Source organism: Oryzias latipes, chromosome 21 (genome assembly GCF_002234675.1).
Source record: "Oryzias latipes chromosome 21, ASM223467v1".
Classification (NCBI taxonomy): Eukaryota; Metazoa; Chordata; class Actinopteri; order Beloniformes; family Adrianichthyidae; genus Oryzias; species Oryzias latipes.
Genome location: NC_019879.2, coordinates 23,097,445 through 23,385,802, shown reverse-complemented (window position 1 = coordinate 23,385,802; position 288,358 = coordinate 23,097,445). Strand labels below are relative to the sequence as shown.

The 288,358-nt window shown below is 38.9% G+C and overlaps 9 protein-coding genes and 2 long non-coding RNA genes across 24 annotated transcripts; 9 read left to right on the top strand and 2 right to left on the bottom strand.

Annotated features, from left to right (window-relative positions):
- Nucleotides 1–12,649: 12,649 nt before the first annotated feature.
- Nucleotides 12,650–61,211, bottom strand: LOC101167004 (multidrug resistance-associated protein 4). Of its 2 annotated transcripts, XM_023951044.1 has the most exons (31): nucleotides 61,015–61,211; nucleotides 60,493–60,603; nucleotides 57,224–57,344; nucleotides 56,905–57,129; nucleotides 56,708–56,797; nucleotides 55,390–55,553; nucleotides 55,176–55,301; nucleotides 53,225–53,474; nucleotides 52,082–52,186; nucleotides 51,839–51,928; nucleotides 51,527–51,718; nucleotides 51,358–51,452; nucleotides 51,201–51,287; nucleotides 51,021–51,117; nucleotides 49,071–49,277; nucleotides 48,743–48,874; nucleotides 48,544–48,581; nucleotides 48,170–48,264; nucleotides 47,617–47,763; nucleotides 39,411–39,490; nucleotides 29,149–29,299; nucleotides 28,520–28,639; nucleotides 26,977–27,087; nucleotides 26,782–26,882; nucleotides 24,963–25,154; nucleotides 22,501–22,656; nucleotides 19,271–19,360; nucleotides 18,640–18,812; nucleotides 16,883–16,988; nucleotides 15,559–15,693; nucleotides 12,650–14,211 (listed from the first exon to the last, which is right to left on the bottom strand). In XM_023951044.1, the coding sequence occupies exons 1-31, from the start codon at nucleotides 61,086–61,088 to the stop codon at nucleotides 14,134–14,136; spliced, it is 3,939 nt and encodes a 1,312-aa protein (XP_023806812.1). In that variant the 5' UTR covers nucleotides 61,089–61,211; the 3' UTR covers nucleotides 12,650–14,133. The 2 variants fall into 2 exon arrangements, with proteins under 2 accessions (XP_023806812.1, XP_023806813.1); XM_023951045.1 differs by lacking the exon at nucleotides 22,501–22,656.
- Nucleotides 61,212–63,882: 2,671 nt separating this feature from the next.
- LOC101166512 (claudin-10) lies at nucleotides 63,883–70,205 on the top strand. 2 transcript variants are annotated; one of them, XM_004081779.4, is made up of 5 exons: nucleotides 63,883–64,332; nucleotides 69,118–69,279; nucleotides 69,365–69,446; nucleotides 69,520–69,624; nucleotides 69,701–70,205. In XM_004081779.4, exons 1-5 carry the CDS (start codon nucleotides 64,119–64,121, stop codon nucleotides 69,855–69,857), a joined length of 720 nt encoding a protein of 239 aa, XP_004081827.1. In that variant the 5' UTR covers nucleotides 63,883–64,118; the 3' UTR covers nucleotides 69,858–70,205. The 2 variants fall into 2 exon arrangements, with proteins under 2 accessions (XP_004081827.1, XP_004081826.1); XM_004081778.4 differs by lacking the exon at nucleotides 63,883–64,332 and adding an exon at nucleotides 68,032–68,450.
- Nucleotides 70,206–73,645: 3,440 nt separating this feature from the next.
- Nucleotides 73,646–76,972, top strand: LOC101166759 (claudin-10-like). Its single transcript, XM_004081942.4, has 5 exons — nucleotides 73,646–73,974; nucleotides 75,014–75,175; nucleotides 75,272–75,356; nucleotides 75,987–76,094; nucleotides 76,179–76,972. Exons 1-5 carry the CDS (start codon nucleotides 73,743–73,745, stop codon nucleotides 76,363–76,365), a joined length of 774 nt encoding a protein of 257 aa, XP_004081990.1. The 5' UTR covers nucleotides 73,646–73,742; the 3' UTR covers nucleotides 76,366–76,972.
- Nucleotides 76,973–78,257: 1,285 nt separating this feature from the next.
- On the top strand, nucleotides 78,258–80,464 carry LOC101166513 (claudin-10-like). The gene is made up of 5 exons (XM_004081941.4): nucleotides 78,258–78,618; nucleotides 78,695–78,856; nucleotides 78,930–79,011; nucleotides 79,097–79,204; nucleotides 79,294–80,464. The coding sequence occupies exons 1-5, from the start codon at nucleotides 78,387–78,389 to the stop codon at nucleotides 79,490–79,492; spliced, it is 783 nt and encodes a 260-aa protein (XP_004081989.1). The 5' UTR covers nucleotides 78,258–78,386; the 3' UTR covers nucleotides 79,493–80,464.
- A 1,290-nt stretch (nucleotides 80,465–81,754) lies between these two features.
- On the top strand, nucleotides 81,755–94,049 carry dnajc3 (DnaJ heat shock protein family (Hsp40) member C3). Its single transcript, XM_004081777.4, has 12 exons — nucleotides 81,755–81,973; nucleotides 82,420–82,530; nucleotides 82,619–82,743; nucleotides 83,755–83,829; nucleotides 84,066–84,218; nucleotides 84,330–84,511; nucleotides 84,596–84,715; nucleotides 85,084–85,189; nucleotides 85,269–85,389; nucleotides 91,743–91,875; nucleotides 91,957–92,105; nucleotides 93,434–94,049. Exons 1-12 carry the CDS (start codon nucleotides 81,892–81,894, stop codon nucleotides 93,583–93,585), a joined length of 1,509 nt encoding a protein of 502 aa, XP_004081825.1. The 5' UTR covers nucleotides 81,755–81,891; the 3' UTR covers nucleotides 93,586–94,049.
- A 625-nt stretch (nucleotides 94,050–94,674) lies between these two features.
- Nucleotides 94,675–144,540, bottom strand: uggt2 (UDP-glucose glycoprotein glucosyltransferase 2). 5 transcript variants are annotated; one of them, XM_020712947.2, is made up of 40 exons: nucleotides 143,902–144,534; nucleotides 142,573–142,655; nucleotides 142,348–142,478; nucleotides 139,747–139,859; nucleotides 139,462–139,639; nucleotides 136,530–136,626; nucleotides 136,378–136,450; nucleotides 136,158–136,258; nucleotides 134,905–135,004; nucleotides 133,579–133,639; nucleotides 132,934–133,025; nucleotides 132,694–132,844; nucleotides 131,371–131,490; nucleotides 130,910–130,995; nucleotides 130,633–130,768; nucleotides 130,264–130,395; nucleotides 130,004–130,168; nucleotides 128,400–128,523; nucleotides 128,218–128,316; nucleotides 126,913–127,007; nucleotides 126,301–126,510; nucleotides 116,528–116,659; nucleotides 115,089–115,219; nucleotides 114,902–114,997; nucleotides 114,716–114,818; nucleotides 113,619–113,698; nucleotides 110,684–110,873; nucleotides 110,451–110,609; nucleotides 109,640–109,725; nucleotides 106,051–106,135; nucleotides 105,830–105,912; nucleotides 105,625–105,705; nucleotides 101,173–101,277; nucleotides 100,998–101,082; nucleotides 100,738–100,920; nucleotides 99,086–99,246; nucleotides 97,077–97,191; nucleotides 96,886–97,002; nucleotides 96,343–96,505; nucleotides 94,675–96,253 (listed from the first exon to the last, which is right to left on the bottom strand). In XM_020712947.2, exons 1-40 carry the CDS (start codon nucleotides 144,030–144,032, stop codon nucleotides 96,228–96,230), a joined length of 4,659 nt encoding a protein of 1,552 aa, XP_020568606.1. In that variant the 5' UTR covers nucleotides 144,033–144,534; the 3' UTR covers nucleotides 94,675–96,227. The 5 variants fall into 5 exon arrangements, 4 of the variants coding, with proteins under 4 accessions (XP_020568606.1, XP_011488137.1, XP_020568607.1 ...); XM_011489835.3 differs by lacking the exon at nucleotides 105,625–105,705 and adding an exon at nucleotides 105,515–105,538; XM_020712948.2 differs by having other exon boundaries at nucleotides 126,301–126,507.
- Nucleotides 144,541–144,772: 232 nt separating this feature from the next.
- Nucleotides 144,773–242,348, top strand: hs6st3 (heparan sulfate 6-O-sulfotransferase 3). Its single transcript, XM_023951028.1, has 3 exons — nucleotides 144,773–144,855; nucleotides 145,315–146,448; nucleotides 238,660–242,348. Exons 2-3 carry the CDS (start codon nucleotides 145,904–145,906, stop codon nucleotides 239,426–239,428), a joined length of 1,314 nt encoding a protein of 437 aa, XP_023806796.1. The 5' UTR covers nucleotides 144,773–144,855; nucleotides 145,315–145,903; the 3' UTR covers nucleotides 239,429–242,348.
- LOC110014223 lies at nucleotides 163,722–164,089 on the top strand. Its single transcript, XR_002289345.2, has 2 exons — nucleotides 163,722–163,767; nucleotides 163,854–164,089. It is a non-coding gene; the product is annotated as an uncharacterized LOC110014223 (long non-coding RNA).
- On the top strand, nucleotides 168,607–168,974 carry LOC105356832. Its single transcript, XR_910904.2, has 2 exons — nucleotides 168,607–168,652; nucleotides 168,739–168,974. It is a non-coding gene; the product is annotated as an uncharacterized LOC105356832 (long non-coding RNA).
- A 4,637-nt stretch (nucleotides 242,349–246,985) lies between the features above and the next one.
- LOC105356830 (muscleblind-like protein 2a) lies at nucleotides 246,986–265,489 on the top strand. Of its 7 annotated transcripts, XM_023950673.1 has the most exons (11): nucleotides 246,986–247,120; nucleotides 247,197–247,290; nucleotides 250,714–251,323; nucleotides 255,495–255,659; nucleotides 255,743–255,970; nucleotides 256,053–256,307; nucleotides 257,039–257,092; nucleotides 257,393–257,549; nucleotides 259,163–259,198; nucleotides 259,748–259,842; nucleotides 262,976–265,489. In XM_023950673.1, exons 3-11 carry the CDS (start codon nucleotides 251,150–251,152, stop codon nucleotides 262,988–262,990), a joined length of 1,179 nt encoding a protein of 392 aa, XP_023806441.1. In that variant the 5' UTR covers nucleotides 246,986–247,120; nucleotides 247,197–247,290; nucleotides 250,714–251,149; the 3' UTR covers nucleotides 262,991–265,489. The 7 variants fall into 7 exon arrangements, with proteins under 7 accessions (XP_023806441.1, XP_023806443.1, XP_023806444.1 ...); XM_023950675.1 differs by having other exon boundaries at nucleotides 247,039–247,290; nucleotides 255,746–255,970; XM_023950676.1 differs by having other exon boundaries at nucleotides 247,041–247,290; nucleotides 259,790–259,842.
- A 1,017-nt stretch (nucleotides 265,490–266,506) lies between these two features.
- LOC101166017 (ras-related protein Rap-2a) lies at nucleotides 266,507–288,054 on the top strand. Of its 2 annotated transcripts, XM_020712974.2 has the most exons (3): nucleotides 266,507–267,673; nucleotides 285,249–285,307; nucleotides 286,479–286,737. In XM_020712974.2, the coding sequence occupies exons 1-3, from the start codon at nucleotides 267,360–267,362 to the stop codon at nucleotides 286,496–286,498; spliced, it is 393 nt and encodes a 130-aa protein (XP_020568633.1). In that variant the 5' UTR covers nucleotides 266,507–267,359; the 3' UTR covers nucleotides 286,499–286,737. The 2 variants fall into 2 exon arrangements, with proteins under 2 accessions (XP_020568633.1, XP_004081824.1); XM_004081776.4 differs by lacking the exon at nucleotides 285,249–285,307 and having other exon boundaries at nucleotides 266,636–267,673; nucleotides 286,479–288,054.
- Nucleotides 288,055–288,358: the final 304 nt, after the last annotated feature.

The following is a 288,358-nucleotide window of genomic DNA, read 5'->3' as shown; positions in this document are numbered from 1 at the left end:
TAAATGTGCCTTTACAAAAAAAAAAACTTTACGTAAAAAAAAAAAAAAAAAGTTTAAGAGAGAGAGGAGAGAGTTATTAACACCCCATCTGTTATTCAGATTTAGCTGAGAAGAGCTGTAGTGCTGTCTCCCACGCCTTCATGCAGCATGCACTCTTTTTTGTGGATTACTTCTGATATTTGGCCTTTCCTTGGGAGACATCTTGCAACTCGAGCTAGCCAACAGGGGCTTGCACATTTTTAACAGGAGTCACAGGAACAATTAATCAATAGAGTCCCTTCACCAGTAGGCTCCAAATGTTAACAAATTGAAAAAGATGGAGGACAAAACAGATTGCTGACAGAAGCAGACATTTACTCAATGGGGATTCTGCTGCAACCAAACCTTTGTAGTTTCTAACCTATTATAGCGGCTTCCAGTCATTCAGAAGTGACATGGCTCTGAGCACAACCAACCTCAGAATGACAGCAGCAAAATAACCTTCAACATTTATTAGCATTTATCTAATTCTGGCTTTGAAAGTAGCCTTCTGAAATGCAGAGGAGTGCAGTCATCTTTGGAGTGTCCTCTATGAGCGCGCTCATTCCAAAACACCTTTGCTGACAATCCACTGCAGCATCTCACACTAACACTTGCTCAGAGCCACAAGTAAAAGCCTCTGTACTTGTCAGATGTGCATACTACAAGTCAAATTAATGTATCTTTATGGTGTTTAGGTGTTTTTTTTTTTTTATAAAGCAGGGAACGCGCATCGCTTTTTATCAAACCTCTTCATATTTCACTGATGTGGAATGGTGCAGCACATTTGCAAGGCAGAACTAATGCTATATAAATCTCAAGTAATAAGAGGACCCTGAGGACATCGACTAAATGAAGATTTTACACCAATTTGAACCTGCCTGCAATTTGATTTTTGCCTTGAGTACATTTGTTTAACAGGTGCTGGAGATTCAAGCACCTCCTCTCCAAAGTGTCGCTATGCTTCCTTTATTAATTTCTGGATTGCAGGTGGGCGGGGGAGTATGAAGAGAAAGGGGTGTTAACAAACACTAATCAAAGGTTGGAAGTGAGCGAATTCTACCTTAGATCCAGTGTACTTTTGCTTCATTTGCAAACTAATTATTTTAAACCCCCACAATATGTTTGAGGTCAGCTCCTGTGTATTTTGGATACGCTTGGCTATTAGCATCACTGAAAGCTTCAGATGTGTCAAGCCCGCTCCCCCTCTGGTGATAGTCACCTACTTTAATTTCCCTGCAGGCCTCAGAGGGGGATGAATTCAACTAAAATCACAAGCTGTTTTGTTGGCAGTCCTTTGTGGCCTATAATGAATCTAATGAATATAAAGAGAGGCAAAGAAGTGAGGGGGGGTGGGAAGGGGGGGTCGCATACATTTCAACCATGCTGTGTTTCTTTTACTTGACGATTTGTGACCCCAACAATGGGACAACAGCGACTGTTTTTGTACCCTTAATTTGCCTTTGTGTTTCAGCTTCATCTCTTTCAGCGCCGAGCATTCAAAGTCGCCAGTTAAAGAATAACTGCTGACTCCACAGCCTGTCAAACAAAGGGGAGCTTTTAAGATGGATCCCTAACTATCAGAGCCAGAGGAACAGAAAGGGAAAGGGGGCTCAGTGACAACAACAGGCAGGGTTGAGGTGGAGTTAGCCTGAGCTCCTGAAACTGGCCTGCAGCACTTCCTCTCCCTTCAAACAAAACATAAACAGGACAATCCCCTTTTAGAGTGGATGACAGAGGTGGTGAAACAACCATTTCACTTCCATGTTGAAGCAGGTTTAGAAAGCAAAAAAAAAGTTACCGGCACCAGATGCAGTTCCGCAAATGACCACTGGTTATCTCATGACACACGAAAGTCATTTCACCATCACTCCAGAGAAAAAAAACAATAAAAAAAAACATATTGTATTTTCCGCACTAGAAGGCACATTTAAAAGCCTTGTTGTTTGTTTTTTTCAAAAAACGACGGTGCGCCTTATAATGCAAAGTGCCTTATGTATGGATTAATTCAGTTTGTGATTAGTGATGTTAAAATGATTTTGAGAGGCACACGGCGCTCTGTCAAAATGTCTCTGTTGGAAACGAGGTTAGATGTTGTGAATATAGTTAATAAAGTCTGAAAGACATATCCTTCACTCTTTTGTTTTGTTTTATATGCCTTATTATTGGGTGCTCCTCATACAGTGCATTCAATTATGATGTGCCTCATAATCTGGTGTGCGCTATAGTGGGGAAAATACAGTTCTTAAAAAATATTTAGTGGCTTTTGTTAGATTTAAAATCCATGACAGATGTATTGTGTCCATGATTTTATTTTGATTTGGCACTAAAAATTGTGCAAAAAGCAGGGGTTGGCCTTCTGACTAAACAGTTGCTAAACTGTAAGGGTTGCTTGTCATTTATTTAAGCAAGCTTTTGAAAACAGCAAGTGTTTAGTTGTGTCAAAGCCAGCCAAGATCTCCCATTAGGCTGAAAAACTGACTTTAAAAAAATGCACAATTGATCACATGACTTCACTTTTTGTCCAATTTCCTTAAACCAATACAAAGTTATGCAACCAAAATTCCTGTTTGGAAGGGAAAAAAGAATTCCTTAACACAATTTGAAATCTTCTCATGTAGTAATTTTAAATTCAAATTCAACTTTATTTATAAAGTACTTGTCCTGTCACAGAAGATCTCAAAGTGCTTTAAATAATAATAAAAAAAGAATATTTAAAATAAAAGCCACCAACGCACATATGCATTGCACCTAACGATTAATTCCAATTCCAACAATGTAATTTCAAAAGAAATGTTTGCGGCGTTTTTTATTTCCTTATGGTACAAAACATTTGGGCACAAGAAGTGCTGCGGAGTGGGTAGATGATAAAAAAGTTCTGTGTCACTGGTCCATGCCTGTATGCTCCCCAGTCCCTGTAATGATTTCTATTCATAAACATGCAGTGTGCTATCCTCCACCTGGCAGCTGCCTCTGTGCATATGAGATTACTATTATGCATCTTCCAATCCCAAGGATAAACATCTCCCCCACTTTTGAAGTTTGCAAGCATGAGGCATATTTTAGAGCCTTGTGACTTAAGCATCCCTTCAGGTATCACTTGCAATCTTTTCTCCTTCTATATACATTGTTCAACTTTAATGGGTATCTAATTTGTGTTATCAGCTTACAGGGCAGTAAGTAATAATTTGCATGGCTGCCCTAAGCAAATATGCTTCCATAAGCATCCTGTAGTATAGACACTAGAATGGATTACCTTCCATATTGGCTATGCGCTGATGGTCAGTGTTTTTCTTCTTCTTTTTTATTTTTTTTACTGCAAACCTTTTTACATTTAGATGCTATGTTGGATAAGTGGTTGTAGAAACTATAAAATGCCCCCTATGGTTCTCTGTTTTTCAGCTGTACTTAAGACTTCTTCTACAGGAGTCAACACAAGGAGAATAAAAGCTTAGTTTTCTGTTTTTAAATTCAGAGTTAAGAGTCTTTAAGATCCAGAGAAAGGCCAATAGAATTTACCTGAGAGCTCTTTTCTCTGTCGTGGGATTTTAACTTGAACCCCACATGGATTTCTTTTAAATGCTAACCGCACTCCAACATACAGTTACCTCCTATGAAGAGTACAGCTGTTTGGTCCAGAGCCGCAGGTTACTCGTGCGAAGTGTGCATTCATGCTGGCAGTGCGTCGTAAACAGGGAAGCATCAAGCTGAGTGACTTGATATTCTACTGGCTTGCATCAGGCATGTGTGTTCCGCTTGTTAGCTTAGTAGACAGTTAATTGCCATGGTGGGTGGTTAGAGTGCTAGAAGCCTGATCTTAGAAATATGTCATATTTGTTAATCGGACATGCAGATGAAAATAATGTTTGACAGACTGTGACCAACAATGCCGGGTCATAAATAGAGTGAAGTTCAGAAATATTCTTGGCGCTGGAGTATTATTGCATAAAGGCCATAAAGACAAGGCTTTGTTCATCTATTTATGTATGTTGTTAAGCCGTTTTAGAGCCAATGTGATGAAAAAAAAAATCTAGTGGGAAACAGAAACTGGTTCGTTGTGGAAACCAAGTACAAGCCCACATTACAGTATACTTAGCAATTGTGAGCCTAATTACTTTGTCTGCATTTATGTAAAACACGCAAAATCTGAGCCGTGCCGAAGAAAAGACGCATTCAGGATGCACAAACTAATTCGTATTCCTGGAAGGATTTGTAATTTGCAAAGCGCGTCAAATATCTGACAGCGGGGCACAGCCTCTTTAAAACCATGCTGTTCAAACTAGCATGCAGGTTGAAAATGGTATCTATAGATTGATTAAAGTTGTAAAGATTTTACATCAAAAGGAGCTCTGATTAAAGCTGCGAGATCCAACTCTTTTGTATCGGCCTTGTAATCTCCCTCACTTGGTGGAAATTGTTGTTAATGCCAAAATAATGTCAATGCAAACAATATTAATAACCATGATGAGAGAAGTTGGAGTAATGTCATTTAATCAATGAAAACAAATCATGTACAGCTCGCTATGCTTATCAGCAGGAGTGTGAATATTAATGGCTGGGTTGGAATCAATGCTGGGGTTGCATATATTGCCACCTGTGTTTACTCATGGTTAAGACATTTCTTTCTTTTATGTTTCTGCTGCATCCCTGAGTGCAATCGATGAAACGCTAAATAGAGATATGATACCAGCCATTAGAGCAAGTCAAAAACACCAACAAAACAGGAGTCATCCTGTTATTGTCAACTGCAAATATGGGACGTTCATATTTCAATTAACTTTGGTTTGTATTTGCTGATATTAATTAAGAGGGCTTGCAGAAGGACACAAACGAGACAGCTTCATTGTTTCAGATTATTCTCATGAAACTAGCATTAGTATGTAGCACAACACCACCTAATTAACTGGCATAGGCGGCAAGACATTACACCAGAAACCTTTTGATTTGTGGGATGTACCAGCATTGGGCAAGAAACAGATTCCTTTATTTCATTATTTGATAAGAAGGCCTTTAATGAAAATATCAGCCCAGGAGCAAAGCAGTTCAACATCAGTACTTTGGTGTTGAAAGAAATTTTGCTTCAAGGTGTAATGTTGCAGGGGATGAAATATCTCCAAACTGCAGCTCATTAAATAAAATGTGAAACACACCTGGTGGGCTAATGGAGGGCAAACGTTTAAGCAGTAGCAGGAGCGTGAGGGGATGTGGCAATCAAAGACAAAGCGGCGATTGGGGCTTAGCGTTCCTGTTGCGACACTCACCCCGTGTGCGTGGAGCCCGCCCTGCAGTTGGTGGTGTAACGGGGAAGTATCAGTGTCACCTGAAGCTTTCGAAGCATTCCTTCCCTTCAAGTCCAAGGCTCGCTTTAAATTCCCTTGGCTTCAGGGGGTCAAACAGACAACGTCTCAGAACAATAATGGGGCAACTATCAGTTACATCTCTCACCTGTAATTACTGGGCACCATTAAAAGTACCTTTTGTTTTTTTTTCTTGGGCTGTATAATACAGCTGTGAATGCTCTGAAATGAGTATAATGTAATCTGTGCAGCAGGTATCTTCTGCTTTTGTGCATCTATCCAGGCAGTGAATGGCTGGGCCTATCGGTTACCCTCTGGAGGTGATGTATACGCTCTCCAGAACAAAGCCACAAACACATGAAGCCTATGATATGCTGCCAAATACCACTCTCTCATTTTTCAGGGTTATTCAGCTTTTTGAAAAATAATTAGAGTATTCTTTTTCAAGGAGATGATGCCAAGATTCATGTCAAACCATACTGCTCTCTTTAAGGTATAGAAAATGTTCTATAACTTGGACTATTTAGCAAAGCTAAGGCCAACTGTAAATCCTTTTAGATAGCCCATAAAGAAAGACAACAAAAGCTAAGCAAATTAATAACCTACCAAAGTTATGTTAAAAGTTTGGTGTAAAAAAGAATACAAAAAAATCCATTACAACACACACAGAGTCTGACATTATCTTAAAGATGCAAAAGTTTTTATTCTCTGAGTGTGATTTGTGTCACGCTGTCTACCCTGCTGTCTATCTGTGTTACCTTTTCATTTTCACGCTGACGATTTCAAGAAGAAAGACACAGGGCTTTAATGCATCTCCCCACCAAACGCGCGTCTTTTAACAGATGTGCAACAGATAGTGTTGCTCTAATCTCCGAAAGCGCTGACATTACTGTGTATTTATTAAGATAAAAAGGTCACTGAAGAATTTAAATCAGCTTGGAGTAAAAAGTATTTTCCAAAAATACTTTTATTTTGATGGAATGATTAGAGCATTTTGTTGTCAAAAAATTAACAACAATTTAAAATGTCACAATTTAAAAAAAACATACACAACTCTTTTATGAAAACAGGTGTGTGGATGAAGTATTTAGAGGAATTTAATTCCGCTGTCTTCTCCATTTTGTCCACAGAGTCCTAACTTTGACTATTTTCTGATTCAAAGGTTCAGGCATTGCATCTAAGGCCACATAGGCAAGATAATGTATCCCAGGCTACAAAAGCGGCCAAATCACTGTGCATTAAGACTGAACACACAATAGGCAACAATGCCTTGCATAAACACTATTTAAAACTATTCACATGGCATTGAAGAGATGGGCGTCGACTCACTGTTGCCGCAAAGCCGGCGCATTGTGCAGAGGTGAAAAGAAGTCTAATGAACAGGAAGCCTTATTTGAGGGAGCTGACAGTAACCATACAACAGCCGCATTGTGTGCTTGCCACCAACCCTGTGGGTCTCTACATTAAGAGAAGTGATGAGAAAGTAAACCGAAAAGACACAGTGGGTCCTTGGACCCATGTAAATGCAAGCAGACAATAATGGGGGATACAAGCTGTCCCCACCTTTCCTCAGAGCTGCACGTTTGCAGGCACTGAACATCAACCGCTCTCACAGCTGAGGATAAAAGCCCCCTGGCCCGGTGGAACTTTGAAGTGGATTTGGGTTAGTTTACCACCAAAGACTGCAATTTTGGTGCAGCAGCAGTCAAATATGTCATACATTTTAAATGAAATCCAACTCTGCAGATAGGAAAGTTGGAAACTCCAGAGTTGGCTGCACAAGGACTCTTCTTCACACTCTTCATCAATCTTCGACAAAGGGATGACATCACCAATAAGCATGGCCTTTTATAACTTTGAGCAATAAGCTTTATTTACTGATGAGATAAGCCCCCTCAGCTTTTGTCTACTCTCCACTTTGTTTCTTTCTCTTGCAGCTGAAGAATCAAACGGCACTTTTGGAAGGTGGCGGAGCATGTCCAGGATTTAAAGCCAAAGCATGCAAAGAGATTTCCCCCATTTGGTGGCTTCTCAAAAAGCCACATTAGCCAGTTTGGTTCAAAGTAGCAGGCACAGGTGAAATGAATTGAAATTTAGACTTTTTTTTAAGGCAATAACCTCAATGGGAACAGAGTAACATAGATTAAAGCAAACAACATTCTTAAAGTCCCAATCTGATCATCTTTTGATCTATTAGAAAAGTGTTTCCAGTGGTCTTTAATTTTGGATTATGCTGTTTTTAGTCAAAATAAAAAAAACTGTGTCATTTTCTAGGACATAGTTTCTGCAGAATGGCAGTAATTTAATAGAAATTTGCCTCTGAGTTGTGGGCGTCATTGTTGACGAAGAGTAAAGGCCCGTACACACCGGGACGAATATTCGCCCGCGTTTTACGCCACGTTTTTTGTGTTCACACCCAGGCGATTTTCGCTGACGATGAGCCGAGCGAACATGCAATTTAGTTCCCTGACGTTAGATGGCGCTTAATGTAAAACAGAAATACCCCCTGTACACAAGGTGGCGATGCGCAACTTTACGCTTCTTAAAGTCGCTTTCCACTCAGAAGAAGAGAGCAAGTATTTACGCGCTTGTCAGAATCATACAAAGAAAACATGAATATTTCCAGCACCAGTAGCTCCAGCTCCAGTTCCAGCGATGAAGAAATTATTGTTCTGTTGAATGATGAAAGACGCCGGAAAAGACGTCGATTTTGGGTACATTCCATAGTTACGAGAAGAGAAGAACATGGGGAGTTTTATCGACTGGTACAAGAGCTGAAAATGTATCATGAGTGTTTTCGGGGATATTTTAGAATGTCCGTCAGTGAGTGCATCTTCTTCGTCTTATTTCTTCGCGGCAGTGTAGACGCTACTTGGCGTCTATCTTCTTCGCTGGTATGTGTGCTCAGCAAGACAGTTTTGTGTTGGGGCGCCCCCAAGTTGTGTTTTACGGTAACTTCAGAAGCTCCAGACACGTGTGCAAAAGCGCCATTCTCATTGGTCGTATAGTTTTTGACGTGGCGCGTCGAACCAAAAAAACAAACCCGAGGCGTTTTTAAAAAAATGACGTTTTTACGCGTGGGGATTTTCGCGTCGGTATGCACACTCACATTGGTGCCCTTTGTTTAGTCACGAGGCGTTAAACGTCGGCGAATATCGCGCGCAAAATTCGTCCCGGTGTGTACGGGCCTTAAGCCTGTCCCTTCTGTTTACACTCTCTCCCACTGGCTTACAGCCTCTCACACCCACAATCTATCATTGGCGGTGCAACAAAAATGGTGAGCAACATTAGAGCTATCCAGACAGCTCTGGGCCAGATGCCATCTCGGATGAAGAAAACAAAGACATACCTGGATCTAATCGTCTTTAAGGGGAGGAATTGGAATGGAATAAAGCAGGGAGCTTGTGGCCCGCCCAGCATATCGTAGCACCTACGTCATCTACGTCAATGCTACAAGCTTTTCCAACAGCATTTTTTTCTCCTGATTAACGGTAACTTCAATTCAGAAATACTCAGAAATGCGACTTTAAGCTTAATTTTCTTTTTATATATATATTTCATTATCGAAAAATGCCACAAGAACATGTATAAAACACCAAAAACACAATTTTCATAATGAAAAACAGCAGCCACACTCTAGTTTTAAATACACCACAGCCTGGATTATTTAAAAATATCACCATCCAGTGCATGCGTGGCCTGTAATTACTGTTTGTAGTTGTGTGTTACTCAGCCAGTCCATAAAGCCAAGCAGAGGTGACCGGTAAAGTGCTGAGGCACCGTGATACAGTGTGGCTGATTAAAGCTCACGTGGATGACAGTAAGTTCTCGCCATCAAAGTGCTGCTAGCTTTTATGTCATCTAGCAAGTTGAAAATTTGACGTAAAGTTGTTCCCATTTTCTCTACTTTCACAAAGTCTGTCAGGAAAACTCATTCTAACTAGGTTGTTGTGACAATATAGAAAATATAGCATCCACATATTCCAAATGGAGTGCCTATTTTTACCGGGATTAAAAGCCATTTTCTAACACACTACAAATGTGCCATTGGTTGTTTGTTTTTCTGAGCCAGTTCAGGCCCTGGGAACTTGTCACATATTCAGTTTGCAGTCACTTTAGAAAGGCTGAGTAGAGTCTCTGGGGAATTGCTGCAGTCTACCCCCCCTCCCCCCTCCCTCCACCACAACCCCATGTCACCAGCCAGGAACAAAGCCGCCATAGTCAATTCTCCTAATTTTACTGCAGCCTGTCAAAATCCAGTTCTCCTTTTCTTCTGCTCCTCAACAAGCACGTTCTGTCGGGATCAGTCAGGTCTGAGTCGCCCACAAAAACCTGAGACTCTCACTTCAGCGTCTCCCAGCACTGGTTTTGACACTCCCCAGCTCTTTGCCATTCAGATGCCTTCACAACGCAATTTGTTTCCATTTGTCAAACAGCAGTATTATCCGTCACAAAGGAAAATGCTGGCACCACGGAAAGTTCGTGAAAAACAACCTGTCCTACAACCAAATTGGGCCTGAGACTACATACCTATTTGCTCCGTGACAAAACAGCCTTAAACAATTTACAGCACCATCCCTTGTTCCAGATACTTGTTGTGTTCTTCTTTTCTCAGCTGACAATGAAGCATGTTTTGGTGAATGCAGCAGGTATCACTCTCCAATCTGCACCAACCGATCACTTTTCTGCGCATTATATTCAACATCACTGCATTGTGCTGACTCTCATTTTGTGTTTGTTTGGGATTAAACTTTATTGTGTGGACAACCAGGTTTCTCACGGAATTGTTTATTAAAGCTTTATCTGCACCATTCTAACAGCAATGCATACCTATTCAGATATGCCTAAAAATGATGCTATTATTGGAGGAAGGTATTTGGTTAATAATACTTATTGTGTGAACTTTGTTTTCCCTATTCTGGTCATTGGCTGTTATCCAGCGGGGAGCAAAAAGGATATGTGCCGACTCTGATGTAGATACTGTCATGAGCATTTCTGCTGCGGCAGCTGCCGTGTGCGAACGCTCCCGATACAGTTTCCAATGCTGTCAGTGCTGTGTCAGGTGCATTAGCACCTCAGAGACCCATGAGGCTCCAGCTGCCATGTGCCGATGTCTCTCTGGGACCTGGCCTGCAGCCTGACACCCGACACAAAGTAATCACAGATCACAGCGTTTAATCACTGAAACAAGCACTCCAGAGGACCCCCCTGTCAATATCCCACTGTCTCATTATCTGTTTGGATTGCACATCCACACTGTCAGATAAACAGAGTGGAAAATTAAGATTAAAAATATGGTAATTTCATTTCAGGCAGCAGGCTCCTCTCACTGCCCCATTATGCTATTGATTACCTCTGAATTCAATTTTTCTTTTCAATGTAAACTTTAATCTATTCGCTAGCCAAGAATCCAGCTCCCACGGGGCTATTTGGGAGTAAGTAACCATTTAATATGACTCCGGCTGAAGATTCATTGGCTTTAATGAATTGTGTAAATCACTCAGCTTCCAAAGGAACTGATGTCCCGCAGTTCACGACCCAAATTTGGGCTTGGTTAAATACAGCCTTTTAGAGAGCTAAGTGTTTGCTGACAAGAACGTCTGAATGTGTAATCATCAGCTCTGATCTTGTCTCTCTGGCCAAATTAAACAGCTCTTTTCTATTAGAGCAGGTCATGAAAGAGTTAAAGCAATAAAGTGGATGGGAGCACCACTTTCCCACTGACACCGATTTAAAAATCACTTGACTCAACAAGATAATAACCAGGTTGTTTTCTTTAACCGCTAACCAATTTGTATCATCACATCACAGCCAGCAGTGAAGTGCGGTACATGGAGCATACAGGATGAGCAAGAGCGGGAGGAAACATTAGTGAGTCAAGGGGATCATGAAAAAAAAAGAAAACAATCAAGTCACGTTCTCATTATATAGGAATTTAATCTTTTAGAATTAGGTTTTAATCCATTTCTGTTGCTACAGCTGGGCGCAACAGTACAGCCTTCAATGAGACTCAATTACCGTATATGAATCTATAAAAAACACTAATTTACATTTTCTGATGCTTTCAAGGTCTGCCTTGTGCTTTTTTGTGTGTTTCATTTTCCAGGTTCTCTAAAATTAGAACCACTAAAGTAAAAAAAAAAAAAACGAAACAATGAAACATCACAAGTGAGGATCAATATTCTGATTAAGGCACAGTAATTACAACAAACACTTGTGTCTCCTTCCAGGGTGTATTGTCCTAAAAGGTTGAATAGACAAATGTCTAATAAAATACAGTTTGCCCTAAAAGAATCATTTAAGCACCCAATCATTTGTTGCACTAGAAGCAACCCCCCTCACAGCAAAAATATGAAATCCCTAAGGAGATTCATTTGGCTGCTTTATTTAGATTTTTAGGGGTAAAAAATGTATTTATGATACAAACCTAATTTATTTAGCCGCTGAATAGATTGTCTTTGTTGAACATACCTCTAAGAAATTTGATACAATTTGTGTAATTACTGGAAACCTTTTCCACAATTTATTGCACCTCCTTTGGCTTTTACGACAGCTTGAATGCTGTGAACCAGAGAGCTCGTTTATGAAAAACAATATACCCATGAATGGTGTTCAACCTTTCTCATGTAGCAGCTGAGCGATTTGATTTGAAAGAGAGAGCCACTCTAAGTTTTCTGAATTTATTAGCCTTGAGTTGACATCTTTTGTCACTTTATAGTCTTTGACAAGATGCACAGAGATAGTTTCATTTTTCTTTAATAAATAAATATTATATATGGTATAAACTATGGTATAAACTCTTTACTTAATTGGCCCATGCATATCAACCATCTATTTGTCTAAAGTTTCCATCTTCAACTTGCTGCAACTGTCTGTGTTCACTTGTAATAGTAGGTTGTGACCTGAAACATTCTCTAAACTAAGGCAGTTGCCCTTTAACTTCCTGGATTGATGCTTGTGTAAAAAGCAAAGTACCCATAACCAGGTTAGTTTATCAGGTCATCACCGCTTGTTAAAGACCCACTCCAATGAAACTGGTGTATTTGTTGTTTTGAACATGTTCTTGTCGCATTTTTCTCATACTTGAGGACACATGTAAAGAAAATAATGCTTAAAATTACACTTCTGTGTATTTATTTATTCAAATTATTATGAATCAGGAGCAGGTGAAAAAAATTATGTTTGAAAAAGACTGTAGCTGTGATTTAGAAGACACAACAAAAAGTCTCAAGCTCCCTGCTCTGCTCCGAGTAGATCTATGTACAGTACATCTTTGTTTTTCTCGTCTGAGTTGGTATCTGGCTCTAAACTGCATGGCTGGATTGCTCCAAAATTGCTCACCATTTTTGTTGCACTGGTAATGTTAGGTTGGTAGTGGGAGGGGCTGTAAGCTAGCAGAAGAGAGTTTAAACAGATGGATGATGGGAAATAAGGGGAGGCTTACTCAGCACTAATGGTACTGCCTACAACTCATAGGCAAATTTCTTATAAACTCCTGTCACTCTGCAGAAATAATGTCCTAGAAAATGACTTTTTAAAAATTTTGGCTACAAAAAAACAAACATGGCAAAATCATAATTAAAAGACCACAGGGAACAGTTGAAATAGGTTAAAAGATGATTGGAGTGGGACTTTAAACAGAGCAGATTTGTTGAAAAATGGGCCAACATACTTAAGTTCTTAGTTCCAAAACCTTTTCTACTCTGTGACTTGATTACATCTTCACTAATGTTTTTTTCTTTTTGTTATGAAACTCATTTTAGTTTAGATTTCACCAAAAATGTGTCAATCTGTTGATTGACTGTCAAATTCACAGCTTTACTGGGTGTATTCCTACAACTTGGGAAAAACTTGGTGACTTTAAATTCAGCCAAGATGCCAATAATCACCTTTATAGCATACCCCCTGAGGGGTTTCCACAGCGAATCAGTTTTCACTGATCTGTATACTTAGTTTGGCAGAGAGTTTAATGCCAGATGCCCTTCCTGACACAACCCTGTATTTTATCCTGGCACAGAAAGAACCAGACCCAAGCCTCCAAATGGTTGCAAAGGTAGGATGTAGCATGTAGGGTCTTGCCCAAGGACCCACATTGGATGAAGCCCATCGCGCCCCCTGGAAAAAAAACCTTGGTTTCCCATGCACCAGTCCTACACACAGCCAACTGAGCCATCCAACTATTTAAGATACCAACAATCAAAAAGCTAAAAAAAAAAACCTGATTTCAAATCATTTTAAAACAAACAGATAGGTCATCTGACCATCTTTTTCTCCTATAGTTATTTTACTGTCGCTTTATAACCAACACGTAGCACTAAGTCATTTGTTTTCCAACACTTTTGCCTATTTGCTTTTGATTAGTGTCTTTTTCTTCTCTGTTTTTGAGAAAAACATTTTGAAATGCTCTTATGCTGATGCTTGCATGTTTTCCTGGGTGCATCCTACAATATTTAAAAATAACTGACTGTGAACTGACATTTTTGCCACACTTCATAATTACACTCTGGGAGGAGCTTTTTCATGTTTTAAATTGATTACAACTAAAAACTTTCTTTTCTGGGTACTGAATTTGTTTACAAGGGAGTATTGAGTTATATCTGTCTTTTTTAATACAATTTTTAAATAAACATTTTTCACCCTTATAACTTACTATTTTGGCATGAGATACTCAGTAAATGTAGGCAACAGTGTTTCCTCAACAAACACCAGTACTTGCCTCGTGTCTAATTTGTCAAACCTAAATTTGTCAGTCAAGTTCATTTGATTTGTGCAGTTTTGCTCTGTGGCAGTTCCAGGACCACATCAGCTCTCCAAACCATCAAAGTGACGTCTCAAAGATGACACGGATGTCCTTGGTAGAGCACGCCTCAGTCAGCTGCTTTTTGTCCGTGTACACCTGAAAACAGATCAGGGGAGCAGTGTCACATCACACAATACAAGCACAGTATCCAATCTGAGCTGTAATCTGTCAAGGTGTGACTCATGACAGATCCAGTCAGAGCACGGTGAAGCGTGCAAAAGTGGTTTACTTACCCTAATAGGCAACTGTGAAATTTAAGGGAGAAGTTTTCTGAGATAATCACGGAAATTAATTGTAGAGTTGTGCACAAACTGGATTACACGTTTGCTTAACTGCAACTGCGCGTGTTCTCACTCAAAGAGGCTCAGACGAATTGAAAATTTCAGGAAAGAAAGTTTGCTCCAAAAAAATAAAATAAAAAAAAAGAGCAGCTTGAGATGTACTGTCTCCTATAGGATTTGCTTTCAACACGGACAAAGAAGCAGGAGCTTGTTATCAGATTATTGAATGCATTTAAACCTTGACTGACAACTATAGAAACTTGACACACAACATGCGAACCATCTCGGCATGTAATAAGTGGTGCCAGACAGTTTTGGGTGCTAAAGAAATCTGATCTAAGAAGAGAACCCTACAATGAAGAAAGGAAAACGCAAAGGCTTGAACAATGTCACTACCAATCCGCCAGTGTGCAGGGTAAGACGATGCTACATAATACCAGTGTGCTGAGTCTTTGAGATCAGTATTTTACTCATTTCCCTCCTCAGGCTGGGAAGATACAGTTCTGCTGATAAATTTGTGCCAGGGACAGAGAGAAAATGAAATGATGCCTACTTTTTCTTATTTCACAAAGACCTGTTTGAAGTTGCAATATAGTATCTGTGGTCCCAGACAGATGCACAAAAAATGGAATTGAACAATGAATAGCCAGCTCTTATCTGTTCTGTGTCTGAAGGGGGAAATACATCACAAATGAATTTTGCAGGATATAAAAAAAAAGAAACAACACACACATATGGACATTCTCTATTACAGTAATCCGCATCGAAAGTTTATCCCAAATCATGATGAAGTTAATCCCAATACTTCAAAAGTGATAACGGCGCAAAGAAAGCTGCTTTTCTGGAATCATTGCTAAAATGATCTGAAAATTACATTATAAGAAAAAAAGATTAAAATACGAGTTTTATTGATGGTTTTGGATGTAAATCTACAAAGGGAGAATTTCTCTGTTGAAATTATTGCTTTGGCTCCCAGTAATCATTTTAAATTAAAATGGTAATCAAGTGTTTTTGCATTGTAAGGGCTATGGACATGGTTTAATGTTTGGTTGTATTATTTTGACCGTGAGCAATGAAGTCTGGAGTTTGGGAGTCTGGGATTAGTGTGCAACAGTCGGTCTCTCATTTCGTGGCAGACTGGGACAAAGGGGAATGTGGCTACCTGTTTGGCTGTTTGGAGCAGGGATGCTGCCTCAGCTCTGCCTGTCTGCTGAACCATCTGGTAGAAGAGCCCATCGTGGTTCTGGAGCAGCACGTATGGTTCATCATACTCCTGCATCCGACCAGCATCAAGAACCTGCAATCATCCATGCAGCACAATGGGAGGGGGTGCTGGTGCCTGTATACTTTAGTTTAAGGAAAACTGACATTTCAGCTGTTTCTCTGCTGAGTGATGCACGCAGACAGAGTAGGTTGTGAATGGGGGAAACAGTAGTTCAGCACACATAGGAGCCATCATTTTATGTGACTCATGCAACAGCAAGCACTGGTGCCCATTCCTGCCCGTAAGGACCAGGGACATTAAGAGCAGTCTGTTAGTAATGTGAAAGTCTAGTACGCTGACTCTGACAGACGAGAGATCAGCGAATTATCCTTGTATTTACTCTGGCATTGAAGAGTCCTGGGGTGGTCCTCAGTCAAATCCAACAATCACACCTTATAGACTCTCTAGTAAATTACCGTCATCACATGCCATGTAAACCACACAATGAAGAGTGCCAATTCAAGCAGTTTGAGAAAAGACTACAATTATATCACAGACAAATTTTAACAAGCCTGACCCCTCTTTCAGTAAGCAATGAGCAGTTTGTTAGCAGCAAAGCCACTTACAGGGAGCATAAAGCACTCTGTCTGCTGTCCTAACCAAAGGTTTCAGCGTAATGCATCGTGAAAAACCTGTCCGACTTTGGACAATGGAATTCACACAGGTCCCAATTCAGTCCTCTCTGAGGGACCGAGGGCGTTTGACACAAGTGCAGGTGTGAAACGGTCCCGACTGTGTGGTACTTGGCCTTTCCGTGCAACTCTCGTAGCAGCTAGGCAGCCACAAGGTCGCGCCCTGCCCTCCATAGAGGATTAACAAATGCTGCCGCAAATGGCACTAATTGGCACCTCTGCAGGCGGCAGCAGGAAGGGGCCAAAGATCAAGTGGCACAAGCCAGGGTTCAATGAGAGGGAATGCTGTGAGGGAGAAATGAGCCCAGTTGTTGCAAATTAAGCAAATTAAATGAACAGACTGAGGATGACGGTAAAGAAACATGGTGTATGTAAGCTCTGGATCTCAGGTGCATTAAGGAAACAGTAATACACATGAATATGTTTGTTACCAAATAGGTTTTGAGCTAAAGTCAGGTTTAAAAACACATGCAACTAATTCAAAATTCTTTTCTTGTAAATAACTGTTTTGACATTTCAACTCAAACAGCCCCTTCATTTTAATATGCTGACATAAAGTGTTGGCTGGTGTAAACGTACTGTTTCCTTACCAGTATTTTGTCACAGTCAATGATAGTGTTGAGCCTGTGAGCAATGGTGAGGACTGTGCAGTCTTGAAACTTGTCCCGAATAGTCTGCTGGATGAGGCTGTCAGTTCTAAAAAAGATCAGGGAACACAACACCTGAGAATAAAAAGAAGAAATCTCTCTTTCTGCAGAGCCTTGGGCAGGGATTTTACAAAACCTGGAAAAATGAGTCATCAACAGAAAAAAAAGAGTGCAATACCAGACAAGCAAAATGTCTATCAGCTTTCTTCAATTTAGTAAAAATGGTTTAGATCAAAAAGACCCACCATATTTATTGATACTATCTTATAGATGGAATATGATAATTACTGTATTTCCTCTCAGTAATATTATTTAACTTCAAGATATGCTGAGATTTGTTAAAACTTCTTTGGTCATTTTTCCAACAAGCATGCTCGAACAAAAACCCAAGTGTTGGCTGTTCCAAAAAAAATAACTTTGTATTTTTTGGAAATCTCTGCATTATCTTCTACAAACACCATTTTTGAATTCCTACGTTTTTTGTTATTTTCTAAGGTTTTTTTTTTAGCACAACTAAAAGCTTCTAGAATCCTTTTTTAACGTAAACCTGATAATAACAAAATATTTAAACTTCCCAAATCAAGTAAGTTCAAAACGTAACACAAAAACTGGTTACTGCAAGTTATAGCATGTCCTTATTATTTCAATAAACCCCTCCTGATCCTCCAGTTAGCTTTTAAACCACACCTAAGCAATCAATCAGCATTTGAACCATACTTCAGCTGCTCTGATGAGCGTTTGACTGAGGCAGGCTGCTTCAAATGATTGTTTAAAGGATATAGAGATGCTAAAAAAAGAAAAAAACAGGAAAGTGTTTGTGAGTTCTATGCTTTCAGCCACAAGGGCTGCATATTGCAACAGAGTAACGTTTATTGAGATAACTTAAAACAATCTCCGTGGAATATATAAGTGCTAAACTTGATCCACTTTAGGGTTAAGTTTGATTTTTTTAGTTATCATTTTTTCCAAAATACTAATTAACTGTAAACAAAAAAAATTAGCCATCTGTATAAAATCAAAGTTTTGTTTAAATGTACTTGAAAATGAGAATTCTAAAAGATGACAGCTTTCTTTGATTAAGGTAAAAAATTAATTTATCTCAAATTGCAGATCAATTTTCACGACCTAGTATTAAAAATGTTGTTTTTTGTATGCATCACGTACAGTTGTTTGTTCTGTTGTTAATTGTTTATGTTCTGTTTTTGTTTTGTCTTTTACCTCAGTGGATTCTTTCGTGTTGCTCAATTGTGACTTTCAAATAGCCTCTTTGGGACTAATGAAGTTAACAATACAGAATGTAATGGAACCTATTTAGGTACCAATAATGAGGCTCACAATGAACACATTTTATGAATAAAACTATGAATACACTAAAAAAACTGGATCCTGTTGACTTTGCTGTAGGGTCTCATGGCCAACTCCCCACATTTGATCTTCCTAATTTATCAGTCATTTAGAGGTAGACAAGTCAGTTTATGAAAAAGCCTGAAAACTTTATTCTGTGAAAAAAAGAAACCCTTTTATGTATTCAAACAATAACACATGCTACATTATTTTAAGTCAATGCAATCATTTACAGAGGCAGGAAAGACACCTAAAACCTAAGCTGAACTTCTGTGTTACTAAGGACATAATTGCATTGGATATAAACTCTTTCAAAAACAATTGTGAGAAACTTTGACTCTGAAGTCATTCCTGACCTCGGGTCCACGTTGGCTGTAGCTTCGTCAAGAATAAGGATCCGGTTTTTCCGGAGGATGGCCCTGGCCAGACACACCAGCTGCCTCTGGCCCACACTAAAGTTAGAGCCAGACTCTGTCAGAACTGCTTCCAGCTTATTGGGTAGGTCTTCCACCACGGCCTTCATCTGCACCTGCAGTGAGAGAGAACACACCCCCAGCCCTTCATTACTCCGGCATAAAGGCGCCCTGTGGAGATGTCTTTAAAGAGCCATCCAAACACACCCATTAACTGGCTGGCTCAATGCAGAGCCAGATCCACTGATGACCTTGGCCAGGGCTCTCTTGTGACCAGCCTCTAGCTTTAATCCAGGCCACCAAACCCATTCAGAGGCAGGACCAGGAGCTGAAGCCCTTCACTGTGGGGGGAGCCTTCATCCTGGTTGCCCTGACTGCCCAAACACATCTCCCCCAGCACTTTCAATGGTTCCCCGTTACAAGCCGCACATTGAGCTGGGCCCCATGGCCCTAATGGGATTTCCCCCCATGACTTGTGGCGAGCAGGGAGGCTGAATGGCAGCATTGTACAGGGGACAGAGGGATCCCCCCTGAGCCAGTGAGGGGGGAATCATTCAGAGCCACGCTGGAGTACCTCTTGGAGTGCATTCCACAGGTCCTCATCTGTGTGCTGCCTGAAAGGGTCCAGATTCTTCCTCATGGTGCCCGTGAAGAGAACCGGGTCCTGTGGATAGATGGATATAGAAAGAGAAGGCCGTGGCCAGTTAAGATAATGACGAGGGGAAGGATGTACAAAAGGGTTAAGACAGGACTTATAGGAGACAGCCAAGCAATGCTTGAGGGGAAGATGTTCACAATGGGGCTAGCTTCACTCATGAGCTTTTAGCAATCCCTTCACCAACTACTTCAATACGTTGATCTTTTTACTTGGAAAACGAGAGCATGTTCCGTGTTGCTGGAGAGCAGCATTTGTGAAACCTTGTCTACAAATCTTCATGTGATAAATAAAGAAATTCAAATGTTAAAACTAAAACTCAACCTCAAACACAAAACAAAACAAAATACAAATGATTTTTGAGGAAGCTTGGCCACAAATACGACTTTATTTGGTTTTCTGAGCACACTTAAAATTAAAATATAGAAATGGCATAAACTTGGAAAAGATTCAATTGGAGGTAAAAGTGCTGTAATGGCCCCAAAATAAAAAAGGACTGAGTCTGCAGTGCAGCAAACATCCATATCCAGAACTGATGCTAACACAGTGTCCTGATCCCATCTGAGGGAATGTAACAACTCACTCCAGATATGAATCTGACCTCAATTCAAGACAGAAGGAGTTCCCCTCCATCTAGGTCAGCTATGGGGACTTGAGCTTCCGACTTGGACTTGAGTCGCACAAAAATATCACATGGAGACTTAAACTGAAAATTTCAACCATTGGCTTTTTAAATTATATTTACATGTTCATTTTTCTTGTGCTTAATTTTTATATGTGGTAGGAATAAAAGAGAAGAGGTATTATCATTAACTTTATACCAGAACTGGACTGAGTGCGTTCCAAATAGGAAGTCCCTGCTGGCTCCAAGAAGCCAAATCTCATAGACTTCTATTGAGAAATAAACATTATTCGGTCATTAAATGTGTTAGAATAACTACTCTGGTACCTTGTTTTCTAACATGTTCTAATTTCTTCCATGATATTTTTTTCTGTAGTACAAATTATTCAGATTATAAACTGGCCAATCAGATGCCTCAAAAAAAGTAAGTGGTGTCACATTGAATGTTTGATTGACATATTCTCCCGAGCTCGCTTTCAAGTGAAAGTGGTGTGGACCACCAACAAGCTCACTAATGATTGGCGAGAGTGGTTGCCATAGAAATGATGACTCAGATCAATTCAGACCAATCACTACTTACGGATGTTGTCTGGCTCCAACATGGCAGCAAAAAAATGTCGACCGCAATAGATTTAATTTCATTGGAGCCGGAAGTTATCCATTTTCTATGGGTTTCATCACACTCACTTGGTCCAGCTCTCAAATGCAATCAATGGTTCTTGTTGTTTTGAAGCCCCCTTGTTTTCATTTAATATCAGTAGAACATTCATAAGAAAAACAACATAGGAAATGACTCGGACTGTTGATCAAAGACATTAGACAACATTTCTTAAAAATATACTTGTGTGTATCTTTGATATAGGTGTAAACAAAAAGTCATACTTCAAAATGGGTGAAAAGGCTCTACTATTTAGAGTCACTGGCTTCATCATCAACTGGGCTTTCTTACAGGTTGGAGAATCACCACTGTGAAAAGCTACATGGAAAACGAGCTAAATCGCAGCATACACTTTTGCATTTGGAAGCACACATTTATAGATTTCCTACAGCTTAGTTATGAGAACACCATATCAACGTTTTTAGCAGGTCAGAAGAACTTCATTCCTGCTACCTGTGCCTCAACAAAATGTTCCACCTCTTCACTTCCTATGAGCTATTCCTCTATCACATAAATACCACATTGTCATTAAGCCAACTGAAGTCCCAATTTAAACTAGTTTCTGGCACTCTTTAATTGAGGATTCTGTGTCAGGTTGGAAAAAAGTGCTTTCAAGCATCACCATGGGTCGATTATGTGCTCCAGCAACTCTAAGCCCTCTGTTTGCTTAGAATTCATGTTACAAGAAGTCATTCCTGGGAAATCAAAAGAAACTGAAATGGATCTCTTTAAATACTGTATGCTATTATAAGTTCATCGCAATCAAATCTCTATGTTCATGAAGTACACATAAAACGTAAAGTATTTTAGTTTTTCTGTGGGAACGTTTACCTGCATGGCATTGCTTTGCTGATATTTTGAAATGGAATAAAAGAGGATTTCAGCAGAATATTTTAAGTCTAGGCACTTGTTAAGTTATGTACTATAAGTTTAAAGAATACTCTGTAGAAAGCCTTAACTTCTCTTAGTGCTGTTTGCATAATGAAAACTGCCATGCCCTATATGCAATTAAAGTTCTGACATTTAACCTGCCACTTTTATCAAGTTTCTCCCTCCAGGAGAGGCGGAAAAGTAAACAAAATCTCATCAAACATACGTAAAATCCATCTCTAACTAGTTAAGACAAGGAAGTAAAACTTTATCTGCAGAAGTAGCTGTGCCAGAAACCTATCAAATCTACAGACAAGCATTAATGAAACTCTTCTCGGGCATCTTGGCTGCAGCCTTGAAATATATGAGACTTGGGCTAAGTGCAGTGTACATTGGGACTCTGTCTATAAGGATGGGGGAGACTTCTTCTAAGCAGCTTTCCCATGTTTGGGGGGTAGATGGCTAATCCTCTGTCAGGGATGGGGAACTGCTCTCTTTACAGTTCAGGCCGTGGGAGTCTTTTCCCCTCCCTCCACTCTTCTGACACTCACCCTCAGGCTGGCATTTTCTTAATGCCGTATCAGTTTCAACAAGCGGAAATAAAGTTAAACTGTCTCAAGGCATCTGTTTGTCTCACTTTCAGAAATCCCCATAGTGGCAAGTATAATTCTCCTCACTTGTTTTGGGTATTTTTTCAAAGCCAAGCGTATATAAAAAAGCTTGCCAAATCATGAAGTTGTTAACATCATTCATGTGACATTTCTGTCGTTTCTCCATCAAGAGGAATCGCAGAACCTCACAAAAGCAATCAAAGCTAAAGTTAAGCAGTGTTACTATTAAAAAACAACAAAGAGTGAATCAGTGTATTTGTAAAAATGTCAGCTATTCATTTAGATTATGAACAGCTAGAAGATGATTGATTTGAAAGTAAGCACAGTCTCCATCAACAATTCCTTTTATTTCCAGGGCAACTTTCTCTCTGCCTGCCTCCGTACGCACCTGTGGTATGATTGACATTTTCTGCCGAAGAGGATGTAGACCAATCTCAGAAGTCAGAAAGCCATCAATGGTGATTTTTCCTTCAGGTTCTGCAAGTCGGAACAAGGCCGATACTAGGGAGCTTTTACCGGCGCCGGTGCGCCCGACAATGCCGACCTATGGAGAGAAATGTGACTGTTTTGACGCATCAACAAAAGATCTGAAATGTGGACCATTGGTAGAATACTATGAAAGACATTGGCAAAGGAGTGACAAAAAGTGGTCAAATGTTTTTAAATTTTTACTTTTTTTTTCATCGCGTTTTGAGGTCAGGTCACACAGCCTCCACGTACATTTTGCACATTTTCCATTAATTAAATTTCTGTCTTTCAAGATACATGCTGGATCTACATAATTCATAAGTGTTTCTTGCGTTCATCATTTGTCAATGACCGCAGATGTCCGTCAAGGGTTTCGGCCGACAGGTCTTTATGTGAATTTGTTTTTGAGCTTTTCAGAATTGGTCGGTTGAGAATAATGCAGTTTATGCATATTTTACGTACTTTATGTGCATGATTTTTGCGAGATGCATAGGCATAGTTGTGGTTTTCCACGACCGTTCAACGTATGTCCACATGTTTAACAGACTTACTGTCAAATCATGTATACGCCGTATGTCACATTAGAATTATGTAAACTGACGTGCAAATTACTGATGAATTGACTACAAACGGCATTCTGACAGTGTTCTACGTTGATTTAGGTGTTCTTTGCATGGTCTTTTCCTACTTCTTCTGTGGTTTTGACACGGCTAAGTTGTGATACATTTGAAAATTTTCCACAAAGACCACAACTTTTATCACTTTTTCCATATATATTTATGTACGACCAATTTTTATGCAATATGCTCAAAACGTATGTGGTGGCTGTGTGACACGGCCTTTAGGCAACTGGATCTTTGAAAATGTTTAGTTTGCTCGAGTTGTTGCGGTGACCTTCAAACCCAGCTGAAGCCCCCTTTGACACCACACTGTGCTAGAGTAATTGACCCCATGGCATGGTTTGTTTGGTTGCTTATATTTTGTTTTCACAGACAGAATGCTTGGCTTGCCAAAAGCACCATTTCAGAAGCTAAAAAAAGACTTGGTTACCTCAAAATGTGACATCAGCTGTACAAAAATACATTTAGATTTTTTAAAAATGGCACATAACCTTTTAGGCTTCATTTCCTGACTCTTCCAAAAAATGTTTAAAAAAAAACAACAACTTTAAAATCACTGCATTTGTGTACAGCTCAGTTGTTGACCAATTTTTGATTTATCATCCTAATTTAAAAAAAACCCTGCAAACGTTTTGACATTCAAAAAAGTAGGATGCGGGTTAACTTAAGATTTTTATATCAGTGGTCTAAACTGTATAAATATATTTGGTATTTTAATAGTTTTAGAAATGAAATTTGTCCAAAAAAATGTTTTATTTAAAAGCATACAAAAACAAACATTTGATGACTGACAAAAAATATTTCCACACAGAAATAAATCAAGAAAAGGTAAACTTGTTTCACTCTTAAAAACATAAAAACGGAACTCAATAGTAGTTCTTAATGTCTTCACTTTTGACATGCAGCATTTAATTCTACCTATCTACAACAATTTCCATTTTATTAAAGATGTTAAGCTGATAATGTTTCGTAAATTTTAATTAAAAGACCTGTTTGTAAAATTTATAAAAATACTTTTAAAAAGTCATCAAAGCAATTTCTTCTCACAATACAATTATTTTAGGGAAATTTTAATATAATGAATTTTAAAGTACTTAACCTCAGTCTTTCTTTTGATGTTTTCTGGCTTTGTATTGCTTTGAAATTACCTTGGTAGTGAATTGAATTATTTTAATAGGCCACTTTTAACAGAATTATTATTCCTATGAGACCTGTTAGGTGAAAGTAAGGGTGTCAGAAGATATGTCAGGATGCACACCACCTTTTACCCCCATTGCCTGGGGCAGAATTCCCTCCCACGAGCTGTCAGAGCTTGGTCCTCGACACTTATCAACTCATCCATTGTGAAATCAGCCACCCTGGCCAACCATAACCATGCAAAATACACCCCCCTGCATTAAACACAATCTCAATCACCCCCAACAATCTCTCCCTGCCTTCCTCTTTCTCCTTTTTGCTCTTTTCACTCCCTGCTTCTCCTCTCTTTCACTGCATAAACAATTGTCACTGTCAGGTAACTCAAAATGCAAATTGGAACCAAACGGATCCACTTGAACAGTCTTAATTACATGATATGTATTCCATGAATCACAAATGGTATAGTCCTGAAGATGCAGCAGCACAATGTGATGTCCTTTTAATAATTGATTTGGAAATAATGCCACGTTAAAAGAATCTCACCACCCCTTTTACTCTGAGTGCATATAAAGTCACAAACTGCACGCCCAGGTAAACATGAACAGGTGGAGATGAAGACAAAAACCTTTTCTTTGGATGCAAAGGTAACACTCAGGTCCTTCAGGACCAGAGGTTCGCCGACACTGTAGGAGAAGTTGACTCTGTCTAAGGTGACGGTGCCGGTCTGTGGCCAGTCTTCAGGAGGTTGGAAGTCCGTCTCCCACTGTGCCTCGCTTTCCAGCTCTGCATACTCAACCACTCTTTCCACTGATGTCATCTGCAGTGACAGAAATGGTCAGGTCTTTTTCTCGTGTGTATGAGGGATAAAACAAAAACCAATAAAACCCAAAGGAGAAATTGGATCATTTTAAGATCTATAATGGCTTAAACCAACCAAACTATAGATCCCAAATAATTTGGATATGGTGCCTCAAATGTATTATCAATCTATTATTGTAAAAATAATACAGTTTTATGTATCATCTTCTGTTAGGAGTGGAACAATGAAGAATAAACAAAGGAAAATAAAACAAAAATGACCTGTTTTTTGGGTTTTTTGACAGTTAGCTCTGAATATAAAGTGTATGGAATGGCTCTTTTAGTGGTTGTCATTAAATACATTGTTAATGAATGACTAAGAACTGTTACTTGTTCCACCAGTTTTGTTTCTTTCTTTTTTAAGTTAAGACAAACGGTTAAACCAAAAAAATAAAATAAAATGGAAAAAAAGAAAACACGAAAACAATCAAGACAAAAATTGACACAATATTTGAAACTTATATGATGGCCCATAAGCTACTTTACTAAATTGGCTTTAAAACTTGGTCAGACACTCAGCATCCAATGTGAAGAAAAATAATAATTTGACTGTTGTTTATTTTTTTGAAAAGTTTTTTCGTTAAACAAAAAATGTAATTTCAATAATAGTGTGTGAGATACTTTTTTTTAATAAATCTTCCATTCTTAAAAGACTTGCACATAATGATAAAAGGTGTTTTGATTTTAAGGTGGATTTTCACCTTTTATTTAGTCCGATTATGCTCCACTATTCTGAGTCTTTTCTGTTGTGACAACCAGGTTCTTAATGATACTACTTCTACTTAAAATTTCTTCATATTTTTCCTGTCCACAGTTGGCATTTGCCTGCTCTCTATGGGAGACCATGCCAAAAATCCTTGAATTGAAGCATAGACTACTTTTACAATACGACTAGGACAATCTAGCCAGTTGCTAATGATCTAAGCTAAATTCAATTAAGATGATCCAATATTATTTAAAATAAGTGATTCATAACAACTGTAATTTATTAAGCTAACTTCCATAGATCCTTTGTGTAGCGCTTTGAGGAACTGGTTGTGACTTTGGGCTTTTCTAAATAAACATACTGTTAATTATTTTGAATTTCCCAACACTAACATAGCCACAGTGACTTAAAAAAAATTCGAATCAAAGTCTGACAAGCATTATATATGTTGGTTTCATGACAAAGTTATTTATTATTTATAACAGCTGTACTGCCTTTGTCCCTCCACGTCTAATTGGGCTTGTGCTCTCAGGCAGCCTACTCCTTCTCAGATATTTGCTTGTCCCTGTGTTTTTTCTTTGTTAATATAGTTTTGGTCATGCTTTAGGTCTATCTTATTCTCAGCTTCTGGTTTTTTACAAGTTTCTAAATAACAGTCAAAGTTTGTGTCGTCCTGTTGTGGTTCCTGGCAAATTTTTTGGACCCAACATTTGGGTCTTCCAACAGTCACAAATGAGCCCAAAAGACCAGGAGGTTACACAAAAGCCAATCTGATTTGTCAAAATTTCATTAACAAAAAAACACATGAGAAGGGGGATTGGAAAAACCATGATTTTTTTAATTAATAGTGACTTGAGAGCTTCACTGTAAGTGTTCTTACCATGTTCTCTATCTCTGCACTCTGTCTGACACCCCACTGAAACATTCCTGTGAGTGTAACGGCATAAGTCAGAGCCAGACCCACTGCACCTGGTTCTAGACCTGAAACATTAGACAAATAAAGAAACAATTTTAGTGTTGCTTCACAGCTAACTCCTCAAAGATCGGTGATGGATTACATGAGAGTCTACAGTACCCTCTTTGAGATACAGACACCCAAAAGCTGTAATGGTGACAAAGACTGAACATATCACATCCAGGCGCACTGCAAACCATCGAGAAGTAGTCAGGAACAAGAACCAGGCTTCTGAAAACAAACACAGAGAAGAAATGAATGTGTAAAATCTTTTTTTAAAACTATTAAATATACAAATACATTTATAAATTTATTTTAGAAAGTCTGAGTATTTTACGTGAATATAAATATTCAAGCATCTGGGATTTATGCAAGAAATTCACTGAAAAAATGTATCATCATTCGCGTTTGAACGCGTGAAAATAGGTTTTCCATCTTTATTTGGCTTGATTAGGTTTCACACTCGTGTGAGCAAAGACTGAATTGGATTGAACCATTCTATAGACGTCACACAGACCAAACTACAAAATCTTGTTTTAGATAGTATTGCCTAAAAGTAAGATTTACTGTATTTTCCACACTTTAGGGCGCACAGCAAACAATGTATGCTCTGAACTGTACGGCACATTAGGTGAGACAAAAGAGTCAGAGGTAAGTCCATCATTCAGACTTTATTAACTGTGTTCACATTAACTCTAGAACTTATTTGTAACTATTTACACACTAGCCACATTAGGAACATTAGCCGAGGTAGCCCATTCACAGTACCTGTAACTCCCAACCTTGTTTGCAACATGTAAAAACATGACGGTTCTACACCGCAACATGTTAGTCCCATTGGTGTATTTCCATTAGCATATTTACAATAAATAAAATCATGGTCCAACACATAGCCCTGTTAATGTATTCACAATGACACCAAATTTTTTCTGCAACAGCACATCCAAATTTTAATTGATAGGCTGTAGAAGACACACGAAATGCAACTTTTTGAAAACAAGTTAAGGCTTTTAAGTTTGCATTTTAGTACAGAAAATATGACAGGAATAATAGGAAGAAAAACAAAGACCAAAAGAAGAGAACCAACAATGTTTTAAAAACATTGATAAATGGCTCCTTGCAATACAATTTTTATAGACAATATTTTTTCTGCTTTTGCTGCGGTTTGCACTGTGATGTCTTTGATTGGTGAACTTTTTTTGCAATTCATAGAAAGTGGATTCTATGGTCCACTTCAGCGATTTTTTTATCTGATAAATAGTTTGAATGTTTTCAAAATGTTGATGAACTTCAACAAAGCTTCCTTTCAAATAAGCCAAGACCTTAAATCTACAGCAGTTTAGAATTTATTTGTGTTGCACCGGAACTTAATGTGTTTTTACTTTTGTCAAACAAAAGGAACTTATTCAAGAAAGTGGAGTAAACAGCCCAGTAAGAAAGCACCCTTGAACATGAATGCTTCTTTCTCTTCGTTACCTGATGTAAGTGTGAGAAAATATATCTGAATAATGCAGCAGTAAGATTCAAGAAGAGTTCATTTTCCTACAGGCAGCAACTGACTCAAAGTAAAGATTTCTGTTTTCAGATATGAAAAAAGCTGAAGTCTAAAAAAATATCAATTTCTTGAAAATGTTACTGCTCTTTCTATTCTTTTTAAACTAACCTGAATGAAGATCTTGATATTCGTCAAACATTTGCTGAAACCTCTCTTGGACCCTGAAGGCACGGATGGTGCTCAAGCCTTGTAAGGTCGAGGAGAGATGGGAGAAAACAGGACTACGAGCTACAAGAGAAAGAAAGAATCCTAATCAGTATAATTAGCCAGTCAAAAGTGTGTGTGTGTGTTTTATTAATCAAGTGTACTCTATTAAACACACATTTGGAATGTCATTAATACATTTTTTAAGAGAAACGTTGCATTTTTCATCTTTTGTTTCTGCTTATTATAGTTGGAAAAGTCACTGACAAAACCTGAATGAGTTCTTTCAGCTTCTGAACGGAGCTTTTGTTCAGGAAGATAATGGAACCTGTTGGTCATTGCGCATTTAGGCTCTAAGCTCAGAAGAAAAGAGGAGCTTTGGCCTTGTCATTCCACTTGGCATTTTTCCTATTGAATGCAATGTCACGAACTCACATCTCTAAAAGGAAACTGCCTGTGGACAAGCTATAGGTTGCTGCCACCTCTAGCCTTTATGCTAATGAATGCTTTCTTTCAAAGTCTATTAGCATTCCTGCGGTCCCCTTTTGTCTCTAAACGGTAAATGGACATGAACTGAAAAACAAAGAATTTACTAGTAGACTCAAGGCGCTTTATATCCCTGGATGTCTGCAGGAAGTAGTGACGTAGAAACAGGAAGACGCCAAGAAGAGGAACAATGGGAATGAGGATCCAGGGGATGATAATGGCAGCAACCGCAATCACTCCAATGACTTGGAGGAATACCTGGAAGAAAAGCACAGGTGTCGGTATAAAATTCTCCAACAGGCAATTACCAAAACATCTGGTGTGACTTCAGAGTGAAGAAGAGAAAATCATTCAGATGTGTTTGTGTGAGACCATCAGAGAGGTAACAGCAGGTTGTGGGAATGAACTTAGGTGACTCACAGTGTGAAAGGAAAACGATCACTGCGCTAATTCTCACTTAGTAGCAGGTGAGAATTTACCACTTGGCCACAGCAGCTCATATCTGCGGCTCTCTCGAGCTTTCCCTTCAACACCTCTGGCCTGCAAGCCGCACTGGCAGAGCAGCCAGCCAACAGGCACGGCCACAGTGACTGGCAGAGAGCTCTGGGAACCACACTGTGGGTGTATGATACATCGCACTCTCACCACACAAGCCTCAACAACACAGTGACTCATCACCCTTGTTAATGGCTCTGTGAGACATCTAAACCAGGATACAAGAGCTGCCTAAACAGGCTGAGTCTGATGGCTATCAAAGCACCCACACTGCAATGTAATGTTGAAAACAGAATAAGCTGCTGGTAACTGATCCGCTGACTATCCCCACCAACAATGAAATGCTTCAAAACTAACCAATATGTAATACTAACCAACATATAATCAAGTGTTTGGTGTATGCTTTTAGTTTACCAGACCAAATGTCAAACACATTCAAAATATGTAAGAGACACAGTTTTGGTGTTGACATTAATCGATATGAAATGAAAGAACTTATAAAGTGCTGCTTCAGTACACATAATGAGGTTTTACAGTCTAATAACATTTTATCAGAGTGTGTGTATGTATGTATGTGTGTTTGGGGGGGGGGGGGGGGGTCAGCATTGTGCGGGTTTTAAACAAAACATTTGTTTGTCTTGTCCTTTTGTTTTTAAATTTGATTAAGTTTTTATGTGAAGCACTTTGAGTAACCTGAGCTGTAAAAGTGCTATACAAATAAAGTTTCATTTGATTTGATCATTGCAATGCAATAAAGTCCACGATTACTGTTATCATTCATAATAATAGAATTTGGATTTTGTTTAGACCATTGTCTCTTTGTTTTAAATCGTACAACAACAACAAAAAAACCTTTTTTATTATTTTGCAGGTCAGGCTTAACTTTTCTAGTAACTTTATTTTATTAAAATTACCAAAAAAAACTCTCCTCTTGGCCTGCAGAACAGCAGTGTGATAAATAAATAAAAAACATTTACCCCAAGAAGGAAAATAGATAAGCATTAATTTGAAGAAAAACTCAATTTAATTGATCATAATATTTAATTCATTCTTGCTGAGCCCTGAATGAGGTGAGGATGGTTGCTGGTCCCTATCCACTTCAGGGTTATGGTATATTCACTTTGGAGACCATTGCAGGGCCAGACATGAAGTCACACTCACTTCAAAGGAACACTGTTGAATCTCTGTGACATATATGACACATTAAGTACAAAATTGTAAAAGAGGGGACATTGTCCCATTTCAGTAACCTTTGAATTAAAGTTCATAGTGTAAAGAAGTATTAGGATGAAGAAGCATGTGTGGCAGCAACAGAAATATTTCCATTTTTGTCTTTGTCAGTATGCTTTCAATAATTATGATCAGCGGAAGATTGTCTTGTTTGAGTTGCGTTGCATCATTTTAATATTTTTTTCCATTATAACTTAAAACAAAACTAAATGGCTCATGATTCTCCTGTGTAAATCAGATCCCTCTGAGAAGTTTTATTAAAAATTAACAAACTTCACAGCTGCAGCCCAAAAACAAAATCACACCGATTGTGGTTGGTAAACTTTTTCTATTGATGGAAAGAGTCATCCTCCAATCCATATCTGAATATCTCACATCTTATCCTAAGCATCAAGTTTTCTTTTGTTAAGGCAAGCAGAAAAGTGTGCTTACATGGTAATGAGTTATTCAGAAGGCGGTCAGACTACTGGTTTGCATGTAAATGACACAACAATACAGCGGATAAAAGCACAAGACACAACGCAAAAGATGCAAAAATTAATAAAACTTCCAACCAAAGAGATACATGTAAAAAGCTGCCACAACACTGAAATAAAACACAAAGTTAAGAATAAATTAAGAAAAACAAACCTAACGGCCCGTACACACCGGGACGAATATTCGCCAGCCGTTTTTTGCCAGCGTTTTTCGCCACGTTTTTTGTGTTCACACCCAGGCGATTTTCGCTGACGATGAGCCGAGTGAACATGCAATTTCATTCCGTGCCTTACTCCTCCCTGGACCAAACGTGGGCCGGGTGGGTGGCTGCCTGGAGTGTGGGGCGGGTCTCCCTTGGGGGGTCCTGGCTCGTACCTGGGGTTGGGGCCGGGGGATGCCCGGAACTCCTGGGGGGTGGTGGGCTGCTCGTCTGGGGCTGTGGGCGCCCTTCTCGGGTGGGGCCCTGCGTTGGGCTTTCCCGGCGCGGCGGGGGGCTGCCCTCCTGGTTGGGCTGGGGCGGCGCTCCCTTTCCCTCTGTGCCTTCCTGCTCTCTGGCTCTGGGGGCCTCGCGGCGGTCCTGCTGGCCCTGGCCTGGGTGGCGGGCTGGGTCGCCTGGTGGGCGGTTGTTCCCTGCCTGCTGCCGTGTGGCATTGGGGGTTCCGGCTGCCGCTGCTGATGCGGCGGGGGTCTTGGTGTGGGGATGGCTGGGCACTCTCCTTCCTTCTTTACACATTCCACCATCCATTTTAGAAAAACATAAACACTCACCTGAGCACAGGTGTTAGCTCACCTTTGCACTAACAGTTTGCATGATTGAATGACTGAAATATTTCACACTAGTTGGTTTAAAGGCATAAGTATGTGTGTGTGAACACTATCTGTTTTGTGTACATGTTGACATGTGGACGTTTTTTTTTTTTTCTTTCAGCCAGCAGGTGTGTTGATAACATTTGAGTGTGTGTGTGGACAGGCCCCGCCCTTTTTGTACTACATTTGAACCTTACCATAATGATAAACAACCAGTAAACTTGTTGCTTGATGCTGCTTCATGGTCTTAACCCCCCCCCCTCCTATTATCACCCTCTTACCCCCCCCCCATCTCTCTAACATCCCTCTCTCTTCTTCCCTACTTTCCTTTTCCGTCCGGTCCAACACTAAAGATTTTCAAACCTGATTGAAATTAATAAAGTTTGGCCTCAATTACAAAAGGGGTTTATTCAGACATACCATTGGTTTGTCTGAAGATTAATAACCCCTACAGTTAAAGTAAAATATGTCCAACACAAGAGGCCGTCAGCTCTCATCTGCCTGCCCAGCTGTTGAACAGGACAAGTTTAATAAAAAAAAAAAAGAAGAGAGCAAGTATCTACGCTCTTGTCAGAGTCAAACAAAGAAAACATGAATATTTCCAGCACCAGTAGCTCCAGTTCCAGCGATGAAGAAATTATTGTTCTGTTGAATGATGAGAGACGCCAGAAAAGACGCTGATTTTGGGTACATCCCATAGTTACGAGAAGAGAAGAACATGGGGAGTTTTATCGACTGGTACAAGAGCTGAAAATGTATCATGAGCGTTTTCTGAGATATTTTAGAATGTCCGTCATTATTTCTTTGCGGCAGTGTAGACGCTACTTGGCGTCTATCTTCTTCGCTGGTATGTGTGCTCAGAAAAGCAGTTTTGTGTTTGAGCGCCCCCAAGTTGTGTTTTACTGTAACTTCAGAAGTTCCAGACACGTGTGCAAAAGTGCCATTCTCATTGGTCGTATAGTTTTTGACTCGGCGCGTTAAACCAAAAAAACAAACCCGAGGCATTTTTTAAAAAGTGACGCTTTGACGCGAGGCGTTTTTTCGCGTCGGTGTGCACACTCACATTGGTGCCCTTTGTTTAGTCACGAGGCGTTAAACGTCGGCAAATATCGCGGGCAAAATTTGTCCCGGTGTGTACGGGCCTTAAGATTAGGAAAGAAATTTGTCCGAATTACACAATAGCTCTGATTTACACTTTTTAAACACTAACTTGAACCCTTTTGCACCAGTGTTTCGACTGCTGCAGCTCTTAAACTGATAACAGAATTATCATAATTTCATCGGATTCTGAAGTAGAGAAAAGCAGCCTTGTGCTGATATGCAACACTGCACTGCAGTGAAGTGCTGATGTCATCAATGCAAATCAGCTGATTCTGATGTGGTTAAAAGCGGTTTAACACCGTTACCCCACTTTTGGTTTTTAATGTGTTAAACTAAAGAGGGCTTCAGAAATATTTGCGTCAGAATCTGCGGATTCACGCTGATCACGTAAATTGTCGAAGATTTACGGTAAGTCAAAGATTGTGTTATTTAGCTGTCGCCGGTGACAGCTCAGGTGTTGAAGGGTTAACAGAATTTCACTGTTTCTAATTAAATGACAAAATAAGAAACATATGGGGGGCTGGTGTAAAAACACAATTCTTTGTCAAATAACAACACATTCCCAGAGTGGTGTTTGGTTTAAATTTACTTTATGCTTGTATGTATGTCGTTTAGTTTGGTTTTTATTCTGTTTGGTCTGAGTTGCCCCTTTGTCAGTCACACCAGTTCCAAGTTAATCATGATTACACTCCGTCTAAACGTGTCTGGTTTTCCGGTAATCTGTTCTGCTCTCCTTTGTCATGCTTTTGGTTCTCTGAGGTTTTTTATTATGTTTCAGTTTATTTCTTAAATGTTTTTAGTTTTTGCCACCAAACCTGATCTCCTACATTTTGGGTCCTATACCTGCAGTTCCTGTCATATCTTGTCAAGCTTCCTGTTGTCTCGTGTGGGGTTTCCTGTTTTGTTTTGAAAGTCTTACCTACCTCTCGTTCCAGACCTTCCCCTTCCTGCTGTGTCTGCTCCCCACACCTGAGTCTGCCTCATCATCCCTGATCATTCCCACCTGTGCTTCCCCTCCTCATGTATTTATAGCCTGTGTTTCCCTTTGTCCTGTGCCTGTTTGTCATGTGCTATCACCTGCCAAAGCAAGCTCCTCTCTTGTATCAAGAAATTAAAACCTTAAGCTCTGCATCTGAGTCCAGTTCTGTGTTCTGCCTTGTAAGTACCTGACAGTATAAGAAAGAGTAAGAAGCATTTCCATTGAAAATGTTTTTTTTATATATATTTATATATAGGATATTAAAATATATATATATACAATGTATTTAGTGAAAAGATAGAAAAGTGAAGTTGCATCATTAGAAAATCGGACATCTAAGCTTCTTCACTCTTCAATGTTTTCTTGACTGAAAACCTCAGAGCCTGAAATTAGAGACATGAATGACAAAAAGTGCAGATGAGGATCAAACTGCCACCTTCACTGGTTTCAGAGTAACCTAAAGAGACAAACATTTAATTTAGCATGTTAATTACAGATTGTATCTGCCATTTAAGCACATATTTAAGCTTGATCACTTTTGCTGCGTTTTTATGATGAAAAGCCACTGGAATCCATTTGTAGTTCAGATAAGAGGGGAATTACGAGTCTAAGCATTGCTGTGATGGAGTCCACACAATCAGACAGTGAGTCAAAGCTACTAAGCACAACAGATCCTGAGAATTTCATAGTACATAAGTTTCAATCTTAGCCTTGACGTAAGGCTAGCAGACTGCAAAGTGAGCTGATGGCACACAGACCCTTCCTGCATGTTATCCAGCCTTCCCTTCAGGGGATCAAAGATTGACTGAACAAATGTCTTATCGCGTAAACTTTTCTTCTTTCTCTCCCCAGATGATAATTGGTGACATGTTGACACTGCTCATTCACAGCTGCTGGTTGGTGCATCTGAATTCTAATTGGGCCCATTTCACCAGCGGCCATGACGGTTTGAGCCCGGCTGGCTTATCTGATGGCGAGGTCACGTGAGAGGACAGCGGAGCAACAGGAACCGTTAGATAGAGGTCTTGCCTCCTCCTGCTCCCTGGGGCCCGCTGTCGCCAGGACACTGTTTGATGTGATCCGTTTGCGTGGTTTGGCGCTTATCGTGTCAGAATCGGAGACACCGTGGCCCCCACCCACACTGCACACAGATGACTGATAAGTCATCCTACAAGCATAAACCTTAGCCCCTCAAACCACATCCATATCTCCTATGAAACCACACAGGAACAGAAAACTCCCAAAGCCACATCCCGCTGTACATAAAAGTGGATAAAGGGATGAAAGGTTTTGTATACAAACAGTTTAAATAAAGAATTACAGCTAATAGCTCTTTAGCAAGTAAAGAAAGCTACCGCACGCATGTGATTCAGTTATTCAGGCGAACTGGGCGCGCTGCCGTGTCCAAAGGCCATTCAGATCTCTTCTGACCCTAATTGCTTTATTTTTTCAATGATCCTATCAGCCCTTTGATGTCTAAATAAATGAAGAAAATTGAAGTTAATTGCTATATTTGTGCTCAGCAACGATAGCGACTGTTGTTCCACAGCAGAAAATAAACACTTCCCTTTAATTAAACATCCCTCCGGACACAAGAAATCATTATGCTTTTTTTTTACAACCCCTTTTTCATCCTCCCTTTATTTACTGACAGTGTGCAATATTTGCCAGTGGTAAAAATAAAAAAAAGTGCAAACAAAACAGGAAATGAGGGAAAAGCACTGTAAAGAAAATTCCTCAAAAGAATTCCTCTGTCATCGTTGGACTTTTTTTTTTTCTCTTTCTTTAACCCAGGACTTTTTGTGACAGAGTTTCACAATAAGTCGCAGGGGTCAGTGGTACTGAAACAAAACAGGCCTGTTCCACTTGGGCCCAGGAACAATGGAAGTGACCCAGTCCATTCTAGTCTGTGTTTGGGCTTTATTTTAGCATTAAATGCCCAGATGCGGTGGCCTTTCTTTGGGAGAAATGACTGTGGACACCTTCACATTTTCCTTTTCTGGGACATTTTCACTTCATAAAGCCGTAGTCAATGTGTTTTGTGTGAATTGAGGAGGGTCTGACACATACTGTGGTGGTCTCAGTCGCTGTCTACATTGGTGGCTCAAGTAGTTCTAGGATTAGCCCTTTGTGTGCTGTGAAAAGGTAAAAGAAGTCACTTATTTGGGCTCAGTCAAGCTGTTGATTTCCAACCCCATTTTAGAAATAAGAGAAAGGCTTTGAAATGCCGTCTCCCTCCCCTGTCCCTCTCTACCATAAATCACTCGCGTCCAGCAAATTCATTCGTACAGCTTTATTCTCCCCAAAACAACAAAAACATTTTCAAATACACAATAAACAGCCATACAAAAGTCGCAGCGCTCCAAAGTCATTCTCTTTGTGACATGATGCAAGATTCTAGATTAGATTGGGACTTTGTTATGTAATTTCCCAGGCTCAAAGAGCCTAGAGCTTGGCCTCCTTGTCTGAGTCAGAGTGGCTGAGGTGCTGGACCGCAGCATCATGGGAGACCACACATACACACAGCTTTTGCTGGCCGAGGCTCGCCATCAAATGACCATGTGTGGTACTGCTGAGTAGCTACTCAAGTTCACCAAACCACGCTTAAGATATTTTTCAGTCATTTCCGATTCCTTTTATGGGGATTAGACAGACCAATGGTTAATTTGGGGGGGCATGCAACCTTTCTGAGCCTCTTCAAACTTAATGTTGCGCAGAAAATGAACAGGATTGTTTTAAAAATGCACAAACAGGGTGTGTTATTGTACCTTTGTGCAGCCCAAAGCGAGGAAATTCTCAAAATTTTGTGATGAACTAATGTAGACCTGATGAGGATTGCTGCTTTTTTTTCCTTTAGGTTGTTCAGGTTTTGTTTAGGTATGTTCCATTTTCCTTTCCATTTTCCCTCATCTCTAAATTCACAGCAGGTTTCAATTATCAATCAGCTCGGTTAATTTATTTCCGTTACCTAATCCTCAGACGTTTAACAGCAAGTTTTTCAGTTGTCCACCATTATTTTTGTTTTCACCATTGTGTTACATCACACTTCAGGATTCTGATTTTGTACCTTTGAGTTTGTGTTTTAACATTTCTAACTTGTTCATTTATTAGATTCAGTTCCTCTTAAATTATTAGATTTATATCATTTTTGGATATTTAGCTCTTCTTCACAAGTTTGTTTCCTATATTTGCTTCCATCAAATTGCTATCCATGATAGAACCAGAGACTTTATGAAATCCTATAGCCTTCTTTGTTATATCAGCACTACTCATATGACCAAAGAGCTATGGAGTAAAACACATCAAATCGATTATTAGTTTTTTTTTTTTTCAATATTTGCATTCATGATCATTGCTATTCATTGCTATTTTTTTTTTTTTTGCTGTACGTTCTTGAACTGTAGGCTAACATCTGAGGGGATTTATGAAATATTCCACAAAGAATTGACATTTAAACTACAATATTCCCAAACCTTTATATATATATATTTTTTTAAAACAAGACCAAATAAAAACAGATAATAAAGCAACACAGGACCCCACACTTAGTGGTATGAATTGGTCGAGAGTCTTCGACCAAAAGACCCTTGGTCTCACCTCATATTATCTTTCCCATATCCTCTGCCCTCTCTACAAAAAATCGAGGCAACCCAGGATTTAAAGGTCAAGTCCACACAAAAGCTGACAGCCCCTATGGCCTGAGGTGTTTTTAATCGACATTTATGCCTTTTGTCTCCTGACCATAAAGAGAGGACAGAAAAGAGTCTTTCTTTTACCCCCAATACGCTAAATTACTACTAAATGAGACCTGTGAAACAAAAGGGCTATGGGGTGTGACCAGGTTCCATCAGCTTGAGGGAATCCCTTCATTTGGCGGGTATGGGGGCAGTGCTGAAGAGTTGTGAAGTGCTTACTCTGCCATAAAAGGGGAGGCTCAGGCACAAATCCCTGCACAGAGGCACCCTCTCACCATAGTGAGAGATAAACCAGTTAGGGCTTTGTTTATGAACTTTCACTTTATTCCCCCCTGACAACCATTTAAACAATGATTATGGAGAAACGTCCCTCTGCGAATGAGCAACAATGGTGGAGATCAACAGCTTTTCTGAGTTACTAATACTACAATAAAAAGAGTTCAAATCTTCCTTCCTGGAAGCATTAAAGACTGCTCAATGAAAGACACCTGCAAACAAGAAACAAGAGCGCCGCAAACAAAACCGCTTTGTCCACGGAGGCCACCTTTGTCCACCACCACAATCAGCTCCCACCCTCAACTGCAGCAAAAGACAATCTGACCCAAAGCACACTTTATATATCCCATCATGGTTTTTAACCAGAAACTCGTCATTTAAAAGATTCAAAGCAAAGATGTTAAACTTTTGTGTGACATCCAAACAAGTGGATGAGGAGCAGGATACAATTTATGTTTAGTGTGTTCTGTTGGACCTGACAACTCAAGAAAGTTATATTTTTTGATGTGTAGGGAAACTATTGCAAACAAAAAGCTTTTGTGAGTATGATCCTTTGTGCTTTCAGCATTTAAGATGGCTTTTGTCTACGGTGAGATGGGTATCTGCCACAAACATCACTCAGGCATTGTGGAGGGAGGATTCATTTTCAGCTTGCCTTTGTTCTATTCTTTAGCCCAAACCAAGGAGCCACGCCTGCTCCTCTACCTCAAATTGTCTAGCAAACATTCCCCTCATTGTGGCGCTAGGTGGCTCATCTCTGCAGGCTTTCGTGGGATATGGCTGTGACAGTGGCAGGGTGGCATTTGGTAACCCAACCGGGCTCTGCACTAGGGTGGCCCTGGGCTACTGCGGCAGCGAAACAGAGGGGAAAGTCCTCCTCTGGTTCTGTTCAAACTGCCCCATTCCCATCCCCCTCTCCAGGACTTGCCCCATCAAACACATCCACATGCTGCTCCAGCTGCTTTTTCTCTCTGCTTTACAACACATCGCCCTTGTTGCGTCCTTCTGACTGTTTTCCACCATCGTGTGGCTTTGATTCTTCTTCAGTGCCCTTCTCCCTCCCAAATACTTTTAGTCTCCATACATGTTCTCCGAAGACTTTTGTTGTGTCACACTGGGAGAGCCACGCCCTCAGTCTATGTGAACACTTTTATTAAATCTGTGCAGGCACTGGGCCGCGCTGGCGGGTAATCCTACAGTAATTGTTTCCAGATTAGGGGACCCGGACCACAAAGCAGGTTTAGCCAGGCATGAAATGGCCTCCCTATGCTGCAGCGCCAGCCACCAAACCTGCCGAGGTGAGACTCACCTGGGTGAAGTCCACAAACGTCCATGGAAGCAGAGAGTCCAGGTAACCAATGTCCTTAGAAAACCTGTTGAGGATTCTTCCTTAGAAACAAAACACAGGAAAGAAATTAAAGTGAAAAATATAATTGTTTAGAAGTGGTTACAGAAGAAAGTCCTCAGTAATTCAACATAGCCTTGACAATAATAAAAAAAACATGTCTTGATCAGTTAAAACAATGAAAATAAGACTCCATCTGTGTCAAACTTGATAAATAAGAAAATCTTTTGTCCACAAACAAAGCTGCATACAGAGTTTCTCTGAGTCACCTCCAAACCGCTCAAGTGTTCATTGTTATAGTCTGCAGGTGGCCCTACGCTGCCATTCATGTAGTAACCCTGATCTCTTATTCTGCCCCACCACACTTAAGGCTACAGGCCAGCTGCTGTCACACTGTTCTTTGCAGGTTCAGTCACAGATGATCCTCAAGGGAGTTCTTCTAAAGCAGAAGCAAGAAAGAGGAGCTTTTATAATCTCTGACCCTGAAAAAAGCTGCAACACTCAAAGACAAAAAACAACGTGGAGCAAAGCAATGCGTCACATCTAAAATTTGATCTACTGTTTATCTCTGACACAATGTCGATGAATGATTTTTTTCTACTTGTCCTGTTCAACAGCTAAGCAGACGCTTAAAAAATATTTTTAAAATCGTATTTTTACAGTTAATGTCCCGTCACATGCTCCCTCCTTGGACAAATGCCTTTGTATTTGAAACAATGGTATAACAATGGCACAACTGATTTTTTTTCATATGGGTTAATACTTTTAATTTAAAAAATATTAAAAGTCAGACAATTTCATCATTGGTTTTCACAAATGAATCAACTTTTATGTATTAAAAAAACTACATTTACTTAATAGCAACAATAAGAGAACATGGACAAACACAACATTTATTTGATATTTATTTTATAAATTATGGATGACATAAAACGTTAGTGTAAATTAATGAAGATAGATACAAAATACTTATTTATCTCTTGTTTATGATGCACAATCACACTCCATGCACACTTTTAAAACAGTGATATTGAGGCATGACAGCAGATTCAACAGCTCTGCTGGGTACAGGAAACAGCACTCACACATTAAAGTGACATTAACTAAAGAAAAGAGTGATAAAGAACACATGGTTTGTGCCTTGTCATGTTTAAAAAAAAAAGAAAAACTATGATTAATGTTAAGTACAGAGGTGGAGGGTTGGTTATTTGGGGTGGCTGGCTGTGGTGTAGAGGTAGAATGGTCACTCTCTGGTGGAAGATCCCAGGCTCAGTTCCTACCCTGCACGGCAATGTGTCAAAATGTCCTTGGGCAAGACATTGAACCCCACATGCCGCTGGTGGTAACAGGTTGGTGCCAGTGTTTGGCAGGTGAACCCCACCAGTGTATGAATGTGTGTGTGCATGGATGAATGGGATGTGACTAGTTCTTTGGGCCTTCGCAGACGGTAATAAAGCGCTATATACACCATCTCTCATTGTAGTAGTTTTAGGGCAGGGGTCGGGAACCTTTTTGGCCAAGAGAGCCATAAATGCCACATATTTTGAAATGTAATTTCGAAAGAGCCATACAATAATGTAGTGTCCCTTCCCCACACTGAGGCACGGAGACTTAACCTCTTTTAAAGTTCTTTATTCCGATTACTGCAGACCGCAACAAACACCGTTCAATTAATTCAGCAACTCCTGAATCTCTCCCGCCGAGAAGAGAGCGCTTCTCCCAACTTTATATTCGCTCCTACCGCTCCGCCCCTCCCATTTCCCTTATTCGGCCCATAGCTGAACCCCATTGGTCCAAACTACCTAACAACAGGCTGAGCGACAGAACTGAGAGCCAATCAGATCTCTGCTTGACGCGTTCAATGAACTCCAGAACTTTTAACGCGACCCAACAGCCATCCAACTCAGTCCGCGACAATTTGTTTAAAACTAAATATACAAATGAATGTGTGCATTTGATTTAATTTCAACATTTTTAAAGTACAAGAAGTCTGTGGATTCTTTTTAATAACATTGTTATGCTGTTGCTAATAAATGATGAGTATTTCTTGTGGTGATTTTGCTGATTGTCTAGTCTGGTTGATACGTGGTGAGTTTCTGCTTCATGCAGGCGTTGAGACTTTTAACGTGATCGTAGGTCTGAATGTTCTGTAGATGTGAGACAGACTGATCACATGCAGACGCGGAGCCAAACACACACTCACACGCTGCAGTGGGTGACGGGCAGCGGGGTTTTACGTTTTTACAATCCCTGCGCGATTCACCTGCTGCCTGTCCCCACAACACCTCAGCCCCACCCTCTGCTTTCTCCCTCACACATCCCGTCCCCGCATCTGCGCGCTCTTTCTCAGAGACGGGAGCGCAGTTTTGGGCACGGCAATTCACAGGTTTCCGGCTGCTACAAACTCTGTGAAATAATAGATAATAGTAAACTGATAATGCTGGCGCAGATTTCTCTCTCTAAGCACTGCTACTACTGCGCGCCTCTGGCATCACGCCCGAGAAGGACTGGTCTAATGAAAAAAAAAGTATAAGTAAAGATTTGTCTGCGAGCCACATGTGACCATCAAAAGAGCCATATATGGCTCGCGAGCCATAGGTTCCCGACCCCTGTTTTAGGGGATGTCATCTGGACTTGGTTTTTAAAAACCAAGTCCAGATGACATCCCCTAAAACTACTACAATGGAACCAACCTGGATGAATGAGAGTCTTCATAGACACCATCTCTCATTATTTGGCCCCAAATGGACCCGAAGGTTTTGCAGTCACAGCTTTCACTGAGACCAAAGTATTCATGACTGAAATGAAGGGGCACCTGTTTGATAACCTGTAAGTGCCTGAAAGCCCAAACACTAACAGATGAAATGCAAAAGATAGAAAATTTGCAGCACTTTATAGTGAACTAAAGCATAAATGATTAGAACAAAAATATAATGAAAGCTGGACATTCTCACATAAAACATTTTTCATTTAAATTATATTTTTTATGTCAATGATGATTCATATTCATCCAGGGGATCTAGCCTTGAAGTTCAAAGGCCCACTCAGATAATCTTTTGATATGTCATGAAATTGTAATTGTATTGTAATTTAAAACCATCTCATTTTCTAGGACATAGTTTCTGCAGAGCAGCCGTAGTTCATTAGAAATTTACCTCTGAATATTGAACTAGGGGTATAGGGAACTGTTGATGCAAAGTTACCTTCCTTGCCAAACCCGTTGCTGAAAGCTGTCTATTTAGTCGCTCTCCAGCTAGCTTACAGCTCTTCAGACCCCCAAATTAACATTACTGGTGCAACAAAAATATTGGAGCCATCCAGCCGTTCAGTTTGGAGCCAGATGCCAGCTCAGACAAGAAAAAGGAAGACTGTACACTGGACTGTGGAAAGAAGCTGGAGTCTCTGGAGAAAACCCATGCATGCATCAGGAGAACATGCAAACTCCACACAGAAAGCTCCCCCATTGGTGTTCTGTCTCAGGTCCCCCAGTCGGGACTTGAACCGGGGGCCTTCTTGCTGTGAGGCTAACCACTGCATCACTTTGCGATCTTTTTCAAATGGCGTTTTTTGTCTGCTCCTGATCCACAACAAATTTATTCAAGAAAAACTTGGAATTTCAGTTTTTAAACTTAATTTTCTTTCTATATGTTCTCCATCAACAGGAAAACACCAAAAATGCAATTTTCATCAGAGTGGGTCTTTAAGAGTTCAGACACAAGGCTTATTAAAATGTAACTGTACATGATGAATCCATAGAAAAAGATTTATTTATGCATGTTTTCTGAAGAAAGATTAAAACGTACCATTTTACTATTTAATTTTAGTTACTGTTACATAAATGATGGTTTTGTCAGTTTGAAGGGTGGCTTAGTTTTTAATCCTGAGGAAAACAAACTAGTAAAATTGTGCATTTATTTTGAAGTATTGCTGAAATATTGATTGGAAGTTGCCAAACATGCAAGTAGTTTTGTTTATGGTCAAAGAACAAGCTCTGGAACAACAGATGGATGGCTTGGAAGCACATAGCGGTGGTGTAGCACTGCAAAAGCATGAAAGAGCCGTGGCTGACCTAGAAGTTGCCTCCCAGCTTCTTGCCAGTCCTACGGAGGTGGGCCCTGTAATCACCTCTCTCCACGGCCGTAAGCAGCTTACAGCTTTATCCAAAACGCCGTTCCTGCCTAAAAACATGCATACAGACGAGGCCGGGCTCCTCATAACAGCCATTGCATAAACCCAGCCGAAGCATTATTCCCCACAACAAGCCAGCAATGCTCCAAATCAGCACTGATTCAAAGTCAAGTGGCGTAAGCATGTTGTACACTTTGAGGCAGACTAATCTTATTCCCAGTGTGAGTGCCCCTTTAGCATACAGACATCCCGAGGGGAGGGTTCAAGCAAGGGGGTAGAGCTGCCACTACAACACTGTAGAATATTGCATCTTTAGTTCAGGAACTGGAGCTGGGGGGGGGGGGGTGTTGTCAAATGGTGCTTGGAAAATATTCAATAGTATTTTATATAATTTTACTGTCTAAGCCATAGATGACCTAAATCCATGCACATCTGACAAACAAAGCCAATAAGAAAAGGATGGGTTTCTCTGGGTTACATCACTCCATGGTTAGAGGCTGTAGAAACGGGGAATATCAATCAGCTATCAGCTGTTTGACAGGCAGCTCAGTTAACCCAGAGTTTCATTGGGGATGAAGTAAGGACCTTTCTCCTTCTGACTACAGACTAAAGAGGGGATACATTACAGTGATGCAGTTACACAAAGACATTCACTGCATGGAAATGCCTATGAGGTAAGATCGGCATGGGACAATGGCTTCAATCACTCTGGGTGGTTGTCAACAATATCACCTATTGTGTGCAGTGAGGTATGGACGTTTCAGGATATCAGCAGCATTAGTATCAAACAATTTCTCATGCTTTTAGACTCCAGGGGTGATTTGCACCACTTTTCAGGCTCAGAAAATATCAAGCCCTCCCAATAAGGTGGCCTCTTAGGTGGAAATATTGGGTGAGCGGGACCCCCAATCAGACTTTAAGAAGTGGAACAGTGGGGTCCGGCTGGAGCAGGGCGTGTGGCAAATCGCTGCTCCCTGTAAACATCAAGATAAGGGGACGATTCAGAGCCGCTCCATGTGTGGGCCCCAGTGCAGTAGGAAGGGCCTTTCAGTGAGGCAAGTGTGATAATAAAGTAATACCAGGGAGGGGGCTGCCAAGGCTGGAGGTGGCACAGCTCACCTGCACTTCCATGAAGGGCCCAGAGGCCTGGGGCAGCCTCCCACCGCCGGCGCCTTGCTGCCAATACTAATACATTCTAAATCCATTCTCTTCGCTCGCATCGCCAGGCTCCTGCAATCTCCTCTCCTTCCCTTTCATACAATTAAATAGTGGAAATGCCGAGCGAAGGGGAGCCCTATCAGCAATACTGCACACACACACACGGCTCCATCTCCACATTCAATTTACACACCTCGATATCATCGTCCTCTCTGCAGTACTTCCTTCACTTCACTCCTAACCCTCCTGCATTCCAGGCCTGAAATACAGACATTAAAAACATTGCCTGTGTAGACACAATTAGGAGCTCACAGCGCTGACTACAGAGGATCTAATGTACCCTGCATCAACAGCAGCTGAGTGACATTCAGCTGTGAGATGGCCCACTATGCTGATGTGAAACGGGGAAAGATGTGTGTGTGTGTGTGCGTGTCGACTCAAACTCCACTCCTCGACTGTGCTTATGAGCTGAAGCCCTGGCCCGCAGTCTCTGAAGGGATTAGCCCACTCAATGACACTAAATTACAGGGATCAACATTAGCTCGACACATTCACCGCTGTCTGTGCTGCTCTAACTGGATCACATTTGGGTGAACAGCTGTAATAAGAACATACATATTACTCAAATTGAGCAACATGAATATTTAAAGCTACACAAATTCACAGGAAGGAAAAGGGAAAAGGCAACTGGCATGTTTTTCAATCCATTTTGCAAATTTATCAGTTGCAATGTGGAAAGGCTTTCATCATGAAAACTTGGAAATCAAGCGGCGCCAAAGATAACACAGATTGGAAGAGGATGGAAGCATTCAGCAGCAGCTACAGAAGAGCCACAATGCTTCTCCATCAATCATAAAGCACCGCAGCTGAAGTCTATTGTTATAAACCACATTCACAGAATAACAAACAAGACTTTTGTGCAGTGGCGCTTGAAATGGTAACCTTTAACTCGGAGGACAGCGATCACACGCTGGGACTGCTCAGTGGCGTCAGCACACCTATCACTTACACGTGTAAACAGCTGTCAAATCCTTTACAAGGCGCGGGCACACACTTACAAATCACTCACACTTATAGCAAGAAGGCAGATGAATGAACGTGACAATTATTTCCTAAAAGAAAAGAGGCAGAATGTTAGGAGGCTAAAAAAAATAATAATAAGGAGCTGACAACTGCTGTCTTTGTGCTGTTGTTCAAAATGTTCCCTCCTTAGAAAGAAAAAATGAGTTGGGGAAAAATACAGAAGCAGAGAAAGTGAACCACCATTTATCACTGAAATGAAAACATGTCATATTAATTCTTTTATGCTCCAGATTGAACAAAAGATATGAAGAAAAATAGACAGGGACAGTCGCCTCTTAATCCAGTCAAAGTGTTGTTTGTTCAGCATTGTGTGCTAAGCTGTAATGACTGGACTGGTCACACAACAGTTACTGATAGCAGCAATCAGATAGCAGTGTCTGTTAAACCTTTTTTTTGCTGCCCTATTAAACAGATTATTACTTTATTCAAAGTGTTTGCTCTCCACCCTGTATGAACACTTTGCCAAATAGGGCACGCCCAGATAAGCAGTCAGGTACTTCAAGTCGCAAAAACAAAAAGCATAGATTAAGAAGCAGTGTTTGCTTCAAACGCAGCTCTGAAAAGGAAAGCTTTGTCGCTACACCCACTTCTAATGCCAGCATAAACCGCAACCTCCCGAACACCCTCAAATCATATTTAGACCTGTGTTACTTGCTTATTATGACTCATTATACAGAAACAAGTTCCCTTCTTGTTAAGAATTCCCACCCGAGCTGATTGTGCTGTACACGCATGTCACTATGAAGAGATTAGGCTGAGTAATTATCTCCTGACAGGTGAACAATGCTCCAGAAAAATTGAAGTTATCAAAGTGGGCCACTTGATAGTTGACTTTGGAGTTGAATGATGGATTGTGGTGACACCACGTAACCTAATTAAAAGTGATCATTGATTAAAAATTAGAGCAAAAATAACCACTGTTACTTTCATTTTTTTTTAAGTGGTGTAAAATTTGCCTAAAAAAAAGCAGCAACAACAAAAACATCCTTTAAATATTTCCAAGGTATTTATTTAGTTTTTTTTATCATCTTCCTTGGACTCACTCAATTTAATCTAAATATGGCAAATCTCTGATGCAATGCACTGTACAAACATGTGTGTATTTACTCAACACTGTTCAAGAGCTTCCGCAAATAGTATTAATGCAGTCTGATTGTTAGCTTTTTGCCTAATATGTCAAGATATCAGTTTTTAGCTGAATTTAAAAGCATTATGGGTAAATATTGTATTCTGACCCATTATTTAATAGCATATATGCATCTTATTTCAACATTACAGCAATGGTGTCAGTCTATTCAGATACAAATAAAATCCAGCAATCTGATAAAAAAATCGTAGAACTATTTGAAATTTAACTTTATTTATAAATACATATTTTACAATATATGATTTGATAAATATAGGCAAATTTTTGTTCAAACTAATAAATATGTTGCAGCTTCTTTAGAAATCTGGGTGAAAGAGGAAAATAAAATTAGGTGACTTTAAATGTATAAATGTTAAATAATAATTATAATTGCATATTTTTAAGAAAAGTAATTATAGTGTTATAGGGGAGTAAATTTGAGAAAGAAAACGTTTATTACATTTAGGTCAATACAAATTCTGGGAAGGCTTTTCAGAAAATTTTAAGGAGATCCAAATTTACAACAAAAAAAAGTGGGAGTCTGCTCTCTAGTGGTGGCACATAATGACAGTATACTGTCAAAGGCTTCACCTCAGAATCTCAGCGTTCTCGCAGAACGCTCAACCTTCTGTGGATGAAAAAAATTAAGATTTAAGATGGCTGTGAATAACTTACCAATTGGGTTGGCATCAAAAAAGCGAAGTGAGGTCCGAATGATGGCATTAAACATGCTGTTGTGAAGTTTCTGGGCTGAGCTGACTAGGACATTAAAGAAGACCAAGGTGCGAAGGAAGCCAAAGACGACTGAGGTAGCTGTTAAACCTGACACAAAAAAAAAAAAAAAAAAACACATTCATTTATAACAATTCCATTCAATCAACATCAAGAGTATAGGAGAGATAGTATCATTAAGCACATATTGTTTAATTTTTCTTATATTCTCACATGTGTGTTTTTTTCTTGTAGTGCATTTTGCTTTATCTCTGTTAGCACAAAGCCTAAATGGGTAAGGTGTCTGGGAGTCGCGAGCAGACAATCAGAGCAATCCAACAGTAAAAGGGAAAAAAAAGTTCCGCTATCTCTCTGCACAGCTGAGGTCCATGCACCCATATTGGGCCTTGAAGGCCTTGGGAGACAGCCAAAGAACTGTGGATCTGTTCACTGAATGGGGACAGTATTCACAGGCTCAACAGTACTCAAAAAGCAATATGCACTCAGTGAGCTTCACCTGCGTAAACACCCAGGTACAGGTCAAGGTCCAACTGCCGAGGGAGGCTGCCATTCAGGTGTTCTGTCTCACTGATGTGTCTCTGCTCAGAAGCCCTGAGAGTTGGCCACAGAAGATACAAAACCCAACAAGGGCAGAGGACGACAACAAAGAAAGAAATCAGCTGTGTGAATACATAATGCTTCACTTTTATTCTCAAGCACAAGGTTGCTTTCAATACGTGGTAGACAATGTCAAGAAAAACAGTGCGGCCAATCAACTTGTGATTAAATCAGTGGTATTTCAGTCTTAAAACATGTGTCAGCTGGTCAGGTGAAATGTCCTGTCAACATTTTGATCAGGAGTTATGCAAAAATAAGAGGAAAAAAACTCACCAGAAAGCAAGCCAATAATCCTGTAATACAAACGTTACCTAATATGACACCAAAAAAAGGTTTTTTTTGATCAATATTTATACACTTTATTCATTCACTTTTGAGTAATAAATGTAATAAAAGTATGATTTATTATAAATTAAAACAATAATTTATTGAGTTTTAAACAAGAATTGTAAATGAATGAATGTAAACTTACATGTGCTAGAAGGTTGAGTAAAATGAGGACCAAGAGAATAGAGAAATGAGCACCAGCCATGAAATATTTCACATACATGCACAGGCCGACATTTCCTTCCATGCGGTTTTCCTCCTCTTTTGGATGCACTTCCTTTAAATGTAAAGTATCAACGTAAATCTTACAGCAATACTTGAAATACAGATGTAATAAAAAGAAAAAAAACTGATAGAAATTGAGTAACTACTGCCCTCTAGCGGCTGACAGGACTGTCAGCAAAATGGTGATTCCTTTTCTTATCAAATATTTTATTTAATGTTTTTTTTTTTTTTTTATCAGAGATACACACCATTGAACGAGCATCTGTTCCTTCGATCAAAGAATACTGAGAGGAGGAAAGGGAGGACACGGAGGACCTGTCAGACAGCACATAGGGTATACAGGTGAAAGGGTGAAAGTCCTGCTGTTCATCCTCCTGGTCATGTTTAAGCAGGGAGGTGAAGTCTACTCCAGACAACTGCAACTCCCTGTAAGTCCCTCGTGCTACCATCTGGCCCTAACAAATAAAGAAAACAAGGAGAATTAACTGCTATTGTTGCAGGAAGAAGAAATGCAAAGGACTTTTTTTTTCAGGGAGAAAAGTCCAAGTAAAATAAAAATAAAAAACATAGATTTAATTTGGATTCCAATCAAGATTGACTGACGTGAAGTTCTAAACTGTTCTGTGGATGGTCTGGTATATCAAGATTAAAAATGAAAATACATTTAAAAAAATGTATCTTAAATCTCTAAAATACTGTATGTCAGGTCTAAAATATGTACATCCAGTGTTGCAGAAGGATCATTATACACAGTGACAGTGATCATAGAGGTATGTAGTACAGTATTGCACTTGTGAATAATAAATAACTGAAACCGTTTAACGTGAACTTCTCTGCCCAGAATGTGATTTGATTTCAAAGAAGTGTCCACTGTCCCCCAGGCCTGACTGGATTTTGTGGCTCTCTGTGCGGTTCCATCTTTTTCTGGAGGGGTTGTTCAGATCAATGTACAGATCAGAGCACTCCTGACTGTCCTGACTAGACCACGTTGTTCGGATTCTCACTTGTGTTTTGTCCTCGGGGTGGAGCAGTTTTGTCTCTGCGTTTTTCTGGGTTTGAAATGAACAGAGAGATTTTTGTGCCTTGAAAATACTTGTGAGTTTCTCAGATTCACCTCAGACATTTAGCTTGTTTGTTGATCGTTATCTTTCCTGGTCTAGGTAAAGTAAGTTCTTTGTCGCTTGTCGTTCACTAAGGTCTAGCTGGTGGGATTTTCCTCATCAATTCTGTTTATATAGCCCAATATCACAACACAGTTGTCTCAATGGGGGTAAACCCTTTTCCTTGGTGTTTTTACTGTCTATATCACTGCATTGGTGTAGTGAGTAAATTCTTCCACTTTTTATGTTTACTTTTAACTCATGAGTCATCTGTGTCATTTAAACTATGTGTCATCTGTTTTCTACTCCATCCATTAACACTATTTGGGTCATTGGTGATCCTATGGCACAGACATGTTTTTGTCTTCAGAATTTCCTTCTAAATTTGAGAAAAAGTGATGTCTGGGAAGACATACAGCAGGTCAAAAAAATGTTTTCTGTTGTCAGCTTGGTTCTTTTAGGCAGAATGGGGTCCTCAACATTTCCATGGTGACAGGATATGAGTGAAAAAAAAATCACATCAAAGAAACCCATTTGGTTCCATCGTTGTGGCCTTGTCACACAGCCACTTCTTACATTTTGTGTATGTAACACGTATGAAATTTCGGTCTTCCATGACATATGCGTGATATACCAAATTCAGAAGTGTTTTTTGCGCTTGTCATTCGCAGATGTGCGCAGTTGTCCGTCGATGGATCTTCATGTGAATTCAGTTTTGAGCTTTTCAAAATTTTTGGTCAGTTGACAACTACGCAGTTTATGTGTATTTTACATCGATAATATGCAATTATTGCGTGAATCTTATGCAATTGTGCGTGATTTTTACGAAATCGAAATGTATATTTGTGGCTTTCCACGACTGTTCCACTTACATCCTTGTATGTCTGACTTTTCACACATGTCCCACTGATGCATAACTTTTATTTCACGTACATATCATGTTAAAAGTATTTAATTGATGCACAAATTGTGATTTGTGCCAGATTTGGCTTTTACGTTGATTTACATGTTCTTTGTGTGCTGAATCCCTCCCTGATTTGTATCTCATAGCAGGACTCTTTTGTGACACACAAAGGAAACTCTAAAGTGTGTACACACCTCTTTCAACACAACAATCTGATCTGCAACCTTCAAGTACTGTAGCTGATGTGTAACTAGAATACGAGGCTTTTTTCTCAGAAGTCCACAAATGCACCTGGTGAGAAAAAGTAAAATAAAAATATGTTATTGACTGAAACATGCTAAACTGAAATTGGGTTTTATAGGATGTCAACTAACTGTTGAAAGAGATGCCGGCCCACTTCAGCATCCACGGCGCTGAGAGGATCATCTAGCAGGTAGATGTCTGCATCCTGATACACTGCTCTAAAAATACCCATTTGTAAAGTTACATCTGCTTCTGACACCTGCAAGGATGTAAAAACGTTCAGATCACCTTGCTAAGCTGACCCTTGCCTTCTGTCCTCCACTCAGATTGGTCCCCCGGTCTCCAACCATCGCTAAGTCACCGCCCGGCAACAGCTCTATGTCCTGAAAAGAGTTTTGAATGTAAATGAGGCCAAAGCAAAACCTAGAAACCTAGAAAAATGTAAAGGCGTTCTCACTCTTTTCAGGGCGCAGGCTCTTAAAACTCGGTCATACTTCTTGGGATCAAGCTCCTTGCCGAAAAGAATATTGCTTCGAATTGTGCCGGGTAAAATCCACGGTTGCTGAGACATGTAGGTCAGCTCTCCCTTGACTTTGATCACACCACTTTCATGACACAATTCTCCCAGTATGGCACTGAGGAGCGAGGACTGACACAATCAAAAGTGATGGTGAAAAAAAATGAAAAGCCCGTCTTTATTTTTGCTGATATGGAAAAGAATTAAGCAATCACTGAAATAAGGGGACACAGAATCCAGAACAGACCTGACCTTTCCAGCACCAACAGGTCCAATAACTGCCAGCAGTTGCTCAGGCCTCACTGTGAAACACATATTCTGTAAAGTTGGAGCCTCAAGATTCTGCAAAGAAAATAGTAATTGAACCAGAAAAATGTAGTATCCCCATCCTATCCATTGGGGTCACATGAAATCAATAACTTTCCAGTAACCCTGAGGTTAGAATACACATTTGATCAGGAGATTTCTTATAAAACAGAATAGGCAGTTTCTCACCTTATCCCAGTAGCATGTTAAATCCTGAATTTTTACCATACAGTCCTTCTCTGCCACAGGAAGTCCCAGATGTTGTGGAGCCATTTCATGCAACAGAAGAAATTTCTTGTGCAAAAGGAAAAAAATACAAGTTATATTTTATTGTATCAATGTTTGCAAAAACAAATATTTTGACATGTGAAACGGCAGCTGTACTACACAGAAATTAGTGCAAATGGGCTAAATGTTTTAAAGGTAGTGCTGCATGGAACATTTTTTTTTCATCATCAACAGAACTGACATAAAATTCTCTATTTAAAATTGGTGCCAGCAAAAATGGATTTTCATTGCAGATTATAAAGGCTATAGACTTCTGGATTTTTCACAATTTTCTGGCTTTTCCATTTTTCCATTACATTAAAATCTGGTTGTATTTCTAACTTGTTGAAATGGCGCAAAATTTTGCCGCAAATCTGTTGCATCAATTAGTTGTTTTTTTTGGTTGCCTTCTTCACAATTGTTGGCATAAAATGTAAAATCCTTATCATAAACATTATGTGTATGTATAATATCTATATTAACTAACAAATTTGCATGCATTTTTGGTCTAAAAAACCAGCAAATTCACAAAATGCACTTACTTGCGTTTACATTAAATAAATAAATAAGCAAGTAGGGATGGGATCTTATAAGTTTGATCCACTCCCTTTTAAGCAATTAATCAAACTCTATGTGACAATCATATTTAATGGATTCAATGTGTCATGAGTGCATGTATAAGTGCAAACATGTCTAGTTCTGATTAGAAGCAATTGTAATGCCAAGAAAATAGCATCATTTTCTTTCCTTTAATTTATGTTCTAATCAATGTATGTATTTATATTTAAAAACTATTTGCCATACCTATGTATGTTAATTGTCTTTTTCTTTCTGTATTGCTGAAATTACTTGAAATAAATCAAATTAATCAAAGCAAAATACACATTTTCTTTCAACAAGTTATTTTAAAAAAGTGCTTAGTAATTTCAACTGAACAATTAACAACAACAAAAATCTGACTTTTCAGTAAAATACTTTAATTAAAAAATAGGTTTAAAAGTTTAATTAAAAGTGACATATTTCTGTTTTCATGTACTTGTGGCATTTTGGTGTCTATTGACTCACTTGTATCCTTTGGATGCTGATAAGAGACTCAGAGACCTTCTCTATAGCAAAAGGAAAAAAGAGTGTGATGGTGAGCCTGACTGCACCGTAGAGGGAAACGGCCATAAATACTCTGCTAGCCGACAGTTTGTTTCCTGTCAGCACGTAAACACAGATGGTGAAGAAGATGACAATCTTGCTGGCCACAAAAAAGGATGCCATGTTCAGACCCCGTAGATAAGAGCTTTGCATGATCTTCGAGATCTCCATTCTGTGCAAAATAAAGCAAACTTGTGAGTAAATGCTATTTCAAATACCTGAAGTGTATTGGTTTTGAACTCTGTTGATGACAATTGTTGGTGTTGTTTTTTGATCATTTTTAGTTGCTGACTTCACTAATAAGGTTTTTGTGACCAATGATTAATGATAATTGGTTATTGTTGCAATTGAAAGTTGTTGGTTTCTGGTTTGTAGTAATTTTATATTCCCTCTATGAAATGTCATTACTCTATCTGATTTTTGACAAGGGGCCCCTTAAGCCTCGTTTCCACTGACCAGCAAGGTCAGGTATGGTCCAGTTTAGAACGGTCTAAACAATTCAGGTGAGGGTTTCTACTCAAATTTGGACTGTCATGGCACATGTGGGGTGAAGCTAACAACAACAATGGAGGTAATCCAGCAGCTATTATTTTTCTGCTTGGCTTTTTTTAATATACAAAGCATTTAATGCGAAGGGGTCGCAAAGAGGAATACAGCCACTTCCTTGGTACATTATTTTGTCCTAATGACCTTCAGCCACTCAACAGGTTTCAACAGTAGCTCCGCGCTAACCGATCTTTTCCATTTTTCTGTGGACCTACAACCAACAGGGGCCCAAAAATGGTACAGTTCTGTCTGGCTTAACCCTTGTGCTATCCTAGGCACTTTACAGTTGGAAGTTGGGTCATCTAGACCCACTAGACAGTGCACTGAACCTTTTTTCTTCAATGATTTGTGAACCTCATTGGTGTCCATGGATTACATGAAATCTTTCCACCTTTATCCACCTTTGTCATGGTAGGGAGAACACGTCAATGCAAGGGTGGGGTCATCTAAGATAGCACAAGGGTTAATGGGTCGATTTTATAATGGAAGAGCTCAAAAAATCGGAATGGACCAGATCAGACTGTCCCCTACCATACCGCTCAGTGGAAGCAAGGCAATATGGTCTACATTTAAAGACACCAGGCAACAGAATGTCGAACTAGCATTTACGGCATGACATGTGACCTGACTCAACTTGACATGGCATAACCCCTTTAACACAAGACATGTTATAGACATGACCAGATGTCATGATGCCACAAACACTTTTAACTGGACAGATAATCATCTTTTAGATTCATATCACAAAAGCATACAAGGGTATAATGACAAGAATTTACTCCACCCAAGTCAACAACAGTAATTGAGCAGGACAAAGTATGTTTTGAATCTATGTTGGATACACCCATTGGTCAACCTACCTGCCAATCAAAAAACAGACCTTTTAGTATAAGTTTGAGATTTCTTAAAACGAAAATTGTTTATCTGAAAAAACTCCCCCATCCAGAAGTGTTATCGATAAAGCAACATAAATAAAAGCTCATCAGAACCAAATGTACATAGATATATTATATATCTGTAGTTTTTTAACAAGGTAGTCAATGGAGAAGTACCATTCTCAAACCTGCCTCTTTTGAGGACTTGCAAGATTTGGTACTTCTTGTTTGCATCGAATTTGGGAACAAGAGATTAGGGCTTGAACAATACAAAGTGAATACAAAGTTCACAACACAAAGTGATACACAACACGACAAGACGTGCCTTATGTATCAGTAAATAAAATTATGGGAATACCTTTCATTTCATCTAGTGTGAGAAGGGGTCTTGGGATATTGTTTTAAGCAATTCAAAAGAATGAGCTAGTATCTCAATACATGATACATCTTACCTTCTGACCTCATCCACCATCACACCAAAAGGCTTTTCCCAACCGTACATTTTTATAACCCGGATCCCAGAAACCACCTCATTCATAGTGCGGATTCGTTCGTCTGTTAAAACCGCTGTTTTAGCCCTGAAATTCAAAAAAACAAATTACAGCAGTTGTAGTGCAACGTAAAACATCAGGACAGAGATTAGAGAATGTTTTTATGTCTACAAACCGAAGACTTGAAAACAAACGTCCAAATGTAGTTTGTATTGGCATCAAAATTAAAAGGACAGCCATTCCCGCAAGGCATGATGGACCAATCGCGTACAGCAGCAACACTGTCACAATTATCCCTTGTAGTGGACCAAGCCACAAAAAATGCAGGTATAACGTCACCTGGAGGAAAAAAGAAACATTTTTCATTCATACCTGAAAACTGTAAAAAAGTATATCCTGTGGAATCATTTTAAACACAAAAGCCCTGCAAAAAAGTAAATTAATTAGAGTTAGAAATGTTAGTAACCTGGCTGTTTTTAAAAAAATGTTTTTTTACGCAGTATAAGGCACATTTAAAAGCCTTACTTTTTTTTTGTAAAAGTGCACCTTATAATCCGGAGCATTTTATAGAGTGTTCCTCGTCTGTATTGCTGTTCACTTTTCGTGGTCAGGTTGTTTCGCTTTTATTTATTTATTTAAACAACCCACTGTGTTCTGGGTCCCGATTTGCTGATGAATATTGACCAGGACAAGTGACGTGTCTCCTGTCCAGAATGCTACCAGCTTGCCAGAGTTACAGAGTGATCTTTGATCACGAGCAGATCTTTGCTTTCATTTTGTAGTACAATCTTACTAGACAAATTTTTCTACGAAGCTTTGAACTTTGAGACTTTAAACGAGAGAGAAAAGTGTATAAAGTAGGGCTGGGTATCACCAATAATTTCCATAATCGATTGGATTCTTTCGATTCACTTGATTCGCTTCGATTTTGAATTTACATGGTTTACACATTTAGACAAATTTGTAGAGAAATGCAATAATAACCTGTATTCCTATATAACCTATGATCACAGCTTGGTTGAGCAATGTCGATTTGTTTTGTTATGAGTTGCAAAAAAGGTTGGGTGTGATAAACACGCTAAACTGTAGTGGTGTCAGACTGTGTTGAGAGTTTGCCTAGTCACAATAATATTTGTTTTAGCAGTATCAGTTAGTTTTTTTACATGTTCTAAACAAGGCTGGCAATTACATGTACTGGGAATACTTTAACGCAGCTAACGCTTCTAACGTGACTAACATGTAGCATGTTACAAACAAGTTGTAGAATTACTGTGAAGTCAGTTAATAAAGTCTGATGGACTTATGGACTTATCTTTGGCTCTATTGTCTTACTTAATTTGCCTTATATATGACATAAATTCGAAAGTAGATCATTTATAGACTATGAGCCTTTAATCTGGCAACAGAATACAGTGCAGAAAATACGTTTGTCAAATGGCTTTATTCTGGCCTAAAATACACACACCATATATGTGAAAGGTGCTTTTAATCACCTCGTCAAATTTGTTGACATCATTGGATAAAAGGTTTACGATCTGTCCTGTGGTCGTTTTGGCCAGCCCGGAGCTATTCAGGCAAAGAGCCTTTGGAAAACAAAAGCACCACATCAAGTCACCAAAAGGAGTTGGCACATCACAGAGAATAATACAGAAAAAAAAAAAAAACACTTTTAACACCGTTAATTCATTACCTTCCGGTAGATCATGTGGCAGACTGCAACTCGAATCTTCATGCCTGCTCGCTGAACTTGGTAGAAATACAGATGATGAAGAAGAGCCAGGCTGAAGGTGGACAGTGAGATGCCTGCAGCGTAGCTGTAAGCCTCATAGACTGGAACCGGTTGAGTGGCATCATAGCTCTCAAAGTACTCAATGAGTTTTCCAAGTAGCACTGGCTGAATGACTTTAATAACTTCCTAAAATTAAAAGTCAAATTGATGAACAATAGTAAGACACAATTCCTAATTTAATACCTCAGTTCACATGGTGTATAGTATCACTGTAGCATACCTCTAAAAAGATGTATACTCCAATAAGTAAATATGACTTCCAGTAGCATTGAATCAAAGCTTTGCTAAATTTTGGAGGTTGTAACTTTTTTTTTGCCTGTTGAACTTCTTGAGTCCAATACCTTTAAAAGAAGAAGGTGGGGTAAGGCAAAAAGAAAAAACATAAGCAACTGCTGTTGTTTAAACTGCTGTTGTAACAACTATGTTGTTAGTGTAGAAAATCAAGTCAAAGAAAAGCATACACAAAAAAAACTAATTTAATCATAAGCCCATTATCCTAATACTTAGCAAAAAGTAGTCTGTTTAAGTGTACTACACATATACTTTGAATATACTAAAAGTGAGGCAGTATGGTTTATTTTTTAAAATACTATTTAAATATTGTAAGCCTAAAATGTTTTACTTCAGGTAAATAGTATACTTACTCTACTTATACCCAAGTATACCTAATCAAATTTCCTTAAAATGTATTTAGTTTTGCTAAAGGTCATTTTGAAAATTTTCTACATTATTTATGCATTTTCAATCCTTTCTTCGTCCACAAAAGACAAGATCTCTAAGTCTGTGTGATGCTTCCATCTGAGGTGGCGCAATTTTTTGGCATTTTCAACGTTCATATACTAATATAATAGACTATTTTCATTCATCTTTGTTGTTTTATGTTGAAACAGGACGTTATATCTGTAAGAGGGGGCGTATGTACGGTAACACTGTTTACCATCCACTTTGGTGTTCTTCGCATGACAGTTTTATGACATAAGGTGACAAATGGACTTCTGGGTATGTGAATAAAAAGAGCAGAATAAAGTAGCGGTCCTCTTCACCTAAACGTGTCTCTGAGCTCCTTTTTGTATATATGAAACTCCGCTTTACCGACACCAAACCCCGAATAGACGGCTACGGTAACAATAATCTGATTTTGAGTCGGCAAAAGGTTCAGAACGTCTTTGTTTTTTAAACCTGTCCAGAAATAAAGCTTCACAAAATTATCCCCATCTTTCAACTTTAAGCAAGGCCCCTTGCTTGAAAACTAAAGCTAAAATACTGCAGGACCACCAAGCTCCCAGGCCTCTGTTAAAAGGACCCGAGCTTGGGTCACCCAATACTTTTTCAGTATAATCAGTATTTGTTTTCCTTTTATATATTTAAACTGTTGAGTATTGGCATATTTTATAGTCCAGTTTGTGTTTTGTTTCACCTAGAAACAAAATGCATTTTAACTTTTTTTTTTCATTTTTTTGTTTGAGATTTTCACTGTTCTTATTTTATCACTCTATATATATATATATATCTATAGATATAGAGATAGAGATAGAGATATATAAATATATGTGTGTTTGTGAGTGTATTTAACCTGCTTTAATAAACTAAATATGAACATCATGTATAACTTTAACATTGCATCTATTTTCCTAATACATAAAGCCAAATAACATCCCTTTCGTGTTCCAGATAACCTGAAGGTTTACACCTGCTTCAAGGTTCCAATCACCACAGCTGCTTCTCGTTTGTTAATTGTCCTTCTGCCATTATTTAAGACCATGGTTTGCAGTTGTTCCTGCTCTGATCCATGAACACCATCACTTGTGTTATTGTAGTTTACATTGTTTAGATTTTCAGAACGTTTTAATCTACTTTAAGTATTTATGAAGAAACTAATGCTTGCTGAACAACAGTAGTCTTAATAAGCCCATCAAAACCACTGTTGTTGTGATTTTGGGCTATATAAATTGAACCAAAATGAATCAAACTGTATTGAAGTGGTTGTGAAGCATTTGACACACTAAAACTAGTGACATTTATTGGTCAGTCTACAAAATTGCATCAGCATTGGAGAAAAAGACTAACATGTCATGAAAGAGTCATGTGTGTCAAGCAATGTGTAGCAATTAAACTTTTGATTTCCAAAATGTTTTTCATATATATGAAAAACATATAAAACATATGACAACTATATATAATCATTATATAGTTGTCACATGGTGTCATTTCATGTATAAAATATTGCAAAGTAAATTGCAAGATTAGTAAAAAAAAATTAAATCTTTCAAATACCACATTGTATAAAATAGAAATCCTTGTGGTACTGCTGAATTTTACATGTAGGCCTATCTGTGCTGAATGTGTGTATAAATGTATTTCTATGAAAAAATGTTAGGTTTGTAAATCAATGTCTGATTGCAAATGTCAGTAAATGAAATGTTTTACCAAACTGACCTAAATATTCCCCCCCTGAGTATAAAGGACTGTGACCTAAAGACTCTTAGTATAGCGATGATGGGAATTCTAGGTCTTCTTATAGAGAATTGTTTCTTCTGGCTCTGCTCACTAATTCACCCAATCACCTCTTAAGATTGTTTTGTTGCTTTAATTTATTTACTATGAACAAAAATATTAAATCATGTACAAAATATATTGTTAATGTAAAAAATGTGTTTTTCTTAATATGAATATGCTTTTATTTGTTCACTGTTGAAAGTATTCTCAACTTCTCAAAAATCTAACCTTTTGCAAAAGCTCTCCTGTTTGAAGTCAGGTGGCGTTTGCCTCCGAGTGAGAGTTTGAACACTTCTGTCTATATTTAGGTGGGCTTGCCTCCAAGTCTCCCTCATAAAGGGCAGTCTCCCATTTATGGACCTGTGTAGGCTTCAATGTGCCAGGAAATGGGAGACTTGGGCTTTCTCCCCGAGAACGTGAAGGTCATAATGAAATGTCTGCTTTTTAATTTGACAGATGGGGTTTGTCTGTTAAATTAGAGATTTTTGTATTAAAGATTATAGACCTGTGACACAAACATATGAACCTGTTGTTTTGATGGCTATGAATCCAGAACATGATACCGTTAAAAACAGATAAACTTAAAGGTTGTGCTGTCTAAACTTAAAAGAAACCCCCCAATTTGACCAAAGAAAAGGGGAATGATGGTTTATGTGTACCTTATTGAAAAAAGTAAAATGTGAGGGTAATGGCGAAAAAAAATGTTGGAGGCCCAAACCTCCAAACTGTGAGATTTTAGTATCAAAGGGAAAGGGACAAAACATAATCAAAGTATTTGTGAGACTTTGTCATACGGATTAGGAACTGATAGAAATGGGCACGTTTTTATTTTTTCTAAATCAAGGGATTAAGGTTTCATACTTTGAGACAGGTCTGTGGACCTTGACACAATCACTGTGCATGACTTTGGTCTTTGATTCCATTTCACAACCAAAAGGGCTGAAGCTAAGAAGTATGACATAACCACCGTTCCTGAAAGGGTGGGGTTCTTACCGCTGCAGCTCCTCCCCAAGTCTATTGGAAGCATCCTCTGGCAGGACTCTGAACATGTCATCTTCTTCAAGCTTTCTCCTGTACCCAGTTCTGAACAAGGGGCTTAGCCAACTACAGACATGCATGAAAACTATCAGGAGTTTTGTAATTGTTCTTTTCATCATTCGTGCAAAAAATACACATTCATTTCTAAATTAGTAGATGCAGATACGATTTTTGTAAATAATTGATCAAAAATTTAATATTTAGGCCTATTAAAAGTGAAATTGGTCACGCAACGCATCGGTCGTTTAACACATCAGTGAAAAATGTATTACTTCTAGTCCCCCCCCCCCCCCCCCCATTAATTTACAGTAATAATGGAAAAAGTAAAACAATCAAAATTTTCTCTTCTGTGTAACAAGAGGGATGCCACCTCAACAAGATAAATTTTCTCAAGTAGCGGGAAAAAGAGCAGTTCATTGAGGATCATCCCCTTCAGTTTGTCCCACAGAGCAGTCAGCATGAGGAGGGTTTTCTTACCAGAAGAAAATCTTAGAAAGAAGATTAGCTGAAGCCGAAGGATTATCCTTCCCAGCCTTGGGCAGAGGTTCCATTCCTCACAAACACAGTACAGGCAACCTGTAGGTTTTCTGCACTGTGTGGCAGACCGTATTGATAAGCAGTCAGAGGGGGAAACAGCTGCTGTGAAGTTCAGTGTGTGTTGATGTTGAACCCACCCCCACTCAGCACAGGATTACCCTTGGAGCCTTGCAGCCACTTGTGAGTAAGCAGAGAGTACCATGTGACCCCGCCAACCCCAGGAGCAGAGATGGATTTGTCCCGTCATTGGCTGGTGCTAACGTCCTTCATGAGATTGGGCATTTCCACCACATGATAAAATTACCACAATTGCAACTGCAGTAAACACATTTACATACAGTAAAATCTGAAAAATATGAAAAGGGATGGTATTTGGATATTTTGCAAACTTTAAAAAATATGTAGACTGCTAAAAGTGCTGCTGCAGTTCAATATCTGTAATCCATGGGTGGAGTTGTACCTGTTCATCTTAAAAAGCCACTCCACTTAAATTCTTGTTTAAATTTTTGGCTAGTTACCGCATTATTGTAATAAAAAGACCACTTGGAACGCTTTAACTATAGATCAAATGCCGATCGGAAAAACATTTAAATGTTTTGTTATTACTGGGAAGGAGACCTAAAATCTCTGGGAAAATCAATAAGAGGGCCTGCAGAATATGATGGATGAATGATGGTTTCATCTTATGTTTTGGAAAGGAACAGGATACAAAAATGCAGCAGAATGTATGAGTAGATCATTAATGATCCTCAAACATGTGAACATGGCAAAAAAAAAACTGCTAATTCTCAATGCAACTAGATTCATCTGCTGACTGTTCTTATTCTCGCTCCTGTTAGGAGTATTAAAATGATTCATCTTTGCAAAGCTTTTAATCCATAATGTCTTAATAATCAGACCCTTGCTTGTTTGCAGGGTTTCACCATAAGCATGTTTTTTTATTATAGAATAATTAGGACAGTACGGAGCCCCTAAAGGGCCATTGATGGAAAAAAAAAACTGGAGGAAAAAAAAAATTACTGGTGCGCACCAGTTAGTTTCAGGTGCGCACCAGTTAGTTTCAGGTGCGCACCAGTTAGTTTCAGGTGCGCACCAGTTAGTTTCAGGTGCGCACCAGTTAGTTTCAGGTGCGCACCAGTTAGTTTCAGGTGACATTATGACATTGTCAGTAATATTTCGTGTTTTCAGAAAGTTTACAAGGTCCATATCCTCAACTTTAGCCATTCTCAAGACAACTGTAGCTACTTGGTGCACAATGAGCAAGCAGGTCAACTATCTGATAGCTTCTGATACTAACTGGTGCGCACCAGTTAGTTTTTTTTTTTTTTTTTTTTACTTCAAAACAATTTTTTTACTTCAAAAATAGGTTTAGGGGATGTCATCTGGACTTGTTTCTTAAAGTTAGAAGACGTTTCGCCTCTTATCCAAGAGGCTTTGTCAATTCTTAATTAGCTGGTCTAGGAGCTGGTATATATATGCGTTCATGGGGGAGGAGTCAGACCTGAAACTGGAGGTATTGTCCACTTAGCCTACATGGTTTCGGGTCGTTAATAGTCCTTTGTCCTCAGCTGGGGGTTTGGGAGCCAGTGACTCACTCTCCAAATTGGTCCTCTCTTTCAGCGGTTAACGACTCAGGTGGAACTGGTTTGGTTTGTTTAGGTTTCAAGACACTGCCGCAGATGGATGGAAGAATAAACCTGAGACCACCATTCTTATTAAGAGAAGGTTTATCCTTCTTGACAAAGATGGCTTCTTTCACTCCTCGTTCAAACCATCCTTTCTCTCTGGCTAGAATGGAACCAACCTGGATGAATGAGAGTCTTCATAGACATGTTTACTTCAAAAAAAAAAATGTTTTCCTCCATTTTTTTTTCTATCAATGGCCCTTTAGGGGCTCCGTAGGACAGAAGTGATATTTGACTTTTTTTTTTCTAACACAGTCCTTAGGCTTACATATATTCAACACCTAACAGTGTTCAGGTTTGATGGATAGAACAACACATTTACAATAAAATTGGCAGGAATAAATTATAATCAGCCAAAGAAAAAACTTCTAAACTTAGGCTAACAATACAACTAATACAGTTTCTGATCAAAATAGCTTTTTAAAGGGAAAATTTAGCATTTCCAGGAAAACCTCTTCAAACTTAATGTTACATTTGGCACAAATTTTCATTTAATTTATTTATTGCGTCCTTTCATGAAAATTATTTATGCCCAAATGTTTACATGTTTGTTTTACCTATTAAACATTTTCATGATTGGAAGGGAGCAGAATTGAAGAATACAATTCTTATAATTGTCTGCTCCCTTTTAAACATTGCATCATATTAACATTTCTCACACCATCACCTGTGCTCAGATTAAACCACATACAGTTCAAATAAACAAAAAAATAAGCCTAATTAAAATGTACTTTTTTATTCAACCTATTTGTACAAATTAACTCCAGAAAAAAAAAACAGAAATTTCTAAATTTATAGTGAAAAAATAACTTTTTCTTCTTTTTTCTGGCAGTTTCATTCTTTTTGCTCCATATATGTTGTTTTTTTTTGTTTTGTTTTTTAAATGTAAACAAAACTGAGTCTAAGAGGATACATATTTTAAAAACTATGGCGATTTTCTTTTCTTTTTTCCTAAGATGTTCACATAGGAGCTGGCAAATCATTTGTCTTTAGTTGCTCAATGCTGTGAACTGAAATAGATGAACCAGTAGACTGGACTTTGTCACCTGCTTTTCTCCTGTTTTAACGATTAATGATTACACCTTTTTTTTTACGTTAATATGATACCTGACGATCTTAAGACCCAAACATGAGCACATAGAAAGGCTCTTCTGTCATCCTTGCCTTCCAAGCTTAATGTCTAACTCCGGTGTTCTTTACTGTTTCACTCCCGGTACCTTCCGCAGACACTGAGACATGTCCTGTTTGTTAATCATCCTGTGGAAACACATGTCCACAGTGTAATGCAGTGGCCTGAGGACATTTGATTTCTTCTGACTTTTTTAATCTAAAGTCTTACAATTTTCCTGAAGCTGTCAAATGGCAGGCCTGCAGATTGTGGCTTTCCTCAGTGGTCTGGTGGGGCTGGGCGCCATTATTGGTGCTACAGTATCCAATGAATGGAGGGCCACCAGCCGGGCATCCTCAGTCATCACGGCGACGTGGGTGCTGCAGGGTCTATGGAAAAACTGTGCTGGAAATGCCATTGGAGCTCTGCACTGCAGGCCTCATCACACCATCTTTGGGCTGGAAGGTAAGATCAGAGCTTCACAGCCTAAGTCGGATCTTCTAGAAATTAACTGTTCTTCAGACCTGGAATAAAGTTTGATCCTGTAAAAAATTAGGTTTTCTGTGTAAATTCCTTTTTAAAAACCTAATTTATGACATTCAGATTATTTGTTACAGAATCAGCTTGAATAGTGACATTCTATCAAAAGTAAAAAAGAAAAAAGATTTTTTGACCTTTATGCTTTCTGATTTTAGTCAATCTTATATCACTTAGTCACAATTTCATAAACAGGGAAACCAGAGCAGTTGGTTTTAATCAACTTTCCTACTCACATGGCCTCTAGAAGTACCTGATGTTAAATCTATTTTTGAACAAGCAGTCTAAAACAACATATTACTATACGATATATTTCTGCCCTCCAACAGACTGGCAAACTGCCTTTGCTCAACAACAATTGGGATGGGCTCCAGCAACCCCAAGACCCCAAAAAGGGATTAAGCAGATTTAGAAAAGGATGGATGGATGGATGGATGGATGGATAAATAATTATTTCCATAATCAATTATTGTGACCATAGGTTGAAACCCTATTATTTAGTAATTCTGTAGTCTTGCCGTTGAGCATACAAAACAAAGCAGTGATGCAACCATAAAAAAAATAAAAGGCACAAGAAATCAGTCTTTTTATTTAAGAAGAAAAGTTTCTTTTACTGAAAGGGATTTGGTTATTTTTTACTTTAGTTCTAAGAAAGAAAGTACTAAAGTATTTGTATTTCCCTACTCTTATTTTCTTGGTGTTAAGAGAAAAACAAAGCAAGAAAAACGAGTGAAAATGGCTTCAAGAACCCACTTTCTTCAGATTCACAAGGACTGTATTTTGTCTGTTTTTGTAAAAAAACAAAACAACTTACGGTTGATCATTTAAATAAAATAAAAAAAACACTGCACAATATTTGCTAGGTAATTTTTTATTTTTTTTGTGAGGAGCAGTGCCATCCTGAGAGCAAACATTTTCATGAAAAGTTACATCTATTTATACGTGGAAAATTGGATGCAGCGGAATTTAACAACCGTTTTCAAACTTTTAAAAGTGAAAATTCAATAAAAATCTCAGGCAAAAGTTAAGAAATCAAATTTGGCATTTTTTAATATCTCTGAATTGACAACCCATAATATGCTGAAAATGAAATCAAAGATTCAAAATGTCTCCAGCTTCGAGAAGAAGGATCGTTTAATTTATTTACTTTTTTAACAGTGAACGGAAAATTTAGCAAAAGAGACTTGTGCTGTAAAAATGATTAAGTATTTAATATTTTCAAATAAGTTTAAGTCCTTTTCTGGTTTAGAGTCTGAGGCTGTTGTTAAAATGCCTCATGTTGTGCCTGCAGCTTAGAGATCAAAAGTTATTTTGTCATGGACTCTATGGGAATCTGTTGCGTTGTGAAACTTGTTTGTTTTTTTTGTCCAAAAAAATTCAATAAAATTCATTCAAAAGACAAACTGGATGATGATGATGATGATGATGATGGTGGAAAAAAATATGTTTACAAACAATAAACGTTACTATGGAGGATGCTTTTTAATCTTGATAATCTGAATCTGTCTTCCTAAGGGAAGTCTCCTCTGTGGTTTGAGGGTGGTAAGAGGTTTTTATATTTGTTTGTTTTTTTGTTATTTTAAGTAAATGATTGGATACTGATCCTGTGTGAAGTGTGTGTGTGTGTGTGTGTGTGTGTGTGTGTGTGTGTGTGTGTGTGTGTGTGTGTGTTTGTGTGTGTGTGTTTGTGTGTGTGTGTGTGTGTGTGTGTTTGTGTGGGGGGGTTATCTTCCATACTTGGTTTCTTAACCATTGAGCCAGTTCCGGAATTGCGGAATTTCAAGCCACAAAGTGAAATTAAAGGTTTTTTTTTTTTTTGTTTTTAAAGCGATCATTGCTCTCAGCTTTTTTTCTTCCCTCTTACTTTACAAAAAAAAGGTCATCAGGTGTTTAGGCAAAAGCTGAAATTTCTTGAAACAAATAAATAATTAAAAAGATTTGGTAGACAGAAAAATCTTGAAACAAAAGATACATTAGTCCTACATGATCCAAAAGGGTGATGTCACGCCCCTTTACTATTGTAGGTGTTTTCATTTCAACATTTAACACATTTGTGTTGTGTCCAGGAAATAGGGATGTTTATGTAGGCGTGGCCAGAGAAAATGACAAGGTGGAAACTGGTGAGAACCTAAAACTGAAAATGTAACTTTAGATTCATGCAAAAGCTTTCAGGATAACAAAAACAATCCAAATATTGGGGCTATTATGTGCCTCCAAAACAAACACTTCTATCAAATGTGTCATTTTCGGCACGTCTGAACATTGGGTAGGGCTTGTTCATCACAAATGACCACAGCTACTTGATCTGGTCAAACCAACTTATGAGCAACTCAAGTCACAACACATTTCAAGCTTTATTTATTTAAAATAAAAATTGCTTTCCATGCCACGCAGCTCAAAATGCTTTACAGTTAAAAAACAAAGAAACAAAAAAAAAAGAAAATTAAAATTAACTCATCCATTTTGGCCCCCTCCAATGACATACCCCCCATGACCCTACACACAATGAACACAGGCATGAAAACATGACTACTTACAATATAAACATGTGGTACTGCTGTGGGGATATTATTTTGGGAATGTAGTCATTCAAGAAACCAGCTCAGTCAATGGAGCATCGCCACAGCGCCCACCCAGATCGGGACAGCAACAGGGTCCACTCCCTAGCTGGACCCCAGCTGCCGCAACGAGGGCAGCACTACAGCATCGACCCCAGACCGAAACCAGGCAAGCCCTGGCACAAAGGATTCCCATAGAAAAACACTGAGGCTAAAAACATAAAAAGAAGAATGCTAAGATTCATTTATTTTATGATTCATTTATATTCTAAACTCGTTTTGACCCTTTCAGGGTCACTGGGCTGCTGGAGCCTATCCCGGCCACTCGTGGGCAAAGGTAGGGGACATCCTGGACAAGTCGCCAGTCTCTTTAGAGTAACCAATTAACCTATGAAGCATGTTTTTGGACGGTAGGAAGCCGGAGTCTCAGAGAAAACCCACGCATGCAAACTCCACACTGCAAGGTCCTCTATTGGTGTTCTGTTTCAGTGTGCAGCCACTAGAGGGAGCTCTATCCTTACAGTAAAAACAAGCAGCAGATTTTCCATTGGAGATAATACTTCTGTTGTAATGTTCCTCCTATTTTCCTTCTGAAAAAAAAGTTTCTTCTGGCTGACTTTGAAGTGACAAGCTGTTAATAGGTAATCTAAACGGAGGTAGATTTGTTGTGTATTAATCAAAAGTGTCGCTGCAAGGTGACGAGAAAAGGTGACATTTATTCTCACCAGACGACATTTGAAAGTTGAAAGAAATCGCCTGGAACACATAAAAATTAAATAAAAATCAAGATCAAAAAATCAAAAATACACATTATAGGAATAAACAGATTTACATGATTATTGATTCAAACATTTATTTATAAAATGATTTATGCATCTATTATTTTTTTAAAGTGCTTACAGGTCAAAGACAATCAAAAATAAAATGGCTACATTTCCCAAATTTTAAGCATCACAAATAAAGAAAGCAATCAATGAAAAAAGTTTAGGTGAGATCATGAAGCATCCACAGATTTAAAAAAAAAAAAAAAAAAAAATGACTTGCAGTTTCTTGGGGGGGGGGGCACAGAGGTAGACGACAGGCCATGTTAATGTTAAGGGCCAAACTCCTCCCACTTAATATAACAGTCCAGAACACATTAACCATCAATCACAGCCTTTCCATTGAAACTTCAGAGACCAGCTTCATTTTTATCAGCTCTCACCTGCCTGGGACGGATCAATTTCATCTTTTACCAAAATTACCCATCAACGCCCCGTCGCTCGAGCACAACCAGCATGTATCAGGAGATCGTGGCTTTCGTTGTGGCCGCTTCGGGGTGGGTGCTGGAGTCATCCACCCTGGCAACAGACTACTGGAAAGTGTCGTCCAATGATGGATCGGTCATCACCACTTCAACCTTCTGGGCCAGTCTGTGGAAGGACTGTGTCACTGATTCCACTGGGGTCTCCAACTGCAGGGACTTTCCTTCAATGATGGCACTGGAGGGTCAGCTCTGTTTCCTTCTGGGGGGGGGGGCTGTGAAATACTCTTTCAAGGGTGCTCTCTAAACATTTCTTGCTCTCCGTTTGCTTGAATCTTATTTCATCTGTTTTGATTACTCTCGCCTTGGGGCAACCTCTAAGAAATGATTTTAAAAAACGGAATTGAAATTGAATCTTTATCATTTTAAAGAGGCGGTAAATGTTCATCCTCATTGATCTTGTGATTTGTCTTTACTACTTCAGAGTTTTAAATTTATTCAAACTGGTGCATTTCTCGAGGCTATAGTGCAGCTTTCCAAAACAAATACTCACCTCACAATATGTCAATGTTTAGCCTTTGTTCTTGGAGCTGAATGATATAAGAGGCATTTAGCGAGAGCCTCCGGCAGTTTTGACCATAGGTGACTGGTTTCAGATAATAACTGGAAAATTCACTTATTTTTTTTTGCCCTTTCAAATCCTAACGAAACTGCTCATTTCAGACCAACACCTCAGTGGCAACTATTTACTTCCAATACCTTGTGACAAATTAGTATTGTTTGCTTTTGCATGTTAACTAAACAGAAGGGGAATGGTTATAGGTGTTGCAATGGGTAGATTTTAGCGATAAAAATACCAAATGGAGGCAAAAGAGTCTTTCATTTGCAAAATAATGGCTTTCTGTTTTGCAGACTACATCCAAGCGTGCAGAGGATTGATGATTGCGGCCGTCTGCTTGGGCTTTTTTGGGTGTGTGTCTGCACTTGTGGGGATGAAATGTACAAAAATTGGAGGAAGTGACCAAAGCAAAACCAAAACCACTTGTTTTGCTGGGATCAATTTTGTTCTTGGTGGTAAGTAGGCACGATTAATGAAGCGGCAGCTTTTTCAAAAATATTGTAATTGGTTAAATGTAATCAAATTTGTTGTTCTTTCCAGGTCTCTGCTCTATAGCTGCGTGCTCCCTCTATGCACACCGCATAACATCAGAGTTTTTCAACCCTTTCATTATAGATCAAAAGTGTGTGTGACATCATTTGAAGTTTTCTTGATGGGTTTAAATCAGACGGCTTTAAATAATTTTGTGGTTTCAGGTATGAGCTGGGAGCTGCTCTCTTTATAGGGTGGGCGGGGGGCATCCTCTGTATTCTGGGAGGCTTCGTTCTCTGTTCTTCTATCACAGAATCTTTTTCTAAAAGGTGAGCACATTCAAAAACATCTTTTTGATTTTTCTTCTTGTTAATCAAAGACCTATGTGCTGATTGCTTCTTACAGTCACAGTCAGGCGAACTGCGTCTACAAAGGAGCTCCCTCTCATTCTCACATAACCTCCATCACAAGAGTCCCGGCACAAGCGGCAAACCCGAGGCCGTCTGCCGCCAACAGCAATGCCTCCAGGGCTCAGTATTTTGATAAAAATGCATATGTGTGAACCAGGTGAACATAAACCATCTATATAGTGAAAGATACTGTTACCTCTTGAAAATGAAAAGCCACAGAAAGTGGAAGAAATACAGCAAACCTGGCAGGTTCTATTTGACACGGAAATCATTTCTGATTTGCAGCTTATTGATTTCAGGTGTAAATTGTGTTTTTTTTTATGACGTTTTTCAGATTGAAATCTTTTCCACAATTAGGTTTTCTGCTTTTCCTTATTTTGTTAAAATGTTGAAATCAAATACATGTTGTTTTCTGTGGTATAGATTTAAGAAATTGTGACTCTAGAAGCCTTCAAGTGGAATAAAAGAAAAATAAATGGAATTCGTCACATCACAGACGAGCTCGCCTTTTTCCTTATTCCTTCTTTTGGAAACTGGGGATTTTCCGTGTGAGTCTGCTGATTCTCAGGATCAGTAATCCAACTGTCTTCACATGCAGAATTTATTTAGAAGTTAAGAGAAATTTCAAAAAAGTGTATAACTAAAGTGCGCATGAAAAGTAGGCGTGTACAGGAAGTGGGTAATGCGTGGCCCGTGCCCTCACCTGGTGTGATTTGTAAATGAATCCACTTCATACAGGCACCCACATCACAAAGGTCCTGAATCAGTTGCTTCCAGATTAGAAGGTCTGCTCCAATCTACTAATATTCCCATTAATGGGAGTGTGTGATTAAGTCAGAAACTGAGATTTTACAAAAGTGTGTGTTGTAAGTGTTTTTTTTTTACAAGGCCTGCATGATCTGAGGCCTAAAAAGTGTTTAGCTGCATTGAAAATTCTAACAAAATCAGAATAACTCCTTTAATAATCTATTTAAGTGAACTACAAGCATACTTAGTCTATACTCAAAGTGAGGTACTATACTTGAAGTTTATATACTGTAAACTTAAAATGTTCAAATTTAGTCTCAAGTATTTAGATAGTATGCTTCCCAAACTGTGTGTTTATACTACAATCTAAAATGGAACACAAATATACTTAATGAAACAAACTTCAAGTGTACTACATTTTGCTAAGAGAGTTCCCGGAGTGCAAAAGTAAAATGAAAGTTCAACCCCTGCATTGCCAGAATGTTTTTATCAATAATATAAATAAAATCAACCTGACATGAAGGTGATTTGATTTTATCAAACGTGGTTGGATAAATAATGTTTTGATTGATTCCTTTGCATTGGTGGCCTTTCTGTTATGTAGTTTTCCAGCCAGGCTGAAACCGAGACTCTTTTGCAGGAGTTTGGATTCTCTTTTCACAATATCTCATATCTGGATTAAAATCCAAACCTTTCACATTGAGTTCAGATAAACCAAAGACTATTTTTCTCTCAGATTTTTTGAGCATTCTGTTCAAACAGTTGTCAAAAGAGTCCAGTTTTTATCTTTAACACTCTTATTGAAAAAACTTGTATACATGGTGAATGCTTTACAGGAAGCACTTATAGTTGATGTTTTTAAAGCAAAGACGTGGGAATGGAGACTCTCACGGCCCTTCGGTGGGAGGGGGATTGTGCACATCTGTCTGCATACAGGAAGTATCCATAGAAACTGTCTCCCACCATATTTTAGTTTAACCCTTTAGTACGTACAAAGTGTAGTTTCGACACACACACTTCACAAGGTGGATTGTAGAAAATATAACCCGTCTGCTCTGTCGGCAGGAAAAACACAAGCGTCCAAAAAAAAAACTCTTTTATATTTCACCAGAAGATGGCAGCAGTGTTAAAAAAAAACCTGTCCCACTGAGCACAGCTCAGTTCCATAAGAATGAACAACAATGTGTCACACATTGTTCACAGAGCTGCAGTCATGTAGGGCTGACATTTAACCCTTGTGCTATCCTAGGCACTTTACCGTTGGGAGTTGGGTCATCTAGACCCACTAGACAGTGCGCTGAACGTTTTTTCTTCAATGATTTATGATCTTCACTGGTGTCCATGGATTACATGAAATCTTTCCACCTTTGTCATGGTAGGGAAAACACGTCTATGTAAGGGTGGGGTCATCTAAGATAGCACAAGGGTTAAAATGTATCATTTGAATTTCAATAGCAAAATGGAAATTCCATTGTGTAGTTTGGAAATCACTTTTCATCTTGGAATTATTTTTCATATCGGAGGCACAAATTATTCCATCCGTTTTGCTTTGTTTAGCCTACTTTACAAATCTTTGGTTGATTTAGTTTTTCTTTCTGTATCCCAGGTCTAGTTGGTTTGTTTAGGGTTCTAGTGGGGACTATTATGTTTTTACATTTTGCTCTGGATTTACTCAGCTGTCTGACTTTGTGTCTGATGAAGGTATAAATGTAATAAATATGCATATATTAATCTTTGTTTTCATAACATTTCCCTTACTGCAAATAATAAAAACGTATTTTGTGTAAACGGTGGTCAGTTTTTGTAGTGTTCTTTACATGATCTAAAATAGCCAAAAGTGTCTGTTTCCAGCATGGTGTGCGCAGGTTCAGGGCTGAAGTTCGGCCTGCACCAGAGGAGTGTGCAGCTTCTCAGCTGAGCTGCACAGGTTTTTAGAACAAATGGATTTTAGGCAATAAGATCAAAGCTTTTTGCTTGAACTAACATTAAAGGTTTGGAACTCACTCATATATAATAAAGCTTTATTGTATTTTCAAAGTGATGGTAAACGGTTTTGTTGTGAACAAAAATCTAACATGGAGAGTTGACTGTAATTTAAATTTAATCTGTTAGGGTAAAAAAATGTAGCCCTTCTGTAAACAGTTACTTATATTATTAATAATAATAGTAGTAGTAGTAATGGTAATAGTAATAAATTGTATTTATTTGGGACCTCTGTCACTATACAGCGGTTTAAAACGTTTAAGTTATTAAACTCAAAAATGAAATCCATAACATAAGCCAAAAGCAACTTGTGTTGACTTCACTGAGATTGCTCCATGTCCAACTTTTTAGTTCTCACTACACTCTTCCCCTTTCCCTTTTCCCATTTTCTCCTGTGTTGTTGTTTGATGTGGTGATACGCAGGTCTCCATGACCCCCCCCCCAATAGGAAACCAAAGCAAAACTACTGATCAAATAATAAAGTTTTTTTTCCTTTTTAAAACTTCAAATGAACATGTCTGCATAAGTGGGGCAGACCTATGACTGACAGGATCACAGAGGGGGAAATGATGGTTGACTTCCTCTGGACATTTTTGCAGAAAAGAGAGAAGCATAAGGTGACATACAATGTGACTTTTGCATCACCTCTATAGGTGATGTAATGTTTGTTTTTTCACCTCTACGTGGCAACATTTTGGAGGTCTGGAATGCCACATTTACAGTTTGAGAATAGCTGTTTGGATGCATTGTGAGCTGTTTTTGCTGTAGAAAGAATTTTCCCTCTTCTGATAAATACTGTAGCTACGCCAGAAGGCTTAAAGCTATTTTGTCTTTTTGAATTGTCATAGTGCTGCAGTTACAATAACGATAAAGATTGAAGTTAGTTGCTGTTGAAGCTGCAAAAATTTTAAATTATTTTTATTTATAAATCAAATGCAATGAAGATGCATTTTTGTTTGTGGCTTGATTTTAAACCAGCTGGTCCTGAAAGAAAGTTTTTGACGAAGGATCTCAACTACCTTTTGTAATTTATTCTACTCCTATTCTGATGAGATGTGAATGATTGACTATAAGTAGATAAAGGGAAGTTTTTGACTAAAGATGTCAGATTTTCCAAGCAGAAGGCAGACTCCATTGTGTTTACAGTAAACATGTGACACAAACGTGTGGAGCCCTCATCTACTCTGAGGACCAAAACGTTCGTCATCGTCTGACATATAGGTTCAGCACATCGCTCCAAAGTAAAGTTAACCAGCAGTGTTTGTTTTTTCCTGATGCTTTATTAGAAAAGTTTTGATTTTTTAAAAATGAGGAAACGTTTGATCCAAATATTTGGATTCTTGATCTCCTCGATGGGATGGTTGTTCGTATTGTGCACCATGGCTATGGACTACTGGAGAATCACCCAGATAGGAGGACAGGGAGGATCTTTCATTATCAAGGTGGCCTGGTACTGGTCCAACCTGTGGAAGGACTGTTTCACCGATTCCACAGCCGTCACCAATTGCAGAGATTACGCGGTTCTCTGGAGCGTCAGCTGTAAGAAAAAAGCTAGCACAATGTGTGATGCAGTACAACACTGTTTTGGTTGATTTGTGGAAATGTTATTTTGATGGACAGCTTAGCCTTATTTAGTACGATATTTGAGTATAGTAAAAAATATATTTGGCTTATAATGCACTTTCTATGTACACAAAACCTAATGTTTTCTCATCAAGGCACAGAAGAATAACCTGAAAGCGCGTGTTATTCTGATTTTGCATGAGGGTTATATTGACACAGAAATGTAAATAACTGTTACTTCTTCTTTAAAATGCACAAAGGAAGTTAATATTTTATTTTGGACATATACTTTGAGAGGAAAGACAGGACAAAAAAGTACGAGAAATATGCAAAAGTAAGTAAGTAAATTTGTATTTATATTGCACTTTTCACATAGAGCAACTAACAATGTCCTTTACAATGTTAAAACAGGAAAAAAACAGAGAAAAAGTGCAAAATAGTACAAGATGCTAAAGCAGGTAAACCCCAATACTCAGGCATTTAAGTAAAACACAAGTAAAAAATAATGATAATAAAATAAAAAGTCAGCTAAAAGTTTTAGGAACACATAAGATTCTTGTCAGTGGACCTCAAGGAACATGCAAGAGAGTAGGTAGTTAAAAGGTCAGGGGTTTGACTGTGCAAGGCTCTAAAAACAAAGATTAAAATATTAAAACCTAATTTCAATTTAACAAAAGCTAATGTACTAACAAAAGCAAAAAGTTTAAGAAGTTGGCAAAGAATTTTGTTCTGAGTTCAAAACCTTATAAAATGACACTACTTACTCTGTTAAGTTAGGGTAAACCTGTTTCTCATCTCACCATGAAACATTGAATTTAAAAAATAGCACCTATAAGCTAAACATTTTAATTTCTGTGAAAGAAAATTGGTCAAATTTTATAAATTCTATAAATATAAATCTATAAATAGAGAAACAATGAGACATTGAAAATCAATCCACACTTACAAACTGTCACAAACTGTTTATTGTCTTTGTGATTATGTCATGTCTTTGAACTCTGTGGGTGTCTCACAGATTACGTTCAGGCAGTGAGGGGATTGCTGATGTGTGGGTTGACTATTGGATTCTTTGCTGTGGTGTGTTGCTTCATTGGAATGGATTGTACCTACATTGGAGGGGCTGAACAAACCAAAGACAAACTGGTCTTTTCTGGAGCCGTGTTCCATTTTGGTGGAGGTGAGTTTTTGACGAGAAGGTAAATTTTACTCTGTAAATGGCAGAAATGTTTGGCCATTATTTTTTTCCTGATTTCATTGAAACTTCTTCCCACAGGTGTGTCAAACCTTGCCGCTTACTGCTTATACATAAACAGGATCGCCAAGGTCGCCTTTGCTCCCACCGTGCCAGGAGTGTTAAAGTAAGATGTTCATTGTCCTATACCTTTTTACGTACATTTTGCACATGTAAAAACATTAGTGATAAACGTTCTTGTGGTCGTTTTCAATGTGCGCAGACGCTCATCGAGGGTTTGACCAAAAAGTCTTTACGGGAATTCGGTTTTGAACTGTTCATACTTTTTGTCTGAGAATTCTGCAGTTTATTCAAATTTTACATAGTTTATGCACTATTATTACATAAGTCTTGTGCAATTGTGCGTGATTTGATATTGCGCACCCTATTTGATATGGCATATAGGGCGCAAATATCCTACAATGTTGAGGCACAAATCACAAATGAATTGCAAATAGACAGCGCAATAATCACACACAACGGTTCATGCACGATTTGCATCTTGGGGTGGCTTTTACGTTGATTTACGTGTTTTTAGCGTGGTTTATTCGTACTACTTCGGTGGTTTTAACGTGGTTCATTTGTAATACATCTGTGAAAATTTCATGTAAAGACAGCTACCTCTCTCACTTTTTCCAAGTATATTCACGTATGACCAATTTTCATCCGTGCAATATGAGCAAAATGTACATAGTAGCTGTGTGACTCCGCCTTTAACTACAGATCTGTGTTTTCTCTCAATTTTCCTATATTCCAGATACGACCTGGGTCCTCCTATTTTTCTTGGACTGGTTGGATGCTTCTTAATCTTCTTTGGTGCCATTCTTTATGCTGTGACAGTCTTCAGAGTAATTTACCGTCGGAGGTGACAAAAATCACTCTCTATGATCTTTTTCTGTGAATGGAAGCATCGCATTAAACTAATCGGCCTGCTTTTCGTGTCATTTAGGAGCGGAGTACAAACAATTGATGGGGGCACATACATGATTCCTTTGGCCAGAGGAAGATCCATGTACGCTGGATACAATCCCTCAAGGATGTACGAATATTACAGCTCCGGACGAACCACCAGCCAAATCTCAAGACTATCTGGGACGATGCCAACAAAAATTTCAGAGAGAGACGCTTTTGTGTAAAACGCTTTTAGTTTGGAAAATGTATAGAATGTTTTTCATGTGAAGTGTGAAAGAATGGACTGCAATGACTGACCAATTGTCATGTCCTTTTGCAGATTTGTTCATTTTTACCTTTTGCACAACATCTAGGAATACAACATCTTATGGCTAACTTGATTAGTTGAAAAGAAATCGACTACACAATCTGGTTTAAAAAGAGCGCTATAAGAAGTTCACATGATGAAGAAAAGTTCATTGATACATAAAACCATTGGACAGACTGGTTATCTATCCCACTGCAGCAGAATTGTGAATGTTTGGCATTAAAGTTATTTTTTTGTAAATCATTGTTGAGCTAGGTTATTTTAAAGGAAGAAAATTAGAAAAAAAACAAAAAAAATTCAATCCTCTTCTGTGAAACAAATAATCCCAAAATGAATGTTTTAATGACCTATGACCTCTGACCTAAAGACTTTTAAAAAATGTCAACATTTGACAGGAAAATGTAAAAGAACAAAATCAACAATTCAAGTTGTGGTCATGATAGGATTTTCTGTGTAGTACAGAAAGATGGAAATGTACTTTATTAAACACGGCTTTTGCATGTTTTTTTGTAATTTTGATAGATAATGGCACAATAAAATATTTCTCTTGTTTGTTTACTTGAAAAAAAATAAAACCTTATCACTGTGCAATTTTTGTCTTTTCTTCTTCTTCATTTTACTGTGATGGTTTGTCACAAACCAAACAAATGCAGTTCAATACAACATTTATGTCTGTAGTCACTGTATTAAAGAAAAGCAAACTGGAGGGTCAAGAAAAAAGAAGTTATCCTACTTTTTTCTGCTTTTTTTCCTGTGGCTCAGGAACAAACTTTGCTAAATAAATCTGTTGCACTTACTTAAAATTTACAGAGCATTTTATCAGTCAGCATAATTAGCATTTCCTCTTTTTTACTTGGTCAAGGAAAGTGATATTAAACAAAATCTGTAATTTTGAAGGAGCAAACATAGAATCGAGAATGCATTCTAATATTTAGCAAAAGGAAGCAAGTCAGAACTGAGTTAAATTAAACATGCTCGATCATTTTTCAAATGTGGTTTTTGCCTTTAGACATCTCCTACCAGCCTCTTAGTTCTTAAAAATAACATTTACAAACGAATTCAGTAAAAAAAAAACTGTGGATATAAAAACAAAATAAAAAAACAACCAATTTTGATACTTGTTTTTTTTTGTTTCCTTACAATATACTGTAAATTCATTAAATGAACAAACATATACCGGTACTTATTTTAACTGTGCAACACTTGTTTAGATGTCTTGTTTCAGTATAATAGATACTGAAATAATGTAAAACTCAACAAATACGATTTAATTCTGTTAAGAAGTATTGAGTATGGGGATGAGTTTTGATGAGTATTCTCTACTTGTTCCTTTTTAAAACGTCTGCGTTTTGGTTTTAGAATAATTCATATCTTTAGATTTTATAAATGACTATGAAAAAAATGGTTTTACAATTGGCAAGTATATATTTGCCAATTGTAAGAATGTGTAATTGTGGGTGTAAATGATGTGTGAGGTACAAAAGATTAATAAAAAAGTGACTTTATAATTTCTATATTTTTCATATTTTCACTTTTCTGGTAATTATGTTTCAGTGATGTTGGTGCAAAACCGTTTTTAAAATTGACAGATCTGTTCCGTTCGATTTAGGCTACATTATATTATTCAATCACATAATCTTGTTGTTACTTCTTCCCTTGAAAAAAGGACTTTCACAGTGGAAGGCTTCTTGGAATCAACGGCAAACACTCAATGAGGCAATCTTTACAAAACAATGGATGTTCATTTCAAAGCAAAACATGTGATGATGTACACATGTCCAGTTGAGTGTTTGGGACTGTACCTCGGGGTGATTTTCCACTGACGTAACACCGCTGATCTCCAAGTTCAGAGCTGCCATCTCTGAGTTTACAGCTGCTCTAACCTTCCGTAGGTCCGACTGGCCATTTTCCTGTCAAGAGGCTGGAATCAGTGCCAACATGGGCTACAGAACTGTGGTAATGTACACTGAGATTGGCTGCTTTGTGGTCTGCGTGGCCGGATGGATCCTGGTCTGTTCTACCATGCCGATTGAAATCTGGACTTGGTCGGAGGTTAGCGGCATCGTCCTGACTACATCCAACTATTTCTCCAACTTGTGGAAGGACTGCGTTTCTGACTCCACAGGAGTATCTGACTGTAAGGGAATTCCATCATTGTTTGCTCTAAACTGTAAGTAATGACGAATATATTAGAGGTTAGACTCAACAAGCTGGTTTGGGGGTGACCTTTTTCTGTTTTCTAACAGGGGACATTCACATGTGCCGGGCCCTCATCATCATCTCCATCATTTTGGCTTTCTTCGGATCAATTTTGGTCTTGGTGGGAATGAAGTGCACTAAGATTGGGGGGTCAGAGATTGTTAATGCCAAAGTTACCTTTGCTGGAGGAATGAACTACCTTGTAGGAGGTAAAACTGGAAGATTATGGAACGGAGTCACATTGGATTACACTCATTAATAGGTGTATGTCTGTTATTTCAGGAATCTGCGCCATGGTGGCCTTTTCATATTATGGCAATAAAATCCGATCTGAGTTTGACGACCCAAACTATGTAGAGCAGAAGTAGGTCCAAACTGTGAAAAAAATGCATTTTTGATGCATTTTTTTTAAAAGAACTACAATTGATTATTCTTGTATTTACTACCAGGTTTGAGATAGGTGTTGGTGTCTTTCTCGGCTGGGGTGGCTCCACCTTATTGGTCACTGGAGGCCTAATTTACAGTATTTTAGCAGGCCGTGAAGCATTTGAGTCAAGGTAAACTGAAGTTCCTAAATCTTGTCTTTTCTGATGCAGTCCTTTTGCATATGCTAGAAAAATAACAATTGTATTCCTTGAATTTGCAGAACAGATAAGTATCCTCAATACCAAATCCCTGGCTACAACTTTGTTCCATCGAGGAAGAGTCTAACGTCCTTAGGTCGCACCGAGACGACCTACACCAGGCAGACCAGATCCCCGGCAGACAGCAGAGCCAGCACCATCTCTGAGATTTCCAGTGCCACCAAAACCACCAGGACAACAGCCTCTAACGCTTATGTGTGACAAATGCTTTTTTTGGTTTTTTGTTTTAAACTGCATTTGGCTTGGAATCAAAATCCTACTTCTCTCTCGTCTTTGTATCACTCTGGGAGTGTAAACTGCTGACTGACTTGATAGTAAATATATGAGGGGAAAAAAATGTTATGAAATGAAACAAAGTTATCTAATTAATGAATAATGACACTAATTTATTTAGGTTGCTATTTTGTGATTGTACTGTGATTAGTTCATACATTAGATTTCATCAAAAAGAAAAATGCGGCATGTTGTTTACATTACATTTTTAATGTGTTACTTGTGGGACAAAAGGTTAGAGGTTTTGTCTGCACTCCAAATCATGTTTTATTAAAATAGTATTTTGTACTTTACAAATGAGTATTTGCTTAAAACTGTAGGGCTTCAGATTGCAGCCGTTTTCTCAAATTATGATTCACGGGGACATGGCATGAATTTACAGTGACACATATATCCTTTAGTAAAAATAAATACATTTAGCATTGTTATTTAAATGCACAAGAGGCATCTAAGTAGTGTGGTTTTAAATGTTGAAGTGTTAAATCCTAACCCCAGTAGTTGAAGTGCTACAAAATATTGACACAATTGGCACCACTTCAGCTGTGGTGGAGAGGTAGACCATATAACCTCTGACTGGAGGATCCCAGGTTCTGTTCTCCCTTGCCCGCCCGCCCATGTGAACAAGACACTGAACCTGCCCTTGGGGGTGACCCATGTATAGCAGCGGAGCCGGCATGGGTATTAGGGATGTAACAATTCATTTTAGCAACAATTTGATTCTTGTTATCATTTGTGATTTATAGTTGATATTGTTTCATTTTGAACGATTCGATTCACTGACCTAAAACTGATCCAGGACATCGTTAGGTAAAGAATTGTAACCAGTGTAATTCAGAGATAAATACCTGGATACTGAACAGTGCAGGTGAAGTTTTCCAGATTCCTTGTATTTCTTGCAAGATAATTAAGTGTAAATTAAATATGTGTACAAACAAGTCAGCAAAAATGAATGTCAAATTCATTCACATTTTAGTTTCATAACGTCCAGCCCGCTGGTGTTTTTCCACATCAAAAAAATACAAACGGAACATTATTAGAACATTCTAGCACAGTGTCTGGTCACGTCTTTGGTCGATTCAAAGTGTTTCCACACATTGGACTGGAATGATGGTTTGATCTTTTTTTTTTGCTGCAATCACTTGTGTGTTGTCTGCTGGGATTTATAATGGTATACAACAGGTCAATTCAATTAATAACTTGCCTCAAACAAATTGATCTGGTTGGATAGAAGGAACATAAATTGAATAATCTATTGAGTCAGTTGTTACACCCCTAGCAAGTACATTTGTTTATTAGGTTGAAGGGTCAGTAAGATAATAAACCAAGTTCTAAATGTCACTATCGCTTTATAAAGCGATTCTTATTTACTCCTTTATTCTGTCATGCTAGTGCTACCAATCCTTTTACTGATTGCAGGACCTTTGGCTTTTATAAATGTTGATTTCGCTTTTCCCAGGTGTTGCTTAACAAACATCTGATGTCCAACAGATTTTAATACACTTGACAGATAAAGAAGTCAACTTAACCTGAAACCTGGCTGAATATTTAAATGTAAATAAATGCTGTGTTTAACTCTGTGGTAGTAATGGTTTTGTATTTTGTATTGGCTGAAAAAAAGTATTTACTTTTGCAATTCTTTTGAATTTCTCTGAGTCTTCGTCCAAACCTTGTAAAAGTAATATAACTTTCAAACACAATTGAGGCTTTGCAACCATTTTCTCTCAAAGTTAACAAGACCTTATGAAATAACATAGAAATGTGTGATTTGATCACCCAGTCAAAGAATAATCATAACAATTATAAGCAATGTTAAGTAGGTTTCTAGTGATAGTGGAGGAAAATGTGTTGTTTTTCTTCCCTGTGAGGATGTTTAATGACTCATTTCAGACCATCTTGGAGTGTTTACATATATTACATGAGTTCTCTAACCGAATTAACACTTGGATACAAATATTTGTTGTCACCATCATTTTCCTCAGACAATTTTATATTTTCTTGGGGGGGAAATATACATCTAACTGAATAAAATAAAAAAACAGTGGAGCTGCATGCATCCACTTTTCCATACTGCACGCACGCGCACTCGAGCGCACAGTCTCATTTTGCTGCCGTGGCTGCTGTCTGTTGAACCAAGTCAAGTGGGCGGGGTTTTCCAACCATTCCAGCCAATCGGCGTCCCCCACGATCAGGCAGTAGCGTTTTGCCCCTCATTTGGGTGAAGAAATGCCCCACAAGGACTCACACATGGAACAACAGAGAAGATCCATCAAATAAATCAACGTCAGCTGCCCTAACGGGAGAGAAAGATTTAACATCCAAATTCAGCCATGGTGTCCATTGATCATGTCACCAGCAAAATACTCACTTACATGCCTTATATTCTGGTTTTGATTGATATGCGATATGAAGGTAAGAGACTAATTTATGCTTATTATTATTATTATTATTAACAACTCAACTTTACTATAGTATGCTTTGAGTTCCTGAAGGTTGAATGTTAATTTGAACTTTGGGTCCTTTGGCAGTTTGTTTTGAACGAGTTGACGTACGTCAGCGATAGCATTAGCTTGCTAAGTTGTTAGCCGGTTTTAAGCTAGCTAATTATCTTCTTAACTCGCCGCTAACGATTAATTTGAAACTGCAAATTAATGAAACATTCAAGTCTGGTTTGATAAGTCACCTAATGTCTATTTTTCGAATAAAACTGTCTCTGGACGTTTTTATATTTCTTGTTAAAGCTAGTAGTACATGTCAGGTCTGTAGCTGTTGACAGAAGTGAGCACTTCACGGGTTTTGGGGCTCTTTCCCAATTGTTTTGGTACAAGATTGTCTTGATATTCGTTTGTGGTGTTCAGGAGTCAGATGTGGGAAAGATGGAAGTGTGGACAACCACATGGAGATGGGGAAGAAACTACTCGCTGCTGGACAGTTGGCTGATGCTCTTTCTCACTTTCACGCCGCAGTGGGTGAGACACACACAGACAGACTGTACATATTTATGGATTTTTCAGAAAGTGCACATCTTTCTTTACATTTTCTTTCACGTTTTGTTAGATGGAGATCCGAAGAATTACATGGCATTCTACAGGAGAGCTACAGTGTTCCTAGCAATGGGGAAGTCAAAGTCTGCTCTTCCAGATTTAAGCAGAGTCATTGAACTAAAGCCAGATTTCACATCTGTGAGTTATCAATTTTACATTTATCTCAAATAATTTTTGTTACACATTGTTTGTTATCCCATTTTCACGCACTTACTATAGAGTCAAAGATAAATTCGAATTGATACCTTGCTATAAAGTTTTAACTATACATCTAGGTCATGGATTTGTGTTCTGTAAAAGTATTTTCTTGTACTTCTTTCACACACAAAAATGCTTTTATGGTACCTTTTTAATGCATGAATTGTCCTTTACTTTTTTCTTGCAAATATAACACTCCGATCGTCTTCTGATCTATAATAAAAGCGTTCCCAGCTGTCTTTTAGTTATGGTTATGCCATTTTTAGGGAGAAAAAAAAATCTAATCTTTTAAGGACATAGTTTCTGCAGAGCAGCAGTAGTTCATCAGAAATTCACCTGTGTTTTGGGCATCCCCATTTCCCAGCATTTGTTTACCCTCTCTCCCACTAACTTACAACCCCAACCTAATATTAAAACAAAAATGGCGAGCAATATCAGAGCTATCCAGCCGTAGAGTTTTGAGTCTGATGCCAGCTCAGATGAGGCAAAGTAAAACGTCTATAGTTCTAGTCATCTACAAGTGGATGCATTAGAATGGAGCTTGTGGCATGCCGTAGTAGCCTCTACGTTACTTCTACATCCTTTCTTATCAACATATTTTCATAATGATTTGAATAAAGAAATACTCAGAAATGCAATTTTTAAATTTATTTTCTTTATAAATGCCCTTTATCATCAGAGAAATGCTACACAACATGTTAAAACACGTCAAAAACACAATTTGCCTTGGAGGGGATCATTTAGTTGAAATTGAACCTATGCCATTTGTATACTTCCGGATTAAAATCAATTCAGTGTGGTATTTTTCAACGATGCCTCAATTGTGGATTTGTGCGATTTGTACTCAAGTGTCAGCTTGCATGGTTGTTAGTATAGCTGCAGACTCCACTGTGCTATCATCCGTCCAGTAAATTGCCTGAGTTTGCCCCCATGCTCATTGTTCCTCAACAGGCGCGCCTTCAGAGAGGAAACCTTCTTCTGAAGCAGGGGAAGCTTGATGAAGCAGAAAGTGACTTCAAGAAGGTGGTAAGTTGAAAACAGGAGGTTATCATGAGATCCAGCATAGTTTGCCTGTATGTATACATTTGAACTAACAAATTAATAGAAAATCTGACACTAAAATGATGCTTGCTATCTTTAATATTCCAAATTTCAGTTTAAAATGTGGTTTAGGGATGGACTTTTTCCTGCAGTGCAGGTGTTTTGTAGAATCTCCTATTTTAATATTAAAGCTCAAATGTCTCACATCTTAAATCTTCCAGCTGAAGTCCAACCCCAGCGACAAGGAAGAGAGAGAAGCCAAAAGCCAGCTGGCAAAGTCAGATGAGATTCAGCGTTTGGTGGCTCAGTCACGCAGCAGCTTCAACGGGAAAGATTACATGACAGCCATAACTCTACTTGACACCATTATCGAGGTAAGAGGCAAATGCGATTCATTTATCTGCATGCTTAACATTGACCTTGCATGTGTGCAGCAGCAGACTGGAGCCAATGTTTGTTTAGGAGCTGGTGTTTCCCTGTTGTAGACGTGCGTTTGGGACGCCAGCTCGCGTGAGATGAGAGCAGAGTGTTACATTCAAATGGGAGAGATGGGGAAGGCCGTCAGCGACCTTAAAGCTGCCTCCAAACTGAAGAACGACAACACGCAGGCTTTCTACAAGCTCAGCACCATCTACTATGATTTAGGAGACCACGAGATGTCCCTCAAGTGAGATTCAGATTTCTTTTAAAGCTTTCATTCTGTTCTTACTCATTCATCGCGATGTTAAATGTTCTCTGTTGGGATCTGCAGTGAAGTACGCGAGTGCCTGAAGCTGGATCCTGATCACAAGCAGTGTTACAATCATTACAAGCGGGTCAAGAAGCTGAACAAACAGATTCAGTCTGCAGAGGAACTCATACAGGAACAGAGGTCTGTTTTTATACCTGCAAATTAATCTGAGGAAATCAAAACCTGCTTTTAATTATTAAATTTGGTCCCTTTTTCATTCTAGTTTGTTTTATTTTCTGCATGTAATCAATAAGATTCGGTGCTAAATTTTTGTGTGGCTTGAGGCTGTCTTATATTCCATATTCCACAGATGAAATGTCCTTTTTAAAATTTAGAAGCACCCCCACTTCCTGGTTATTACAGGCTCTCATGCAAATCCCTTTCAAATGTGAAGGGATGTCACATCACATTTGACATGCTTAATTCTGACGGTCGCAGGACTAAACGGGGACAAAGTGATGCTGTCACCCATTAAGCTGAAACACCTACCTGCTTCCTGCTGTTTTTAGGTACGTGGATGCAGTCAGCAAGTATGAGGCGGTGATGAAAACCGAGCCCAATGTGCAGCAGTTTACTCTCCTGGCAAAGGAGCGAATCTGCCACGCACTAGCAAAGGTAAAGCCCCGCAGTGCAGCTGTGAACCTGTTTCTTTATACCGGATGGAGGAATCTGACACAATCTTTCCTGTGGCTAGGACCAGCAGGCGAGCAGAGCCATCTCTGTGTGCAGCGAAGTCCTCCAGTCAGATCCTGAGAATGTCAATGTGTTGAAGGACAGAGCGGAGGCTTATGTCCAAGATGAACAGTATGAGGAAGGTAAGCAGCGGCAGTAGTAGTATCTTTATTCATCCAGGTAGATGTTCTTATTTACAAATATGACCCGGCCAAAAGGCTGTACAGATATAAAACCGACACAAGAATTACAGTCATTAGATATTGGCCTCTAAGTTGTAGGTGGGGCCACTGGTACGGCATACTCCCCCCATTGGTTTCTGTTTTATCCAACTCACTTCTTATACCATGATCTTTCATAGATTTTAAAGCTCTCCTGTTAGCTTACAGACCATCACAGCGTGACGTTACCGGTGCAAAATAATGAAGAGCATTGTCAGAGCTTTCCAGCTGTGCAGTTTAGATCCGATTCCAGCTCAGATGAGGAAAACAAAGATGTACATCAGAGTGGAGCGGAGCAGCGAGCTTGTGGCCTGCCAGTTGTAGTTTTTGTACTTAACAACTACAAGGTTTTTCTAACCCCCCCCCCCCCCCCACACACACACACACACACACACAGTTTCACTACGATTTGCACAAAGAAATACTCAGAGATGCATTTTTAAGCTTAATTTTATCCATGAGAAAAATGCCACAAGAACATGTTAAACACAGTTTTCCTCAGTGTGGGTCTTTAAAGCCAAAGCAATTGGTGGCTTTATATAGAGGGCTGTGCTTGACTCCATTTTATAGATGTCAGCATGATTAGGATTAGGAAAAAGTAGTCATTTTGCCTGAGGTGCATTTGCTGTCATGGGTGAAGGAGACTTTATAACAAAGCTTTATCGATGTTGGTGATAAAAGACAAAGATGAATCCAGCCAGATGCCCAGATGTTTGTAACTAACACTTGTGCTGTTCCGTCAGCATAAGTGATTATTTTGGAGGGGTGTGACTTCAAGCATCTGACTGAAAAGAAAACACTTTGGTTTGGTGGCGTTAAGGCGGAGATGGAGCCTGACACGTGCTGCTGTGTGTTTTGGGGAACCGTTGCCCTCAGATTGTTTGTGATGCTTTTGTAAAATATCCGAAAGCTTTCAATTTTAGTCTGGAGCACCAGAAAGATCCTGTGTGGTGCCAAAGAGATCCAAATTTCAAGGTTTGCTGTAGAAGATGTACGGGAAAGTTAATGCTACATTGCTGTGAAAACCAGCTTAACTACAATCAATCAGAGCAACAGGAAATCCTGCAAAACCATCTGATCTATTAATTAAAAAAAGCTTTAGTGCATTGAGTGTTAAACATTCTGCTTGTGCAGACCAGCTGGGTTTATTTCAAATCAAAACATCTGCTGATAAAATCAAAATTTTATCAATTTGGAGTTTAAAACTTTAGGATTTTTTTTCTTCCCTCCTGTGAAGCTCTATGATGAATGAATCATGTGTTGGGCCGGTGTTGCACCAGAAAGGAACATCCGATTGTTGGCTGTTTTCTGATGCAACTTAACGTCTGGATCTCTTGGGCCTGTAGATGTTCGCTCGGCCTCACCTGTCAGTCTGTCTGCAGAGGGAAAACTTAAGAGCAAAGTCCAGAATCTCCAATGAAAATAGATGCAGCTCACACATTTCATAGCTCTAGTCTTTGTGTTTTTTAAAGGTGTAGAAAGAGTTGTTCACTCTCCTGACAGTTTCTGGAGCTGATCTTGAGGCAGGATTTGTTTTTAGAACGTCCACAGGGGAGTGCCGGAAGTTGAGCGGTCTGGTTTTGTTTCACTGTCCTACCACCAACTGGAACTGCTTTTGTCGTTTAAACTGGTGTATTCAACTAACAGAAGCTTTAAAATACTTTTCAATAGGAGTTTTGTTTTTACAACTTTAACGGTTTCATAAACTCTGTAAAAGCTCAATGGTATTAGAGGGGGAGTGAATAGAGGTGTCTTCTAAGATTGATGTACAGTGATCCCTCGCTAGAACGCGGTTTACTTTTCACGGTTTCGCTACTTCACGGATTTGTATCGTGCATTATGTTCTGCCTTCTGATTGGCTAAAAAGTCACTCCGCTTCTTCCGTACCTGTGCGTCAATAACGTTGCAGTTTAAAGTGTACAGGTACGTAAAACAGCTTGCCAAATTAACATTACGTACGTGCAAATTCTCTTGCAATTTCGAGTTTCTCTAAAACCCATAGAAAAAAAGAGCGACAACAACTGCCAATCACTATGCTCTTCTCCCGAACAAACACAGCTGCACCGCGGGCTTCAAAAGAAGAAAACACTGCAGAGCAGAGTCAGGATGCAGCGGCTCAGTCTGAAGAGCAGTGAAATACACCTGAGTCACTATTTGTCCCACTGTACTTTGTATTTTCTCCCGTTTAATCCAATACTCTGGTCGCGGTGGGCGGGGCTAATCTCCGCAATTTGAAGCCTTCTGTTCACATTGATGATTAAAATTATTTGACAGTACAGTACAGAAGTTATTTGTTGAAAAAAACGTTTTTAAAGTACTTTTATTTGTGAAACAAATGCTTGAGCCTGTAAAATGGTTTGTTCTTTCTTTTCAATGTATAATAGAGTATTTAATTGTAAAAAAAAAAAAAGAGATTTTTTCTTCACGGATTTTGACTATCACGGGTTCTTTTAGGAACGTAATCCCTGCGAAAAACAAGGGTTTACTGTGTTCATATTTAGTCTGCCAAAGGTGATAAAACTGCACAGAATTTGTCGAAGCTTTTTTATGGAAGCGTATTGCATTCAGTAAAAGGGATCTTCGTCCTGACTTTTTCATGTATTATAATAGTGTGTACTTTATTTTCTAAGGACCACAAAAGCTACAAACTACACACAGGCTGGGTGGGTACTAACCTCATCTGCTCATGGAAGCTATAAGAAACCTGCAATTGAAAGTTGAAGAAAGAAAAAATTGCTTTTTAACTTATGTGTAGGACATTTTTGGTTTTTATGAGCAGATAAGGTTAGTATGTAGCTTGGTGCTGTGTTATATTAGAATGAATGACCCCCCCCCCCACAATATATTATTTTTATTTAACGCAAGACGCTTCTTTTTTAGGTTAATTTTTTGTTCTTCAATTCCGTCTAAACTGAAACGACTGTTATTTTCTAGGACATAGTTCCTGCAGAGTTCATGAGAATTTCTCCTCAGAATTTTTCTAGAGTTGTGGACTGTTGGTGCGGAGCAACCACGCCCCTTTCCCCGAACCGCTGCCGAGTGCGGGGAGCTTGTGCGCCGCCCAGAATACTCTCTTTTTCAAACAGCTTTTTTCGTCTGCTACTTTTTTTTTTTTTTTTTTTATAGTTTACATGTTTTGCAGACCGCATGTTTTTTACACTTTTGCAGCTGTATTTATTTAATATTTATTTCTTTATTTAATAAGAATCTCATTTTTGATAATAATTTTTCATAACAATTTTAGTAATATTTTTAATTATCTAATATAAATGTAATTTGTGATGTCCTTTATTGATGTTATATTATATAGATTATTTCCGAATGTCGTGTTGCTGCCACAGATAAATGAAATTTCCCCATTGTGGGATTAATAAAGTCATCTATCTATCTATCTATCTTTCTTCCATCAGAAAAATGCAATAAACACAATTTTCATCAGAGTGGCTCTTTAAAATATTAGCAAAATTGATCATCTTTTTGCTTTGCTCTCTTTTATACAATTTTTTTTTTTTTTTTTTTAATTTAAGTAAATTGTTTTTTCATGTGAAAGGCCTATCAGTTTGGATGAAGTCACTTTGTAGGCTCTTTACCAGTCTAACTTTATCAGAAAGCTGTCAGGTGTCATGGCGGTAATCTAACACTAGGGGTCCCTGTAACATCACAGGGAATTCCAGTCTGCCTGGAAACCTCATTTGACCTTAAATCTAATCATTTTTATGTTCAGATTTATGTCGGCTACACCCTACACCTTCATCTTTTTGTAACATTTTTATTACTTTCCATAAATTCAGAAATGTGGCGATTACATTTAGTCTCATTTGACACAATGCATCTCCTGATTACTAAATCCAATTAGGAGTATACAGTACATTTAAATAAGCAACGTTGATGATAAATGGTTGGATCTTATTAGATCCAGGAGCAAAGCAGTTCCTGTCTTGTGGGATCATATTACAGTAGACAGTGATTTCATCCAGCAGCTCAACAGTAGTTGCTGAGCAGATCTGCAGCGTTGGATCTCCGCTGAAATGATGAACAGGTCTTCAGGCTGCGAGCAAATTAGCCCAAAACAAACTCCCATTTCAGAGATGACAAAAGCATGCTGAAATCTTCAGTAACCGTCTCATTTGACCTGTCAGTGCCTGTTTTGTGGCAGATTGAAGTATATTTTTCCCATCAAAATCCTGAGCTGGGTTGATGCAGGTGGTGGTGCCATTAACACGAACAAATCAGCAGTGAGGGAAGGCAAGACCCCATGTGGGTTTTAAAACCTGTCAGAACTCTCTGGTGTTTATAATTCACCTCAGACATCAGAGTAAACAAGCCTCAAAGCACCCAAACGCGTGCACCATAACAGCCCCGAGCTGCTGCCGGAGGAGGCAAACTCCACCGCCAATCGACGGCTTATTAGGACTCCGATGACGTCGAGTTGTGAGTGAAAACGGAGGCTAAACCAATAAATTGTCCTCCAAAGGCATTAGTTCCTCACTCTGCCTTTCATCTCTAATTAGAAGTGCAGATCTGAGTGTTTTTCTGGAATAAAACCGGATCCAAATTGTCTTAAATCTCATATTTTCTTTTATCTTGTTAATAGCAGCTGTAAATGTTTTTTGTTGCCGATGCCGTCGGCCTGACCAGTTTAGAAGCTAAACTGCAGATTTGCTTGTTTAGTTATTAAACTATTAAGACAAACTCCAATGAAAATTGTTTTTAACATGTTGCTGCAACCTTCTTCCCATGATGGAGGACATGTACAAAGAAAATGAAGCCTAAAGTTGCATTTCTGAGTATTTCTTTATTCTAATAGTTGTAAATTGGAACCAGAAGAGAAAATGCCGTTTGAAAAAGGCCTCAAGCTTCCTGCTCCGCTCCATTCTGATGCATCCTATTGCAGACAAACAGGTCCATGTTGGAGCTGGAATCTGGATCTAAACTCTTCGGCTGGATGGCTCTGATGATGCTCACCATGTGAGGGGCTGTAAGCTAGCGGATGAGCGTGTAAACAAAAGCCGACAGTCCCACCCACAATTCGGAAGCACATTTCTGATGAACCACTGTCTCTGTGCAAAAACGATGTCCAAGGAATCGACACAGGTTTTTTGATTTAGTCTAAAATGGCATCATCATATTTGAAAGACCACCGGGGACGCTTTTACGGTAGATCAAAAGATGATCGGAGGGAGACTTCAGGCCCTTTTCTTCTCCTCGACTTTGACAAACAGGGGAGGCCAAATGCAATTGAAATTGAGCTTAAATTATCAGCTGAGTTTACAAACTGTCTGAAGATGCTGATCAGCTTCTTGAAACTGTCCTCATGTGTTTGTTTAGGACCCAAATTTGAATTTGTCATTTGCAAGGAAAATGCTTGTAAACAAGCAGGTGAGGTCAGTGCTGTTAATGCGTTAGACGATTTATCTAGTGAAAGACAAAGTATTTTAGGATTTGATTTCTAATAAATACTCTAATCTCATTGGGTTTCAGTTGTAAAAAGAAAATGAAAAATGAGGCAGGGGTTATTTCAGAGCTGTGTTTATAATCTGTTTCAAAGTTTTTATACTTGAAATGAGCATATTTGTACATTTAGCATAAATTAGATAGGCTGTAGTTCTGTAAACTTTTGCAAGTCTTCTGCTATATGAACAGTCTTTTACCTCAAATCCTCTATAAAATATGCAATCCCATAGATAATTTCTAATCCAGATGAAACAATCAGTCTGAGTTCTGCCTCCTGTGTCAGCAGCACAATAATGCTTCTTGTAACGTTCTATCATTTCTGTTGTGCATTTAGTTGTGATTGGCTCATCAGTTTCACTGACTCTTCTGGCTGAATGCATCAGTGAAAGTCTTTGCTGCAGTAGGAAGTTCCGTCTTCCTCATTTCAGCTACCGATGTACTTTGGACTTCCCTTTCTTTGTTTTCTGACCAAACCCTGCAGCAAACATAAAACCCCTCCCTGTCTGCTATGTGGGAACGGGTTGCTGTTCCAGATTTGCCTCGTTTTTATTGGATGCCGCCTGCAGGAGCTCGCCACTTTCAAAAAGAAAAACGCCTCCTTTGCTTTGCCTTTAGTTAATGTTGCTCCTGATACTTTTAGGTTACTTTACAGAAACCCATGAGTAGCAGCCGCAAACCTGTCTACACGTTTGTGGTTAAGAGTAGAGGGGGAAAAAGACTTTGCTCATGGTTGCGGGTTATTTTATAATGCTCTTTGTTGTCAGAACTGATTATTTTAACAAATATCCATCTGATTCTTGTCCTTTGGTCTGTTTTTGCAGCTATTAAAGACTATGAGACTGCTGGAAAACACAGTGAGAATGACCATCAGATCAAAGAAGGCCTGGAGCGAGCACAGCGGCTTCTCAAACAGTCTCAGAGGAGGGATTATTATAAAATCCTGGGAGTGAAGAGGTGACGATCGAATAGAATTCGCAAAGATGTGTAGGTTTTAGCTTCAGCTTATGCTGATCAGTGAACTCTCTGTGGTCACAGAACCGCCAAGAAGAAGGAGATTATCAAAGCATACAGGAAGCTGGCACAACAGTGGCACCCTGACAACTTCCAGGATCCGCAGGAAAAGAAGAAGGCAGAGAAGAGGTTCATAGACATCGCTCAGGCCAAAGAGGTCCTCACCGATCCAGGTAACCGGTCTGTTCTGCTGTTTGGAAAGCATCCATCAATGAATGGGAGGCTCTCCAGGAGCCGCTTGTTACTTTCTCCAGTTCTGTTGGTGCCACTAAGGGGGGGGGGGTCAGAACCTCCAGTACCGTTTGAAAAGTTGGGTCTAAATGACAAAAGCCATCAAGTTTACTAGAGGTAAAAAAACAAAAACAAATCTGGAATGGTTCAAATCAAGAAGCAGGATAAAAGTTTGAGTGCTGCAAACAAGAATTCAGGTCAGTTTCAGTGGTCAGTTATATGGATCGGGACATCCCTCATACATTATAGTAGTACTAGACTGCACTGTTGCATCCCAATCAGGAATCGGATAGTTTCAAGCTTATTATTCCAATAATATACTGGTATATCTATACCATAAACGGATCCCAACGTTGTATTGTTGTGAACCGCAGCAGAATACAGCACGGGTCTGAGCAGCAGGCGCACAAAAACGGCTGATAAAGTGAGATCTTCCCGGGTTTAGACTTCCAGGCTCAATAACTCTTAATAAACATTTAAACTGACAGCGAGTTTGTCTTAAGTCAAACAACGACCTACAAATGAAACGGAGAGACGGCAACCAAGGGACCGTCAACAAAGTACAAGCTCTGGGAAAAACACATTTCAAACTATCTGTGTATCCATAACCAACCAAAACAAGGAATGGTTGCATTGAGATAGGCTAGTAATGAAAACTCAACGTATTTAGGCTAAAACAATGATTTTGGAAGAAAATTATTATTTTTTAATGTCTTAAAAAAGTATTAGTCCGGGCCTTTGGTATCTGCAGATTCTCAGAAACAAATGACAAATCCAGTTTTGATCACTTCTGGTTTCAGGGTTTCCCTCCACAATTGTTTTCTTTCATTTATGAGCTAAAATAATTTTCCCTCCACAAATGTTTTCTTTCTTTAGCTCATAACTGCTCTGTACATATGAGGTAAATAAACAGGATATTGTCCTAAGCAGCAACATTTGAACTTTACCGACTTCTACGCTGAAAGATTAAATCAAACTTTACTAATTATCCCATTTCTTTTCATTATTCTTTCCTTCAATTTCATATTCTGCCCAATTTATTAACTTTAAGTTTCTGCAAATTTGACTTATTTTTATCTCTTCAGCACAGAAGAAATGTAACTAAAAATCGATTTGATTCAGAGATTAAACCTATAGATTAGAGTTTTGGATCTATTTTCAAATCAGTGTTTTTATTCCCCCCCCCAAAAAAATAATTTGAAAGATTTTTGTTTTTAAATGAAATCCTTCCATTTTTCTTTTCTGATGTATGTATTTGCACCTTCTTCAGAGATGAGAAACAAGTTTGACCAAGGAGAAGACCCCATGGATCCAGACAGCCAGCAGGGTCACCATCATCCATTCAACGGCGGTTTCCATGGTTTCCAGGGCTTCAATCCTTTCGGCTCGGGACCCTTTAACTTTAAATTCAACTTCAACTGAGGTTTCTTATCCAGCAAAGCTGGAGTGGGATTTTTCTATTGTCCTCCCTATTTAAAAGGGAGATTGTTCCACAAATGATCTTTAAGCTTCACGGCCTTTAAATCAGACTTTTGTTTGTTGTTTACCAACGACGATTCCACTTCAGGCCGCTTTGGTCTGTTGCTATGCTGACAAAAAAACCTGCCTTGCATAAAAAAAACGTAAACAGTAATTTTATGACTTTGACTCTTTAAATTATGTTTGTGTCCAGTATTGCACCCTGCAGTTCACACAATTCAATTTGTTCTATTTTTATATGAACTAATTTTTTGTTCCTGAAATGTAAATAAAGACTTATTTATGTACATTCATTGGAAATGGTTGTTCTGTATTCTTTGTTTTCAGTGGAAAAAAGTTTGGTTTTCATGTCGGATGACTTGGTTTTTGACCTTTTGTGAGCCGTCGGGAATAAACGATTGATTTTCTTTTGGATGTTTACATTAGCATTTGTAGAAGCCATAGAGGAACTTTTTGCTCCCCAGCATGAACCACACTGTTTCCTGAGAGCAAATCGTGGAATTTACAAGATGGAGAAAAAAAAACATTTAAAAAGGAGCTGATGAATTGACAAAGGAAATTGAATACAAGTAAAAAAATGTTTTCCACCTTAAAATGTGATCTTTAATGAGGATTATTTAATCTGTGAGTCCAGCTGATCGGCCAAAAGCAGCTTTTTAAGGATGTAACGCTCTTCAACAACTCTTGGAACAAACTGCTTGGGAATTGTACACATTTTAGGACACAAAGGAAGAAATTAGGATTATTTTTGAAACATCCTGATTTAAATAAAACTTATGTTGTCAAAAGAAAATATACTGATGTATTGAACTGAAAACTTTTTCTTTTGTAAACTGATCCCCCCCCTTCTGGTTCTGAAAGGACGTTTGATTCAGAATCGCCTTGTTTGGAAACTAAATCATCCGTTTGAATTCAACTTCAAAAATTCCAACTAATGGGATGTCTTCCAAAACACTGAGGATTAATGACCTGACTTGAGGTGACAGCTGCCTTTGAAACAGGAATAAGTAACTGTAAAGCAGTTTACCAAAGTAAAGTACAAAGAACTATTTACTGCTACAACACAATTCCTGAGTAACAAAAAGTACAGTTTTGATTGAAAACTATGGAATACAGAGACTGACATCAACACACTGGTAGAAATGAGTCCTGGATGCAGAAAAACATCAAACATAGTGGGACAAACCGACTCGGTGTAGCAAAGTTTGAGCAGCTGCTCTTTTTACATTTAATCAAGTATGGTTCAGTAAAAATGCCCTTTTTACCCCAAAGGTTCCTCAGTGAAATGGAACTCATTAGCAGCGCCCCCTTCTGCTTTATGCATATCAAACGATTTTCAGAACAAAAGCTCATTACTTATTATACTGTGCTTCAGATTTCTCTGAAGGGACTGAGTTCTTTCTAAGAACTGCATTGGTTGACTTAACCTGAACAGCGGCTTTATTTTTATGTTTTTACTTTCCTTCCTGATGGGATGAGTCAGACTTTTTTTAGTCAGAGAAGCATTAAAGTGCAGGCTGAAAGTGAAGGAGCAAACTTTAATTTAGATTTTACTGAATGTTTTTGCACATTTGAACCACTTCCTGTTTCAAATTTGCAAAAATTAACAATCCGATTTGGCCTTTAATTTAAAGCTGTCACCGTTTTCCCATTAAAGACCCACTCTGATTATCTTTTGATCTATTTTCAAAGCGTTCCTGTTGTCCTTTAGTTATGATTATGCTGTTTTAGCCAACATGATGAATAAAACCTATGTCGTTTTCTTGAAAATAGTTTCTGCCTTAGCAATTCGACCTAGTTGTGGGCGGGACCATTGGTATGGAGCGACCCCGCCCCCCTTTCCCTCCCCATAGCTTCCACTAATTTACTGCCCCTCCCTACCCCTAATCTAACATCATCCATGCAACAAAAATGGCGAGTAATATCGGCGCTATCCAGTGGATGCATCAGAATGGAGCAGAGCAGGAAGCTCGTGACCCGCCCAGTATATTTTTATGTCACAAATACGCTCCTTTTTTCAGAGGAAAACCTCTGCTTCTGATTGAGAAAGATTTGAATAAAGAGACTCAGACATGCAATCTTGAGCTTAATTTTCTATATATATATATATATTTATATGCCATCCTTCATCAGAAAAACGGCACAAGAGCATTTAAAGAAAATACCAAAAACATGATTTTCTTAAGAGTGGGTCTTTAATGATCATTTTAAATATACCTAAAACGTGCTTTTGTTATGGAAGGAAACTCAAATATTTTATTTGAGGTGAAGTTCTCAAAAACGTGCCGCTTCTGCCTGATTCTCTGCACACAATTCATTTTCAAAAACACATAATAAAGTGCTCTGATTGATCCAGCATTATCTTTTCCCCTCCTTTTAAACCCAGCTTGCTGATTCCTAAAGCTCACGCTCATCCTGACTGCAGGAGCAGATTTGGCATCTCTGCAGTGATCACCTCCTCCTCCAGTGGGGAGGCGACACTCTGCGTCTATGTTTAGATGGAACTGTTTGTCTTCAAGTTTCACAGGTGGCCCGCTTGTAAAAAGGTGCTGCCTCCGTCGTCTTCTGCGTGAAGCTGGCAGGATTTAAAGTTCATCCCGTCGGTTTTGTTCTGTTGGAAAGAAACACGGACTATGAGCAGATGATGGTAAAGGATGAGGGTCCAGTTCAGACATGAAGGAAGCTGCCTTCATTCTTTACCTTTAGCGCTGGAGGAGGAGGGCGTCTGTCTTTGTGCCGCCGTCTCCTCCTGTTTCTGGACTTTTCTTAGCAGCCCTTTAATCTCGCTGTCATATTCGACCCACTCGGGTACGATTCTTGCTGCTGCCGTCAGCTTGGGCTCCTTGGTCTTTGGGTTGTTGCACTGCAAAAAAAAAAAGCAGATAGAACACATCATCCCACCAGGACCACTTAGTCCCAACAACTCTGATTCCCCGCACTGCCTGTGTCGTACATTTGCCTTTAATCTGATTTCCAATTCTGCTAAAAGGATATTAGGCCCTTCCTTGTCTGGGTTACCAAGTGCTGACCCTCTCCACAATGAGATCCCACTTCCTATTCCAGTCTGCTGGAGCCTGTCCAGCAATTCTCTAAATTCGCTTTGCAGTTGTGTCACTGACATTAGTGTCTGGAAATATGCCTCTCGTGTTTCCACCATTGAAGCGCCAAAAACTCAACATCCAGGGAAGAAATTAGATGAATAAAAAGCAAAAAAAAGGGGATTGTAACAGCTGCTGGCCTCACCAGGTCTATAGTCTTTGCTGTTTGTTTGGAGGAGTCATCGCACCACGTTTCACACCACAGCCACTCCTGAGGGAGAGACTTAATGGCCACCTGGTGGATCATGTTGTTGGGAAGGTCCTGAAAGGGGACAAAAACATCACAAAGGGAAAGTCCCTGACCTAATCCAAAGGCGGCATGGGGGAGTGAAGTACCTGGTCCAGGTTTGACAGACTGTTTGGGTCTTGGCTCAGTGCTTGGTACTGACCGCGTAATCTGTCCCCAGCTGCAATTTTCCGAAACTTCTTTAAATCGACAACGTACAGAGCGCTGCGTAAAAATATATGAGAGAAGGTTAATGCACTGAAGCCATTTTTATTTAAATACGTGATTTTTAAACAGGTAATATCCAGGATCTTTACAAGCTTACATCCAATTGTACTGCACAGTATGTATAAGTGCAAATATGTTGATTTATGATTAAGGGTACCATATTTTTGGGGTATTAGTCGTTTTTTTTTTCTTTCATAAATGGCAACAAACACTAGAGGGCACTGTAGGTATGTGTACCGGTAATCAGTATTTGCTACTGACAGAAACTATGAAGAAGAAGCCCCGCTCAGTTTAACGCCGCTCCACAGAATTTCTCATAAGCGACACAGAAGATAAAAAATTCAACAGATTTAGTAGATTCCTCCTATGTTTTATGAAGCTAAATAAGCATCAGTGTGTTACGGTAGTGAAGCATGTGTATGTTCAGTCAATTATTGTTTTCTATTCTGTTATCATGATGAAACTTCTGTTCTTGTTCCTGTATTTTGTGAGACTTATATACGATTCTTTTCTTTTTCTGTGGCTGCTTCGACTCCGCAGCAACTTAGTCTGAAAATACTGTCATTATAATGACATCGTGTGTTTGTGGGTGTATATAACTGAAGATGAGTGGGCGTATGCATGTACTGTATTCCTTTATCATCTTTTACTTTTAAATGTATCTTTTCCAATTCATTTCTAATCGTACTTAATAACTTTGATAAATCTTTGGATAAATACATTTTTGCTTTTGTTTTTCACTTTAGTTTTGTTTGCATAACATAAACTAGTTCCAGCAAACGGCACAGAATTATCCGATATGAGTTAACTGATTGTTCTGATTCTTATCCCATCCATAAATATTTATCTGGTCGTTCTTCATCTTTGTGTCCTTTCGGGAGATTTTTTGGGCTATTATTTGTACTTTTAGGGGTGAAACTCACTCACAAAGCAAAGTGGAAAAAGTTCTGATGAAGTCAGATAAAGTAAGACAGCAGTCCAACCATCCATCAAAATGCTGATACTCACCTTAAAGGCTAACAATATTAACAATACTATTTAAATTGTGTCTTAAATGGGTTTACTTTTTAAAATTATAATAAATTCACTTTTTTTCTACCATTATCTTCCAATTATTTAAATGTATTTGGTATTTAAAAGAAATACCAACTACTCAAAGCCTGACACTTATGATCTATGTCTACATGTTCTGCATCCCGTTGCCGTGGCAACACAAGTGTATTAAACCAAAACTGCACACATCTTTAGGTTTCCCCCCTGATCTGCTATTAAGTCTGTCTTAAGTCTTTCTGGAACACCGGCACAGTAATGGAAAACCAGAAAAGGCCTTCAATCAGTCCAATTCATTTTTCCTGCACTTTGCTAAAAAAGTCATTGATGTGTTTCAAAGGGATGTCATCTGCTGTTCTAAGAAAAAAAAAATATGATTCTTTTATGGACCTGAAATATAGTGGGCTGATATTGACTGAAGTAGTTGGCACACAATGGCTCTAAATGGTATTAACGAAGTCTCAAATGAAGCATTAAGCTCCTATTTTTTATGGGCAGGCAGTCTAGAGAGGCCACCCTTGGTAAACAAAGGGTTGATAACCATCATCATGGTACCCATTATCTCTGATTGCAGTCTTAAGTTAGTCGAGCCAGAAAATGGAAAGGACTGGTTGTCTTCAACTTGTTCCATAGTACAATTCTTTGATAGGCAGAACAGAAATGTGAAGCTTTTTATCCAGATAGTACAAATTAGAAACTAAAACTGATGTTCCCCCTTTTTTAACAACCAGTATTCAACAGACCTGTTTGCTTTGTCACCTATTTAAGGTTTGGCTGGGTTTTACATTTTGGATGCAGACATAATAAAGGTATAAATCCGTCTCTGCTACAGTTTCTGTACCTGATGTGGTATTTTCGGTGTCCGAGATGTGAGGCCCAGTATCCACTTTTCCAGAAGCGATATCCTTCCATCTCTCTGCGGCTGTCACAAAACGGTGTGTAGCCATAAGGAGCACCTTCCAAGTCCAGATCCCTCAACTCCTTCAAGTCAGCTCGGACTATCTGGAAGAGATGCTCACTTTGGTGGATAATGGGGCCATTTTAAGAAAAGTGGCTCCTGCATGACCCCCTTCCCAACTCATCTGACGCTTTTTGCATAGAAATGTCAACACATTCAGTGAACTCGGGCCTTTTTTCCTGGTTAATTATAATAATTTTATGTTGGGTAATTATTTTTATTTGATTATTCATTTGTGATTTCAGGTTTGGAATAAAAACACTCAGTTGAATTTTGGAAGCCATATTTGCAAAAAAAGGTTGTTGGGTTAATCGTTTTTAAACTTTTTAGGAAAATGCCGGATTCCCCGACGTTTGTCAACTCTTTGATGTTTTCCCACTTGTTTTATGGAGCTCCTGTACGGTCCCAACTCACAAATCAAATCACACTTTAATCAAAATTAGAGTGTTTATGACCTGGCACTAAAGATTTTAGGTTAAAAAAAACACTTTTTATTGAAATACAACATTTTGACATTTACTCATTTTATCAGCTGCAGCAGATCCACTAGAGTCTTCGGTGGAAACTGTAAAGCTCCTTTTAGCCAAACGTTTTTTTTGCTCAAACGGCACTTTCTGTGAAACAGGATACTGGATGAAAGCTATATGATACGGGCATAGTGGGTCTGCTGTTTTCTAGTATGGCTCTGTGTAAATAAGTATCCCTATTCAGGAAATATATTTAATTCAATTCCAAGTTAAACTTAGAAAGAAATGTGTTTTTGTTTTCTCCACAGAAAGCCTTACGAATATATTTTTATATTTTGAACACAGCTGCAAGATTTTTTGATTCCGATTCTTTTTAAAAGTATTTAAAACGGAATTTACAAAGATAAACAGAACAACTAGATCATAAATATCAAACATAAAATAAAGAAGATTTTTTCTTTCTTTTCATTAATTTTTTTCCCTCATGTTTGAAAAAAACTGGTTTTAAGTCTTTTTATTTCACCTAAATAGTAACATCAACAAAAATTCATACAATTATTGGCAGCAGAGTAAATCTTAAAGTCCCATTTTTTAAGTTTAATTGTAAGTTGTGACAATTTGAGAGTATGGAAGCATAGTTGACTCATATTTCAAAATAAAAGTCAATACCGGGAATGTTAAATACCGTTTTCTTGATGATTTTAGTTAAGTGACAGAATGAAGAAAAAGAAAAAGCCGTTTGGCAGGGATTTTTCCTTTTATTTTAGAGTCAATGAATGCAGCTTTATTGTGAAAATATAAAAGTATGTATTGACTTTTGTTTTGAAATATGACACAAACGCTTCCATATGAGAGCCCCAGCAGTACTGGATATATAGTATTTTTACCAAAGCTTATGTGCTTTTTCTTTTTTGACCAAATAAACGTTTGTTTCATGGATCTAGTTACTGTGTTGAAAATAGTCAATTAATCGCATGTTTATTTGCTTTTTTCAGATTGCACTGATAAAATAAAGAAGGAAAAGCTAATTAATTTTTTTTCTGTGACGCCACAGTTTTTGCTCCTCACCTGGTCTGCGTCCACAAAAATGATCTTATCCACAGCCAAAGGGAAGAGGACATCCAGGAAGAGGATCTTATAACCCCAAATGATCCGCTGTTTCTCCGTCTGCTGGTGGAGCCAACGCGGCCACTTATACTGCACTAACTCATACTGGAAGCTGTACTTCTCTGCCATGTGAGAGATGGTCTCCTAACCACAGAGAGAGTAAATAATGGAGCCTTAGTAGTAAAATACGGAGTGAAAGGAGTGCTGTAAAGAACACAAACCTTGAAAGAAGGGGAAAGATAATTTTTGAGAAACCAGAACTTCACTGGCGTTTTTGTGTGCCGAAGGACAGACACCATCATTATTCTAAAAAAAGAAAAAAACAGAAGAAAATGACACGAGTGAGTGGGGCTGAGAGTCGTGCATCACGCACAGCTCCAAGGGAAAGTAACTCACCTGAGAAAACGCTCGTACAGATGACCAGAGGCCACGGAAAATATGTTTAAATCATCCTCTTTTTTCTTCTGGCCGTCATCCTTCTTTGAGCCGCCGCCTGCGATGCTGTAAATGAGGCAGTAATATGTGACATTTGTGTGGAAATAAATCCCAACGGAGCTAAAAAGCTGCCTGTTAGGAAGCTGGTAAAAGTTTTTTTTTTTTTTAGGCAAACATAGCATGCAGCACTGCACAAGCAGCAGCGCTCACTTTAAATCAAATCACAATAATGGAGGTGGAAATGATGTGAAAATCAACTCGGAGACTGCGAGGTGATTTAGCATTTTACCTCCTGCTGACAGACATCTGCATAGCTGGATAACAGCGTGAGAAGCGACACTGCAAACATTTCGACGGGTTGTAAGGCTTACACGGTTAATGGACTTAAAAACAGGCTAGATTAATCTCAAATCAATGCATACTTAAAGGGGTTTATGTGAGAAAACCATGTTTTTGCCATTAGAGCCTAAATTTAACTAAATCTGCACCTTATTTTAATTGGTTTTGTTGTATTTTAGCAGCTTTAGACTGTTGAAAATCAGTGACAAATCTAATAAATCCACTATGGAGCTCTGTTTTAAATTAAGTTGTGGTTCAGATAAACCAATGTTCTACTTTGAGAGTTACAAAACAAACGGCTATTTGGGTATTTACAAATTTGAAAGCATTTTTTGTTTTTTAAAGTAAAAATTTGAACCATTGAAATGTAACGTCTCCGACTTTTCGAGCATTCGTGAGTACCAAACACCTGTTACCATGGTAACCCAATGCTCAAGCAAGAGGTAGCAAAATGACTCTGGAGTGATTAAAAAGAAAGGAGCTACATTTACATACGTGTACATTTATATTTGCAGTAGTGAGCAATCAGTTAAACTCATAAATAATGCATCAGAAGTTGTTTTCCTTGAGTCGTTTTTTTGCAGCACAAATTAGCCGCCGGCAGGTTTTTGAATGTGAAGACGGTGACTTTTGTGAGTCTGCGGCATTAAAAGAGCCTCGGAGGTATTCTCTCCACCCTGTAACTTTGAAGGGGCAAATATTTAAATTGGCATTAAATAATAAGCTTTGTTGTTCAGTTTTATGGCACAGTTACCATAAAAAAGAGAATTTGGAGCGTGTGGCCATGGCCTTACTGATATTAAAAGACGATTAAAAGGTAAAAGGCTGCCGCAGCCGGATGATTCACTGCACATTTAGCAGACAGATATGGGGACTTGTGCTGTAGGGCAGATGTGTCTGCAGTCAAACTGCGTATCCTTGTGTGTAACAGACTGCTGATGAGGGGAAGAATATCTCTCACACGCTCAATCACAAGCACAGCGTCAGCCTTCAGCTGCAAGGAGGAACCGGGATAAATGATGGGAGGTGAAGACAAGATTTCTCCCCAAAAGAGTTTAGCCTGGTTTTTTCTCTCCCTTTGCAGCTTTTACCACTCAAAAAAAGTCATCAAACCGTGTTTTTGCACAGGCGGACTTTGCCTCCCATGGCTGAGCAGTTGGATTGTGGGAAGTATCAACACACCAGAGGAATCTGGGAAAGTCGACTGCCAGGGATGACTAAGCCTGCCATTATAAATGGCCTTTTGAGCAACAATGGGGTCCCCAATAGGAAATGAGCTTTACAGAGTTAGGTTAGAGCCGATTTTAGCCCAATCATCCGAGATAATCTGGACGTCAGGAAGGACCCGCAGAGCTGAGGCTTAATCCTAGAGATGACTCCCAGCTTCGTCTCTGTGGGCTGAACAGGATCGCCATCTGGTTTTCATTCAAGCATTCCCACAATGTAAAGCATGCACAGAAACAACATTCCCTATTCCACTTCCTGTAAAGCAGCACTTTTATTCTGCATGCTTTATCCTAACCAGTCTTTGTCCTTCTGTATGTACACTGGGGCAAAAAAGTATGTAGTTGGCCACCAATTGTGCAAGTTCTCCCACTTAAGAAGACGATACAGGTCTGTCATTTTCATAGGTAAACCTCAACTATGAGAGACAAAATGAGAAAAAAAAATCTAGAAAGTCACATCGTCTGAATTTTAAAGAATTTATTTGTAAATTATGGTGGAAAACAAGTATGGTATTCGGTCAATAACAAAAGTTCAACTCAGTACTTTGTTAAATACCCTTTGCTGCTAAAAGTTTTTCTGTAAGTCTTCACCAGGGGCCTCATTTATAAACGTTGCGTACGCACAAAAGAAGGCGTACGCCACTCTCTACGCAATAGTTGAGATTTATAAAAAGCAAACTTGACGGGAAAATGTGCGGTCCTTCACGCAAGCTCTGACCCAGGCGTACGCACAAAAACAGGTGAAATGAGAAACGGCGACACCGTCGGCAGATGGAAGAAACACGTGAAAGTGAAAATGACAATACTGCCTCTCAGAAATAACATGAAGACTTCACAAAGCAAGACTTACAATTAACAGCCTACACAAACACCCGTTGGACCGATCAGCAGTGAAACAAACAAAAAAATCAAACGAAAATTACAACAGAAATTCAAATGAACACATATTTGCAAAAAGAAAAGTGAAATATGTTCTGCAATATTGGCATGTTGTGCAATTCATCCTCATAAATAATATATTTAACAGAACGAAATAATGTACAAAACTGACATTCCCGTCAATGTGTCCGTCTGGCGGAGCAGATATAGGTGCAATTAGACAGACAGATGGATAGATAGAGAGAGATGCATTAATTGTCCACTAGGGAACGTTGTTTTCATAGTAAAACATTTCTTCATAAGCTACGGAATTATGGTATTCATACATATGCCTTTAGTTTGATTTATTTTTGATGAAACAATGTATGGCGTATGTCTCGACCATTCAGAAAGCAACAAGAAATTACATTTGCGCTGAACAATTTCCCATTTCCACGTCGATTATTACCGACATCTGCAGCTTGTCAGATGTAATTAAATGGAGGGAAATAAAATGCCCCATCACAATGCGTAATGACGCACAATGGCTGATCTTGCGCTCTTAGAAGATGTGGCAAATGGGAGAATTCGGAGTGAACGCATCTTTAGACAGCAAGGAGACTTGTTGGCAAACGAGGACGACTGGCTTATGAGCCGGTTCCGACTTCCTCTGCGGGCTTTTGGGGGTGTGTCACCCGGTGCATCTGGCGCGTCGGTGTCCCCCTGCGCCTCAGTCACCACTCCACTTAAAAGGGATTCCACAATTATTGCCGCCAGTCTCTCATCAGGAGGGGTCAGCTCCGGTGTCCCCCCCCCCCCACGTGTGTGTGTGTGGGGGGGGGGGTGTTCAGCGCTAGACGTTTTTTTGCCTTTACTTTGATGTCCGACCACGGTCCGAGGTTGTGAGGCTGCAGCATTTACAGCATCTGCCGCCGTCTGCCACTCACGTGCCTTTTTGGCATTAGTAATGCCACACTGTGCCCTCCAAACAACATTATTCTCCTCTTTTCCACCTCACCAACGATAACTTCTACTTCACATTGAGTGAAGTTACGTTTTTTTGATTTTCTCTCCGTGTTTGGCATGGTTTCGCAATCACTGAATATTCATTTGTGGGCGTTTCACGGACTATTTATGGGCAACTATAGGCGTGTCATGAGGCCGCAAAAGCTGCGCAGCATTTAGAATTGGTTGTGATTTATTAAGAGAAAGATGCGTAGGATGTGCGTGCGCACGGTTTTATAACTCCGAATATTTCTGTGCGTACGCACATCCTATGTTTCATCCGTACGCCACTTCTGACGCAAATCCTACGCAAAGTTTTATAAATGAGGCCCCAGGTCTTGCACAATTGGTGGCTGACCAAATACCTTTTTGCCCCACTGTAAGTTACGCAGACTCAGTAGATCAGTGAGTTCAACTGTAATCTTCCTTTAGCTTTCTGCTTTGCATGTTCTTACTCGAGCCTAAAGAGAAAAGTCCCTCCCTGCTGTGTATTTTGTGCTAATACATCAAATAAACTTTGTGTCAAGTTTGCTTCTTTATCAAAGCAAGAACTAGAAAAGTTGCTTTACGTTTTAACTGGTGCTGTTTTTTTTCTCTCCAGATGATTGTAGGGGTAGATTTTATACCTTTAGTCTTAAACTGTTTATTTTTTAGTGTGATTATGGACTCCAATGAAACAGTTTTCCATATATTCCCATCAGGCTTTGACACCACCTGCAGAGCTGCTGCGATTCTAAAAGTGATCATCAAAGTAAACAGATGGACTCACAATCTTCACAGGATTAACAAGTGCAGCAACTGAAAGTGACAATAAAAACAGTGCATGTAATGATCATGAACAGCACGTCACGTGGCTTCCAGCAAAAACGGCCTACCTTCTCTTAAAAGCGCTCCAAACACTTCACACAGCAAGCATTGAGTGGGGAGACAGGATCACACGGTTAGGAGGAGCTGGGGGGGGGGACACTCGTTTGCACACACGTACCTACAGAAGCACATATTTTTCGCGAGGCTAGATCTTACAGCGTAATACTGAAGTCTTGATCCAGGAGTGGAGTAAGATCTCCTGCAAACCGTAATGAACGTTTGGCACACGCACGCTGCGTCAGCGACGCACGTCAATCAAAGAACATCCTGTCTGTTGGTTGAATGGAGGATTTTTAAAGCTCTAAGCCTGAACTATTACCCACCTTACTAGAGAGTCCCAGATTCCTTTGCCTTCGGTAGTTTCAGTCAAAAGATCCTCACCAATTTTCTCCGCCTTCTTCTGCACCTGTATGAATAAATCACATCGGTGTTTATTAAAGATCCTCCATCATGATCTGAGATACCGATCAAGGAAAAAAACCCAGTCGATTATCCACTGATGACGTAACATCCGATAAGTAGTACGTTTGAAAAACCTGCTCACCCGAACTTTGATGATTTTACTGTGGAAACTGTTCAGCACGACTATGACGTCCCCCGCATCCGCCGGGGAGTCGGTTCCATCGTGTCTAAAGAAGACGACAAAAGAAAAAACTGTTTTACACTACATTCAATATAAACTTTGAAGATGAATTTAAAAACAAAATCAATATAAAGTCACAACAAGTACATTGGAACTTTAATTAAACCAACAAGTTCTGTTGGGTTTTCAAGCATCAAAAAGCAATTTTTTTTGGTTTTGTTTTTTTAATTGAAAATTAGAAATCTAAATGGATTCCTTAGGTAGATCTGGAAAATCTAAAACCATCTATAACTTCTGTTCCCCATTAAGCTTCCACATAACTTTCCCTCAATAGATGGGTCCAGGCCAACCCTGCTCTCCCCCTATACCAGGACTCATTGTTGCAATTTTGCAGCATCCTCTTTCTCAGCTAAAACCTCATGGCAGTTTGTCCACCCTTGTGAATTCTGAGTGACCTTTTTTTGAGAAAACAATCCGACCCTCTGCACCACTAGTTTCTGCTGTCCTAACAAAAACAATCTATGGCCAAACATCTCCGGTCAATTGTCAGGGAGGTCGGTTTATACTTCAGGGGGATTTCTCCCCGGATTTCTTCATGGCTGCTCGGAAACACCTGGCACAACAACTGGAATATCATTTTATTCATTTAATCTCATGGAATCAATGGATTGTCTGAATAAACAGAAAAAGAACATACCACTGCGTCAGCCAGAGACACATGGGTTAGTCAAAGGCTAATCGTTTTCACAGGAGACAACACTCAGAAGAAAAAGAACAGAACGGTATTGATCCCACAACCATGAAATTCAATCTATTTCCATTTTTCAAAACCATTTTCATGATTGTATTAACAAAACAGATGATTGCCCACACATTTTCAATGACAGACTTTCCTCTGAACACGAGCATCAGTCAGCAATCGCTGCATCTGTTAGTCAACAAGCTGGACTTTAACACTTAGCTATGGTTTTAAATGTTTTTTTTTTACATGTCGTATAAATAAATTGCCAAAACACAAAGACGGGGGGAAAATGGTACAGGAGTTATCAGAGTTCAGTTCTAAATAAAGCTCCTATCGTCTGTTTTTGTCCATAGAAACCTGCCTTCAAATGTAGATTAAAATAAATCCCCGTTTTCATTCTAAAATAGTTTTCTCCACTGTCCACACTTTCAGACAGTTGCCATGACGGTATTTCCTAACATACTTGTGTTTGAACCTTAACAGCAGTAGAGGGGGCCCTCTGGAGACTCTGGGGTCTGAAATAGTGTCTGAGTTTGATCATTTCCCCCCAGAGGCTTTTGGGGTGTTTTGCATCTTCTTAACGCTGATACTAAATGTCTTGGAGCTGCTCTCTTCTACCACTTTACGAATCCGTTCTTCAATCTGTCGGTTTTTTTCCCTTTTCCTAAAGATGCATGTAGTATTTGTTCATTTCTTCTGTCCAGTCATGATCGTTTGAATGAATTTGCACCTCTGATTCGGCACTTTTGGCTACATTTCACCAGACGTCATTCAATCCATTTTTAGGCTTCTTGTTTGGTTTAAACCGCCTTATTTGTCCTGTTAGGATGTTTTATTTGTCCTTTCTTTTTCTCTGTCGTGTTTTGTTATATGTGTTGTTAGTCTGAGTTTTATGTACTGCATTTTGTTTTAAACTTTGAATGGAACTTTGAAAAGAATCCCAAAGTAGTTGAATTAATAAAACTTAAATATTTGCATCCCAAACAGCATTATCTTTCTTTTTTTTTACCTAAAAGCAATTCTAAACGTTATTGGTAACGTGCATCATAATCTTTGATATCCATATACTATAATTATATCCTTTTTCCCCCTTATTTTCAAGTTGAGTTACAAAAGTTTGACTGCTATAAGGCATTAATGACTAATTTGATTATAATTTTCAGGAAATAAAGCGAAAATGACCAATCGAGGATCAACAACAACACAAATGCTGTAAAAATGGACAGAAAAATAAAAAATGACAATTTCTGTTCAACTAAAGCCTAAAACACATTTTGAGTGACTACACTGTGTAAACATATTTACAGTAAGTTTTCAATTCACCATCTGAGTGTAGATGAACTTCCTGCGTTAGATTGATGAAGAAGCTTTCAGTGTAATTAGTGGAGAAAACCAAACACTATAGGCTGCACTCATGAAGAAGACACAAGCCTGTGCTGGATAGAGTGACGGACTGTGAGAGCACACACTTTAGAATGGAAACTTGGTTGGCTGCCAGTGTCGCAACCCAGCCATATTCATTACACTCCATCATCATCAGGAATCGCCATGCCATTATTTCGCCCAGCGCCACTTCCCAGCCGGCCAGAGCGCGGTTAGATTTAATGAGGGAGTCTGTATGGTATTGATCGCGTAACGCATCCTTTCAAAGTGATTGTTTTAGGGCCGGTGCGTCCCTGGAAGTCCCGGATTTCAGCGGGCAGTCTGAAGTGTCTGTCGGCGAAACGCAGAGGAACAAGCTTGAGGCAGAAAATAGTTTTTGGACTGTGATGCACTGCAAGCATTTACAACAACAAACGCTTACTAAAGGCAAAAACATCTAACCTTAAGACTAAGATAAATGCCCCTCTTAAGTGTACCCAAAGTGGCGATCCCCCTTATGTTTTAGTGCTACTTGTGTTTGCCCCCTCTACTGCTGCCAGTGCAAATCAGCCCTTTAGGGCTTGTGCTAGAAAGCACCAGAGATCAATCTGAATCCTTGCACTGAGAAGAGGCAACCGGCCGTCTCATTCATCGCTGTCAAGGAGAAGGCGCTGCAGCAGCACAGGCACCAAGAGAAAAACGCCACGCTCTGGGACTGGAAAGCACAGAGGCTCCTACTAGGCTCTGATCGGCCACCTAACCAGAGCAGAGCACCGCTAACCACAAGAATAATGACGCTGCCAAGGTGAAAAATGACATCACCTCTTAGCTTCACCTGGAGTATTGGAGGATAAATTTCACTTGTCTGATATGATTCCAGGGGAACCCAAGGCTGCATGTGTCCCAAATCCGATGTTGGGGTAGCCAGAAAAGAAGATATCTGTGATTGTAGGAGCATCTTCTACCTTGCTCTGACCCACAATGCATAATCCATATAGTCTATTACTTAAATAAATAATTTATAATTGAAATAATGAAAAAGTGTAACTTTTTTTCACCCAGCACAACTAATTAGGGTTCCAGCATGTCTAGCCAAAAACTGTCAGCATGTTTTTTGAGCGACTTCTGTTTTTAATCTACTCAACCAAAAAAAACAAACACCTGCATTATGAGGAAGGAGCCGAGGCAGTCGATACAGCCTGTATCATCATTCCACTGTTTTTTCTTTAATGGAAATCCTTTCCGCTTACCCCCCCCGCCTTTATACTCAGCAGAACTACCTGCACTCAACAAAACCTTCTGTTGCCACAGTGTCAGCAGCTCTCCATGTTACCATAGTGACAGGTTTCATCAGAGGCTCAATAAGTCCACAGCATCATTATCTTTACTACGTTTTTGTTTCATATACTGCTATTAGCGAAGGAAATGATGGACTTAGATACTCACGTGAGAATCTGATAGATTTCTTCGGATCTCCCTTTGCGTAATCTTAAAATCCAGGCACCGGGATTGGCTTTCAGCTGGAAATAACCCTGTTGGAAGTGGACAGAATTAAGCATGACAAACCTCAAACTCTCTGCACCGACGTGAACATCTCAGGTGCATCAAACTGCAGTTTATGCCTTAGTCACAACTGCCCTCATGGGTGGATTCGGGCTGTCTGCGGGCAAAAAATGGGCAAACCTGAACTAAGCACACAGGTCGCCCACACAAAATTTTATGATCGTAGACCACTCAGTGATCCCGTACGGCGAATTTCTAATGAAGTCATCCTGCGCTGCAGAAAATATGTCTTAAAAAATAACACAGGCTTTTGGATTTTTGCTAAATTTTTAATAATTGGACCAAAAAAACTGCTGGGAACAATTTTAAAAAGGATACAAATATATTTGGGGCCTAATTGGACTAAAATCTTACCAATGACTAGAGTGCAGCGTCAGGGTATCGTACGACAGCATCATCCATATATCATAAATGCGTGAAATCTACTTCATGGTAAACAACAATCTTACGTCTCATTTTCATGGGTGACCGCTCAAGCCTCAAGGGAATTACAAGACACACCTGTGCTTCCCTTCTGTCTACGACTCTCTATGGGCCCTGAAAACCCAAGAACCCACAGCACCCGTACGGGTTAACCCCCGTACATACAATATGTGACTAAGGCATTAATACCAATATTTGCACTTAGTTCTTCAAAAATGAATGCAGGAAATAAGTCTGGATAACTCTCAATGACTTTAAGGGGGATGCTGACCAGGTTAGCCATGACAATAGTGTCATACATGAGCGGGTCCCGACTCATGCCAAGCGTAAACTGCAGTCCACGGGGGGGCTGGCCGGTCGACAGGTCAAAGCAGTGGCCTTCCAACAAAAGGTGCTCCAGTTCAAACTCTGCGGTCACAACCCCGTTCACCTGGACAGAACCTCCAAGTTATAGAGCACTTCAAGTCCAAATGACTGAGTGTGGATGGGTGAGCTGCTCAGTACCTCCTGAAGGTGGATGTTGTCCAAGTCGTAGGGGCTGCTCACCGCCTGCACCATCCAGCTTTCTGGTGTGATCATATTAAGAGTGAGGAGTGGAGATTCTGGGAGATCCATGAAACGGGCCACTGGTCCTGGAGAAACTGTCTCATTGGCCAAGAACGTCACATCAGGGTCCAAGACGTAACGGTAAAAACTGGTAAAAGACAATGTGAACTTAAACAAACAAAGAAAATAGTTAAAGCTACACTAAACTATGACTGAGCCCTGCAGGTCGACAGCTAAAAGGATGTGCAGTCTAGTTATTGTAGTTGAATGAATAACACTAGCACTAATTAGCTTCCTTATTAACTTCTTACTCAGACTTGAGCCCCACCAACAAGACAGCATATAGGTGACAGGAAGAACAGTATTGTCTTTGCTTAAAGACCAAATAAAAAATGTGGAGTGTTTATGACTCGATATCAGGGTGTGCCATGGAATGAAGTCATTTAATAAGCACTAAAAGTAAAAACAACACATAACTGTGTCGTTGGTTATTTATGCCCCTCAGGTGTTGCGTGGCACACAGGTGACCTATTCCTGCCCGTCTTGTACTGTAAAGTTCAACCATTAGTTGGGTGTCCTGAGAACCAAAAATAATGAACTGCATGCTCTTCATTCTGATGAGATGAACAAATCAGCTGTGTGGGGATTTTTAATTTGATGTAGCTGAGCTAGAAGCTAATTACAAGAGGAACTTTTAGTAAAAGTGGCTGCAAGAGAAGGCAAACATTGACACGACTGAGCATCCTCAGGAGCATCACCCATCACCATTTATTTGTGCTAAACTTTAGATAAAACAAATATTTAAAAATCCACAAGTATTGGAACTTGAAGGATTGATTTAATACATACAGATACGTGTGACGAACTAGCATCACAGGTTGCAGGACAGCGACTGAACACCAGCCTCAATCGTTTGTCTCTTTTATTCCAGCCCAGTAGAAGTATATAGTTTCCTCTGGACACATGCAAACACCCAGGTAAACAAATAACATTCCCATTTTACCCCAACATAGCCTAATTCTGTTTAATTCTAGGGGAGCACACTTACTTTTAAATAGAATCTTTAGTTTCCTCCGGGTTGCAAGGCAGGAATTTCTTTTCAAAAAATTTGAAGTTAAATGTCATGTGGGAGGGGCTAAGCCTTTCTAAGGGGTGAACTTTTGCCTGTTGGGAGAGAGCGGTCTTGGTTGCAGTGGTGGCAACAAGTTCTCCCAGAAATAAATTCTTTCTTTGATATTTTTTTTAATAATAACCCAACTGTTTAATCTTTAAAGTCTGCTGGCTTGGTCATCTTATTTTTGAGAGTTATATTTTTCACTGGTAAGAACCCCGTCACAATATGTACACACGTTATTAAATGACACCACTGAGTGCACAAAGGTAAAGAATTACCAACTTTCTGACAAGCTCATATAATATTTCAAGAGTCTCTTGGCTGCACTTTCTTATCATTTAAATTTACAGCCACAAATGTACAATCTCTAAATAAGATCCTATATTTTTTCTTTAAAGATTCACTCTGTTGAAAAGTGTTGTTGGTGTTTTTCACATGTTCTTGTGGAATTGTCCTGATGATGGAGGTTATATATTCAGAAAATGAAGCTTAAAGATTGCATTTGTGAGGATTTCTTTATTCAAATCATTGTGAATTGGGAGCAGATGAAAAAATGCAGTTGGGATCTGATTTGTGATGTAGTAAATACGCTGGGGAGGCCACAAGGGGCTATAAACTAGTGGGAATATGCGTTAACAAAGAGCTCTCTAGTCTTTAACAACTATTCATTTTAATCGTACACTAATATGTTATTGTTAGCAATATTTTTGTGTTTCACTGGATCTTTGATGCTTTAAAGAAAAACATTGTATTTATCTTAGCAGGAAAACATTTGTCCTCCCTAAAGTTTTTACTGTAACCACTATATAGACTTTTTGTTTGCTCAAGGTTATAGTACCATATTTGGCAATGCACTGATGTCACTCAACTGGTTTCAATTTGCGAACTAACTGTCCATAAAATAAAGACGGAGAATGAGAGTAAACAGCTCTGTGCCCACTGCTGCTGTCTTACACTCGAAAACATACAAGGAGATGAAATTAAGGCAGGATTTATGTGCTCCTACTGACACCAGGGTCTTCAGGGGCTGGTGCATTAAGCATGAAGCTATGTAGAGAATTTATAATTAGACCACTGCTAAGGATAGTGGAACAACTTAAAATCTAAGATCAACTACTAAACAAAGGCATTGCTGCTTTTAAGGATCACATTTTCCACATACGCTTCTATAATCCTATGTTAGCTTGTAAAAAGACAATATTTTAATTTATTCACACTTTTACAGAGAATCTTGGGGTGCTGGTTTAAGTCATGAATACCATTAATCTTATTTATACCAAACTGATGTATCACCTTGCCATCTTTACCGTGTTCTCATTTCGGCAATGCATTAGAATGAATGGACGTGGGAGCGGTTTGAGTAAGAGTACTCGTTTTAAAATGTGAGCAAAGAAATGTAATTACATATCCATTAGGTATGCTAAGGCTACACACGCCTCAGATTTGAAGAGAGTAGCTTTGTGAAACACAACAATGTTTCCAGCATCTAAATAATGGGTATTTGACACATAACTACATTTTTTTTTACATTATTTCTCAGTTATTTTCACTGCCTGGTCAAAGCTGCCACAATAAATACTGTAAGTAATTTGCCAAGAGATGAATGTAGAGACCCAGAGCAATAAGGCAGTGTTATTAACCAGATTGCAACTTTGCAGTCGACTCCTACAGAGGGATGGAGCGAGGCGGAGCAACAAGAGATGCTAAGTAAGCAGTAGCAAGAGGGTACACAATCAAGCTGAACAGGAAAATGTAATTACTGCTGGAGCTAGAGCTTACCTCTTGAGGGGTAACTCCGACAACTTGGCCTTGCAATTCATAAACACCTGCAGTTTTACATTGGCCACTTGACTAAGCACCTGCAGCGTTTTCAGAAAAGGAAAGAAGCAGTCAGGCATGAAAGGAGGAGTGCAACATAGTCATGTGTTTTTTTTATGTATTGTTGTAATGATTTCCTGAACACAAAATGTGTTTGCAAAACTACAGACTTGCCATAAAAGTTCAAAAATGAATACAAAAACCTCAGATTGATTTAAAATGAGATTATCGGCTTTACCACCAGTAGCTGGGATTGGCTCCGGCAACCCCGTGACCCCGAAAGGGGATCCAGCAGGTTAAGAAAATGGATGGATGAATGGGTAGATGGATGGATTATCGGCTTTACAAATTTTACTGACTGGGGATCGATTTTGTTTTTGTTTTTAAATCAAATTCTTTTAAAGTAACTATTATGAAATGCTAAGGCACGTTGTTCTGAGCATCAGTTTGACTGAGCTTGCAGCCCTGCAAACTTTTATGGTCCAGAGGCGCTGCAGAACAGAATCCCGCGATGGCATGACCAGGATGACGGGGAATCTTTACACACATTTCCTTGCACAATAGAAATCTGCTCTACTTCTCATGTAATGGAAGAATCTGCAACATGTTCACTAACCTCCTAAAGTGTTTTTAACATACTTTAGATGATGAAGGATGTCCATTAAGAAAATTATGATTATTATTGCATTTCTGAGTATTTCATTATTGAAATTTTTATGCAGACAAATAAAAAAAAACATTTGAAAAAGAGCTTATATGTGACGTAGAAGAGCTTCCTGTTACCCCCCAATAGATAAAGAAGGATCAACACCTATGTGATGTTATTTAGATGTGTAAGTAAATGTTGGCATCAGGCTCAAAACTGTACAGCTGGATAGCTCCAGTATTGCTCTGCATTTTTGTTATCTGGGGAGGGGAGGGGCTGTAAGCTATTGGGAGACCGTGTAAACAGAGAGCTCTCAGCAATGGGGAGGGGAAGGCAATAGATCCAAAATGATTCTTGTGCATTGAAGGGGAATCAGAAATAGAAAAGAGAGTAAAAGAAGGATTTCACTCACAATTAGGAGCTGGGAAATCTTTTGTGCTTCTCTAGTTAGAGGGTCAACAATGACCACAACATCATAGAAGACCTCGTTTTCACGCTGTGAGAGGTGGAGCACACTGAGGAAAGCCAGAGCAAATCAACACCAAAAAGATGACAAGTGTCTGCATTTAACAAAAAGAAGAAGAAAAGCAGATCCTACCTGTGGGTATCTTTTATGAAATGAACATCCCTTCTGACCTCTCTTTTGGGAGCTGCAGCAAGGAGGGCATCAACTTTCATGAGTAAGTCGCTGGCGCTGAAAGATAAATGGATTCTAATGGTTGGACACAACAGAGAGCAACAAATCCCACAACTTCACTTTTGAGGTTTAAAAAATCCAAACATACTGCTTTGCCTTCATCCCCATCTGTTTTACTTGGGCTTTGACTTTCTCTGCGGAACCTCTGAGGGTTATCTTTTGGAGCAAATGGAAATCTTCTTCAGTGAACTCCTCCTGCTCTTCAAGCAGACCGATGATCTACAGAAAAGCCAATGCAGTCAGAGCGTAGGCATCACCACAAAAGGCCCAAAGGGGATGAGAAACATTATAGTGACACCATGTTTGGTAACTTTATTGCTGTGCGTTCAGCAGTGCTCCTCCTGGGGTTTTCCTGTTTTTGATTCAGGGGGAGAAGCCGAACGCTGCAGCTATACCACGCAGTAGGATACATTTTGATAGTATTATCAATTAATAATATATTATTGATCATATATCATGTCGGGTCATCAGATGTTTATGTCACTTGTAATCAGGGAGCAACAGCAGTCATGTTAAACCTGTTATGTTAAAAAAAAAACACTAAAATTGTGAAGGATAATCAGCTTTCTGCTGAGTAAATGATTTGCACATTATGCCATGAACAAAACTTTAAGTAGATAATTATAATATGACATTTATTAAATTAAAAACTTTGACTACTTAGTAGCTGGAAATGAAAATTGAACAGATATGTCACTTAAAAGTCTAAATTGTACAGTTAAGGTTAAATTAGTGACAAAGTTCACTTAAACTAATTAAGATATTTACCAATCTGTAGAAATAATTAAAAAAATACTACTAATAATAATTGCAGACTGTTCAAAAGCAGAATTCGTTTTCCCAACAGCTCTAGATTGATTAATCAGGGCAGCACTTGTGCCATAAGTGTTCATAAGTACCCGACAAATGCAAGATTAAAAGCTTATCATGTTTTATTTATAACTAAACCTATTATTGAACGCTGTTTTATGAAAAATTCCTACGTTTCTTGATGGCTTATAATTCTAGCCTCGAGCAAACCTAAACCGACTTTGCCCTAATTTCTTTATAATTTGATTTTATGACATGTGAATGAAAAACATCTGTTAATAGCATTTTAAAATGGACTCCATGACTAACTTTCCAGACCTTTACTTTTGCAGACTTTCTCTGCACTGAATGGGTTTTTCATCATAAAGCCAATTCAAACTTGACTATGAACAACTGAAACATAAAAAAAAGTATCATTTTTGGTACTTTTCCTGACTGATCATGTCACATGAAAAGATTCTGTCTGTAAAGCTCAACTGTTTTCCTGAGCATTATCACTCTGCACTGTTTTTCTTTTTTGTTAACGATTTGTATTTGAACTGAGAACATCCTGGGTGGCATCATAGTTTAGCTGCAACAGGAAATACAAACAGTTTTTCAATAAAGAATGCAAAATCTTGATTTACTTTTATCAATGTTATAAATTTCAATTGGGTCAAACTCACAGTTACTGTATTGGGTAAAGCTCCTTTTGAGATGATGCTTGAGCGGACTTACCCTCCCATTGCTGATCACCGCTCGCTGTCCAGGAAGGAGCTTCAGAACATCCTGACAGAACAGCTGCTGACTGCGGATAAAATCAACCTCCAGTGTGTTGAATTTTTTCTCAAAGGCATCTACATCCATGCCCTGCAGCGGAATAACAAACTTTGTTTAGAAAGACCAAAACACTGATTCTACACTTGGCTGTAAATGGAACTCTACACCAGAAAACTAACAAGATTTCTTTGTATAGCATCTCATAAAAAAATGTAAAAAATCTGAAACATTTGCTTTAGAAATGATGTATGATGGCTGGAAAATATTCATTACCTCATCAATGCCTTACATATTCACAGCTATTACAACTTTTAATAATAAGTCTGAGAAAAAGCATTTTATCCCAACCTGTCAGAACGGCAGGAGTCAAAACCAGACAAATCAATTTGTAATTAATATAACAAACTCTTAATTAAACCTCGGGCATTTTTGTCGGGGTGTGGGCGTGAGGTGGCTTTATGGAGTCAGGTTATTAGTTTCCACAACATTCCTTTCCTCGGGAGATCAGGTGAAATACCAATAATGTCAGCACACTCCAGTCAGCAAGTCTGTCTGGCAGCCAATAATAAACTCGCGTCCCATGGCTTTGGGTCTCAAGTCGCAAAGCTGCCTCAAAACTCTTTCCATCGTTTTTCCAGCCCATTTTCCTCCAACTGTGTACTACTAGTAAAAAAATGACGTTTTTTAGGTCCCAGTTCAATTAAATTATTTGTTTCATAAAGTTACAACACAAGTCAACTCAGTAAAAACTGAATCCAATTACAATTTCCAATTTGATTCAGAGCTAATTGTTATAAATGCATTTATAAAATGTAAAAAGTCACTTTAAAAACACCAAAACTTTATTTTTGAATAAATCCATAGTGAGATTTCATCTCTGGAGCTGAAGCCTCCAGAGTGGGACTTTCTCCTGACTGCAGATAGAGGCTCCTCCTGTCAACTGTTTGTTGATAGGAGGCTGAAAACACAGTCGCTTCAGTACAAAGCTGAGCGCGTGGATGCCGCACACTGCAGCACTGAGAGCGCCAGCGGCTGCAGACTGCTTACAACAGCAGAGCGACGGTTAGGCTTGACTTAACATGTGGATCCCCCATCAAAAGTGAGCGCAGCTATTCATCAGCCCAGGAGAGCCAGAACACACTGACGCTTTTTTTAGTTGAAGATGCATTGAGTGGGTCTCGCCCTGTGATGGCCCAAGTCACACTTCAAGTGGAACTGACAGTGAACAGGCTGCTCACCTTGGTACTTTCAAAGTATTCAGGTAGGAATAAAGAGATGGGCTCATCAATCACAGCTTTCTGCCCGAGAGCTTAAAGCAGAGAGCGGCGCAGAAACATTTCGGTGTGGTTACATCAGTTCATCCAGTCACTTGAAGGGCTATTAAATCAACTTTTGGAGGTTGTACAACGTTAATTCCTAACAAAAGCAACCCAAAAGCGGTATTTAGATCCGTTCTTGCATTTCTGAGTGTTCTTCTAAAAACCTTTCTTTCTGGGCACCAGCCCCTCCCAATCCACGAAAACAAGCGGGTCCTCGCTTTGTGACAACACAAATCGAGGACCCGCCCTTTCCAGGACGAGTCTGAGTTGCCAGCACCGCCCCCAGGCTAACACAAACACCCACTTTCTCTGTGGAGCTAGCGGTGATCTGCAAAAACGCTTTTGTTTTATATCCAAAATATGCACATCCATCTTTGCAAAAGTGTGGATGTTGTTTGTTTACATGGGCGAGAAGAAGACACGCTGCCAAGGCCGGCTCTAGGTTGACGTGATGAAATGGGAGGCACCAAACAGGAGAGAAAGGCGTATGGAGTTAATTCAGTCTCAATAATCAGAAATGCACACAACCGGTTTTACAAATGCACACGCTCCGATTCACAAATGTCATTTTATGCAAGCGTGAAAAATAAATTCGGAAATACACACCCTGTGTTTCACAAACACACAGATTGTGTTTCACACATGCACACTAAATGTTTTACAAATGCACAATAAGTGTTTCTCACAAATGTGCACACTGTCTTTCACAAAAACATTTTAGAAATTCACAATAAATGTATCAGAAATGCACAGTAGGTGCTTCACAAACGTGATTTTTAGGTACACATGTGATGTGAACTCACAGATCATTCGAATTGCAGACTGTGCATTCAAAATCCCGTTCTCGTTTGTGAATCTCCCCGTGTGTGTGAGAGATTTTTCTACGGTGAATATTGAGACTCATCTGACGGAGCGGGTCGACTAATCTCACCATTGGCTAGTGAATCTGTCAATCAAACTCATCGGCAAAGCAGGCGGGTTCGCTTTTAGCCAATCGAATGGCCCCTTACACTCCTCACTTTCAAAGTGACGAGGGAGGGAGCTGTTCAGCACAGCAGTTGAAAGGACGCGGGCGGCAAACATGGCGGAGAGGTCTTCCGAACGGGATCAGTCTCAGCCCGTAAGTAATGCATTTATTTGATCATTCCCTCGTTGTACGTCCTGTAATGTTATTGAATACTAAGTTGAAGCGTTCTCCTTTGCCAAGTTGACATGTGTGAATGCTTTATGAACACTGCAGCCGAGTCGTTTGCAGAGTACCCCCACCGCAAATTAGCTTAGCTTTGTTTTGCTTAGCCTGTGCAAGTTGTGGCTGCCTGTGAGTGTGAGTGAAGTTCAAGCCGGTGTCGGTTCAAGCTAGCGTCTATAGCCAATGATCTGTAGGTTCTTAACATGATTCATAAGGAACTAAGGGGAAAAGCATGCCGGATTTACAGCAGCAAAGAAAGTTTAATAAAAAGTATTGATTTTGAGACGGCGATTTGTTTAAACACTGATGCTATGCTATGCTAACTAGCTAGTTTTTCCGTGTGCTGCCTTTATGTAAACGCGATCCGGGTTAAAGTTAGACACAGCATTTTCACAACCCAGACTTTAAGACGGGGTGGACTGTGCAACAAAGTTAATTCATATGACATTCATGAAAACGGCATTTTTTAAATATAACAGACATGAATCCACTGTTGAATGAAAGAAGCCTCATTAAGTTTCTAACGTTAGAACCCGTATTGTGCTGACCAGCCCTGTGAGATTGTGTCAGAGTGACAGCCACTAAAATCCCCGTATCTTTACTTCCAATGACGTAATGACAAGAATCCCAAACATTATGTTTTTAGGCTGTTTTGTAGTCGATAAGTAGTCACAGAAAGGGTGGATGGGAGAAATATGCTGTCAACAGTGATTTGAGTAAGTATTACACACAGGCTTCCTGTGATCAGTGTCTTGTCTCTGATTTTTTTTAAAGCTGTTCTTTACTACAAGCTCAAGTTATCATAGCAAAAGTGTTTTAAAAAAAATCCCCTTTCATATATTTGAAAATTATGTAATTTAAGATCAGACAGCTAAATGATCTAATCCATGTTTGTTGTGTTTTTATTTATTCTCTAGGAATTACTGAAGCGTGACAGCGTAACAATCTTTTGTTCCTCGTGCCATCAGGCAATACAACTCTCTGGCAGGGCATCTTACAAGTAATTTCTTTTAATTTTACCCACTGATTTTCCAATTATTTATCTTTTTTTATCAATCTTTTTATTTTGTGATATTTCTATTTGTAATGCGTGTGTGTTTGTGTTTTTTTAAGATGGCCATTTAAAAAGAATTTCCTCAGGGATTATTAAATACCCTTCTATTCTATTCTATTTCATATTTTATCATCCTATTGTATTACTGTTTTACCTGTCAATTGGGAATTTAGCATTTTTGCCCCTGTAAATATCTGTCAGTTGAAAGTATTTGTACTTGTATTCCATGTATCCTGTACCTGAAGATAGCAGAGAACAACTGTGCAGACACCCACTTGGCCTTCTTCAGTGACGCTATGAACGTTTATGGCTTTCCTCTGAGGTATTCATGTCATTCATAAATAAATATTTTATTCACATATCAGGCAGTACAAGTACTTGGTTATTTGTACAAAAATAAAATTACTTTTTTTAGACTCCTCTCCATAAACAAAGGCAACTCTAAAACTTTCCCCTCATGAATAACATTTTACCCCCCCTTAACAGTCTCTCTCACCTCATTTTTTTCCCCAGTGATACATGTAACCCACTCCTGCAATTTTTTTAACCCAGAAATTCTACTTATTGGCATCATACATAAGAACATTACATTTTAAACTGATGTGTACCGTATTGGCGATGCATTTGTAATTATGTGTTTGAGACATGATTTTCATGTTATTGTCAGGGTGAGAGGAGATCACGGAGGAGAAAATGTGGGCATAGCCGAGTTAATGCTCACAGTACGTACAACTGACACAAACGGCTTCATTGTGGGAAAAGTGTACACGCAATCAACGGTGAGTTGAACCTAGTTTTAGAAGCTTTAATATATACACAGGGCTCCAGACTGCGTCCATTTGGTCGCATTTTGCGACCAAAATTTGAGAGTGTGCGACTGAATTTTACACCCAGTCGCACATGTGCTACCAGTAAATTTGCCTCCTCCACCCTCCGTATTTTTTATACATTAAACATGAAAGGAGCACGTCAATGATCGATGAAATGAGAGATGAAATCATCAATGAGACGCGAGCGAACACGCACGCAGGCAGACACACACTCGCGCGAATACTCATGAGACTGGAGCACACGCGAGCACACACTCGCGTTTCATTGAGTGATGCCTGAAGCGGCCAATGCGTGTGAGAAGAATAGGGAAAGTCACTGCAAGTGGCTAAAATATGTGGAGGGGCGGGGCCTAGAGATAATCGAGCGCGCGTAAACATCCGTGGGAAGGAAACGGAGACAAATATCATCACAACCTGATATGTGCGTCTGAGCTATGAGCAAGCGAACTATTGATTCGTTCTTCCGACCTGCAGCTAGTGTACCAGTGACAGAGTGTACAGCAGGGGTCTCAAACTCGCATGAAATCGAAGCTGCAGCGAGACTGAAAGAGACCAGGAATTAGGAGTTGTCCTTAACATTCAATTTCGTTTTAATATGCCTCTCCCCCTAAGTATGAGCTGTGATATTACATCTTTTATAATTATTTTAATGTTTTGTAATGGATGTAGCCTTTTTTTAATCAGTTGGTATTTTAAATTATTTTAATTGATCAGTGAACTACAAAAAACCCATCAGGACGCATGTCCCATAATGCATTGTTTTGTAGTCTGTAGGGCAGCTTTTAGTCAGTTCAATACTAAATTTCCAGCTGCGTTCGCTCTGATTGGTGTCTTGCTCTCACCCCTTTCTCGTGATATTTTTGTTTTGATTGACAGGTGATGTTGGAGCAAAAACAAAAATATACGTCACACACCAGGTGATCTGTGCAGTGTTGCGTCCATCTGGGTGATCTCAAACACGCTTATTGTGCATCTTGGCTGCACCTATTTGGTGTCACCAACATGAATTTCCATCCTCTAATATTTACATATATTTAAGTATTGTTTGAAACTGTGAAATTACGAAAGGTTACTACGGTAATCACTTGTTACTAAAAACTTTTTTTTATTCTAAATGTATGGTATTTTTTTTACTATTTTTACTTAGTTGTACTGTCATGACAGCGATGGTGATGTCAGTTTACCTTCATGTTGCATCTTCAAAAGTGCAGAATAAAATATGACACTGAATTAGAAACAGCACATTGTAATTTCTGCATCTATTATTAAAGTATTTATTTGTAATACAGTGGAAATTAGTGGATTTGGTTAGAATGTTGATTTACGGTATGCGCCCCTAAATATTCTGGTTGTGCCCCTAAAACTTTCAGTTGGGGGCCACTGTGCTCCTAGTGAAAAAAGTTAGTCTGGAGCCCTGATACATAAAAGTGAATGATGTATTAAAAATAAATCTGACAATATAATATTTCTTTTTGCTTTTTTCCAAATACAGGATTGAGCTCCTCTGGTGTGATGTCTTCGTGAGTGTTACTGGTTTATATTACAACATCCTGCACTCTCTTGAGGACCAAGACTTGCTCAATATCAGTCACATCACGTGTTCTGCTGCCATTACATCTTCCTACCACGCATTCAGGCCAGTTTGGATGTCTTTAGTGACGCGTGGGACAGCCATCCAATCAGGACGGAGCAAAGCATGACACCAAATCAGCTGTGGCAGTTGGGCTTGACCCAGAACCCTGTTTCTGATCCCCGGGTAAATGCTTTATTTAATCTCACTGTACTGGACAACTGATTTGTGTGCAGTTTGACTAAAGTGGAAAGTATCAAGAAGAGTATCATGAAATCATAATGACTACAGTGAATTTTCATCGAAAATGAATGAAAAGGATTATTGTTGTGTGGTGCAAGCAATTTCCCTAAATTGTTTGTTTGTAGGAAGAATAGCACATCTGCAAGTTCAAAATGCATCACAATGCATGGCCTTATGAGCCATCAGATGTACTAATGTCACTATTTTGTTAAGGTTCACTTATTTGCAAATTATAAACAGTTATGGAGATATGAGGTCTGCCTGCAAGCAACAATATAAGTTATTATTAGTGGGTCACTGTTCCTACATAATCTAAAACACAAAAAAAACAGTGCTGTTCATAAACAGCATCTTTTTTTCTTTTTTTTTGTCAGGGTATGCTGGTTCCAGAGATTGAATGGGAGGAGAGTGGATCCATGGCTGAACCTCATCCTGGGATCAATGTCCTGGTATGGGACAGTCCTCTTTTGGGTCCACAAATGTTGGAACTGCAAGACGACATCAATCCATTGTGGAATTCAGACCGTTTGGGAGTGGACCTACATCTTTACTGTCCCGTTTGTTTAGAACTTAATTTAGGCGACATAATTACATACAGAAGAAGAGAGACTGAGCGGGGCAAGACAGAGTTCAAATCAATACTGCTGTATTGTTCAAGGGACTTCATTGTATGTAAGGATGTTATGAAAATTAGTTCCAGTTTAAATAAAATTCAAATCAGTAGAGATCCCACATTTGCTTAAATTTTGATGTTTTAATCTGTCCATGTTTTCACTGAATTTTACTCTGCAATAAAGGGTGAATGTTTGCACTTTGTTGTTCTATGACCATCTTTTGTTGTGTAGTATATTTAACCAGTTATAAAACCCAGAGAGATGAGGATCTTTTTTGCAAGGGTGACCTGGCCAAGAGGTGTATATGTATATGGTTACCATTAAAATCAATGACATTTGAGTTATTAAAAAAATAAAATTAAGGTCAAGCAAAGTGACTTCGGGCTGAGCAGGGGATGTGTATTGGGTATCTGTGATTGACAGTGAGATGAACTTGAAGTAATGTAGTCCCACTGCGTGGTACGGAGCAAAGTGATGCCAGTTTCTCCACAAAACCTGTGGAAGTTGAAGATTTTTCTCCTCCACCTTCATATGATCCAAACCGTGTCTGAGTGTTGAAATGACGCTAGCATGAACGCTAAGAGAATAACGTACAAACAATCCCGAGTGAAACATTCATTTTAAATCTCATGACCAGTACAGAGTTCGATGGATTCTATGTCAACTGCATTCAACCACTGTTGCCTTGCTCCCAGGTCCACTGAAAAGTTGCACAAGCCAGTAATTTTTGACAACCGAAGGCAATAAACCGACAAGCCATGCTAAGGCTAACACGCTAACGACCGACTGGTACAGAATCAAATATGGGCGGGGCTTTTGCCACCCGCAGAAAGCGTAGAGAAAGTGTAAGGGGCCATACGATTGGCTAAAAGCGAACCCGCCTGCTTTCCCGATGAGTTTGATTGACAGATTCACTAGCCAATGGTGACATTAGTTGACCCGCTCCGTCAGATGAGTCTCAATATTCACCGTAGAAAAATCTCTCACACACACGGGGAGATTCACAAACGAGAACGGGATTTTGAATGCACAGTCTGCAGTTCGAATGATCTGTGAGTTCACATCACATGTGTACCTAAAAATCATGTTTGTGAAGCACCTACTGTGCATTTCTGATACATTTATTGTGAATTTCTAAAATGTTTTTTGTGAAACACAGTGTGCACATTTGTGAGAAACACTTATTGTGCATTTGTAAAACATTTAGTGTGCATGTGTGAAACACAATCTGTGTGTTTGTGAAACACAGGGTGTGTATTTCCGAATTTATTTTTCACATTTGCATAAAATGACATTTGTGAATCGGAGCGTGTGCATTTGTAAAACCGGTTGTGTGCATTTCTGATTATTGAGACTGAATTAACTCCATAAAGGCGGGGCCTCAGAGATCAAGTCGTTTCACGTAGAAAAAAATCGTTCTTTCAATTATTATATATATATGGATATAGTTTACTCTGACAGGCTTAAGAATAGCATGATATAAGTCCCTTTAAAAAAAGTAAAAAAAAAAATAATCTCACACATACCGTGATCACTTACTAAATAAACTAATATAAAATCAATTATTAGTAGTTTTCATCTTGTCACGGTTTAGGTTGAAAAAGCATTTTATACAGCATACTGTGTATATATTTTCAAATCGTTCCTAAAAAATCTTGCTTTTTATCATATATACCGGTAACTTCAAACCTAAGATAGCAGTTCAGCCATAAAATTTCCCACCATCAATAAATCATCCAGGTTGGATATTGGAACAGATTTTTTGATTATTTTAAGCGGTTTGACACGCTGAAATCAAAATTTAGTCAGGTACTTTAAACAAGGCTGTAATATAAATTATATTACATCTTTCCTTCTGTCCTATAATATATAATTACCATAATTCAGACATGAAAAACGCTAAGCATAAACTCCCAAACGTATTTTTCTTGTAAAGTTGGTCATTTTTTTTTTGTTGACCACTTTGTTGCAGGCACGTTTAATGCATTTTTGGCACTTCAGCTCAGAGTCATTCATGTGTTAAACATCAGATACAGTTTGAATTTGCTTATCAACTGCCGAAGCATCGATGTGTTTATTGTTGGGTTGACAAACTGTAGGCATCCAAATGTCATGTGGCCTCTTCCTAATGATATTCATGAAAAACAAGACTATTTACTTTCATGGAAAACGGATCGGACATGTCAGGAAACTAGTCTAATATGAATATGACACTGTGGCTATGGAATATTGCAACAAAATGAACCTTGAGCTTGTGTTCTTGTTGTCTGAGGTTCCTTATAAAAAACTACATATAGATAAATCATAATAAAGTAACTATACACAAAATATTTATAGAGAATAATATTAGTTAAAGGAAAAATCTGGAACAGCCTCGGTACAAAAAGGAAAAATATTGCTAAAATTCGATATTATGCTTTAAAATGCAAATTTGAATAGATTTACCACCAAGAGACCCTTCATTGTATTTGTATTTTACCCAAAGAGTTCAACCAGCACACATCCAATTCATAATTTGGTTTTATTTAGACATTCTGCATCTTCATTTTAAGTCAAGCAGTGGATCTATTAACAAGATAAAAAGCTTCTTTTTTTTGCCAAAGTAAAACACAAAATATTGATTTCCTGTTAAAATGAAGGAACTGGAGCAAAAAACCTTCTCCTCCTTTCTCTGAGGAGACTTATCTGCTGACTTTACAGAAGTCTCCCAGTTTTAACCATCTTTTACATGTTATTTAAAAAAAAACTACTTTAACATTAATTTAATTAGAACATTTTGAAAACTTTTTCTTAGAGAACCAACTCTATAAAAGTGTTTAACAGAATGTTAGGAACTCAACAGAAAAGATTTGAACTTTTACAAAAAAAAAGGAAAAAAACAGAAGAACTCCTTTTTCCTTTTATCTGCTTACCTGCATCAGTAAGTCTTTAATCTTAGTTTTCTGCTGGAGAAGCTGAATGCTCTCTTCTTTCAGGAGTTTTTGCACAAACTCTGCAGCAGCCTTATTCTTCTGGGTGAGGAGAGAAGCCCAGACTGCCCTGTACAGCACCGTGTTATCTTCAGAGGGTTTTCCACTGGGGTTATCTATCACCCCCAAGCGCATGCCGGGGCTGGCCCTCTGCTGACACAGACACAGCGATCGCATCAGTCACAGTGGTATCACACACTCCCAGATCTTCAGAGACCAGACATGAGCACAATCACCTGTAGACCTTGATTGTCTAGGAGTAAAAAAATGCTCCAGCTCTTATCAAAAGTGTTGATTTTCACTGAATGACATCTAAACCTTCAGCACATTGTCACAAGTATTTTACTCTTAAAACTGTAATTTAGGATTTACTTCCTGTTCAGTCTACATCCAAACTTTTCATTTTAGCCAAAATCCTCTGGAACATAATTTGTGTCTTAAAAGTACAAGAATCCTGTGGTATTTCCTACAGGAGCAGTAAATTCTAAAATAATGTATTTTATGGTTTGCCCACAAGATACAAGGAATTGTACCATGTGTCGTGACTTTACTCACCACGTGTTTAAGAGCGTTAAGCAATAATTTTCTTCCTGGAACCTTTTCAAAATCTCCAACTATCCAAATGCTCACAGCAGTCATACCATCCTCATCTGAAGAAGAAGGAAAAAAAGTTTTCTACTGACAAGAACTTTGATTTTTATTAAGTTTCGTATCTTATTTTCAAAAGCCAGAAAAATCACAGAATTTTGCGTCCACGTCGATTGGAAATATCAGGAGTTGGATTTGCTTTTCTCACTTATGAAGTTCTGCTTTGCCCCAAAGTTGGAATCATTCAAAGATACAGATGTAGGTGGATGTGGTGTCTGCAAAAGCAGCTGGCATTCATGTTGGTGTAAGAACTGTTTAAAGTCAGGTGTGATGTCAGATATGGTGGTTCATCCTGCAGGAGGTGGTGTCAGAAATGGAATAAAGTGGCCAAACAAGAGAACACGTGTCCTTACTACTTACTATCATTACTGAAACTTGTCTTTTTCTGTAACAGTCTGCAGTACATTCAGCTGTGATGATCTTTACTTAGCAACTGTAATCTGTTAGGCCAGGTATTTCTGATCATAACTTTCCTTTTATTTCTCTGTACACTTAGTCGGACCTGGAAAATGAATAAGGAAATGGCACACAGTAAATACCAAATATTAGCAGATCAGCTCCACACCTTGCACAGACTGCTCGAGGTTTTATCCATCCGATGCATCTGTGAGTCATGAAATTGGAATAAATGTCCCTTCCAAAGTTCTGTGTGGGAGGTTCTCTGGAAATATGGAGGCCCTCTCCCTTAATAAGGAGCAAACCCATTATACAAGCAGCTGATATGAGTTTGTTCTGCAGAGTGGCTGAGCCCTCCCTTTGAGATAGGGGGCGGAGCTTAGTCACCTGGGAGGAGTAAAGCCGCTGCTCCTTCACATCTCCAGAGAGCCACGTGTGGCTTAAGTGCCCTCCTCTCTGTGGAGAGGAAGGTCTGGGCATGTGGTGAGACTGCTGCCCCCACAACACAGCTATGGAGAAACGGGGAAGGGTGGATTTTTCTCCTGTTATTGGTGAACAACAGTTATTTATGGTAGGAATTAGGAAAGGTCAGGTTTGGGGAGTTTTTTTTTTTTCGGTCTGTAATTTTTGAGTCCAAATCCTGTCTTTTAATGAGTGTTTTTAAACCTGTTTTGTAACTGAAAATAAACTATTTCAGTGTTACTGTAACAAGTTAGTTTCAAACAAATTCCTATGTTTCATAAATGAATAAAAATGTAGAGGAGGATGGTGATAGTCCTGCATGTCCATCAATATTTAGGTTGAACTGCTTCTTACCTGTCTTTGTGAAATACTTCATTCTCTTGGCCATCACAGCTGTTCTGTCTCTGGAGTCCATGAATGAAAACATACTTGTGTCGTTCCAATCATCAACAACTAGAGTACGGTAAACCACAGCAATATATTACAAGACATGAACTAAAACAGAGCGTAAAGACAGCGAAGAGCCGACCACTCACCTGGCCTGCCTGTGAAGTCGAGATATTTTCGGTCCGTGCTTAAAATGAGTGGATTCATCCTGGGAACCACGTTGGGCTGTTCCATCAGGTAGTCCACCACATCCAAACCTTCAGTTAACTGGCCCTGAAAGGTTGAGAAACAAATGTGCTCCACATACATCTCTTTAAGGGGAGCACAAATTTTGCTTTTGCAAAACAAAATATTGAGGAAAACTAAAGACAAAAAAGAAAAAAAAGTCATATATTGCATTAGTACGACGGCGTTTTAGGGCCAGTTCACAAAAAAAACATTTTTTATAAAATACAACTTTTAAATCGTAAATTTATGAAAAGAAAGTCATAACTATTAAATAATTAAAAAAATTAAATTACGAGGAAAAAACACCACAAAGTTTTCCGTTTATCGGAGCCTAGCTTGAAGATTCAATTCAATTCAATTCAATTTTATTTGTATAGCCCAAATTCACAACAACAGTCGTCTCAATGGGCTTTCGTATAGGTAATTGAAAAAGTTAAACATAAAAATAAAAAGGATCATGACTACATAGAATTTAATAGGAAAATACTAAATTGAATAACAAACTGACTAAGCCAAACTGGACATCCCTGCCCTTAGACCCCCCTTCATGATGATGAAATATGTGGAGCATTTTGTGAAGCTTTATTTCAGGATTTGTTTAAAAAACAAAAGAGATTCTGAAACTCTTGGCTACTCAAAATCAGATTTTTGTCAGTAAAGCCGGCTTTCTGGGGTTCGGTGTCAGTAAAGCGGAGTTTCTTATGTAAAATAAGGAGCTCAGAGACACATTTGGGAGTAGAGGACTGCTGCAGCCTTTATTCTCCGTTTCATTCACATAACCTGAAGTTCATTTGTCACCTTACGTCATGAACCTGTCATCCGAACACCAATGCGGAAGTAAACAGTGTTGCATACGCCCCCTCCAGGTGAAACATCCCGTTTTAACATAAAACAATAAAGAGGAATGAAAATAGTCTGTTATATAAGCTTTCGAACGTTGAAAATGCCAAAAAAGTGCTCCTCCTCAGATGGAAGCGTCACACAAACATAGAGATCTGGTCTTTGGTGGAGGAAGAAAGGATTCAAGTGGACAGCTTCATCAACGGGCTGCAGAGGTCCTGCAAACTACCCATCAATAAATAAAACATTAATTAATCGTAAATCAAGCAAATGAGCTTCCAAACATTTGGAACGTTATCAATAAACATTCTGAGTTTAGTCGGTCTGCTCTGCTGCTGCGCGGCGTTCACTTGCTGCTCTGTATGCTCACTTCCACTTTAATCTTGTAAAAATTACGAGTTTTTTTCTCGTACATTTTCGAGTTTTTTTCTCGTAAATTTACGACTTTAAATCTTGTGATTTTACTTTTTTTTTTGGCCCTAAAACTCTGTCGTACATTAGAATAGAAATAAAATAAACAAAAAATGTCACTGCAAAATAATAAGTCTAAGTCCCAGCAATGGCATGAGAAAAGCAACATTAACATCTAGCTGGGGTCAGTTTATCTGCAGCATCTTTTAATCTAAGGGTTCTTCCTCACATTTTAAAGTACTTTTGATAATTGAATATGAAAATTCAGTCGTACCACAAAGACAGCCCTCTGGAATGCGGTGGTGGAGTCCATTATGCGCTGCAAAATAATGGTCTCCAGCTCCTCTGGGTCCATCTCATCAGGGTTTAGGGGTATTCCATTAAATAAAGCAAGGGGCAGGGCGTCCAAGCCACTCTTTTTGTAAAAGAGTGCTCCGTCCTGAAGCAAATGAAGTGTATGTCAAACACCAGGATGTTACTGTTTCTACATAACTGGTTAAATCATTCGTTATCCTAAATATGTTTTTAACTCACCTTCCTTTTATAGTCATACTCTGATTCTGCTCCTGGAATATTTTCAGGATTGGCTTTTGGATATTTTCTCTTCAGGTAAGCAGAGATTGTGCCAGCAGACAATGTCCCCCCCACATCCATTTTGCTGTACAGCTGTAAGAGAGTCGGATCAAATTTGAATATCAACCATGTAAGTCAGTAATTCTCTACCTTATTTTTTAAAAGCCAACAGCAGAGGTAAGATCCTATTTTGTCATCTAATCAAAAAAGATGTATCCAGCTGTAGGATATAACCCGGCCAAATAAAGCAATAGTCTCTCCAGGCACACAGAGACTCGAGCGGACTAGAAACCTTTTGTCGAGGATGTGATTTATGTGTGGTGTACATACTGAGATCATAGACATCACAGCCTGGGGTACATCATATTCGTCTGCGATGTAATTCAGGAGCCGGTAAAATCCAACTCCTGCGTCTGAGAAGCCATCGATATCATCTCTGGGGTTGACAACAAACACAAATCCAATTCTGCAGAAACATGAACAAAAACGAAACAAAAACAAAAACAGGATGCAGCTGAAATGAGAATCGCTGCTTGGTAAATATTATAAATGCAGAGTGGACTGTATAAACATCGATGGCGTTGTGGAGAAAAATGAAAGAACATACCTCAAGGGGATCTTGTGCTTGTAGAAAAGCTCAGCTAGCTTTAACAGCTCAACACTTTCCTCCTGAAGAGGGTCCAGGAAAAGCACCTAACAGCAGAATTATCATTACCAAATGTGCTACAAAGTGTTTTGATACCTTTTATTTTTTTTCAATTGTATCATTAAAAATACATATTTAAAGTATTTTTTATGCTGGACTGGACTGTGTGGGACTTTAGAGGTCTGTGGCTTCAATAAAAACAAAAAACATTCCATCTAATCCAAAAATAATTATTTCTAAAACTCTTTAGATCTTATATTGGTCACCAGAAATGGATACTTGATTATCTTGGAAGTTAAAGTCAAATTCGGTCATGTAGACAAACTGAGGGGTCAAAGAATCAGAAGCAAAATATCCAGCAGGCCAGAAGTCAAATTTGGTCCTCAGTTGCCGATGGCTTCCTTCAGGTCACCGAGGCTCACCAAATTGAAGAAATTGCGTCTAATCTGTCGGATGACACCAGGAAACGTGGCTCTGAGGAGCTCCTGCAGGCCGGATGGCCAGTTCTGATAGATGTGGTCATTCTCAATGTCATTCATCCACTAAAAACACAAATAAAAAACAGTTAAAAAAATAGTAATAAAGTAAATGACAGAATGATCAGCGTTCAAAATGTAATAAACCGTATTTAACTTCTGATGAAAGAACAAGCAAAAGTGCAAATGTTGGAAACAGAATGAAATGTCGCGATTACGGTATGTACTGTCACTGCACAGCTGTACATTAACACAACACACCTGGGACAACATTCTTTTCTTCAATATTTATGATCAAGAGATGATTTTACACATTGTTTGCTAAAGAAATTTCATTAAAAGGGTTTTATTAGAAATGTCTCAAAATCACATTTCATTAAAAAGGTTCAAATTAATATATTTAATGGGCTTTCATAGATATGAATCTGTTTCACTAAAAAAACATTAAAATTATGAACAAATTAAATTCATACACTAAGATATTATACTGGAGATAATTAGTTTAACTTCAAAAATAAAACCTTTTGAATTTACATAAAAATGAAATTTATATATATTTATATTTACACTTGGATCCCATAATGTTAAATCTTAAAGCATGTAAGAACACCGATTATTAAGATACTTGTTGTAAACTAGTGCCCTCCATTTATATTTTGGTCTTAGCAGTTATTTTTGCTCCAGTACTTTTTATTTTAAAACAACAAAACGTCTCCCGAAAATCGTTTTTAGTGAAAATAGTTGTGCCATTTAGCAATGTGCTTGGATGAAAGGCACTTCCTGTATCTTCATTTTGATGCACTTCAATTGTAAAGCAGCTGAATGAAAGCGAGCGCCTGCGCTCAATGGAATGGAATGAAAGTGTCATTTGACCAGAACATCGTTATGTAAGTGCTAGCTATTGATCAGAGTAAACCGACAAAGTTACAAAAATGAGGAGAGATTGTTGATGAGAAAAATACTTCCTGGAACAATTTATCTTAGATTTATAGAGAAAAACAATGATCAATCTGGGTTTTTTCTATATTCGTTTTTTATTTATTTAAAAAAGCTAGAATTATAGGACAAAAGAATTATGTTTGTCACATTGCTTACCCTCTGTGAATCTTGTTTGTAGAATATTTCCTAGCTTAAAATTTTAAAATAACAATTCAACTTCTTAAAACTGCCGTTTTTTAGTAGACTAAATCTTGTTTTTGCTTTTTCTCTGAAAGTGTTTTTTGTAAAGTTAAAAATGAGACCTGAAGACTAAAGGGCTATAAGGTTCACCATAATAGCAGGATGCCTGATGTCCAAGGCGTAGCTGTCATCCACCGTGTTCACAGGCAAACTCAGGAATTTGCCCTGGTGTTCTCCTTTAATCTCTAAATTATGAAGACCCTCCAAAATCTTGGCCTCTCCCCTGAGGATCTCCAAGATGCTGCAAACAGAATGAGGAGTCTGTTTTTGTAGATATTAACTCTGGAATGGTGATGGTAGAATAAGACAACCTTCTTGTTGGGTTTCTACCTGAAAGGGTTGTGAGTGTCCAAATCGATGTGCAGTCCGTTGATAAATAGTTCCCCGTCGCCAGGATGGACACCAAGTGACTCGCTGAGATACTGGAAAGAACAAACTTAAAGAGTCAGTTAAGGTTCCTTAAACCACTCAAATTAAAATTGTGTTTTTGAGGCATTTTTCTCATGATAGATAAGAAAATCCACTCAAAATTGCATTTTTGAGTAATTCCTCATTCAAATCGCCATTTTTGTTCCACTGATAAAGATAGCTTGGGGGCTATGAGCTAGCGGGAGAGGGTGTAAACAAAGGGATGATGGGAAATGAGGTGGGCTTACTCCACCCCAACAGTCCCACCCACAACTCAGAGGTGAATTTCTCCAGTCGCACTGCAGAAACTATACGTCCTAGATAACGACGTAGGTTCTTTTCTTTTGGCTAAGAACGGCATAATCATTATTTAAAGACCACCGGGAACAGTTTGAAAATAGATCAAAAGATGATTGGAGCGGGTCTTTAAAGGAAACAGATTATTCTGAAGATAATAATTTAATAATTTAAAGGGTGAAGGATACGTTTGTATCAAATAAAGCTTGTAGATGCTAACTATTATACCTCCTCGGGTGCAGTTTAGGAACACTGTTTATCACATCTCACCTTCTGGTTCTCCTCAATTTCCTTCTTCATTTCCAGAGTAACGGCCACTCTCGTCAGTGATCTGTGGGAACAGTAAAACCTGTACAGTCACCATCAGCTTTTACCACGTCCCCAGCCGACAGTAAAACGCCAGTTTTAATCTCCAAAACCCTGTAAACCTCAAGATGGTGTGTTTGCAGTCATTTCCTCCAGTGCAGCATCTCTAACTCAGCATTTTCTCAAGTTAGGAGTAAGTTTTTAAACCAATAAAAGAAAACCTATCACTATCTGACAAGTTTCTCTGTAGACTCTATGTGCTGCTCAACATTTATTTCAGGAAATAAATTAGAAAGGGAAAAGGACATTGTATGGATTCATTACGCAATATTATATTTTAGGTTTTTGATTATAACTTGGTACTAAAAAAAACTAAAACCCTGCACAAAGAGGCTGTGACACAACAGGATATTTAAAGAAGCTGGCTGGTAACGAGTGCTGCATTCGTGCTCTGTAATGTAAAGTTCATTAGACAAAAACATAGAAAAAGATGCAAAATGAGAAAAAAAATAAAGCTAATTCAGAAATTTGAAGGGAATTCATAATACGTTGATGCTTCAAGACTGACCACATAAAGACTCTTCTCAAGAATTGCAACTGCTTAATTTCTTGCGTGGAGCAATCTTGTTAGAGACATTCTAACTGGACTCAACGACAACTGGAGTGTTCCTTAATAAATAAAACTCCAATATTAAGACAATGGTTTAAGAAAAATGAAGACCCCGACTAGTCTGGGGGAAAGACGCAGATGTTTGCGGTCCACTGTATTTTCCCCATTTTTTCTATATATTTGATGTACGGAGCATTTAACATACTGTATTTATCTACTGACCAGCTTCACAAAGATGCTGGTTTTATTTTCATGCAGGAATTTGGCCTTTCCCCACACTGCCAAAAGCACCAGATCCTGGTTTAGGGAACATGGTTTCCCTGTGAGGGATCAGCCAGCAAATTTACCAAACAATTTACCACAATTTAACGTACAATAAAGTCTATTCTATTTTACACCTAAAGCCATAAAATACATTTAACTTTTTTGTTGAAAAGCATTCAGATTTACCAGTCTGTGATAATTCTATATATTTGAGCTAGACTTTTAGAATGAAATCTGTTTTTTGTTTCTAATGTGTTCTATTCACCTGAAGGTGAAATGACACTGATGATAGAATCAGTAACTAATAAATGAAAAGGTCAGTTCAAGTATTCAGACTTGCATAAAACAGAGGGACAATGTGACCCGTACTGACTGAAGCAGGGACAAACGCAACTAAGAAACCCAAAGGAACTCACCTTGCTCTGCTTGGGAAGTTCTGACTGAGATCTTTCATGACCTTCAAAGAATCAAACTTTGGGACGGACATAATTCTTGCTGCTGCCTGGAAACTTAAATCTCCAAAAATAACAGAAAATATTCATCAACATTTAACATCTAAACATCCACGTTAGATGACTTGAATTTGCAGAGGATGGAGCTAACACTGTGACTGGAAAAAATACTTTCACATGGTTGAGAAACATATAAAATATGTCATTTTTTAATAGTTTTACCCTTGACAGACAAAAAAACAAATGGAAGAAAAGAAACCACCAGGATTTAAAAAGCTCATAGAAAAGGATTATTAAAAATTTACTTAAAAGAATTTGTATGAAATGACTATATAATTCTAAACAAGTGAAATATTCTTAAAAACTCTTCCCAGTCCTAACCTGGGGTGTGATCATTTAAAAAAAATGCCTGAACACATTTTGAGCCCCTTATACAAAAATGAGGGGAAGGCTGAACCGATTAACAGGATTAACAGGCATCTTTAATGAGGACAATGTAAGGAATACCCAAGTTGGAACATAGTCTTCCAATTTAAGGACAACCCATTTGCACATGGATTATGAAACAGTGAAGCCAGATTAGCCACAAAAACAAAGCTGTGGGTAAAAACTTTTTGTTGCTCTGAAATAAACCAGTAAAAACATCAGATTAAATTTAGCCTATGTCCGAATTCCCATCCTAACCCCTAAGTACTAAACTACTATATAGTGCAGGTCTATGTAGTGCACTGGATTTTAAAAGCACTTCGGACACCATGCTCACTACTTTTTTTTTTAAACTGGGATTAAGTTAAAATCTACTTGATATGAGCGTTTTGCAATGATCATTTATGAATCCACTGTCTTCTGAAGTTAAAAACCTTTATATTTTATTTTTAAAAAAACATTTAAATACGTTTATTTGGCAAAAAAAATTCAGACGCAATGCATTGTGGTCTATATTCCCCAATCTAGTGAGCATCGATGCACACTGGTCTTTCGCAAAGGCTTCCGGGAAATTTCTAGGGCACTCGATTTTGGAATTGTGGATTTGGACACCACTACAACATGGAGAACGCACTATGTAGTGCACTATACAGTGAGTAGGGAAGGAATTCGGATACAACCTTTGTATTAAACGCTAAAGGTGACACTCCAAAAACTGTTGTGTGATTTATTTTTGTTATAACTAGTTAATAAAACGTCTGTTGTTTTGATATCAGCACTAAAGTCCCTACCTTGCATTTCCCAGACTTTGAGAGGGGCCATGTCGTTGGTGCTCTCCAGGAGATGTTTCCGAAGCTCAGTAAGCTGCTCCTGGAGCTCAGGATGAGATTTCCTTAAGTGAGGCACAAAACAGTACAGCACAACATAAACGTGTTTTTATTTTCTTATCATCAAATCCCATAAAATAAATACTATAGAGGAGAAACACAAGGGATGAACATACAGCCTTACTTTAATGTTCTAAAGATGAATCCTTGAACTTCATCATTATCATCCTCCCCAGCGTTTGTCCCGCTCTTCGAATCTACAAAGCCAAAGATTTGAGTTTAATTGGCTTTAACACAGCAGGATTCAACACGCAGTCTGAAAAGTAACCAACTGACCTTTTACTTTGGTGTCATCCACAGCTTTGTATTCTGTGCTTTTGACGGCCAACTCGACGCCGTAACCAGATAAAAGCATCTTTGCGGGCTTTGGATCCTGTGCCAGTAACAAGGGAAAAAAATGTTGGCTTTCATGTCTTTTCTCTTTCAGTCTTTTGAAAATATTCACAAAAAGGCCTGGTGCTCTCCTAAAAAATTATGTTTATCTCTTTAATTGGTGGATGTGGTTGCCTAAGACACGTAAAATTACATTTTTGAGGCTGACACTCTTTCCAAGGAATCAAAAATATATGTTACAGTGAGTGAACGGCTTTTCTAAAACAAAAATGTCCAATTTGTGCAAATATGAACATTTTACCAGAATAAACAAAAATAAAAGATGAAAAGAAATATCTTTTCTGCAAACTAAATGTTTTGGATGATGGTGAGTTAATGCGTGTAATCTCTTAAAACATTATACGTTTTTAAAGCATTTTTAGAGTAGCGCCATTGTATGACAGCATGAAAAGGACGCCAAATGAAGATTTAATGCCTAAAAAGGAGTTTTAGTGGAACAAGGGGTTTGCTAAAGCTGTAGAAGGGCAAGGTGGGCGGGTGTGGTGGGGTAAAGTAGGGAACTGTAGAGGGCGGTAAACAGCGGGGGCCATTCAATGCTGCTCGCTGCTTTATTCTTCATTTTTCTTGTCTCAGCATTTCAACCTCTTGATCACCGGTAAACTCACAAAAATTTCCAGATACATCCGGTCTGCTGAAAATGTATTTATCTTAAGGTAATCGACTCCAAGCATCAAACATCACAGCAGCACCAAATGTAAGCTTTCCGTAATATAAAAAAAACATGTATTATGGTAGGTCTCTCATTTCTTTTTTTAGATTTGACCTGTCAAACTCCATTAACTGACAGGTGCCTCCAAACATAAATTAAAGACTATTATGGCGATGACCTTTGGGCCACGGATTGACCGCCAAATGGTGGCAAAGGTTGAAAACACCAGATTTTTAACGATTAAAAGAACTATGTAGAGAATCACCATAACTGATGTACAGACTCTTTCCTGAACAAAAGGTTTGCTTGAGTGAAATGGCGTTGGGTGACCAGCTGTGGAATTGAACTTGATTTTGTTTGTTTATACATTTTTTCAAGTACAAATTAATTTTTAGGAGGAAAAAAAAACAGTTTCATAAATAAACAGCAAATATAAACAGCAGATTCAACCGAAATTTACTAATTACAACTTAATAAAAAATCTAACATAACAAATTAAAGCCAAAAAGTGAAGACAAAAAAAAACACAAAAAATTCCTCCAGAGCACTGGTAGGGCCAAATCCTTTAATACTGCAAGTGAAACACTTTTGGTTGGTTCAAAGATGTTCAAATGTTCAAAGCAGGTATTTAAATTAGACAACGTCAAAAAGAAAGAGGCCCTTACAGAATTAGTGAATTTTACTCTATTAATACCGTATTTTACGGACTATAAGTCGCCCTTTTTTTCATAGTTTGGCAAAGGGTGCGACTTATACTCCGCAGCGACTTATATTAGTAATAAATTGAAATAAATACATTGTTAACCCTCCTGTTATCTTCATTTGTGAGGAACAGAGATGATGTTCCTGGGTCAATTTGATGTATGAGGTATGTTAAGTGTTAAGAGTATGTTAAGTGACTCAGAGAATCAGCAAACTTTTTTTTCCAGTAAGATCTTGAAGGCTAAAAACATAATATTCTATTTTCCAATGATTTCATAGATTCAGTAATGCAATAAAAATGACAACTGTTTCTACAAATACAGGATGAAAACAGAGTATTAGTTGGCCAATGATGCTTCATGAAAGGAATAAATAAATATGAGAAAGAATTACTGTGAAATTTTGAGATAAACAGTTTGCTATGATTGTGTCATATGAGGTTGTGGAACTTATTAGTTCTTGGTCTCAGATTTTGTCAGATAAATTTCCCGTCAAAATGCGACTTATAGTCCAGTGCGACTTTTCTGTGTTTTTTTCTACTTTATAAAGCATTTTTTGGGCTGGTGTGACTTATACTCCGGAGCGACTTATAGTCCGGAAAATACGGTATATAGAATTAGTTGTTTTATTCTGACAAGACTTGCTCAAAAAACAGGATAGGTGAACAAAAAAGACAAATTGTTTTGTGCAAAAGAAGATACACCAGGCCACATCAGAATTCTTCCCTTACCCCTCTGGCTCCTTCCTATTGCCCCAATTGTTTTTTTGTGATTTTAAATCTTGTAATACTTAGTAATAGTTTATTCTGAATTACAGAATTGTTAAACCTGTTTGGAAACAAATATTCACTTTGTGAGGGGAAAATGAAATAAGTCTGACATCATTTTCCATCTTTTATGTTCCGAGAAACAAAAGAAAACAGTGTTTTGGTGAATGCAGATTCCTCCCACCACTTAATGGGTTTCTGTTTGGATGGCAAAGAGCTCACTTTGGGAAAAGAAAGGTCTCATTTTAAATGAACACATTTTAAGGAACTCCAGATGACAGCAAAGTTAACCAAACTTACTTCGTTTCAAACTCAATGAAAAGAAACTGTACACAAGATTTAACATTTGGAAAAAGCTCCCTGCTGTTTGCGTTGGTGGAACAAAATAGTGGATTTTTTGGGGTTTTGTTTTGTTTTGTTTCATTGCCAAACAGTTTCTGGGGCATCCTCTTGTCTCCTGCTGGGGAAGGCAGCTTCTACAGCGGAAAGACTAACACCATGTGAGACGTACGTATAGCTGACCTGCAGAAGTAATTCAGCAGCTGCAGAGTATCAAAGAAGCACTTGTGAAAATACCTGAATATCTACAATTAAAGGGTGAACACAGCTTTATAAAAAACACAATAAATGTAGATGTGTTTTTGACCCTAAGGGTCATGAAGGGAGAAAAAAAAAACTGGAAAAAAAGGAGAACTCACCGCCAAGAAATGCCGCAACACATAGACAAGTTTCCCCTCCTCTGCTTTTTCTGTCAGCACTTTATGAAAAGAGCTAAACTTCTTTGTTCCAATCTCCGCATACAAAATCACTACTGGCAAATCACTTTTATTGACTCCTGGATATGTGTGATCATTCTTGTACAAGTATGGTTTTGACCTGCAAACATCCAAAAGATGCTTCGAGTCAGTGAAGGAAACCAAACTTTGTCTGCTCCTGGTGCTTTTGGCTGCAAAAGAAATCAAACCAGCTGTTTTCCATGTTACCTGCCTGCAGCAGCCTTAAGGAGCTTTTTGATGTCCTTGGTGCTGCAGCTTTGTTGTCCGTGGATGGAAACAAAGGCAGAGCATCCCTCCGGCGGAGGCTCATCACTGGCTATCTGTTCAGAGCAGAGAGGAGAACATGTTAAACAGAATTATGTAAATAATAAAGTGAGTTCGTCTTGAGTTTAAAGCGTTTTATTTTAAGACCTAATTCAAAAATCCACTTGACCTTACAAAGTTCTAAAATAGGCACGAGCAGCGACAGATGAACAGCAAGTGTCTTACTGCGCTTTTGCACAACTTTGTTAAAGAAAGAAGAAGAAAAAAAGATGCAGATTTGAAATACCAATCATCAAGGAAGTAGTTTAAAGGACAACTAATGAAGTAATGAAGTATTGAGTGATACAACACCACTGTGAAGGATTTCCTCCATCCAAAATAACAGGTTCATGCATGTGTATAACAGAAATGCTTACCTATCACTAGGTCAGATCAAGATGTTTTCTCATTTTCAGCAGTTTGGCACTCAGTGACATGGTTTTAATATTAAGTTCTCGTTTGACTTCAAAACAAATGCCTTTTACCCACAATTCCTAACATTTGAACTCTTTGTCTCCATATTTTCATCTGGTTTTCAGCAGCTTTGTTCTGGAAAAAGCAGTTTTCCATTCCCACTTCAGCCATTTGAAAGAGAAATTTGCTTCCACTTCCTTCCTGTCAACTCGAGAAAACCTTTTTTTTAAATCCACCAAAAAATTAAAATTCCCAGAGCCCCACCCCTTCATATTTAATTAATTTAAAAAGCCCTAAATGTCCTCTGTAGAAACCAAAAAAGAGTTAATATTCAGGTTTAGAAATGTCCTCTACAGCGGACAAATTTGCATTGCTGGGAGTCAGGAAGCTATGAATATTAGGCTTTATTCAGATACAACACAGAAAAGCCAAGATTCTTTGAAATGATCTCTATAGGAACAGGAGACTATAGCTTCCAGCAGAATTCATGCTTTTACTGGTGGTAAATTATTTACTGCACGGAACATTTAGCTTTGGGGTTTCATCTGAACAAGTTCTGAGTATGACATTTCCTGGAAAAGTGAATTTTCCTCCATGATTCCCAACTTTCTCACTACATAATGGTGGAGTCCAAACAGCCTAAACAAACTGCCTAATCGTTTGACTTGACAGGCAGCATTAAAAACGATTACATTGTGTGAAGACATAGTTGAAACCTCCAGATGAGCAAGCAAACACAACCTCCACAGTTGTAAAATTGATCATTTTGATTTGCGTCATCATTTGTGCAAAAACCCGTCAAAGAAGCACTGTGCTGTTTTCCAGCTGTTTCAGACCAACAAAGGAAACCATAAGACCCAGATTGTCGGTCTTCATGCAGAAATTCTTATAAAAGAATGAATACTGGCTTTCCATTCATGCCATTGGATGTATTGACTAGCTTCCATGTTTGGTTTTGTTCTGCTTTGTGTAGGAGCCAGTCAGATAAATATTGAGGAATCTTAACTTTTTAAATTTATTTGTAGCTTAACATCGCCTAGTATATGTTCATTTAAGAACTGTGTTGTGTTAAGTTTTGGATTTCTAGTTTCCTGATAGACCCAGTGGCGTGTCATTTGTTTGTGCAGCGTGATTGGGTGTAGATGTATTAAAGCGTTATCATCTAACCATCTAAATTACAATTTATATCATGGGTTAAACATAAGACATGAATAACGAAAATGAACCAAAGAGATGGATTGTTTTAATTGGGATGCGTTGGAAGATGATGGAGGGGTGCTGGGTGGGGAGGTGGAGGAGTTCCCTCCTCCATTTTTTATTTTGTTCTGCTTCGTTTTCAATAAATCAACATGGATTACAATTAAAACGTTCCAGATCATAAAAAAGTCTGTAAATATTCAATAGTTTACCAAGACTCTCCTCACCGTTTATTACTACCAAGCCAACACATGACAGAAGTCCTTCAGTTTTTGTTGAATTAAACCCAGAAGAAGCGTCAAGTGGAGCAGTCTATTGATAGTTTCACCACAGACTCCCTTCAACTAAAAATCAGAATTGATACACAAAATGTGTTATTCTGTTGTATTTAGGGTGTAACAAATAATTGACTTAATTACATTCCTACAATCCAACCAGATTGATCTGACTGAGCAGAGTTGTTAATCAAATCGACCTGTACCGTTACAAGATTTAAAAAATAATAACTGTACAGGTGAGGATCTATGAACTGAACATGAAAATGAATGCACCACAAAGTTTGAGCACAATGTTTTTGCTTTTTGTTTCTTCTCTAGCATTCTTTATTTGTGGTGTAATATTCTAATATGGATCAGGATGAAATGCTCTACATGTGTGTCACATGCTGCCTTTGCACATGCTCAGTTTGACTCTTGACCGACTCAATCCTTTAGGAATATTCACGGCCTTTTGAGAAAATGTTCCATGACTGCAAGAACTTAAGAACAACTGTTTGATTAGTCCTATCTAAAGTAACATCTGCAGCATGAACCAGGTCTTTCTTACATTAAAAACCCACTTCTGAAAAACATTTTTATGTCTTTACCTTTTTTAATAAATAAACAAAGGCAGTACCTGCTGCGATGAATGGATCGCAGGTGAGTAAGAGCGCAGGGCCAGAGCAAATCTGAGGAGGTGAGCTTGAAGATCAGTGAGGAACTGTCCTGCTTTCTTTATGATCAAGTTGTAATACGAGCGAACCGACTCTGTGGGATCAACATTGGAAACAAAGTAAAAGATTTGAAAAGAAAAAGATCGATTTGACCTGGATTAACGCATACTATTAGAAAGAACACAAACCTCCTTGCTTGTAGACTGTCAGTTCCTTCACCGTGTCGACAAACTGCCAGAATTTCTCATTTCCATCTTCTCCAATAAATTCACTGCATAGAGAAAAAATGAGGACCTATTTTAGTATTTTCATTTGTTTTAATAATTTGCCATCACTTCTCTTTTAATGCAGTCTGGACTATGATAGCAGAGCATTTCCAAACACTAAAGAGACAGAATTGCCTGTTCACAGGTGACTTTTTCACAAAAGCCTAAACATTACATCCAGTAAAGTTAGAAAATTCACTTTTTGACCTTTTCTCCTGATGGAGTTTGTCCTTGATGGATAAAATTATATTTTTAAAAATTCAATTTTGTTTTTCAAATGTATAATTCCTAAATATGAAAAACAAAACAAAAATAAAACAGGTAGCCTAATTATTTAGGCTGATGAAAAATATCATTTGTTTTAAATTTCAGATCGTGAGCATCGCCTTTTTTAAAATATATTCATATATTTTTATTTTAGATATTGCACATTTCCAATTAATAGAACACTAATAATAAATGGACATTTAAAAGTTAAAGTCACAGAACTTTGTAATGACAATACAAGAGAATGTCACACAAATTCTAACATTTTTTCAATTCAATATATATATATATATATATATATATATATATATATATATATATATATATATATATATATATATATATATATATATATATATATATATTTGTGAAATAAGAGTACTCATTCTTGCCCATGATAGAATTATTAAAATGTCATCCTAATTATAAAGCATTGGAAATCTAGTTTTTGTATTCTTCCAATACTGAGGCTAGGTTTTGTAGACTGTAGCTTTATTATTATTATTATTATTATTATTATTATTATTATTATTATTATTTTTATTGTATATTACATTACTTGTGTCATTAATTTTTCAAAGTTTATTATATTTTATTTCCTTTAAGATGAAAATAACATTTGGGGATTTTTTTTCTTAATTTTTTAAACTTACAAAGTAGTGTTTGTGATCTGTATTGATCTTTTAAGTAAAAAAAAAAAAAAAAGTAAGATAAATTTCCCTACATATTAGGTATTGGGATGCTTTAATCCTTAAATATTTAGCAATTAAGGTATAATTACACAATCACAAAGTACTTAAGTGTTAATTACCCTTAATTAATTCAAAATTAAAAGAAAGATCATGCTTTTCCTCACAGAAAGACTTAGTAAATAGTTGATGAAAATCAAATCTATTGAGAGTTTATGGTCTTAACATTTCCATCCGTGCTGGTGTTGTCATTGAGAGTCCATGCTGCATTATTCTCACAGAAACACTGCTGTACCTGGTCTCCAGAAGGAACGGGGTCATGCTCCACTTCGCTTTCAGACTGGCAGTGACGCCTTTCGATGTTGACTTTGCTTGATGCGCATTCAGCAGCAGCAGGGTCAGCGTTATAACGCTCTTCAATGTCATAGTGGAACAAACACTCCGCCACTAAAGTCCTTAGCTTTTACTAGCAGAGATGTCAGTCACTGCCACGTACTCAAAAGCATAACCCCCAAACACAACGTTGCTACACAGATTAACAATAAACCATCACAATTTGAACTTTTAACAGAGACGGCAGTAAATGGGGCATTTTGCTGTTGTTTTAACGTTTTAAACCATCCGCAATAAAAGCCGCTAATTGAGACGCGAAGAGTTGTTAAAGTGCTAAAGTTAGTTTAGCTGTAAATAAATCTGAAGTGAACTCTGTCAAGAGGAATAACGGTACAGTAGAATATCTAAAGTGACAGTACTGCAAAGGCTTAAACGCGTCATTGTGGGGATGAAAGACATTTAAATGCTGATATTTTTACCATCAAACGCATTTTTCTACCCCACATGTGATGCCTATCTGCTTCCATAAAAAGCGAAGAATTCAGGATTTCACACCAGCAGAACATGAACTAAGCTAGCGGCTAGCGAGTTTCGAGGGACAGCACAAATTGGGGTGCCTTGCAAGGATTGTTATTCGTGTTGAATGTATATGTTTTAAAAAAAAGGTATTAAAATGTATAAAATAAATTTTGCATTTTTTTTTAGGTTTTTACTTAAATATCAATTAAAATTGTGGTAGTAGGGGGAAGTAAGATGTAATTGTGAAGCTCAAATCTTTCAGGCATAAAAACAGGCAGCTAAATGAACAACCGCTGATGTTCAAACGTTTTTTGCAAAATCAGTGCCCTTTAAATGTTATTTGGGTTTTTTATATATCAGGTAGTGAGCCAGCGAGACTTCCTACAGACTTACACTGGTAAATACTTACAATAATTGTAAATACAAATGATTTTTAAAATTATATAAAATTATATTTAAATACAAATATTCTTTTTATTAACTATACAGGAGGCTAAAGGAGGATGTTGGTAATATTTTATGTGTGGAAAATTCATGTAAACTGCGTGAGTGTGGAAACTATAGGTTTTTTCCATTTTTACACTAATAAAACTATAATTACTTGCCAGACTTAATTCTGAGCAAATTTGGTGGTTTAAGACTAATTTTTTAAAGATATTAAAAAAGAAAAAATGTTTTTTAATACTCTTTGTGGTTATTTTTTTTCAAGCAATACATTCTTAAATATGGCTTGTAGAGGTATAGAAGTCACCAAAACTGTGGGATAAAATAGTTTCATATCTAAAATGTCATTTGGGAGAACCTATAAGTGATGTTCATTTAATGTTGTTTTTTTTCCGCTTTGTGTTCTGTGAAGAAGAAGAAATACAATTCTGGATAGATTGGCTCTCCCAGTCCATCCACGGCCACAGCAGGACGCGCCTTTGTCGGTTGGGATGCAGCAGCAGCCTCTCAGAGCTCTGCTCCATGCAGCACAGAGTCAGAGCATCTGCGCCTGCAGAGGATGCTGCTGCTGCTGCTGCTGCTGCCGAAGGACCGAGTTCATCACTCCGAGACGCGCGATCTTTTCCGAAGTAAGCTCGTACACTGATCATCTTTTTAGCCTGCGCAGGATCGGCGCTCAAACGAAAGAGGACAGAAACTCCAAAGACACTCTCTGATTCTTCACGTGGCTTCGTTGTTGAACTTGACTCGGGAGCATGGGAGTCGTCAGGACCGACGCAGCCCCTCACCGGCTGCAGAAGTTGGACGGCAAAACATTGAAACGCCGTGACTTTTGAAGGCTTTTGCAGCCCGCGTGCGCTTTTGGAGGATGCTCAACATGTGGCATTCAGGTAAAAAGCACCTTTAATCTGTCTGATGCTTGGAGGGATATTGATCAGGGAAGAGTCCCCGAGTGCAGCCAATTATTCACGGTAATGGAATGAAGACACTTGGGTGAGATAATGGATGATAGATCCAACAAGCTCGTTTTGGTCCCCGTCTTGGCAGTCCTCTTCGTTATGATCGGGTACCAGTACATTTGTCCGGCGGGCAGCAATTCGTGCCACTTTAAGACGGAGGAGAAATTCCGCGGAGTGAGCCTGCTCCCATCCCCGTATCAGGACACCGACGACTTCTACAGGGACCAAGACCTGGAGGATGACGCGCCTCCAAGAATACCGTCCAAATTCAACTTCACCGACAGAGACCTCGACCGCCATGTGGAGTTCAACATCAGAGGGGACGACGTGATTGTGTTTTTGCACATCCAGAAGACAGGGGGGACCACTTTCGGGAGACACCTGGTGAGGAATATTCGCTTGGAGCAGCCGTGCGACTGCAAGGCGGGCCAGAAGAAATGCACCTGCCACCGGCCGGGGAAGAAGGAGAGCTGGCTCTTCTCCCGGTTCTCCACCGGCTGGAGCTGCGGGCTGCACGCGGACTGGACCGAGCTGACGAACTGTGTTCCCGTCGTGATGGACAAGAAGGAGGCCCAGAGCAAGAAGAGGTAACAAGCGAGTTTCTGATGCGCGAGGAAGTTCTGGGGCCCCTGGGACCCCTTCAAAAAGTTCATTTTCACATTAAAAGCCTCATCATGATGCGGCTTAATATCAAAATAGAAAGTATTCATGGATTTCTAACACTTTATTTATACATTTGTGGCCATTAAGCCATTTATTTATGCAGCTTATATTTTTTCAATAATTTAATTCTAAAAGTGTAATATTTTATTTTTATTACTTTGGAAAGTAACATATACAAGTTCCTTTCAAAATAAAGTACATCCTGCTGTCCCGCAGTTGTACTGTAAAGCAGGCATGTCCAAAGTCCGGCTTGTGGGCCAAATGTCTAAATCTAAAAATAAATGACAAAACTTAAACCTATTTATTCAAACCGTTAGCTTTTTACTTTGAAGCCGAAGAGCCACAATGGTGGGATAAAAGAGTCACATGTGGCTCATAGCCTCTGGTTGCAGATCCCTGATCTAAAGCAAAACCTGCCAATTTCTGGCATTTTGCATTTTAAGTAATTTAGTCTTCAGAATTTTCTACTTCAATCAACTTGTTTCTGTGTAACCTTGGTTACAATTTTTTTATTATGCATATCACTAAATTGAACACAAATCTATCCAATGAATATCAGATTTAAGTAGCTGAAATAATTCAAATAAGTATTTTGTACACATTTTCCACTAAAACTAAACTTTTTTATGTAGTTTTCTTTTGTATGATATGTTTTTAGAGGGTTTTTTCAGAAAAAAAGACTTAACAGTTGAGTTTAGAATATTTCTGCATGCATTAATTTTTTTTGACTGATATTTTTCTATATTTAAAAACCTATTTCAAGTTGCAATACACAATGCAATGGCTGTACTAGCAATTTACTGTGAATTTTGCTTAAACATTTCTACTATGCACATTTTATAATCACGTCACAGTTCAGGTTAGTGACTGAAAAAAATCCATTTATAAAGCCACTTTTTCAGGGCATGGATGAAAGACCAAGAGAACTGACCAACACCTAAGCTGGATTTTTGAACTGCAGAGAATACCCTTCTCTCTTCTATAAAAAAATACAATCATTCAGCAAAATACACAAGCACATGATTTATTTCTGCTGTGCCAAGTGTTTTCTTTACTTAGCAAAGTGCTCACTGGATGCGACAGCTCTTCATTTCACAGCTGCAGCGCCTGCTCTGCACTTACAATCCTCTGGATGTTTGTCCTTTAGTGGCTCCTGCTCCATCCTTTCTGAGATTACACTTCCACGACAAAGACTGTTGGCAGACATGTCATTAAACTAGACGCACTCTCTCAAGGCAGCATCTTTATGAAGCACCTCTACTCAGTGAAATGACTGAAAGCGTTATGCAAATGTCATCCTCATAATTGAGAAATGCCTTTATTAAAATATTGATTAGGTCAAAGTACAAAAAAAAAGGTTACCTATGAGAAACTTAGTTGTCTAAAAAAACTTTACCTGTTCCTCAGCTTTGGGGGAAATTGTCAAGCGGCTTTCCAGTCTTTCAGATTTTTTTTTCCCAAAGATGTACATTTTTTTGGGTCCTGAGGTGGCAGTAAGGAGAAGCATTGCGGGGCTGTGATGGCATAACCTGTGTGGCCTTTTCAGTCGAGCCTGGTGTGCCGCATGGCGAGCTAGCCGTGTGGCCCTGGAAAGGTCAGGCGTGTCAGGCTGGATCATTGCGTGTGTCGAACTCTGCGGCGGGACTGGAGTGTGCTGTCAGTCAGGGGAGAAGTGGAGCAGCCACTGGGCTTTCTGGAGACAGTTCCTCATAGTGCCGCACTGTAAAGTTTATCTGATCGAGTATGTTGTGTTCCTCTAAGATGGTTTCAGCAGCTCTTTGGATGTCTGGTTGGCATATGTTCAATGTCCAACTAGTCTAGCCTGAAATCATTCATGGACAATATCATAAAGACACTAAAAAAACAAACAGATTTTTGATACTATACTCAAGTAAAAGACCACTGAGTAGATAATGTCTTCAAAAACCTGACCAATCATAGACTGCTTCATTTTACAAAAAGTTTCCACCCCTGGCGAGCTCTTACAGATGTCACCAGAAATTATACTCATTTACAAATAGGGCTGAGTAAAGAAAAATGTCAATTAAATTAACAGAAAATGTAATGATTAATTTGAAAATCTATGTTAATTTGTCAAATCTGTGAATCAACTGCAAAATATTGCTTTTATCTCTTTTGAGGCAAGGGACTCCTTTTAAGTTATTTTTTAATGTAAGATTTTTTTTCATTTAATTAAAAAAGCTTTTTATGCAAAAATAATATTCATAAATAACCAAAGTTTGTAATTGAATGGAAATTTGAATGAATATCAAAATCTTTAATAGATTATAATTTATTTGAGTTGAAACTAATTTAGAAGCTGATACTCACACCTATTTACAAACCAGTGACTGGACCAACTTTTGGTTCTGCTATTGTGGCTTTAATGTTAGCTTATCAGTACAAAAAGAAGTGAATGTCAAACATTTAAACAGTTTTATTTTTTATTTTTTACAGTATGTGCAAATTTAATAATAATTTTTAGCACAACTATTTCTAAGTTCTCCATCTTTATATTTTTTATTCCACTCCTATATTCTCTAAGGTTCTTGTTAGGTGTGGGTGAAACTACTACTCTTAAGCAGACAGGCTCAACATTTATTCAATTACACAGTGATTCCTGTAAAGCAATCCAAATCTCTGGTTCTGTGTTTGAGTAACCGCAGATGAAGCTGTCCGAGTCCAGACGGTTTCCAACTGCTGCTTTCTGAAATAAAATAGAAAAACTACCAAGTGCAGGGGTTGCCAACTGACTTCAATGTTTACCTGAACTCATTTCTACATTAAAACTATGGAGGCCTTGGAGTGCCTTTGAAATCATCATGCAGTTTCATCAGTAATAAATATAAATATGAAATAAATATAAATACTTTTTAAATGCATTTATAGTACATTAGATCATATTGATCCTCATACAGTAAAAACATATACACTTTTTGTTCTCCAAGAACTAACTGAAATTACCCCAATAAAAAGAAGATTAAAGCAAAAAAAAAAAAGAAAAGGTTGTATAAGGATGCTGGAGTCTTATTTCAAGTTAAGCCAAGTTGAACCCAAGATACATCAATGAAAGATATTTACACAGACATGTACACTCCAAATGATAGGTCAAAGTTTCATAATAACCTGTAAAGCTTGTTTTCGGAAATAGCAGAGCTAACAAATGCTTGCATATGAAGAAAATGGTAAACTCCATACAAAGATCTCCAAAGGATTCACTGAATGTAATTACCCTAAACAGATTATCCTTAAACGTGATCCAGTCACTTATATAAAACTAATTTCAGATCAGTTAGTCACGAATATTTTATATTGATTAGAAATTCTGTCACTAAATCTGTCACAAAGGCAAAACTAACAAGCATGAGTTAGTGGAACGCACCCATTTATTCTGGGATCTAAAATAATTTATCTTGCTCAGATGTTGACAGCCAAAAGCCATGATCTGTCCTCTGTTTCTTTCAATCAATATTTCTGTGGTCCAGGGCTTCATCTTTTGCTCTATGTTGGATTTTATTTAAGAAAAAGAGGTAACTTTACCATGACCCACTCCATCACAGTTTCCATAAATATACAATCACAATGTTGTTATTTTAACAAGCCAGTAAGAATGTGCGTATGTCTGCTATAAAGAGAATATATTAAACATTGAGTAAATGGGAACTGACTTGCTTTACAGCACATGCATCCAGTTTTGTTTTCAGATGAAAGTGAAGGTTTTCTTCTAGAAAGCAAAATAAATCATTTGGTTTCCATCTAATCTGCCAGTACTGGTAGTTTTACGGATTATTTTTAAATTCAGATTTCTGACCCCCTAACGCCTGAATTCATTTCACGATATGACGGAGAAAAAAACGAAACATTTGTTACTGTTATGTTCAGTACATGTAATATTAATGTAAGTGTGGAGTATAAGTGATTTGATGCATATTTTTTATCAACAATGGGTTAACATTTGCTGTTGTTTTTTATTTTATTTTGTTTTTTTATTTTTTTGGTGTCTCTCATCCAAAAAGCCTCAGGACAGGCTTCATCTGTCCATCAAGTATTGTATTCCAAGAAACATTTACATTCTTTAGAAACAACTGGTTATGCTTTCCTTGCTTGAGGCTTTCCTCCTGATGTTTCCATCCCTCTCTCTCTCTCTCTCTCTCTCTCTCTCTCTATATATATATATATATATATATATATATGTATATATATATGTGTATATATATATATATGTATATATATATATATATATATATATATATATATATATATGTATATATATATTATATATATATATATATATATATGTATATGTATATATATATATATATATATATATATATATATATATATATATATATATATATATATATATATATATATATATATATATATATATATATATATATATATATATATATATATATATATGTATGTATGTATGTATGTATGTATGTATGTATGTATGTATGTATGTATGTATGTATGTATGTATGTATGTATGTATGTATGTATGTATGTATGTATGTATATATATGTATGTGTGTGTGTGTGAATACATATATATATATGTATGTGTGTGTGTGTGAATACATATATATATATATATGTGTATACATATATATACATATATATAGAATAGTGTTTTAAAAGAAACTTTGACATTATGCAGAAAAATATCACGAGTCATGTTTTATTTTCCATAAATATCCATAAGTACAATGTTTAAAGCGCTGAGGTAAATGCCTCCCTTTTAAGACATCCTGTTCATGTTAGCCTATTTAGTCCTTGTTTCCCGGTGCAGTCTCAGTAATTTTATGCTTATACTGCATTTTTAATCAATTAATTATACAACCTGCATTAGCAGTTTCCTTGTTGGTTATGCATAATAGATGTTGAGCTCAGAAGTACAGAGAAACCAATCATGGGTGTAGTTCTGCTGCAACTAAAACCCTTTTCTGACTTGAGATTTGCAACACTAATGGCAACATCAATCTGCTAAAACAGCGGCCTTTCGTCATTCAGACAGTGGTCACTATTCCGCTAATGTCCCTCGCTCTTCATTCAGACAAGCATGAGAGAGAGACGGAGAGAGCCACAGGACAAACGGCGTTTAGTGAGGTGGGGACAGTAAAGAAGTCTCTGCCAGGAGTTTTTCAAATGTCACAGCAGGCGTTCACAACGGCTTCCTAACAGCAGCACTTGGCTTTCTGTCATTGGGTGAAAACAGCTGAAAATCTGGAAAGTATTAATGACACAGACAGAAGCACAAACTCTAAAACAGATGCTATCTGGCTAATAGTCCCTCTCCATTCATTTTTTGATCTGCCATAAAATAATTCACAACTGTCTTTTAATTATGATAATGCTGTTTTTAGCCAAAATTGAGAAATCTGTGTTGTTTTCTAGGATATCTTTTCTGCAGTAGTCCATTAGAAATTCATCTCGGAGTTGTGGGCGGGACTGTTGCAGCAGAGTAAGCCTGCCCTCATTTCCCATTTAGAAAATGATATTTTTTACACCACTCACTCCAACCTAATCATTCTGCAATATCACTATATCACGTCAAAAGGACTAGCTTAGTCATTCAGGCATTATTCAACTAGTATGTCTACTTACAAACTGAATAATGTAAAGGAAAAACAAGAATAAACAGAAAAACTAAAACACTCAATATCGATCTATATACTGGCGTCTTTTGCTAAATAAAAACATAAAATAATAAGAATCTTGTTATTTTTTAAGTTGAAGAAAACATGTGCCTGATTCACTCCTATTGCTAATTTCTATTTCTGTAGGGTCAATGTTAAATAGACTACAGAATAATAGAAGGTAGGCACGTCAAACTTTCCGAGAAGAAAAAGGTTCGGAAAAAAATAATTAATTCTTCAAGAAAAGAAGGGAGGATATTAGTTCATTTTCATAAATATCAGGTACAATGTTGATTTATAGTTGGCAAACATTCAGAGTGTATAGCAAAGCAATGCGTTAGGCGGAAGTTCATATTAGTTACTGATTTGACTGATGATTTTCAGACTTTTCCTCTTAGGATTAATTTTCCAAAGTACGTTTATGTTGAGTCCACTTGTCTTAGCTTAGAGATAGCCCAACAATTTAAATATAACCAGATTTTAAAAATGACATATGAGAACTGGACTCCTTTTTCAAAATCTTTAGACAAACTATATTTCTTATCAGCCTTGATGCAAAAAGAAAAAGACTTCAAAGACATTTTAAATAATGGTTCTTTCAAGACTGCGTTCCGTTACATATTAATCAAGTCACGTCTTCACAAAAATTTCCTTAAATAAATGTTTATTCAATGTTGCTGATTTTCGATTGGAATAAATATTTTGCAAATCATTCAAAAGAGGTCATGATTCCCCATTAGAGTTTATCCTATAGTTCACAGCAACATTAAAGACCAACTCTGAGGAAAATTGTATTTTTGGTATTTTTCTCACGATGGAGAGCATATATAAAAAAAATTGAATTTCTGAGTATTTCTTACTTAAATCATTGTGGATCAAGAGGAGACGAAAAAATACAATCGGTAAAAAAGCTTGTAGTTCTGATGTTAGACCTACAATTGGCAAGCCACAAGCTCCCTGCTCTGGTCCATTCTGATGCACTTGTAGACGACTAGATCCAAGTGCGTCTTAGTTTTTCTCGTCCAAGCTGGAATCTGAATCAAACTGTACGGCTGGATATGGCTCCAATATTGCTTGCCATTTTTGTTGCACCGGTAATGTTTGGTTGGGGTTGTGTGGGGCTTTAAGCCAGGAAAACCTAGGAAACAAATTTCTAATGAACTTCTGCCGCTCTGCAGAAACTATGTCATAGAAAACTACTGTTGTTTTTTACATTTTACCTAGAAACGTCAAAATTACAATTAAACGACGTACAGGGACTCTTTTTAAAGAAGAACAAAGTATGATCGAAGTGGGACTTTAATCTAAACGAAGAGATCGAAGAAATTAAATAAACCAGGTATATCAAGAGATTAGATACATAGTTTTTTTTAGATTTCTTATATAAAAAACATTTTCGTTTAACTTGAGGCAGCTCATTTAGTTGATCAAACATTCAATAACTTACACAAATTTTAAGGCTCCCTTTTTTATACAAGCTCAGAAAAAAAAGATCTCTTGATGTTCATAAAAACATTTTTTCAAACAGATTCTTTCCTTACTTACTATTGAACTGGTTTAATAACATTTCAATGTTAAGCTTTAATTGAACTCATCAGCAAAAGCATGAGATAAAATCTGGTTTCATGCTTCACAGACTCATCTTTACCAGCTATTTACACACTCAGTGGACAAGGTGAAGGTTCAGATCTGCTCCGAGGCTAAACGTCCTCCGGAAACAGATCAGGTTGAATTAGGAAAGATTAGTAGATTTACAGTTCCGGTCATATCCTCAGTTCTAGGCGGAAAAGTGTTCATCAAAATGATGGGATGTTTATTATATATGAAGCAAAGACTTCCAGGGAACGGATATTGCTTTTCTTGTGTCATTAGTCAAACTTGTCATTGCTGGAAGGCCTGATCGGTTAACCAGTTGGTCTGATAATTAAATGTTATTTCCACAGACAGTGTTGCACATGTCTAACACATGTTCACAGTCTTAGGAAATCAAATAAAAATGAGGTTACTGAGGTAGAAGTGATTTCATAAGATATAGTTTTTTGCCAGAACAAATACACTTAAAATACTTTCTTCATTAAAATAAAGTTTATAGCATTATGTGAATAAAGACACACTCCTACTGCCTTCTCACACCCAGAGCCAAACTGCAATTTTCCTGATTTATTGAAAAAATGACTTTGTTGATTTTAATTTCTCTGTATTTTTACATTTACTATAATGTAACATTTTGAGATTTTGTGATAATATGTAAAGTTTGTTACGAGTGAAAAGTTTTTTTATTTCTCTATTTTTTAAAATTTGTTGTTATTATTTATACCAGGCAAAGTTGATTTAATTTTTTTTTAATTTTGAGTAAAAACTCAAAGTTTTTTCTCCCATAAAGCTTGGCAGGAAACAGCCAAAGGATTGCCAATAAAAGCAGAAATGAGGTGTCACAAACACAACGTCTTATCTCTGTACTCAAGCATGCAAACCTGAGACGGCCATTATGTCCTATGTACCACAGGACGAACTAATCCTGGTTTGAACATCAGGTTTTAAAAGTTTCCTTTTGCTTTGGGAGCAACACACATCTGTACCACAAAGCTATGCAAGATTTTAAACTGTTCTTTTTTTTTTTTTATTCTGCTGTTGTTTTACTCAATTTTCTTGTTTTTACTTTACCTCTCTAATGATCACATCAGGTTTGAGCTGAAAATCATTCCAGTTTAATTCAATTTAATTCAATAGTCGTCTCAATGGGCTTCATACCGGTAATTGTGCAGTAAACATAATATCATAAGGATCATGAAGAATTCTATTGTTAAATTCTAAAATAAACTAACTAAACAGACTAAACTGCATGGGCATCCCTGCCCTTAGACCCTCCTTCTCAGTAAGGACAAACTCCTAAAAAAAACGGATTACGGAAAAAAAAAGATGAAACCTCAGGGGTGTCCACATGAAGGAGGGATCCTCCCCCAGGAAGGACAGGCAATGTACCAGAACTTTTAGAGAAGAACTATCTTATCTAAATCTACAACTACATGTTTAAATAGTCCAGCAGATGAGCTTCATCCAGATGGAGTTGGGGGAGGACTGGGGGTGGGAGATGTGCCAGAGGCGAAGTCCACGGTCAGGTACAGCTGTTTCTTTCTCAATATATCTTAATAAATCTCTTTTAGTCAATGTTTGGGTCCATGGTTTCAGTTTCTATAGGTCAAATCTTAACAGTCCTTTCTCAAAAAGAACCATTTCCGCAAAGTCTTCCTGTGCTCTCCTACATTTGGATTCTGATGTAACCAGATTTTCATGACAATTTCAAACCAAAATTGATTTGATAGATTGATTTATTTCAAGCATTGTAGTCAAAGCAATAAAGAATTTACATATATTTATCAAACTCATTACAGAAATGTTGAAATGCATAATTTTTTATTTATTTATTTATTTTTTTTTTTTTTTTTTTAACCTTGTCCTGTCCAACAGCTGGGCAAACAGATGAGAGCTGAGGGCCTCTTGTGTTGGACATATTTTACTTTAACAAGAGGGGTTATTTATCTTCAGACAAACCAAAGGTATGTCTGAATAAACCCCTTTTGTAATTGAGGCCAAACTTTATTAATTTCAAACATGTTTGAAGATCTTTGGTGTTGGACCGGACGGAAAAGGAAAGAGGGGAAGAAGAGAGAGGGACGTTAGAGAGAGGGGGGGAAGGAGGGTGATAGTAGGAGGGGAAGGGACCATGAAGCAGCATAAAGCAACAAGTTTACTGGTTGTTAATCACCATGGTAAGGCTCAAATGCAGTACAAAAAGGGCGGAGCCTGTCCACACACACACCCAAGTGTCAAACACACCTGCTAGCTGCAAAAATGTCCATCTGTCAATATGTACACAAAACAGATAGTGCTCACACGCATACTTATGCCTTAAAACCAACTAGTGTGAAACATTTCATTCATTCAGTCACGCAAACCGCCAGTGCAAAGGTGAGCCAACACCCGTGCTCAGGTGAGTGCTCATGTTCTTCTAAAATGGATGGTGGAATGTGTAAAGAAGAAGGGAGAGCGCCCAGCCATCCCCACCCCAAGACCCCCACCGCAGCAGCAGCGGCAGCCGGAATCCCCCCCACGCCACACGGAAACCGGCAGGGAACAACCGCCGCCCGGGCGACCAAGCCCGCCACCCAGGCCAGGGCCAGCAGGACCGCCGCAAGGCCCCCAGAGCCAGAGAGCAGGGAGGCACGGAGGGAAAGAGAGGGCCGCCCCAGCCCAACCAGGAGAACAGCCCCCCCGCCGCGCCGGGAGAACCCAACGCAGGGCCCCACCGGAGAGGGACGCCCACAGCCCCAGACGAGCACCCCACCACCACCCAGGAGTTCTGGGCATCCCCCCGCCCCAACCCCAGGTACGAGCCAGGACCCCCCAAGGGAGACCCGCTCCGCACTCCAGGCAGCCATCCGCCCGGCCCACGGTTGTCCAGGGAGGAGCAAGGCAGGGGCCCGCCGCCCCCGCCCAGGAGGGGGGAACCCCGGGGAAAAAAGAGGGCCCACAAGGGGTGTTGTAAATATGGCCCGACCAGGCTCGGCCACAGTTGGAAATTTGGCGGGGCCCAGCGCTCAGGAGCAAGGACCAGAACCCACCCCCCAGGGACACCAACACCCCCGGCTCAGATGTAATGTGAACCCCCCCACCCCGCGGAGAGAGCACCGCCGGGCCCAGGAAGCCGGCACCCCGGGGACACGGCCGCCGTTGCAAAGGGGCCCGTACCCCCCACCAGGGAAGAGGCAGGGGACAGATGGTCCTAGGTCCCACCTTCCTTGCAAAATGTGTGTGCGTGTATGTGTGTTTAAGAGGGTGTGTGTGTGCATGTGTGTGTGTTTATGTTGGGATGTATATATTGAGGGGGGAGGGGTGTGTGTACTAAGGGGGGTGCAGTTAAAATTGGCGGGTAGGGCATTAAGGGGACATCTCCTGATTACTCACAGTGATGTCCCCTCACCCCCCCCACCAAGGGGCCCTAAATGTCTAAGGTGCGGTTAAAATTGGCGGGTAGGGTGCTAGGAGGACATCTGCTGCTTGCCGGCAGTGATGTCCAAGCACCCCCCCTACCAAGGGCCCTACATGTCTAAGGTGCAAATAAAACCGAAAGAGGGGGGGCCCACTCCATACGGCAACCATAGGAGGGGGGGGCACTGCCTAGTAAACCCCCCCCCCAAGGCTCATCGCAGGCTAAGCCCCCCACCCCCTCACCCTATTATGAGGTTATATGAGGAAGGGGGTAAGTTGGGGACAGCTGGTAGACTGTCCCCCGGTGGTCAAACAGCTGTCCCCCGCCCCCCCCCCAGCCCAGGGGCTGAAATGCATAATTTAAAAAGACAGAAAATAAAACAAAACAAAAAAGTCACTTTTGCTTAATTAAATACAGTGATCATTAACTAAAGTCAAGTAGAGCTTGATTTATTGCTTGAAAAGGAGTGGGAAGAAGCGAATTTATATAATCCCACACCTGCTGAGTTAATTCCTTTTATAGTTTTACAGTTTTTGTAATCCGGCTCTAAACCGATAGATTCTTTTTCAGGTAACAAAATGATTGATTATCTTCGGAAAACATTCATTCACCAAGTACTTGACTCAACTGTTTGGTTGGTTTTAGATATCCTAAAATCATTCATACCTCCGGCAAATGTCTGTCTGTACTCATCACAGTTTATACAAAAATTGTACATCGTTTTATTACTTTCTGGGAGTAGTACATTTGTTTTAATTTGTCATTTCCAAACAAAAACAAACGTTTTGGTTGAATAAAAGTGACTTATTTCAAAACTTGGGCATGTTTTGAATTAATTCAAAGTTGACCACTAATAATAACTAATTCTATTTTTAGTTTTGTCTTGCTCTCACCTGGTTGCGTTTGCAATCAGCACAGCTGAATCATGTCATTAATTGATCAACCCTGATCAACGTGCTTCCTTTCACATTAAAATTATTAGTAAAATGTTCTGCTAGTTTGTCATGGCTTCATTTTATGGCATGTGTGGTTGTAAACCTGTGCTTCAACTTAAAGATACTCAAGTCATCCAGAATTAATAAAATAAGAATCATCATCCTGCCTCCAGCATTTGGTTCCTCCACACCACCAGCAAAAGCTCCAGTAGACACCTCTCTGGTTCAGTGTGACATAAATAACAATTTTAGTGCAAAATCGGAATCTTTCCTTGTGTTATACACCAAAGGCAGAGGTGAGAGGCTTGAAGTCACCAGGTGCACTAGATTAAAGGAAGCACAAAGATACATCAAACTGTGTGGCGTTATGGGGCAGAGCATCACATTACCTCTGCCTGCATGTGTTATATTAAAGAAGGGAAGAGATGGCAAAGAAGAGAGTAGAATACAAATATGTTACACATTGACTGCTCTTTCCCCAATAAAAAAAGACATACTAAACCTTTTAAAATTCATGGAATAGATGGGGTACTTGTCTTCCTAATTAAATCTTTTTATTTTTTTATTTCTAAATTGTCAAATACAGATAGTTTCTTTTTCATAAAGTTGGTTTCTGCAAAATCATCTAGTCAGACTTTTTGAGCAACTTTGAAACCAGTTAAAGCTTGCCAAAGAGTAATGGACATAGTGGAAGGCTTGCCAAATTCTTGCACATTGGTGCAGTTGTCAAATATTTGCTAGTCTGGCATTTATGAATATCTAAATGTCTTATTCAGTTCCTGTAATGTCATACAAATGGTTAGAAATTTGCTCTATTAGCAGTGTTACAGAATCATGGTGTTCAATGCCTGAAATATTCCAGTAACTCATTTCATTCCTTGGTATGCTTTGACGGTTTCCTGATGTTTTTCTCTGAGAAATGAAGTGATAATATTCCAGATTTGTTTCCAAATCTTTGTGAAATTCCGATTTCAGAATGATGGCATTAAACTCAGTCACTGATCAGCATGAACTCACAAGCTGACCGAACAGAGCCGGTGTAAAAATGGATCTGGCTAAATGTAGTTGTCAGAGTGCTGAGTCAGCATGTGCAGTGATTTAGAGATTGTGTTTAATGTGCCCAAAAGGCCTATTTCGTGGCAGCGCCGCTGAAATGATCCTATTATCACAGGGACAATTAACTTTGTGCTTTTTTCCCTCTCTAACTGAGAAACTCTAAATTTAACATAAAGAACAACTTGTTCTAAAGCAAGACCCACTTTTACTGATTGTATGAAGATACACATGCTTTACATGAATTAAATTTAACACGAAAAAGCCTAAAGTTTATAGTGTGTGTGAATATTTTGTGTAATGTTGATACTTATTGTATTAAGTGACAGATTGACATATCAAGCAGTGACAAGGAAAACACCTGTCTGCCTTAAAACTCAATTATAACCTGCAAGGCCTGACTGGAGGACTTTGCCAGGAATAACTGCCTCTGGAGCTGATTTATTATAACAACCTGGAGAAAAGGTCATCTGTCCTTATCTGAGGGGGGGAGCTGATGACAGGCAACTTATACTGTAGGGAAGCTCACCTGAGTTTGCTGCCTCGCACAGCTCCTCAATTTGGATTCAGAGGTTGACTGAGCACCTGGCACACGTAAAGTGTGAGGTAGAGTCACCTTCACAGGCTAATCCTCTGCTGCGATGCTGCGCTACGTAGCAGGATTAGTCACGCCGTGTTTTGAAGTTGTAATTATTTGTACTTTGTGATTCGCCAAGACTTTAGAAATGTAAGTCTGCTTCAAGGAGAAGAAATGACACAATAAATTTGACTTTCAGTAGTTCCAGCATGTGTAAATTGGTTGAAACTGGAACCTCAAAATATTGATCTACAGTATATTGATTTTTTTATTTTTATTATTATTATTATCTTTCAGTCAGACTGATGAGAGAGATGTGAATGATCATACGTAACAGATTGAAGTCCAGATTGCATCTTAAATCCCTGTATTTCTTAAAAGGTTTGGTTTTGTTTTTGAAAAGTTGTCATACATTATTTCCTTTAGTGGTTTGTAGGCCCATGCAATTAATTACCGGTAATTATCTAATATCATAATACAAACAAAGGCTTTGTCGCATTCTTTTGTTTTATTTATCATAACAGATTTCCAACCTTTACTTTTACACAACCAAGAGCTTTTTTTTCAACAGAGAACAAAAAAGAAAAAGGAAAACATCAGGTCGAGAGTGCTCCAGTTTAATACATCCTTTCTGCGCAATCCAAAAAATATTGAGACCACAAACTTTTCATTAATATCAAAATACATATGATGACATTCTACAGTTTATCAGACTGTAGAACACAAAGAGCGAGGAGAAAATAAGAAGTTGAGACACAGTGAGGTGACACCAGACGATTTGAACAATTTAGACTTTTTTTTTTATAATAAACTTTTGCTTTGTCATCAGGAAGAGGTGAACTTTCCCTCCGGGCCTACATCATGTTTTTCTAAAGCCTTCAGAGTAAACTGCATCCATATATAACACAATATATTACCTTTGGCACACTAAAGAATGATTTTTTTCAATGAAATATTAGTTATTTAAACAATTCTTTTTCCTACCCGGAAGTAAGACAACTCGATCTCTGAGGCATCGGCTTTCTCTCCGTGTGGGTGTGGCTTTTTTATGATGTCAGCCAAAACCAGCCTCGGCGGCGTGTCTCGTTTCGTCCACGAAAACAAATAACATCCAAACTTTGCAAAGATGGATGTGCATATTGTGCTTATAAAATGCAGCGTTTGTAGTCTGGAAGCAGTGCTGACTCTTCCTGGAAGGGGCTGTTCTCACTTACTTATGACACAATGTGAGAACCCACTTGTTTTCGCGGATTGGGAGGGGCTGGTGCTCAAAGCGCAAGTTTTTAGAGGAATGCACAGAAATACTTGAATGGAGCAAAATGCTGCATTGTGGTTATTTTTTGTGATGAATTAACATTATAGTTAAACGCTCAAAAAATTGATTTTGCATGAAATAGGCCCTTTACTTTCTGAAATAGGAAAACTCGTCAGGCATTATTGCTTACATACTAAATTAAAATTTAATTTGTGCCATTTAAAAAAGATATGTAAAATTCTCTGTAATTGATTGCAATTGACATAATAATTTGACATCCCTATAGTATGTATTGCAGCCATTGTAATTAATGATATTTATTTTAATATCCAAGATATTTAACAGATTATTCCACTAAAAACTCATTTAACTCCTATAAGCCCTAGGTTTATCTGTTTACATATAGCTTATGTTTTATGTGCATGAAAGCAGAAGCAATCTCAGATTTTGTGGGGGTTTTGTGTTACATCAAATAGTTTTTTTCCCTCTTGACAAGGATTTTCTCCTTTAGATCAATTTACATTCATGCCCACCCACAGGACTGTAGTATAAATCGAGTCCCAGGCCACAACATAATAACTATAAATTGAAAATCTGCCCTAACAACAGCAGAGCACTCGAAAGGAGAGTAACATCTTGCAACATCACAGAGTGCTGGTGTGGAACAAATAGCATTATGTTGCAGCACGAGCTGTGATACAGCACATCAACCTCATTGTAGGAATCTGCCCCCCCCCCCCAGTGCAGTCAATTCATCTGGTGATGCACCAACAGAGCTTTTAAGCCCCACCCACAAATCCAGCGATCAGTTTACTCCTCATGGCTCCTCATCCTGCTCCATTCATCATTCTCTGCTGGGCTTCCCTCTCCTGCTCAACATCGGAGATTTGTTTACTGATTCTTTGAGTGTTGAAGTTGTCCAGGTGTTAGTGACATTTGCTTCCATTTTAATACCAGTCGTGCTTGTGAATCACAACAAGTCACGGATCGGGGAGCTTGTAAGTACCTTTAGGTGTGTCCTTTGTAATGATCAGAAATGTCATCAAGATGCAGATTGTTCCATTGTTACACACTTAAAGAAGTGGCAAAAAAACTATTTGGCTGCAAATATAGCAAATATTTTAGTCTCCACATGTCTGTAATTAGCTTTGTAAAACAAAACTCTTTATTAGTTTGTGTTTTTATTTAATTGTAGAAGTTAAGCATATAACATTCCAATAATATGAATAATGGGCCCATTCCTCCCTCCACAAAATAGAAAATGATTGATTTAACTCTTTAACAACCCACTCCCATGAAAATTGTGTTTTTGGTGTTTTTATCTTGCACTTGTGGAATTTCTTTCTTCAAATTGTTGTGAATCCGGAGCGGACAAAAAAATCTGTTCTAAGAGCTAATTTGTGATTTACAAAAAACAGCTCCCCGCTTTTAACTCTCAGCAACGGAGGGAAGATGGAGGGTGGGGTTGCTCCGCGCCAGCGGTCTCGTCCACAACTCGGAGGCGAATTTCTAATGAACAAACGCTGCTCCGCTGAAAATATGTTCTAGAAAACGACACAAATGTTTTTATTTTGGCTATACAGTAAACAGCATAATCATAATAAAAAAGACCACTGGGAACACTTTTAAAATAGATTAAAAGATGATCAGAGTGGGACTTAAACAACACTTAAATAACTCATGCTCTTATACTGTTAACTCTTTGGCCGTTCATGTCATCAGCTTGAATCCGCTGATTCTATTTCTGATGATGTAAGTATCCAATGTTAAGGGGTTAACTGCTTATTTAACTGCTAGGAAAACAGCTGTTGCTGTCAAAAAATATCCTTTTTTCCCTAAAAGTACTACAAAATACAATTTTGTGGAAATGCGAAATTTTCCTAACCAAATAAAAGGCAGTGTTGGCTCAGTGTTGGTGTTAATGTTTAGATGGTTTAACCTGGATGTTTCCAGAGAACCTGCTTTTTTCCCTACAGAGACAGTCAGGGTCCTATTGAAACACCATTTAAAATGTTGTAATGCAGCATATTTTTGAGGAAAAAACAGCAGTACTTCCCTCCAGCCAGCGTGGCGGGAATCTACCTGTGAGGATTGTGAACTTTTGGTGTGGTTTTTGTTAGCTATGTTGTGTTTTCTTCTTCTTCTAATATTTTCTGGCAGGAAGAATATGTTATGGTTTTTAGTCATGTTCTGTTTTAAAATTGTCCCTTTGGCAGTTACACTAGTTTCAGGATTGTCGTGATTCACATCTGTCTTCATTTGAGTTAATTATCCTCAGTCTATTTAAGAGTCTGGTTGTTAGTATGTCATGGTCAGGTCATCTGCTCTGCTGTGCCACCTTGTTGTTTTTCCATGGTTTTTGTCATGTTTATTAAAGGTTTCAATTTCTGCCACCAAGCCTCGTCTCCTGCATGGCGGGTCCTACACCACCAGTTCCTGACACCACCTTAGCAAATCTGCCAACTGCAACCAGGAACAACAGAAAAAATGTACAATGAAATTCAAGTTGGTGTTCAGTTGGTGTTTAGTGCATTTATTTTTCTGTTGTTGTTCCTGCAAGTAATGTTTACTAAAGTGGATTTTATTGTACTCTTACAATGAAACCCACTTGAATGGACATGACTTCAAACTAGACCCTGACCTTGACATGGTGCCTCTGTCGGCCTCCTCCCCCTCTCCTCTCCGCTTGGCTGCTGATTCTCAACACCTGCGACCACTTACCTCATCACCTCATCCGCCTTCATAAGGAGCCACAGGATCATCAGTCTTCGCCAGTCCGTTGCCCCTGATGGTGCATAGTTGGTCTTCAAGTCAAGCTATAGTTCGTTTGCTACGTCAAGTCCATGACTAAATCTGTCTCTCTCTACTCACCTTCAGGAATCCAGTACCACGAGTGGTCGCCTGAATCAGCTTCCAGCCGGTCTCGCCAATCTGTCCTCCCCTGCGGTCCCACCACGAGCCTCTGCCACCTCAAGGATCCCAACCTTCGCCAGCATCTGTCTACGGAGAAATCCACCAGTGACGCTGCTAACCTCTGTCTCCAGTTTGGAACCGACATCCAGTCCTGCTCACGCTCTGCTCTCTGCTCCTCGAATTAAATCTCTTACCTGCCACGCTCGCCTCCCGCTGTGTTTCTTCTGGGTTCCAGCATCTGGGTTCGAAAAGTGTTCTGTAGCCATGACAGAACGGACTGGCCCTAACCCCGACCCAGCTGACCCAGAAGGACTCAGATTAGCCGTTTCCCAACAAGGCATTATGCTGGGGCGTCAAGCGGACGCCCTGTCACAAATGGCTGCTGCCCAGCAGGATCTCTTTCATCGCATAGATGGTATGACTCAGACCTTGCATGAAATAACTAGCCAGTTTTCCCAGGTTTCGCCTGCCGCAGTCCACACTCCGGTCATCCCAGCTTCCTCCGCTTCCGGATCGCCGTCCGCACCCGAAAACATCCGACTCCAACCGGAACCTTTCTTCGGGGATGTGGAAGCCTGCGGAGGATTTTTGCTGCAGTGCCAGTTAATATGTCAACAAGCTCCCCGATTCTATCAAACCGACCACAGTAAGATCACACTCATTGTCAATTCTCTACGAAGCAAAGCTCTCCAGTGGGCCCAAGCCTTTCTCTCTGCCAATCCCATCTCTCACCTGTCTTATGAGCGTTTCCTCGGCGAATTCCGCCTGATATTCGACCAACCTCATAAACGGGAAGAGGCGACCCGGCGGCTGCTTGCACTCAAACAGCGGAGCCGTCCTGTTAGCGATCACGTCATCGATTTCCGCATTCTAGCGGTTGAAGCTGGCTGGCCCGATCTGGCCCTCAAAGGTGTTTTCTACCAGTCCTTAAATGAACAAATTAAAGACCACCTTTGTTCTCAACCGGAAGCACGATCCTTTGAGGAGTTAGTTGCCGCCGCTCTCAGGTCAGACGTTAGGATACGTGAACGCCAAAAAGAACGGAATCATCCGCCTCCACGTCATCCAACTAAGTCAGTCCACGCTCCACCGATCGATCCAGGCCCGTATGCTGAATGTCCTGTCCCCTCCAAGACTATGGATGAACCCATGCAGATCGGTCACTCAAGGCTATCAGAAGAGGAGCGGCGCAAAAGACGCGAAGCTGGAGCCTGTTTCTACTGTGGGGCTAAAGGCCATTTAGTCTCGGGGTGCCCAGTACGTTTAAACTCCCAAGCCCCCCGCTAGACGACAGGCCGCGAGGGGAGTTATCTGCCACAAGTTCTGGTAAAGAATTTATGTATTTACCTGTCAAGTTATGCCTCGATCTCCAAGTTCATGATCTTCGGGCCCTCGTAGATTCTGGGGCGGAACAGAGTCTTATTGACTTTCATGTAGTTAACCACTTGTCTATCCCCACAGAGCCCCTAGAAACCCCCATTGAAGCTTCTGGCCTCGGGGGACAACACCTGTCCCGTATCACCCACCGTACCAAGCCCATTCTACTCGTCACGTCAGGTAACCATAGGGAATCAGTTCAGTTTTACATCACCCAGTCCGCGCATACTCCCATAGTGTTAGGGTTCTCCTGGCTTAAGTTACACAATCCCCAATTTAACTGGGCTCAAGGATCTGTCACTCAATGGAGTTCGTACTGTCTCGCTAACTGTTTACTGTCCGCGGTTCCTCGTGTGTGTCCCATTGATACAGAGAGTCCCGTCTCGGTAGATCTTGCTTCCATTCCATCATGTTACCACGACTTAAAAGCGGTTTTCAGTAAAACGAAGGCTAGCGCCCTTCCCCCGCATAGACCTTACGATTGCGCTATTACCCTCCTTCCTGGTGCTCCTTTACCTAAGGGGCGGCTATTCAACCTGTCGGGCCCCGAAAGAAACGCCATGGAACAGTACATCCAGGAAGCGCTTTCACTAGGGCACATACGACCCTCCTCCTCCCCTGTGGGGGCTGGATTTTTCTTCGTGGAGAAAAAAGATAAGACACTCAGGCCTTGTATCGATTACCGCGAACTTAATCAGATCACAGTCAAAGATAAATACTCCCTGCCACTAATCACATCCGTTTTTGACTCCGTTCAACAAGCTCGAATCTTCACTAAATTAGACCTCCGCAATGCGTACCATTTGGTTCGCATCAAAGAAGGCGACGAATGGAAGACTGCATTCAAAACCCCCTTAGGCCACTATGAATATTTGGTCATGCCTTTTGGCCTCACCAACGCCCCTGCAGTCTTCCAGAGGTTAGTTAACGACATACTACGTGATTTCCTTAATCGGTTCGTCTTCGTATACTTAGATGACATTCTCATCTACTCTCAGGATCAGGCCCAACATGAACACCACGTACGTCTAGTGCTGGAGAGATTATTGGAAAACCAGCTTTTTGTAAAATTTGAGAAATGCGAGTTTCATGTTTCAACCGTTCAGTTTCTCGGCTATATCATTGAGGCTGGTTGCATCCGACCTGATCCTGCTAAGTTGGAGGCCGTCACCAACTGGGCTCCTCCAGACAATCGGAAAAAACTTCAACAGTTTTTAGGCTTCGCCAATTTTTACAGGCGCTTTATCCGTAATTACAGCAGCATAGCTTCTCCCCTCACGCGCCTTACTTCTACTTCTCACCCCTTTGTCTGGTCCACTGAAGCCCAACAAGCCTTTGATAAATTGAAGGAACTGTTCGTTTCCGCACCCATCCTTATCCAACCGGACCCATCTCGCCAATTCATCGTCGAGGTCGACGCTTCTGATACCGGTGTGGGGGCCGTCCTCTCCCAAAAGGAGGACTCTACAGGCAAAATGAAACCTTGTGCCTTCTTCTCCCGCAAATTATCACCGGCGGAACAGAACTACGATGTCGGCAACCGAGAACTACTTGCCATCAAGCTAGCTTTGGAGGAGTGGCGTCACTGGTTGGAGGGAGCAGAACAGCCATTCATCGTCTGGACCGATCACAAGAACCTGGCCTATCTCCGCTCAGCCAAACGGATCAACTCCAGGCAAGCTCGTTGGTGTCTCTTTTTTGACCGCTTTAATTTTGTAATCACCTACAGACCCGGATCCCGAAATGTCAAGCCTGACGCCCTGTCCCGAAAGTACAGCCCATCTGAACGCGCCCCAGCCACTATCCTTCCCCCCACCTGCGTCATCGGAGCCCTCACGTGGGACATCGAGAACAAGGTACTCCAAGCCCTGAGGGACAATAGTAACCACCCTCCTGTCCCCAGGGGTACCTTGTTCGTTCCTGCTGATCTCCGGTCCGAGGTCATTACCTGGGGGCATACTTCCCGCTTGGCTTGCCATGGGGGGGTTCACCGGACTCTGAACCTCATCCGCAAAAGGTTCCATTGGCCTGCCATGGAAAAGGACGTGCGGGAGTATGTCGCTGCCTGCTCCACGTGCGCCCGATCGAAATCCTCATCCTCTGCTCCGGCAGGTCTGCTTCATCCTCTCCCCACTCCCAATCGACCGTGGTCCCATCTTGCCATGGATTTCGTCACCGGTCTTCCCCCGTCACACGGTAACACTACTGTCCTCACTGTTATTGATCGTTTTTCGAAAATGGCTCACTTCATTCCCCTTCCTCAACTCCCCACGGCCACTGAAACTGCTGATCTGATGGTCCAACACGTTTTTCGCCACCATGGCATCCCTATGGACATTGTCTCCGACCGTGGCCCTCAATTCACGTCACAAGTGTGGAAGGCTTTCTGCTCGGCCTTGGGGGCCACGGTCAGTCTCTCGTCTGGTTATCATCCCCAGTCAAATGGCCAAGCGGAGAGAGCGAACCAGGAGCTGGAGGCAGCTCTCCGCTGTCTGGCGGCACAGAATGAAAAGGACTGGTCCACCTTCCTGGTATGGATAGAGTACGCCCATAACACTCATCCTTCATCTGCCACCGGGATCTCTCCTTTTGAGGCCGCCCTAGGGTACTCACCACCTCTGTTTCCATCCCAGGAGTTGGATCTGGCAGTGCCTTCCGTTCAACATCACCTCCAGCGTTGTCAACGCGTCTGGACTCAGACGAAGGCCGCTCTCCTCCGCACCAAGGAGAGCAACTGCCGGATCGCCAACCGTCGCAGGGTGGTGGGACCCGACTATCAACCAGGTCAGAGGGTTTGGCTCTCTACTCGCAATATCCCCATTCAGGCATCTTCCAAGAAACTGGCTCCCCGATTCATCGGTCCTTACGTCATAGACAAACTCATCAACCCTACCTGTGTCCGTCTTCGTTTGCCCAAAGCCCTGAAGGTCCACCCGTCGTTTCACATCTCCCAGATCAAGCCAGTCCAGGACAGTCCTCTGTGCCCGCCGTCCACTTCCCCACCGCCCGCCCGGGTCATCGACGGCGCTCCGGCCTATGACGTCAGCCGGATTTTGGACGTCCGTCGGAGGGTTCGTGGATTCCAGTTCCTGGTCGACTGGGTGGGCTACGGTCCGGAGGAGCGCTCATGGATTCCCCGCTCGTTTATTTTGGACCCCTCTCTCATTGAGGATTTCTACCGTGCCCACCCTGATCGCCGCCCTTGACCGCCTGGAGGCGGTCGTTGAGGGGGGGGTACTGACATGGTGCCTCTGTCGGCCTCCTCCCCCTCTCCTCTCCGCTTGGCTGCTGATTCTCAACACCTGCGACCACTTACCTCATCACCTCATCCGCCTTCATAAGGAGCCACAGGATCATCAGTCTTCGCCAGTCCGTTGCCCCTGATGGTGCATAGTTGGTCTTCAAGTCAAGCTATAGTTCGTTTGCTACGTCAAGTCCATGACTAAATCTGTCTCTCTCTACTCACCTTCAGGAATCCAGTACCACGAGTGGTCGCCTGAATCAGCTTCCAGCCGGTCTCGCCAATCTGTCCTCCCCTGCGGTCCCACCACGAGCCTCTGCCACCTCAAGGATCCCAACCTTCGCCAGCATCTGTCTACGGAGAAATCCACCAGTGACGCTGCTAACCTCTGTCTCCAGTTTGGAACCGACATCCAGTCCTGCTCACGCTCTGCTCTCTGCTCCTCGAATTAAATCTCTTACCTGCCACGCTCGCCTCCCGCTGTGTTTCTTCTGGGTTCCAGCATCTGGGTTCGAAAAGTGTTCTGTAGCCATGACAGACCTGCTGTGCACTCAACAGTATTTTTCAAGAGTGTCCCCACAACTTTGAGCTTTCTGACATTCGGCATCAGCCTCCAGATCACTAACAGCACCTGACTGTGCAGATGTTGACCGGACAGCCATCAGGTTAGTTTTACCAGACGATTTTAACTTGGATCAGGTGTGGCACCCTGACATTTGATGTATTTTCAATCTTTCCTGGTCTTCTTCTGTTTCTTCTACGATCTTACTAAAAATGCATTTTATGTCCAGCTTTACTTTCTTTAAAGTACAATAAATAAGAGCCCACAACATCATACACAGAAAAATAAATTCTTTCTATCAATTTTTTCCTTTCATGACGCATCAGGAACATCAAAGATGAAATGGTCATGAATATAAGTGAGCCCCACATGTTAAGGTAGAAAATGATTTTATTATTTACAGGAAATGCATTTCAAGTGACATTTGTTTGATTATTGTTAGAGATACATTTACAATATATTTTATTTTCTAGCATATTGAATGTCATGACTGTGGGGAATTTTCTCGTTCCAAGATGGTAATGCCAAAAATGGGTCTGCTCTTGCCAAACGCGTGGTGTGACGTGTGGTGTTCATGGCTTCCACTGATGATTTATCAGCAAAAGGAGACACATGACTATGGTTCAGGTCCCGGTTACCAAACAAAATTTACATACCGGTAGTCAATAGGGGAATGCTGGAACCCTGCTTCTATTTTATTTCCTTGATATTTTTTATTAGTTTGTTATTTAGCTGATCAATAGTCAGTATCAGCCAGCGTGCACTTAATCAAAAATGAATTTACAGTGGTCCCTCGCTATATTAGGAACTCTGTTCGGTGTCTTGCTGTTTCACGAATTTTAATCAGCACACTATTTTTTTGATGGTTCTACGTCTTGATTGGCTGTTGACAATGTAAAACAGTTTCTTCTGTGTTGTGTCCATACAGAATGTGCTCAGTTTGCCAGAGTTACACAAATCTTGTATTGCAATCAGATCTTTGTTTTTATTTTATAATCTGGAAATATATTCAGTGTTGGGAGTAACAGATTAGAAAGTAAAAATTACTTTAATGTATTCACTTTTGTCAGTCATATGGGAACATAACGAATTACAGTTCAAATTTTGTTAATTCCAATTACAAAACCATAAAAACCCTTGTTACTTAGGTTTTGTAGGCTCTAACTCTAAGATCCCAGAGGAGCAGCAGGTGAGCAGCAGAGCAGAGACTGTGTACTGATGTGTCAGTTGCAAATGAAACAACTCTAAAGCCGACTCTTTGGTGTGGAAGACAAGAGCCAGTTCCTTTCTGGGAGCCCCACTTTCTAAAAAGTAATTCACCCTTTCTGACTTTACTTTTCTCTCTAAGCTGCACATGACTGTGTCTCTGATCAGCATGCATTAGCGCTCATGTTCTCCGCAGAGAGGTAGATTTGGTGCAGCGCAAATTACAACAGACAAACGTAGAGAAAGAGACAGGAGCAACTCATCGTAATGGGAGTCGTCACCAAAAATGAGCATGGAGGCATCAAATAGTTCTTTGTGTTTTCAAAAGAGTTGCCTAATTTCAGATTTGATAGATAGGAATATAGGCGTGACAGGTTTTTTCCAAATCTGACTGAGCAGTGGCATAGACCACATGTGTTTTAACTTATTTTTGTGTCATTTTTCACACTGTTGTCTGAGTTCTAATGAAGCCAGGTTGTGTCTTGAACCATGTTCATACTTTGCATGAGGCCTTTCCTTTAACATTCTAGTTTAATAAAAGACAAGGGGATCTTGTGTGTACAGACTGTTTTTCCCTTGAGAATTTGTGTGAGTGGAAAAAATTAAGTAACGAGTAGTAAATTACTTCTTTAAATAGGTTATGAGTAAAGTAGTTAAATTACAATTTTGATCCTGCCATGATTAGGGTTTTTTGCCTTAGTTTTTGCTTCCGTTTTGTGTCTTTCATGATTAGAGTTGTGCTTCATGTTTTATTTTGAAGGTTTCCTGCATGTTTTGAGTTTTACTTCCCTGGTCCCAATTTCCCCTAATCGTTTTCACCTGTGTCTCGTCAATCCTGTTTGTGTATATGTCTTGTCTCTGCCTTCCTCAGTGCTCATCCATACTGTCTGAGTGCATGTCTTCCCGGTTACACCGACAGTTGTTTTTTTCTTTTTCTTTGTTTACCCTGCTCAGTAGTGCTTTTTGTTTGAGTATTAAAACCTTTTTTTTTTTTTTTACTTGGTACCACCTGCCTTCTATCATCTGCATTTTGGGTCCTTCATCAACCCCTGTATGTGACAGATCCAGTGATTAAAGTAAAGTAAGTAGTTACTTTTGAGAAGTAATTTACCCAACATTGCACATTATATGAAGGTATGAACAAGAGGGAAAAGTGTGAGAATGTTCATGTCTGTCTGAGAAAAGTGTAGAAAGTGAGGGATTTTATAGCCATAAAACATCTGTAATCCTACTCTATTCTGTGGATTTTCAGAACTCAACTCTCACAACAAATGAGGGAACAATTACTAAGCTAAAGGTCTATGTACTTCAAAGCCTATTGAGTCCATTTCTGACTCTGAACAGACACTCAAAACATTTTAGTGGAAAAAACAAGCAGTGAACAACACAAAACAGTTCAAATGTAGGATATAACTTTTGTTATATATAGAACTGACAGTACAGACCATTGACTGTACATGAGAACTGGACTGAGCAGCATTGACCCCTTCCACCTTGCGTTCTAAACAAAGTACCTGCTGGAAGCCAAAATTCCCTAGACTTCCATTGAGAAATAAACAATTATTACTCAATTATAATACTTATCAAAATTGCCATTCTTTTTTTAACACGTTCTTACTAATCCTAGTTTTGTTTCATGACTTTTTTTTTTTTTTTAGTGCAAGTTATTTAAGTTATTAATTGACCAATCAGATGCCTCAATTATCACATGGTGGTCTCAACATCCAGCGTTTAAAACGTTTGACAGATAATTCTTAGTCTGCTTTCAGTGGAAGGGATGTGGACTTCCAACAAGCTGACTCCTAACTGGCAAGATAAAAACGATGGCTCAGACCAACTTGGACCAACCACTGCATATTGACGTCGTCTGGCTCCAACATGGCGATCTCAGGAAAAGATGTTGACTGAATTGACTTTATCTGGTTGGAGCCAGAAGTAAGGCCTTTTCTATGGGTAACGTCACTCTTGCTTAGTCCAGTTCTCATTTACAGTCAATGATACAAACATTCTATTTTTTCATCTGCTTTCTGACCAGTTTAAACACTCTTTTATACAGCAACTTTGCCTCAAACTCACCATTATACTGAGTTTTATGCATAAAACCCATAGGTTAGAAGGAAAAAAAAAATCCCCATAACAGCCATAAAAATACCTAAAAGGGTCTTTTGGGGAACAACAACTCTTCTGTCCTTCACTCCTCAAAAAATGTTTGTCATATGTCTTAACAAATCCCAACAATAGCAAAGCTTCCCCCTCCCGGCAGAAAAACAAAACTACTTGTGAATTAAACTGGATGAATGCTGAGAAAACAAGCCCCGCTGTTTGCTGCTGCTCAACCACCCCAGGGCAGAATCACAGTTCAAGATTTTGCCCTCACGGGAACAGAAGGCTGCTCCAAAAGAAACATGCCAAACCAAAAACAAGGTCAGAGAGGTGGGAGGACAGCAGCTGCTGCTAATTCATTTGAAAACTTAGATTCTGACCTGCTGACCACAATCATTACAAATGTGCATCATGGCAACTGACTGAATTCCCAAAGATGAAAATCTTGACAAGTTTCTTTCTAGTCAACTGACGAGCTTCATGAAGTTGGTAAGGAAATATCAGATGGGGGGGATTGTAGAGCTTCAAAGGTCCTTCTCTTAATTAAAACTTTGGCAAATGATACATTTAAATTATATTTAAAGCAAACTGATCAAATCTTGTTAGTCTGCATGTAATTTCTAAGGCCATCTCATCCCATGAAGTGGGAAAGAAGGAAGATTAGCCCCAAGCTCCTAGTTCATCTCAGGATGATGGTTGATGATTGATTCGGATACAATGAGAAAGCAGAGGAGGGATTAGGCTTTGGGCTGAATCCGTTAATCACACTGCACTACCACACAGTAAGCATTTATCACCAGACACCGAAGGCTTCAGTCCAAGGGGAACTCTGAAACCAATCTCATCGTGTACATGCAATCTATCTAGTTCCACAAAAAGCAGATTTGTTTTGAGGTTACCACATCCTTTTACCCTCAAGAGGAAACCATTCCAAAGCGAAAATGGGAAGCAAACTTAATGATATTATGTTGAGTTTCATTCTATTATCTAGCAGACTGTTTCTGGGCCAATCTAGACCAATTATTTTTAACTGAGATCTACATTTTGCACACCTTGTCTGGTTTCTTTTTACAAAATATTTTTGGCATCAAATCCATTTAGCAAAGTTGGAGAAATAAGATTTGGCTGCAAACCCATTTAGATCACTACCACATGTAGGAACTGTTGATGGTGGATGAAGTATTTTAAAGTGCCAAGCACTATGACTGGGTTGATAATGCATTTCCCCAAGACACTGAGTTGTGTTTTATTACATTTGAATTTGCAACAGGCTGGCAGAAGTGGGATAATGGCAGGGTGCAAGATTGTTCCTCTAGTTCAGGGGTCGGGAACCTATGGCTCGCGAGCCATATATGGCTCTTTTGATGGTCACATGTGGCTCGCAGACAAATCTTTAATTATAGTTTTTTTTTTTTTCATTAGACCAGTCCTTCTCGGGCGCGATGCGATGCCAGAGGCGCGCAGTAGTAGCAGTGCTTAGAGAGAGAAATCTGCGCCAGCGCTATCAGTTACTATTATCTATTATTTCACAGAGTTTGTACCACCCGGAAACCTGTGAATTGCCGTGCCTAAAACTACGCGCTCCCGTCTCTGAGAAAGAGCGCGCAGATGCGGGGACGGGATGTGTGAGGGAGAAAGCAGAGGGTGGGGCTGAGGTGTTGTGGGGACAGGCAGCAGGTGAATCGCGCAGGGATTGTAAAAACGTAAAACCCTCTTCCCGTCACTCACTGCAGCGTGTGAGTGTGTGTTTGGCTCCCCGTCTGCATGTGAGCAGTCTTTGTCACATCTACAGAACATTCAGACCTAAGATCACGTTAAAGTCTCAACGCCTGCGTGAAGCAGAAACTCACCACGTATCAACCAGACTAGACCATCAGCAGAACTACCACGAGAAATACTCATCATTTATTAGCAACAGAATAACAATGTTATTAAAAAAGAATCCACAGACTTATTGTACTTTAAAAATGTTGAAATTAAATCAAATGCACACATTCATTTGTATATTTAGTTTTAAACAAATTGTCGCGGACTGAGTTGGATGGCTGTTGGGCCGCGTTAAAAGTTCTGGAGTTCATTGAACGCGTCAAGCAGAGATCTGATTAGTTCTCAGTTCTGTCGCTCAGCCTGTTGTTAGGTAGTTTGGACCAATGGGGTTCAGCTATGGGCCGAATAAGGGAAATGGGAGGGCTGCAGCGGGAGCAGGTGAATATAAAGTTGGGAGAAGCGCTCTCGTGTCAGCGGGAGAGATTCAGGAGTTGCTGAATTAATTGAACGGCGTTTGTTGCGGTCTGCAGTAACCAGAATAAAGAACTTTAAAAGAGGTTAAGTCTCCGTGCCTCAGTGTGGGGAAGGGACACTACATTATTGTATGGCTCTTTCGAAATTACATTTCAAAATATGTGGCATTTATGGCTCTCTTGGCCAAAAAGGTTCCCGACCCCTGCTCTAGTTTTAACATTGGTAATGGGACCTATTGTTGGAGCTTCAAATTGGGTTCCATACATGAGCATACACAGATGATAAAACAAGGCTTACTACCACAATGCTAAGTACCAGAAGGCTGTTGGATAACTTGATTTCAGATTTCCAGGGGATCGTAACGACAGATTAAAGACCCTCCCCAAAGAAAATGGTGTTTTGGGGTTCTTTAACACCTTGTGGCATTTTTTTCATGATGGATGACACATATAAAGAAAATTAAGCTTAAAATTCTATTTCTGAGTATTTCTTTATTCAAGCTGTTGTGAATTAGAACTAGACACAGTTGGAAGAAGCTTGTAGTAACATAGAACTTACAACAGCTCTGCTCCATTCTGATGCACTAGACAAATAGATCCGTGTACGTCTTTGTTTTCCTGCACAACAGGATTGCTCCAATACTTCTCACCATTTTGTAGCACTGGTAATGTTAGGATGGGGTTGTAAAGGGCTGTAAGTTAGCAGAAAAGCATGTAAACTAAGGGTTAACAGGAAGTAGGGGCAGACTTACTTTGCACCATCTGCCCACAACTCAGAGGCGGATTCTAATGCACTACAGCTGCTCTGTAGAAAATATGTCCCAGGAAAACAGTTTTTATTTTATTTTTTATTTTGTCTTAAAAGGGCATAATAATAATTAAAAGACCACTGGGGATGCTTTTGCAATAGAACATAAATGATCAAAGTGGGACTTTATTGCTAAAAATCCAGAAGTGCATCCATAGTAAATGTTACATCTTAGGCACAGTATAATTGGAGAACTCATCCCAACTGGAGGGAGATGGTTTGATGTAAATATTAGTTGGCCAACCTAAACCACCAAATGATTTCAGCTCTGTGTGTAGCGCACCACTCCCCCAGTTGATGAGTCAAATGTGTACAAATTTCCCACAATCAAGTATGTGACAACTAATACGATTTTAACCTAAAGACTGCAGGTTGTTGATGGTCTTCAAAACAAACTGAAATGTTGATGTTCGTGGTTTGCTCTGGTTCCAAGATAAAGGTGGCCATCGACAGTCAATATTATAATACAAAGATAGAGAAATTGAAACAAATATGTGTTTTCATTAGAAAGTGCCTTTGGGTGCCATTTGGCACCCAAAGGCGCCATTTGGGTGCTAAAGCAGTGTGGCTTCATATGGAAGCTGATGCTGGAGCTCCTGGTAACTAGTCTTATCAGGAGTTTAAATGCGCTAAGGAGAAGACTGGAGATGACCTAATCACAATCCAGGGATACAGCTGTGTCAAGCACAGCTTCTATAGTCAAAGCCAAAGGAGTCAGAGCTACAGGCTCAAGCAGCACTTACTAACTTAAGTGTATAAAGCTGTAATTTTTATATACATAGGTGCATCTAATAAAATAATGTTGTGAAAAAGTTTATTTTACCTGTCAGGGAAAAAAACAGAAGATTAACATTGAAATATATACACACAGATTAAAATATTCTAATCTTTTATTTCTTGTAGTTGGGATGGTTATGGCTTACAGATTATGAAAACCCTAAATTTCACATCTCAACCTGAACAGTTGTGTATGAAATAAGTGTTGGAAACTCACAGCATTACTCTTTAATTAGTACATTTACTGAAACACCTGAGAGTCTTTAAATTGTCTCTCAGTCTGGTTCAGTGAAGAAGACTGCTGACTTGTCAAATCTGCAGAACATCCTTCACAAGAAGGTCATTTCCACAAAAGGTCAGTCCGAAATAGCTGGTTGTTCACAAAGTGCTGTTTCCAAGCATATTAACAGTAAACTAAGAGTAAGGAACAGTGTGGTTGGATGAAGTGGGAAAAAGATAACCACAGCCCAAGAATGACTGCGCTGAATGACAAAAGCATTTCAGACTTCAAACACTTTACAAAGAAATGGAAGTTAAGACGAAAAATTAGTCATACCAAAACAAAAGAAACATAATTAAGGCTAAGTGGCCAGTACTTACAGTCAAATACTAATATAAAATTAAATAAAAGTTTATTTTACATGTTTAATTTGTAAAAGATAAAATTTATAAAACCTTAGTGTGCCAACTTTTCCCCTAGTTCAATTGAAATTTTTCAATATGTCTATAATAGTGGTCACTTTTTATGAAAAATTACTTAAGCGTCCCTATAATTGTTAAAGATTTAGAGCTTCTGTTGCTCAACAAAGAAAAAAGTTCGTTTTATTATTTATGTTTAATGAGGTATTTCATCAATACAGTGGTTTTCTTGTTGGGTTAAAATTGCACTTTAAAAAACTAAAAAGGGCGACAGTGGCTCAGGTGGTTGAGCGGGTCGTCCAATGATCGAAGGGTTGGCGGTTCGATCCCCGCTCCCACCAAAATGTCGTTGTGTCTTTGGGCAAGACACTTTACCCTCCTTGCCTCCAGTGTGGCTCCACTGGTGTGTGAATGTGTATGAATGATCGCAGTGATGGTCAGAGGGGCCGTAGGCGCGAAATGGCAGCCACGCCTCTGTCAGTCTGCCCCAGGGCAGCTGTGGCTACAACCGTAGCTTACCATCACCAAGTTTGAATGAGGAGTGAATGAATAATGGACATAATGTAAGCGCTTTGGGTGTCTTGAAAAGCGCAGATAAATCCAATCCATTATTATTATTAAAAAACAAAACAACCGATTTAAATTTGGTGTGTTTATGCCTATAGTTTAAAATGATTAATAAAACATTTCACAACTTTTGTTGCAATTTTTTCGAAAAGCGGCTGCAACTTCAGGCTTTTTCTGCCACAGGTATAAAAAAATGCCTGGAAAATCCTGTGGAGACAGAATAGAAACTGAAGTAATATTGAATATGTCGGACTTGCTGCATTTGGCCTTGAGACAAAACACAACTATTGATTTACCCAACTACTTACCATACAATGACGTCCCTGCATTCTTCCCTTCATTTTTCCACATAGCCCTTCAGCTTTAAATATTAATATTTGTAAGCTTCTTCTGCTTCTTCCTTCCCATGTTGGGACTGTAATCCAACTTTCTGCTTTAGTCTGACAGAACAACTTCTGGTTGATTGGATTGCATTTGTTTATCTATCATGATCTGACAGTGTCATTTGGTATTCTCGTCATCTATGAATGTTTCTCCTATTTTGCCTTTGGGAAAGGTTCAGCCCATCATGTAAGTCACTTTTTGTGCAGGTCTGTGTATTCTGTATCTGCTTGCATCTGTGCAGATCCTTTGATAAGATTAACCCATGCACCTTTGGTTCCTATTATGAGACTGAGGCAAAAAAAAAATCTTTTATCAAAAGTTTTAAAGAGCGCACCTGTGAAACTGCATTGAACCAAACTACAACTCTTCATACTTCCACTTTAGTTACTCCTCTTCAACGATGCAATGTTTATGGTTTTCTCAGAGTGATGAGATGTGGTGCTCCAACCCTTTCAAATAATATCTCTGTACATCCGGACTTTCAATATTTGCAAACTGACAGCTAAATCAAATGCTTTTGGAATACAAAAAGACGCATTAGCAGCAATTTTTGAGCCTTCAATTGAGTAACTGTTGACATTTTAGTCGTAAACAGGATGTATCACGCTTTGAGCATCACTTCCGAGCAAACACTAAAGTGGTTTAGGATTTTTTGATTGTTTGATTCATAGGTAAATTAGTTAATTCATTCATTCTCTGTGTGATCTAGGATTTTAGATGAGTGGTTACTTATAGTTGAATGTTTATTTTTAGATATATATTGTCATCCTGCTAAAATAAAACTCTGTTGCTGCTCCAGCATGTCGTGCAATGATCATGAAAGGCTGTACTCTTGAAAACCTGTTTGTTTACGGGGAATCTTAGCAAAAATGTATGTCACTCTGTCACCCACCTTGAAGACAGCACATGCCTGAACAATGTTCCACCTCAGAGTGTGAATGCAGCTGTTATACAGCAAAGGCACACATCCACACTCCCTGTAGACTTTTGCATAGATCCCTAATAAGTCAGAACACCATCTTAAGAAAACAAATGGTGTCAAAGTGAGGCAGCCATATTGTTTTTAATGATCCCAGCAGCCTTGCAATCACAGGAATAAACATGCACCAAGAGTTGTTTGCTTAAAGTAGACCAAAAATTCAAAATTGTCTAAGGTGTGTACTTTTTATGTGAGCTTTTATTTGTTTTTACTGTGCCTGAGAGCCGCTGTGCTGTTTTTTTATTGTTAAAAATATTGTATGTCAAAAATAATATGCAGGCTCATTGGTGCAACAGATGAATGAAATTTCTTTTTTATTATTGATGTCAACCAGAAATAAATGTGAGATAAGGTGGATATCAAACAATTAAAATGGGCGTCTTGGTGTTCCTGTACAGTTACAGATGTAGAATCAAGGAGGGGAGAGACTTTGGCATGCGGGTTGAATGCCCTAACGTACAGAAACAGTAAAGCGAGGGCAGCTGAAAAGCACTGGGCCACATAGCTGAGGGAGTTATTTCATCAAGATTTCCGCCTTTCTACAGCCGAGGGAGACAAGCAGAAAAATCAATACTCAAACCGCGGACAGTTCACTACAAGAGCCTCCCTCAGCACAGCTGTCTGTCACAATCACACCTTTAAAACGGGAACTCCTGACAAGGTAAGTGTCAGGCCACACTGATCACACTGTTAGGGCGTGAATGAAGTCTTGTTCAGCACCACGGACAGCTGCACAAAGACACTCATGAAGTTCCACCAGATAGTCCCAAGCTTTTTTTTTTCTTTACAACTCTTCGACATGTTCCTATTAAATCTCAGGGAGCAGGAGCTTGGTGATGGTGCAGTTAACATACCTTCTGTGTAACAGATAGTAACCCTTTAACTGAGTTATCTCAGCCTCATGACAGCCTTGGGCTTGTTTGCATGTCTGTATCTTTAGTCAAAACTGCTAAAACCTCTTTCATTGTTATCCCACGATAATCAACATGACTAACTACTCATTGCATTATATAGAAAATCTTTGCGAAAAACTAATGTGCATACATGCTTACTAGATTGGTAAATATGGAAATATTAGACCATTTTTCTTTGAAATAAAGTTGTATTTACCTTTCTTTTGTATAATCATCCAAGTTATCAGTTTTGGCAGATAAATAAAGTTGTGTATGTGTCCAAATTACATAAACATCACCCTCAGCTGTTTCTATTTCAGGTTATAAGTCCTCAGACTTTTTAACTATAAAGGGTTTCAGTTCCTCCGACTCTCTGCTTTGTCATCCATTTGTTCTCCCCTGTTAAGGTGTTTTGATTACTTTTTTTGTTATTTTCAAGTTTTGTTGTTTTATGTTTCAGTTTGTTCAGTGAGATTGCCAAGTTTTGGCTACAAGGCTTGTTATCCCAAATTTCCTGAAAGTGGAAAAATACATTTGTACAGCTAAGAAATTAAAATGTACCGTATATTCTCTACTAAAATGTATAGTATCAATTTGACAAAAGTAGGAAAACTACTGCAAAAGTCAAAATTATTGTTGAGAAAGAGAGTAGACGCTGCATCATAAACGGAAGTGCCCACTTGTCTGTGTTTGACACGCTTATCCATTGCTGTAAATAGCTTTGCAGCTTGGGAGTAGAGAGGAAACGGACCAACAGTCACACTTATCCACACTATTAGTTGCATATTTGTGAGGATGAGGAGGGTCATGAGCTAGTGCTGCCAATGCTAATGAAGCCAGCACTATAAATGGGCTAGTCAGTCATGATTAACTGGTGTGTCATCCCCAAACTAATTGCCTTAATTAGCTATTGAACTGGTTTCAGGGTTAATAGGACAACAGATTTGCAGGGGATCTGATTTACTAATGTAAGTAAATGATTTTACCCTCTTCCCCCCTTCACACCTTCAAATGATTTGATTAACAGTAAAGGAGAACCAGAGCCCCTTGTTTGTAATACAAAATCAATTTCATGGCTGACTGATCTATCTCTGACTATGTTTTTCTTGGACGCACAAGGTCTTTAGTCAGTCACCGGAGACGGAACAAATGCAGAAAGGCACATTACAAAGCACAGAGGGTAATTCCGCCCATGTCAGTGCAGGGTGGGCTTGAAGAGCTGGCAGCTCCTTCAAACACTACAAAATTGCCCCTGTTTAGCTCTTCTTCCATTACTATCTGCCAATCCCGGCTGTTTTCCCTGAGACTAAATCAGTGGAATGAGCCAATGGAGCTCCAGGCAGGCGCGATGAAGTCTCCCCTAAGGCTGCATATCATCTCTGGCAATTTAAAGTACAGTACAGGAGACAGCCAAGTCCATCATTAAGTGCCATAGAAATAATGAGGGTTAAATCGATACACAAAAGGAGAAAAAAAGACATTTAACTGTACTTAACAAATTTTGGGGGGCAAAAAAAGAGCATTTACAGCTTATCAAGTTTATTCTTATTTATCAAGGGGGGACGTCTCTGACACTGATTTATAATCTCACAATGTTTTGTGCTAATCCCTTCCTCCTGTTGGGCATCTATAAGGGCACATTCAGACAGGACTTTGATAAAAATGACAGGAATTGCTGAAAAAGGAATGCTTTCTTCCCTTTCCTGTTTACTTTCTCAATTCTTCAACTGAGCACTAAACTGGAAACAATGGATTAACAACTCAAAAAAAAGTAATTTCTGCTCAAAATGCTCCATGCTTGTAAGACTTCCTCTGTTTAGTTTACTGTATCAGTTAACTTTTATTTATTATTGAGCCATTTTTAGCTAAAGATGTTTAAACTTTTAGTTTACTTTCATAACATTCTGCTCTTTCAGGCAAGTTGAGACATGTTTTTCAAAGAACAGGAATTCCTTTTTTGTTCTAAACCAAATTTTAGATTAGTCTTAAAGGAGGCACAATATTCTGACAAAAACAAATTGATTTAGCCTTTACCAAAAATGTATTTTATTTTATTTTGAGGAGGTTTTCAAAGGTCAACAATAGATTCACTTTCAACTGCTCTTTTCAGTGTAAAGCAGCAGAGACTCTTTAATTCAATTCAAATCATTTGTATTTATATGGCCCAAAATTACAACACAGTTGTCTCAACGGGCTTCACACATCTTTTTTTAAAATCTTAACAAACCTAAAGCTTTATTTTGAAAGACCTAGTCCAATATAAATTGTGTTTTTAACGTGTTTTTGTTGCAGGTTTTACTCAGAACTCCTAAGAAAAAAGTTCCTGTGTATTAAGACATGTCTTCTTAAAAAAGATTATTTTGCTAGTGAAAAACTGTCTCAATAAGAATATTTATCTGGCAAGACAGAAGATGAGACAACTTTGTTTTTAACAAAGAGTTTTTTTACTTTCTTCAGATTCACTTTAAATAAGAAGAAACTGTCATAGACACTGTATACACTGATTTTTTTTTAAATTATAGGGCACTTTTCTAATTTAACAGTTGATTGAAAAAAGATAAATAATTACCGGTACGTGTATCAAGAATATGTTAAAACTTAGCATATAAAGTGTGACTTATTTACTCTCGGGACACAGTTGGGACATTATTTAGATTTATTTTATCCCAACTAACCGTTATAAAGCAACTTTTTAAAATTGCCCTAAAATAATTGCCTTCATAACGTTTTTGTCTCATAAAAGCTGAGTGCCCTTAAAGACTTTCAGTGGGTAAAATGGTTTGGTAAACAGATGGAAGGGATTTAGAGCTTTCGAAGGACTTTCTTAGATTTGAAGAGCCCCGAAGTATCCTCATGGAGACAGAAATAAAGTTTCTACATATTAAGACGATAAAAAAATGAGGAGAAACAGATAGAATTCGTTTTCCTTTGTCTCCACTGGTCTTTTAACTCTCCTTGCTGCCTCATGATCGACTTGTCAGCGCCAAGCCGAGGCCTTTTTTTGATGAGCGACTTGCTCTGCTCGGGTTATCAATGAAAGTTTGTGTCTGTGTGTGGCAGCCAACACACTCCGGTCCCACTCATCTGTCAGGCACAGCGGCCTCTTCATCTCTCTGATAGTGCCAAGGTTTGCTCCAGTGGGATTCCCAGCAGCAGTTCAACTGTTTACGATTAATTCACTCTGAAATATTTGACGTACAGTAACAGGAGAGTAAATTGGGATCTGGGGTAAAGTACAACAGCCTGTGATAAAAGCAAGAAACATGAAGCAGATGTTTTCCCATGACTTTGCTTTTCAAATAGATGGTTTGATTATTTATTGGTAGCAATTTAATTTATAGTAACTTGGAGTCCTTAAAGGCACAATGCAGCTGTCTGTAAAAAATTTCCTGAACAAGGTGAAGGTTTTGTAGTAAAAAGAGTCAGATTTTAGTACAACTGTGACATTGAAAAGGAAATTACTTGAAAGATGTACTGAAAGACCCACTCAGATAAAAAATGGTATTTTTAACATTTTCTTGTAGCATTTTTCTTATGATGGAGGAGATTTGTAATATTAGATTGGGGTTCTGAGTGGCTGTAAGGTAGCGGGAGAGAGTGTTAACAGATGGATGATGGGCTTACTCCACGCCAACAGTCCCACATACAACTCAGAGGCAAATTTTTAAATAAACATCTGCCGCTCTGCAGAAACTGTCATGGAAAGTGACAGAGGTTTTTACTTTTGGGATTTCTAAAAAATGGCATAAGCATGACTAAAAGACCATTGGGAAGGCTTTTGGAATATCTCAAAAGATGATCGGAGTGAGAATTCAGGTACTCACAAGAGCCTCACAGGAACTGCAAGACACACCTGCATTACCTTATCTGTTTAACCGTTTACACAATGAATGCATTTCCAGTGAATTTTTAGGCAGAGAAAATCAGCCTTTACAGTAGTGAAGAATTACCCAATCAGGTTGAATCAGCTGAACCTGTTATAGAGAAAAGCAGTCTTGCACCGTTATGCAACCCTTTGCATTCGTAGTGTGTTGCATATCAGTGCAACGCTGATATGAAATGCTGCGATTCTCTGAATCAGAATCAGCTGATTCACATTAATTGAACAGTTGGAGAGTTATGGTATGTCAAAGAATGTTATTTAGGAGTCGAAGGCAACATCTCAGGTGTTAATAGGGTTAAAGTAAATAGTTTGTTGATGCTTATAAAAAAAGTGTTTTTTTCTTTCCTTATTCTTAGATTTTAGACAGCAGTTTTTATTTTGTTCCTTCAGAACCTAAATTGTAATCAGACACCACTGTCTTTAAGACATCCTGGATTAATACCTAGAATGTCCAGACTCCCTTCATTTTTATTTTTATTTTTTTATAATTATTTAATTAGACCAGAGAGTAACAGTTTTTTTTTACAGTGTACTTTTATAATTCTATATATTATGACCGCTAATGTGCCCTAAATTTACCTTAAGTTCCTGTTTACTCTGATCTCCAAACCATCAATGGTTCTGGAGCTTAGTTGTACTTTTACAGACTCAACTTTACGATATAACTTAGCTGCAGTTTTAATTTTATAATATTGATTAACATCATGGTACAGCCAGTTACCTACAATAGAAGAAGAAGCTCCTAAATGTTTTTTTATTGCAGATCAGACAAATAAAAGGTTTTATTGAACGTCTGTGAGGCTACCAGACAACCGCAGCGGGTTTTTTAAAGCCTCTTATAGACAAGGCCTTAGTTTACAACATGAATCAACTATATGTCCACTTTGGAGGATCTGGTTTATTATCAGAATTATTTACCTGTCTCAAAAAGAGAAGACCTCTATAAAATTGAAACAAGGCTCTAAAAGCAATAAAGCATCACAAACTGCAGACTTCAGCAGAATTCCTTTCCATAAAAGACAAAAGTTCTATTTGAGATTCAGTCAGACTCTCCTGTCTTAGATACTGTCTGGTTATCCTACATATCTATATGTCTGTTTGAGCCTATAGGAAAAAGCTGTGCGGTTCTTTGTATACCATGTTGCCTTCCTGTCTCTGTCGACCTTTCAATGCACATGTAAAAGTCCATGTGGGAGATATAACAAATCTCATGTTCTGAAAAGGACATTTCTATATTAACATACTTTTCTTAATGGTTTAATCTTAGAAATGTCTATTTGGTTAAGAATATTTCAACAAGAAATCAGCTTTTTGCTGTAACAATGTGCCCTGGTGGTAGCGCGAAAGCAGAGATTATGTAACTGAGGTGTAAAATATAAGACTATTTAATGACCTGACCATTTTTTCTGAAATAACCTGATGTTGCTAAATTTTAATTTTTGATTATAATCTTTGATCTAAACGTTTCTGAGGTTCAGACATAGGTCCCACAACAATAGCTAACCTCATTGCTAAAAAAAAAAGTGATAGAAATCTGAAGTTGTTATTTTCTCATTATAAAGTAAATTTAAAACAGAAAAAGAAATAAAGAAGACGAAAGAACCCTTTAACCATTTTCAGGGTCTTTTTGCCAAGCATCCACATTCTGCATGTTGCCATTTACCTTCAGGTGTGTTCAGTCAACCAAAACATTGAGCAACTTAATCCAGCAAATCAGAGTAGAGAGCGGGAAATGGGGAAATTTTCCCAACACTTTTTTCAGCAGACAGGTTTTGGACGGATAAAATAACTTCTGTTTTAAGAACCTTTTTTGGCAAATTTATCTTGTAGGTCTTTTATTTACAAAGTTAAGAATGACATCTCCACAAGATTTTATCCCCAGAAAAAATAATCTGCATTCACTGCTACCCGATATAAATATTCTTTAGGACAACGACACAAGGCGGCTGTACAGATGGAAATCCTGCTTCGTGATAATCTTGATAAGTCTAAAGCTGCGTTTACACAGAGTGTGATTCGTGCAGTTAATTCGCTTTGGCCCTCTCTCCTTCGCTGGGTAGCATATTTAGTGCTCTCCACGCGACCAAAATGTGTTTATAAGCTCGCCACCATGGCTGCATGTGGGAGGAGCTTCCATGCTAATGTTTATAGCCTGATCGCTACATGGAGCGGTGTTTGTATTTATCTTATTTAGAAAGCATAGAAAACACGCATGATGATGAGAGATCAGGTTAATTTATTATGAAGAGCTCTACAAAAACATCAGTAATCATGTCTCCATGTTTAGGTTTCTGAAATCATTCAGATTCCCCCCGTTCAGCGAGCTTCTATCTCGCTGCTGCGTCTGAAAGACGGCCGCTTTCGCGCTCTTTCCGTCTTTCTCCAATCGAGGTTGAAGGCTTGCTATCATGAGTTAACCCGAGATGAAAAAAAGAAAATGAATAAAATCAGGGGACCTTTTATATTATATTCTCGATGAAAATAAGAAAAATATCATAAAGTTCAGTAGGCCTAAGGTGGCTGGCTCCCCAACTCACAACGGCTCTTTGTCTGGCCGCCAGCTCGCCTCCTGGGAGCCGCTTAACGAGTTTAATCGCATCGGCTCCACCATGCCACACCCGCAGCTCAAAGCGTGCCGCAGGACCTCAGATCGTGTCTGTACCATTGACTAAACGTTGAAACTCTCTGCCTTCTTACTGCACTGCCCTCTATGGGTTGTATGAATCCTCACAACCTGAAATTTTGTTGGAATCAGGGGTTCAGAAAGTCATTTTAAAAATGTCAAAATAAAGTTCCTTTAGGAATGTGAGGGTCAGCAATAGTATTTGACATCATATTGAGACAAAAAAAAACTTGTATTTTGACCTGTTCAACATTATGGCAAGACATTAAACAAAACAAAACATATGTTCTATCAAGCCCTGGTAACCCTGAAGAACCCACAGGGTCAAATTTGGCCAATGCTTTTATGTTTTTTGTTATTTTTTCTTTTGTTTTTATTTCCCTTTTTTTTATATTTCCTTTTTTTGTAGCTGTTAATTGCTCCTACCTAAATGACACAAAAACTCTAATTCAAGTTAATAATGCTGCGGCCTAAATACCTTACTTCATCAATACCAAATATGATAGGAGAAAGAATAATTAGTTAGTGAACTACCAAAAATTGAAGTGTCGCTTGATACACTCATGGAATTAACTATCAGTTTTCTAAATGATGTTTTACATTCTGGTTTATCAGCCACACATATCACATGTTTTCACTTGCTTTTTTAGGTGTATCATGTCGAGGTTGGTTTTTGAGGCGAACATAAGAACCTGAGCTGACTTCAGGAAAAAAGCCAAAAGAGCTTTAAGGCAGTCTCCCACCAGACAACATTATGGTAGCATGCCATGAGGAGGATAAATCACAGGTTTTATCAGGTTAACATGTGCTGCCACAGTGGTGGTCCTTTGCTCTGTAGGTGATCAGCGGGGTTGAGCAGCTTTGCTCTTAAGAGATACCCCCGGCTGATAGTTGTAAATTCTGCAGAGCACTGGGCGAAAGCAGCTATCAAAAGCTGCAACGCAAGACTGAGCTGCGGCTGCATTTGTTTGTCAGAGCTGGTCAGAAACTTCTATCTCTCCAGTCATTCTCAGCGGATGTCAGCAATCCACAACAGAGCAGGAGGGGGATTTGACACCAGCCAAACAGTGTAAGGGAGATTTGTGTGACCGTGTCTGAGCCCCCTACTCCACTAAAAAAAAAAGAAAACATTTGAAGCAGAGCCTTCAAAATAAAGTATCCTTTTGCTGCTGTGCTGGAGTTTTCACAAATCTGCTGGACCTTACACAGCACCGTCTGTTCATCCGGTGCACAATGACGACAAATCTGCAATTTACAGGCAAATAAGAGGAATTTGGACCAAGAAACGTGATAGACAGAAGCGTGACTCGCTGGCTGTTGATGGAGACGATGTCATAATGGAACATCGCTGCGTCCATCTGTAAGTCCATCTGCTGTGACGCTGAGCAGCAGAGCGAAGAGCTACCATGTAATTCAGAGTCCAGAGACAAGATTATGAGCACAGCACGTCCAGAAGTCACAAGAGGCAAAGTTAGCATGAAAAAATAATCAAGTTAATTTTAGAGAAGATAAGAGTTGGCGTCAAGTGAACACAATTGCTTTCATCCATGTCCTAAATCCATGCATAGCTGGTCCGTTGGACTTAAAGCTGTAACACTGGGTTCATTTTCTCTATTTGATATTATTTATATTTTAAAGCAAAATAGTGTAGTAAATCAAGCTTTTTATTTGAGATGATTTATGAATAAATACATATGTTTTGTTTCAGGTGTTTTAGGTTTCTTTGAAAACCCACTATGATCATCTTGTGAGTGATTTTCCGAGTGTTCCCAGTGGTATTTTAATTATGATTATGCCATTTTTAGACAAAATAAAAAAAAAAACTGTCATTTTCTTGGGCACAGTTTCCGCACAGCAGCAGTTAGTTGATCAGAAACTCACCTCTGAGTTTTGGGTTGGACTGCTGGTTCGGAAAAACCCCACCCCCGCTAGCTTACAGCCCCTCACAACACCAACCTAACATTACAAGTGCAACAAACGTGGTAAGCAATAATGTAGCTATCCAGCTGTAGAAAAGCCGGCTCAGACAAGGAAAACAAAGACATACATGGATCCGCCGGCCGTGTACAAGTGGATGCATCAGAATGAAGCGGAGCATAGAGCTTGTAGCCTGTCCAGCGTCACAAATGTTTGCATTTTTTCAAACTGCCCTTTCCCATCTCCTTCTTGAATAAAGAAAAACTCAGAAATGCAATTTTGAGCTTAATTTTCCCAACACATGTCCTCCATCATGAGAAAAATGGCAGACAAACATGTTAAAAACACAAACTTTGGCGCAGTGGGTCTTTGTTATTGCTGCTCAAAAAATTTTTTTTCTTTTCCATCAACTGATTACATTAACAGGAACCAATTAAAATAAACCTATGTGGGGAAAAGTTGCATATTTGCATCTTCTACTGAATGACCTTTACGTGGAGTCAAGCTGGAAGGCAAATACAAGTCTTTTCACATTCAGGACAGGTCATAATAAGATTCAAGCTCAGACCAAAGCAGCAAACTAATGACCTGTTGTGTCAGCCAACCTGATAAACAGCAGGTTCTACTTGTGATATGTATCTGTAGATGCAAAAAAAAGCACACAAATATATTCATCAGGTTTGCCCACAACACCTCTTAGCAGTGTGTATCAAATGATGTACTGCTGGTTCAAAACCTGCACAGGAAATGTGATGACGGATGGATTTATAAGGTGGTCAAAACAGATAAAACCCATAGAAAGGAGAATAACAATTGCTGTCACTGTAAAATCAATGTGCTTACATTTCAGTCAAACTACTCTTTGTTTTTTTACATATTCATTTTCTGTACTGCAAGTATCTGTTGTTTCCGAATATGCTTTGTTTTCTGACAAATGTAAAATACAAAAACTTTATTGGAGCTGCTTATTCATGTATTTATTCCAATAATGCAACACTGATTGTGTTATTTTGTCTATTCACTTTACAAAATAAACCTATGTTTTTTCTGCGGGACTTTAATTAAAATGATGTTAAGCCGGAAGGACCCACTCCGATGAAAATCATATTTTGGTGTTTTACACATGTTCTTATGGCATTGGTCTGATAATGGAAACCATATATTTATAAAGAAAATGTAGCTTACAGTTACATTTCTGAATAATTCTTCATTGAAATTATAGTGAATCAGGAGCAGATGAAAAAAATTCCATTTGAAATGCGCTAAGCTCCCTGCTCCTCTCCATTCTGACCCATCCACTTGTACACGGCTAGATCCATTTACCTGTTTTCCTCATCCAAGCTGGCATCTGACTCAAAACTGTATAGCTGGAAAGCTCCGAAACTATTTTTATCACACTTGTAATGCTAACATAGGGATGTGAGGGGCTGTAAGCTAGTAGGAGAGTGTGTAAACAGAGAGCTCTCAGGTTAAGAGTGATGGGAAGGGAGGACGGGGACTGTTTTAAACAGTCACACATTCAACTCAAATTTCTAATAAACTACTGCCGCTCTGCAGAAAATATCCTAAAAAAAAATGACAGGTTTTGGATTTTGGCTAAAAAAAGCACAATCATAAATTAAAAAAAACTACTGGGAATGCTTTGAAAATAGATCAAACGATGATCAGAGTGGGTCTTTAAACACTTAGACAAAGGCGAAATGTATAATTCCGTTTTTCTTAACATCACCGCTTTTTTGTTTATTGGCAGTCAAAGCGAACCAGCGTCAGCATGAAACCTCTGTTGGGAAATTGCATTGCATTGGCCTTCACACCTTCACAGGACTAAAAATTAAACCAAATCAAAGGGTCGGTTACGTTTATTTTTATGAATTCATTACAGCCTTCATGCTTTTGCATCTAAGCATTGATTAAGAGTATGTCAGCATGTACAGGCACCACTGCGTCTCTGAATTATTGCTGATAAAAGTAATAAGCTCCCTCAATGAAAAACGCTCCACAGCACTGCAGGAGCAAGTTTATTATAAAAGTCTGAAAATGAATATGTTTGTCCGTGTGTTCCTGTGGTACGGCTACAGCTGGATGTTGATGTTTGTGTTCTAGTTGCTTTATTGTTGAAGAGGAAGAAGAGGGTTGAAATCACATAATTACATAACGCTCCCCTGCTTCCAGCACCACTCCATTTAACTATGCTTTCCAAACTGCTGTAGATGGCTTTGCATGCATGTATATTTCACCATTTAGCTGAAAATAGCTCTGAAAATGTCCAAACATTAAAAACCGGCTGAACTGTGAAAAGAAATGTAGAGAAAAGTTATGGAAGTTTTCAGGCCTCCTCTTTAGAAAGTTTCATCCTGTTGTGGGGGCATGGATAGTTTCCAGGAAAAGGGACAAGAAGGACAACATGGCATGACATTTCTTCACTCTTAGCAATATTCTGTTGGTTTGCATTTGTCCCTAAAGTTAACATCCACGCTTGCAGTAGCAAGCTTGGAGGGAATAAGTTCTCAGCTAAATACTGTGTTGAACATGCAGTCATTTTTGTTTAGGATATGTCCAAAAACTTGAGCATGGTCTAAGTGGTACGTGCTTAAAATTTAAAGTGGGACAAATGCTAATAAAGATTTTAGATACTTGACAAAAAAAGTCAAACTCTCTGTGCAGATTGTATTTTTAATGCAGATGAGTCCTGTTCATATCTTCTACATTTTTAAAAGAATTTAAGTCAAAAATGTGAAAGTCAGATACCTGCAGAAATTCAATTATGTGTCAGTTATGCTTGAGTACTGAGTTGGGATTTGGGAAAAGCAATTTTTTTAATTTGTTGGGTGAAAACAGGTAAATTAAATATCAAGTTGACTTCAAGTTTAAATTTGTGTCTAAGCTACACCTGTAGGTTTTTATCGAGTAGATAACTTGATTAAAAATCTTCCTGCAGTCAAATGGTTGGCACCAGTTTTGTTTCTAAGGTTACAGACGTGTACCTTTCCATCCTTAAGGCCATGCCACACAGCCACAACATAATTTTTTCCCACTACGTACGTTTTCCACGTGTGTAATTTTGGTCTTTTGTGAAACATGCATCACACATGTCATTCATACGTGTTCTTTGGGTTCGTCATTCATTGATATACGCAGATGTCCGTCGAGGGGCTTCAAACAGGTTTTTACGTGAATTTTGTTTTGAGCCATTCAAAATTTTAGATCAGTTAAAAATTAAACAGTTCATTCCTATTTTACGTAGTTAATTTGTAATTGTTTTGTTAATCTTAAACATTTGTGAGTGATTTTTGCGAGATGCCTTTACAAATATGTGGCTTTCAATGACCGTTCTACATATGCCAAACAGACTCTTCACGTATGTATCACCGTGGTATAATTTTTACACGGCACACATATCACAATAAAATTGTCGAACAAATCACTAATGAATTGTATATAAACAGCACAATAATCACGCACGGTTCATGCTCTACGTTGATTTATGTATTCTTTGCGTGGTTTAGTCATACTTCTTCCATGTTTTAAACGTGGTTCATTCGGGATAATTTTTTCCACATATATTCACGTATGTCCAATTTTCATCTGTGCATTATTCGCAAAATGTACATAGTGGCTGTGTGACACGGCCTTCAAAGTGTTATTTTACAACCACAAATGCTGTCTTTTCCGTGCTATGTTTATAGTTTACGTTTCTGTGCAAAAAGAAAAAAACTATTTTGTTGTAGGTATTGTGTTGTTGGGATGTAACTCATACTTCTTCTGTCTCTAAATTCTGCATTTATACCATGAAATTTCATTTTGGTCTCATTTGACCACGTGACATTTTTCCATCCTCCTTTGGATCATCCAGAGGGTCTCCGACAAACTCTAGACGGGCCTGGACATGTTCTGGTTTAAGCAGTCGGACTTATAGAGCTCTGCAGGATTTGAAACCACGATGATGTTGTGTGTTACTATAGTAACTTTTGTTCTAGTGCTCCCAGTTTCCCCATATAGTTTTGGGCTGTTTCCTCATTGTTCTGCCCTCTCCAGGTCTACAATCTTATCTCTGATGTCCTTTGACAGCAATTTGGTCTTGGTATAGAGGTTGTAATCGGACTATTTAAGGGTGTATACAGGTGTCTTGTATACAGATAACTAGTTGGAACAGGTGACATTACTAAAGGTAACAAGTGGAGGATAGAAACACTTCTAAAGAAGTAACAGGCCTGTGAGGGCCAGAATTCGTCTTGTTGGTAGGAGATTAATACTTTTTTTCTGCACCATTATACAAATAAATTCTTTAAAATCCTTTAGCTACAACCATTTTTGTTTTTAAATGAGCGTCAGTCCTAAAATCAAAGTGCTCCTCATTTTTGTTGAACAATTGAAAATGAAAATTGTTTTAGAGTTCAGGGTTAGATTTAAAAAAGTCTTTATTTATTTATTTATTTTTTCTTTCCACAAACTGTTCTTGTAAGCTGTTGGTGTTGTTTATTTGTAAAATATGTAAAAAACTCAATAAAGAGAAATAAAATAAAAAAAAAAAGTCAAATTCTGGTTTCTATTTAGTTCATATAATTTTAGATTTTCAGTCATAAGAAATTGTAGTTTTTTTTAACAGCAGCTGTACAACAATAGCAGTTCAGTAAAACAATATGTGATATCTTCTTATTTGTTATATTTTACATGTCATTTTTCCTTTTAACATGATCACACCTTTTCTGAAAAATGTGAGGATCCCACATTTTTCTCACACACTCTTCTTTATCAAATTAGAGTTCAGGCATTTATAAAAACTCAGTTTAAGTCAAACAGCTGCTATAACATTTGCTATGATCTAAAACTACATCTTAACAGGTAAATCAAAAGGAAAGTTTTGGTTTATATGTTTTATGGGCATAAAATTAAAAGCTTCTTCTTTCTCTTTCGGCTTTTCCCGTCAGGGGTCGCCACAGCGAATCATCCTTTTCCACCTCACTCTATCATGGACATCTTCTACCCTAACATTAGCCAACTTCATGTCCTCTGTTAAGACATCCATATATCTCCTCTTTGGCCGTCCTCTTGCCCTCCTGCCAGGCAGCTCCATCTCCAACATCCTTCTACCAATATATACACTATCCCTCCTCTGAACATGTCCAAACCATCTCAGTCTGGCTTCTCTGACTTTGTCGCTAACACAGGCAACATGAGCCGTCCCTCTGATGTACTCGTTCCTTATCCTGTCTAACCTGGTCACTCCTAAGGAGAACCTCAACATCTTCATCTCCGCTACCTCCATCTCAGCCTCTTGTCTCTGTCTCACTGCTACCGTCTCTAACCCATAGAGCAGAGCTGGTCTCACCACTGTCTTGTACACCTTTCCTTTGAGTCTTGCTGGCACTCTTCTGTCACACAACACTCCTGACACTTTCCTCCAACCGCTCCAACCTGCCTGCACTCGCCTCTTCACCTCTTTTCCACACTCCCCATCACACTGAACTGTTGACCCCAAGTACTTAAACTCCTGCACCTTCTTCACCTCAGCCCCCTGTAACCTAACGCTTCTACCTTGATCCCTCTCGTTCAGACACATGTATTCTGTCTTACTACGACTGACCTTCATACCTCTTCTTTCCAGAGCAAACCTCCACCTCTCTAGCTGTTCCTCCACCTGCTCTCTACTCTCACTGCAAATTACAATGTCATCCGCAAACATCATTGTCCAGGGAGATTCCTGTCTTACCTCGTCTGTCAGCCTGTCCATCAGCATAGCAAACAAAAAAGGACTCAAAGCTGATCCTTGGTGTAGTCCCACTTCCACCTTGAACTCCTCTGTCTGACCTACAGCACATCTCACCACCGTCATACTTCTCTCATACATGTCCTGAACTACTCTGACATACTTCTCTGCCACTCCAGACGACCTCATACAGTACCACAGCTCCTCCCTCGGCACCCTGTCATACGCCTTCTCTAAATCTACGAACACACAATGCAGCTCCTTCTGACCTTCTCTGTACTTTTCCATCAACATTCTCAAAGCAAAAATGGCATCAGTGGTGCTCTTACGGGGCATGAAACCATACTGCTGCTCACAGATCTCCACCTTCTTCCTAAGCCTGGCTTCCACTACTCTTTCCCACAGCTTCATTGTGTGGCTCATCAACTTTATTCCTCTATAGTTGCTGCAGTTCTGCATGTCACCCTTGTTCTTAAAGATCGGGACCAGAACGCTTCTCCTCCATTCCTCGGGCATCTTCTCACTCTCTAAAATCCTATTGAACAACCTCGTTAGAAATTCCACTGCTGTCTCTCCTAGGCACTTCCATACCTCCACAGGTACGTCATCAGGACCAACGGCCTTTCCGCTCTTCATCCTTTTCAGAGCCTTCCTAACCTCATCCTTTCCAATCTCTGCTACTTCCTGCTCCACAACAACCACATCTTCCTCCCTTCTTTCCCTGTCATTTTCCTCGTTCATCAGCTCCTCAAAATACTCCTTCCATCTTTTCTGCACACTCTCCTGGGTTGTTAGCACCTTTCCATCTCTGTCCTTAATCACCCTTATCTGTTGCACGTCTTTCCCATCTCTGTCTCTCTGTCTGGCTAGCCTGTACAAGTCCTTCTCTCCTTCCTTTGTGTCTAACCTGTCATATAGCTCATCGTAAGCTTTCTGTTTGGCCTTTGCCACCTCTCTCTTCACTCTACGCTGCGCTTCCTTGTACTCCTGTCTACCTTCCTCAGTCCTTTCTACATCTCACTTCCTTTTAGCCAACCTCTTCCTCTGGACGCATTCCTGTACTTCCTCATTCCACCACCAAGTGTCTTTACCGTCTTTCCTCTTTCCAGATGACACACCTAGCACCTTCCTACCTGTTTCCCTGATAATCTCTGCTGTAGTTTCCCAGTCATCTGGAAGCTCATCCTGACCACCCAGGACCTGTCTCAACTTCTGCCTAAATTCCTCACAAGTTTCTTCATCCTGTAGCTTCCACCACTTGGTCTTCTTTTCTGTTTTCCCTCTCTTCTTCTTCCTGACCTCCAGAGTCATCTTACACATCACCATGCGGTGCTGTCTGGCTACACTCTCTCCTACCACCACTTTGCAGTCATTAACCTCTCTCAAATGACCTCGTCTACATAGGATGTAGTCCACCTGAGTACTCCTACCTCCACTTCTGTATGTCACTCTATGTTCCTCTCTCTTCTTGAAGTAAGTGTTGACTACAGCCATTTCCATCCTCTTCGCAAAGTCCACCACCATCTGTCCCTCCAGATTCCTTTCCTTCACACCAAACCTGCCCATCACCTCCTCATCACCTCTGTTGCCCTCACCAACATGCCCATTAAAGTCTGCTCCAATAACAACTCTCTCTCCTCTGGGAAAACTCTCTATGACCTCATCCAACTCACTCCAGAATCTCTCCTTCACTTCTAACTCACAGCCAACCTGTGGCGCATACCCACTGACTACATTCACCATCACCCCTTCAATTTCTAACTTTAGGCTCATCATCCTGTCTGAGACTCTTTTCACCTCTAGAACACTGTTTACAAACTCCCCCTTCAGAATCACTCCTACCCCATTTCTCTTCCTATCAACACCATGATAGAACAGTTTGTATCCTCCTCCAATACTACGTGCCTTGCTGCCCTACCACCTTGTTTCCTGCACACACAGTACATCTACCTTCCTTCTCTCCATCATGTCTGCCAGCTCTCTGCCTTTCCCTGTCATTGTGCCAACGTTAAGAGTCCCTATTCTCAAACCTATGTTCCTGCCTTTTCCCTTCTCTCTCTGGCCACGGACCCTTCTGCCTCCCCTCTTTCTTCGACCAACAGTAGTCAAATTTCCACCAACACCCTGTAGGTTAACAGCATCGGTGGCGGTCGTTGTTAACCCGGGCCTCGACCGATCCGGTATGTCTAAAGTGTTGTGGATGATTCGCATGGTTATTTTGGCAATTTTTACGCCGGATGCCCTTCCTGCCGCAACCCTCTCTATTTATCCGGGCTTGGGACCGGCACAGAGGCAACTGGCTTGCAACCCCTGTGGCTAGATTGGGCATAAAATTAAAAGCATTATTGTTAATTGGTCCATAATTCCTCTTCTTTAAAAAATCAATTTGAATTGATGTTTCATAAAATGTTGCAAGATTTAACAAACCCTGTAACTGACTTTCCCAGGGTATAACATGCCAATGCCCAACAGAAGCTGGGATAGGCCCCAGCAACCCCACAACCCCCAAAGGGATTCGACAGGTTCTATGGATGGATGGATGGATGGATGGATGGATGCATCACTCAGATTTGAAGGCTAACTTTACATCACAGAACTGAGCTTTTTTGCTTAAAGTGACAGGACTTTTAAAAATTTTAAAACCTTTTTTTTTCATTTAGATATTTATAAACCAAAGAAATGCAGCTGGAAGTGCTTGTGAACCAGACCAGTTCCACTTCTCAAGCATGGTGTTTTATGGTGTTACCCTCGGTTTATACATAATAGCCTTTTGTGTTTTTCAAACAGTAATAAGTACTTTTGTTTTCTCATCTGGTGTTGTAATTTTTAACCAGTTTTATTTTATCATCATGGAAGGTTTTATACCTGTTGTATAATCTGTATACTCCAGATCAGATGAGTATGTAGTGTCTTTTTTTTCACAGAAAACACTAGAAATTCTTTATATTTAAAAATTCTATCTGGTAACACTTTATATTAAGATTCCTTAACACGATTTGTTAACACATTAACAAGCATTATAAATTAATTTTTTAGGATGTTAGTAAGACATTTATTAGTACAATAAGTCTAATAAAATGTGATGAAAACAAAATAGACCTGTAAAAATTACTTTTCAAGTCTCTTTATCTCAATCTGAGAGTTTTACCAACTGGGCTTTTGAATCAATTTCATTAAATAATGAATTATTCAATAGAAATTCTAAAAACTAATGAACAATGATCTTCTTGTGGTTCTTTTTGCTGATGTGATCCACTCTGCCCTCAGTTGATACTGTACTGTGTTATAGAGCTGCTACACCAAGCCTGTGAAATCCTCCACACAGGGCTCTCCCTAGACTAAATCGAGGCAAATCTCCTCCTCAGTGGAGGGGGTTCATGGCAGCAGCATATCAGCGATAGGCGTTTGATACTGCCTTCCTCAGAGCACAGTCACATAATCCAGTTTGTGGTCAGAAAAAGAATAAAAATGCAAATTCAGCTGCAGCCAAGTAATCCCCTGAAATAACAAGCTTAAAAGCTAAAACCCTCCATAATTTTATCTGGAATCTTCCATGCTCTGAGAATACTATGACATCAAAGCAGAACAGGAAACGCGTGGCTAACAAATCAATAGACAGAAGAGTGGCATAAAGGCTTAATTCATGGCAAAGTGGAGATTTGGGAAAGCTGTGGGCCTCAGATGATACAGATAAAGAATTAATCAGAGATATCCAGTCTGCTGTGAAACTCTTCCCGTTGTGGTTTGGGCTTTGAATTTGTGAGGTAGTTTGGTACTTTGGATTTGGGGATGGTATTTAAAACTTTTACAATTCATTTGGTTTTAATTTTTATTTTAAATCATTTGAAAACAAGGTTTTATTCAAACAGATTCAGATCATTTCTAAACCCCATTAAGCATAAATTGCATTTAGAATAAATAGAAAATGCTGTAAGTGTTGCATTGATTTTATTTTTATTTTTCTAATTCAAGCAGCAGATGTCTTTGCAATAGGGTCATGTTTACTACTTTATCACATAACGCCCTGTTTCAACAACATCCTGGCTGCACTTCAGCTTCATTTACACTGTCTTAAAAATGTGTTTCATTTCTGCACTATATGTATGTAGTCTGTCTTTTTTCGAGGTGTGTTGAGTCCAGCTAGAATGGGCTGTTCAAAAAAAACAAAAAGATCTGTTAAAAATGTTTTAACTTGATACTTGTAATGTACAGTTATATGTCTGAAAGTGGATTCTTGATATCATCCGGTTCTTATGTTCTCCAAATATTTAATGATGGAAACGATGGCAAACTGAGAGAACTCTGATGTGCAAAAACATACAGTTCTCAGTTCTGTATTTAATTTAAATACAAATGTATTTAAAAACACAAATAATATACAAATAATTAAAAATGTATGGAAGATATTAGTAAAATTATGAGTAAAACGTGTACCTTCAAAACCTGGAAGCCTACTGCAAACACAATTTTTGTATTCTTCAATTGAAATTAAAAAAAAAAAAAAACATACAATGATAAAAGTTTTCTGGTTCCAGCTTTTTAAACATTAAAAAATTGTTTACTGTTTAAGTTAGTTGAAGCACTGATACTTAATTTAATCAAAATTATTTGGTTCTCTTTTGATGTCCCACCCCAGCTAATGCCAAGTCTCCTTTAATTGGTCGATCTCTTATGGTATAACCATTGACCTAACTGGACTTGATGACCCCTCCCTCTGGCGTTCCAAATGGAAAATATCCACTGCTGCCAAAAAGCCAAAATCCCAAAGAATTCTATAGAGAAATAAGCAGCTATTGATCAGTCATTCTTCCTGAATCATCATTCTTGCTCTAATACCTTTTTTAACATGCTTTTGCTAATCCTAAATATCGTTTTAATCATATTTGTTTATTTTGGTGCAAATTATTTAAATAAAAAATAAGCCAATTTTCATCGTTCAAGACGTTTGACAGATTTTGGACCAATTATTGCTTACTGACGTCGGTCGTCTGACTTCCATAAGGTGAGATCCATATCACAAAAAGGATAAAATGCTGACTGAACTGACTTTATTTGGTTGGAGCAGGAAGTACAACATTTTCTATGGGTGACGTCGTACGCAGTCAGTCCAGTTCTCAGATACTGTTCTTAACCTGGGTTACTGCTTAGAGGTGGATCTCAGCTTTGTTTCTATGCACAGAAACACAAACAGGTGAGAGAAAACTGTAAACTGGTGGCTTGTTGTAGTGGATGAAGCTGTTTAAGCTTTGTCAATCTTTTAAATGCATATTAACATCAAAAAAGCTACATTTGGAAAATTCTATAATGTTTCAGCCAAATTCTTTTCTTCATTTAGAAAAGGTACACCGAGAATAAATGTTTCTTGCATCTAGCAGTTTTATGCTTTCTTATGACAATAAAAATATTCTATTTAAAAAATAAAAGCATTTATGAAAAAAGCTTCACTTATTTTTCACCTAAAACAGATGCAACTTTATATTAAATGCAGCAAGAAAATAATTGGTACAACAATTGTTAAAATAGCCACGGTATTGTTAGTTACGATAAAATGATAACATGTTTTAAAGTCTAGGTGTTGACATCATGAATTTCTCTAGTTTTAAATGCCTTTTTACCCTCGAGAATTACATGTCTACGTCTCAGCATCTTCCAGAGAAGGTGTCAAGTACAGCTTTGTGATCTCAATGTGGTAATTAGACTTGGAGGGTCAGTCCCGCTCAAGGACACTTGACTCTCCGTGCAACACCCCCAATGGCCTTGGAAGCATTAATATGAATCTTATCATTTTATTCTGCAGCCTTTATTCCACTTTGTAGCTTTCTCAAACAACACTTTACAGTCAGCCTCTCATCTCGACAGCCCTCACTATAAATGTACATTTTCTATTTAGAGATACTTTCTCGGGTTGGGAACAGATAAAACAAGGTGTGAAGGAATGAGATAAATGTCAGGAAATGTATGCGTTGTCTTGACTCAAGTAACAAAGGATCCCTCCGAGAAACGACGTGACAAGATACTCTCAGCAGCACATACATCAAACCAGTGATCCCAGTGAATTTGTCTCATTTTGCATTAGGTCTCAATTGCTGTACTGGGGATCAACATTCATCTGTTTGACCTCCATGTCGTCTGAGGAAAAGATGTGGTATGAAGAGATGGATTAGCTGAACGCTCAGCCACACAAGAAAGTCTTGTCATCCTCCTGCTGATCCGCAGCAGGTGGGGAGCCGCAGCTTCTCCAGAACTGCAGCGGCGCACAGTACCAGCGGTAATTGGCTTGAGGAGCGCAGATGTGAGCTGGCAAGACGAGCTGAGGTGGAAGGAAAGGCGCACATGGCGATAAATCAAAGCCATCATTCCAGGATCGTATCTCCAAATTCTGTGAATTCAGCTTCTGCTAGGCGATAAACTAAAGGTGGAAAAGCCTTTAAATTAGTAAATGAAGTCATTTTTTTGTGTTTTTATACACTATTTAGTATTTAATTGCATCTTTTTGAAGAAAAAATCATGTCAGGATAGGAACCTAGTTTTCTTCAGGTGAAAAAGGAAACACAACAAACCTGAAGATGTGTCAAAAGGAAAACAACACACAGCCATTTTAATGGTTCGCATGTTTGACTTTCATGAAACGATGATTTATTGTTGCCTGCGCCAAAGATATGGGTCATAACAGAAAGGGGCATTCAGATTTTATGAGCGTGCACAAACACACCAGAAAACAGGGCAGAGCTTTACTTTGAAGATCTCTTTGCTCACCATGAAACTGTCCCTGTTGCACTGTCAGACCTTCTGTCAGATTCAGTTTTGCTGTTGAATCTGCATAAAGTTTTATGGAGGAATTCTGGTTTCAATTTAAGACCATTTTACTTTAAAAATGAAAGTACTAGCAAATAGGCACCGCTAAAGTCCTGACACATTTTACCTTTAGTTTGTCCTCTGGATGAACCAGTCAACTCAGATTTTGTCAGTACATCTTAAAGTAGACTAAATATGTGCATATTGTGATGGAGAAGTGACCTCTCTGGGGTCAGTTTTGTTTTTGCCCTGAAGTTCGAAGGCTTGAGTATTATGATTGGGACGAAGTAGGTTCAGAAAAGCACAGATGATGGTGCTTTCTCAGATCCCACTGTGTCTTGGGTTTTGTTTTTTTGCTCAGAGGACATTTTCTTAGCAGTAATTTGTGTAAATCAGATTAAGATGTGCTGCTGTGTAGGGTTACCAAAAATTAAATCACAGTTAGGAAACTGTTTTGAATTGAGGCTTGTAGAATCTGAGATGTAGCTCTTCTGTTTTTTATTTTTTAAATTCAGATTAATTTAGTTAGTTTACAAAGCGCCTATTCCCACCTGAGGTTGTACCAGGATGCCATCTAAAATTAGAAACCAAGGGAGAATGGGAAATGTCTTGATTTTCTTTTTAGTTCTTTTGTTTCTCTAGAGAATGGTGGGTTTGTTATTGCTTTATTGTGACACCAACCATTAGTGTTGCTTTGTTTATCTCTTATCCCCATATTAATCGTAGACTTTTGATTGCTCCAGCAGAGAAAATGTCAAATCTAACTTTGTAAAATGACTACATTAGGATTATTTTTAGCATCCTGTGGCCACGACTTATTCTTTATCTCAACAGTGCAAACTATCAAGTCAGTTTTTACTTGTTCAAGGTGAAAAGAATCAGCTGATGCTGCTGAATAAGAGATTGGGTAAAATGTGAACAAAGTTTTACTTCATCATAGGGCCACACAAAGATAAAAGACCAGAGCCTCTCAAACACTTATTTCAACAAAAGAGCAAATATTAAACTTATCGTGATCTTTGATAAGATGGTAGTCTTTTGTCTGACAGATCAGCTATTTGATTCTTTTTTTCTCCTTTTTTAGAAAAATACAAAGCAAATGCATTATTTTTCTCTGTGTGATCATCGGAGTGTTTGCCACAAAAAACAGTTATTTCAATAGGAATTCAAATAGTTTTCCTTGCATGCAGACTTTTGTGATTCTTTTTCCAAAAGTCACCTTAATTTGGGTTTTCGTTGTCTTAAAATTACATTAAGTAAAGAACAGATTTTGATTTTTTTCTCATCAGTATATTTATTTTGGATCCTAAAAAAAAGATTTGGCGCAAAATCTCTGATTTAAAATCAGAATGTTCGAATTTATGATAAAAAAATCCTGTGCAAGTAACAGGAAGGTTTGCTGCGACTTTTACCCTTTTGTTGAAGAAAACAGGATTTTCCCTTTAGCTGAGACTGTTCACTTTCTCCTGTCCTCCATTCATTATCCAAGTGTTAAAGGAGATAAAAGTGGAGGTGAAAAAAAGTTTCAATGCAATCTTGTACCTCTTTCATAAATATAAATTTCATGAAATTATAGGCAATTACAGGCCAACGGCTCTAACGGCTCAAAATACTTTTTTTTCAGTGTTGGAAAATATGTATTTTCCCTCATTTTAGTTTTGTGAGTTTCAAAAAAGCAACTTAACTCACACAATATATGTTAAATCAATGTATTTTTGCTTGATTAATGTCTACAGTTGAAGTTGGCCTACATTCTGATGGAAGTAACACAAATGCAAGCAGACAAGACACTTTGCACTGAAGGGCCTTTAGCTCACAAGCCGGAATTCCAGCTTTTCATTTATTTACTATTTAGGTAAATAAACCATTTAATGAAGCTCCATGGTTTCATTTAATTATGTGTTTGAAGAAAGTGACAAATATCTTATTTATTCTTTAGGAGGAGCAAATCGAACATTGGCCAGCATTATCAGCCTCTCTCTGAAGTCTCAATGGAAAACCAGAATTACGAGGTTTAGCTCATATAAAATGTGTAAATTTAAAATCTAATATCTTATGTTTAGTTTTAAAAAACAGTTTTTCAAAAGTTAAATGATAAAAATGAAGTTCAAGGACTCTATATGAATAACTTTGTGTCATTTAATTATGGTTGGGCTCAAACCGCAATTATTAATTTTTTCTTTCATGATGAATTTTCAAACGGTTGATACTTATTTGATTTCAAGAAGACGAAACAGGCATACATACAGGGGCGGCAGTGGCTCAGGTGGTAAAGCAGGTCGTCCAATGACCAAGGGGCGGAGGCTCGATCCCCGCTCCCCCCAGCCAGCCATCGCTGTGTCCCTGGGCAAGACACCTCACCCTTCCTGCCTCCAGTGCGGCTCCACTGGTGTGAGAATCTGTATGAATGTCCCGGTGATGGTCAGAGGGGGCCATAGGCGCAAACTGGCAGTCAGGCCTCTGTCAGTCTGCCCCAGGGCAGCTGAGGCTACAGTACATCAGTAGCTCACCATCACCAAGAATGAATGAGGAGTGAATGAATAATGGACACATTCTAAGCACTTTGAGTATCAAGAAAAAGCACAGATGTATCTAATCCAGTATTATTATTATTTATATTGTATTATAGATGCACATTTACTAGACTTTTTATCGAGGCTGCTTAACCGTGCGTTGCCGAGGCCGGTGTAAACATAGCATGAGAGAACACAGTCTCCTATGTGGGATTTCGTATTTTTATCTAATTCTTTCGACGATCAGGTGCTGACAAATTGATCTGACAGCAAATACAACAAAACAAGGAAAACGGTTCATTTTTTTTCTACATCACATATGGAGCCTAAGATTAGATTACGGCTTTACTTTTGAGGTTTAGGCCTTTAATTATATTATTGAATAAAGTGTTTTTATTTCAGCTGATTCAGCGATTAACTGACCTTGACCAAAACTTTATAAAACTCCTAAACAGAGTTTTTTTTTACTAACAAGATTAATTTAAATCCTTTACTCCTTTACTGGTTAAAAAATTGGAAAGTTGGAGCAATCAGGCCTGTAAATCACATCCAATTGAGAAGTTCTTATACTGTGAGGTTATCTGGAACACAATTTAAGTGCAATCAAATCTCTAGGAAAAGATAATGGATGCATTAAATATTTACTTTTGTCGCCCATCATGGATTTTCCGAGTCTCTGTGGTGTAATAAAAAGCCAGAAATCGTGATTTCAACATGATGAGCCTGAATAATTGAAGCTTAGGTGATTTTTTATCAATCTTGCTTTCACTTATGTTGTGGGAATGTGTTTTGATGGATCGTTCACATCTCTTGTTAACTGATAGTGAAACATTCCAGCATGGATAACACAGGTCTTCGAAGGCTCATCCAACTCTTTAGCTTGGAAATTGGATTTTTATGGGAAGATTGGCTTTTTTCATTCTTGTTTGAGCTCATTCGCCTGCTGTGACATGCATAGAAATGTCCAAAGCAAAGACATTGTTTCAGCTTTTTGCTTTTGTGAATGATGAGAGGATGCATTTCCCCCTCAGAGCTCACTCGTTTTTCTTTTTTTCTTCCCCGGCTTTCAAGCTGAGTTTCAGTTACGAGCCATTGTGCTGTCGCTGCAGTAACTTAATCATAAAACAATCACATATGGAAACATGAACCTGTGTTCCAATGACACTGGAAGAATAAATGCACTCCATGCGCCACCACGGTGTGTGAATGCAGAGATACCTCTGAATGAATATTGATTATCTGCACAGGAGCGGGTAGCTCATATCACAAGATAATCAAGCCACTTTAAAGACCAGTTCCTTCGTTTTTAATGTATGCATTACAAGCTAATGGGAAGGTCAGATCATTGTTTTATTTCCAAAGATGATCTAAAAATGTCCCCCTGCAATTGGAAGTTTGTAAACAAGTTAAAAAAAAATCCGGCAGAGGAACACTCATGCTCTTAATGGACCTGAACTCAGACATTGGTGTATTTTCCATCAATGACTAAATTGATTTGTCTCTCTTGTTTTTCTTTTTGTTCCATGGTCACTTACTAAACCAGATCCGGAACCAGGGTCATGCAGACCCAGACCCAAACCTAGAATCGAACTTGATGCAAAACTGATATGATGGGCGCCTCTTTTTACATGGTGCAGCTCTTGTTGTCATTGTAACCAAGCACATTTTCACTCCCAACTCATCATTTATGGATGTATTTTCGGGGACCCCTCCCCATCACTGTGACGTTCCTGGTGTCCCCAACTCATCGTTATTCAACATGCTGCCTGTTTCCATCAAATCAAGGGACACCAACACCCAGGCCGTGAACCAGTACTGGTGCGAGGGTCGCTTGGTACCGGGCCGCAGACAGGAAACTTTGATTCTTTCCGCTTTTATTTTCTGATTCAGAAGGAAGAGTTATTTTCAAAAACTACTGGATTCTGTTCATCACATTCGCCAGTCTTGTGACATGAAGAGGTTGCTTAACTTAGCCCTCGCCTCTGAGCGCTGGAATGTATACATTCCAAATCTCCATGTAAAACATCAGTGATGTCACACAAGTTGTTGAAAGATATGTGCAGTAGAAAGTTTCTTCAGTCATTCCTGAAAATGAGAAAGAATAGAGAAAAGACCTGCTGCCTTTAATTTGAAATTCCAAAGGGAAATCGAACACTTTAAGGTTAAAGCAAAATTCCTTTTGCTTGTTATGTTCTCATAGACATTTCATGGCAGCTAGAAAAGGCCATTTGCCAACACAAATGCCCAGCCTGTTCTTCACAAAATCCCCTCTGGTCCCTGTGCTTCACCAGATGATGGGCGGAAGTGCCATTAGCCTGATGAAGCCACTTGGATGAGTGTGAAACACTTTAAATAAGAAGAAGTGCAGATGCCATGACTCAACTTTAAACCCCTTAGGATAGTTTCAAAAGTTCACAAGTGGTTCAAAGGTTCTTTTAAAGTAAGTAAGTCACCTGTGAGGAGAAGATGTTGCACCAGCTTTCAGAGAACTTGTGTAAAGAAAACTCCTTACCCTAACTGTACCCATAAGGATTGCATGGAAAATGATAATATGTAAGTATTTTTTAAAAGAGAAAAAACAACATATGCTAAAAATGCAATCTCTATAAATAAAAAATGTTTTCCATGTAATTTATATGGATCAGAAATGCCGCAATCATACAATGGTTGGCCACATTACACATGTGAATCAGGTATACACTGTGGTGGCCTCCTAAGGGGGATATCAAAGTAAAAAACGAAACTCCTTTTTTTATATTTTTATTTGCATGTTTCTTTTAAGATGCGGCCCTCGCTGTTTCCTTTGTCTTCAAGAAAACACTGATGCAAAGGTTATGATTTAAGTTGAAGAATTTCACCCGAGATGTTTTGAATTTTAATCAAAAATTTTTACCAAACGTGATTTACTTGGAATGTCATTCCACGTCCAGATTTTTGCTCTTCATCAACCTTGCTGGATGTCTGCTGTGCTTCTTTAATCAGTCAAACTACAGGGGGCTGGGTGTCCCTCATCCTGTCTAAAACCCGCTCCTCTCTGTGTGTCACGTTGCACCACACCAGTGACAGAGAACTGGTTTGATGACGGAAAACTGCGCACTCCCACTGAGAGAAAGAAAATCTGTTGCGACAACAACACATGAGAAAATAGCAATATGTTTTTGGTTGCATCACACAAGATGCACTCACATGCGATGATGTAATATATGATGGCTTTAGATGCAGAAAAAGGCTTTCAGAGAATTGCAGTCTTGGCTTGAGCCGTGTTGGAAACCCTTTCATTTATGAGTTTGAGATGGTTTGAAATGGCGTGGCAATATAACTGTGAAATAAAAGAGCTTTGGTTCCACTTTTGAAGATGAAAACAGATGCGTATGTTTAGTTTTTGTTTGTTTTACATGATTGAAACAGGTATTTACGGTAATCACGATTTGATTAAAAACAGTTTCTATTTCAATATCACAAAAATAATTCTAGAAACTAGATAGTATATAGAGTTTGAAAAGCACATTTTTCTACATTTTTTATGATCTTATATGAAAGATATTAAATGAAATCTTTATATTAGCTGCAGTTAATGCTTTATTATGGTAAATGGCTTGGACTTATGTAGCGCTTTATTACCTTCTTTGAAGGTCTAGAGCGCCTAAAGGTCCATACACATGTGTTGCGTAACCCTTGTGCTATCCTAGGCACTTTGACATTGGGAATTGGGTCATCTAGACCCACAAGACAGTGTGCTGAAGCTTTTTTCTTCAATGATTTATGTTCTTCACTGGTGTCCATGGATTACATGAAATCCTCTCCACCTTTGTCATGGTAGGGATAACACGTCAATGTAAGGGTGGGGTCATAGGATAGCACAAGGGTTAAATGAGCTTTTTGCACACTTTGTTCACACTAGACCGTCTCTACCTGATACTGGGACATGTACAGTTGGAAGAGGCTTGGTGCGAAATGTCGTGGTGGTGCAAATCTCGTTAATCTTCCTCCAGGCTTTTTCTTTTACAGCTCCATTCCGATATATGAAATACTTGGTGTCATAAAATTCTGGATGTCACAGGGCCTGCCTCACAATTATTAATTTCTCCTTCTTCATCAATTTTCAAACTGTTGGTATGTGAATTAAGAATTCGTCCCTACCAAATGCGAGTCCCCAATTGGTCAAAGTTCAGCTGATTTAACTTGTAATGAGCATTCAATGGCCGTATATTTTGAACGTAAGGCCTGAGAACAGACCTAAAAACATGGGTAGCAACGCATGAACTCAAGAGTTTTGCGGATGTAGCATCACCGTCACGCACCCACACATTTTTTCACACTGATGGCGGCTCTGCTGCCTAACACTGGTGCCAACCTATAACAATATAACAATGTAGGGGTAGAAATGTGGAGTTCAAGGTCTTGCCCAAGGACACTTGGGTACATAGGCAGGCAAGGTGGGAACCGAACTTGCAGCCTCCTGCTGCATATTCCATAGCCGCCCCAATATTATTATTATTATTATTATTTTTAATATTGTTATTATGTGTTTTGTTTCTTTTTTTTTTATTATGTATTATGTTTATTAATATCAACCTCCTCCAGTACACAGATCTGACCTTCAGTAACTGAAGAACTATCCTTGCCTATTTCTTTCTGCCTATCCTAATGCTGTTTTGTATTTTGCAATAGACATGTCAAATTGCTCACTTTGCTTTCTTAGTCTGGCTTTTGTTTGGTGGATTTATTTTCCAAAGCTGTGCCTCAGTTAATTAAATTAATTAGTTTGGATTTGAAATCATTTTCTTACTTTCTAAAGCCACACGAATAAAACATTCAAAACGTCATTAAAATCTCTGCCATAACACTAATTAAATTTATAAAGTGCACATTTTGTTTGGCCACACAGTATGGAAAAGTGATAAAATTTCTCTTCATTTCCTCTCATTTGATGAAAGAGGCTCACATTCACAGAAATCTCACATGTTAATTATGTTGTCGGATTGAACACAGTTATTACGCACCGCTCTGGCTTTCGATAATGAAACTATTTTCCTGCTTTGCAATAATACCGGGGATCTTGGCGATAAAGGGGAACAACTGACTTTGGCACGGATTGATTTCAAAGGCTTCATTTCACAATTGCAGAGGCTTGAAAAGCTGAAAGTGAGAAGTGGAGAGAAAGAGGCCATTTAAAGCCAGCTAGACTTTTCTTACAATCAATAAAATTCCATTTACAAAACAAGAGGTCGGTGGCTCAGTTAATTGCTTTGTGAAAGGAATCAGCCAACACAACGACATGTTTGTGGTTTTAAACACCTGAAAACGAGGAGCTGAGTATCACTAACAGGTTGTATGGACACAACCTTGAACAAATGTTTGCCGGCATAAAAAGCATGTTAGTAGCAGCACTTACAGATGCTGTGGAGAGAACGCTGATAATTACGATTGTGATCCGTCATTAAATATTAAGTATGCACTAAAGCAAGCAAACATCATCTCAGTCAGTCAGCACATACCACCTTGGCTTTTACAGACTGACATGATAGTGTGCCTTAGTCACAGCTGCCCTTACAGGTGGATATGTACTGCCTAGGGCTAAAAATGGGCAAATTTGTAAAAAAAAATAGAAAAGTCGTAGACCCCTCGGTGATCTTGTAGAATGAAAAATATTCACGCACATTTTTTTTCTACAAGCATGCTGAAGGCAACAGGTTGTAACAAACACCTATACAACATACAAGGGTAAATAAGGGCGAAGTGTCGTGTGGATTTTGCATTTTATAAATCCCCCAAACCCTGTGAACTGGAACCCATTAGTGGTAATCACGTGATAAAAGCGTGCTCCTTTCATGGTAATTATGTAACCTGACTGTAAAAGAATAGGAAATTAGAGCGTTGTTTGCATGAGAATCCTTTGGGTGTCCTACGGACACTTGGATATCACATGCACACCCCGTGTGTGCGGCATTCGCATACATTCAACATGGGGCCAGTACCGATACCTTGCAAATGAATAGAATGTGGTGTAGAGGCGACAGTATCACTCGGACGTCATAAGTGTGTGCAACTCATGCTTGACTTAGAAAAAATACTTATGGATACACTTCATTCCATTTTCCTAACATCCCTAGTATGGAAGCGATTCTGTAGCATAATTAAAAATAAAAGTCAAAACCATTGTTTTCTGTGTATTTTCAAGACTGTATAAATGAAATAATATAAAGAAGTTTAAAATATTCACCATCTGTACAGTTATCACAAACCCAGACTGTACAGATATGTTTTGCTGTGGTCAGTTTGGTCCATTTGACATTTAACTTGCTTGTGTAACAAAATCCCCCAGCGTTTATTTGGTGAACTGCTTTTGACTCGAGGAATTTTAGCCTAATTTTGGAAGTGAAAGCTTTGCTCTTTGGCCTTTACATCTACATTAACACATGCGTTCCATCAGTTTATGGGTTTACGCTTAACGATTCTCCGGACATAGCTTGCTCGAGCTATGAGCTACAAGCTTCGGTCCGCCGCAGAGCTCTTTTGCTTGTCATTCCGGCATTCGGGCAGCTGGCTGGCCGGTAGACATCCGAAGGCTACATGCTACATATCCCATCATGCACCACACATATCCCATAATGCATCTCGACCAATCAATGTGGCCCTGTAACTGTGACCCATTCAAATACAGAATAAATGATAGGCTACGTGGCATGTAGCCCACTAGTCTTCGGATTTAAAGCGACTGCTAAAGAGTATGTTAATAAAAGACAAGTCCTGAATATTATTATTTCAATTCAACCCTAAACTACAATATCTGTTGGCTGTCCGTCTACCGGCCAGCCAGCTGCCCGAATGCCAGCATGACAAGTAAAAGAGCTCCATGGCGGGCGGGAGCTCGTAGGAGCTATGTGTCCAGTAGGCGAAGCAGCAAGCTTGGGCATCCTAAATCTTATGATATTTTTCTTATTTTCATTGAAACAGTAATAAATCGATCATTCTTGTTTTTATTTTCCCTTTCTTGAACGAATGTGGGTCACAGAGACACGGAAAGTAACGCTGAAAGCGGCTTTTGCGGCAGGACGGAGAGCATATCCGTGTTTATGAATGACTAAATAATAATTATTTCGTTTGCACAAATTAATGATTGCGTGCGAACGAGATATTAATTTGTGAGAAGATATTAATTTGTGGGAACAAGATATTCATTTTATCCATGTCAGGACACCGGTTCCATACTTTTCAAAGGCTCTGACGCAAAATCTGTTCACAATATCTACATTGTGGAGATAAAGGACTTCAAGTAATCATGCCTTTAACCTAATCCTCTACTTTGGTTAAATTTTTTTTTTTCTGATTTACAAGATTTATTAAAAACATGTAAAAACACCCAGTGTGAGGAGCTTTAGAGTCAAAGAAATACACTTCAGAGCTACGGCAAAGGCATGTGTAAGTCCAATTATTGTTATTTTCCAGATATATGATCCTTGACATATTAAGCTCCTTAAATTTTCTTACAACCGCTTTTTCATAATTTAGTTTTTTTGCTGTCAAGTTGCTTAAAAAATCCTGTATTTTTGTCTTTTCTTTTTATCAAAGTCCAATCAGAGATCAGCTCAGACCCGTCATCCAAACATCCAACAGTTGTTTTCAGATTTTTTTACTTTTAAAGCTTTTCAAGTCATGACAGATGTAGGCCATTTTTTAGAGCCTGAAAATGTAGGTAGGTTACGCTGTTTTCATGCATGTGGACACAATGTGATTAATGTAGGCGTCGCTCAGAAGGAAAAACTACATTCATATTAACTGTCAACTGGAGATATTTAGGCATGAGAGCTTTAATAAGTAGAGCATTGTTCTGTCAACTGTGGCGGATTGACAACAAGGTGGTCCGTGAACTTCTGCAGAGCTATGGTTCACTGAGCCTGAATGGTTTATGTTTGATGGAGTCAGTGGAGCAAAGAGGTGCTCTATGTCTGCCTGGGCCGTCAGTCTGACAGCACACATCAAAAGCCGCATGAATAATTGCCTAATGCGGGAGAACAGCTCTGCTGCCAAACTCACCGTCTCCCTGAGAGGATCAAATGTTTGCTGCCTCTGCTAGCGCCCCTTAATAATTAACAAATCCTCACAAATCACTGGTTAATTCACAATATATGAGTCTGTTCTGTCTGCAGGGATGTTAATGGGATGCTAATGTCTATGTTCAGTTTAATTCAAATAGGTTTTGAAAAGAACCCTCTTCTAAAATATTTGTAAAAGAAAAAAACTGCTGTAGTCACTAGGGTTGACCCATAAGTGTGTTGTCCGGGTCCGTGGAGGGTTGTGGACGGGAGCAGCCGCATCTTAAGGGGAGCACAGGTGTGTCTCACAGTTCTCTTGAGGCTCATTCGGCCACCTCAAGGGACGTCATAAAAATGGAACGTACCAAGTTAATACATGTGGTAAGTGAATCAAAAAAAGCATTCGGTGGGAAAATGAAAGTTGCACACAGATACGACGTACAGATAATGCTATCGTACGATACACTCTAGCAGTCAGTAAAGAGTGAGTACCACCTTCTTACAGACCGTGCAAATGGACAGTCTAATTTCCTCAGTTCTAAAGGCAGTTATGACTATGACTTCAGTGAACCAAGGGATTTCACTTCACTTGAGAATTTCTGCCTTTTTAGAAAAAAGCATGTTAACATTTTACTTAAAGACCACAACCTTTCTCATTTTTTCTCAGATTTGACCAATTTTCATCCGAGCAATATTCGCAAAATGTACATAGTGGCTATGTTGCATGGCCTTAAAATGAAGTGCTTCCACCTTGTCTGGCAGGTTTCATCTGTTAGAAAGCAGAGTGAACATTTTCTTCTCACCGATCACAGGTTCAAACAACCCTGTGTTTCGTTTGATGAGCCTGCTGATCTGATGGCCGGAAGGGGTCCGCTGTCTGTAAATACAGCCTGTCTTTCACTGATGGCCACAGCGTGGAAGTCTCAGCTTGCACCTTGTGATTACGCACAGCCAGAAAACAACTGAGAGCAGCTGGTTGAGAAACCATTACAAAGCTTTCTGTACACTGTGCTTTTCTTCAATTAGATCCAAGAAAATATCTCTGTTGCATCACCAAAACCAAAAATTTTAAATTGCCTATCATTCTACATTGCAGCGCTAGTTTTATATCTAATTTTCCCATCAAAACACTGCAAACCACCCTGTTTAAACTGTCTATGCACACTTTTCTATGCTGTCACACAAAGACCAAGCTTTGAACTGTTACCTGCTACATGGAGGAAAATGTTTACATGATTAGGCTTTGATCGCTCTTCTCTGAAAGTCTTTAATGGGCATGGCTAACAGAAACCCACTATCTATGATCAAAGGTGTGACTCGCTGCACATGAGAGCAGCGATCTCTCCTGAATAATTTATTCAGCAGTTAACATGACAGTGAAAAAAGAAGGAGATCAAGGAAAGATATGAAAGCAGAATGCATCATGCAGCGGAAGCCTTCGTAATGGTTGCACTTTATCTTCGTAAAGAGAACTTATTAGAGTGCATACTAATCTAGCAGTTTTGATGGCGTGTTCTCAAATATGGAGGGGCACCTATTCTCTTGACGTTCACGCCTCTTAAACTGTTGGGTCGTCGTCATGCATCCATTCATCTTTGAACTTACCACTAAGTCTTTTTTTTCACAACATTTTACGGTTATTTGGGTATTTCAAATGTCAACATTCGCTGTCTTTATAGTCCCACAGAAATCATCTTTTGATCTATTTTTAAGGCGTTCCCAGTGGTCTTTAAATTAAAACCAAAACACTAAAATTTAAAAAAACTTGTGTTGTTTTCTAGGACATAGTTTCTGCAGAGCAGCAGGAGTTCATTAGAATTTGCCTCTGAGTTATGGCTGGTGGCAATGTGGGGTTCAGTGTCTTGCCCAAGGACACTTCAACAGGTGGAATGTCAAGGCCGTAATCGAACCTGCAATGTTCCGATCAGAGGTCGAATGCCCTTCCTCTGCAACACGGCCCATTTTTATATTATATATTGTGTATATTTTTTAATGCCTTTTAGTATTTCTCAGCATTTTATTATAAAACAAGTGGGAAGTTCAGTAATTATATAGGCAGGCACACTGTTTTTTTTCTTACTACCGTTTTTTGTTACAGCTCTCCAGATTGATTTGTCTCTTTCACATTCTTTTGGTGACTGTGTTCATTTTTACCTGCTTTTTGTGAGTCAGTTCTTTTGCAAATGATCACTTTGCTGCTGGTCCTTTCATTGCAAACTTGTATTTAGTAGTAGGCTACTTCTGTTGAATATCCTTTTTAATTATAGGATCCAATAATATTCTCACTTAAACTGCCCCCTTCAGATTTTTATTTAAATGTAGTGGTAAACTGTAGGTTTCTCTCATATTAGGTGTATTTTCTTTCCTGCAGAAAAAATAGCAACTCAGTTTCACTTTTAGTTTTGCAAATCAGAATTAAAAATGAAAATATCTGTTGTGGAAGGTGTGAGACTTTTGAACGAGTTGACATTAATTTTTGTTTAGGATTAGTTTCAAAATTCTCACTCCCATAATGCCCTGAGCTGTTCTCTAATGAGAGCAAAAATTGGCCATGTCCTGAATACTATATGACCTCCTGCGGACTGCTGCACAGCCTGCTTGCAAGCTTTTTCTAGCTACCTTTGAATTCCTCGTGACAAGAACACATCGTTATAGAATCGCAAAATCTTGGCTAGAATGAAAGAGAAAAGAAGAAAAGTCTGGCTTATAGTATAAACAGCAGTGTGTGGGACTAATGTTAATATTTTAGTGTTCTCACACCATCAGGTGACATCCTTTTTTACAAGCTGAATGACAAACTTTTGTGCTAAAATCCATTTTTTCACTCTGCTTCAGCCGAAATACATCAATTACTAAATGCACGAGGCATGAAATCTTTCACAAAAATCAGGAAAAACTCAATATTTAGTCAAGCCAACTTGATCAGCTGTACCAAAAGGAAAGCTCTCAGATGCTGCATTGATGCTCCCTGTGGGGTTTAAAATTGATGTGCAGACCATGTCATATCACTGCAAGGTACCTCTAGAAAAAACAGAAACTGTAGTGTTAGTGATGAACATTTCTACTGAAAATTGAAAATCTTGAGAATATTTTGATTTATAAAACTGAGTAGCACATGTTTTACTCATTCTTCTTTTTATAAACTCCTGTCAGCTGTGTGTAAATGACCCCTTATTCATCATGGAAGCTTCATCTTAATAAAAATGCTTTGGTCAACCAATGAGGGAAACTGGTATAATCTAGAGCATCAGAGGTGAAAAGAAAGAAAAAAAAAAATATGTATAATGTGACACTATGTTGCATCAGCAATGAACAATTATGGTAGCTGAGTAAAACTCCGACCTTTAAATGACGGAACAGGTCGTAAATTGTAGTTTATTTTTAAACAATGTTAATTGAGTCAAGAATTTTCTCCTTCAGAGTTCACGCTTCTGCGCCTTCTTCATCAGATTTGTAGTTCTCAATCCTCAAAAGATTACAATATCAATTAATAATAATAATTCATTATAAACTGTCCAAGAGACCATCACCCGTCTGAGCTCGTCTACATGCTGCCTTGATGTGTTACCCACTAGATTTCTAAAGTCTGTCCTGAACAGTGTGTTGCCATCAATTACTCAAATAGTTAACATGTCTCTTCAATCTGGAATATTTCCAGAGGCCTTAAAAACTGCAGTCATTAAACCTCTCCTGAAGAAAAGCGGTCTTGATCCCACTGTACTGAATAATTACAGACCTATCTCTAATCTGCCATTTTTAGGAAAAGTCCTTGAAAAAGTTGTCTACCAACAGCTCACTGATTTTCTCTTATTAAACAATTCATTTGATGTTTTCCAGTCAGGTTTTAGACCCCATCATAGCACAGAAACTGCTCTTATCAAGGTAACCAACGACATCCGCCTGAACACTGATGATGGCAAAGTCACTGTCTTAATCCTGCTAGACCTGAGCGCTGCCTTTGATACTGTTGATCATGGGATCCTTTTGCACAGACTCCAAGACTGGGTTGGCATCTCTGGATCTGCCCTAAGTTGGCTCAAGTCTTATCTGGAAGACAGGAAATACTTTGTTGAAATTGGGAGTTGTGTCTCAGACTACATGGCCTTGACTTGTGGTGTGCCCCAGGGATCGATCCTGGGACCCCTTCTGTTCAACCTTTACATGCTGCCACTAGGGCAGTTAATACGCAGCAATAACATATCTTATCACAACTATGCAGATGATACTCAGATCTATGTGTCACTGACAACAGGTGAATATGGGCCGGTGGATTCACTCAGCCACTGCCTCCAACAGATCAGTGCGTGGATGCAGAACAACTTTCTCCAGCTAAACTCAGACAAGACCGAAGTTATTATTTTTGGCCCACAGAAACAAAGAGAAAGTGTCAGCAGCTACCTTCATTCTCAGTCTCTTAAACCCTCAAATCAAGTCAGAAATCTAGGGGTAATCATGGACTCTGACCTGAACTTTAACAGCCATATCAAGTCAGTAACATCAGCGGCATTTTATCATCTGAAAAACATTGCCAAAATCAAAAACATAGTGTCAAAGCCAGACCTGGAGATACTTATTCATGCATTTGTCTCCAGTAGGTTAGACTACTGTAACGGCCTGCTCACCGGCCTCACCAAACGAGCTGTAAAACAGCTTCAGTACATCCAGAATGCTGCTGCTCGAGTCCTGACCAAAACCAGGAAGTATGATCACATTAGTCCTGTGCTCAGGTCTCTGCACTGGCTCCCTGTACCTCAAAGAATAGACTTCAAAGCAGCTCTGCTTGTGTACAAGTCTCTCCATGGCCGAGCACCAAAGTACATCTCTGACATGTTAGTGCCATATGAACCATCTCGTACTCTGAGGACCTCAGGGGCCGGCCTCCTGTTGATGCCCAGAGTCAGAACTAAACAAGGGGAATCAGCGTTTCAATGTTCTGCAGCTAAAATCTGGAACAGCCTCCCTGAAGTCGTAAGACAGGCCTCTTCTGTGTTCATGTTCAAATCTAGACTTAAAACATTTCTGTTTAGCCGTGTATATGACTGAAAGGTCCTACCTGCACTTTTCTTTCCTTTCCTTCCTTTATTTTTAAATCAATTTTCAATATTTTTTTTTTCTTTTAAAGTAAATTTTACGTTGATTATTTCTATGATGTATTGTGATTTTAATGCATGTTTCTGTTTTGTGAAGCACCTTGAATTACTTTGTGTACGAATTGTGCTATACAAATAAACTTGCCTTGCCTTGCCTATAAATTAAAAACAAGGCTTTCTGAGTGTGTAACGGAAAATATTTACGCTTGAGCTGATTTTTTAATCTTTCATTATTTTATTTTTTATGTGTGTCAGTGCATCTCGGTCAGGTCTCCCTTAAAAAACAGATTTAATCTCAAAGGACGCCCCTGGTAAAATAAAAATGGAATAAAATAAATTAACATAATGGGTTATATCACCTGTTATACTGATTGTCAATGTCTTTAGTCATTACGCTTCTATTTTATTAATAAATATCATGAAAATTAAAACAACAGTGCACAAATTGGTTGTCACATCTGACCATGTCTTTTTTAAAAGAAATTTGTTTAAGATTTTTGTGCGCTCATTTCCACCTGGCTTCCTTTTTTTGTTCATGGAGGTCTTTGCAAACGAAGCTCCGAGCTTCACAGTTCTGTTAGCCAAATGGAAGTGACAAAAAATGTACAGTTTCACAACTTTGTTTTGATTCATACTTGCTTAGTGCTTGACAAAAACAGTTTTAGTAAACATTTCTCCTTTTCCAAATCGTTGGCAATTATGCGTTCGGCCCCATATCTAGCTTTTTCTAATGTTATAATCACCACTGTTTACTTATTCCTCTTGTGTTTTGAAAAAGCCTCAATCCCTTCCTCAGGTTTCTGTTATTCCAAACAAACATTCACAGTCTCTGTTTTCTGCTGACTCTCAGCAGGGCAGGGATTAGCGCCGTGGTGAAAACCTCTCCATTGGCGCTGGCTTTATCATCAATGCCAAGTAGAGACAAAATGAGCTTCCTAAAGTTAGATCATCTGCCCCATCAAAAAAACTGTCCCTATTAGCCAGTCTTTTATTTTAAGAAATAGACTTCTTGGAAAACAAAATGCCAATTTTTCTTAGCCCTGTAAGATCTAGAATATCAGGATCAGAGATTTTTTAGTCTTTTCACATTTATCTGCAATGTTGGTCTAAAACCAATTAAGCCATTAAAGCATTTTTGTGTTGAAAAAATATAATTTAGTTGCAAAATAATCTATTTTGAGAGCATTTTATTTAGCATAAAGCTGGATTTAATGAGAATATTACTAAAGATTCTTATGTATATGTTCGAGTTTCCTATTTCAGTCAATCAATGGGTCTGTCTCTGATGACTGCAGGTCGGTTTACACACGTGTAAAAATAAGACTCTTAAAAAAAAGTCAGCAGCTTTCTTCCTCATTAAACATATTTATTTTCTCATTTGGGAGGACTGTTCATATTCCTCAGGCTTATAAGGGTTATTGTATTAAATGTCCACACAATATTGCTGTCAACTTTGAGTCTTAGTCACATGCATGGGGGTTTACCTATATGGGTGCAGTGGGGTTTTGGGTTGTCCGGGCCCCCGGAGGGTCATACAGAGGAGTGGCTACATCTTAATGGGAGCAGGATTTGGGGAGATAAAAAAAATCTGTACGACATGCCTGCTTCACACCTACTTCACCCTTATATACCCTTATGGAACATGCACAACTGCCATGTGATGCTCGTTCAGGAACTTGCTAAATGAAGGTTTTTGGAAAACGCTTTTAGCATACGGTCACAACCAAATCTGATTCGGTGATTGGTCAAAGTTCAATGTTAAACACGCATGCTCAATGCAAGAGTTTTGAAAGCGCATATACCCGTGTTTATGTAGACTTTTTATTGGAAGTGGTCGCTTGAACGCGTATCGCCGAGGGTGGTGTGAACATTGCATTACATCTTGTTAACCTGTCGTCTGCAGCATACACGTAGAAAAAAATGTGCATGAACATTTCCCTTAACAGGTTCACTGAGTGGTCTATGACCTTGATAATTTCATGCTTGGCCACCTTCGTGCCCTGTACAGCTTTGCCTGTTTTTGACCCGCAGACAGCCCGTATCCACCCATATGGGCAGTTGTGACTAAGGGCAGAAGTATACATTTTTATTTATTGTCATTTACCGTGAGTTGAGACTTACATTAACTGAGATTCCAGATAGGTAGCTTTTCTGCCTCTACAACTTAAGCTTTCAAGATTAATTTGAGCCACTAATACTATTCTGGTGATGCTCTTTTTTTTTTTTTTAACTCTGTGCTGTCAGTCCTTTAGGGTATCCTTCTGGACTAAGATGATAGTCTTGGAGTCACCAGAGCTAAATCTTTTAAACTGATGTGGGGCCTCGAAAAAGATAGCACAACCGAGGGTGAATATGGATTTCTCAAGTTGAGTGTCAGAACAAAAACATAGATCCACAAATTATCATTATGCTGTACTTGCCATTTAATATTTGACATTATCTTGTGTCTGCAGGCAACCAACACAAGTATGTAATGAACATAAATGTAAAAAAAAGTGATGCACTGGGTCCAAGTACTTCTCGGCATAATCTTTTCATGCATTCTTGCCGTCAAAATGAGGTTTCCAGGCAACCCATGAAGACTGTGAAATCCAAGATATAATGTGTTAATTAGTAAGCATAGAGGTGCTGATGGCAGGATTTCATTCCCCCTCTTTTCTGACAGAACCCAGCTGTTTCCTCATGTCACTAGACTTTGTGCTAAACTGAACTAAAAGTCTCCTGATAGTCACACTCTACAACTAAACCTTCTAAAGAGTCAATCTTCATATCGAAGTCGTAGTCACAGTAAATTACTTGGAGAACCTTTATTGGTTAAACCCTGCCTCAATCATTATTATTATCTTTACATCAAATACATGTTAAAAAAAAGGCTAGAAAAGCTATAAATAATACAAGAAGTCCTTAATGTATTTAGAGAAACTAAAGAATGAGACAAAAAGAGAAAAACTAAATCAAGGATTAATAGGAAATACAAAATTAAACGCATTACTTTTAGCATTTTTTTATATCTTTCCACATACTCAAAAATCACCCAAAGATCACACATAGATTTAGATACACAACTGTTACAGAACCCGCTCTGACCATCTTTTTTCAAAGCGATCCTGGTCTTTTAATTATGCAGTTTTTTTTCCCAAAAAAAAAACCTGTTGTTTTCTGGGACATAGTTTCTGACATAGTTTCTGCAGGAGTTTATTAGAAATTTGCCAACGAGATGTGGGCAGGACCGTTGGCACGGAGCAACCCCGCCCCTCCTTCCTCTCTCTGTGAAAGCTCAGAGCAGGGATCTTAACCTGCCCAGTGCATTTTTTCTATCACAAATATGCCTTTTTCCACACAGCTTATTTTCGTCTTCTCCTGATTTGCAACAGTTTGAATTAGGAATTTGTCAGCACTTTGCGGTTTAATTTGTATAAGTGATGTTTTTGGTCGTGCTTGAGTTGTCCCTTTCCAGTCACTTCAGGCTCATGATAATCATCCACAGGTGTTTTCATTTCTGTTAATTGTCCTCAGACTTAAAGGGTTTGGTTTTCAGTTTGTCATGGTCAAATCATCTGCTCTGCTTTGTCACCCCTTTTTGTTTCTCCATGGCTTTTGTCATGTTTAGGTTTCTATATAAAATGCTTAGGTTTCTGCCACCAGGCCAGGTCTCCCACATTTTCCTGACACAAATATTTACAAATGCAGTTTTAAGTTTAATTTTCAAGATATGTATATTATATATATTTATATGTATATGTATGTGCATGTGTGTGTGTGTGTGGGGGGGGGGGGGGTGCGTGTGTGTGTATATCATCTTCAAAAAAGTGCCACAAGAACATGTTAGACACACAAAAAACAAAATTTTCATCAGACTGTCTCTTTAATGTTTTACTTATTCTTGTCTGATTTTAATCTTGGTTTATTTTTATTATGTAAACATTTCATTGTGTTGAGGTTTATTCATAAAATTTTGAAGTTTCTCACAAATCACAACATTCCGCTTTCTTCACCTGTGATAGATCTTGGTGTCAAAATCGATTCCACTCTAACATTTGATCATCATATATGTCACCCCTCCAAAGTCTCTTTTTTCCACCTCAAAAACATTGCAAAGCTCCTCCCTTCACTCACCCAGTCCGATGCAGAAAAACGAATCCATGCATTTATCTCCTCCAGTCTAGATCTACACAATGCTCTCCTTCTTGGGATTCCTGGCAGGAGCCTGGAAAAGCTCCAGCACATCCAAAACTGCGCTGCTAGGGTCCTGACAAGGAGACGCAAATTTGCCACATCACTCCTGTTCTTCAGTCACTTCACTGGTTACCCATTCGTTCCAGAATTCAATACAAACTCTGTCTCCTCACCTACCAATGTGTCCATGGAACTGCCCCTGCCTACCTCAGTGAGCTCCTTTCCCCGCACGCCACTTCACGATTCCTCCGTTCAAATTTCACACATTGCCTTCATCAACCAAGGACCAGCCTAACCACAATGGGAGACAGAGCCTTTCAAGCTGCTGCCCCTCGACTCTGGAACAATCTTCCACAATCTCTCAGAGCCCCACAAAGCCTTGGCACATTTAAAATAGGCCTAAAAACTGTCCTTTTTAATAATGCTTTTTAGTACTTTTATTGTTGTTTTTTTTGTCTTACTTTGTTCTTATCTTAAACCATTGTAATTCCTGCCTTCATTGTAGCGCTTTGAGATTTTACCCAAAATATAAAGCGCATTCTAAATAAAATGTATTATTATTATTATTATTATTATAAATTATTTAGCAATTTCCTCTGTTTGGATAAACACATTTCTTACATTTCTGCATTGCTAAAGGCTAGTGCAGTTTAAAGTAGCAACAGCTGTGCACCGCTCAAAATTGTTCCCATTTTCAAATTCTGAGTGTATTTATGAACTATCAAAGTTTTAGGATAAACTGTTTTTAATTCAATCTCAGACACCTCATATGGCAAATGGGAATTCCCATAAATGCTCTGTAATACTTTTGCTCTGCTTAGTTTTACCAAGCAGATAATCACTGCTCTTGTTGGGACCAGTGAACCATAGAGGCGAAATGTCACTCTGAGTATGTTATTGTTGTAAGAGATTTAAATACTGTTAAACACAACTAAGAAGAGTTTAGTTTGATGCAGATGTAATTTTGCACAATGTCCAAACAAGAATAGCTGCAGTAACCCATGTGTCTGTGTGTGAGATAAGGGAAACTCTCATAAGGCTCATGGCAACATGCACAGCTCTCAGTGTCTCCATCTCTGCTTTATGTGATGTGACACTTACGACAGTTTTCAGTGCCAACCTGTGTACTTGTCTCTCTCCTCTGGCTCTATTATTAATTCAGAAACCATGTGAGTACATGCCTTCTCTCCTCCTCTGCCGTCTACTAAAAAAATATCTTCGAAAGACGGAAATACAAAAGAGCATAATTAGTCAGGAAGATTTCAGCTATTATTGTAAATGAAGCAGAGCTATCGTCTTACAATGTCTAATTGGTTTTGGATCACAGAAGAACGAGGAACAGCAATGAGTCACTTACCAATGCAAGGGGACATTTAGGTTCCCAGTACTCTGTATTTCCCAAGATAAGGTGGCCTATCATTATACAGTGATTGTGTTAAGAATGGATCTTGGTGATGCATTTCCTGTTGCTGAATAGACTTTTTTAAAGTTCCCTTATAAATGGTGGTTTATTTGTAAGCAACATAAGTGGTACAATAATATATATAATGATTTTGGATTGCACCCAAACTTTGCTAGATCTTTCCTGCTAATGTCAAAGACGTTGTGTAGTTCGATACAATAGATTCAGTCTAAAGCGACTTGGCATGTAGGTAAATAACACATTTTTTGTGGCATTTATGGTCTTCATCCAAATATTTCTCCCAACATTAGTTAAAGATCAGATGACGTGGTTAGTTTAACCAAACTAGAATTGACAACAGCTCAAAGGTGATTCCCCAAATCTGTGTGGGATCAGTAGTTGTCAAGAGATCAAATCAAACAATTTTCTTTGGAGATGAAGAAGATCTTACTCAGCTTTGGAGTCATTTTTCTCAGCATTCCTCCTAAAAATGGTCTGACTTAACCCCCTTCACCCCCTGGACGCTCACACTTACAAGTCATTGGTTCACCAGAAGCCAAACTTTTGACCACTCCAGCTGCTCCTATGGCAGCCCTTCTCCCACCCCGCTGCACTCCTGCATGCCTAAGGTTTCGAACAATAGACTTGAGTAAAAACCATGAAACATGCCGGTACTTTTAATGGTAATCAAGAATCAAAAAGTAATTAAAAAGCAGTAATAAATCTGTCTATAAAAGATATATAAAAATTAAATCTGTATGAAAATCTTTAATGAAAATATAGGCTTTTATGAAAATGAAATCCTTGTGGATTTCTTTTACCATTCACTGTGATGCTCCGAGAGCCTGTTCTTCAGAGCGAGGGGCTGTCAGACCCCTTTATGATGGCTTCGACCCCTGGAGACCTCGTCAGAACCACAAGCTTGTCTTTGCACTCAGGATGTTTAAATTCTAAACCGTTCAGTTTCAATGGTTGCCTTATGGATCAAATGGTGAATTCCTGTCACTTTTGACATGAAAATGCTCATTTTTTAATTTTCCGTGTCATGTATGATTCTACCAACTCTGTTAATTTAATAAAAAAACATCTAAATAACAGCTCAGGTTCTAAAGTCAAATAAAAAAGTACAACTACTGCAATAGCTCACTCACATGAAAAGAACAAATAAATGAAGGAAATAAAAACAACTAAAACAGCTTTTAAAAAGCCACTTACTGCAAAAGCAAATGCATGATCACATATTTTCAATAGAATTTTATAAATATAATCGTGATATATTGTTGTTTTAAATAGTATAGCCATTCATAAAATCTCTCGACTTTCTCCTTTTGTAGTTTTTAATACATTTACCTCACCAGCCACTTTATTAAGTACACCTTGCTAGTTCCGGGTTGGTCCCCTTTCTGTTGCCTTCAGAACTTCCTTAATCCTTTTGTGGCATAGATTCAACAAGGTACTGGAAACATTCGTCAGATAGTTTGGTCCATATTGACAGAATAGCGTCACATGGCCCAATCTCCCATTCCACCACATCTGGAACCAGTCTGGTCATTCTCCTCTGACCTCTGGCATCATTCTGTCCACAGAACTGCAGCTTATGGGTATTTTCTCTGAAAAACCCTAGAGATGGTTGTGGGTGAAAATCCCAGTACCCAGTTTCTAAAATACTCAGACCAGCCCGTCTGGCACCAACAACCATGCCAAATTCAAAATCACCTCTTTTTTCTCCATTCTGATGCTCAAATTGAACTGCAGCAGATCATCTTGACCATGTCTACATGGCTAAATGCATTGAGTTGCTTTCATGTGATCGGCTGATTAGAAATTTACATTAACGAGCAGTTCGAAAGGTGTGTCTAATAAAGTGCCCCGTAAGTGTAGTTAAATATAATTGATGTTTTTAAAATTTAACTGTCCAAAAAATTCACTGTTGAAAATGCAAAGTTAAAAATTTAGGATCAAGCACACAAAACATTTGCATGCCTTCTCTGCACTGTTTTTTGTTTAGACTCACCACCAAGTCTTTATATAATTAACTTTTCCCATATTTTGAACACAAGATTAGGCTTTTAAAGTAACCCAAAAATATAAACAAATGCAGCATATGCCAATGACGTTTCATTGGCTCATTTCTTTCCTTGTTTTTTTCATGATTTATAATTTAATATCCCTTTGAAACTGGTCATTTATTAAATGTACTTCATAAATGTTCTTGCCAAGTAAAATTGCCCTCACATAAAGCATTTTTTAAGAGCTTTCTAGTGGCCAAAGTGTCTACATGAAGCATTGAAACCCACATTTCATTTTGCTCTTTGTTTCTGCATCATGACAGAACAGTGCATCTTTCTTTTGAAGGGCATTCTTCCCTTCTGTCTTCTGCTCTTTGTACAAGCACATGCATGCACATCATGTCAAGTGCTAGGAATGCCAACTTCCTGACAAGTAAATGAAAGGTCCCATCGTTCTTCTCGTTTCTTCCCAGGTGACACCCACTGTCCCCATTCTGTCACCATCAAAAAGCCGAGCAGGATGCAGAGAACCTCAAAAATGGTCCATTATGGGCTGCCAGGGGGAGCGCAGACACCATTAAGGAGTGGTATCAGTTACAAATAATGCATGTCTCTAGTCTCATTCTCATCTCGTGTGAGAGAATCAGGGCAGCACAAAAATATATAAGCAATGCAAGGGACCTTGCAGTCTGAATAACGCCCTCGTGATCACAGGCCAAGGACGTGTACTCACCAGAGAGGCAGCGAATACAAGATGTTGTCGTATACTTCCACTTTAAAGCCATTTAACAGCTGCCTGAACAGCAAAGACATGACTGCATTGTTGATGCTAACAGCTCAGCGCCTTTTGTTTATGATGGGATACAATGACTGCACTGATAAAGTGGATTGATAGGGAAGAGTTCTCATCAGTCTGGACCACCTTGCTGCTGGTGAAACGTGTCTCTTTGGATATCAAGGATGGGAAAAATGGAATTAATCAATACCCCACAGCAGGGCTTGTTTGAATTTCAGCTCATGTTGTAGACAGCAGATTCTATCAGAACATCAAGCACCGCCCCTGAAACATCTATAAAGACAGCGTCAATAAACATAACTAATGAAATTATGTTTAAATACTTCTGTCAGCAGACTGTGAAAAGCGGTATGTCCAGAAAATAGGTTTTACAATTTATATTTATTCACCGTGACAGAATTTGAAAAGAAATTGCTCACTGCTACTTTGTGGCTCATTAAGATTTCCGTCACAGATGGGGATCCGTCCTTTGCTTACCTCGATTTTGCTCCACAAAAAAAGTATTATTTGGCTAACACATTCATGCATGTGACATTTTCAACAGACATGGAGTTAAAATAAATGCCCTTTGCCGAGTCTGAGTGAAGACGAACCTGCTGTTTAATCACCAAAAGAATACATATTTGTGTTTTTTTTAATAATTACTTTACAATTTGAAAGCAAGGCTCATTCCAGTCGTAGGGGTGAGATCTTTTCACTCTTTTAATGTGGGATGCTGGTATGTTGTGAGGCGTATTTTTAATGAGAAAGCTAAACTGCCTTCACATGCAATGATTTTTGTTGAAATGAAACCGCTTCTGCAGATTGTGAATGTCAAACCGGCAACTAAATGTTCCGTGGTACGTCGGCGGCCACAGGCGATGAGATTCACACTTGATGAGCGAGCGATGAGCCTGAGCTGAGCCCCAAACTGGAAGCTGAAATGAATAGAAAGCAAAAGGAATGTGAGCTAAATGACATAAACCTTTACATCCTTTTGATTAAGGATGTCTAGACGCCCACATTTTCCTCCATGTTGTACCCAGTTATCTGAAAGATAACAGCAAGGTTTTGTCATAGTTTAAGCATTGGATTATTTGTCTGGTATTTAATTCCAACTGTGTTGTTTATAAGGGCAAAAATTCCCAGAATACTCCCTGCTTTGCTTTTCTACTTTTAAATAAAAACTTACAGCTCCATCAGCTCTAAGATTAGAAATATCTTCTCAATTTTTTTAAAAAGTAGCTCTGCTTCACCCGGGCCATTAGTGTTTGACTTTCCTCCTGCAGAATGGTTAGATTATGATGCTCACTGCTGAAATTTTAATAGGGAATTTGGGATCAAACACAATTTCCTGTGTTTATTGATGTTGGGAAAGTTTATGACTTCCCTGTAAAAAAAAATGTCGATATATGGGGCTTAGCATCAGAGTCGGGGAGCGAGAAGACAGCAGGATCATGGGAAAATGTGAGGAATCATTGCTCGTAAATAGAGATTTCATGGAAACATGGCATGAACAAGATGTGATAGTTAACTACTCTCTGAGGGGCTCCTGATGATAGTAAGAAATCAGACAGTTGGTGAAGAACGGCACATACCACTGCAGTATTTTGTGGTAAGTGGACTGGTACATCACTCCACAAAGACGAGTTATTCAGGAAAATGTTTTGAAAAATCATTAGAAAGTGCTTGCTGTCGCCTGAGGCACTGAGAAGATAAGATTTCTGTCTACAACTGAGTAGAAGAGAACAGACTGTTAACAAAGATATTTCTAAAACCCTCTAGAACAGTCCCATACCATCATACCGCCACACTTCTCCACTAAACTTCACAGCTTCTACCAACCAGTCAATCCATCCAAATGGAAAAGGTCTGAGTTTAGCTTTTTGAGGTTCAATAAAAATGTAAGTATGTATTATTTATGTGGATATTAAGAGAGATTCATTGAAACTCTTGGCAGCACAGCACAGGCCACAGTCTTTAATTCCAGCCTTTGCAATAAAAGATAATGAAGCATTTTACAGACACTTTAGATGCGACATTGAGATACACAAGTACAGCCTCTGGATATGAGTCTCATCATCCACTGCAGTCCTATCACCTATTTCAGGTTCTATGGGGATCTAAACAATGTCTTTCTGAATTCCACCATCTAAAGGTCTTTAAATGTATTGTTACTTTTGAATTAAGCAACACCGTCATTGCAGATGGAAACTGAACCAGAATACACATTAATTAGACTGAGGGGCGTTTGTCTTGCTTTTATTTAGTGCGGTCATGCAATTAATTTTTTTGAGCGATTAATTAATTATGACCTGCATTTAAATAATCATATTAATTTATTTTTAATTTAATCCATTAATTGCTATGACAACCCTCATATGGAGGTATTTTCATACATTTGTGACATTGTGGCACAGTAAAAGATAAAAAATACCATTTAAAAAGTGGCTTTATTAAAACAGGCTTTCAACCTTTACTTTTACACCACCAAGTGAGATTTATTTTCAATCTCAAACAATTGAAAAAAAAATCAAAACCCAGTCCCCAGGTCCAGAGTTCTCTATAATTTATCACATCCAAAACTGTAGGAACACTTTTCTGAGCAATCCTGAAACTTCTTTTTAATACTATGTTGACGTATCTCATTCCAAAATTTTCAACAGGTCAGTAGCAAAAATTAGTGATTTTATTGTTTCCTTTAACCTGTTTGGTGAATTTGATCTTTTGAAGAGTGGGATGCAGCAGAGGATTATTAATTTTCGTAAGTGACCGTGGAATAAAAAGGGTAAAAGGATATTCCCCCTCAAGGAGTCCATCATCAAAAACGAATTAACTTTGCATTAGCAGCTGTTCTTTCTAAGAAAGTCCTTTGATGTGTGTACCAACATGTTGCTCTTCTTTTATAAGTCTGTTGTGGCGAGTGCTGTCTTCTATGGGGTGGCAGTATGACCACAAGGGATTGCAATCGGTTGGACAAACTGATAAAGAGGTGTGCATCTGTGATCGGGAGGAGGGTGGACTCTGTGGGAACTGTGCTACAGAAGAGGATGAGGGCCTTAACTCAAAGCATCCTGGACAATCCCAGACATCCCTTGCACAACACGATGTCTGGACAGAGGAGCACACGGAGTAATAGGCTCCTTTCACTGCGCTGCAGGACAGAGTGCTTGAAGAACTCATTTGTCCCTTTGGCTATCAGGCTGTTTAATGAACCTGCCTGAAATGAACTGATATTTTATTTTGTGAACTGTCATTTTACTGTTGTTTATTGTGTGTGGTTGTGTGTGTTTTGCTGCCGGACACCTGAATTTCTCCTTTCGGAGATTAATTAAGTATCTATCTGTCTGTCTGTCTGTCTGTCTGTCTGTCTGTCTGTCTGTCTAATTCATTGGGATTAGCGCGATAATTTGACATCCCTACTTTTATTAAATAAAAATATTACATTATCCTCCTGTGTATAACTTGGAGTTTCACATCAACCCTTAAGTTAACGTATATGCTTACGTTATTGCTAACACATGCATTTATCATGAAACTACTACTGCAGGGTTGGTTCCTTTTGCTGAATTGGAGAGTTCTGTGATTGCTTACACAACATAGTAGAATTGTTTAAAACTAAGTTTAGATCATCTTACTTTTTATAGTTTAAGTTTAAGTTTAAGTCTCAAAGGAAGATAAAACCCTTCCTCGGGTGAATTTTGAACTATATTCCATCTGAGAAGATAAAGACACTCATTTTGACATATTTTGTCCTTGGTGAAAGCAGCAGGAAGGCTGATAAAATGCAATAAAAGACTCTGGCTTTTGGTACATGACTTTAAAGGTTATTTCTTTCTTTCTTTGAAGGTTGTAAATTTATATTTCATCTGAAAGGCTGTGAGCTTAATGTTTTTCCTGACAGGACACAATGCCAGGAGTACATTGTATATCGAAATAACACATTTCAAGCTGGGTAGAGACCATTTTCTAAAGCTTTCAGCAATTTAATCCACAACAGAAATGTCAGGCATAGGTCAGTTTTGCAGAGGGTTGAATGTAATCATGATTTATTGCTTTTTACTTTGCATACTCTCAAATCTATTCTTCAATCCGTTCATCAATTTTTAATCATTCATTTCTAGGATTTTTAATTTTTGAAACTCCAGAGATATGAAGCTAATTTCACCTTGATATTCATTTTAATATAAATAGACAAAAAATATTATTTCAGCCATATCCAAGGATTAGCTTGAAGACACACTCCAATAAGAGTCATGTTTTGGTGTTTTTACGTGTTCTTGTGGCATTTTTCTGATGATGGACAAAATACATTTCTAAAAACTTCTTTATTCAAATTGTTGTAAATCAGAAGTAGAGGTAAAAATGCCGTTTGAAATAGAGCGCATTTGTGATGTAGAAAATACGCTCCCTGAGCTTTCAGCAATGGGGACAGGAATAGGGGGTGGGCTTGCTCTGCGCTGAAGGATCCCGCCCACAATTTAGAAGTTACTTTTTAATGAACTGCTTGGACTTTTGTCAAGTTTTCAAAACTTTTCCGAGTGGTCATTGTTGTCAGAAGTCAGAGTTCTGTCTCCCTCTCTGCTCACCAGCGGGAACAGTCTCCAGAGTTCTGAATGCACTTAATTTCCCAGCAACCCCAGAGCATAGTTTCTGGATGCCACATACCTGACTCTCATTTGCAATCACTAACCTTACACTTAAGCACTGCACTGAGCCTCACTCAGTGCGGAGTATTGCTTGTACCACTATGCCTGCATTACCGAGCGTTGTATTTGGACCTGATCTTCTGATTTCCTGACGCTGTTTTGTCTCTGATTCCATTTGCCTGCTGCCTACCCCATATTTCGCCTGGATCCTGCCTACTCCTGTTTCTTCTCTGATGCTCCCATGCTTGTTATTGACCCCTGACCCTGATTTAGCTTTGTGGACTTTTAGCTGAGCTAATAAACCTGCTGCATTTTTAACCAGCCATCTGCCTGTTCTTGTGACAATTGTTATCATTTAAGACATTCGTCTCTGAGAATCCTGGGTAGTTAGTGGTTCCACTTCCAGCTGAGTCTGCTGGTTACCACTCAGGGCTGACAGGAACTGTCACCAGCTGTGCTGCTGGGATCATGTCGCCCCATTGAGGACAACAGAACCTGCCTCCTCTTTAGACCTGTTAGTCGTTTTTACAACATTCAGCACCTCCTGCTTCTCACCTCCTGAGAATAACACCTTTAATGCCATCCACCATAATTTTATCCTGCTGACACATCCAAGGAGAGTGCATGCCACACACATGCGCGCACTACCACCAGTAGAAAGTAGAAAATGTCTCATTTCAAGCTCCAACAAAAAGACGTCAATTCAGTTCCCATTTTTTTCTGATACAGACATCACCATGTTAGAACCAGAAATCGTCAGTAAGCAGTGATTGGTCTGAGAGTCCTTTTCTCATATACATTTCATAACAGAGTGAGTGGGCCATCATCCAGAGAAAAAGACTTGTTTTCGGCTCCGACAAAATGAAGTAAATTCAATCGCCATTTTATTTGCGATAAAAATGAGGTCTTGTTGGAGCCAGATTTTGTCAGTAAGCAGTGATTGGTTTAAGTCGATTTGAGTCAACATTTCTATGGCAACCCCTCTGTGAGTGAGCACACCCATTCCACTTGAAAGCAAGCTCAGGAGAATCTGTTCAACGTTTTGGTTGTTCAACGGGAGACCACATATTTTTCTTGAGGCGTCTGATTGGCCAGTTTATAACTTAACCTTTGTGCTATCTTAGATGACCCCCCCCTGACATTGACGTGTTATCCCTACCATGATCAGCCTGTTCAGCCACTGTTCAGCCACTGCGGCTCTGGGTGGGGACCTGCATCACCGCTTAGCTGTGGTGGAGTGGTCCCCGCCTGTGATGTTGCATTTGGCTGTCTATGCGGCTGTTCACAGGGGGGGAGGTTCCAATTACTAGCGTTTCCCGCATCATGTTTTTGTGCTCAGCATATGTTTTACAGCCTATTTTTCATTGTCATTTCCCATCAGTTAGAGAGTGGGAGGTGTGAAAGGCGTGGGGGGCTAGGTACGGGGAGGGGGGCCCTATTATTTATTTATTTATTTATTTATTTATTTATTAATGCTTGCTTGTTTTTATATCTTGTATTTTAATGTAAAGCACTTTGTGTTATATTTTTATATGAAAAGTGATTTATAAATAAAGTTTGATTTGATTTGATGACAAAGGTGGATAAATAAACTAAACTAAACTAAACTAAAACTAAACTAAATGTGGAAAGATTTCATGTAATCCATGGACACAAGTAAGGTTCACAAATCATTTAAATAAAAAGGTTCAGAGCACTGTCTAGTGGGTCTAGATGACCCAACTCCCAATGTTAAAGTGCCTAGGATAGCACAAGGGTTACCAAAGCTTGCACAACAGAAAAAGTATGAAAAAATTAGGGTTTGCAAGAACATGTTAAAAAAAGGTAGAAGAGCAACAACCATTATTCTGACCAATATAATGACTGAGTAATGGCTGCTTATTTCTCAATAGAAAACTATGGAACTTCTTTGAGCCAACTTCCTGTTTGGAAAACCGGGGGACACCTTGGTGTTCCAATCAGGTACTCCCTGTTTGGAACTCTCCAGTTTTCATTTACAGTTTACTGCAGGGGATGTCTCAACACATTACACTAATTTAAAATCTCTCCATTTGCTCACCATAACATTGAGAAAAAACAATGTAGGTTCTGCTAACTGCTTATGAATGGTTTTATGGTCTTGGGCCTTCATGTGTATTTTTAGATTTAGTAGCATATCTTTTTTTTTTTTTTTATCCAGGCAAAAATTTTCAACCATAATTTGGACGATACATACCTTTAAGCTTGTGATAAAAAAAAAAAAAGTATTTCAACAATACAAATGTTATTGTATTTTACTGCACATTTTCAATCATTTTTGCACTCCGCACAAAAGCAACCATTATACAATCTTGAACTTTGGATGAGGTTAAAACTTGAAAACATTTCTTCCACAATGTCAAAACTCTTGCTGTTTCTCTGAAATTAGATTTACCATTGCAGAATAAATGTGTCTGCTAGTGCTGCACGTTTTTCTTTCTTCTTCTTGAACTCTCTTTGAGGCAGCATGGATGAAAAGCACACTCATGGTGCTTTCTTCCAAACACACACCATTGTCCTTGACCGCTGCAATAAAACTGATGTTCTCTCAGCAGAAAAAAAATTTTTTTGCACCAAATCCTTAAAAAATGACATCAAGCTGAAATTATCTGTTGGGGAAAAAGAGATGATCAGTGTGCTGCCTTTATCCTTTCTCAACGTCGGCACAGATGAGGAATGTCAGGAGAAGAAGTTGTGAAGCCAAGGACGAAGAGTGTAGTGTCTTCTTGTGGTGAAGACATAGGCCCATCAAGTGAAAAACACAACACATACTGTATAAAAGGTAGACTGACAAGTGGAATCAGCAGCGTGATTAATGTGACAACCCTTAAGAAAAGGTTATGGATCCAGAGGGAGCTCTAATGTCTGAAAGACATGGAGGAGAAACAAAGTCCAGAAAAGGGCTCGACTCAAGAGAGGTGATAAATTACAGGAGTAGTTCACTCCTGTGCTTTTTTTATACTGTGTCTCCTATATACATTCTTCTCCATTTAATATATAGCTTCAGTGTGAAGAAACGCATGCTAATATTGCAATTTATTTTAGTTAGTTTAAAAGTGACTCCAGCATTGCTGCAATACTCTTTCCAGGAAATTATATTCTGACAGGTTGCTATGACTCTTCTCATTATAACTGGCATATATTTATTGTGGCTGAGCAAAATAAATCCGCATATTAATATGAAAATGTCAAAATATTAAACGTAACAGTTGTGCAAGAAATTATGCTTTTTATTTTCTATTCTATGGAACTGTTTTTTTATGTTTTCTGCTTATAAATCTTGCTGAATTCGCACAGGATGGAAACAGAACTGAGGTCTTGAATACTTGTGACAGTCTTTGGAAAAACATTAGACCCAGAAATTTTAAAATAGTGTAACTGTATAATGAAGAATTAATTTTTAACACATTTTTATGTTTGTTTTTTCAAAACAGCAAGTAGTTATTTAATGAATAGCATAAGATGACACCATAAAGTTTCAAAAAAATGTTTCCGCTTAAAGTGTTTTTGAGATGGTACGGAAGCAGCCATTTCGAAATGAGCAGGAAAAGCCCTTCTGCTGCCTCTAGTGGAATGAAGATGAACTGCAAGGCAAAAACATGGGCCAAGTTATATAACATAGTTACATACAATGTTTTTTGAGAAAAGTTTTCATCACACTAATCAGAACAGCCCCTCAGAAATGCATGTATCAAGTATGCTACAGATGAGTGTTAAAGAGCCAACCATGATAAATTTTACGTGTGTATTTTCTTTATCTTCTTTGAGACATCATGAGCTCTGGCTGAAAGTACAGTGTTGCTTTTAGCAGCCTACTATTAAGGGAAAGCAGTGGGCTGATTTGGTGTCAGTGGAACTAATTACAGGTAATTAGAAGTCAAACATCTTGAAGAGACAGAATAAAACAAGGTAAATTGTCTGTCTTAATGATGGGTTTAGGGGATGTATGGTGTCGTTTATGGCAAGAGAGGCACAGGTTTTTCTTTTATTTAGCCAAGCCAGTATTGCATGTTAAATGCTAGGACTGTCAGTCGTTTAAAAGCTGGGCTGACACCCCAGCCTGTGGGTCATTGTGTAGCAATCAAGAGAAGGATGCAGTTGCAGAAGCAAATCCTGTCATAAATCAAACATTTAAGAAGAGGCATAGACTCCAGAACCAACACTGCGTACAAAAAAAATGGAGAGTTAAAGAAATGAATTGGACATATGAGTATATTGGCCATTTTGCCAGGACTCTCTGGTACTCAGCATTCTCAAGTGAGGAGTAAATCTGATTTCAAAACTCAGCTGTTGAAACATGCTTTAAATGTTCTAGGTGAGAGTGAAGGGCGGTGCTATTTGTTAAATAGTTATTGCTTATGAATTAGTGCTTTATAACCAGTGTAACAAGGCTGGATAGGGCATTTGAGTTTACCTAACATACAACAATGTAACCAAAATGAAAGTTTGTTCCCATTATCTGGCTTGATTTCCAGACAAGAACAAAGGGTTTGCAACTGTTGCATCCAAAAAGAACATACTTTCCTTTTGCAGATGACATTGTCCTGTAGGCTTCAATGACTTGATTCTTCAACCAATTTGAGCGTGGTGGTTGTAAAGTTGAAATGTGTATTCTTAGGACAGGGGTGTCAAAGTCATTTTCACTGAGGGCCACATCAGCATAGTGGCTGTCCTCAAAGGGGCCAGATATAACTTATACGTGTAACTAAATGTAATAAAAAAATAAATGTAACTACTCCTTAATGTTAAATAACTCATTATTTGTTTATTATAACTTTATAAAGTGACAATTAAAATTACAAAGAAAACATATGTTTGCTTGTCACTACAGGATAAATCCTTTTAAATTTTGTCCGAAATTTGCAACACTTTTGTTATTGCTCCCATTTTTTAGATGTGAAACATTTTTCACATACACAAAATAACCAGTTCTCTGAAATATTGTTCACAAATCTGTCTAAATCTGTGATAGTGAGCACTTCTCCTTTGCCAAGACAATCCATCCCACCTCGCAGGTGTGCCATATCAAGATGCTGATTAGACAGCATGATTATTGCACAGGTGTGCCTTAGACTGGCCACATGAAAAGGTCAGTTGTATCACACAGCACAATGCCACAGATGTCGCAAGTTTTGAGGGAGCGTGCAATTGGCATGCTGATAGCAGGAATGTCCACCAGAGCTGTTGCTAGGGAATTGAATGTCCATTTCTCCACCATAAGCCGTCTCCAAAGGCGTTTCCGAGAATTTGGCAGCACATCCAACCGGCCTCACAACCGCAGACCACGTGTAACCACACCAGTCCAAGACCTCCACATCCAACATGTCCACCTCCAAGATCATCTGAGACCAGCCACTCGGACAGCTGCTGAAACAATCGGTTTGCATAACCACAGAATTTCTGCACAAACTGTCAGAAACCGTCTCAGGGAAGCTCATCTGCATGCTTATCGTCCTCATCGAGGTCTCGACCTCACTCCAGTTCGTCGTCGTAACCGACTTGAGTGGGCAAATGCTCACATGCGATGGCGTCTGGCACATTGGAGAGGTGTTCTCTTCACGGATGAATCCCGGTTTACACTGTTCAGATGTACACAGATGTACACTGGGCAGATGGCAGACAGCGTGTGTGGCGTCGTGTGGGTGAGCGGTTTTCTGATGTCAATGTTGTGGATCGAGTAGCCCATGGTGGTGGTGGGGTTATGGTATGGGCAGGCATATGTTATGGGCGAAGAACACAGGTGCATTTCAGTGATGGCATTTTAAATGCACAGAGATACCGTGATGAGATCCCGGGGCCCATTGTTGTGCCGTACATCCAACAACATCACCTCATGTTGCAGCATGATAATGTACGGCCCCATGTTGCAAGGATCTGTACACAATTCTTGGAAGCTGAAAACATCCCAGTTCTTGCATGGCCAGCATTCTCAACGGACATGTCACCCATTGAGCATGTTTGGGATGCTCTGGATCGGCGTATACGACAACGTGTTCCAGTTCCTGCCGATATCCAGTTACTTCATAAAGTCATTGAAGAAGAGTGGACCAACATTCCACAGGCCACAATAGACAACCTGATCAACTCTATGCGAAGGAGATGTGTTGCACTTCATGAGGCAAATAGTGGTCAGACCAGATACTGACTGGTTGTCTGAGTCCCCTGACCCCCTCAATAAAACAAAACTGAAGATTTCAGAGTGGCCTTTTCTTGTGGCCAGTCTAAGGCACACCTGTGCAATGATCATGCTGTCTAATCAGCATCTTGATATGGCACACCTGTGAAGTGGGATGGATTGTCTTGGTAAAGGAGAAGTGCTCACTATCACAGATTTAGACAGATTTGTGAACAATATTTCAGAGAACTGGTTATTTTGTGTATGTGGAAAATGTTTCACATCTTTGAGTTCATAACATAAAAAATGGGAGCAATAACAAAAGTGTTGCGTTTATATTTTTGGTCAGTGTATATTGTTGTTTTTTTTAAAGAAAAAAACAAAGTAATTTAATGTTGTGCTATACACTTCCTCTCAAAAAAAATGCAGCACATGTTTGGAATCTCTTATTTGGTCTTTATCGATCAACTTCGTTAACGCTGCACAACCCTGCTCCACAGGATTTGATGCATGGATTGATGGATACATTTGTGGATGAGTGGTTTGATGATATGCTAAGGCAAGGAAAGAAGTATAAATGGATGGATTTTCTGCATTATTTCTGCAGTATTTTAATAATAAATAATAATGGATTGGATTTATCTGCGCTTTTCAAGACACCCAAAGCGCTTACATTGTGTCCATTATTCATTCACTCCTCATTCATACTTGGTGATGGTAAGCTATGGTTGTAGCCACAGCTGCCCTGGGGCAGACTGACAGAGGCGTGGCTGCCATTTCACGCCTACGGCCCCTCTGACCATCACCGGGATCATTCATACACATCCACACACCAGTGGAGCCACACTGGAGGCAAGGAGGGTGAAGTGTCTTGCCCAAGGACACAACGACATTTTGGCTGGTGGGAGCGGGGATCGAACCGCCAACCCTTCGATCATTGGACGACCCGCTCAACCACCTGAGCCACTGTCGCCCTTTATATTTAGGTTAGTTGTTGTTCTAAAACACTTCGCTTTGCTACATTTAATTTTTCATCTGTCAAACATTTGACACTCACACTTATTGACCCCTCACAGATCCATTATTGGCATCTTTTTAAATGACATTTAGCCCAATGACATGTCCCTCTGTCTTCCCCCCTAAGCTTTACTCCTCAGCTCTGCTGGAGCTTCCATTTTATCCATATTTTAAAATTCCTCCTCAGTTAAATGGCCCTTGTTTTAAGTTGCGCTCCAGTGAAGTGATGCTGCTGGTGCTTCTTTAGTGAGGGGTATTCCAGGACAAAATGAGCTGAAAGATTCCTCCTATTCATTATTGATCCACGATAAACCAGGCTTTGCAGAGCAAGTGTCCGTGAAAAAAAAAAAAAAAAAAGTTGTACAAAATCTTGGCAAACATTTGTTTGTTTTCCAAAAATAAACCGAGCATTCATTCAAGAACTGTAAAACTTTTTTTGAAATAAAATTTATTTCCTTTTTTAGAACTGAAATCAACGTAAAGCTTAAATTAGTAACAACAAAGAGAAAGCAGTGGGCATCTGCCCCATTCCATTTGGACCGCCATCTGTATTACTCAGGGAATGCCTGCTGAAGACAGTTCTGCAGAGCCGCTGATCCTGATGCATTTTGACACTGATGGTTCGCAAAGCTGACCTTTAGGCTGTGGAGTGCTCTCGAACAACAGTTGTCTGTCCGTCCCCCAGTCTAATGAGGATGTATCCCCAGCCAGCAACCCCAGCATGTAGCTGCTGCTTGCAGCTTTCTTTTTAATCACATCTTCTTGTGTTGTTCCTTCTGGAATACATCTCATCAGTGACATTTATTGCAGAAATAATCTATTTCATTAACTCTCATACCTCAAGAGTTCTTGTTTTTTCTTTTTGTTTAATAAAATGTTGATGGTGGGATGCCATAGAAAATGTATTGCACATTTGCATTTTTGCACATCTGTTTTCATCATGTATCATTTCAAACAAACTCGGGAGGCTGTAAAGTTTTTAGTTTTTTGAGATTCTTCCTCAAAGCTTTCCTGATGACAGCTTTAGACTCGGGGAGTGGCGCTCTCCAGCTGCTCGTGCTGCTCTCTAGTGGTGTTTGCATTCTCAAATATTTACATGACAAACACAAAGAACCTCACTGTGGGGCAAGTGTTCCTGACAAAAACCTGACCACTCTGTTTTGGATCAAAAAAGATGCCATCAGTGAAGGTCAGCATTTATATGCAGGGCAACTGCTTGTGTTGCAACTTGAGAGTGAAGAGTGGTGCTGCTTATTGCATAGTTATGACTTCCGAATATGCAGTTTGCTTGATTTGTGCATAAAATGATGTTGCGATTTGTTGCAGCATAAACACAGTCCTATAATCCTTTAAGTTTAAGCTAATCTCCATATATTTCATTGTTTTTCTGATGCTAAAAGCAAGAAAATGAAACCAAAAGTTCTGTTTTTGTGTCCTATAGATTAGCATTCATCCTAAAAAATATTTTGTTTTGTTTTTATTTTTTTGCACTTTTTTTGCATCTGGATAGTGTTTTATACTATCATAGTATTTGGACAAAATCAATCCTTTCTAAAACCAAAGAATTTACTTAAAGACCTTCTCCAATTATCTTTTATGTATAACATAAAAACATTCTCAGTGGTCTTTTAATTGTGATTATGCCGTCTTTAACCAAATTAAAAAAAAAATTAAAAAAATTAGGACATATTTTATGCAGAGCGGCAGTTGTTTAAATTCACCTCTGAGTTCTTGGTCAGACCATTGGATCAATTGACGCGGAGCAACCCCGCCCCCTCTTCACCTGACTATTGCTGAGAGCTCTCTGTTTCCTGCAAGCTTACATCCCCAACCTAACAATACTGGTGCAGCTAAAATGGCAAACAATATCGGAACTATCCAGCCGTACAGTTTTGAGCCAGATGCCAGCCCCGACGAGGAAAACAAACACATTAATGGATCTAGTTGTCTACTAGTGGATGCATCAGAAGGAAGTGGGGGTTGTGGCCCTCCCTGCATATTTTCAAATTGCATTTTTTCATCTTCATTTTCTTATATGTCCTCCATCATGAGTAAAATGTCACAAAAACATGTTAAAAACACAAAAAGCTATTTAAATTAGAGTGGGATTTTACACTCATCTCATCAAGGAGACGTTCAGTTTTCCAATTAGTTCAACCTTGAAGTTTTATACAGTGACTGAACTCTCCATCTGTCAGCACAGTGCAGGGCAGCCCTCTGTGATGGTGATGCCCTCACAGCTCTCTGACTTTGTTTGTTTTGTCTGCAGGAACTTCTACTACATCACCATGCTGCGAGACCCGGTATCCCGCTACCTGAGCGAGTGGAAGCACGTCCAGAGAGGAGCCACATGGAAGACTGCCCTTCACATGTGTGACGGGCGCTCGCCCACGCAGGATGAGCTGCCCACCTGCTACAGCGGCGATGACTGGTCCGGTGTCACGCTGACAGAGTTCATGAACTGCCCGTCAAACCTGGCCAGCAACCGTCAGGTCCGCATGCTGGCTGACTTGAGTCTGGTTGGTTGCTACAACCTGTCCTCTATGAACGAGAGCCAGCGCAACCACATCCTTTTAAGCAGCGCCATGAGCAACTTGAAGAACATGGCTTTTTATGGCCTGACTGAGTTTCAGCGCAAGACGCAGTACATGTTCGAGCGGACGTTCAGCCTGCGGTTCATCTCTGCCTTCACGCAGATCAACAGCACAAGAGCTGCCAACGTGGACCTCAGCGAGCTCGTGCGCAAACGCATCGAGGACCTCAACTTCCTGGACGTGCAGCTGTATGAATATGCAAAGGACCTGTTCCTCCAGCGGTTCCAGTTCACCCGACAGAGGGAGCATCAGGAGGTGCGGTTGAAGAGACGTGAGGAGAGGCGTTGGCTGCGGGAGCAAAAAGATCAGAGCTGGCCGTGGTCGCCAAAACACAAAGGGAGGGCAAACCGAGGCGGGACGGGGGGAGGAGACTTTGAGAAGGAACCGGAAAGGAACTTACCCAGCACCACTGAAGATTACACGAGCCAAGTGGCTCGCTGGTAAGACCTGATCAAAGAAGGAGAGTTTTACAGACATTTTGTTCAACACGCTTTGACTCTCTTTATGTAACACCATCGATATGTGTCCTGCATCTATCTGTCAGCTTCAGTGTGATTCAAGTACTCTGCTATCTCGTCATTGAAGAAGAAAAAAAAAAGCCAAGTCTGTTTGTCTCAGAGTTCCCTTAGGTGTCTTAAATCTTTAAATGCTGTCTATGTTTTATTCTTGCCTTGTTTTTTATTTACTGAACTAAAAAAAAGGTATATTAAGGTGAAAGAAAAACAAAAAAAAGGTCATATAAATGTAGAGTTTTTACAGAAAGTTGTTGAAGTCAGAAATGATCAGACTGTTCTTATGTCATATTGTTTTGTCAGGCTCTCATGAGTATCGTATCATTTTTAGAATGTCATTTTTAACACAAACTGGAAGTGTAAACTCAAACCTGATTTCAGTTCAACCTAATTCGAAAGATAGTTTGATTGTGACTGAAACAGCACGCAAAATGAAGCATAAGCTAATAAAAACAAGGTGTATTTATTTAAAGACATATTTAATTTACCCGACCTCCACTGCTGCAGGTTCATAAAGGACTCTGTCATCTCTTCAAAAGACAACACTTCAAAATATGATGTTTGCTGTCAGAGTTTAATATTGCAGCAGCTGCAGCAGCAGCAGCATTGACGTATCAACATCAAAACACACCTTGTGTAGATCTCAGAGGGGTTTCTCACAGATCACAGTGTTTGACACCACGATAAGACGGTAGATTTCCAGAGAACACGCTTCATGAAATCTGAACGCGTGGAACGAAAGTTTCCAAGTTTGACAACACTAAATCATCAACAGTATATACAATAAAGTAGTATTTCCATAAAACAGTCGGAAAATCTTGTTTTTTTCACCGAATTTTCTTGATGTTAAAGGGTTCCATAGGTCCTGTCATTTTATCAGCACTGATTTAAAACAGTCAAACACTATTTCCACAGGTTTGACAGCTTTTTCTTCATGAAGGGGAAAGAAGCAGAAAGATGTTTTCTTCTGATGAAAACAGTACGGTGATATGCACATGAACCAGCAGGGTACCCAATATTTTCTCAGTCAAAGCATCATGTTGTTTGCATGTGGTGCTCCCATTATGCTGTAATTTCTGATCAGAATCGATCAATCTTTCCCTGAATGGCAGTTAATTGACAAAGAGTGCAGATGCCAAAGTGTGTCAGCATGACCGCTACGTTTCCTGACTGCGAATGAGATGATCAGCAGTCAGTTCCCCGCGCCACACTGACCGTTTCTTTTCCACGTTCGACGGGCTGACGGAGCTGCAGACTGCTCCAGAGTCAGTCCAGACTCAAAGAGACGCCTAAGAAGGCAGAAACGTCCCTCTGCTTTATGAATTGAAGCCTTCCGCAAACCTGATTTTATCTGAACAAACATCAGTAGCTGAGCTGCTTAAATGTCTATTACCTCATGTTTACTCAAGACACATGCAAATCAAATGATGTGTTCACTTTGTGTGAATCCACTTTTTACAATTCTGTTCAAACTTTTTCTGTGACTGAAATACCTCAGGTGTAAAAATGTTACCACATTTCGTTGTGTCTGTAAATCAGCGTGTTGTTCAACACATCTGTCTGTTAGGACGCAATAGAGTTTTTTTTTTCTTTTCAGTTAGTCAAGTATTTGAATAAATGAATAGATGGCAGACAAAAATGAAAGGTGTTGGAGGACATGTTGTTGCACTTTTATTTAATTTTTTTTTATCTGCATCTAAATGGGATTATTTTTGTATCCAAAACTTGCAGGAAAATGTAACAAAGATCAGTTTTTTGCTCTAAAAATGTATATGGGTGGAAAAGAGTAGTTCAAAATATTCAATTTAGCACCGTTAATTAATTAAACATTTACTTTTTTTCCAAATTACTAAAGTATAATTTTTCTTTTATTTAAAAAACAAACAACATTGTGTTGTTCCAACCATAATTGGTAACTTTTTAACATTACGTTCTCCACTAGAACAGCTGGAAATCTTGTAAAATATGAACTCAATCATTGTTCATTGGTCATACAGATTTAAGAGGTTTAGGGGCCATCACGATGAGGAATATTTATCTCTGCTCTCACTTTTAAATACTGACTTTGAGTTTTAGGGGGGAAAAAATCAATTAACGGTCCAAATACAATCTTTTTCTTTTCAATTGTCAAAGGTTTTCCTGCCTTTCTGTCAAATTTCTGCCATGTTTCAAAGCTCTGAACACATCGCTGACAGAAGTTCACATAAAAATACTAATTTCCTTAATCTAACCATGAGGCAGAAACCCCTAATTGTATTTTCCATCTTTTTTTTTTCTTGAAACATTTTCCTGATCCTGATGTCATTTTCATTGGTAGTTTTAGTTTCCATAAGCACTTTATGATTATTTTTTGTCAGTAAAAAGGCTCCTTTAATGGTAAACATCTGATGCTGTGTTTTCATTTTCTATTTCATTTGTAATGATGTCTTTATTTTGTTGTAAGATCTTTTTTTCAGTGGATTAAGAACAAATCTATCTTTAAAATTCAAAAGGAGTGTGATTAAACAAAGGACTTACCACCAATAGAGTGGTGTACTTAAAGAAACACTTTACCTGACTAAATTATGAGATTTACTTTTATGAACTGTACCATGTTTTTCTCTCAAAGATTATGATTTATCTTCTCTATTTAAATTGTTCTAACTGCTGCTGAGGTATGGCTTTGCCTGACATTTGTTAAGTATAATTCAAGAGAGTGTGTAAAAAAAATTCTGTGTACATATTGGACGTCTTGTATTTAAAAAACTTACAAGGATTTTGCTGTCTTATATCTATTCTACCATTTTTCTTGTCAGAACCGGGGCCAAAAAAGCAAGTTCTGCTTAACACAACAAAAATAAATGCACTGAATGGCCATGAAATGATGAAGCGTCCTGTCTTTACAATCATGAGGGGTGGGTATGCAAGAATCTATCAAGCCATCATGTAGACAGAGAAACTAAATGGATCAATGCGGATGGCAAATAGAAACATAACACAAAAAGATGGCTACAGAAAATCATCATTTTTTCCCCTGTTTATTAACTTTAAAGCATCAAGTGTTTATGACAAAATTCATATTTTTTCTCCCATTAAGAAAAGTGGTGCCCCTTAAAGACAAATTAATTAAATTTAAGTTTCTTATCACTAACAGTCAAATTAATTAAGTTAAACCCATTAAAAACTACACTGTTGTGTTTTTATGTTTTCAGATAGTCTCCCTGTAAAATGCAAAAAAATTAGATTTATAAAATTTTTTAAGTTTTTTATGTTTTGTTAGTACATTGCAATTTTTATCACTCCAACTTTGTTTTTGCTTTTTTACTTTTTTTTATTTAAATTCAGAATTTCGCTCTAATTCTTACCTTTATTTCAATTTAAGAGTTGTAAGTTTGTTCAATAAGAGTAAACCTGAAACCAAGAAATCTCACATTTTCACTTTTTCCCTTAGAATTTTGTTAATTCAAACTATTATTGCAGAATTTTGCCAGTTTTGTAATATCCATGTTAAATTGGAAGTCTTAGATTACTATCAAGTTCTTGCTTTAATTGCAAAAATAAATCTTATCTCATTACATTAATTAATTAATTCATCAGTGCAAAAAATAAAGCTACTTTCATGTTGCTCCTTTTTCATCGTTTTCTAAATCTTCCGAAAACATAAAATGTAAAATAAAGTCAAGTCATTGCGTGAACAAATTAACCTTGAACATAAGATCAAAAACAAAAAGGTTTTCACTCAATGTAAGATCACTGCTCAGATTTTCACAGAAATGAAGCAGTTAGTGGTGAATAAATAAAAGTGCAACCCAAATAGACACAATAAAAAAAAAACTTCAATTATTATAATTCCATTGTGCAGATAGAATAGAATATAATTCATTGTCACTGCACCTGTCACAAGTACACAAAAGGGAGGTAGCCTCCATCCAGAGTGCTTTAGAAATATACATATATTTTCAAAAATACATTAAAGGCATAGATTTACTTACAATGGAGGTTGTCTCCATGCAGCACTCAAAGGCCAAAACATTTCATTTTTTATTAATTTTGATCATTATAATCTAGTTCCATCCAAATAATTGCAACAGGGTCAAATGATTTTAGCTGTACATGAATAATCTATATATGTAATCAACGGATTACATCAAAGGGTTTTTGACTAATCTACATGATGGTAAAAGAAGAGGTGACAGTGGATGAAGAAGACCATTGAAGAACTGGAACATCTGCTAAAAGATTAAACAGAAACGTTATTAACTGCAAATACAAGATCACGAGATGATGATGGACAAACCTTGAAATCAGTGTTAAAGCCAAGGATGTTTGTTCTTTGTGGAAAGAAACGGACACAGAAGAAATGCTGGAAAACAAAAGACTTAGAAGTTAAGCGACTGCAACAGTGACCTTAATTTGTGGGTAAGACATAGTATAGGCAGGCAGAGTTGAACGGTGTACCTGGCATTTTCTAATACAACCGGCAGCATGATCAAAAAAGACGTTGCGACTCAGCTGTTCTCTCATTTTGAAAAGGTCAGAATGGAGGCAGCTAGAGGAGATCTGTAGCCACTTTTTAACTGTATTATTGCAATTCCTTGGAAACAGGAATGGGTTGCAGCATTGCAGAATATTGTCAGCTGAAAGCGTGCGTGGTTCTCAAATGGAGACTGAACTGTTGCAAAGTGATAACATTACACAGAACCCACGGTGGATTGCAGCTGTCTTTGTCTCTGCTAACATGCTCAAGCCTCTGCTCACCCTCAGGTTGTACAGTGTGGATTGCCAAGTCAGCATCTCCGCCAATGACTGCGGCAAGTCCTTCCCATCCAGATGGTAGGATTGTGTTAGTGTCAGTGTTACACCACAGGATGTGTGTAATGACTTGAACAAAGTGCGATTAAGTTGAAGGACGCGGCTCTATACTTGCTGAGCTTCGGTGTCTTCTCAAAAAGTTCTGTACTTCTGTGCTGAGGAGCAACGCCACATGCTGTCATACACTAACATTAGACAATCCAGAGCTATGGCTCTCTTTAGTTCTTCCCCCAGAATATTCAAATACATAGTAAAATCACATCTTAATTGATGACAAGCTTGTTTTGTAGTTAACTGTACCAGAAATTCATCCATTCTTGTAGTATTTTTTGGACTGATACAAAATGGTGAAATAGATCTATCACATATTTTAGTGCTATTGGGCTGCTACTCAACACAATACAATCAAAACTGTTAGGTTCCTGATTTAAATCCTGAGAATGTCTTTTCCATGTCTGCATTTTTCCCCACAGCTGCCTTGATTTACTGTCATTTCTAGTTTCCAAATAAAGGCTCAAATCATTTCTTATAGTGATTGCAAATTGACAGAATTGTGAGCGTACATTACTGTTAGTCTTGCTTTTCTGTGTGTGGTCCTGTGATGAATTTAAAACCTCTCCAGAGTGGACAACCCTTTTCCCTGATGATAACTGGCAAGGGTTGGAGAATCAGACAACCAAGCACAGAAACATGATGGATGGATGCGTTTAAATCATTAAAAGTATTTCCACTGAATCTGATTCAATTGTAAATGTTTTTATGTTTTCTCTTTTCAAACCACCAGGGAGAATACACCTCACAACATGACACAAATGTGTTCGCCTGAGACCAAAGACAAAATTCCTTTGAAAAGACTGCCATCTAGTGGACATTATACGTAAATACTGTTTGAATACAATTTAAAATTCACCTCATGGAAATATAACTTTACTTTCAAAAGGTGGATTTTAGAATTATATTTATATTTGAAATTAATTGTTGGTTTTCAGATTTATCTTTAGTATTTAAAAGTATATTCTATCAAGACACAGATAACACTTTTACTTGTGATAAATACGGACCAAATGTGAACAATATGCAGCAAATTTGGAGGAACCTGTCTAAATGTGGTAAAATTGTTATGTAATTTTAATGAGGTGCATTTTGGTATTTTGCGCCTTATATAATGAAGTCAGATTGATAAATAGATTATACTGTAAAAGCAAACATTTAGATTTATTTTTTTCAGTTCATTGATTCATTAATAATATTCGCACAAATAGCTTTTTTATTCCTTAAGTTTGTATTGATATGTTGTTTTTGTATGATTAAGCAATAAACCAGCTCAAAATTATTACGTTTCGTTTAGAAAAAAACCTGACCAATACTGTGTGGTAAATATGGCATCGATCCCACATGAGGTTGAAGAAAAGAAAGACTGTCTTTGTTTTTGTTTTTTTTATCTGATTCACTTTGACAGTGACATTTCCCTCAAAGAGAGCAATATGGTGACCTTTCCTTGTGGCACTCAGTGCCACATCTCCAGTTTGAGATCTGTCAGTGACAAATCAGATAAAGCTCTACTGTGGCCTCAAGGGGACAGCAGAAACAGCAGAGTCAATAAGAAAGCCATGACTGTTTCAGTTTCTGACAATTGATGGAATTTATGTGGTTTTGCAAAAATTAAAAAAAAAACCTTTTCATGTCTGAAAAAAAATATATAAACATGGGATTTCTGGCTTTTATGTCAAACTAAACATGTGCGATATATTTTATTTAGTGTATTATTTAGTGTTAATTTTTCTGTCTATTTATCGAATTTGCATTCGGTTTAAAATGTCAAGACAGAGGAGCAGCAGAGCCTCAGGAAAATATCTTGATGTTTCTTGTCCTCATTTTCATATTTAGAATTGTGTTGATGATTTTTTTTTGGTAAAATATTGTAGCTCTTGGTAAAATGTATTGACTGGTCTTTTTAAAATAAAAAAACTATTGGATTTTTAAACCTTCTTTTGATAAATCAATGCCAGGAGAAAATTGATCACACAATTAATTGCAAATCATTTGTAACACATGGACTCAAAGTGGGAGATAAATAACCCTTGAGTGAGTTTTGGCATTACATAAGACATATGATGTTTTCATTTTTTTAAATCCTTTTTATAAAAATAAATTAAATAACTTTTCTGCTAAATGAAATTGTGAGATTTCATTAGTGTTTAGTTTTTTCTGTCATGTCAAGTTAATTATTTATTCTATTTGATTTTGAACGTACATATTTTGCCTCTAATAGCTCTTAAATTTCTTATCAAAATATTTTTTTTTTCAATCAGTAAATTTACAGTATTTTGGAATCCAATTCTGATAAAGTCTTTCTCTTAAATGGCCCTGTAATATGTCGTTTATTATGTAAATAAATTATGTAATTACATTTTTATAAATGTTTGCTAAAGGGTGTTTACATGAGCTCCTCTATCAAACCCACATGGTTTCATTGCTGTTCCCTTGGTAACAAGCAAACCCGTGCCCTTTTACCCTCCTGGCATTCGTGTGGATCGTACCACTTTAGAAACACCGCGGGGGTGTTGGTAGGTTGAGCTTGTAGATTTTAACCAATTTAGCCAATAGATCGTCGTTCTTAAATAATTTTAATGCATAGTAATGTTATTAATATCAATATATTCACCGCATTTAATTTATAAATCATTTTATAGCTCATTCTCGTCCTGAGGTTTTACTAGTCCTCATCGTAAAACCCCGTCTTCATATTAAATTGACGACAGTACCGTAAGCTGTCAAAAGCTTGTTGCTTAAATCTGAGCAGCGCCACAAAGTGAAGAAGAAATCGGATCGGGTAAGCCCTGATTTTTTTAAGGAGAAGGAAACAACTGAATATGTTATCAAACAGAGGCTGCGGGTACACTTGACAGCTTGTTCCGGTTGAAAACGGTCGCTGTGTCATCCGTCTGCTCTGGCTGTTGGTGCGTGAAGCCGTGAGGGAAGCTGTTCATTCCTGATGATGAGGTAAGCAAATCCTCCTCGACTGTAAGGTGGCTAGCGCGAGCTAATAAACGATAGCGGCGAAGCACCGTGCAGCGGTAAATCCGTGACAGCGCTGTCTTTGGATAGCTGACCGGACATTGCCGTGTTAGCTCGAAAGAGGAGGAAACATCGCTAAAAATCCTTGAAATGCCAGTGTCAGACCTCGATGCTAACGTCAAGCAGATTATCATTTTGTTAGCCAAGACAAAAAATACAATAAAAAATAAGACAGCATATCAAAACTGGGATAAAAGATAAATCTGGCTAAGCTAAGTCCTCTAATTTTTGTAGCAATAAGCATATAGGTGTCAGAAAACACTACTTTTTAGGACTTTGGTTCTCCATTTTAAGGAAATTTTCCTTCTAAATTAGAACATTTTCCAAATTAATTTATCAAGCACATTTAACAATGATTTTACAATAGAATGTTATTTAAAGTTTTAAATGTTATTGTACTGATTTGCATCTTTGTAAACATTATTTTAGTTTCAGTACTAATATCTATCTATCTATCTATCTATCTATCTATCTATCTATCTATCTATCTATCTATCTATCTATCTATCTATCTATCTATCTATCTATCTATCTATCTATCTATCTATCTATCTATCTATCTATCCTTAACACTTGTACAGGGATGGGTAAACAGTGTCCACAGCTATAACATTTGATTTTTTTATTTACTATTTTGTCATTTAAAGACCACAAGTAAAGTTTCAAACCTGCAAATGTGTCCATATTTCCAGAGGCTCATGGGAGCTGTGACTCACCTGCATGTGTGTCACAAGCTCAAAGAGTAAAAAGTGTACAAATGGTCAAATACAAACTGTTTCTTTGTCCGTTTCGAGTGCATTCTGTACTGTTGTTTATTCCGGAGGCTTTTGCTTTAAAAGGAAGTCCATGTTTCATGGGTAATCATACTAAAATCCGATAAAAGATCAACAGGAAGTTGTTGTTTTTTTTTTTTTTTTTTTAAACTGTGCAACAGTTTCTGAGTTCCTATTGGTCAGATTCTGACTGGGAGGGTCTTTCCAGAAGCTAGCACCCAGACAGGAAGGGGGTGGCTGGAAATGTTTCACTCAGTCTGTTTTTACTGTAGTGGAGAGAAAATATTTGGCTTCTGAATCCACTCGGCACTTGTAGGGTAAGGCCTCTTTGTTGTCATTGTCTTGACACAGAAACAGCGGAAATCTTTTACTTATTCGCTACATTCTAACCTACAAAACAGGAGTTTTTTTGCTTTAGAAACCAAGAGAGACAGCTTTTCTTTCTGCGACTCCAGACTTGTGCCTAGGGGACTTTGCTAAAGTATGTTGTGGTGGAGCACGGTTGAATAAAGACAGGGAAGACCACTGGTGGAAAGTTTCAATCTGTGCCACGTGAGTCTTCCTCTTTAGGCTCTTGAAAACATGTTTTCTCAGCTCATGAGGGAACCAACTTCCTGTGCTGCTGCTGGACGGGGCTAAAGGTTTCACTATTGTTTCTGTTTAACTCCCAACATTTAGGTGTAAGGTTTTCCTTGGATTCTTTATTCTCTCTAGGGAATTTTGAGTCAGCATGTGTCAGTATTTGGCACCATCTGTCAATGTAATCCTATTAACAGCTCTAGAATAGTAGCATTTTGGAGGCGAAATATGATCTAAAGAGAAAAAGTTGCTGATGGAAGCAAACACCAGCTTCCGATTCTGTTCATGTAAACCAACCCAACAGCTCTGTGGCTCCTGGAGAAGTTCGCATATGGTCATTGATAAATTGATCCGTATGACACCGCTCTGATGCACATTCCAAACGGCTAAACAGCTGGGGCTTTGTGCACGCCATGCATGTGACACACTGTTGTTGACGGAGGAAGCATGGCCCGGAGAAATGCTTTGTGTTTGTGTGAAATGAGTCGATACAACGTTCCATTTACCTTACCGATCGCACTAGAAAGCGTCAGCCGAATTATGTGTCCCTTTTGGAACAGCAGTGTGAGAAAACACTTTAAAGGAGGAGAAACAATTGAACAATTGCATAACGGCAGTTGTTCGTTAGAAATTTGCCTCTGAGTTGTTGATACAGAGTAAGCCCACCCCCTACTTCCTGTCATCTACCATCCATCCATCCATTGAAGCTTTTACACCACAACTACAAGCTTTTGCCAACAGCATTCTTTCATCTGCTCATGAACACCAGGATTTGAATTAATAAATACTCGGAAATGCAATTTAAGGGCGTATTCAGGCTGGACACATTTGGTCCGTTTTCAGTGAGCCAGAGTTCGTTTCCCCCGATAATTCAAAACACATTTTCAGTCTGAATCCACCCAAGCGGACCCTGGCCCACGACCAGGAACCGCTCTCAGACCCATTTTTGGAGGTGGTCTCTTAGGACTGAGCTTCGGTTTGCTTTGAGATTCCTTGGTCTGAACACAATCCGTCCTCGGAGTGGAACAACTGGACCAAAACGCCCACCGTAGCCGACGCAAACAGAGATGGAATGAAACAACCTATGCACAGCGGACAAACATAAAGCAATGATTGTTGTGTTATCAAACACTTCTTTCATGTTTTTCTGTGTTTCAATAGGCAACTGTGACATCACCCTAAAAGCTACCTTGTTGTTCCTTAACCAAATTCTCTAATGCCATGTAACCCCAATGACGAGAAACAGCAACTGATTGAAATGTGATGGGATAAATATGACATATGTTATTGATAACATGATCCACATTGCTTTTCACTCGTTTTCCAGGCTATCTGTTTGACATAAACACTTGAGAGCCTATCTTCATACCCAACGTCTCCTCACCACTGCAGTTTCTAGCATCCTTTCTAGCGTTAAAGCACGAACGGCACGTCTCCTTGTCTCCTTGCCAGTAACCGCCTTGCAGCAAACCTCCACCGTACCAATGTAACAAATAAAAAGTGTTGTTCTTGACGTTCAAAACTGCTAATCCCAATAAAAAGCTTTAATAAGGTAACTGTTCCAATAAGAATTATAAAGCGCAGCACGTCCGTCCTTCTCTTGTTGTTTTTTAACCGCCCTCGTAGTTCCTGGCCAATGACTGATGAGATCTTTTGTCACGCGGTTTTGTTCACAATCTTTGGTTCGTAAAAACACAAAACAAAATCACAATTTTCATGAGAGTGGGTCTTTAAGACGTATTGATTTTCTTTTGATGTCTACATGCTTGCATTAAAACTTGAGCTTCTTTTCCACAGTGCAGACATGCACACAGTTAGCCCTGAAGCTAACTGGCAAGCTATCTTTCCTAACTCAGGAGGCTTTGAATTGTCTGACTCATCGCTCTAAGTCATAAACACATTTTGTAACAGTTATAGGAGGTAAATGTCGAAAACATAGCAAATCAGTGAATGACAGAATTTTAGCTGCATCATGTTTTTTCTTTTTGTCTTTCAGGTCACTATCGCAAGTGCCTTCAAAAAGACTATTCTAGCACAAATCCCAGTTGGTTCCTCTCACTCTGTTAAGTCAAATACCAACCAGGATACCTCAGTTGTTTGCACTCAGCCAGGACCTAAAAGATCAAATGTGAGCCATAATATTGGAAAAGAAACATTTCCCAGGAATCCACTGATCTTTACCCTAACTGTTGATCTCAGTTTTTGCAGAAAATAATCAAACTTGTGGTTGTTTTTTTTAATTTTTTTCTTAATGAGCAAATCCTCAGCAACCAGCATCTCATTTTTTCCACTCCAGCTGACCCCTTCTTTTAAACGCACAGACGATCACACACAACAGTAAATGTGTGAGAAACCTACCCTTTTTTGTGCGTGTCTGTAAAGTTTTGAACAGCGAAGTTTTTACTTTTATTGTGAACTTTAACCTTTGGGACATGGCACTGAATATGTCCGCAGTAAGAGACACAAAATGGCTCACTTTAGAAGTCTGTCGCCAGTTTCAGCGAGGAAACTGTTCACGCAGTGATGAGGAATGCAAGTTTGCACATCCGCCCAAGAGCTGCCAGATTGAGAACGGGAGGGTCATCGCCTGCTTCGACTCTCTGAAGGTAAGACAGGATGTTCATCCCACGTTTAATTAAAGGGGAAACTGAAATACCTGCTAAATGTGGCTCTAATCACTTATCTGATGTAGATGATTAAAACAATCTGGCAGCCAGTTGGATTAGAGCCAGTTCGCCCCCACCCCCTGCTTGCTGTGTTGGTCTGTATGGGCCCATAGCTGGTTTAATCCACCAACACACTCACTATCACACCCCAATGAGGCTTTTCCCTGAGGATTATTCCCATGCTGAGTCATCGTCTTATCTCTGCTGTGGAGAGCTGTGCACCGATAGTCTATCTCTTACAGGTCAGGAGGCTAAAAGCATTAACACAGTTTAGCTACATGTACCATTTATTATATGGCACCATAGAAATGTGGAATATTATTAAATAGAATAAATGGAGCTCCAAGCAGCTGGATGGCTCAGTTATATGCGTTCAACTGCCGCATGGGGAAACCAGGGTTTATTTCCCTGGGAGCTTCATCCAATGTGGGTCCTTGGGCAAGACCCTTCGCGCTACTGCCTAACTGTGTAGCCATAATGGGGCCCAAGCATGGGGTCCCCTGTGCCGGTCCCCAGCCTGGATAAAATACAGGGTTGTGTCAGGAAGGGGATCTGGTAAAAAATAAATCTGCTGCAACCCCTGAAAAGGATATGCAGAAAGGTGAACAACAAGAATAAATGGAGCTGCAGATTAAAACTGAAATATCTGTTGTTAATTTGCATCATTGACCTTCATGCTAAATAGTTATATAGATTTATAAATGAAAACAAAGCTTATAATTGCAAGAAAATCTGCAGTCTTCTCAGCTCTGTGAACTTCATTGGACTTGAGAAACAGTCAAGAATGTACTTAAAACCCACTCTGTTGAAAATGGTGTTTTTAGAAGTTTTAGCATGGGTAGCTTCATTATTGCTCGCCATTTTTGTTGCACTGGTAATGTCTGGTTGGGGGTATAGCAGGAAAGCTTGTAAACATTGATCTCTCAGCATTGGGGAGGAGATGGGGGACTTGGGTTGCTCCATCACAACGCCCCACACACAACTCAGAGGTGAATTTCTAATGAACTACTGCCACTCTGCAGAAACTATGCTCTAGAAAATGATATATGTATATATATATCATTTCATATCATTTATCATATCTATATTATTAAACTAAATATATATATATATATATATATATATATATATATATATATAGTTTTGGCTAAAACAGCAAATGAAGGCCACTGCGAACGCTTTGAAAAGAACATCAAAAGATGATTGGAGTGGGAGTTTAAATCACCAATCATATGAAGATTTTCCCCCTTGTCAAACTGAACGGCTTAGATCACACTTACACTTGTCTAATATACGTCCTTCCAACAATGCCACTGAGTTTGTCTAATAAGAGAAGACATAGCTTTATAACAGCATGTAACTATGTTTTCTGAATTATTAGCACTTCATAAAATGACTGTATATCTGTTACTCCAGGTAACATTTAGCTTTCCCTTGATATGTGCCAGGTGTAGAACTTTCCCATCAAACCCAAACCTGATCTCCTGCAGTAACATGTTGAAATCCAGTTTTTCTTTCATCACATGATCCATGTGCAGCTTAAGCTAGCAGCCCAAGACCTGTAGATGCTAGCAAACAGAGGAATGCATTTCCACAATGTAGCCAGAACAGTTCTTTTGACAGCAGTCAGATACACTTATAACCTGTGTATTTAGTACTAAGGGCTGCAATACAAACAACTGAAATCGTCACTAAATAAGGTAAAACCTTCAGGTAAAATATACATTTTGGTGACAGTTTTTTGATAAATTACTTTTCTTTCCTAATAGAGGATTTCAGGTATCATTGAGCAGGAAGCTCTGTCTCAGGTGGAGGACGAGTCCTTTATCAATTAGAAGGTCAGCACTTGAAATTCATTTTCTCAAGGTACCCTTTGGCAACCCAGTGAACCGTGCACTGGCTGTAATTCAGTGGGACCAGAACGTGTTAACTGTGTCCTGGAGAATAATAAAAGAACAGACAGAGAAGCTGGATGTGACGTGTCCGAAGAACGATGAGTCATCATCAAGGGTAGAAAGACGAGCCTTCGTAGCAATCACAAATTATCCTCCCAGGGTCTGGATCCATGGCTAACTTCCATTAGGATCTGGCTAATTGACATACAATTGTTTATAACAAAGCTTTATTGGTTGAATGCTGTAAAGCATTCAACCCTTTGTTTTCCTGTTTCTCTTTATTTCTTTATTATTATTTATACTATCTTCCGCCGTTTTTTGACACTTAACTACTTCTACAATTTTTAACCTATTTTAACCATTCAACTTTTAAACTCTTCAGCTCCTTTAACTTATTCCAGCTATGACTTTTGGTTTTTCTAATCCTTGTACTTTTTAAGATATTCCAGTTTTTCCGGGAATTTTTGCCCTATTAAAATGCATTGGGAAGTTATGGTACATGAGGTTCTGGGTTCGACACCCGGTTCGGACCCTTAAATTTTTTTTTACCATTTTACTTTTAAAATGTTGAGCTCTTTCAACTTATTACAGTTATTACTTTTGGTCTTTCAAATCTTTGAACTTTTCAAGATATTCCAGGATTTTCCAGGATTTTTGCTCTATTAAATTACATAGGGAATTCTTGTGCTTAACCTCTTTTACAGGTTTTCACCTATTTTAACCATTTTACTTTTAAAATGTTAAGCTCTTTCAGCTCAGTTCAGCCATTCCTTTTACAAATTAAGCTTTCTTTCAGCAATACAGCATTCAACCCTGCATTTTCTTCTGGAAATGCAGCTCCTTCTAGTTTTAACTTATATTCCACAAGTACACTGTTTATGGAGGATGTTAGGGTATCATTTTACTCTTACTGACAGCATTACCCATCATGCATGTTTAGAAAGGGCATTCCATATCAGAAATAATGATCAAGGACAGGTTTATGAAAAATCAATACATAAATTTAATTCATATTTATTTAGAGAATGCAGCACTGGTTAATCCGATGTTATTCTGAAGCATTTTTTTTTCTTTTCTTTTTTTCTTTCTCAGAAAAAGCTGTTGTTCAGTTTTAAAAAAAGGATAATTGAATTATTTTAACTCTGGAAACCCAAGAATAATTTTTTCTGACTTTTAAAGTAAATTTGACTTTTTTGCTTGTTTGTTCATTTTGAATAGCAGCAATTGGCAAAAAAGAAAAGAAAAGAAAAAACAACAAGACTTAAAAAAATTGTAAAAATAATATAATAAACAGCAACAAAATTTCTCTGGGGCTATGTGGTTTAAAAAAACGTATTAGTAAAAACCATTTCTAAATCATCAGACGAAGCTGGTTTTACAACAACTAAATGGGAAAATCAATTTTTACTAGATTTGTATAAAACTGAACCTTAGTTTGGCAGAAACCCAGAGGAAGAAAGGATTATTTAAAAATAATTATTTATTTATTTATTTATTTAAAAGGCTTCATAAATTCTTCATTATTTTGGATTGGCCTAAAATGATTGGTTGAAACGCAAATGTTTATTAATTTATACGATGCAAAAAAAAAAACAAATTTGCCTCTTTTTTTTTTTTTTTTTACTTTAGTAAGTGTAGATGCAAGGGAAATCTCTTTTGTTTCTTTATTTGTTCAACAATAAGTTATGTTTGATAAGTTGTGTTTAAATAAACTGTCATAGGGTAAAAAATGCACATTTATATTTAGAGAAAACAAGTCGCTACCAAAGTGTCTCTGTTGATGATGGCATTTTTATAGTTCACTTTGAAATGCAAACTTTTAAAATTATCAGGTCATAATGAAACTGACATTGTGAAATGTATTTATATTTCCCAGTTTTCTTACAGAAATGAAGCTCAGACAGGAAGTTCATGAAGAAGTCCTGTAATTTTAGATAAAAAATGTTCAGGACTGGACATTTATAATGTTATCAGGACACTGTTATGCTACAAGGTTAAAAGAACTTATGTGTACCGTAGTTTAAAAAGCTTTGCTAGAAACCAGGATAAAAGTAGTCAATGGAGTTTTCAAAAGGTTTGTGACCTCTTTTTTTAATCAAATGTTCCAAAGAGAAGTCAAAACGTTTGTCAGATAAAAGACAAAGACAGATTGCAGTGATGATGATAATTATCGTTTTGTTGTTTGCTAATCTTTTGCTTGTGCTCTGTAAATGTAGGGCAGATGCTCAAGAGAAAACTGCAAGTATCTCCATCCTCCGTCACACTTGAAAACCCAGTTGGAGATTAACGGCCGCAACAATCTCATCCATCAGAAGACGGCGGCCGCTGTGCTCGCTCAGCAGATGCAGCTCATGATCCCTGGAGCCGGTCTGCAGCCTATGGTAAGGTCCTTTCAGCTTTTCTGGACCAAATAGAAGGGAATGATGTTTGCCACAAATAAAATGTGTGTCTTCTTTCCTTACAGCAGACATTTCCTGTTACACAGGGACTTGGCACCAACGCCAGTCTTGGTTATGGTTCTTACATCACACAATTGAATCCTGGGGTGAGCCTCATCCCCCAAGACCTCCTCTCCAGCAACCCAGTTCTGGTCTCAGGCAGCCAAGGTGTCCCAGTTCAGTGCTCCTCCTCCTCTTCGTCCTCTTCTACTTCTTCTCCATCGCAGAAGCTTCAGCGTACTGACAAATTAGAGGTTTGTGCTCAACAAGTTGTGGCCAAAAAACACATTCAGAAATGATGTCGTCTGACCATCTTCATCACTGCTCCTCGTCCAGGTGTGCCGTGAGTTTCAGCGGGGGAATTGTGCCAGAGGGGAGACGGATTGCCGTTTCGCTCACCCCAGTGACAGCCCGATGATTGACGCCACCGATAACACAGTCACTGTTTGCATGGACTACATCAAGAGCCGCTGCTCCAGGGAGAAGTGCAAGTATTTTCACCCGCCTGCACACTTGCAGGCCAAAATCAAATCCAGTCAGCAACAAGTCAGTCAGGCGGGCAGTGCTGCCGGGACCACAGCTGCAGCCATGGTAAGAAAACCTTCTACAGTCGAACATAAACACGCGGCACAATTGATCTGAAACGTGACAGTTTTTTAGCTTCACTCTTGGCATCATTGTAGAGCCATTTTGCCTCCTGCATTTACCTCATTTTACTGAGTTGACATTTGAGCTGTAAGTTGTACGTAAAGCGTACAGATACCCTTAGAATGTCATGTTGAACAGATCCCTCTCACACTCTGCTGTAAACGTATTAAACGGAGCTCCACATGTTGTTGTGTGGAGCATCCGAAGCACGGTTCATCTGCTGAGGGGCTGGCTCTAATAAAAACTAAGCCATTTCTCATTTTCTAGTAAACATTGTCAGTGTTTGCTGTGTTTCGCTGGTGTCCATCCTTCAGAGCCATGAAAGCTGATTCTTTTACAAAACAGTCGGTGCATTAAAATTAGATCAGCAACTCTGATAAAATAATTTGAGCAAATTGGTTCTTGCTGGAAACCTTTACTTACTAATAATAATACTAGATATTATTATTATTATTATTTCAATAATGAGTTTTTTCTTTTTAAATTCACTTTACTGTGCATGTTTATTGTGTTTTCTGTGGTATACTACATTCAGATTATTTTTTGTTTTTTTGTTTTCCCCTCTCACCTATCCACAACGCTGTCCTCCATGATGCACCTCTGCTTGCTGTTACCTGTATGTTAATGCGCTTGAATCCCATTGGCGCGCTGCTCGCTGCCTGCTATAAAAAAAGACTCAGTCGACTGCCAAAGCAATGAAGCGACCCCTCGAGCCAACTGTAGACCTGGTATTTCCAACTTTTGCTTTGCATGTTGCTATTAATCGTACTGTAACAACTTTTTATTTTGATTTTTTTTTTTGTCATTGTCTTTGTGTCCACATCTGTATATTTGCTGCAAATGTAGAAAAAATATTGTTTTCTTTTTATTGGCATAAGTCACTTTTAAATCTTTTTACTCATTGTTTTTTGTGTGTTATTTAATACTAACAATCCCAAAATGTAAGAATTTGATTGCACCTCAATCAAACATGGAGTCACTGAAGAATTTTCCTTCATTCTTTTTTTGTTTAATTATTTCTTTTTTAGGCCTTTCCACATAGTGTTTTGCAAACCCTACCAAAGAGACCCGCTCTTGAGAAGAGCAGCTGGGCGAGCGCTCTCTTTACCCCAAATTTATTGCACTACCAACAAGCTTTGGCCAACGCTCATCTTCAGCAGCCTGCTGCAGGATTTTATCCCACAGGTGAGCCCCACAAACAGGATATTGCCACTACTTTTCATTGGTCTGGTGTGTTTCGCCTCACTGTATTCTGGGAATTCCTCATTGCTCTAAACTGTAAACAGTGGCAGAGAAGTCAAGTTTCCATAGAGGATTCTCAATCTTGATTAAAGGAAAACCACTAACAATAAATCTTTCCCATTTATTTTACCACTTCTACACACTTCTATAATTATTTTCAATTATTTGATTCATATATTGTATAGTATTATTGACGTTTTACAAGACCACATTTAGCTCATTTGATGAATTGCAACCACACTGCCAAAAAAAAGCTTTGGTAAATTTCACACAAACTTGTGACTTTTTGTGAATTAACTTATCAGGAGGTGAAGGGAAAACACAAATATTTTATTATTACCACTGACTGTATATGAGAACTGGAATAAATGAGTGTGACGTCACCCATAGAAAATGTCTTGAGAAAGGAAGTCAACTCAGTTGACGTTTTTTTCGCAATACGGACGCCGCCATGTTGGACCCAGACGTCTTCAGTGACTGGTCCAAGTCAATCTGAGTAGACGTTTCCATGAACTGCAAAACTATATATTAACAAAGTAAAAAGATCCCCATTACTTGTAAGAAAATTTATATTATCAAGAAAGTTTTTAAATTGCAAAATGATCGTAGTTAAAGAAAACATGTCTTGGTGACTAATAAGAATTAAATTGGTTAGTTTAAAATGGGCCCAAGTCCACAATTTTTCAAAATAGAGATATTATATGTTCTATGGTGTTCAAGGGTAAAGCTATCTGATAATGTGCAAAAAAGTCCCAAGTCAGTTGTAATGTAAGTGCAAAATTCCTGGACTTGGGCCTCTCTTCCATGGGTTTGACTTTATCCCACAGATGGCAGCACTAGTTATCCAATATGGCAGCGGCCCTGTTTAATTCAAGAAGGGCCCAAGTCCAGAGACTTTAGTTTGCTAGTCCTCTGAAATTTTTAACGCGGAAGCCTGAAATATACGTTTACACAGGTTTACATAGACTTTTCATTGGAAGTGGCTGTTTAAACTGTGAATGTAGCTTCCATATATCTTCTTACGGTCGTCCTGGACCGGGTCGCCAGGGCGGCAGTCTAGGCAAAGATGCCTAGACTTCCCTCGCCCCGGCCACGTCCTCCATCTCCTTGGGAGGGACCCAGAGACTGTGAATGTAGCTTAACAAGGTGAAACTAGTGCCCTACACAAAAATCCCTACCTCTACCCTACCTCTGCATGATGACATACAAGACCAGGCTTCCTGTGTCCAAAGGAGAAAATATTAGTTAAATACAGTCTTTAACCTATAGGACCCCAGACCCATTTTCCTTCAAATTAAAAGGATGTGGGATATGCCAAAGCCCTAATGGATCCCAGAACACAGTTCTGTTGTTTTTCTGTTACACTGATGCCCCCATGGATCTTATGGGTTGAGGGTTCACTTCTGAAAACGTAAATGTTTCTAAACTTGATTCATTAGAAAACACTGGCATTGGGGGCATTTTACTTAAGTTTTAAACCTGCATTTAACAGCAGTAGCAATAAATATATTCGTCGCTATATCCTAAACTGTGTTTTGTGTCTCATGTTCTCACAGGTTCTGTATTTTGCATGACTCCAGCTAACAATGTCGGTAAGTTCCTTTCTCTCCCTTTTTTATTTTTAAACATGATTTCTTTTCAATTACTGCACACAGTTTTCAGCAGGAGCACCCATCTGAACATCTCAAGTTAACTTTCCCTTTTTCTGTAAACATCTTTGGCACATTTGAACTTTTTTTTTGGCCAAAAAAAAAGTTCCTGTAACACTCCACATTGTTGCTATGAAAGAGTCTTTGCTGGGTTCTGCTTGTGCCGTGCATCCGTATGAAGGATTAGGAAATTTGGTCAGCATCCCGGAGGTGTAACCTGGAAAATCGTTCCTGTCATTTCAAAGAAACATGTTGGCTGTCTTGTCACACATGCAGCCTCCTGTGGGATGTCAGTTATGGACAGATTTCCTAATTTTATCTTGTACTGGCCTCCTTCCTCCCTTTTTTATGCTCTCCCATGCTGTCTCGCTTTGCTGCGTGATCAAATGCCATTTGCAGGTCTAACCAACGATAGCTTGCTGCTCTGAAAGGATTATTTAATGCTCCACCTCCCTTTTCATTGCTTTCATGTTTCCCCCACTCCTGAAAAAGTCCCCATGATGTACAGTGCTACGCCTGCTACTGTCTCTGCAGCAACTACTCCCGCCACAAGTGTCCCCTACGCAGCAACACCACCAGCCAATCAGGTTTGCTCATTTTAAAAGCTTTCTCTCATAAATCCTTGAGCTCCGAATAAGTGCTTCATCTTCAAATCGGGGGAGTTGCTCTGTCAGCATAGAGGTGCTCCGCTTGCATTGCTTCATAAAGCTTTATGTACCTGTAGACTTTCAGCAGAACTTCTAGGCTGCAGCTCCTCCCTTTCTCTTATTACAGAAAAATGCTTTCTGAAGATCCTTTTTGTTTTGCAAAAAGCAGTGTTGCATTAAGCTTTTATTGCATGACTCACACTCTTTAATTGTCCCATATATTTCCCTCAATGAATGATAGCTTGAGATCCCACCCTACAGGTTTGATTAGGTTTTAGTGTGTGTTAAACACATTGTCATTTTCTTTTCTTCTTTTTTTGTTACAGTTTTGCTTTATTTTGTCATTGGATTACTTTAAATAAACACCTGACAGTGTGTTGAATTGAATAAATAGAATATTAGATGTGGAAAGTATATATTTTTTATCATAACATTTTTTTCATACAGTCAGGATAATAAATATTTGGACAGAGACACATTCTTTCTAATTTTGTTTCTGTACATTACCACAGTGTATTTTAAATAAAACAAATCAGATGCCATTGAAGTGCAGACTTTCAGCTTTTATTCCATGGGTTGAACAAAAAGATTGCATAAAAATGTGAAAAACTAAAGCATTTTTTAAACACAATCCCTTCACTTCATGGGCTCGTAAGTAATTGGACAATTGACTTCCATGCTATTGCATGAGCAGGTGTGGAAAATTCCCTTGTTATGTCATTATAAGTGAAGCAGATAAAAGGCCTGCTGTTGATTAGAGGACTCGTGCTTGCATTTTGAAGATTTTGCTGTGAACAGACAACATGCAGTCAAAGGAGCTCTCCATGCAGGTGAAAGGAGCCATCATTAAGCTGAGAAAACAGGGGGAAAAAACATGCCAGAAATTGCTACAGTATTAGGAGTGGCACAATCAACAGTGTGGTACATCCTGAGAAAGAAAGAAAGCACTGGTGAACTCAGCAACGCAAAAAGACCTGGACGTCCGCGGAAGACAACAGTGGTGGATAATCGCAGAATCATTTCTATGGTGAAGAGGAACCCGTTCACAACAGCCAACCAATTGAACAACGCTCTCCAGGAGGTAAGCGTATCAATATCCAAGTCTACCATAAAAAGAAGACTGCATGAAAGTAGATACAGAGGGTACACTGCAAGATGCAAGTCTCTCATAAGCCTTAAGAATAGGACAGCTAGATTGGACTTTGCTAAAAAGCATCTAAAAAAGCCAGCACAGTTCTGGAAAAACATCCTTTGGACAGATGACACCAAAATCAACCTCTACCAGAATGATGGCAAGAGAAAAGTATGGAGAAGGCGTGGAGAAGCTCATGATCCAAAGCACCCTACATCATCAGTAAAACACGGTGGAGGCAGTGTGGTGGTCTGGGCGTGCATGGCTGTTAGTGGCACTGGGACACTAGTGTTTATTGATGACGTGACACAGGACAGAAGCACCCCAATGAATTCTGAGGTGTTCAGAGACAGACTGTCTGCGCAGATCCAGGTGAATGCAGCCAAACTGATTGGGCGGTGTTTCATAATACAGATGGACAACGACCCAAAACATACAGCCAAAGCAACTTAGGAGTTTATTAAAGCAATGAAGTGGAATATTCTTGAATGGCCAAGTCAGTCACCTGATCTTAACCCGTTTGAGCAGCATTTCACTTGTTGAAGACTAAACTTCAGACAGAAAGGCCCACAAACAAACAGCAACTGAAAGCCCCTGCAGTAAAGGCCTGGCAGAGCATTCAGAATGGGGAAAACCCAGCATCTGGTGATGTCCATGAGTTCAAGACTTCAGGCTGTCATTGCCAACAAAGGATTTTCAACCAAATATGAGGAATGACTATTTTGTTTTCAGTTATTGAAGGGATTATGTTTAAAAAAATGCTTTAGTTTTTCACATTTTTATGCAATCTTTTTGTTCAACCCATGAAATAAAAGCTGAAAGTCTGCACTTCAATGGCATCTGAGTTGTTTTATTTAAAATACACTGTGGTAATGAACAGAAATAAAATTAGAATGTTTCTCTGTCCAAATATTTATGGTCCTGACTGTACAACAATGGTTATAATAAGAACGTAAAGGGGGCAGGAATTAGTTTTCTTCTTTCTGTTCCCCTTTCATTATCCTGAAAAAACAAGTTTGCAAATTCTGTTGTTTTGTTTTTTTGTAATTGTTTAGTGGGAACAAAATCATTGAAAGACCCACTCCGATCATCTTGTAATCTATTTTCAAAGCGTTCCCAGTGGTCTTTTTAATTAATTTAATGCTGTTTTTAGCCAAAATCAAAAACACTGTTGTTTTCTAGGACATAGTTTCTGCAGAGCGGCAGGAGTTCATTTGAAATTCGCCCCTGAGTTGTGGGCGGGACTGTTGCCGTGGAGCAACCTTGGCCCCCTTCCGTCACCTATACCTGAGCTTTCCCGATAGATTACAGCCCTTTACGGGTGCAACAAAAATGGCGAGCAGTATTGGAGATCTCCAGCCAAACAGTTTGGAGCCAGATGCCAGCTCAGACGAGAAAAAGGAAGACTTACACGGATCTAGTCGTCTACAAGTGGATGCATCAGAATGGAGCGAATCAGAGAGCTTGTGGCCCTTCCGGTGTATTCTCTATATCAGAAATGAGCTCCTTTTCAACTGCGTCTGCTCCTGATTCCCAACAATTTGAATAAAGATCAACTCAGCGACGCAACCCTAAGCTTAATTTTCTTTATATAGGACCTTCAGCATGAGAAAAATGCTGCAAGAACATCTTAAAAAAACACCAAAACCACAATTTCATCGGAGCGGGTCTTTCACATATTTATCAATAACAGCTTTCAACTGTATTATATAGTATTAACTCCTGTTATTTAATATGTGATGGGGTAATTACCTACATGTGTGATGATTTTTCACTTAAGTTTGCATTTGTACATTTAGATACACTTGATAATGTTTTTGTGTTTGAAATCTTCAAGAACCCCTGATCTACCTTGTTCTGCAACGCTGACTATGCATTTGGATGAGCGCTGTATGAATCTCCTCCATTGTGACTTTTTTTTTTTTTTAATTCCCACAACAGATCATCCTCAAGTAACCGTCAGAAACAGAGGCCAGCGGGATGTTGCTGCTGGTTAAAGCCCTAAAGATTGTTTGTAAATATCGTTAATTTCACAGCCAACATACAAACAAGCTGCATGTTGATGTCAACACTATGGAAAAGCCTGCTGCCATAATTGGTATTTATGATGATATATCGAATCTATTGGCATCGCAGACGATTGTTGTTTGTGCACACTTAAGCACCGTGCGTAACAATGGTTCCCTAATGGCGTGCATTAAGGTGAACCCACTGGGGAAGTCGGGGATGAAACCATGTGTCATATTATAAAGAGCTCTTTTAGTAAAAGCTCCCATATAGAAAAGAAGTATACAGAAAGGCCTACGGTGCAAAAAATCTGCAAAATCATTATTCTAACCTATCTGGAAAACTATAGAAAGAATTTTGCCGAAACTGTTTTCAATGATGTACATATTTGAAGTGGAAAGGAAAGAAACGTCTACTGTTTTAACAGGTTTATGTCAGCTGCAAAACAATTCCAGATTTTGTTTTCTTCTTGAATGTGCTATTTAATGTAAAAAAAAAAAAAAGCATAACAAAAAAACTCTTGTTTATGATTGTTTTACCTAGTGCCAGACTTAAATATTTTAAACAAACCAGTGAAAGCACTTATTTAAACTTTATATTATAAAATGTAATCTGCTAGCAGGTTTATGGTCATCCCTTTAAAAAGCACTGAGGCGGCTTCTCCGTCTCTGCATGTCTGTCCCTGTAATCCCCGTAGAGCTGGATCAGGGCTCCACCTACTGGTGTGCCTTGGAACTGCGTAAACAGGTTGTCAAATGCTGTTTAAATCCATTTTTTTACTCATTCTAAACTATCACTTGATTGTTCTTGTTGTTGTTTATGGTAAGACTCACCGATAGATCTGCAAGTTGTCACTAAAGGCATGAACGAAGGCTCATCAAAAGGCTGTGGAATTACTGTTTATATTCAGACTAAAGGTTTCGTGGTCCTGTAAGGGTGTTGTGTGAGCTTAATGTTACAGTCAGCATTAAGTACTGTATTTTTTTTTAATGTTACAAGTGCCTGAAAGAATAGAAAATGCAAAGACATCTTAAGCATAGTTTAAAGGCTTTTATGTAAAAACTCTTAGTTAAATCTTCTTTAGTCACAGACATCAGAGGTTTGTTTTTTTTAATGCCACAACAGTGCATTAGTAACTTGTAATAGTTCTTTTCCATCTATGTTCAAATCTGTGTGTTGTTGTACTCATTATAATACCTATAAATTGGCTTTTATGCTACTTTCTTTCAATATTTTGGAAATATTATTAACGTAGTTAACAATGAGGTGAACATGCTATTTATGGTATGAGGAGCTAAACATTTGGGTATTTTTTGGTTTTTGTGTGGTTAAAGTGCTATTATGCAAGTAGTTCTCTGTGAAAATGACAGCAGACAGAATGAGATTGTCCAAAAGAATACTTACTTTGTCATTCTGATGTCTTTTGATTTGGAACACTTCACTAAAGCATAGTCTGTATTTTGTGGTGTGAAACTACCAACCTTTTCTTCAATGTTATCTTTTGAATATTCTGCATTTGCTCATTTTTTTCATTCTGTATTCTCCTGATGAATTCTTTTATTAAGATCAGTACATTTATTTTACTAGTTTAGAACTCTTTGGACATTTATTCTTGTGTATTTCAACGATAAATGTAATTTATGAATCAGATTTTAGTTTTGTTCCTGAAAGGATCTGTTGCTAAATGACTTTATGTTTCCACAGGTTGAATGTTGGAGAAAGAAACCGACAAAATCATTTCATTTTGTCACTGCCTTGTCACGTAAATCTTTGCATGAGCAAATTTCTTGACGTGCTCAAAAATGAACACTTAAAGACCACATTCTACACAAAAATGTTGTGCTTTTATTATGTCTTGAATTTGTAGATTGTATTTGAGTGTAAAAAGACCCCAAAATCGCTTAATATCCAGAAATGTTTCAAGTATTTTAATGTGAGATGATGGGTTGTGATTTCCAAACAAAAGGATTTGGGGAAATTAAATTTTTGATCTTTTGATTAGAAAGACACGGTCTGACTCAGAGGGGTAAATGTAATCCTTTTCAGCACTTTTGCTACAGTCACATGACTGGAAATATGCGCTTATTATAATTTTTTTGGGAACTCTGCCTTATTTTCCTTCTGTTTCTCAATCGGTTTTGGTTTCACAGTTCAGAATTGTTTTAGGAAATTGCTTCAACTTAAGGTTTCCTAAAGTCTTGAGCCTAAAGCCATGGTCGCAGATTGTATTTCAAATTCTACCCTGAAAGGCCTCGTGTCAACTCCTTGGTTTGCTTTGAAGCTGCCAATGAAGGTGCCATTAGGTTACAAACTGAAATAAAATCCTAATGTTTTTCAAGAAAAGTTGTGCATAATTAAACATTTCATATGGACAGTTTTGGTCTGTAAGTTTAAAGTTATGTCAAATCTGATTTGTTGCAAATAAATTATATGTACCTGAAATTCAAAGTTGTCCGATTTGTTTTTTTGATTATTTAACATTTAAATGCTGTTTGATCCAAATATATGATAAATCATCTTTTGTTAAAGCGCTCCCAGTGCTCTTTTAAGTACGATTATGCAGTTTTAGGCAAAATCAAAAAACCTGTGTTGTTTTTTAGGAAATTGTTTCTGCAGAGCAACAGGAGTTCAATAGAAATTCGCCTCTGAGTTGTGGGCAGGACTGTTAGCGTGGAGCAGCCCTGCTTTTCAACATTATGTTGTTTGCATGCCTGCCCACGATCTTACAGCCCCTCACATCCCCAACATTACTGGCACAGGAAAAATGATGAGCAACATCAGAGTTATCCAGCCGTACAGTTTAGAGCCAGATACCAATTCGAACGGGGAAAATGAAGGATGGATCTATTTGTCTGCAAGTGGACGCATCGGAATGGAGTGGAGCAGACAGAGAACTTGTGGTCTGACGACTGTAGCTTCTACGTCACTGCTACAGGCTTTTTTTAAACTGCTCATAATTGCAGACGATTTCATTTTAGAAATGCAATTTTAATCTTATTATATTTATATATATGTATATAAATATATATATATATATTGTGTGTATATATTGTATATATATAAATGTATATATATATATATGTGTGTATGTATATATATGTGTATATATATGTGTATATATATATATATATATATATATATATATATATATATATATATATATATATATATATATATATATATATATATATATGTGTGTGTGTGTGTATGTATATATGTGTATATATATATGTGTGTGTATGTCTATATATGTACATATATGTATATATATATATAGATATATATATGTGTGTGTGTGTGTGTCCTCCATCATTAGAGAAATGCCTCAATAACATGTTAAAAACATGATTTGCTTTGGAGTGGGTTTTTAAAACTGCAAAAGTCACTGTAGTAAGTATTACAATTATTGGTGAACCGTCTTTCACAGCCCATTCTCAAATTTAGTCCTCGGCACAGAATGCTGCGTTGCCATGGTAACAGCATCTTCCTCATGTTTTGCTCCTCCTGGATACACATCCTCGTCTGGGTCCTGTGATTGGACGTGCTCTCCGTGGATGTCACCGGGGCAACCAAATGATGGGAATTGGAACACGTGAACGGAAGTGTCACCTCTGGATTTCACTGGCTCCCCTCCGCGAAGCTCTCATTCAGCCACGAATGAGACGTTGGAGGCACCGGCACTTCCATTGGGCTGGCCACGCGTCCGTCTGAGAAGGGACCGACCCCCCTCCCTCCCCTCATCCCACCTCCCTCTGCTCGGCTCGGTACGGTAGCCGAGCGGGGACCGGCTGGTTTCGCAGCGGCCGCGGGTCTCCACCCGAGAGTATGGCGGATGGGAGCGCGTTGGATAGCGGGGGAGAAGCGGAGACATGTCAGGGAGGGAATAAGGAAACAAAGAGAGGCCAGTTCTTTCACCCAGTGCAGATGTAGGCTTCCTCGATCCGGGTTTCTCCGAGGCTTCGCGCTCGTTCTCTGGCGTTTTATTTCCCCGATCATGGAGCAAGTTTGTTTTTTGTCATGCACAGAGACGGGTGAGCTCAGCGGATGAACCCCCGCTCGGTCCACGTCCTCGGGCCAGCGTTCGTGCGTCTCCCCGCTCGGTTCGGACAGCCGCGGTCCCCGCATGCGGGGGTCCGGCCTGCCATGGCGATTGTCTGACTATGAAGCCCGTGTCGGGGCAGCGAGTCTTTGTGCTCTGCCGTTGCTCGCGTTGACACCGACATGGCACGCGGATGCTGAGCGCCGTGAGTGCGGGATCCTTTCTTCCTGTTCGATTCAATGACAGCGTCGGTTCCGCGGCGACTCGACTAAATCCACGATGCGCGAGTATAAAGTGGTCGTCCTGGGCAGCGGGGGGGTCGGGAAATCCGCCCTCACCGTGCAGTTCGTCACCGGGACGTTCATTGAGAAGTACGACCCCACCATAGAGGATTTTTATCGTAAAGAGATCGAGGTGGACTCTTCACCGTCGGTGCTGGAGATCCTGGACACGGCCGGGACCGAGCAGTTCGCCTCCATGCGGGACTTGTACATCAAAAACGGCCAAGGGTTCATTCTGGTGTACAGCCTGGTCAACCAGCAGAGCTTCCAGGACATAAAGCCCATGAGGGATCAGATCATTAGAGTGAAAAGGTTGGTGGTGACCTCAAAAGCCCCCCCCCCCCCCCCTCTTTTTTTTATTCTTTTTACACTCCAGAAAACCAAACTCATCTTCTCCTTAGACTTCACATTGCTGACAGGGCACCAATCCTAAATACCATCTGCTTTTACAGAAACCTGCTATTATGTGGCTCCTGGATCCACACAGTGACTGCGGCTCCCTGCAAAAGCTTTAAATACCCATGATTCAGTGCAGCACAGAGACATCCAATGAAGAATGTGCGTGTGTGTCCTGCAGAGGAAGCCCCTGTCTCACATCGGGCCGGTTCTGCAGACGGGGAGCCCACGTTTGTGCTCAGCAGCCTTCACAAAAGAGCCGCGCCGTAACTTGCGCGAGCATCCGGATGTGAGGTCACTCGTCCTGCTTCATGGTTGATGTTGCATGATGTCATGAAATCCTACCGAGAGCTTAAATGTGTTGTGTCATGGATGCAGCTGCAGCAATCACCCACGCTGCATTTGTTTGTCTTTTATTTTCCGACCAGTGCGCAGCGTGCGCTGAGCTGCAGCTGTTCGGGGTCATCTGTCATGCGTTAGAGCGCTCCACAAAGACCAAGAGAAGGCACGTTGAGGGGTTTTGAGGATGCAGTTACAGCTCTGCGTCAGTTTTCCTGTTCCTGCAATTAAAAATCTCCACAAAAAAAAGTGAAGAGTGAAGAGAAAAACTCCAGAGATGTTTATTATGCTGATTAATTTAAGATCTTTTATGTTATTTGAATCTTATCAAACATACTTCCCGAACAATCCTGGTATAATGTGTCACTGCTTGAAAGAATGAGGTCAACATGTTTCCCCCACATGAATAGAAAATAGAAAGAGGTAGATCTGTCTGCAGTGTGCCAGTGTGTGTTCTTGTGTCAAAAGTGTGTGTGTGCTCATACAGAACGTCGCACACAAGGCAAAACTGTTGTGAGACTTTATATCTAGTATTGATTCTGATGATTTTTCCTGACACGGCTGCATCTTTTTTAGGGCTTAAGCACTTTTCATAAGCGTATCCAAGTCAACCTAAAGGGATGTAATGATTGTGAGTGGTCTTTTCTTTAGTTATTAAGCTTCGATCCACATTGCGTTGGCCTCTAAAGATTCTCTCCAATGACAATCGTGTTTTGGGTGTTTTTAACATGTTCTTGTAGCATTTTTCTGACGATGGAGGGCAATATACAGAAAAGTACCATTAAAATTGTGTTTAGGGTTAAATCGTTGTGAAGCAGAGGGTGCCTGCTTGAAACTCAGCATGGGAGGGTTAAAGTAGAGAGCCATTGGGTCCCGTTTGTTATGGTCTTTGGGATGACTTAAAAGTAGATTTGATGATGGACACTCTACCTCCTTTAGCTTCTTACCCGTACCTTGTGTGAGAACTATAGTGATTGGTCGGACAATTGAAGTGGGTCGTGTGATTAACGCTCACTGATTTGGCGGTGCATGCTGAACCCATTAAAGGGTCTGAAATGTGAGATTTGATCTGCATTTTAGGAATCTCTATGTTCACCCATCCACCCATCTTCTAAACCACTCAATCCCTTTTGGGGGTCACCGGGTTGCTGGGGCCTATCCACGCCAATAGTGGACAAAGGCAGGGCACAGCCGGGACAGGTCACCAGTCAGTTCCAGGGCCACACAATCAATCACACTAACACACTCTTAGGAACAATTTCAGATTCAACAATTAACATATCAAGCATGTCTTTGGACTGCGGGAAGGAACTGAAGTACCTGGAGAAAACGCATACATGCAAACATGCGAACTCCACACAGAAAGGTCCCAGCTGGGAATTGAATTAGGGCCTCCTGGCTGTGAGGCGAGTGCTAACCTCTACCCCACAATGCAACCTTTCTGTTTTCCAATTACTCTATTTGGCTACAGTAACAAAAATCTTCCTCTGATTCAAACACATCATAAACGGTCATCCCTGCATTTACTGCAGTGATCCAGGGATTTAGCATAACAGCGCGTTAGCAGGCCCCAGGACAAAAAAAAAAGTGTTTTCTAGCGGTTACCAATGAATGACAGTCAAAGATTTAACTGGAAAAGTCAGTTCTCCTCTTATAATTTCCTTCTTTGGTCTTGTCAGCACAGTGTGACGTTTCCCACCTAGTTTGGTTTGCTCAATGTACCAACTCCTAAAGGACCATCCTAATAAGAAAAGACCCAAAAGGCAAAATCAGCTAAGAAGTCAGCCTTTGAACAAGTTAATAATTCCTGTTTTCCGATCATTTGAAAACAGAATGGCTTTCTTGTCTCATTTCTGCTTGGGCAATAATATATTTTAGTATCAGTCAAGTTATAGTTGGTTGAATGCTGTATAGCATTCAACCCTTTGTTTTCCTCTTACGCTATCTTCCGCCGTTTTTCGGCACTTAACTCCTTCTACAATTTTCAACCTATTTTAACCATTCAACTATTAAACTGTTCAGCTCTTTCAGCTTATTACTGCTATGACTTTTGGTTTTTCAAATCCTTGAACTTTTTAAGATATTCCAGGATTTTCCATGATTTTTTCTCCATTGAAATACATGGAGAATTTTTCGTGCAGAAGTTCACAGTTAAACTTCTACAATTTTTCACCTATTTTAACCATTCAACTATTAAAATGTTCAGCTCTTTCATCTTATTCCAGCTATGACATTTTGTCCTTCAAATCCTTGAACTTTTCCAGATAGTCCCGGTTATTCCCGGATTTTCCAATCTTTTTGCTCCATTGGCCACACCTTTGCTTCTTTAAACAATTGTAACTTTAACATTCTTTTGGCTAGAGACACCGTTCAAACATTGAAATGTTCACAAGGTTTTGGACTTCAATATAAGGCTCAAAATTATTATGGGATGGCAACACCACCTACAGTTTGGCGGCCATTTTTTGCCAAAATGTGAGGCAATTTTAAACTTCTTCAAACTTTCACCTATTTCAATCATTCTACTATTTCAATGTTCAACTCCTTCAGCTTATTCCTTTCAGCTATTACTTTTGGTCCTTCAAATCTTTGAACTTTTCAAGATATTCCAGGATTTTCCAAGATTTTCGCTCCATTTAAATACATTGAGAATCCTTGAAAACCTTTGGTTCTTTCAACCATTGTAACTTCAACATGCCTTTAGCAAGAGATACCGTTCAAACGTTAAATTGATCACAAGGCTTTGGACTATAAAATAGGTTTAGAAATCATTACGGGATGTCAACACAACCTACTGTTTGGTGGCCATTTTTTGACCAAATCTGAAGCAAATATTGCATTTAACTTCATCCATGGCTGGAACTGAACATATTGAAATTCACTGGATCTGGACATATAAGGAATGTGGGCGTGGTTAGCAAACAAACTTCGTTGCTATGGACGTCCAAAGGTTTACTTTTTCTGATTTGTCTGAAACTGACGTCGATTGGTTCGTCATCCCCAGGCGACCCAAACATAAAATGGTTGCTATGGAGATAGAATTAATAGAAAAGCCGCCATTTTGAAAAAAGTGGATTTTCTATCAACTTAGACATGTAGCTTTTACCAATATGATACTCTCAAACAATGTGTTTTTTTGAGTCGGTTGATGATGCTGATTCCAATGCTATCACTTTTAGCCATTTTAGCAACATCTTCAAATTTTCAACAGTTCAGCCATTTTTTCAACAATTTCAGCTTTAATGCTTAACTCCTTCTACAAATTTTGACCTATTTTAGACATTCTACTATTACAATGTTAACCTTTTTCAGCTTATTCCTACTAGGACTTTTGATCATTTAACTTTTCAAGGTTTTTCCAGTACAGTTCAGACATTTCTTCAGCAAATTTAGCTTTCATTCAGCAGTACAGCATTCAACCCTGCATTTTCTTCTGGAAATGCAGCTCCTTCTAGTTTTGATTAAAAGTTTGAAACAAATGTTGGTAATCTTTGCTTTAAATGTTGATGTCACATGTGGTGTAGTGGTTGGCACTCCGGCCTCACAGCAAGAAGGCCCTGGTTTGAACCCAGCTGGGTCCTTTCTATGTGAAGTTTTGCATGAGTGGGTTTTCTCCAGGCAGTCCAAAGAAATGCCTCATAGATTAATTGGTGAATCTAAATTGTTCTTGGTTCATCGCAGGGTGACTCTGCGATGGACTGATTAACTATCCAGGTGTACCCTGCCTTTACCCAACTGGGATAGGCTCCAGCAACCCTATGACCCTAAAAGGGAGTCAGCAGTTTTAGAAAATGAAGTGATGGCACAACGTATTCCAAAAAAAAACATGGAGACAACCCTTATTGGTCAATTTTAGTAATTAAATGAGACCCCAAGACACATAAAAAGGAAAAAACTATGTATTTTCTGAAAAAACATTAAGACAAAGAAGAAGAGGTTGTCACCTGTGTGTGTGTTTATAAGACAATCTTAGATTGACTGCATTTTCCCAGTCATAAAGTTTCAGGTATGAGGCGGTCTTCATAAAAAACAGTTTTATTTATAGCTTTATTTTAGAGTGTCATACCTCAACAGCTTCACCTCCAGTGCTCCTCCTGCAGCTCTGAAGGCCATCTGCTTCCTGCAGGCACGCTCATGAGACGGCACTGAAGCCCAACTGTGCGCTTGCATCCATAAAAAAAGATAGTGAAAGTTTCCATTCATGATTTCTCCAGATGATTTGTCTTTCAAGCTAAGGAAACTGAGCTCGTGTCATGGTGTTAGACAGAGCTTTCACAGATCCAGTGTAGGGTTGTAAGACCGCATCGTCATGTTTGTAATTCCTCCAGCAGAATCTTGACAAGAAACCTACTACCGGTAATTAACTAATGATTAAAAGAAAAGAAGAAGACTCCAGCTGTTCTCTTACTTCATCTCTCGGGTAGTGTCTGTTACTAAACTTTCTCAGCTCTTTCAATCGTATGAAACACAAATTAGATATGAAATCACTAACATTGTGCATTGCAAGATTTTTTCATATTGTGTAACCCAGTTGCATTACTAAGTCCTCTAAAGTCTTGTTTCCTCTGAACAGTACGGTCCGGTCCAGTTTAGAATGGTCCAGGCAATTCAGGAGAGAGTTTCAACTTAAAGTTGGACTGCTATGTTGGATGAGGGGTGAAGCTACCAACAACAGTAGAGGTCATCCAGCAGCTCATTTATTTTCCACTAGGCTTTTGGTACTCTGTATAAAAAACGCATTGAGAGATGATTGGGAGAACCATTGGAGCCCTTTTTTGTCGTAATGACCCTTAGCTAATCAACAGGTTTCAACAGACCGTTCCATTTTTCTATGGACCTACAACCAACAGGGGCCCAAATATGGTGCTGTTTGGTCTGGCTTAATGGGTCCATTTTATAATGGAAACGCTCAAAATCAGGACTGGACCATACCGTTCAGTGGACACAAGGCTTTAGATGCAGGTTCTGTCATGAATGCTCTTTGTAAACTGAGAGGAATAACTGTGAACTGGAACCACTTGCAGATTATTTTTTGTCCAAATATGCCAATAATGACTTGTAGTTTCTGAAAATGGACAAAACAAGTGTAACAAAAAAACAACAGGTGTTGCTGTTGAACTGTTGGAATGGCTCGATCTGGCTCGTGACGGGATTTTCCCAATAGTTTTTCAAAGCTATTTGGAATGTGGCTTTACTGAAAGACCTAACATGGGAGTTGAAAACATTTAGATCTCTTCTGGCAGACTGGTTCAAGGTGACTGGAAAGTTTTAGAAGAGTAATTCGGGGGGGAAAACTAAGAGGGCACTTTTGTGGAAAATCCTAACTCAGTGAAATTTTCTTTTGACCCCAGACTCAAAATTATTGTTTTCTGGTGTCTGTTATGTCTCCTCATCCTTTTAAAAAAGGGATTTTGTATAATCTTTGGAAGTGTTGCCTTTTGCTCGTTAGTCACCCCTCGGTGCAGAAACACAGACGACCGATGGCGGCCATATCGGCGTTCCTCCAGTTTAGAGTCCCTGCTGTGTGTCGCTCTCACTCTGAACCCTGTCAGCATCCATCAGAGCCTGCTGATAGCGGCAGGGACGAGCTCTTCCACAGAGGCCCGGGGTGACCGTGATTACACCTGGAAAGCAGCTGGGGGCCTCATCATACCTCTCCACAGCTGCAGTGAAGTTTACGCCCGGATGTGTTGTGATTAGTGACCTATCAGACAACAGAGGTGAAGCCATTACCAAAACGCTCTTAGCACTGCTGTCATACAGTTTCGTTGCTGCTTGTGATTCATCCGATAACGTCGGTGGCTCCCTGTCATTAATTTTGCACGAGTAATAATTCATTTAAACATTGTGCTACGGCTTATTTATCAGGATGAAGCGGGATGCTTTCTCTATCACTGTCGTTATATCTGTCATCTTAACTGCACTAGCACGGCTAAAGGTCAGTAAAGACTAGTAAACAGTTGACCTGGTATTCAAACTGCGTTGCATAAGTAATGATTTTCTTTAGATTAATATTTTCTCACAGCATGAGGTTGTATTCAATACTGCCAAAGGGTCAATAATGAGGCTTTAGACTTCAGACAAAGTCTATTGTTGTGTTGCATGTAAATGAAAGAGATTGTTTTTATTGTAATGCTATCAAACGGCAAATACACTGAGATAGAAACTGTAACAAGATAGCAGTTTTAAAAATAACCATCAATGAGCGAAATCTGCAAAGTAGTCGGCTTTATGTTTCACAACTAATATGAATGTTTTAAAGGCGGTGTCGCACAGCCACTACTTTTTCTGCATTTTCCACATACGAAATTTCGGTCTTCCACGATACATGTGTGATATGCGTAATTCATAAGTGTTTGTTTTGTTCGTCATTTGTTCAAAATTTTTGGTCAGTTGAGAATATCGCAGTTTAGGAGTACTTATGTAGTTTATACGTAACTGTTGCATTAATCTTACGCAATTGTGTGTAATTCTTTTCGAGATGTATACGCTAATTTGTGGGTTTCCCTGATCGCTCCACACATGTCTAATGGACTTTTCATGCATGTACTACAGATGTATACGGTAACTTTTATATCACACACATGGTGCATGAACATGTTAAAATTACATAATTAACGCACAAATTTTGGGCCAGATTTGACTTCTGCATTGATTTACATTAGGGTTGCACGATATGAGGAAAACTTGCGATATGCGATATTAGTGATCAATATTGCGATAACGATAAATTTGCGGTAAATAAACAAACAGAAAAATAAACAAAAATATCATTCCCATTTCATTGCAACAGTTTAAAAATTATACAGTGATCCCTTGCTATAACGCGGTTTACTTTTCACGGTTTCGCTACTTCACGGATTTGCATCGTGCATTGTGTTCTGCATTCTGATTGGCTAAAAAAGTCACTCCGCTTCTTCTCTACCTGTGCGTCAATAATGTTGCAGTTTAATATGTACTCGTAAGTAAATCAGCATTCCAAATTACGTACATGCAAATCATCTTGCAATGTCAAGTTTCTCTAAAACCCATAGAAAAAGAGCAACACCAACTGTCAATCACTATGTTCTTCTCCCGAACAAACACACACAGCTGCACCGCAGGCTTGAGAAGGAGAAAACACTGCAGCTTCTCAGACTGAAAAGCATTGAAATACACCTGAGCCACTATTTGTCCGTTTGTACTTTGTATTTTTTTCATGATCATTTTAAATTTTCTCCCGTTTAATTTAATTACTCTCGGGTCGCGGTGGGCGGGGCTAATCTCCGCGATTTGAAGCCTTCTGTTTACAGCGATGTTTCAAATTATTATTTGACAGTACAGTACAGAAGTTGTTTGTTGAAAAATAAACGTTTTTAAAGTACTTTGATTTGTGAAACAATTGCTTGAGCCTGTAAAATGGTTTGTTCTTTCTTTTCAATGTATAATAGAGTATTTAATTGTATAATAATTGTTAAAAAAATAGAGGTTTCTACTTCACGGATTTTGCCTATCACGGGTTCTTTCTGAAACGTAACCCCCGCGAAAAACAAGGGTTTACTGTACTCCAAATGACCCTCATCGACATGGGGGACAAACATCTAACATAATAGGCCTCCATCTGATTGGTCAACAATGGGAAAGCGTCCATCTGATTGGTCAAAGCATAAAGGGATTTATTTGATTCGTTAAATGCTTCAAGCTGCTAGAAGATTGTTTTAACACATTTTGGATTTGCGATTTATTGCGATATTCGCCGTCTTTTGCGATATGCATATTGCAGAGCTGGATATTGCGATAACGATAAATTTGCGGTATATTGTGCAGGCTTAATTTACATCTTCTTTGTGTGCTTTTTTCGTACTTCTTCTTCTTTAATGTGGTACATTTGTGATACACCTGGGAAAATTTACGTGAGTGACCACAACTTCTATCACTTTTTCTACATATATTCACGTACTTTCATCCGTGCAATTTGCGCAAAAGTATTCGTATTGGCTGTGTGACGTCGCCTTAAGGCCCGTACACACCGGGACGAATATTCGCCAGGCGTTATTCGCCAGCGTTTTTTGCCATGTTTTTTGTGTTCACACCCAGGCGATTTTCGCTGACGATGAGCCGAGCAAACATGCAATTTCATTCCCTGACATTAGATGGCGCTTAATGTAAACAGAAATACTCCTGTACATACGGTGGCGCTGCGCAACTTTACGCTTCTTAAAGTCGCTTTTCACGCAGAAGAAGAGAGCAAGTATTTACGCGCTTGTCAGAATCATACAAAGAAAACATGAATATTTCAAGCACCAGTTGTTCCAACTAGTGCTTGGTTCGAGGATATTTTAGAATGTCCGTCATTATTTCTTCGCGGCTGTGTAGACGCTACTTGGCGTATTTGTTCTTCACTGGTATGTGTGCTCAGAAAGGCAGTTTTGTGTTTGAGCGCCCCCAAGTTGTGTTTTACTAACTTCAGAAGCTCCAGACACGTGTGCATAAGCGCCGTTCTCATTGGTCGAATAGATTTCGACGCCGCGCGTCAAACCAAAAAAACGAACCCGAGGCGTTTTTTAAAAAGTGGCGCTTTGACGCATGGCGTTTTTTCGCGCCGGTGTGCACACTCACATTGGTGCCCTTTGTTTAGTCACGAGGCGGTAACCCTTGTGCTATCCTAGGCACTTTAACATTGGGAGTTGGGTCCTCTAGACCCACTAGACAGTGCTCTGAACCTTTTTTCTTCAATGATTTGTGATCTTCACTGGTGTCCATGGATTACATGAAATCTTTCCACCTTTATCCACCTTTGTCATGGTAGGGAGAACACATCAATGCAAGGGTGGGGTCATCTAAGATAGCACAAGGGTTTCGCCGGCGAAATTCGACCTGGTGTGTACAGGCCTTTAAGGTTTTAAAATCCTTCACTAAACACTTTTCTCAGAGAGGCATGAACATTTTCACACTTTTCTCTCTGGTTTTAACTCTCAAAGTTAAAACCTTTGTAGAAACATAAGTCAAGTATTATAGAATTAAAACAAAGATCTGCTCACAATCAAAGGTTTGTGTAAACTGGGTGAACTGAACTCATTTTGTACTGGAGACACAGAAGAGATTGATTGACATTGGTCTACAGCCAATCAGGATGCAGAAAACAATGGGCTGTGAAAAAACAAAAAAAAGCATGCACAATTCCACCAAAATACCCTGCAAAAGGGGAACTGTGTTGTAGCGAGGAACCTCTGTATTCCAATATAGCCGCGCACATTTCTTTTTTTGGCCATTCAGATATCTATGGGTGAAGTCACAGATTACCGGCCTGTTTTCAACTAAAAATTTGGCTTTGTTATTATTATTTTTTTACTTGTCTGGGAGAATCACAGGCAGTTTCTGATATTTTTAGGCAAAAATCTAAAGAAAAACACCATTGTATGCTAAAAAAAAATGACGAGATTCACACACTGGCTGCCACAGGAAGCCATTACTGATCAAGAACCTTTCCTTAACAAGAGATGAAACATTAAGGTCAAACAATGATGCATTAGAAGTGACATTTTCCACTTTACTCCCTAAAATGAAAACCATTTTGTTAAGAGGAGGGACTTACACTGCTAATAAGCTCAGCAAACTGAGCAACGCTTATGAAATGATTGGAGAGTCCCATCATCCTGCGGTTCTACCCAGCCGAACCATCCTTTGTAAACATAAAAGACCCTTTTGATGAGGAGTGTAAACATCTCTCCTGCCTTCAGCTGCCTGAGGTTGCAACGCAGCAGGATATGAAGGCAGGCAGCAGCAAGCTAACAATTCCTCCAACACACTGACTGAGCTTGTTTCACCATTCAGTGTGTTAGATTTCAGCCAAAGCCATTTCCTCCAAGACAGGACAGTCTCAAAGCTGCAGTTGGCCCAATGTTGCAAAATGTATGTACATAAGCATTTTAAGTTACTCCATTAAGTTATTCTGTGTCTACAGAGCCCTTAAATCCCCAGAATGGATCCCTTTACGATAATCCTAAAAAAGGCTTTTCCATTAATGATCTTCTAATCTCAACAAAGTAATGTCTCCCAGAATACTCTGAATCTGCAGTCGAGGGACACAGCTTTTTGATGCTGTTTGTTTCCACTCTCTGCGTTTCATTTAACAAAATCATTTAAGGGATTGTTATGTAGAACAGTCAAAAACCTATCACCAAATAAATGGATTTAGATCCAAAACTTACTTATGTCATTAGGGCTCAGACTGTCTTGAATTATGCCAGGGCACGACATTTTGATTCCTCAATTTCGTAAATTCTTACACATTAAGTCATTTACTACCATCTACTATCTACCCAGGTGTCTGAAACATTTTTGTCAAAAGAAAAAAAAAAGATCTCAGCATCTTGCAATAATAAAAAAAACAGGATAGCAAATAGTGCTGGAAGAACAAAATAAAAGTTTGAGGTTTAGCATTGAAATAAGATTGTGTACAGTTTGCAGCAGATAAGTGTGGATAGAAGGAAGGTTTTTTTGATCTTCCACTTTTTGGCTGATGTAATTTCAACACTTGCTTAGGATAAATGTCCCATCAAAATGGACTTTGCAACTCAGAAAATTTACTTTGGAAAAAATGAAATGTTTGTCATAGGTGTGGATGTGAAAGTGTGTGATTCTGTGGCCCTGCACTGCAATAACAACCTGCCCCCCTTCACCCAATACCAGCTGAGCTAGGATCCAGTAACTCCGTGACCCTAAAATGGACTAAGCAGGTTGGGAAAATGGGTGAATTGAAATCTGTGTTGGGGTGGGAGAGAGTCTACCCTGCCTTTGCTCAACAGTCACTAGGATAGGCCCCAGCAACCCCATGATCCTAAATAGGATTAAGGTTCTTTGGAAAATAGATGGATGGAAATCTATGTGGCAACATGTAATCGCACAAATGTATTGCTGTAACACATTAAAATAAATAGTGTACCATTAGTTCTTTGATTTTCTATTTGACTTGACTGTCTCAACTCCATTGAGTTTTCATCTTAATTTAGTTTTTATTGCCCTCAACAGTCTGACCTCTTTAATTTTTTTCAATTGGTAATTATTTTGAATTTGACATTTTTCATTTCTGGGGGGGAAAAGTATTGATAAAATTCTCGTGTTTTTTTATTTTCATTTTCTGGAAGTCCAACAAAGCTTCTTCTCTCCATATTCAAAAGGCTGTTACACTCCAAGGTGCTCGTGGGCTTCTCTGTCCGTCAGCAGCAGGGTCCGTCTGTGAGATGATCTGCATCATGCATTATAGATGAGACGTGTCTGTGTGAGCTTGAATGGATGTTTGCAGTTGGTGTTCTGCTGCCTCTTGGCATTACAAGCCGAAGATTTGAGTTTTGGCGTGTTGTTTGTGGTGCCTGTGTCAAAATACAGACCAGACTTGGGTTATTTCTGTCTTTTGGACGACGGAGGATTTTTGCTTCTTCATTCCAAACTGTTTAGTCCAAAAACAGATTGGTGGAAATTGGTTATCTTAAGGCCCAGAGAGCCTCTAAAATTATAGTTTAAACCTGCTTGACTACTGTTTTTTTCTGTTATTATCACTAAAGGTTTCAGTAGATGTATAACCAGCTTGAGAGAAAAAGAGGAAACAAGAAGAAAATTCAATTTTTAACACCATCTTCTCATCAAAAATGTGCACATTTTTATGTAGCTGATGCCCGTACAGCTCTAAAGCAATCTGTTACCCCATAAAGATTCACAACGTTTTATCTAAACTGCTTTACACCCACGCCAATATTATAATCTTGTGCTGACAAAGCTCATATCCTGCAATACACACACACTTTTTTATTAGATTGGCCACAATGGAGTTGTGTTTTGAAAAAGAAATGTGTAATCTGTCAATTTCTTCCAAGTTTTATACTTTATGGATGGATGGATGGATGGATGTGTAGTAATGCTATTTTTCTGGCTAAAAATGGTGGTGGCAGATGCTGATCTGAACACAACTTATTCTAATAATCAGCAATAAGTTGGGTATCTGGAAAACAATCAGGACTGTAGCTCGGTAGCAACGTCTCAACCATAGTCCCCAAAACTACATGTTTAACTCTCTCCAACACTCCTGATTCAAGTAACTATGACTCCTTGATAGGTCCCTGCAAGAGTGGATAACTTTAACAGGTGTGATAGACATCGGAAAACAGTACAACATGCAGGATTGAGGCCAATCGGGACACTAGTGGCGGGCTAACGAAGTCAGTGGTTTCATTCGGACAATATAATGTTTATAATTTCTTTTATTTGTTTGAATTAAGTTCAAACTAAAATGCACACGCACTGTAGTTGCCAATAAAAAAAATAATTAATTAAAGGGTTGTTTTTTTTCAGGAAAGTCTTTTAAAAAGTCATTTGACAGCTTTGGCCTACATGTTTTTGTTTTTGCTGTTTTCTTTTACTTTAAAAAAGTTGAAGGAGATTTGCAATTATAATCCCTTATGAATAATTACTGTCTCACTCTGTTTATTCAATCCTAAAATTCACTGCAACGTATCAGTTTGAGTGTCTGGCTCAAGGTACCATAAAGCTTCTTAAGGTGCACTCAAGCTTTTGGTCACACGCCCACTCACTTCTGGTGAGAAGCAACCCAATTCCTGGTTGCTTCTTTCGGACGGAGACATGATCACGGCGAACAGAACAGGTTAGTTTAGATTAAAGTTTACCGGGTAATGTATTCATAAGCACATCAAAGTCGCTGGAATCTGAGCTAATTTAACGCTGCAACCTCCAGCTCCTGGTGTTCGGGGTTCCTCAGGCTGCTCAACCTGGAAAAGCATCAAAGGTGTACCTTCAGTATCCATCTCTCCAACATCAGACGTGCCCTTGTGTACAGTTACCACAGAAAACAGCAGAGGGCTTTTCTGCCGGTGAAATATCGAACAGGCTTTTTCATAGCATGAAAGCAGAATGCAAAAAAAGACGTTTGAGGATGGGCAGAAATTTGAAAATTCTTCACAGTGCTGTTAAGAGATGGGATACCTTAGATGTAGTTGTGTTGAAGGCTCTGATGTTGCAAGATGTTATTCATGTTAGTACATAGACATGAATGAAAATGATAATACAAATCAATTTTCTCTGGAAAGGAGTTTTATTTAGACCACAAAAAAATAAAATAAAGTGTTTTTATGTCTAAAAAAAGGTTACTATTATTGTTGTTATCGTTAAAATTGTCAACAAACTTTACCTAACAAGTTTTTAATTTTCAGCATTTTGGAGTACAACTTAGAAATTTGGGTTTTTATTTGTAAAGAATGGTTGATCTGCATCCACTATTAAGCTTTAGTGGAGGCAGTTTATTTTTCATGGACGAAATGCAGTTTGATAGTGACAGTGATAGTTTTTTTGGTTCTCGGCGAACAAAATTCAGGATAAGGCTGAATTTACAGGTGGCTGTGGCGCAGCGATAGAGCGGTTGACATCTGATCAGGAGATCGCAGGTTCGCTTCCCCCCGTGCCTGACACTAAACCCCACATTAGTACTGGTGGTTACAGGTTGGTGCCGGTGTTTGTTACTGGTGCTGCCATCAGTGTGTGTCAATAGGCGAATGGGACTGTAAAGCACTTGGGGCCTTCTAAGAAGGCAGTAAAGCGCGATAAAGTATACACTATTTACGGTACACTTTTGTTTTTAAAGCAAAAAGAAACAAGAAGGATCTGTTTATTATGTTTGCCAAAAACTTTTATATTGGGACCACATATCTTCTCAAAAATGACCATTTATTCAAAAATGGAAATATAATCTCAAAACAGCTTTAAATTTTTTTAATTTTGTTAATATTTCTACAAATGTTACCTTAGTAAAAGAATAGCTTAGATAGAAAAATTAAAACATATTAAAAATTAATGCACAGTTTTGGTCAAAAATAGAATGAGAAATGGAACTATTAATTTCCAACTTTAAGTCTTCCTTATTTTTTTCAATGCACCAATATTTGCTTCTTTTTATTGGTCAGAACGACAGAAATCTTTACGCCACAATTTTAATGTAATGGAAGTAGCAACCTCCTGACGTTTGGGGTTTTCAAGACAGTTTTGCTTGAAACAATAATGGTGCTAATTTATTAATTACAACTAAAAATGCAGTTTTTATGTTGATTAGTAGTTTTCTTTCAGAGACATTTATAATTAAAGCCGCAAGCGGCGTTGTATGGCCCGCAGACGCAACCCGCCTTCAACGCCCAACTCTATGCACCACAACCCCCCTTAACCCCCTTACTGCCCACTTTTGATAAAGGCTAGTCAAAACGGCATTTGCTAATTATGCTAACTATGCTAGCTATGCTTATGTGGCTAAAAGTGCTAGCATAGCGATCAGCATCATCAACTGACTCAGAAAAACACATTAGCTAAAATTCTAATTATGCTAACTATGCTAGTTATGCTAACATAGCTAAAAGTGCTAACATAGCGATCAGCATCATCAACTGACTCAGAAAAACACACTACCTAAAATACTAAATATGCTAACTTTGCTAGCTATGCTAACATAGCTAAAAGTGCTAGCATAGCGATCAGCATCATTACCTGACTCAGAAAAACACATTACCTAAAATACTAATTATGCTAACTATGCTAGCTATGCTAACATAGCTAAAAGTGCTAGCATAGCGATCAGCATCATCAACTGACTCAGAAAAACACATTCCTCCAATGGTGAGAGCTATATGCCATAATTTGATAAAAAAAAAAACACAAAATGGCGGCTTTTTTGTTTATTTTATCTCCATAGCAACCATTTTATGTTTTGGTCCCCTTGAGAGGACGAACAGATTGACGTCAGTTTCGGACAAATCGGTAAAAGTAAACTTTTTGCCGTCCTTAACAACAGTGGTTTTATGCTAACCACGTCCACATTCCTTATATGTCCATATCCAGTGTTTTTCAATGTATTCAGTTTCAGGCATGAATGCATGCATTCAATTTTCACTGTATTGTGTTGAAAGGCATGGGAGTTATTACAGTGCGCCACTTTGCTAGCTCGCCACGCGCACGCCGTTCAAAATCTACAACTTCTAATTCCAACATTTTGTCCAGAGTAGCTGGACGTTGGTGCCCAAAAAGTTACGAGACGATTAATGAAAATTCCAGCGACGAGTTTTCGTTTGTATCTGGTGCTAAAGGTGCTTTTTTGAGAAAATTCCAGATGGCGGCCTTTTCCCAAGGTCAAAGGTCAACGACACTTCTGGGGTGTTTGTAGACTGGAGCTGGCAGCAAGTGTGTGCAATTGCGTGAAAATCCTTCAAACAAAAGTGTCTTTTCCCCATATTGTGGGAAAACACGAAAATCGCCAATTCTCAGAGTTCGCCACAAGATGGCCGCCAAGCCGTAGGTCGTGTGGCCGTCCCATAATGATTTCAAAACATCTTTGGGATATCCCCGACACGTGTGTCTTGGTTTCGCGACTGTATTTTGAAGTACATTTTGTTCGGCCCCATACGCGATTTTCGGCCCATTCATTTTTTTTGACGGGATCGCTGGCCGTGATGTCTTCGTCTTCGTGGGGGTGACGTTGACTTTGTGGAAAATTCATTTGCAATTTATCCCAGGTGTGTGCACATTTTGGTGACTTTTCGAGCATGCGGCGGGGGTCAAATTCTCGCTGAAAGGCGGCGAAGTCGTCGTTCCAACTGCGAAAACAATATGGTCCTTGCAGTCAGTGACTGCTGCTGCGGGCCATAATAAAGATGTGTATTTCTAACATTTTACTCTTTCAAATTAAGATGCATGATGCAGATGTTTTATAAATCTTTAAACAGAAGTTTAGTTACATATGTGACCTCAAAATTGACTAACAAGGGAAGTTTAATGAAAAGAGTCTGAATTTCATTTCAAGACATTTTAATGGTGTAAATTCCTGCAGTGCGAAGTTAAACAAATACTACTAAAACATAGAACCTCAGAGCTGTTGCAGCTCTGCCTGTTGGCAGCAAATAAGAAAAACTGTCTTATAGTATAAGGAAGTGATCAGCTTTGTCTCTGATTCTTCTGAGCTGTCTCTGTTCCTCTGAAGATCTCAGGGATCTGCCGTGTTTTTCATTCAAAAATGAATGTAGTGAATACAATGGTAAATCCTAGCCCATGCGTTTGGCGGTCACAGTGCAGAAGTTAGTTCATTTGAACTGCCTATCTCCTTTGGCTTTCAAATAGTAGGTCCAAGTCCACTGTGGGTATTCTGCGACATAGCAACAAGTTTGGTGCTCATAGGATTATTGCCTCTTCCTACCCGTGGGGTCCCAGCTGGTTAAGAGGATGGATAGATGGATAGATGGATGGATGGATGGATGGATGGTTGGATGGATGGATGGATGGATGGATGCACATCTACATCAACTCTTTTGGAGCTACTGTGGAACTATCCAAATTTGTTGGAGATATTTAGAAACTTAAGTTTTTCCTATCAGTACATTGTTTTTATTTCTTCAATGACATTTTTTTCCATTACCTGAAGTCAAACTGGTTGAAAGATTTTTCTCTTTGCTCCCTAAAAAGAAAAAAAATATATATATATGTACTAGGGCTGCACGATATGAGGAAAACTTGCGATATGCGATATTAGGGCTTAATATTGCGATAACGATATAATTTGCGGTATATAAACAAATAGAAAAATAACCAAAAACATCATTCCCATTTCATTGCAACAGTTTAAAATTAAATTCCAAATGACCCTCATCGACATAGGTGACAAACATCTAACATAATAGGCCTCCATCTGAATGGTAAACAATGGGAAAGCGTCCATCTGATTGGTCAGAGCATAAAAGGATTTATTTGATTCGTTAAATGCCTCAACCTGCTATAAGATTGTTTTAGCACATTTTGGCTTTACGATTTATTGCGATATTCGCCGTCTTTTTGCCTATTGCAGAGCTGGATATTGCGATAACGATAAATTTGCGGTATATTGTGCAGGCCTAATATGTACATATATACATTTATATATATATATATATATATATATATATATATATATATATATATATATATATATATATATATATATATATATATATATATATATATATAATGTTTTCACAGATCAGAGTTACAAATGCACAAGGGGTTGTGAGACTTCATTACATCTTCATATATGGGATATTGTGGATAATATCTAGAAAAAAAATTGAGTTTTTCTTTTTTTTTTTCACTTTCTTAGAAAGACATGCCCCGATAATGATTGCTCCTTGTCAGGAGTGGCACTGCTGAGAGGGAGCGGTGAGTTCTGGAAATCCTTTTTTTTTTTTTAATCATCGGGGCATATTTGTTTTAAGAAAGTGGAAAAAATGCCACGTTTTTACTAGATATTATTCACTGCCTTAGTTAAAAGTGGCTTATAAGAAAACTCTAATGACCCAGAATTCTAGCAACATTTAAACTCATCATCTACGCACAAATCCGGAGACATGAAAGGAGTCTCAAATCTGATCTGTGCGTAAATGTAGTTTTGTATGCGCACTAGTAATGTTAGGTTGGGGTTGTGAGGGGCTGTAAGCTAGCGGGAGAGCTAGTAAACAGATGGATGATGGTAAATGGGAGCAGGCTTACTCTGATTTAGTGCTGCTTTGCAGAAACTATGTCCTAGAGAATGACACAGATTTTTATTTTTTTATTTATTTTGCTGAAGAACAAACTGTCAAAAATAAAAGACCACTGAGAATACTTTTGCAGCAGATCAAAATATGATCAAAGTGGGACTTTAAAGGCTATACAACTCCTGCTATCTCTGGTTGTCAATCTGTTTCCTCCATAAGGTTCACTACTCTCTGCTTCCTCTTCTGATTATCTCTATAAAAAAAACAAGCTTTATTATCACCAATTAGTTACAAAATCAAGTTTTTTATTCAGTGATTTAATACTAACATCAACTAGAGCACTCTGAAAGAGAAAGTTTATTTTTAAAAAATGTCATTTATTCAAAATGTTACCCAAAGGTTTTTTATTTATTTATCTGTTTCATACAATGCCAGTCATCTATGAGGCTTTTCAAATTTTTTGAAGTTACATTTAAGTGAAAAATGATTTGCAAAAATGTCAGTGCTAGCAGGTATAAAGGAGTTTATGCAATAATTTACATAATAATGAGTTTTTATTTTAATGTCATCAATCCCTCCCCACATAACCACCAGCACTGATTAACCCTGTTAATTAACCTGAACTTATCTCTCAAATGTCAGCTGGTAAATGTGCACAGACTTCAGAGAAGTTGCAGGTATTTTCTCCTTGATATAAAAACAAAAAAATCCACTATTTTCCTGGAAGAAGTTGTATTAGGTTCCTTTGCTAAATTTGATTGATATTTGTCTTTTTTTTAAATATAACTCTTTGTTTATCCCCGCTGACTGACTTATAGGCCTGACTTCCTGCTTGGATCTGTGTTTGTCCTCAGGTACGAGAAGGTTCCCGTGATCCTGGTGGGCAACAAGGTGGACCTGGAAAGTGAGCGGGAGGTGTCGTCCGGTGAAGGTCAGGCTCTGGCTGAGGAGTGGGGCTGTCCGTTCATGGAGACCTCGGCCAAGAGCAAAACTATGGTAGATGAACTCTTTGCCGAGATCGTTCGGCAGATGGACTACGCTGCCCAGCCGGACAAAGATGATCCCTGCTGCTCCTCGTGCAATATACAATAGCCCCGGGGGCCTCTGGGAAACAAGCCTGGAAACAAAAAAATGTGTGCTGAGAGAAAGCACCCCTCTTGTGTAGGAAATACACACACTAAGACAAACAAATGCCAACAAAACTGAGTGAAAGGTAGTGGTTAAACACAGTGGATTTGAATTCATAGCAGCATTAAAGTTGCAGTAAAAGCTGAATGGAGAATGCCAGGAATTTGCCACAAGAGAATTTGATGCATAACAAAAAGGAACATACCCTCGCCTTATGTCACCATCTTCTATTGTTTGTTTTTGTCTTTCCACCTGTAGAGACATGAATCGTCAGCAAAGAATTAGACCTTTTGGGCTGATGAACTGCTTGTTCTGAGTATTATCATTTTGTGTACTTCCACACGCAGCACTGATAAGCATTTCTTGTTACCATGTTTGCATTTCCACAACACTCCAAATCCAGCAGAGCTTTCTAAGGAACCAGTGCTTTTAAATAGGAGTCTTTGATTTTCTGTGTCTAGAGTTTCTCTCTCAGTCTAGCTTTTGTAGGTACTGATGGAAGATGTTTGTTTTTTTTCCTAATCACAGGGCTGAACCAAAGAGGTGATTCCCATTTTTTCAGTCATTCAGAGTGGCAATGGAAAGAAAATAACTCCTGCGGCATCTTTAAAGTCATCTCATTGCAATTTTTCTCATTTCGGGTCCTTAGGCATAGCAGAGTCTTTCACGCACTGTGTGATTTTTTCTGTTTGTTTGTTTGTGCCCTTGGTCAGATTACTTCTTAGCATATTGCATTCTGGTTGAACAAAAGTATTTTATAGTATTTGAATACCTTCTTCAAGCTCCGTTCAGGAAGGGGTGACCTTTAAAACGAAGACGCAGACTTCTGTCATACTTCTTACTTTCTTTCTCTCCTCGGATATTAATGCGGTAAGTGGCACTTAAGAGTTTCAGTATCTCAACGCCATACTTATTGCTAAGAGTATTCAAAAATCTAGTAATAAATATTAATGAGGAAAGTGATGGTAGTGTAAATATTTGATACAGAAAGTGCCAGCTCATTTGAAGACATTGACTTGATACACATGGAATCGTGGAACTGTATGCATGGCTAGTAAACAAAAAAAAAGGACTAGTAGCGATCAGTAAAAGGCAGTGGAAATGAGTAAACCAAACACACACAAGCATCTGGATCTGAACACTGTACATCTCTGAAGGCACGGGAGCCAGACCTTCCCCGTGTTACCATTTCCATGGTTGATTTTCTATTTTTTTATGTGACCATTGACTCGTTATTCCTCTAATGAATGGTGACACTGTTACATTTGACACCTAAACAATAAAAGTGCGTTCAACACTCGAGTGCAGCCCCCATGTTCCTGTGAAGTGAATGGAGTCCTTTAAGCCATTCTTGTGTGTGTTCTCCTTTTCTTCTCCGCTTTTCCTCCTCTTGACATGGTAACGTGGAAACTAGACTCAAGTATTTTTGGCTCTTACACACTGGGGTCTTTTGGGGAAAAACATCATTTGTTATAAATGCTACAATTGAGTGGAACGTCCCATTTCATAGCGGGTTTAAAACAAAACATGAAAGTTGCAAGTAAAAGTCTTTTTTCACGTTTTTTCAAGCTATATACAATTTGTCCTCAGCAAAGCGTGTTCAAGC

Excerpts from the sequence above, each read along its gene's own strand:
- LOC101167004 (XM_023951044.1), bottom strand. The coding sequence starts at position 61,088 with ATGGAACCTCTGCCCAAGGCTGGGAAGGATAATCCTTCGGCTTCAGCT. Across the intron at positions 51,719-51,838 it reads GACCTGTTGGTGCTGGAAAG|TCCTCGCTCCTCAGTGCCAT; the intron begins GTCAGGTCTGTT and ends TGATTGTGTCAG. Across the intron at positions 15,694-16,882 it reads TTGACTGTGACAAAATACTG|GTTCTTGATGCTGGTCGGAT; the intron begins GTAAGGAAACAG and ends GGATGATTGCAG.
- LOC105356830 (XM_023950673.1), top strand. The coding sequence starts at position 251,150 with ATGGCACTGAATATGTCCGCAGTAAGAGACACAAAATGGCTCACTTTA. Across the intron at positions 255,971-256,052 it reads AGCGTACTGACAAATTAGAG|GTGTGCCGTGAGTTTCAGCG; the intron begins GTTTGTGCTCAA and ends CTCCTCGTCCAG. Across the intron at positions 259,199-259,747 it reads GACTCCAGCTAACAATGTCG|TCCCCATGATGTACAGTGCT; the intron begins GTAAGTTCCTTT and ends CTCCTGAAAAAG.
- dnajc3 (XM_004081777.4), top strand. The coding sequence starts at position 81,892 with ATGGTGTCCATTGATCATGTCACCAGCAAAATACTCACTTACATGCCT. Across the intron at positions 82,531-82,618 it reads TCACTTTCACGCCGCAGTGG|ATGGAGATCCGAAGAATTAC; the intron begins GTGAGACACACA and ends ACGTTTTGTTAG. Across the intron at positions 84,512-84,595 it reads GACCACGAGATGTCCCTCAA|TGAAGTACGCGAGTGCCTGA; the intron begins GTGAGATTCAGA and ends TGGGATCTGCAG.
- LOC101166512 (XM_004081779.4), top strand. The coding sequence starts at position 64,119 with ATGGCAGGCCTGCAGATTGTGGCTTTCCTCAGTGGTCTGGTGGGGCTG. Across the intron at positions 69,280-69,364 it reads GATCAATTTTGTTCTTGGTG|GTCTCTGCTCTATAGCTGCG; the intron begins GTAAGTAGGCAC and ends TGTTCTTTCCAG. Across the intron at positions 69,447-69,519 it reads CCTTTCATTATAGATCAAAA|GTATGAGCTGGGAGCTGCTC; the intron begins GTGTGTGTGACA and ends TTGTGGTTTCAG.
- LOC101166017 (XM_004081776.4), top strand. The coding sequence starts at position 267,360 with ATGCGCGAGTATAAAGTGGTCGTCCTGGGCAGCGGGGGGGTCGGGAAA. Across the intron at positions 267,674-286,478 it reads CAGATCATTAGAGTGAAAAG|GTACGAGAAGGTTCCCGTGA; the intron begins GTTGGTGGTGAC and ends GTTTGTCCTCAG.
- LOC101166513 (XM_004081941.4), top strand. The coding sequence starts at position 78,387 with ATGGGCTACAGAACTGTGGTAATGTACACTGAGATTGGCTGCTTTGTG. Across the intron at positions 78,619-78,694 it reads ATCATTGTTTGCTCTAAACT|GGGACATTCACATGTGCCGG; the intron begins GTAAGTAATGAC and ends GTTTTCTAACAG. Across the intron at positions 79,012-79,096 it reads CCAAACTATGTAGAGCAGAA|GTTTGAGATAGGTGTTGGTG; the intron begins GTAGGTCCAAAC and ends ATTTACTACCAG.
- LOC101166759 (XM_004081942.4), top strand. The coding sequence starts at position 73,743 with ATGAGGAAACGTTTGATCCAAATATTTGGATTCTTGATCTCCTCGATG. Across the intron at positions 75,176-75,271 it reads CGTGTTCCATTTTGGTGGAG|GTGTGTCAAACCTTGCCGCT; the intron begins GTGAGTTTTTGA and ends TTCTTCCCACAG. Across the intron at positions 76,095-76,178 it reads AGAGTAATTTACCGTCGGAG|GAGCGGAGTACAAACAATTG; the intron begins GTGACAAAAATC and ends CGTGTCATTTAG.
- uggt2 (XM_020712947.2), bottom strand. The coding sequence starts at position 144,032 with ATGACATTGAAGAGCGTTATAACGCTGACCCTGCTGCTGCTGAATGCG. Across the intron at positions 135,005-136,157 it reads CAAAGTCTGGGAAATGCAAG|ATTTAAGTTTCCAGGCAGCA; the intron begins GTAGGGACTTTA and ends TTATTTTTGGAG. Across the intron at positions 96,506-96,885 it reads CAGCAAAGACTATAGACCTG|TGCAACAACCCAAAGACCAA; the intron begins GTGAGGCCAGCA and ends TTTTTTTTGCAG.
- hs6st3 (XM_023951028.1), top strand. The coding sequence starts at position 145,904 with ATGGATGATAGATCCAACAAGCTCGTTTTGGTCCCCGTCTTGGCAGTC. Across the intron at positions 146,449-238,659 it reads GAGGCCCAGAGCAAGAAGAG|GAACTTCTACTACATCACCA; the intron begins GTAACAAGCGAG and ends TTTTGTCTGCAG.